This window comes from Cetorhinus maximus, chromosome 21 (assembly GCF_964194155.1).
Source record: "Cetorhinus maximus chromosome 21, sCetMax3.hap1.1, whole genome shotgun sequence".
Taxonomy (NCBI): Eukaryota; Metazoa; Chordata; class Chondrichthyes; order Lamniformes; family Cetorhinidae; genus Cetorhinus; species Cetorhinus maximus.
Genome location: NC_135899.1, coordinates 21,228,538 through 21,516,895, shown reverse-complemented (window position 1 = coordinate 21,516,895; position 288,358 = coordinate 21,228,538). Strand labels below are relative to the sequence as shown.

The 288,358-nt window shown below is 44.6% G+C and overlaps 3 protein-coding genes, 2 long non-coding RNA genes, 2 other non-coding genes and 1 pseudogene across 18 annotated transcripts; 4 read left to right on the top strand and 4 right to left on the bottom strand.

Moving 5' to 3' along the window:
- Positions 1–18,507: 18,507 nt before the first annotated feature.
- Positions 18,508–18,671, top strand: LOC144696178 (U1 spliceosomal RNA). The gene has a single exon (XR_013580095.1). It is a non-coding gene; the product is annotated as a U1 spliceosomal RNA (small nuclear RNA).
- A 44,188-nt stretch (positions 18,672–62,859) lies between these two features.
- LOC144695535 (uncharacterized) lies at positions 62,860–72,971 on the top strand (annotated as a pseudogene).
- On the bottom strand, positions 67,953–68,025 carry trnar-ccu (transfer RNA arginine (anticodon CCU)). The gene has a single exon. It is a non-coding gene; the product is annotated as a tRNA-Arg (tRNA).
- A 12,652-nt stretch (positions 72,972–85,623) lies between the features above and the next one.
- On the top strand, positions 85,624–97,917 carry LOC144695745 (uncharacterized). Its single transcript, XR_013580008.1, has 2 exons — positions 85,624–85,924; positions 97,238–97,917. It is a non-coding gene; the product is annotated as an uncharacterized LOC144695745 (long non-coding RNA).
- On the bottom strand, positions 88,408–97,431 carry LOC144695744 (RNA-binding protein 4B-like). Its single transcript, XM_078566715.1, has 3 exons — positions 97,303–97,431; positions 92,172–92,478; positions 88,408–89,058 (listed from the first exon to the last, which is right to left on the bottom strand). The coding sequence occupies exons 1-3, from the start codon at positions 97,405–97,407 to the stop codon at positions 88,508–88,510; spliced, it is 963 nt and encodes a 320-aa protein (XP_078422841.1). The 5' UTR covers positions 97,408–97,431; the 3' UTR covers positions 88,408–88,507.
- A 23,466-nt stretch (positions 97,918–121,383) lies between the features above and the next one.
- LOC144695740 (RNA-binding protein 4B-like) lies at positions 121,384–239,304 on the top strand. Of its 10 annotated transcripts, XR_013580005.1 has the most exons (6): positions 121,418–121,701; positions 123,229–123,535; positions 166,893–166,993; positions 196,226–196,394; positions 212,928–213,085; positions 214,736–214,881. XR_013580005.1 is itself a non-coding variant. In XM_078566706.1 (5 exons), exons 2-4 carry the CDS (start codon positions 121,597–121,599, stop codon positions 156,309–156,311), a joined length of 1,149 nt encoding a protein of 382 aa, XP_078422832.1. In that variant the 5' UTR covers positions 121,384–121,460; positions 121,575–121,596; the 3' UTR covers positions 156,312–156,318; positions 159,451–159,762. The 10 variants fall into 10 exon arrangements, 8 of the variants coding, with proteins under 8 accessions (XP_078422832.1, XP_078422833.1, XP_078422834.1 ...); XM_078566706.1 differs by lacking the exons at positions 166,893–166,993; positions 196,226–196,394; positions 212,928–213,085; positions 214,736–214,881 and adding exons at positions 155,575–156,318; positions 159,451–159,762 and having other exon boundaries at positions 121,384–121,460; positions 121,575–121,701; XR_013580007.1 differs by lacking the exon at positions 196,226–196,394 and having other exon boundaries at positions 121,421–121,701.
- LOC144695746 (uncharacterized) lies at positions 199,989–209,103 on the bottom strand. Of its 2 annotated transcripts, XR_013580010.1 has the most exons (5): positions 208,795–209,103; positions 206,621–206,702; positions 206,097–206,423; positions 202,992–203,218; positions 199,989–202,305 (listed from the first exon to the last, which is right to left on the bottom strand). It is a non-coding gene; the product is annotated as an uncharacterized LOC144695746 (long non-coding RNA). The 2 variants fall into 2 exon arrangements; XR_013580009.1 differs by lacking the exon at positions 199,989–202,305 and having other exon boundaries at positions 202,554–203,218.
- On the bottom strand, positions 222,378–262,859 carry LOC144695742 (SLAM family member 9-like). Of its 2 annotated transcripts, XM_078566713.1 has the most exons (6): positions 262,703–262,859; positions 241,212–241,538; positions 237,947–238,234; positions 235,452–235,577; positions 230,354–230,427; positions 222,378–226,561 (listed from the first exon to the last, which is right to left on the bottom strand). In XM_078566713.1, exons 1-6 carry the CDS (start codon positions 262,824–262,826, stop codon positions 226,406–226,408), a joined length of 1,095 nt encoding a protein of 364 aa, XP_078422839.1. In that variant the 5' UTR covers positions 262,827–262,859; the 3' UTR covers positions 222,378–226,405. The 2 variants fall into 2 exon arrangements, with proteins under 2 accessions (XP_078422839.1, XP_078422840.1); XM_078566714.1 differs by lacking the exon at positions 230,354–230,427 and having other exon boundaries at positions 235,448–235,577.
- Positions 262,860–288,358: the final 25,499 nt, after the last annotated feature.

Genomic DNA, 288,358 nt, shown 5'->3' with positions numbered 1-288,358 from the left:
TTGACAGTATTTGCAGATGGAAAGTTCTCTGCCGCTTTCCAAATGAAATCAAAGTTATTCACCTTCCACTCAAATCATCCGGCAATGAGATCATTGTTCTGTACACTGTTGTGCAATTTCTTCCTCAAATATCAATTTCTACTGTGCATAGCATTTCCACCGTCTGTGCTGTTCATTCTGTACAATCTCCCACATTTGTTTAGTCAACTCACTTCGATGGAATACCTGAAGAGAGTTATCATTTTTCTGAATGTATCTGGCATTTCGTTAGTGGAGTCTGAAGTTGCAGGATGGTGTCTAAATTCCATTGAAAATTCTTCCTGCCACATACAAGCACATAAATGCCTAGTCAGTCACCTCACTAACTGCGTTTTTGCTTTTCCCTTTACCCCAAAAAAACAGTAGTTGTAATCTTTAAGTTCTGCTGACTGAAGAGAATACTCAGAAATATCCCGTCTTCATCACAAATGTGATTCATAGATGCCCATTCAGACCATTAACACCCTTCTGATAAGGTTAATCATTCTCAAAGAATCTTCAGCTACTGAAGTTTTCCAATTCTTAAACATGAATGTGAATAGCATTAAACAAACAAGCAACACCAAACTAACAGACAGGCAAACACATTGGTCCTGAGAGAATGGCGAGTTTTAAAGAACATTTTGCAAGGAATTTGGAGTATAAAAGTAAAGTCTTACTACAACTGTCCAGGGCATTAGTGGGGGAACCTAGAATACTATGTACGGTTTGGGTCTCCTTATTTAAAGAGGGATATTCTAACATGAACTACATGAAGTAGTTCAGAGTAGGTTCATGAGGGTGATCCCTGGGATGAAGGGGGTTGTCTTATGAGGAAAGGTTGAGCATGTTGGACCAATATTCATTGGGAACTTAGAATGAGAGATGATTTTATTTAAACATAAAAGATTCTGAGGGGGCTTGACAGAGTAGATGCTGAATCTTCATGGGGGAATCTAGAACTAGGACACAGCATTATTACCACTAGACTTCATAAAGTCGGTTATGTTTTAAACTTTTTTAATTCAAGGTAAAACAAAGTTCTGGAAAGGGGTCTGCCCAGCGACAAATCTATGTGAACCAGTTGCCATGGAAACAGGGGGTCTAGATCAACACTTATTCAAAGTCAGGTGTGAGCTTTAACACCTGGACATAAAGAAAGAAGCAGCTGGCCTTGCTGTTGCCAGACTTCAGATACTCAGAATCAGTCGCATCGAAGGATTTGGGGAAGAAAGTGAAGGGTCAGTGAGGATGGAACCCATGGGAACAAGGACTGTGGGGTTAGAAGCCACAGAATCACCAGAAGGAACCTTACAATGGGGAGTCCATTTGATTATGCTCAAAGAGTTGAGTGAAGAGGACTTTGCTGAAAGGACACTGGAAAATTCACCTCAGCGAAGCAGGAAGAGGAATCCTGTTAACACCAAGAGGAGTTGTATTTTAAACTTAAAAGATTACATGTCTATGGAGAGTGTAATATAATGTATAAATGAGGCATGGGGTTTTCCATTGTGTTATTAAGAAGTTGAAGGGGGCATATTTGTTCTGTACTTTAATGTATTACTTTCTTACTAAGTAATGTTTAGTCGAAGTTGATTTTATTTTGTTACAGTCAAGGTCTTAAAATATCAAGGTCTTAAAATACCCAATGCGGTTTCCTCTACATTAGAGAGACCAAACGCAGACTGGGTGACCGCTTTGCAGAATAACTTCGGTCTGTCCGCAAGCATTACCCAGACCACCCTGTCGCTTGCCATTTTAACACTCCACCCTGCTCTCTTGCCCACATGTCTGTCCTTGGCTTGCTGCATTGTTCCAGTGAAGCTCAACACAAACTGGAGGAACAGCACCTCATCTTCTGACTAGACACTTTACAGCCTTCCGGACTGAATATTGAGTTCAACAATTTTAGATCTTGAACTCCCTCCTCCATCCCCACCCCCTCTCCGTTTCTTCCCCCTCCTTTTTGTTTTTTCCAATAATTTATATAGATTTTTATTTTCCCACCTATTTCCATTATTTTTAAATGTATTTCCACCCATCGTTTATCTATACCTTTTATGCCCTTTTAGTCTTATTTCACCCCACCCCCACTAGAGCTATCTGTACCTTGCTTGTCCTGCTCTCCACTCTTAACTAGCACATTCCTTTAGATAATATCACCACCTTCAACACCTCTTTGTTCTTTTGTCTGTGACATCTTTTGGTTATCTCCTCCTATCACTGGCTGCTTATCCCAACAAACCCCCCAGCCCCCCTTAAACCAGCTTATATTTCACCCTTTTCCTATTTTTACTTAGTTCTGTTGAAGGGTCATGAGGACTCGAAACATCAACTGTGCTCTTCTCCACCGATGCTGCTAGACCTGCTGAGTTTTTCCAGGTATTTCTGTTTCTGTTTTTGTTGGTGATTGTGGGCTGGAGTTCAATGTAGTCTTGTCCTTGATTGGCTGGGAGTGACGTCAATAATAGAGCCAGCCACTCAGCCCATTCCCTCCTCCGCCTCTTGTTGGGACTGAAAACCAAGTGAAGAGACGGTGAGTGAAGAAATAGAATTTATAATAATTACATCACATAATATCCACATTAATGTTCAGGACTGAATATCCAGTGAGTGAAGGAGCAGAGTTTATACAGATTCTATCCCATAATATCCACACTAATGTTCAGGATTTAATATCTAGTGAATGAAGGAGCAGAGTTTATACAGATTCTATCCCATAATATCCACACTAATGTTCAGGACTGAATATCCAGTGAGTGAAGGAGCAGAGTTTATACAGATTGTATCCCATAATATCCACATTAATGTTCAGGACTGAATATCCAGTGAATGAAGGAGCAGAGTTTATACAGATTCTATCCCATAATATCCACATTAATGTTCAATCTGAATATCCAGTGAGTGAAGGAGCAGAGTTGATACAGATTGTATCCCATAATATCCACACAAATGTTCAGGACTGAATATCCAGTGAGTGAAGGAGCAGAGTTTATATAGATTGTATCCCATAATATCCACACTAATGTTCAGGACTGAATATCCAGTGAGTGAAGGAGCAGAGTTTATACAGATTGTATCCCATAATATCCACATTAATGTTCAGGACTGAATATCCAGTGAGTGAAGGAGCAGAGTTTATATAGATTGTATCCCATAATATCCACACTAATGTTCAGGACTGAATATCCAGTGAGTGAAGGAGCAGAGTTTATACAGATTGTATCCCATAATATCCACACTAATGTTCAGGACTGAATATCCAGTGAGTGAAGGAGCAGAGTTTATACAGATTGTATCCCATAATATCCACATTAATGTTCGGGACTGAACATCCAGTGAGTGAAGGAGCAGAGTTTATATAGATTGTATCCCATAATATCCACACTAATGTTCAGGACTGAATATCCAGTGAGTGAAGGAGCAGAGATCAGCTTAAGCTTTTCTGACACAATCCGAGAATTGTCCAGAACTAAGATAAAGGCAAAAGACTGCGGATGCTGGAAATCTGAAACAACTCTGTCTCTTTCTCTCCACAGATGCTGTCAGACCTGCTGAGTTTTCCCAGCATTTTTTGTTTTTATCCAGAACTTTCTGATTTTCTTTTTCTTATTGGACTTTAGTGATTGTTTATCATCCCTTCAGAGGGCAGTTAAGAGTCAATCATTCATGTGTGGGACTGGAGTCACATGTAGCCCAGACCAAGCAGTTGTAGCAGTTGAACGACAATATTTGGTGTTTAGGACAACTGGAAAGTTTTCATGTTTTTATTTAGATTCTATTTCACAAACTTCACAATTTTTTTACTCTGAAGACGAAACTGGTCCTCGCAAACTCATAGTGAATTGATAGCCCGCTTTACAGTCCTGACTCTCTTTCCAATTGCTCTTGGTGCCTGGGAAGATGGGAGGCTAGGCAGAGGAAAGAAAGTAGCCATGTGTCTGCTCCTGGTCACTACCAGTGTCCCTGCTGGAAACAGAGGCTGTGTGACAGTCAAGTGAGGAAAAAGGAAGGACTTGCACCTGAATCCCCCACTCAGGGGAATAGCAGACTGGCACTCACTGTGGAACAGTCTCTAACTGAGTGAAGGAGGAGAGCAAGTTGAAGGAAATCATGTTTTCTCTTTTTGTTTGACAGAAGGATTGCACCGTACTGCATCAGAGAATGCAGAGAGGATAGACACTGCAGATAGATCCTAACCATCACCCAAGGACCAACTGCACAACTGTGGAAAGACATCCAGTCCCTTCACAGCATTGCTCAACACAGAGAAGGTTGGGCAGTGAACCAACCTTTCTGAAGGTTTGGCTGTGGGCAATCGGTCAGGGTGAGGCTGGGAAGAAATGTGAATGGGCTTCAAGTGTGAGAGCTTCAATTATTTATGGATCCTCATGAACCACTGACTCACTCCTACAGGTGACAGGCTGTCAAATATGAGGTGTGTGAGGAGGGATTCACAGGTTCATAAGACCTTCTAACACGCAACGTCCATCTAATATGCACCGCCACATGGAAGAAAAACAATTCAAGCATCAAGTATGTGACCAAGACTTTGCACGGTGATCGACAATCGTGCAACACCAACATGTTCATACTGGGGAGAAGCCATTCAAGTGTGAGGTGTGAGACAAATCATTCTCATGGTCATTATACCTCTGCATGAACAAATGCAGTCACACTGGGGAGAAGCCATTCATGTGCGAAGTATGCAGCAAATCATTCTCACAGTCATTGATCCTCCTCAAATACAAATGCGTGTACACAGGAGAGAAACCATTCATCTGCAACTTTTGTGATAAAGCTGTTGCAACAGGTGTGATGGTCCTGATACACCAGAGAATTCACACGGGCAAGAAATCCTTCAGATGTGAGGACTCTGAGATGGCTTTCACCCACTGCTTCGATCTCCTGAGACACCAGAGGATTCACACTAGGGAGAAGCCGTTCAACTGTGAAGTGTACAACGTAGGCTTTGCACATTCATCAGCACTGGTGAAATACCAATGCATTCACACTAGGGACAGGCCATTCACATGTGAGCAATGAATCCTTCTCATATTCATCGACCCTCCGTGTACACCAACGCATTCACACATGGGAGAAAGCATTCAGGTGTGAGATGTGTGATAGATCGTTCTCGCAGTCCTCAATGCTCCTGGAACACCAACGTATTCTCACAGGGGAGAAACCATTCACGTGCAGTGTGTGAGACAATTCATTCTCGTGTTTATCGTATCTCTGCTGACATGGAAGTATGCCCACAGTGGAAAAACTGTTCAGATGTGAGGTGTGTGACAAAGCCTTCACACGGTCATCAAGGATCCTGGTCCATCAGACAACCCACACAGGGGAGAAACCCTTGAGGTGTGAGGTTTGTGGTAAAGCTTTTGCGATATCTACAACCCTCCTGAGACACCAGAGGATTCACACAGGGGAGAAACCATTCAGGTGACAGGTTTGTGAGAAGGCTTTCCCCCAATCCTCTGATCTCCTGAGGCACCAGAGGATTCACACACACAAGATGCTGTTCCAGTGTGAGGTGTGTAATCAGGGCTTTGAACGATCCTCAAATTTGGAGAGTCACTGGCACATTCACACAGGGGAGTAACTATTTATGTGTGAGGTGTGCAACAACTCATTTATACAACCTCCAAATGGGGAGAAAGCTTTCAGTGTGAGGTTTGCGATAAAGCTTTCATATTGTCTTTATTATCCTGGGACACCAGAGGATTCACACAGGGAGAAATTCATCCAAGTGTGAGGTGTGTGACAAGGCTTTTCATAGTCAGCTATCTCCTGGTCCATCAATGCACTCACACAGGGGAGAAGCCCTATCGGTGTGAATTCTGTAATAAATCCTTCACACAGTTGTCGGACCTCCTGGAACGTCAGTGAACCCACACAGGAGACAAACCCTTCCAGTGTGTCTATGTGTGCCAGGATTGTTTCACCTACTCCTCTCTTACCAGACACCGACATCTCCGCACAGACTTGAAGCCTGGTCACCTGCTTCCATAACACTGAGAGCTGTCTGTGTTGTTTACCCTCTAGTGCTCGCACAGGGGAGCTTTCATTCCAAAGCACTGTCTGTCTCAGCAGAGTTTGTCTTGAACCTCTCCCACCATCAGTCCAATTTAACCATTGAGCAGATCACAAAACATCACCAAATAAAGACATCAATATGTATAGAAGCTCCTGTGTAAACTCAGCATCCTTTCAGTGCAGCGTCAGGTACAAGTCACTCACTGACTCTCACTCTGACCAAGAAGGCAATCAGATACTCAGTGGTTAGAAAGGCTTCAGCTTCTGATCTACCAGCACAAGCACCCGGGGGAGGAGCCATTCCTGGGGTAGTAATGGAGAGACTTCAATTAGCCTCCGCATCTCTGGTCTATGGAGGGGGAGAATCAGCCAGAAATCCCGTTCCTCATCAGTGACCCCTGCTGGGAAGTCAGGGGGAGGGCAGGATGTGTCTCGGATGTGACAGGCTCCATTGTCTCACAACATTCACTGTCTGGGTCTACACATGCTGAATGGCCACTCGAACAGAGCACTAGAGGCCAGTCAATGTCCACAGTCTGTACTCCAGGTCAGTGCCTTGAGGATTGGAGTGAATGTGAGTGGACAACAGCTTGTATTTATAGAGCACTTTAATATAGTCAAACATCCCAAAGTGTTTGATAGAGACATAATCAAAGAAAAATTAACACCAAGACAAAGAAGGAGGTATTAAGATGGGATGACCAAAAATATGGTCAAAGAGGTGGGATTTAAGGAGGGTCCTAAAGGAGGGGAGAGATATGAAGATGCAGAGAGGTTTAAGGAGGGAATTCATGAGCATGGAGCCTGGATGACACAGCTGTCAATGGTCGGGCGAAGGGAGTGGGGGTGGGCAGATGTACTAAAGGCCAGAATTGGAGGAGTGCAGAGATCTCGGAGGGAGATGGGGTGAGAGGTGTCAGAGATAGGGAGGGGTGAGGCCATGGAGCAATTTGTACTGGAGCATGAGAATTTTAAATTGGAGACACTGGGGGACTGGGAACCAATGTAGGTCAGCGAGCACAGGGGTGATAGGTGTGTGAGTTAGGATAGATACCGCAGAGTTTTAGCTGACCTGACGTTTATGGAGCATGGAAGATGGGAAGCTGGACAGGAGAGCATTGGAATGGTTTAGTCTAGTTGAAGCAACAACAGCATAGATGAAGATTACAACAGCAGATGGACTAATGTGGGGATGTTGGAAATGGGCGATGTTACAGAGGGGGAAGTGGGTGATCTTTGTGATTGGAGAGGGTATGGGGTCAGAGGCTCAGCTGGAGGTTGAAGAGAATGACATTCACCAATTGCTGTTGGAGATGAGAGTGGAAAGGGCAATGGAGATGAATTTAAGGAATGTAGGAACTGGAGTAATCCCTTGAGTCTGTTACACCATTCAGTTAGATCATGGCTGATCCATACCTTAACTCTACCTGCCTGGGCTCTGTAACCCTTAATCCCCTTGTCTAACAATAAACCTATCAATCTCAGTTTTGAAATTTTCAGTTGACCCCCAGCTTGAACAGATTTTTGTGGGGATAGAGTTCCAGATTTCCAGTCCCCTTTTTGTGAAGAAGTGTTTGCTGTCATCACCCCTGAACAGCCCAGTTTAAATTTTAATGCTATGCCCCCTTGTTCTGGACTCTCCCGCCAGTATAATAGTTTTTCTCTAATGACTCTATCTTGTTTAATCACTTTAAACACCTTAATTAGATTACCCCTTAGTTTTCCACATTCAATGGAATACAAGCTCAATCTGTGCAACCTGTCCTTGGAATTTAACCCTTTTAGCCCCAGGAACATTCTGGTGAATCTACGCTGCACTCCCTCCGAGGCCAATATATCCTTCCTGAGGTGCGGTGCCCAGAACTGAACACAATTCTCCATATAGGGTCTAAACAGAGCTCTGTACAGCTGGAACATAACTTTGACAAGGACACAGTTGGTTTTGGGGAGGTGAAGTTGTGGGTTATCTTTTCTCTTCAGGATAGTCCTGGAGTAATGAGCAGTTTTGGCAGAGGAAAGCAGGACCACTAGTGCTTGATGTGGTCCAGTCAGATCTGGTGATGGATGGCTAAACCAGTTGTGTACCAGATATGCTCAAATCTTCACCCATTGGACTTGAGAAGAAGGGAGATCAATTTACTAACATTTGCAAATTTGGGGTGGTTTTATGTCCTAGGGTCATATCTTGTAGGAACTACGCTCAATCAGTGCAAACTTATCAGTTGGAGTGGGTTCAAGTAAGGCCTAGAGGCGAAGAACAGTGTCGATTCCACTGTTGCGCCAAAGTAACAAATTTCACAGTACGTGCAATATGACCTAATCTGTGAAAATAGCATTCACAGCAATTTGCGCCAGGAAGGAAGAGAGTAAAGGTAATTTTGGGACCACGGGTGTCGAAGGTGGATATGAGGGAGTAGTTAAAGCAGATTGATGGCTGCAGAAGCATTGTGGTGAATGGAGGGCCAAAGGACAGAGAATTGGGAATTAGTTTTGAGTTTGTCCATGTGCAGTAAAATAACTCAGCTCTCAGGAGTGGGTATGGGGTAGAACTGGACCCAGCTTTAGTTGATGATGTGAATTATAGACAGATCCTCTTCAGGTGACAGGTGTTTGACCAAAACCATGGGTAATGTTTGTACTCTCCTGTCTGGGAGGACTACTATCCTGAGTATGATGAGGGAGTGGGGATGAGTCTCTACAGACGTGAATTCCCTCAGCCCATCATACCTCGACGTAATAACAGTGTGATATGTTCACCTTACACTCTTCCAAGATTCATTTCATGTTCTGGAAAAGATCTTGAGTCATTTTCAAATGCTTTATTATTTTGGTTGATTCAACGTTTGGTGTAAGCTGAGTATTGTGTTGTTGTTTATCTGCTGTTTTATCAATCTTCTGCATAGATTTATAAATCATGATAAATTCAATGTTTTTGCTTAACCCAATCTGCCTGATTTGTCAGCATGGTGTGATCCTATTCACTGAAACACTCAGGAGCCTACAGTAAGAGTCCTGTACACAATATATTGGTCAATGTCACTGCGGGTTGGTATACTTTTTCCATCAATGGGTTTATAATTTCAGTTCACATTTCCCTAAGAAAGAAAGATTTCATTTATATCTGAGGTTTCATAAACTCAGGGTATTCAAAAGCACTTTACGCCCAATGAAGTACTATGCGAAATATGAAGTCTTGCAAAATTAAAAGGATTGCAAGAGAAAGGCTGAAACCTTAAGAAGGCATGAAAAGACATTTGAATAATTCTGTCTCCAGGTATGGCAGGCGAATTGCTGTGGCGCTGGCTTAACAATCCAGAGATTGCAAGTTCAAATCCAACCACGGAAAGTTAAATACATAGAATTACAGTACAGAAACAGGCCATTCAGCCTAATTGGTCCATGTTGATGTTTATGCATCACACGAGCCTCCTCTCATCCCTCTTCATCTCACCCTATCAGCATTGTTATGCCTTGACAAGTGATGTGTGCTAGGCGGACCAAATCCACAAGGGAAACTTGGCCACGCTATCACAACGGTTTTGTAATTTGTATTTATCATGAGAAGTTTAGTGCACTGAATTCAAAAGTAATGAGTCCTCTAACACCTTTAGAGATTTTAAAAACTAAATTAAAACATTTATTAACAAAAGGTTTCAAGCACATACATAAGATTACAGTTACTTAATACTATAACAAATCCCAAAATCCCTAATTAACCTGACTCCCAACTGTGCACACCCCTTTAAGGCAACAGTTCCAAAATAGGTTTTCAATTTAAATGGGCAATCCAGCAAGTTTACCACAGCACCCACTCAGCAGGCCAGGCAGCATCTGTGGAGAGAAAAACAGAGACAACGTTTCAGGTCCACAATCTGCACTAATTCTGACGAAGGCTCACTGACCTCTTTCTGTCTGCACAGATGCCACCAGACATGCTGAATGTTTCCAAACACCTCCCATTTCTATTGGAGCAAAAAATAACCCCTTTCAGCAGATCTCCGAAAAGCAATCAGCTTCCTGGGAGCCCCTCATTCCCCTTCAGCAGGACCCCCAGCAGCAGCTGCCTGAGATCTGGTTTGGAACAACACTAAACATCAATTTAAAAATACATTCAGGTGTGAAGAAAATGTAAACAACCTGCTGGGCAAAATCAAAATCAATGCCAAAGCAATAAGTTAATAATTTTTAAAAATGAGTCATCAATAAAAATGAACATTTAAAAACTGCCAAGCAACAGAGCGAACTATTAAAACCTTTTTTGCCTTTTCGTTTAAGAAGAGCTGGAAAGAGAGAGAGAGAGACAGTGAGGTGAGTGAGAGAGAGAAAGAGAGAGAGCTAGAATAGGCCCCAAGTCCTGGTCACAGGGAAGAGAGACGGGACCAGTGCTGAGCAAAGGAGTTGGGTTTAACTAACATTGACCTTGTGTTTGTCTCTGGTAGCCCACACTCTGAGCTGGCCTTGGCAGAATTCATATGAAAGTGGGGGTCAGAAGCGGGTTGCCTTTCAGCCTGGATGTTCCTCCTCTCCCGGCCTGGTGTGTCGATAGGTTTTTGGGGAGGGAGGAAGAACAGGCTTGTGTATGTCTGCTTCATTCCCAGTCTCAGGGTTCTCACTCACTCTCATATTCTTTCTCTGTCACATACACACATGCGCACTCTCTCTCGCTCACACTCACTCTCTCCCCCACACATTCACTCTCTCCCACACCCTCGAACACACTCTCTCTCACTGTCTTTCACTCACACTCTATCTCACACACACCCTCAATCACTCACACAGGGGAAGCCAAGGCCACAGCCACCAAAGCCTGAGGTAGACTCCATGGAGATGTCAGGAAGGGAAGGGCCTTGTGAGGATAAACTAAACATAGAGGCACGAGGGGCTTTACCTGACCTTGCTCTCCAGCAGCCTCCAGCCAGCTCTGAAGAAGAGTGAAGAAAGCAGCAGCTGATATCACCCAAACAGAACACTGCACAAAGTCAGTGAGAATGGAGGGACTGGCCAATCTGGCAGCTCCTACTCATCCAACGATTGGCTGTTATTCAGGACAAGAACAATCACTGGTCAAATAGCATGTCAATCAGGACAATCTGTATCACCAGACTGCTTTCAACAATGACCATCCTGATTGACAGGCTAATGGCCAACGTGCCCAGGAACCCCTCTTGGGACAGGCCCCAGTGATCAGCACCGTCTGCAGCCCCCACACAGACCCAGCTTCTCATATTCAGTAATGACCCATCAACAAAACTCCATCTGTAAATCAGAAGGGAAATGCTTCCAACAAACACACTCAATATCCAACACACAGCTCCAGGCAAACAGTTCAGCACAAAGCACCGAGTAAACAGCTCTCTCAGCTGAATCTTCTCACACAGCATAAGGGGCATTTCCACACCTGATTCCCCACAGGATAGTCAGACATTAGTCTGAACATTAGTCTGGATATTATGTGATGTCCCTTTGTACATCTACACTTTCTAATTGTCCAGTCCCAGTGGCCTAATAGATAAGGCACTGGCCTCCTAAGTCAGGGGCTGTGTTTGTTTTATCCCTTATTTTGTTAATTTAGTTTAATTGTTTGACTCCCAAAAAGAGTTATACTTTCTATCCCCTTAGCTTTTAGGAAATACTCTGCACATCTGTTCCTTGTACCAAAGTGGATAACCTCACATTCTTCCACATTATATTCCATCTGCCATGTTCTTGCCACTTGCTAAGTCTGTCCAAATCATCCTGTAGCTGCTTTACATCTTCCTCACAACTTACATTCCTGCCTAGCTTTGCATCATCCACAAACTTGGAAATATTATATTTGGTCCCCACAGCAAATTATTGATATATATTGTGATCAGTTGGGGCCCAAGTACTGATACTTGCGGTACCCACGAGTCACAGCCTGCCAACACAGGAATGACCCGTTTATTCCTACTCTCAGTTTTCCGTCTGTTAGTCAATCCTTAATCCATGCCACTATATTGCCTCCTACCCCGTGTGCTTTTATTTTGCTAATCAACCTCCTGTGGGGGATTTTAGCAAAAGCCTCCTGAAAATCCAAGTACATGACGTCCATTGAGTCTCCTTTATCAATTTTTGTTACTAACATCATCAAAAAACTCTGACAACTTCGTCAAACATGATTTCCCATTCACAAATCCATGCTGACTATGCTCAATCAGATCATGATTATCCAAATATCTATTTATCAGATCCTTGATGATAAATCTTAGCATTTTCCCTATTACTGATGTGAGGTTTGTTTTTCTCTCCCTCCCTTCTTAAATAGTGGAGTGACATTTGCTACCTTCCAAACTTCAGGAACCATTCCAGAATCTATAGCATTTTGGAAAATGATCACCAATGCATCCTCTATCTCTATGGCAACCTCTTTCAACACTCTGGGATGCAGAACATCAGGTCCAGGGGACTTATCAACTTTCAGTCTCATTAATTTCTCCAATACAACCTTCTTACTTATACTAATTTACTTCAACTCCTCATTCTCCCTCGTCCATTGGATCTCTAAATCTGGGAGATTTTCTGTATCTTGCTCAGTGAAAACACACAAAGTAATCATTTAGCTTCTCTGCTGTTTCTCTATTCCCCATTATGAATTCTACTGACTCTGCCTGCAATGGACCCACGTTTGCCTTATCCAAACGCTTCCTTTTTACATACCTATAGAAGCTTTTACAGTCTGTTTTAATGTTTTTTGCTGGATAGCATTCATATTCTACTCTCCCTTTCTTTAACAGTTTCTTGGTCTTCCTTTACTGTATTCTAAAAACCTCCGAATCCTCAGGTTTACTGCTAATTCTGACAACTTTATAAGCCTTTTCTTTTAATCTTATACAATCCTTAACTTCCTAAAGATGGTTCCTGCAATCCTTTTATTATATTGAAGAGATATTGTAATCCCATCTTAGTCAGGTTTTTGGAAATGGCTAATTGGTTTATAATTTGTCAATAATGTGCTGAGTTAACTCCATTGGTTCCAGCTAATTACGCATTTGTCTTGAACTGAAACAATGCCTTCCTTTAAGCCCTGTCTCTTATCGTGATGTCTTTACAGGAGTCCCATTCATTAAGACAGACTCAACAGCCAAGGACAGTGTATGTTCTTGATAGGAAGGGAGTCCTAAGCCTATGGCTTTTCTCTCCCAGCTGTTACAGCACTTTAATTCTCTCATAAGAAATGCAGAACATAAACAGACTTCTAATTAACTACCAATTATTAATTACTTATTCTTCAATTACCCGAGTAATTGAGGCACTTCCTTCTAATGAAATCATCTGTTGCTAGTTAGTGACTGCTTCGTAACACTTTTTTGGGTTAGTTTGTTGTAAAAGGTCAATAGCATTAACATGGCTTCTTTTTCTGTTCACCTGATGTTAGTATAAAATGGCCGAGTTAAGCAAGCATACTAAAGCCGACTAAAATAAAATATAAAACCTAGGCCAGATTATAAATTTGCAGAAAGTTTTCTCTGAAATGAAGGTTGGTTTTGAACCTGTTTTCTGGTCTCTCCCAGGAGGTCACACAGTCTTGATTGGGCTGGAGAATTCGATATATTTTGCTGCATGTGTGGGGGACAGGCTGGACGGACCAGAGGATCTTTTCCTGCCTGTCATTTTTCAGATGTTCTTATGTTTTATTTGACTTAAACATAAGAAGTTTAAGATCAGGAATTAAACATGGAAGGAAAATAAACGAACTGTGTGTGTCGGCCGATTTGTACATGGATCCTAGTGAGGAACAGATGGGGGAAGAGCTGAACTCTCTAATGGGGGAATTACGGTCTGGGGATTGTCACAGGGCTCAGCTACTGACTGGGTGAAATCTCTGAACCACACACCAGGCAGGGCTCAGATACAATACACAGTCTGCACATACTCTTTACTTACCCATCATTTTGTACATTTCTATCAGACCCATCAAGCTTGTCTCATCCGGCAGACAACATCAACATGCTCGCTGCTGTCATACCACCTAGGAATGCTGTCTCTTGGAATGTGACCATTTCAGGAAAACTCTCGACAATTCCTCCCCTACTCCCTGAGGCTCCAGGAGAGTCACATTCCAATGGAACCGAACCTCAAACTCCCTGGAACTGACAATGTTCTCTCAGGAAATGGTCACATTTTCATTGAAGAGACTGAGTGACCCCTCTCACCTCATGTTGCCGACATTTCTACCAGAACATGACGATCTGTGCCAAGTCGTCCCATCTTGTATCTATCAGCCAGGCTGTCAAAGCTCAGATAGCCGGGCGGTGAATGACAGAACACTGAAGTCAAGTCTTTCTTCATTTCTCAGCTTTTATTTACTGATTCCACACCAAGAATAACAGCATTCTTTCAGTCTGCTCCTACATATGGATAGAAGACACCAGCTGTTGCTACTAATATCCTGAAAGCCTCAATCAAATCATCAGTCGACATTCTAAACCCCAGGGAATACAGCCCGAGCTGAAAGTGTTAATCTTGTTCCATTATCTAAAGTTTCACATCCTTCCCCAATGTTTATCTCTGACAATGTGAACAAGGGGTTAGCTTTTTACAAGCATACGGTTCAAAGCAATTCTGCCTGTCCATGTGGTTTAAGCAGGGTTGCTGTATTTACTGTTCTGTCTCTACACTAAAAACAATGTAAAAACAGATTGAGGTTTTTTCTAGTCCTTTGTCCATGTTGCTTAAGCAGAGTTGCTGTACTAACTGTTCTGTCTCTATATTAAATCAGGGGTTACACTGCATGTAGTGAATGCACAGGGTATATATAGATAAAATTGGGGAGTTACAGGCACAGATGCCTTGTGGGATTATGATATTGTGGCAATAATAGAGATCTGGCTTAAGGAAGGGCAGATCTGGGTGTTAATTATACCTGGATACGACATGTTCAGAAACAATAGGAAAGGGGGAAAAGAAGGAGGGGTGGCATTTTTAAGGGGAGTACTGAAGTATTGGAGAAAGAGGATGTGTCGGAGGATTCAAGGACAGAATCGATTTGGCTCGAGCTAAGGAATAAGAAGGGTGCAATTACATTGCTCGGTGTAATATATAGACCACCAGACAGCGGGAACGATATAGAGGAACAAATCTGCAAAGAAATTACAGAGAGATGTAAACATCTTGGAGTAGTTATAATGGGGGCTTTAATTACCCGTATTTAGACTGGGATACTGGTAGTGTAAGAGGCAGTGAGGGACAACTGTTCCTCGATTGTGTTCAGGAGAATTTCCTGCAGCAATATGTGTCCAGTCCAACAAGAATGGAGGTACTGCTAGACCTGGTCCTTGGGAATGAAGTGGGCCAAGTAGATCAAGTGACAGTGAGGGAACATTTAGGGGTCAGTGACCATTGTATCTTAAGGTTTAGGATGACGGTGGAAAGTGACATTGGTCGATCCAGAGTAAGAATAATCAACATGCAGAGAGCGGATTTCAATGGGGCAAGAACGGAGCAGAGCCGGATAGACTGGAACCAAAGGTTGGCGGGACAAACAGTAGCTGAACAATGGGATACCGTCAAAGAGGAGATGGTTTGGGCACAGTCAAGGTATGTTCCCTCAAAAGGGAAAGGCAGGACAAACAAACCCAGAGGTCCCTGGATGACAAAGGATACAGAAATTAAGTTAAAGAAGAAAAAGTGTGCTTACGACAGGTGTCAGGGAGCAAATACAATTGAGATCCAAGCTGAATACAAAAGGTTCAGAAGGGATGTGAAAAAGCAAATATGAGAAGCAAAGAGAGATTATGAAAAAACTGGCAGCTAACATAACAGGAAATCCCAAAGTATTCTGTAAGCACATCAACAGTAAACCCGTGGTAAAAGGAGGAGTAGAGCTGATTAGGGACCAAAAATGGGATTTACACATCGAGGCAAGAGGCATGGCGGAGGTGTTAAATGAATACTTTGCATCTGTCTTTACCTATGAGGTAGACGCTGCCCAGGCCATGGTGACAGAGGAGGAAACTCAGTCACTAGAAAGGTTTAAAATTGATAAGGAGGAGATATTGGATAAGCTGTCTGTACTTAAAGTTGATAAGGTACTGGGATCGGATGAGATGCATCCAAGAATATTGAAGGAAGTGAGAGTGGAAATTGCAGAGTCACTGGCAATAATCTTTCAATGTTCCCTGGATTAGGGGGAGATGCCGGAGGACTGGAGAATTGCAAAATTATGCCCTTGTTCAAAAAAGGTTGTAAAGATCTGCCCTGCAGTTACAGACCAGTCGGTTTAACTTCAGCAGTGAGGGAACTTCTAGAAACAATTACTTGGGATAGAATTGATAGTCAGATGGAAAAATGTGGACTGATTTGGAAGAGTCAGCGTGGATTTGTTAAAGGAAAATCGTGTCTAACTAATTTGCTGGAGTTTTTTAAAGAAGTAACAGAGATGTTTGATGAGGGCAAGGCCATTAATGTGGTGTATAAGGACTTCCAAAATGCGTTCAATACAGTTCCACACAACAGACTTGTGAGGAAAGTTATAGATCGTGGAATAGAAGGGACAGTAGCAACGTGGGTACAAAATTGGTTGAGGGATAGGAAACAGAGAGTAATGGTTAATGGTAATTTTTTGGGCTGGAAGGAGGTTTGAAGTGGAGTTCCCCAGGGGTTGGTATTGGGACTTGCTTTTCTTGATATTATTGCCCATCCCTAATTGCCCTTGAGAAGGTGGTGGTGAGCTGCCTTATGAACTGCTGCAGTCCATGTGGTGTAGGTACATCCACAGTGCTGTTAGGTAGGGAGTTCCATGTTTTTGACCCAGCGACAGTGAAGGAACAGCAACATATTTCCAAGTCAGGATGGTGAGTGACTTGGAAGGGAATGATCTAGACATTGGTGTGCACGGGACAAGGTGTCAGCTCTGGCTCAGTTCATAGCACCCTCGCCTTTGAATCAGAGGGTTGTGGGCTCATGTCCCACTCCCGGAAACCAAGAACTGTGATTGTACTCGAAAGAGTTGCAATCTGTGACTGTTGATAACTTGAAGGAGTTTCAAAGCTTGCGGACAACACAGAACTTGGGAGAATTGTAAATTGTGAGGATGAGAGTGTAGAACTTCAAAAGGACATTGACACATTGGTGGAGTGGGCAGATAGGTAACAGATGAAGTTCAATGCGGAGAAGTGTGAGGTGATATACTTTGGTACAAAGAACATGGAGAGACAGTATAAAATAAAGGATACTATTCTAAAGGGTGTGCAGGAGCAGAGAGACCTGGGTGTATATGTACATAAGTCATTAAAGGTGGCAGGACAGGTAGAGAGAGCTGTTTCTAAAGCATACAGTATTCTAGGCTTCATTAATAGGGACGTAGAATACAAGAGCAGGGAGGTTATGATGAACTTATATAAGACACTGGCTAGACCTCAGATGGAGTACTGTGTACAGTTCTGGGCGCCAGGCTATAGGAAGGATGTGAACGCATTGGAGAGAATGCAGAAGAGGTTTATGAGAATGGTTCCAGAGAGGAGACACTTCCGTTATGAGGAAAGAATGGAGAGGTTGGGACTGTGTTCCTTGGAGAGGAGACGGCTGAGAGGAGACTTGATAGAAGTTTTCAAAATCATGAGGGGTCTGGACAGAGTCGATAGGGAGAAACTCTTCCCGCACATAAATGGATCAAGAACCAGAGGGCACAGTTTTAAAGTGTTTTGCAAAAGAAGCAAATGTGAGGTGAGAAAACTATTTTTCCCACAGCGAGTAGTTAGGGTTTGGAATGCACTGCCTGGAAGTGTGGTGGAGGCAGGTTCGATTGAGGCATTCAAGAGGGAATTGGATGATTATTTAAAATGAAACAATGTGCAGGGGTATGGGGTAAAGGCAGAAGATTGGCACTAAGTTAAAATGCTCAGAGAGCCGGTACAGACACGATGGACCGAATGGCCTCCTTCTACACAGTCACCATTCTGTGATTCTGTAAAAACAATGTAAAAACAGATTGAGATTTTTCTGCTCCTTTGCCATGTCAGGAGTGAGGAGTGAGCCTGAGAGGTGAGGGAGCAACCACAGCAGATGGAGAGTTAGGTAAAGGGAAAATACTGCAGATGCTGGAAATGTGAAACAAAAACAAAAAATGCTGGATAAGCTCAGCAGGTCTGACAGCATCTGTGGAGAGAAAGACAGAGTTAAAGTTTTGAGTAGGTAACTCTGCCTTTCCCTCCACAGATGCTGTCAGACCTGCTGAGTTTTTCCAGCAGTTTTTTTTGTACCAGATGGACAGTATTCGTATTGCAAACATTCATTTCCTTTCAAGGGTAATCTGCAAATAAGGGCAGCCTTTTCTCTAGAGGAATGGACAAGCATGAAATCAGTGGAAAGAATTGACCTAAGTGGCAACAGGTTCCGAAAAGAGCGACATTATGATTTGAAACTGAGTGTGTGTGACTGTGAGAGACAGTGCTTGACATGGGCTGGCAGCGTATGGATTTAGTAAACATACTTACCTGGCAGGGGAGAAACAATGATCATGAAGTTTGGGTTCCCAGGGTGAGGCTATCCCATTGCACTCGGGGTGTGCTGACTCCTGCAATGTCCCCAAATGTGGGATACTTAACTGCAAAATTTGTGCTAGTGGGGGACTGTGTATGTGCTTTACCCTGATTTACAAATTAAAGAACAGAGCTTACAGTTTGAATTATTCAAACTTCAGCAAGGGTTTTTCTTCTAAGCTGTCATGCTCAAGCTAATTAACCCACCAACTCATTCAATTCAATCTTCACACTTCATCCACTGCAGTGCAGAGACTTCATTGTACACAAAGAGCAGGGAGAGCAGCTGATTGGTGAGTTGGATTGGTGAGTATTTCTAATCTTTAAAGTAAAATTAAGGTCTATAGTTTGTGTTTAGGTCTCTAGTCTTTATTTTCTCTTTCTTAAAAATAGCTTGTTAAGTATAAGATCGATAACTGTGTAAAATAATTAATTACAATAAAGTGTAAAGAGCGGGGATACTAGAGTAATTCATCCATAAATTAAATAAACTAAGATAGATATGGCAGAAGGGATGATGTGTTGCTGCTGCTGTATGTGGGATCTGAGGTTGTACCTGTCCCCGGTGTTGTGAAGGATGTGTCTGGCCACGCTACCGTGGAACGCTCCAGTAGTTGGACTGTGCCGTAACACCTGTCCCTCGTGGAAAAATTTGCGCAGAGAAACACCTTTGACCACTAGTCCATCAGGCAGTGGTCGGCACGTAACACCCTAGAGGCCCCGAGGGAAAAGGAGATTGTATTGAAGCACCTCAGAGTGCAACATGAGCTATGTAGATAACTTGAATACCATTGTACTGTCTGACTGTCTGTAATGACCATATTGAAATGTCTGTAATATTCATTGATTGTATTGAAACACCTCATGATCTATGTGGAAAAGTTAAATATGATTGCACTTTTTGTGATGGCCATTTAGAAATATTTTGTAATGTTCTTTCAGATATGTTCTGAATAAAGTAGAAACTCTATTTATTACCTGCTGCTCTTGGTGTTCAGTCTGCATGTAGCCCTCTGCAATACGTTCATGGCATGTCTATCTACTGGTTTGATGATAACCGTGGAATGAGGGCTGTGCTGGGCTGTGAGATTGTGGTGGAATACAATCCTGCTGCTGCTGATGGCTCACTGCACTTCATGGATACCCAGTTTTGGGACCTGTCCTTAGTCTACTTCCCTAGTGATGATTAACATGATGAAGTACTCATTCATCAGTTGGGAGGAAAGTGGTAGTTTTCCTTGAACTTGTTTGACCTGAAGCCATGGGACTCCATGGAGACAATATTGAGACTTCCCCACCTGCCAGTGGGATGGGACATACCCACGGATGGTGACGGAGGAGTCTGGGATGTTTCCAGATTTATACGATTCAGTGAGTATCACTGCTACTTGACCAGCCTGTGGGGCAGTTCTCCTCACTTGGGTACTTGTCCTCAGACCTTGGTAAGAGAGACTTTACAGGTTTCACTGGGCTGAGATCACCTTAATCTTATTCTGACACAATGCCAGGATTGTCCAGATCTATCTGATTTCCCTCTTATTATTGGACTTTTTAGTGATTGTTTTTCATTGTTTGCTCAGCCACTTCAGAGGGCAGTTCAATGTCAACAACAATGTAGACCAGACCAGGCAGTTGTAGCAGGTTCCCTTCTTTGGGTTTTTTAGGGCAACCTGAAAGTTTTCATGTTTTTATTTTGATTGTGTTCAAAAATTCCAAAATGTATTAAATTCAGTTTCACAGCATGGAGTGGTTGAGGTGAATAGCATAGATGCCTTTAAGGGGAAACTAGATAAGCACATGAGGGAGAAAGGAACAGAAGGATATACTGTCCTAACCTCCATTTTTAACTGGCATGTTTGAGATGCAACTCTAAACTCAGGAGTCAGACCACCAGTTCTCAAGAGGTTTTGAATGAAACTAAATGAAACATTTTATTAAGTTACAACACATTAAACATATATACATGGCTGCAAATCACTACTGTCTTAACTTTTGACAAATTCCCAAACTAATCTCCATTAAGGCAATAGCACCCATAGGCTTAATCAGGCAGCAGGCAAAGCATTTTCACCTTACAAATTCAAAACGAGGTTCCTCACATTTTGGTTCCTATGGAGACAGTTGTAGGCTTACAGCTACTTTGATCTTATATTGCCTCTGCCCACACATACAAAACTGCTATCAGTCATATCCAGCACATCCCATTGAATGTAAATTCTCATTGTATCACCAGCCTCTGTGAGCTCCACCTCTTCTAACAATAAAACCCCTTTCATAGTACCAATGTTATGTGTAATATAAACATATTGCTTGGTCTCTGCTAGCTAGGTGCCAGATTTCACCCCATTTCTTGAATGCTCTATTCAAAAAATGCAAATGCACTCTACCTCTCTTATATCTCAGAACTAATACACATTAAAGCAACCAGACTATCTGGCTTTAATCCAATTAACACACACGCACAGACTAAACTTCTATTTTAAAAGAAAAATATTTTCCAATAATATTATTTCCATCAATAGCTTCATGCCAATCAGCACCACAGCAATTTGGCTGCCATACCTGGAAAAATCTCTTTTCGTGCCTTCATTATAGATGTTATCTGAAGGCATCCATCTTTCCAAAAAGCCTGGGTTTGGATTTGATAGTTTTGCGCAGCACTGTGGCTGGCAGCTGAATTTGGGATGTGCAGTCTGAGCGAGTGCAGTGTATCTAATTTCCCAGGATAAACCAGAACCCTTCAATCAGCTACACTGATGCAATATTTTCCTTAGCTTCTAGCCCTTCCTGCCCAATGTGTTTTCTTCAAATAATTTTGGAAAGCAAGGGGAGAAATTTCAAAATCTCCATTGAATTAACATTTCTCCTGAGTGTTTTTTATATCAAACACATAGCCTGGGGTAAAACTGGAGCACAATTCAAGCTCACTGTGAACTGACAGCCCATTTTACCCGACTGTCTTTTCCATTGTCCTCACGGTGCCTGGGAAGATGGGGATTGGGCAGATGAAAAAAAGTAGCCACGTTGTCTGCTCCTGGTCACTATCCAGTGTCCCTGGTGGAAACAGAGTGTGTGTGACAGTCAAGTGAGGAAAAGGAAAGGATTTGCATCTGATCCCCCACACAGGGGAATAGCAGACTGGCACTCACTGTGGAACAGTCTCTAACTGAGGAGTCAGCACCTTTAGCAAAGGAGGGGAGGAGGTTGTTTTGATGTTATTGCCGAGCTTTAGTGAAATTTTACTTTTCCCATACTTTCTGGTCTTACCGTACCTTGATGAGGCTTTGTTTCCCTATGACAGACTTGAGATAGTCGGTGTAGTTTAACTTCAAACAGTTTATTAAGAACCATTTACAAAGACCTCAGGGTAAGCAGCTGGTATTCAGGATACAGACTATTCTGCATCGAGCTCTCTTGGTCATCTGATTATTGATGTCACAGTTACATCATTATCATCATCATGGTCTCATTAACATAACCATTAACCCATTACTCTACATCTCTCCACAAGTATAATCTCAAATCTTACATTCTTTTGTTAAATTATTTACATTACATTTTCCAAGCTCTGTAAACCTCCTGTACTGAGCACCATTTCTGTCCAACTCCTACGCTTCCCCCAGCTCCCCCCAAGTCACTGTCCCCCGAGTCTTCAATCTCCCAACTGTGTCCTCGCTCTCTTGCAGGACGTTGTGGACATTTGTGTTCGCTTGTCTTTTTCCTGGAAGACACACACATTGGCGGAGCGGGAAAGCAGTTTCTGACGGCTGCTGCTATCTGTGCCGTGATCCCTACGATAACTTGACTGTAAGGGTTGTGAAACCTATTCAATGTAAGACTGATTCAAGAGGGAAAACTTCAGGAAATGGACAATCGCACTCTCTTCAATAGGAGGAGATTAAACTAAGATTCTGCCTGGGATCTTCTGCTTTTCGCACTAAAGGCTCGCAGCTCGCAGGACTAGAGCTGGCCGCCCAGGCTGCCGTGTTGCAAAAAGGGCTGGGCCGGGGATCCGTAATACGAACCGGGCCAGCCCAGGCCTCTGTGCTGTGAGCCAGACTGTGCCGGGTCGCAGTGCTGTGAGCCAGGCACCCAAGCTGTGAGCAGCGCCGGGCCTCCGTGCTGCTAGCTGGGCTGATGTGGACTGAGCTGGACCTCTGTGCTGCAAGCCGGGCCTCTGGGCTGTGAGTCGGGCCAGGCCGGGGCTCTGGGCTGCAAGTCAGGTCAGGCTGGGCCTCCGGGCTGTGGGCCTAGTCAGACCGAGCCTCCAAGCTGGGTTGGACTGGGTCTCCATGCTGCAAAACAGGTTGGAATGGGCGTGCTGCGAGCCCAGCACAGTGGACCTCCATGCTGCAAACTGGGCCGGGTCGGGCCTCTGTGCTGGGAGCAATACCAGGCTGGGTGTCCATACTGCAAGCCGGGCAGGCAATCCTTGCTCTGAGCCGCGCCAGGCCAGGCCGGCCACTGTGCCGTGAGCTTGGCCGTGCTTCTATCCTGCGAGTCGGGCCAACAAGCTGGAATCCGTGTCAGCTCCCTGTGCTGTGAGCTGTACCGGGACCCTTGCTGCAAACCGGGTCAAAGCTGCATTCTCCGAGACGAGACGAGACGGGCCGGGCCTGCATCCTCTGAGCCGGGCCTGCGTGCTCAGAGACGGGACGGGACGGGACGGGCCGGGCCGGGCCTGCATCCTCCGAGAGAGGCCGGGCCAGGTCTGCGTGCTACAAGACATGCCGGGCCTAGCCTACGTGCTCGGAGACGGGCAGGCCAGGCCTGCATGCTCAAATATGGGCCGGGCCGACCCTGTGTCCTCCGAGCTGGGCCGAGCCGGGCATGGCCTTCATGCTGAGACACGGACTGGACCGTACCTGAGTCCTCCAAGCCGGGACAGACGGGCCAGGCCTGGCCTTCGTGCTCCGGGACGGGCCGGACCGGGGACGGGCCGGACCGGGCCCAGCCGGTCCCGGAGCACGCAGGCTCGGCCCGGTCCGGCCCGTCCCGGAACACGCAGGCCCGGCCCGGCCTGTCCCGGAGCACGCAGGCCCGGCCCGGCCGGGCCCGTCCCGGAGCACGCAGGCCCGGCCCGGCCGGGCCCGTCCCGGAGCACGCAGGCCCGGCCCGGCCCGGCCCGTCCCGGAGCACGCAGGCCCGGCCCGGCCCGTCCCGGAGCACGCAGGCCCGGCCCGGCCCGTCCCGGAGCACGCAGGCCCGGCCCGGCCCGTCCCGGCCCGTCCCGGAGCACGCAGGCCCGTCCCGGCCCGTCCCGGAGCACGCAGGCCCGGCCCGGCACATCCCGGAGCATGCCGGCCCTGCCAGACCCATCCCAGAGGACACAGGCCCGGCCCGGCCCGGAGGACACAAGCCCGGCCTGTCTCTGAGCTCGCAAGCCCAGCCCGGCCCGTCTCTGAGCACGAAGGCAAGGCCCGGCCCGTCCCGTCTCGGAGGACCCAGGAACGGCCCGGCACGGCTCCGAGCATGCAGGCCTGGCCAGTTGCTGAGCACGAAGGCAAGGCCCGGTCCGGCCCGTCTCGGAAGATGCAGGCCCGGCCCAGCCCATCCGGGAGAGGCTGGGCCTGACCAGGAGAACACTGGCCCGGCCCGGCCGCAAGGACGCCTCTCCTCTGGGCCGGGCCCGCGCCCTCGCCCTCCCGCCCGGGACGGGGCCGGGCCCGCGCCCTCCCGCCCGGGACGGGGCCGGGCCCGCGCCCTCCCGCCCGGGACGGGGCCGGGCCCGCGCCCTCCCGCCCGGGACGGGGCCGGGCCCGCGCCCTCCCGCCCGGGACGGGGCCGGGCCCGCGCCCTCCCGCCCGGGACGGGGCCGGGCCCGCGCCCTCCCGCCCGGGACGGGACTGCACACTCCCGCGCGGGCCGGGCCTGGCCTTCGTGCTCCGGGACGGGCCGGGCCGGGCCTTCGTGCTCCGGGACGGGCCGGGCCGGGCCTTCGTGCTCCGGGACGGGCCGGGCCGGGCCTTCGTGCTCCGGGACGGGCCGGGCCGGGCCTTCGTGCTCCGGGACGGGCCGGGCCGGGCCGGGCCTTCGTGCTGCGGGACGGGCCGGGCCGGGCCTTTGTGCTGCGGGACGGGCCGGGCCGGGCCGGGCCTTCGTGCTGCGGGACGGGCCGGGCCGGGCCTTTGTGCTGCGGGACGGGCCGGGCCGGGCCTTCGTGCTCCGGGACGGGCCTGGCCTTCGTACTCCCGCGCGGGCCGGGACGGGCCTTCGTGCTCCGGGACGGGATGGGCCTTCATGCTCAAAGATGGGCCGGGATGGGCCTTCATGCTCAAAGATGGGCCTTCATGCTCAAAGATGGGCCAGGCGGGGCTTACATCCTCTGAGGCGGCCCGGCCCCGGAGGACGCAGGCCAGGCCCGGCCCGGCCCCGGAGGACGCAGGCCAGGCCCGGCCCGGCCCCGGAGGACGCAGGCCAGGCCCGGCCCGGCCCCGGAGGACGCAGGCCAGGCCCGGCCCGGCCCCGGAGGACGCAGGCCAGGCCCGGCCCGGCCCCGGAGGACGCAGGCCAGGCCCGGCCCGGCCCCGGAGGACGCAGGCCAGGCCCGGCCCGGCCCCGGAGGACGCAGGCCAGGCCCGGCCCGGCCCCGGAGGACGCAGGCCAGGCCCGGCCCGGCCCCGGAGGACGCAGGCCAGGCCCGGCCCGGCCCCGGAGGACGCAGGCCAGGCCCGGCCCGGCCCCGGAGGACGCAGGCCAGGCCCGGCCCGGCCCCGGAGGACGCAGGCCAGGCCCGGCCCGGCCCCGGAGGACGCAGGCCAGGCCCGGCCCGGCCCCGGAGGACGCAGGCCAGGCCCGGCCCGGCCCCGGAGGACGCAGGCCAGGCCCGGCCCGGCCCCGGAGGACGCAGGCCAGGCCCGGCCCGGCCCCGGAGGACGCAGGCCAGGCCCGGCCCGGCCCCGGAGGACGCAGGCCAGGCCCGGCCCGGCCCCGGAGGACGCAGGCCAGGCCCGGCCCGGCCCCGGAGGACGCAGGCCAGGCCCGGCCCGGCCCCGGAGGACGCAGGCCAGGCCCCTCCTGGAGCACGCAGGCCCGGCCCGGCCAATCTCTCGAGCATGCAGGCCCAGCCCGGCCCATCTCTTGAGCACGAAGGCAAGGCCCAGCCCGTCCCGTCTTGGAAGACCCAGGCACAGCATGGCACAGCTGCGAGCAAGCAGTTCCGGCCAGTTTCTCAGCACGCAGGACCAGCTCGGCCTGTCTCAGACCATGAAAGCAAGGCTCCGACGGTCCAATCTTGGAAGACGTCCGTCCTCCCGGGGCGGGCCGGGCCGGGACCGCGGTCCTCGCCGGGCCGGGACCGCGGTCCTCGCCGGGCCGGGGGGACCGCGGTCCTCGCCGGGCCGGGCCGGGACCGCGGTCCTCCCGGGGCGGGCCGGGCCGGGACCGCGGTCCTCCCGGGGCGGGCCGGGCCGGGACCGCGGTCCTCCCGGGGCGGGCCGGGCCGGGACCGCGGTCCTCCCGGGGCGGGCCGGGCCGGGACCGCGGTCCTCCCGGGGCGGGCCGGGCCGGGACCGCGGTCCTCCCGGGGCGGGCCGGGCCGGGACCGCGGTCCTCCCGGGGCGGGCCGGGCCGGGACCGCGGTCCTCCCGGGGCGGGCCGGGCCGGGACCGCGGTCCTCCCGGGGCGGGCCGGGCCGGGACCGCGGTCCTCCCGGGGCGGGCCGGGCCGGGACCGCGGTCCTCCCGGGGCGGGCCGGGCCGGGACCGCGGTCCTCCCGGGGCGGGCCGGGCCGGGACCGCGGTCCTCCCGGGGCGGGCCGGGCCGGGACCGCGGTCCTCCCGGGGCGGGCCGGGCCGGGACCGCGGTCCTCCCGGGGCGGGCCGGGCCGGGACCGCGGTCCTCCCGGGGCGGGCCGGGCCGGGACCGCGGTCCTCCCGGGGCGGGCCGGGCCGGGACCGCGGTCCTCCCGGGGCGGGCCGGGCCGGGACCGCGGTCCTCCCGGGGCGGGCCGGGCCGGGACCGCGGTCCTCCCGGGGCGGGCCGGGCCGGGACCGCGGTCCTCCCGGGGCGGGCCGGGCCGGGACCGCGGTCCTCCCGGGCGGGCCGGGCCGGGACCGCGGTCCTCCGGGATAATTCAAAAAAGGCACAAGACATGAACATATTCCTTCTGTTTGCAGAGAACGGGTCCCTGTGTATGAATGTCTGTCACTTCAAACAAGTCTAAATGGGCCACATCAACAGCTCGACTGATTAGCTTCAATTAGCTATTAGTGTAGTGTCACAGCCCCTGTCCCTTTTTCAAACTGCCCGTGATCAGTGAATTTAAATAGGAAGGTGTATGTGTTTGTCTTAATCCCCTGAGTGTGTCAGCAAGAAATTGTACAACAGCAGACTTCCAGCAATTCTTTTTTCATAAAAGGAAAATGAAAGGAAAATAAAACCAAAAACCCAAAATGAACGCAACTTCACTTACACATTCACTCAGACTCACCCACTCTAGAAAAGTTACTGGGGGTAAAAAATAGTGCACTGTTACAATTTATATATGAAAAAGGACATTTTCATAGATCACTTGCCTGATGTAATCTGATGATCAAAGTTGCGGGCCTGATGCGAGGTCTTCTTTAGTCGAAGGAGCAGAGAAGGAATTTCAACAGCCGGGGTAGAAGATGTTTGTAGGAATCCTCTTGAAGGGATGAAGTTGGTTTCTGGTCATTTCTTCAATCGATGTAGTGTCAAATCCAGCTCCTCCCAGGGTGACATTACATTGATGGGGCGTAACCAAGGGTGGTAACTGGTATCCTGGTGACATCACAAAGGGGCCAGCAGCCAATCACATGGCAGCTAGGAATGATGCCACAATGCAGTTTCAATGACCAGGGAGTTTATGTCCGGTCTCAGCTACAGGCACCGGACTATTCAACCTGGAGTGTCTTCACAGCAATAACTCTGTAATTGAACCACAGAGCCGTAGTTTGACCCTTAGGCCTAGACCATGTGCTATGTTTCACCTGTCAGATAGGAATGCAGCTACATCTTCACAAACAAAGATGCAGTCACATGGGAACAATATGCGACATTAATCAATTAAATCGAATATAATATTAGGTTAATAGATTGATTTAAATCAATTACTTGATTATCAAATGTAACTGGGTTCCAAATTAATTATTAAACATGATTTTTACTACAAAGTACAGGATAGAAGACCAAAACAGACAATTCTAGTTTTTCTGGAACATTCTTTCCTCTCTTGTACACCCAATGCTGTAACTCCCCATCCCACACACACTTGCTCCTTCCTGTGCTGAAATCCAAACCCATCGCAGCATCTCCAAAATATTTCCCTTTGGTCGACTTTTCTCCCTCCCCAGAAGGTGCTGACTCTGACCGGGTTGAGTTTTACACTCACTGGTTACCGGCCCTCTCCTCCCCAGATGCGTTTATCTCTGCTTGGGTTCAGTTCCACACTCAACAGTGCTCCAATATGAGACTCATTTGCCCAATCTACCTGTGTGATAATAGGAACAGGAGGAGGCCCTCTGGACTGTTCCAACATTCAATGAGATCCTGGCTGATCTCAGTTCCTTGTAACTAGCAATTGCTGGCCTTAACATCGTGTTGTTAATGTAATAATGTAGTTAAATGTTCCAAGGCAGTTCACAAGAGCGTTAATCAGAAAGAGATTGACACCAATTCCAACTTTCAACATGAACACCTGAAATTTGTTTTAAGAACTGCAGTTTAATAGGAAGGCGCAGGAACTAATTGGCTAGGCATACGAAGCGCCGAATGGCCGGTTTCTAATTTATGTCAAATTGGGCCAATGGCGGATTGCATGGCGCAAAGGAATTTGGTCTATCTCTATCTGCACGGATGTAACATTCAGGCGCGAGTAGGTCCGCGCAGAGCATGCGCACTCGCTGCGGCTCCCGGAAGATGAGCGGGAACGAGCACAGCCTCAGCGACAGCGAGGGCGGCTCTCAGAGGCTGAATCAGAGCCGCCTGGAGAGCATGCGCACTCTCAGCGCCTGGGGAAAATGATAGAGCGGTGTCTGGGGCGCGATGGATTATGGGACCTATGGCCGCCATTAGTCATCGCGCCTCAGTGTGTTTGTTGCAGGTTGACGGAAGGTCAACCACCTTCAATGTTGACTTTGTTTCTCTTTCCACAGATGCTGCCTGATCTGCTGAATATTCCAGTATTTTCTCTTTTTATTTCAAATTTCCAGCATTCACAGTGTTTAACTTCTGTGTTTTTTTGGGTGTTCTGCACAGAACCTAGTCTAGAAACACAGACAAACTCAATAAGTGTTGGCTGACAGCTGGGCATTCAGTCTCTTGTCTCTGCGGGTCTTCAGTTTCACACTCTGTGGGAAGTGTTGCTGGCAGCTCCTGTCTTTTTAACCCTTTCTGGTGCCCTTCCCATGTTCATCAATGGCAATCTAAGACTTTGATTTGTTCAAGATGTGCGTGATCAGTCTCTGATTGGTTTCTCAGAGTCACCTACAAATGTAATTTCCTGATTGGTTCCTTAAAGTGCCAGTCAGCTGTGGAACAGTCCCCCTCATTACAACATTCCTTTGTCCTTTCATTACATTTAATGGGTTTTCTGTTGAGATAATGCGGCGCCTCGTGATGTTCAGTACCCATCATTATAAAGTTTCATAGAAACATAGAAAATAGAAGCAGGAGTTGTTAATTCGGCCCTTTGAGCCTGCTCTGCCATTCAGAATGATCATGGCTAATTCTGCGTCTCAATGCATTACTCCTCACTTTCACCATACCCCTTGATGCCTTAGAGTCTAGGAATCTATCTATTTCATTCCTAAATATATTCAGTGACTTAGTCTCCACAGCCTTCTGTGGTAGGAAATTCCACCACTCTGAGTGAAGAAGTTTCTCTTCATCTCAGTCCTAAATGGCCTACCCAATAGCCTGAGACTGTGACCCCTTGTTCTAGACCCTCCAGCGAAAGGAAATATCATTCTTGCATCCAGTCTGTCCATCTCTGTCAGAATTTAATACGTTTCAATGAGATCCCCTCTCGTTCTTCTAAACTTCAGTGAAATCAGGCCTAGTCGACCCAATCTCTCCTCATGCGATAATCCTGCCATCCCAGGAATCGGCCTGGTGTACCTTTGCTGCACTCCAGAGCTGTGTGGTATATGGTGTCAATATAAGAATGCTTAGATGGTGAATTTTTTTCAAGTAACTATCAATCATTTTCAGACTAAACTTACCGGGGCCAACACTTACACTAACAGGGCCAAAGGAAGTAATTTTAGAAATAACCTGTATTTCGCTGGCAGTAATCACTTTTTATATAGTTACATAGTTTTACTATGTTTTATACATAGTTTTATATAGTATAGTAACAATGAATTAGACAAGCCAGCATTAGGTTATTTTCAGATAGTGTGCCTCAATTTTAATTGAAGACGTTAGAGGAATCAATAGTTATTTTCAAAGGCTTAGCTGGTCAATACCCCTTTAAAAACAAGTATTTTAATGAAATACATGACACTGCAATTTTGAAGAACTTCTGTTAAGTTTGACATAATTACTGCATATGCCTCACGGCTTGATAATGTTTAACTATGTATTGAAACATGTGCCAATAACAAAATTACAAGTAGTGTGCCTTTTTAATGACAGTCAGAAGATTTAACCCTTGATTACTAAAAGAACTGGCATTATTAGTTCACATTTTATAAGTGTATAACTTTAGCCGTATAATATTACCTTTTTAAGTATTTACATTTAAGTTGAATTAGCCCTCTAGAATTTATCTACATTGCTAGGAGTACCCCAAAGTTGAAAAACAATGATCTGCACCATTAGAATGTAAGTAGCTATGGTAACAACAGATAAGGACCATGAGCAGAGACCTGGATCCATCAGCTCGCATGAATAGTTGAACCCCAGCTCAGAAATTAAGATTGAGCCTCAGTTACAATTATAAATAAGGAACTATTAATTAATGAGTAGTTTTATCACAGGATTGGTCTTTAAACTTATAAAAGTTAATACTAGGTGTGCTCTTGAAGAGATCATATGTTTAAAATTTATGTAAAGCCTTCTTACCTACCTTAAATTAAAAATGTAGATACAAAATGGCTGCAAAGAATGCATTATGTTGGCCTTCATTGCAAGAGGACTTCAGTACAGGAGCAAGGATGTCTTACTGCAGCTTTACATGGCCTTGGTGAGACTACACCTGGAATATTGTGTGCAGTTCAATTACTGGTGAATAGGGTTGATTCCAATTGGGCGCACATTCAAAAAACTCTTAGACTTTTGTAACTTTTGGTGTATTTCCAAATGGTGCATGTTCTCCCATTGTATGTACATTCACGCAGACACACACACACCAGATACACACACATACCAGACATACCAAATTGCACCAAGTTATCCGGATTTCTGACAGATATTGAAAAATCACACCTTTCCTAGGCTGCTGCGTTCTGTTCTGCCCTCAATGGATCATGTAACAAAGATAGAAAAGATGGAGAGGAAGAAAGGGGAGGTGGAGTAGTTGTACTTATTGGGATAGCAACAGGCAGTAGAAAAACAGGACACAGCTATCAGCGAGACCAACATCAATTCCATCTGGATAGAGATAAAAGATCGATCACACTGAGAGGTGTGGTCTACAGACCATCTAATAGTGGAAAGGAGTTAGAGGAAAAATACGCAGAGAAAATAGGGAATTGAGGAACAAACATGGAATAATCACCAAGATAAAAACAAAAAGCTAAAAGCTACTGCGGATGCTGGAAATCCAAAACAAAAACAGAATTACCTGGAAAAACTCAGCAGGTCTGGCAGCATCGGCAGAGAAGAAATCAGTTAACGTTTCGAGCCTTCATTTTTCTTAGACAAATATCACCACCTTCAACACCTCTTTGACCCTTTTGTCTGTGACATCTTTTGATTATCTGCTCATCTCCACAATCACCACACCCTCAATGTCTCTCTCTCCCCCCACCACCACCCCCAACCCACCTTAAACCAGTTTATATTTCTCCCTTCTTCTAACTATGCTTCAGTTCTGCCGAAGGGCCATGAAGGCTCGAAACGTTAACTGATTTCTTCTCCGCCGATGCTGCCAGACCTGCTGAGTTTTTCCAGGTAATGGAATAATCACCATTCAAATACAAAACGAATGACAGAAATAAATCAGAGAATGTAATTTCCAGCATTCACACCTTAGCAACAATTTGCGGGTTTAACATTTGAACAGATGAGAATCCTAAAGCTATTGATCTCAGTATAAAAAGATCTATAGAAAGAAAAATAAATAATTTTAATACTTGCCCCAGTGTGATGTTTGTGTGTGTGCGCATGCAACAGTGAGAAGGGAGTTTTACTCTGTATCTAACCCTATGCTACACCTGTTCTGGGAGTGTTTGATGGGGACAGTGTAGAGGGAGTTTTACTCTGCATTTAACCCCGAGCTATACTAGTCCTGGAAGAGTTTGATGGGGACAGTGTAGAGGGAGCTTTACTCTATTCCTAACCCCGTGCTATACCTGTCATGGGAATGTCCTATTCCTTTCTCAATGTGTTATTCTGAACTTTCACTGGGCTCCCCTTCCCATTTCCCAGAATTCCCACATCTGCCCCCAGCTTCATTCCACCCCGGGCACCTTGTTTACAGACGCACTGATCCTAAAGAGAAACAAGACAGGGATATGAAATAGTGATCAATGCAGTCAGTTTTATTTCTGATTACAGCCCATTATTCAGACAGTAGGAATACAGGGTCAGGGCTTAGGGGAGTGAAGCAATCAAACAGAGCCTGTTTCTCAGGAATGAACGTTCAGTGAGAACGTGGAGAGCTCAGGCTGTTGCCAATCTGTCACTGCATCTTTCACTTTTACTGAAAACAACATTGGGTTGAAAGCGGGCAAGGTGTAGGGATTTGGAGATCAGGGTCACAGTCTTCAAGACACACTCTTCAGTACATCTTACAAAAGTCATCACCCCTAAAATCCAAATGAAGAATGAATTAATTGATGATTCTGTATATGAGGGACGGGTGAGTAAACCGGAGGCTGAGTCTGTCAGTGTCACTGGGACTGACTCTGGAGCACGTAGCAACATTAACTCTTTCATGTTTAATAAAACATCACATCTCCCACCCCCCCACCCCTTCACCACCACCCACCGAACTGTACAGACTCACCTCCACCTCCAGTGTCGCTCCCAATTCCCCATTCTTCACCTGGGAGACTGGACAGTGAGTTTTGGGGAGCTCCTGATCCTGTCCTCACAATCAGTCCACAGCAGGTAGCAGTGATCGGGAGCAGCAACTGTGAATCCCCTCTCTGTAATTCTTGGGTACTGAGGCCAATGACAGAATCTCCCATCTTGATCAATGCCCCTGTTGAGATCCAATAACTCAGCCCTGCCCAGTAATTTGTGTTTTCATTGTTGGTCTGTTTGAATCAGCTCCCAACACCCACCATCCCCTCAACCCACTCAGGTAGTGACTAAACCATCAGGCAATTTACTTTTGGAACTGGTTTACATTAAATTCTTCAATCTTTCTTATCTCACAATCACCTTTACAAAACCAATCAAATCATTACGTTGAAAAATAATAAAATCGTTTAAAAATAAAACTGTCAGGGCATTGGCTGCTGAGAGATGAGACATTTACAGGCATGTACCTGGCGGATACCATGTGGAAACCCTCTAGTGGGACTGGGCTGAGTCAGTACCAGAATAACAAGCACCAAGAGCAGTCCTTTCATCATCTTCAGTGGAGTTCCTCAGAGTCAGGACCAGAATGCCAGTGTAGAAATATTCAGTATCGAATCTCGGAGTGTTTGCTGCTTTTATAATCACACACACAGGAAGTTTCTCTGCTTTCTGGTGATATCTTTGGTAAAAGGCATTTCCCTTTCTGCTGCCTCCTCATTTCCATGATTGTAACATCCAACCAAGCATGACCTGCACTGCTGGTTTAGTGAACGCCTGGAATGGACCCCAGCAGAGCGTGCATGGCTAGTGGGAACAGCTTTTCTTGGTCCACCTTATCTGAACCTTATCTAATCCTGTACACCTCTATCAAATCTCCCCTCAATCCCCTTAGATATATCCCCTTCGCAAAACAAAAATTTGTAACTCAAATCCCCTATCCTTGGAAACAGAGGATATTCTGGTAAATCTCCTCTGCACCCTCTCAAGAACCCTCACATTCTTCCTAAAGCGTGGAGACCAGAACTGGACTCATTATTCTATTTGTAGCCTAATTACTACTGTGTATAGGTTGACCATAACCTACCTGCTTTTGTACTCAATACCTCTAAATATGAAGCCCAAAATCCCATATGCTTTGCTAATCACACTCTCAATGTGTCCTGCCACCTTCAAAGAGCTATGTACTTGTACCTCCAGGTCCCTCTGTGCCTGCACACTGCTTAGAATGGTGTCATTCTGTCTCTATTGCCTCTCCCTATCCCTTCTGACAAAATACATCACCTCACACATCTCCTTCAACAGTATTATAATTTCTAGTTTACAGGAAGCATGACATTCCCTAAGGAAGAAAGACTTGCATTTATATGTTATATTTATATGAGGCGAGGTGAGAGTGACTGCCCTTGACAGCAAGGCAGCATTTGACTGAGTGTGGCATCAAGGAGCCCTAGCAAAACTGAAGTCAACATAAAATATAGGGCAAACTCTCCACTGGTTGGAGTCATACCTAGCACAAAGGAAGATAGTTGTGGTTGTTGGAGATCAAACATCTCAGTTCCAGGGCATCACTGCAGGAATTCATCAGGGTAGTGTCCTAGGCCCAACCATTTTCAGTCGCCTCATCAATAACTTTCCTTCCATCATAAGGTCAGAAGTGGGGATGTAAACTGATGATTGCATGATGTTCAGTACCATTCATAATTCCTCAGAAATCGAAGCAGTTTGTGTCCATATGCAGCAAGACCTGGACAACATTCAGGCCTGGGCCGATAGTGGCAAATAACATTCATGCCATTCACGTGCCAGGTAATGACCATCTACAACAAGAGGGAATATATTCATCTCCGCATGACATTCAGTAGCATTGCCATCGCTGGTAGTGTCTTTGGAATCTGTTGATATATCAAGATCGATGACTGACAAATATACACGGACAGAGAGAGAGAGAGAAAGGGGTGTGGGAGATGGAGAGACAGCAAGAAAGAGAGTAGAACCAGACAGAGGGAAATAAACAGATGGAAAAGGAATGATATGGAGACAGAGAGGATTACAGAGCGGGGGGAAAGAAAGATTGATATGGAGGAGTGCAAGAAACGCAAGAAAAGAGAGAATTTGAAAGTGTGAACGATGCAATCAGAAAGAGGGAAATAACTGAGGTACAGACATAAGAGGCTTCACTCTAATTTTAAGAAGTATTCACTCTTCTGGACTCAGCCACCAGAAGAAATAGTTTCTCTCAATCTGTTCTAGGCACTTCAAAACAACACACTTTTCCCTGCTAAAGTGAAGAGGGTACAAGGCTGATCAGTCCTCATATTTTAACCCTTTTGATTTCCGTATCATCCCGATGAACCTGTGCTGCACATACAAAATATCCAGACTCACTGTTTGATCCTCTTTAACTTTGACAATCATCTTTCTATTTTCTATTTTAAATTTCTCACAAATTCAGTTCTTCTAGTGTTATATTAACCTCACAAATCTACCTGGTCAAACTGAAGTAAAGTCATTTTCCAATATTTCTACCATTTCACTGACATTATCTGTGTCTTTATCTGGTGTATACTTTAGTGAGCCTGTGCCTATCATGATATACCTTTTGTTATTTAACTGTCTGGACAATACTTTACTATTCCTTTTCACATTCTTCCACAATTTAAATGTGGAGTTCCTCTTTGTCTTCCAAATATATTTACCTGCTTTCCAAAACAGAGAGATGCAGAAAGAGTGAGAGATGTAGGAGAGGCACAGTCAGAAAGAGAGAAATAACACGAGGTATAGAGATGACCGGGCCCCCATGACATCCTGGTCCACTCATCACTCATCCCTAACATCCCCTCCTTTCCCTCTGGCACCTTTCTGTACAAGTACGGAGATGCAAGGCCTGTTTTTTCACCTCCTCCCTTCTCATCATCCAAGGCCCCAAACACTTAAAGATTTACGTAATCTGGTTAAGCAAGTGTTGGTGCAGTTGCAGATTTGTACTTACTGCTGTTTAAAAGCGATTTTTGATTCTGTACTTACCCCTTTTTCTCCTCAGACAGGAATCATAGGAACTTAACCTTGTCTTTCAATTTAATATAATGTGTTCACTGTTCACAATGTGGTCTCCTCTACCCTAGGGAAACCAAACACAGATTGGGTGACCACATTGTGGAACACCTGTGTTCAGTCCACAAGCACGACCCCAAGCTTCCTGTTGCTTGTCAGTTTAATTGTCCACTATGCTCCCGCTCCGACCCCTCTGTCCTTGGTCAGTTTAAGTGTCCACTTTGCTCCCACTCTGACCTCTCTGTCCTTGGCCTGCTACAGTGTTCCAGTGAAGCTCAATGCAAGCTTGAGGAACACCACCTCACCTTTTGACTCAGCACTCTACAACCTTCTGGAGTCCATATTGAGTTCAACAGTTTTAGATCCTGAGCTTTGCCTCCATATTGTTCTGTGTGTTTTCTTATTGTTGTTTTTCTTGGCTTGTTCATTTCTTTATCCCTTCATCTTGCATCCAGATGGCTGCTATGTAGCCATTCAGGCCTCATCTTTGTGACTTTACTATATCCATTACCACTCTCTTTGACTGTTGCATCATGAAACCTGTTGCTATTTCATCTCCCCTGCCCTCCACCCTATCACAGAGCTTCCCTTTTATTCTTCCTGCCCCCTCCCTCTCCCCACCTTCCACTTGCTTAAAAACACTTCCATTTCAATCTTTCTTCAGTTCTGATGAAAGGTCATCTTGAGCTGAAATGTTAGGTCTGTTTCTCTCCACAGAAGCTGCCTGACCTGCTGGGTATTTCCACCATTTTCAGTTTTTATTTCAAATCCATCTTGTTTGACCAGCTGGGAAATACTGAGGCAAAAATATTATCCAATATTTATTATATTTCTCCCACATTACCTGTGAGGAGGATGATTATTTTGAATCGTTCATTGGTTCTGTCCATATTTGGAGTTACCTTTTGTTATTTATGTGCCTGAAGGATATTTTATCATTTCTTTTTATATTCCTTTCATGATTTAGTTTCATAAGACCCTGATTTCTTTCCTTTTTTAAATTCTTTGCTAATTTCTTGATTTTATTATTTTATCATACTCTCCTTTATTTTCAATCCACTTTAGTTAATGTCTTTTACTTGATTTTCAGTTTAACCTTTATCACTTTGTTCACCCATGGGGTTTCATTATTGGCCAATTGGTTCTTGTTTTACTGGAATTTTTCCTCTGATCTGCATTGATCAGGTGGATTTAAAAAATGTAAATTTAATTTTTAAGTAGAATTGTCATGTTATAACTATCTTTAATTACCATATATTCTGTGATATAATATTCATTACTATGATGAATCTATAATTGATTCATATAAGAAATATTCATAAGCAAGTATAAAAGAGTTATAGTCTCATATCCTCACGAGCCCACATATAGATAACAATATCCAAAGGGAGAATTTTCTCCCCATCGGGTGGGCTGGTCGGAAGTGGTTGCGGCACTGATCGCCGTCCGCCGGAGAGTCGGGGCCTGTGTAAGAAATGCAGAAATCTCCCTGAGGCATGGAGCTGCCTCAGGGGGATTAAGTTCAGTTCTGAAGTTGGAATAAATAAAAAAATAAAATTATTCAGACATGTCCCCTCATGTGACATGAGCTGGGACATACTTATGAATTTTCATAAAAATTTTATGTAATGAATAAAACCTTCATGAAACCTCATCCCGCCTGTGGATGAAGCTTCATGAAAAATGCGAAGGCCTCCTGGGCTCTTTGCCTGCCCATCAGCCTTACAATGCCCGGACAGTGACGTCAATTAGTTCATTAATGGCCTTTGAGAGTTGGGCAGGCGCATAGCTGACTCAGGTGCGAACCCACTGAATGAAAGTTCGGAATGATGCACAGCAACGTCAGGATGCACTGCCCACCCCTGCACACCCAACAGGAAATGCTGGTCCCAGAATTCTTCAGTTCGGATTCTAAGTGCTGACGTTGGTAAATGTAAAAAGAGTTTTTGCTGCTGTCAGATACCTATAGATATATTCTACCCGGAGATTAATTTTGCTGGTTTGAAAACTCCTAGTGGGGGGAGAATGGACATTTCATTTCAGGGCCCAGTCTATAGCTGGTAAAGCTGACCAAGTTCCTTGATAGATCTGAAATTTCTCTTTGTTGAGATTTTAAGTGAACGATGAGTTTCACTGCATAGGTTTACCTTGCTGGGGGGGTAAAGATAGTAGATCCATTCACAGCTGGTGCCCAGCTCATGGGGCTCGAGATCAATATTAATTAAAAACCATCCTAAATAGAGTTATCCTCTGATAGTGAAGAGATTACACAGGAATTCCTTTAAAACTCACAATAAACTAAAAGGCCTTACTGAGGGAGGCCCTGACAAAACACAAACCGTAGCAGCAGAGCAGGTTATGGGGAAGGTCCACATTTTAGCTGACCCAGCAAACCAACTTGCTGGGCAACAAAATGCAATTCCACATCCTCAACCCGATCAGGTTGTGATTTTTGCTGGCACTGAAGGTTCTGTCCGAGCTCCAGGGATAGTTGTTCCTCCTGAAAATCAGGCAGGGATAGCTTCAATTAACTGGCAGCAGAATTTTGTCTAACAGCCTTTAAATCAATACACTGTCTACATGACAAATAATCAAGATATTCCCTTTTGGGAGAGAAATAGCTTTACCACCCATAGGGTAAACCAATACACCAGACAAGAAAGTGGAAAAAGATAGCTAGTCTGAGGAAGACTGAACCACATTTTCAGGTAATACATGTCAAAGGACATAAAAAGGATGGTACACATTTCTTCGGGAACAATGTGGTCGACATGGAGGCAAAAGCAGCAGTAGCTAAGCGCCCAGATTGGAAACACATTCTCGTAGTTACTAGAGCATAAACTGTAGAAACCACAGATTCTAGGCTCCAACAATTATTGTCTTTGTCTCAACCAAATCCACCCACATATCCAAAATCAGATAAACATTGCCAAAATCCAAAGGTAAAGTTCTGGTAGAACTGCCTAAAGGAGGAAGGGAAATACCGGCAAAACACAAAGGAGATGAACAGTTTGCAGAAGCTCAATCTGGCTAGGAAACTTACACCCAGGAGGTCAAGGAACTTTCTGTAAATGAACAAACTATTATTGGTGGCCTAACATTCAGAAACATTGCAAGACTTAAGCTGTAAATTGTACAGCCTGCAAGCAGGTGAACAAACCTTTTATTATAAAAGGACCACGAATAGTCGCCAAAAAAGCCGAGCATCCATTGGATAAGATTATTATTGATTTTATTGGACCTTTACCAAATTCCATTGGATACAAATGAGCTTATTAATATTGGCCATTGTATTGACTTTGTCCGGTGTCATCGCCCACCAAAGATGTAATGAAATGTGCACTTATTAGTGCTTTTGAAAGAGAGTTTGTTGCATTGTTGGAATGCTGAGGGCACCCCGCTCCGGCCCAGGGCAACGCACCCCGCTCCGGCCCAGGGCAACGCACCCCGCTCCGGCCCAGGGCAACGCACCCCGCTCCGGCCCAGGGCAACGCACCCCGCTCCGGCCCAGGGCAACGCACCCCGCTCCGGCCCAGGGCAACGCACCCCGCTCCGGCCCAGGGCAACGCACCCCGCTCCGGCCCAGGGCAACGCACCCCGCTCCGGCCCAGGGCAACGCACCCCGCTCCGGCCCAGGGCAACGCACCCCGCTCCGGCCCAGGGCAACGCACCCCGCTCCGGCCCAGGGCAACGCACCCCGCTCCGGCCCAGGGCAACGCACCCCGCTCCGGCCCAGGGCAACGCACCCCGCTCCGGCCCAGGGCAACGCACCCCGCTCCGGCCCAGGGCAACGCACCCCGCTCCGGCCCAGGGCAACGCACCCCGCTCCGGCCCAGGGCAACGCACCCCGCTCCGGCCCAGGGCAACGCACCCCGCTCCGGCCCAGGGCAACGCACCCCGCTCCGGCCCAGGGCAACGCACCCCGCTCCGGCCCAGGGCAACGCACCCCGCTCCGGCCCAGGGCAACGCACCCCGCTCCGGCCCAGGGCAACGCACCCCGCTCCGGCCCAGGGCAACGCACCCCGCTCCTAACTAGGATAAAGCGCTCTGGCTGACGTGGAGCAGACACAGCCTCAGGATCAGGCCCCTTATAATTCACCAAGGCTCCTAAGGCAGCACCTTCCAAACCCATGACCACTACCATCCAGAAGGACAAGGGCAGTAGATGGATGGGAACATCACCGCCTGGAAGTTCCCCTCCAAGCCACTCACCATCCTGACTTGGAAATATGTCACCGTTCCTTCACTGTCGCTGGGTCAAAATCCTGGAACTCCCTTCCTAACAGCACCGTGTGCGTACCTACACCACATGGACTGCAGCAGTTCAAGAAGGCAGCTCACTACTAACTTCTCAAGGGCAATTAGGGACGGGCAATAAATGCTGGCCCAGCCAGCATAGCCCACATCCCATGAAGGAATGAAAAAAAGGGGGCAGGAGCTCATGGAGGATAAAGGAAGTGAGACGCCAACACAAACAAATGGAGAGCAAAATCTCACAGAGAGAGAAAAAAAAAATGAAAAATCTGACTGAAAATTAAAGACAGTGACAATTATGGAGATGGAAAGAGCAGTGTCAATGAGCCCGGTGACCTTGAGGATGCCTCCTCTTACCATTCTCCTCATGATCTCCTCTCCACTACTGAACAGACTGGCTCTATGGGCTGGGGTTGAATTCCCATCCCTTGCCTCAGATGATGTTGGCCCAGGGGTCCAGTGTGCATTATGGGATGACAGAGTCATTGTATTGCTTATAGTGGGGCAAAGGCTTTACGGACATGTTGAGTGTAACAGGTTGGCACTATATCTGCACACTTTGCCTCCACAGCTCTGAGCTCTGGCAGTGCTCCAGAATCGTGCCCACTGGGCACTTAGTTGAGCCTCAGATGGACGGGTCAAGAGGCCAGCAGGAATGTCTGGTGAGAAGTGAGGAATCACTCTGCAAGGTATCTCCGAATCACAGATTCAGTCTCCGAGTCAAAGTCACTCTCTCAGTCACAGAGTCACTCTCCAACACAGTTTACGCCCCGAGCACAGATATACTCCCAAAGTCACTGCCTGAGTACTGGGCAATCTCTTCTCCCACTCTCCTCTTTTTCTCTGTCATGTGCCCCCTCTCTCTCTCTTGTTTCCTTCTACCCTATCTCACTCTCTCCTGTCTCCCTCTCTCCATGCATGTGCTGATCTCACCACTCTATGTCATCGCTGCCTTGGATGCTGTGGGTCTTCCTCTTCTGATCTGCTGTCCAGAGTTTGGGAGTTCGAATCTGAGATAGTGATCAGGAGCGGACAACGTGGCTACTTTCTTTCTTCCACCCAGGCATTTGGGAAAGGCCAAGGCCTTCAGGTAAAATCTTTAAAGAAGGCATTAAAAGACATTTCAATAAATGCGTCTCCAGGTATAGCAACTGAATTGCTATGGTGCTGGATTAAGAATCCAGAGATTGTGATTTCAAATCCAACCAGGGAAAGTTACATACATAGAATTACAGGGCAGAAACAGGCCATTCAGCCCACTTGGTCCATGCTGGTGTTTGTGCTTCACATGAGTAATCTCTCACCCCCCTTCATCTCAGCCGGCCAGTGTATCCTTCTGTTCCTTTCCCCCTCATGGTGCTTATCTAGTTTCCCCTGAAAGATATCTATGCTAAGGGGAGGCAGTGGCATAGTAAGGGTAAGTGATGGGTTACTTGTATTGTTGTTGGACTTGTAATCCAGAGGCCCAGGGTAATTTCCTGAGGGTCCGGGTTCGAATCACCACGGCAGATGGTGGAATTTGAATCCAAACAATTCTGGAATTAAAAGTCTGATGACGACCATGAAACCATTGTCGATTGTTGTAAAAACCCATTTGGTTCATTAAAGCCCTGTAGGGAAGGAAATCTGTGTCCTTACCTGGTCTGGTCTACACGTGACTCCAGACCCACAGCAATGTGGCTGACTCTTCAAATGCAATTAGGGGTGGGCAATAAATGTGGGCCTAGCCAGTGATGCCCACATCCCATGAACAAATAAAAAATAACCTCAGCTACTCTATGCTGTGCTCTAAATTAGCAAAATAAAATTTTAAAACAAACACAAACTTTTAGATTGTCCTAAAAACTCAAATATGTCCTTCAGGGAAGGAAACCTGCTACAACTGTCGGGTTTGGTCTTCTGGTCCAGCAAACGATGACAAACAATCACGACAAAGTCCAATATTAAGAGGAAAATCAGGTAGATCTGGACAAGGTAAAGGCAAAATACTGCGGATGCTGGAAATCTGAAACAAAAAAATGCTGGAAAAACTCAGCAGGTCTGGCAGCATCTGTGGAGAGAAGGACAGGGTTAATGTTTCGAGTCCGTATTGCTCTTCTTCAGAGCTCTGAAGAGTCATATGGACTTGAAACGTTAACTCTGTCTAGAACTGGACAATCCTGGCATTGTGTCAGAATAAGATTAAGGTGATCTCAGCTGATGAATGAGTACTTCACCATTTTAATCACCACTAGGGAAGTAGACCAAGGACATATTCCAAAACTGGGTATCCATGAGGTGCAGTGAGTCATCAGCAGCAGCAGGATTGTATTCGACCACAATCTCACAGCCCAGAACATCCCTCGTTCCAGTAGATAGACCTGTCAGGAGCAGCATTGGCTCCCTCTCTGCCACTTGCCTCTCTGCCCACTGCCTCCTCTCTATCTGGGCTGAGATCAGGAACTACCCTCAACCCCACCCCCACCCCGTCCATGCAGATGAAGGTGCATTCTTCAGAACTCCTTGACACACTGAGTTTGAACTAGTGTGCAGCCATTCCTACCCTGCTCTGCTGCCAGTTATAGGTTATAACCCGATCTCCCTTTACAAAGAGTCTGCCCCCTCACTGGGAGACGGCTTCACAGTGAAGGTCAGTAGGATAGTGAACCATGAGGGGAATCACAAAGCTCCCACTGAATGCCAGGTCAATTTCTGACTTTTTACACAACAATAGTCAACAACAACTTGCATTTATAAAGCACATTTAACATATTTCAACGTCCCAAGGTGCTTCAAAAGCACGTTAACAAAGTTTGGGAGCTTGCTGTGTGCCCATTGGCTGCCACGTTTCCTATATTACAACAGTGACCACACTTCAAAAGTACTTAATTGGCTGTAAAGAGCTTTGAGACATCTGGTGGTTGTGAAATGCTCCATGTAAATGCAAGTCTTTTCTTTCTTTTCTGAGGAGGTTACAGAGATAGGGTAGACCCACAGCATCCAAGGCAGTGATGACGTGCAGTGGTGGGATCCGCATATGCACAGGAGAGGGGGGCACAGGAGAGCGAACTGAGGAAAGGGGTGAAAAGATGGACTCTATGACTGTGGGAGTGACTTGTCGAGTGACTCTCACTCCTCGCCAGACCTCTCTGTTGGCCTCTCACCCCTTGCCTGCTATCACATTCTGTGCCTGTTCCTCACTCTGTCCCTCACCCTGCACCTCTTTCCTGACCTCCCGTTTCAGGATTTGGGAGACGTCAACACATTCAAGGACTTTGGAGAGGAAAGGGAGGTTGGAGATGGGACGGTAGTTTGCAAGGGCAGAGGGATCAAGTGTTGTTTTTTTGAGGAGAGGGGTGATAACAGTAGATTTCAAGGAGAGAGGGACATCTAAAGAGAGAGAACCGTGAACAATACCAACTTACCTGGGTCACTCACACCCGGATCAGAATCAATATTCACCTGACTTACTCACTCAGACGCACCTGTATTACTGACCTTAATGTCATCACATGCCGCGATTGGGAGCAGGGCCAGGTCAAATGGTAGGGGAGCGATGGAGAGACGGGGGGGGGGGGATGCGCAGGGTGGGGCAGGGGGTGGGGCGTAGAGAGTCCTCCAGACACAGCGCATCTAGTGCTGGGAGGGTGCACTGCTGACCAGTATCACTGAGGAATCCCAAGTTGTTCTGGAATGTGGCTGTATTTGAGTCAGTGAAATTTAGGATGTTTGGTTTTTGCTTGATGTGGGGATCCTCTATCAGTACCGAGTCTGTAGGTTGTTCCTCACTCCTGTAGTCTAACCACTTTTCTCCATCAGTTTCACTTCTCCTGACACCAGGGACTTTTCCACCTTTCACAGCTTCAGGAACCCAGACACAAAGACAACACTGACACCTGTAGCTCTAACTAGTTACCACTTTAAATCAAATCAAACTTTCAGGTTGCCAGTTTACAGGGGGAAAAGCATTTTGCACACAGCCTTGGGACTTAACCCCTTAGAAACTGAATCTAACACAACAGAAATTGTTGTTAATTGTGGCTTAGTTAGCACTCTTGTCTCTGAGTTAGAAAGTTGTGGGTTCAAGTCTCACTCCAGAGACTTGAGCACTGAGGCTGAAACTCTACTGCAGTGCTGAGGGAGTGCTGCAATGTCAGAGGGACCATCTTTCACATGAGTTAAACTAAGGCTCCATCTGCCCTTTCAGCTACATGTAACAGATCCCATGATACTACTTTGTAGAAGAACAGGGAAGTTATCCCCAAAGTCCTGGCCAATATGGATTCCGCAATCAATGTCACCAAAACAGATTATCTGGTCAATATCACATTGCTGTTTGTGGGAGCTTGCTGTGCACAAATTGGCTGCCAGGTTTCCTTCATTACAACAGTGACAAAGTTCAAAAAGCTGTGAAGTGTTTTTTTGACACCATGTTCATGAAAGTTGATATATAAATACAAATCTTTCTTTCTTCGGGAAATGTTGTACTTCCTGTGAACTTGAAATTATAAACCCATTGATGGAGAAAGTGAACCAGCCACAGTGACATTGACCAATAGATTGTGTACAGGACTCTTATTGTAGGCTCCTGAGTGTTTCAGTGAATAGGGACACACCATGCTGACAAATCAGGTAGACTGAGTTCAGCTGAAAGAAGTGAATTTAATGTGAGTTATAAATCAGAAGAGCAATAAAACAGCAGACAAACAACAACACAATATTCAGCTTACACCAAACTTTGAATCAACCAAAATAATAAAACATTTGAAAAAGACTCAAGATCTTTCCCAGAGCATGAAATGAATCTTGGAAGAATATAAGGTGAAAATATCACACCGTTATTAAATCGAGGTATGATGGGCTGAGGGAACTCAGGTCTGTAGAGACCCACCCCCACTCCCTCACCATACTCAGGATGTAGTTTATATGGATTTCAGCAAAGCCTTTGACAAAGTCCCACATGGGAGACTTATAAAGAAGGCAAATGCTCATGGGATACAGGATAATTTGATAAGGTGGATTCAAAATTAGCTTAGTTGTAGGAGACAGAGGGTGATGACAGAAGGATGCTTTAGTGACTGGAAGTCAGTGTACAGTAGCGTACCACAGGGATCTGTGCTGGGCCCCCTTTTATTCGTCATTTATATAAACGACATAGATGACTACGTGGGAGGTAGGATTAGTAAGTTTGTGGATGACACAGATTGGCCGGGTGGTTCACAGTGAGGTTGAGTGTCTTGGGCTACAGGAAGATAGAGACGGGATGGTTAAATGGGCAGATAAGTGGCAGATGGAATTTAACCCTGAAAAGTGTGAGGTAATACACTTTGGAAGGAGTAATTTGACAATGAATGGCATGACACTAGGAAGTCCTGAGGAACAAAGCAGCCTTGGCGTGTGTGTCCGTAGATCTCTGAAGGTGGAAGGGCATGTTAGTGGGTTGGAGAAAAAGTCATATGGGACACTTGCCTTTATCAATTGAGGCATATATTACAAAAGTAGAGAGATCATGGTGGAGTTGTATAGAACCTTGGTGAGGCCACAGCTGGAGTACAGTGTGCAGTTCTGGTCGCCACATTATAGGAAGGATGTGATTGCACTTGAGGGGGTGCAAAGGATATTCGCCAGGATGTTGCCTGGGATGAAACATTTAAGTTATGAAGAGAGGTTGGATAGACTTGGGTTGTTTTCGTTGGAGCAGAGAAGATTGAGGGGCGACCTTATCGAGGTGTACAAGATTATGAGGGGCATGGATAGGGTGGATAGGGAGCAGCTGTTCCCCTTAGTTGAAGGGTCAGTCACAAGGAGACATAAGTTCAAGATGAGGGGCAGGAGGTTTAGGGGGGATGTGAGGAAACACTTTTTTACCCAGAGAGTGGTGACGGTCTGGAATGCGGTGCCTGGGAGGGTGGTGGACGCGGGTTGCCTCACATCCTTTAAAAAGTACCTGGATGAGCACTTGGCATGTCATAACATTCAAGGCTATGGGCCAAGTGCTGGTAAATGGGATTAGGTAGGTAGGTCAGGTGTTTCTCACGTGTCGGTGCAGACTCGATGGGCCGAAGGGCCTCTTCTGCACTGTGAGATTCTGTGATAGATAGGAAGAAACTTTTCCTCTTAGCGGAGGTGTCAATAACCAGGGGGGGCATAGATTTAAGGTAAGGGGCAGGAGGTTTAGAGTGGATTTGAGGAAAGGTTTTTTCACCCAGAGGGTGGTTGGAATCTGGAACACGCCGCCTGTGGGGGTGATAGAGGCAGGAACCCTCACAACATTGAAGTAGTATTTAGATGAGCACTTGAAACACCACAACATACAGGGCTACGGGCCACGTACTGGAAAATAGGATTAGAATAGATAGGTGCTTAATGGCCAGCACAGACATGATGAGCCGAAGGACCTGTTTCTGTGCTGCACAACTCTATGACTAAAAGACATTTCAAATAAATATGTTGCCATATGGGAGCCTAGCCAAGTATTTGCCCAATTTGTCCTCAGATTGTGACTCTCTACACAAGCTCACTGCAAAGGATGTTCAGTGATATTGGGGCACAGACCAAGGAGCAGCTTTCACTCACATCAAACAACTAGTGATGACAACGCCAGTGCTGAGGTATGATGACGTCAATGATGAAGTCACCCTGCAGTGAGATGCCAGTGAAACAGGACTTGGAGCAACCTTCACGCAGCAAGGACAATTAGCTGTGTTTGCATCCAGAGCATTAACACAAACCGAACGACGCTATACACAGATTGAGAAAGAGAGCCTGGCTATTGTCTTTGTTTGTGAGCATTTCAATCAGTACCAGTTTGGGAGAGAGGAACTGATGGTGCAGTCTGACCACAAACCTTTTCAAAGCATCTTTCTCAAGCCATTTCTATCTGCTGCAAAGCGTTTATGTCACTTTATTTGCAGAGAAATCATTTGGAAGTGAAGACCTGAATACTTTAAAGATTATATGTGCAATGTGTGTGTACAGACGGATGAAATTAGAACAGACTAGACTATTCAAGCATGATCATTTTCTTTTTAGATTATTTATGCAGAGTAACTTGCAAACAAAAAGGGATTTTTTTTGATAAACCTCTTTGTACTTTGTGGCTTCCCATATTAACGTGATCTCTGATTTCATCATATGTAAATAAAGGTTTGAGGGCAATAATCATTTTACACACATGGAACACCTGGAAAAATTCAAATGGATCCAAATATGAACAACATGAGTTTCCTGAAGCTTGGGAAACTGTCCGGTGAAACAGAGGTGACTTTGAGCAGCAGATCAGGTGGGGATTTAAACATGTCATTGTCCCACCTGAATAAAACCTCACTTATTGCAGCTGCTGTCTCAGTTGCCCCAGTAAACGTTTGACAGAGATTTCTAGTGCGGGAATAGCATTCTTCATCCTCAGAGGCTTTCAAACCGACATCAGTGTGGGGTGTGTAGCTTCAGATGTGTTTGACAGCAGATCAGAAGAGGAAGACCTACAGCATCAAAGGCAGCGATGATGTGCAGTGGTGGGATCAGCACATGCGCAGGAGGGAGGGGCACAGGAGAGAGGGAGTAATTTTCTCCCAGCTTTCCTCCTCTCTGTATAGGTAGTTTTGGGGTGGTTAGAATTAGATGTTAACTAAAGGAGTAGGATTATGAATCCTGCATTATTATGTCACTGTATTAAAATTCACTCAAAGCCTTGAATGAGTTATGTAATTAATAAGTTATGTTATCAACAACCTATGTAATCGATGATTTGATTGATGTATTTTTAATTTATCCATAATCAAACAATGGAATGATTCATTGATTTTGAGTAATGTAAGTTTTAAACTCAATTGACGCAAATGCAAGCAGTTTTCAGTTAAAGTATGAGGACATTGCAAGAAAACCTCATGACGCGGGAACAACAAGACACTGAGGTATCTAGTTCTAATGAAAAGGGCTTTGTTCCAAATCAGATTAAACCTGCTAGAGTAAAGAAGCCATTGTTGTTTATGGGTGATAGTTTGCTGTCCTTTTGAACTGTGTGTCATCAACTGCAAGATGTAATTAAAAACCAATTAAATCAGCTCAGTGACAATCAGGAGCAATGGTCTGGCCAGTCGTGGTCTGACAGTCACTGGGGTGAGAAGCAGAAAATAATAGAAATATGAAGTCTTACAAAATCGAAAGGGTTGCAAGGGAAAGGCAAAAACCTTAAGAAGGCATTAAAACAGATTTCAATAAATGTCTCCAGGTATGGCCGCCGAATTGCTATGGTGCTGGATGAACAAACCAGAGATTGGGGGTTTGAATCCAACCACAGAAAGTTACATACAGAGAATTACAGGGCAGAAACAGGCCATTCAGCCCAATTGGTTCATGCTCTTGTTTATGCTTCACATGAGCCTCCTGTCACCCCTCTTCATCTCACTCTATTAGCATATCCTTCTGTTCCTTTCTCCCTCATCTGCTGATCTAGTTTCCCCTTAAAAGCATCTACACTATTCACCTCAACCACTCCATGATTCGCACCAGCCTCTCAGTGCTGCAACACTGAATTCAATAAAACTGGTCAACTAGCAGTCAGTGGATATTCAATCCTGAACATTAGTGTGGATATTATGGGATAAAATTTGTATAAACTCTGCTCCTTCACTCACTGGATATTCAGTCCTGAACATTAATGTGGATATTATGGGATACAATCTGTATAAACTCTGCTCCTTCAGTCACTGGATATTCAATCCTGAACATTAATGTGGATATTACGGGATAAAATTTGTATAAACTCTGCTCCTTCACTCACTGGATATTCAGTCCTGAACATTAGTGTGGATATTATGGGATACAATCTATATAAACTCTGCTCCTTCACTCACTGGATATTCAGTCCTGAACATTAGTGTGGATATTATGGGATACAATCTGTATAAACTCTGCTCCTTCACTCACTGGATATTCAATCCTGAACATTAGTGTGGATATTATGGGTTACAATCTATATAAACTCTGCTCCTTCACTCACCGTCCCCTCACCAACTCTGCTCCTTTACTCACTAGATATTCAGTCCTGAACATTAGTGTGGATATTATGGGATACAATCTATATAAACTCTGCTCCTTCACTCACCGTCCCCTCACCTGCTTAAGGGTCATGAGGACTCGAAACGTCAACTCTTTTCTTTTCCGCCGATGCTGCCAGACCGGCTGAGTTTTTCCAGCTAATTCTGTTTTTGTCCCCTCACCTGATTTCTCCACTCTGCAGGAAGTCTGTGGGAGAAGAGTGGGTGGGCTTTCGGATTGACATCTCCCAGGCCCAATCGGGAACAGGAATATATTGAAACCCCGCCCATAGCTAACATGTCAATCACAGCTCAGCCATTCAGAACTTTCAAAATTCACTGAGCTTCACAATTCCGCGCAGGCGCCGTGAAGAATAGACTCTTGCTTGTTTGGAACAACTACCCATGCTGCATGTGACTCCGCGCCTACAAACTGAAGAGCGGAGGTATCAAGTCAGGCGGTGGTGCCTGATGGGAGTTGTAGTTCTGACGCGCGCAGCGGCGGTTGGCGCCCAACGTTCGCGAGTTCGAATCTGAGAAAGCGCGAGCCCGTGCGGCTGTCACGTGGGCGGGGCTGGAATTGGAGGTGCGCACCTGTAAATCCCAGGCCCAGGAGGCGGGAACCAGGATCAACTTGGTTAAATGGATAAAATGGGACTACATTCGACATTGGTTTTCTGTGACTGGTGAGAGACTGTTTTCTCCAGACTGTGGAGTAAAAGTATAAAAGTTTGACTCTCCCAGTTTTGAATCCATCTCCCTTACTGCTGCTGAAGGGCTTCTCCTCCATTTAGCCCCTGCCCCAGTTAAGATTGTAGATCTAAGGTGCTCCGCTCCATGGCCCGGTCCTCAAATCATTTCTCTCCCTCTTGAAGCTGTCTGCTTGCCATTCCTTTGCTACTAGTTTTCTGTTTTGTCTGGTGGTGAGGGGCATTTCTTTCTGACTCGAGGTAAAATGGGACAGATTGTAAGAGACCCTCTGTGAATCTGACATCAGGTCATCAGATGGTTTTACACAGGGGCAGTGTGTGGATGAGAAATAGACGGGGACTGAGGATAGACCTTTGGCGGTGGGGGTGGGAAGATTAACCATTGCAGGAGATTCTCTGGCTACAACTGAAGAGGCAAAAGGGGGCCAAATGATAACAGTCCTTCTGACTGGACACAAGCCCTGGGAGAAAGCAGATGGGCCGAATGGTCTGTATCTGTGCTTTTAAAACTAGAATTTTAAAAAATTCTGGAAATACTCCGCAGATCAGACAGTATCTGTGGAGAGAAACAGAGTTAATATTTCAGCTCGAGATGACCTTTCATCATAAGCGAGGTTGGATTTTGGGTGGCTCTTCTACTCACCCTCTGTCCAGCTCCCCCCGGCCTCGTTCCAACCCAACCACCGTTTTCACCAGCACCGCCCTGTCTTGCTCTCACCAGCACTGGGCCTCCTCCTGCCTTTGACCCATGGTCTCTTATTATTTCCTCAGAGTTGGTCATCCTCATATCAATCTCCAAATCACACTCCTTAAGTCACAGTGTAGTTCTCCGAGCATAGACTTACTCCCAAATTCACTCTCCGATTCCAACTCACTCATTGAGTAACAGAGTCACTCCTCAAGCACTGGCCCAATCTCCCCTCCCCACTCCCTTCTCTGTTCTTGCGTCTCATGCCCCTTTCTTTCCATGCCCCTTTACCTCCAGTGTCACTCTCTCCTCTGTCCATCTCTCTTGTTCCCTTGCTCTCCCCTGTGCCCCTCTCTCTTTTGTGCCCCTCTTCTGCAGTGCCTGTTTCTCTTGTCTGCCTCTCTCTATCTCTCTCCTGTGTCTGTTTCTCCTGTGTGCCCCTCCTGTGTATGTCCAAATGCAGCAAGACCTGGACAATATCCAGGCCTGGGCTGACAAGTGGCAAGTAACATTCGCACCACACAAGGGCCAGGCAATGACCATCTCCAACAAGAGAGAATCCAACCATTGCCCCTTCATATTCAATGGCATTACCATCACTGAACATCCTGGGAATTGCCATTGACTAGCAACTGAACTGAACAAGCCATACAACAGCAGGTCAGAGGCTAGGAATTATGTGACAAGTAACTCATCTCCTCACTCCCCAAAGCCTGTCCATCACCTACAAGGCACAAGTCAGGAGTGTCATGGAATACTCCCCACTTGCCTGGATGAGTGCAGCCCCCACAACGCTGAAGAAGCTTGACACCAGCCAGGACAAAGCAGCCTGCTTAATTGGCACCACATCCACAAACATCCACTCCCTCCACCACCGATGCACAGTAGCAGCGTTGTGTACCAGCTACAAGATGTACTGCAGGAACTCACCAAGGCACCTTAGACAGCACATTCCAAATCCACGGCCATTACCATTGAGAAGGACAAGGGCAGCAGATTGATGGGAACATCACCACCTGGAAGTTCCCCTCCGAGTCACTCACTATCCTGACTTGGAAATATATCGCCGTTCCTTCACTGTTGCTGGGTCAAGATCCTGGAACTCTTTTCCTAACAGCACTGTGGGTGTACCTACACCACATGGACTGCAGCGGTTCAAGAAGGCACCACCTTCTCAAGGTCAACTAGGGATGGGCAATAAATGCTGGCCCAGCCATTGAAGCCCATATCCCGTAAATGAATTTTTTTTAAATGTGCTGATCCCACCATTGCACGTCATCGCTGTCTTGGGTGCTGTGGGTCTTCCTCTTCTGATCTGCTGTCAAACACATCCGAGGCTACACATCTCACACTGATGTTGTCAGTTTGAAAGCCTCCGAGGATGAAGAATGCTATTCCCACACTAGAAATCTCTGTCAAATGTTTACCAGGGGAACTGAGACAGCAGCTGCAATAAGTGAGGTTTTATTGAGATGGGACAATGACAAGTTTAAATCCCCACCTGATCTGCTGCTCAAAGTCACCTCCATTTCACCGGTCAGTTTCCCAAGCTTCAGGATTGGCTGTGAGAGACGTCAATCAGAGAGCCCACCCACTCTGCCCATTCTCTCCTCTTCCTCTTCCACAGCTGCTGCACTTCCAAGTGAGGAGATGATGAGTGAAGGAGCAGAATTTATAATAATTACATCGCATAACATCCACTCTAACGTTCAGGCAGTCTAACTATCCTGTGGGGAATCAGGTGTTGAAATGCCCCTTATGCTGTGTTTGAAGATTCAGCTGAGAGAGCTGTTTACTCGGTGCTTTGTACTGAACTGTTTGACTGGAGCTGTGTGTTGGATATTGAGTGTATTTATTGGAAGCATTTCCCTTCTGATTTACAGGCTGAGTTTTGTTGATGGGTCATTACTGAATATGACAAGGTGAGGTGTAATTATCTGGGAGGTGCAGAGTGTCTGAGGATTCTTACTGATTCCCTGTCTGTGTGTTGGGAGCTGATCATTATCCTGCAGTAAGATATCCTTGCTCCAGTACTCAAATCCTCTCGCAATGAAGGCCAACATACTATTTGCTTTTTTATCTGCTTGCTGCACCTGCATGCTTACTTTCAGTGATTGGTGTACAAGGACACCCAGGTCCCTTTGCACATCAACATTTCCCAACCTATCACCATTTAAATAGGATCCTACGATTCTGTTTTTCCTACCAAAGCGAATAACTTCACACTTATCCACATTATACTGCATCTGCCATGTATTTGCCCACTCACCCAACTTGTCTGAATTGCCTTGAAGCCTCTGAACATTCTCGTCACCACTCAGATTCCTACCTAGCTCTGTGTCATGACCAAACTTGGAAATAATGCATTTGGTTCCCTCATCCAAATCATTGATATATATATTGTGAATCGCTGGGGCCCAAGCACTGATCCCTGCAGTACCCCACTAGTCACTGCCTGCCACTCCGAAAAAGACTCAGTTATTCCTACTCTCTGTTTCCTGTCTCCTAACCAATTCTCAGTCCATGCCATTATATTACCCCCAATCCTATGTGCGTTAATTTTGCACATTAACCTCTTATGTGGGACTTTACCAAAAGCTTACTGAAAATCCAAATACACTAAATCCACTGGTTCTCCCTTATCTAATATGCTAGTTACACCCTTAAAAATCTCCAGTAGGTGTGTCAAACATGATTTCCCTTTCATAAATCCATGATGACTTTGTCTAATCCTGTTGATATTTTCTAAGTGTCCTGTTATCACATCCTCTATAATAGATTCTAGCATTTTCCCTACCACTGATGTTAGGCTAAGTGGTCTGTAATTCCCTGCTCTTTCCCTCCGTCCTTTTTTAAATAGTGGGGTTACATTTGCTGCCCTCCAATCTGTCGGGACTGTTCCAGAATCTACAGAATTTTGGAAGATGACAACCAACTAATCGTCTATTTCTATGGCCACCTCCCTCAGTACCCTGGGATGTAGATTATCAGGCCCTGGGGATTTATTGGCTTTCAGTCCCATTTCTCCAGCACTTTTTTTAGTGATACTAATTTCCTTCAATTCCTCCTCCTCACTAGACCCTCGGTTCTCTAGAATTTCTGGGAAGTTATTTGTGTCTTCCTCCGTGAAGACAGAACTAAAGTAGCTGTTTAATTGCTCTGCCATTTCCTTGTTCTCTATCATAGATTCACCAGTTTGTCTGTAAGGGATGTACATTTGTCTTCACCAATCTTTTTCTTCTTACATACGTAAAGAAGCTTTTGCAGTACTCTTTTAAGTTCCTTGCAAATTTTTCCCCTCTTAGTCAATCTCTTGGTCCTCCGTTGCTGAATTCTAAAGTGCTGCCAATTTTCAGGCTTGCTACTTTTTCTAGCAACTCTATATGATTCCTCTTTGGATCTAATACTATCCTTAATTTCTTTTACTATCCACTGTTAGCCACGATTGGGCCACTTTTCCTGGGCCTGAGTTTTTCAGGTGGCGGGCGGGTTTGGTGGGAGTGGGCGAGGTTGGTCACGGAACCGATCGCCACCCACAATCGGCTCCACGCTGCCATTTTACCTGGGCAGGCCAATTAAGGCCCATCCAGCGTAAGACGCGAGCCGTAGCGCTCAGTGCTACCCGTGTGGACGGGGAGAGGAGGAAGAGTCGGGGCCAGCGCTCTTTCGCGCATGCACATGAAAGAACACTTCAATCTCCCTGAGGCACGGAGCTTAATACTGAAATTATTAAATAAATGGTTTAAAAATTTAATTAAACATGTCCCCCTCGTATGACTGTGTCACATGAGATGAGAAAGTGTTTTCATGTTTTGGAAACATTTTTATTTAATTATTAAAAGCTTTAGGAAACTTCATCCCGCCTGTGGATGAGATTTCCTAAAAAACCCAAAGGCCACTTGGCCTTTTCGCCTGCTCGCCAACCTTAAGGTTGCATGGGCAGTGTTAACACTTCCCTTAATCACTTCCTTCATGGCCTTAATAGGCCGTTTACATATCGGCAGGCGCACAGCCGACTCTGGCACGCGCCTGCTGAACGAAACATCGCGCGATGACGTCGCCAAGCATGCCCGACGTCTTTGCGTGTCGGGCCCGCCCTGGTATGCTGACTGAAAAATCCTGCCCATGTTGTGTTTTTGCGCTGGAAAGGAATGTATCACTGTTGCAATGCATACATTTGTTTCTTAATTATTAGCCATTGCCTAGCCACTGTCATGCCTTTTAATGAAGTTCCCCAATCTATCTTAGTCAACTCATGCCTCATACCTTCGTAGTTTCCTTTGTTTAGATTTAGGACCCTAGTTTCGGATTGGACTACTTCACAACCTAAGGAAGAATTCTATCATGTTATGGTCAATGTTCCCTAAAGGGCCCCACACAACAAGATAATTAATTAACTCCTTCTCATTGCACAAAACCAAATCTAGCATAGTCTGCTCCCTAGTTAGTTCCTCGATGTACTGGCCTAAAAAACCACCTCATACGCACTTCAGGAATTCATCCGCTGTAGTATTATTGCTAACTTGGTTTGCCTAATCTACATGTAGATTAAAGTCACCCATGATTACTATGGCACCCTTCACATACATGTAACAATTTCCTGTTTAATATCGTCCCCTACTTTACCACTGCTGTTTGGATGCCTATAGACAACTCCCATTAATGTTTTCCATCCCTTGTTACTTCTTAGCTCCACCCAGACTGATTCTACATTTAGATTTTCTGAGCCAATGTCCTTTCTCACTACTGCACTGATTTCATCCTTAACTAACAATGCCATCCCACCTCCTTTTCCTTTTTGCCCTGTCCTTCCTAAACATCGAATACCCTTGGATATTCAGTTCCCAGCCTTGGTCACCCTGAAGCCAGTCTCCGTAATCACAATCATATTGTACCCATTTACATCTATTAGTGCTGTTAACTCGTCTACCTTATTGCGAATGCTCCATGCATTCAGATACGGTGTCTTTCAACTTGTCTTTTTAACATTTTTACATAAGCTTTTTTGTACTATGGCCCTATTTGCTGCTAGCCCCTGTTTGCTCTGCCTTCCGCTTTTGCTTTTTAATTTTCTGTCTTTCATTTCTATTTTTTGTTTCCCTCTCTTTTGTCTCCCCCATCCCCATCCCCCAGGTTCCCATCCCCCTGCCACTCTAGTTTAAACCCTCCCCCACAGTACTAGCGAATACTCCTGCAAGGATATTGGTCCCGGTCCTGCTGGGGTGCAACCCGTCCAGCTGGTACAGGTCCCATCTTCCCCAGAATTAGTCCCAATGTGTCAGGAATCTAAATCCCTCCCTCCTACACCATCTCTCCAGCCACGGATTCTTCTGGTCTATTCTCCTATTCCTGATCTCACTAGCACGTGGCACTGGGGATAATCCTGAGATTACTGCCTTTGAGGTCTTGCTATTTAATTTATTTCCTAGCTCCCTATATTCTGCTTGCAGGACTTCATCCTTCTTTTTACCTATGTCATTGATACCGATATGGACCATGCCCTCTGGCTCCCCCACAGGATATTCATCCTCCCCATTCTGAATGTCCTGCAGCCGCTCAGTGACATCCTTGACCCCGGCACCGGGGAGGCAACATACTTTCCCGGTGTCACATCTGCAGCCAGAGAAATGTATTTCTGTTCCCCTTACAATAGAATCCCCTATCACTATTGCTCTCCCAGTGTTTTTACTCCCTCTCTGTGCAGCTGAATCACTTGTGGTACCATGGATTTGGCTGTCACTACATTCCCCTGAGAAACCATCTGCCCCAGCAGTATCCAAAATGGAAAATCTGTTGGAGAGGGAGATGGACCCAGGGGACTCCTGCACTACCTGCCTAGTGCCTTTACTCTGTCTGTCAGTCACCCATTCCCTTTCTTTACCTGCAGTGTGATTACCTCACTGTACGTGCTATCCACAAAGACCTTAGCCCTGCGGATGCTCCACAGTGACTCCAGCTGCTGCTCCAGGTCTGAAACGCGGATTTCAAGTAGCTGCAGCTGAGACACTTCTTGCACACGTGGTCACCATGGACACAAATAAGAAAGGGGACGGGAAATACAAGACTGAAGGTGTTGTATCTGAATGCACGCAGTATACGAAATAAGGTAAATGAGCTTGTGGCGCAGATTGAAATTGGCAGGTATGATATGGTGGGCATCACGGAGACATGGCTGCAAGGGGATCAGGACTGGGAGCTAAATATCCAAGGATATACATCCTATCGAAAAGATAGGCAGGTTGGCAGAGGGGGTGGGGTTGCTTTGTTAGTAAGAAATAAAATTAAATCGATAGCAAGAAATGACGTAGGGTCAGATGACGTAGAATCTGTGTGGGTAGAGTTAAGGAACCGCAAAGGTGAAAAAACCATAATGGGAGTTATGTACAGGCCTCCAAACAGTAGTCAGGATGTGGGGCACAAGATACACCAGGAGATAGAAAAGGCGTGTAAGAAAGGCAAGGTTACAGTGATCATGGGGGGATTTCAATATGCAGGTAGACTGGGAAAATCAGGTTGGTAGTGGATCCCAAGAAAAGGAATTTGTGGAATGTCTGCGAGTTTGCTTTTTGGAGCAGCTTGTGGTGGAGTCCACTAGGGAACAGGCAATTCTAGATTTAGTGATGTGTAATGAGGCAGATTTGATAAGGGAGCTTAAGGTGAAGGAACCCTTAGGAGGAAGTGACCATAATATGATAGAATTTACCCTGCAATTTGAGAGGAAAAAGCTGGAATCAGATGTAACGGTATTACAGTTGAATAAAGGCAACTACAGAGGCATGAGGGAGGAGCTGGCCAGAATTGACTGGGAGATGAGCCTAGCAGGAAAGACAGTGGAACAGCAATGGCAGGAGTTTCTGGGAGTAATTTGGGAGACACAGCAAAAATTCATCCCTAGGAAGAAGAAGCATACTAAAGGGAGGATGAGGCAACCATGGCTGACAAGGGAAGTCAGGGACAGCATAAAAGCTAAAGAGAAAGCATACAATGCCGCGAAGAGCAGTGGGAAACCAGGGGATTGGGAAGCCTACAAAGACCAACAGAGGACAACTAAAAAAGAAATAAGGAGGGAGAAGATTAAATATGAGGGTAAACTAGCCAGTAACATAAAAGAAGATTGCAAGAGTTTTTTTAGATATATAAAGGGTAAGAGAGAGGCAAAAGTGGACATTGGGCCACTGGAAAATGACGCTGGGGAAATAGTAGTGGGGAACGAAAAAATGGCGAAGGAACTGAATAGGTACTTTGCGTCAGTCTTCACGGTGGAACACACGAGTAACATCCCCAAAGTTCAAGAGAGTCGGGGGGCAGAGGTGAGTATGGTGGCCATTACCAAGGATAAGGTGCTGGGAAAACTGAAAGGTCTGAAGGTGGATAAATCATCTGGACCAGATGGATTACACCCCAGAGTTCTGAAGGAGATAGCTGAAGAGATAGTGGAGGTGTTAGTGGTGATCTTTCAGGAATCACTGGAGTCAGGGAGGATCCCCCCCTGTTTAAGAAGAGAGTGAGGCAAAAGACGGGAAATTACAGGCCGATTAGCCTGACCTTGGTCGTTGGTAAGATTTTAGAGTCCATTATTAAGGATGAGATTTCAGAATACTTGGAAGTGCATGGTAAAAAAGTCAGCATGGTTTCATCAAGGGGAGGTCATGCCTGACCAATCTCAAAGAATTCTAACAGGAGGTAACGAGTAGGTTAGACAAAGGAGAGCCAATGGATGTTCTCTACTTGGACTTCCAGAAGGCCTTTGACAAGGTGCCGCACAGGAGGCTGCTCAGTAAGATAAGAGCCCATGGTGTTAGAGGCAAGGTACTAGCATGGATAGAAGATTGGCTGTCTGGCAGGAGGCAGAGAGTGGGGATAACGGGGTCCTTCTCAGGATGGCGGTCGGTGACTAGTGGAGTTCCGCAGGGGTCAGTGTTGGGACCGCAACTTTTCACTTTATACGTTAATGATCTAGATGAAGGAACTGAGGGCATCCTGGCTAAGTTTGCAGATGATACAAAGATAGGTGGAGGGCTAGGTAGTATTGAGGAGGCGGGGAGGCTGCAGAAGGATTTGGACAGGTTAGGAAAACGGGCAAAGAAGTGGCAGATGGAATACAACATGGGGAAGTGTGAGGTCATGCACTTTGGTAGGAAGGATAGAGGCATAGACTATTTTCTAAATGGGGGGAGAATTCAGAAATCTGGAGTGCAAAGGGATTTGGGAGTCCTAGTCCAGGATTCTCTTAAGGTGAACTTGCAGGTTGAGTCGGTAGTTAGGAAGGCAAATGCAATGTTGGCATTTATTTTGAGAGGACTAGAATATAAAAGCAGGGATGTGCTGCTGAGGCTTTATCAGGTCTGGTCAGACGACATTTAGAATATTGTAGCAATTTTGGGCCCCGTATCTCAGGAAGGATGTTCTGGCCCTGGAGAGGGTCCAGAGGAGGTTCACGAAAACGATCCCAGGAATGAACGGCTTAACATATGAGGAACGTTTGAGTACTCTGGGTCTATACTCGATGGAGTTTAGAAGGATGAGGGGGGATCTGATTGAAACTTACAGAATACTGAAAGGCCTGGATAGAGTGGACGTGGGGAAGATGTTTCCATTAGCAGGACAGACTAGGACCCGAGGGCACAGCCTCAGAGTAAAGGGAAGACCTTTTAGAACAGAGATGAGGAGAAACTTCTTTAGCCAGAGAGTGGTGAATCTATGGAATTCATTGCCACAGAAGGCTGTGGAGGCTAGGTCATTGAGTGTATTTAAGACCGAGATAGATAGGTTCTTGATTAGTAAGGGGATCAAAGGTTATGGGGAGAAGGCGGGAGAATGGGGTTGAGAAACTTATCAGCCATGATTGAATGGCGGAGCAGACTCGATGGGCCTAATTTCTGTTCCTATGTCTTATGGTCTTATGGACACTGGAAGTGTCCCTGACTTCCCACAGCGCAGAGGAGCAGCATTCCACGTGACCGAGCTGCCTTGCCATGACTTACTCTTAAATTACCCCCGTAACTTTTACTTCCTCTATTTCAGAGAATATTAAGGACAGTCAAAATGCTCACCAAGTTCCACTTACCAAGGCCTCTGCTCTTCTTTCTGAGGAAAAGTAGAAAATTAAGGGATCATCTCGTTCCCTCTTCTGCGAACTCCCTCACTCACCAAACTCCTAATGTAGCACTCAAATGCAGCCAAAGGCAGCACTCAGTACAGACAAGGCAGAACTGTAGATGGCCTGCTTTTATGCTACCTGAATCTAGCTTCTGAAAACCTGTTTAAGCCAGTTATCCAATTAAAAAGCTGCCGGCAGAGCCTGAATGAGCCCTGTTTTAAAGCTGGACTAAAACTCATCTTCTTCCAATTCAAAGAGCAACTTTTAGTTAATTGCTTAATTAAAGAAAGACGGGACTGCAGATAGAAATTAACGCATAAATTAAATTAACCCTTAAAACTCCCTCACTCACTCACGAAACTCCAACTGAAGCACACAAATGCAGCCCAAGACAGCACTCTTGAACCCAGCATGTGTGATGTGACAACAGCGTGTATACAAAGCAGGCATGTGTATGTGTCTGTGTGTTAGTGTGTGTGGATGTGTGTCTGTGTGTGTGCTTGTGCTTGTGTGTGCGTGTGCACACATGTCTGTGTATGTGTTTGTGTGTGTGCATGTGTGCCTCTTTGTGCATGCATGTCTGTGTGTGCACGTGTCTGTGTGAATGTCTGCATGTGTATGTGCACGTGTGTGTGTGTGTGTTATGAAACCTGGGTCACGCTCTCATTTGCCGAGTAGTCAGTAATGCTGTGATCTGGATCATCGGGTTGGAGTTGGACCAGAGATAACATTCAGCATAAAACCAGAAAATGATGACACCCGTCCATCTGAGGCTCAACTAAGAGCCCAATGGGCACGATTCCGGAGCACTGCCAGAGCTCAGAGCTGTGGAGCCAAAGTGTGCAGATATAGTGCCAATCTGTTAACACTCAACATGTCCTTAAAGCCTTTGCCGCACTATAAGCAATACTATGACTCTGTCATCCCATAATGCACACTGGACCCCTGGGCCAACATCATCTGAGGCAAGGGATGGGAATTTAGCCCCAGCCCATAGAGCCAGTCTGTTCAGTAGTGGAGAGGAGATCATGAGGAGAATGGTAAGAGGAGGCATCCTCAAGGTTGCTGGGCTCATTGACACTGCTCCTTCCATCTCCATAATTGTCACTGTCTTTAATTTTCAGTCAGATTTTTCATTTTTTTTTCTCTGTGAGATTTTGCTCTCCATTTGTTTGTGTTGGTGTCTCACTTCCTTTACCCTCCATGAACTCCTGCCCCCTTTTCATTCATTCATGGGATGTAGTTTTCGCTGGCTGGGCCAGCATTTATTGCCCATTCCTAGTTGTCCTTGAGAAGGTGGTGGTGAGCTGCCTTCTTGAACCGCTGCAGTCCCTTTGGTGCAAGTACACCCACAGTGCTGTTCGGAAGGGAGTTCCAGGATTTTGACCCAGCGACAGTGAAGGAACAGTGATATATTTCCAAGTCAGGATGGTGAGTGGCTTGGAGGGGAACTTCCAGGTGGTGGTGTTCCCATCTATCTACTGCCTTTGACCTTCTAGATGGTAGTGGTTGTGGGTTTGGAAGGTGCTGTCTCAGGAGCCTTGGTGAATCCCTTCTCTCCCTCCACATGTATACACATGATCTGTAATATCGGGCATTCTGCTGAGAGGGTTGGAATCATGAAAATAAGAAATAGGAACAGAAGGAGACCATTCAGCCCCTCTCACCTGCCCTGCCATTCAATACGATCATGGGGCTGATCTCTCTGCATCAACTCTACTTTCAAGGCTGCTCCCCATATTCCTTGAGAGACCAAAAGGACCTGTTCCGGCCTTGAATATATTTAATGGCTGAGCATCCACAGCCGTCTGGGATAGAGAATTCCAAAGATTCACAACTATCTGAGGGAAGACATTTCTCCCCATGGAAAGCGCCCACTAGTTTGAGCTGAGACTCAGCATTCCTGAAGGCATGGGCTGGGCATTAACCCCGTGGAACATTCCATTGCTTCAGGAAGCTCTTCACCCCTGACTGTTCCCAGCAAGGATGTACTGAGGTGGGTCTTTTAAAAATTATTTACAAATTCCCTCTCCCAGTTACAGCTTCATTTCCTGTAGGGACTGAAAACTAAGTGAGGAGACGGTGAATGAAGGAACAGAATTTATACAAATTCCATTATTCAAATGTTTTTTACCTGAAGGCCTCCACCTTTCCCAAAAGCCTGGGTTTGGATTTGATAGTTTTGCCCAGTGCTGTGGCTGGCAGCTGAATTTGGGATGTGCAGTCTGAGCGAGTGCAGTGTAACTAATTTCCCAGGATAAACCAGAACCCTTCAATCAACTACACTAAAACAATATTTTCCTTAGCTTGTAGCCCTTCCTGCCCAGTGTGTTTTCTTCAAATTATTTTGGAAATCAAGGGAAGAAATTTCAAAATCTCCATTGAATTAACATTTTTCCTGAGTATTTTTTTATATTAAACACACACTCTAAGGGAGACACTGGTCTTCGCCAGCACGACTCGAGCTCATAGTGAATTGATAGCCCATTTTACATTCCGCCTGACTGTCTTTTCCATTGTCCTCACGGTGCCTGGGAAGATGGGGCACTGGACAGAGTAAAGAAAGTAGCCACGTTGTCTGCTCCTGGTCACTATCCAGTGTCCCTGCTGGAAACAGAGGTGTGTGACAGTCAAGTGAGGAAAAAGAAAGGACTTGCATCTGATTCCCCACACAGGGGAATAGCAGACTGGTACTCACTGTGAAACAGTCTCTAACTGAGGAGTCAGCCCCTTCAGCAAAGGAGGAGAGGGAGTTGGAGGAAATTATGTTTCCTTTTCCTGTTTTACAGAAGGATTACACCGTACCTACACCAGAGAATACAGAGAGGGTAGACACTGCAGATAGATCCTAACCATCACCCAAGGAACAACTGCATAACTGTGAAAAGACACCCAGTCCCTTCACAGCATTGCTCAACAGAGAAGTTTGGACAGTGAAACCATCATCTGAAAATCAGTCAGGTCAGGTCAGGGGAGCTTTGACATATCAGATCTGAAACTGGTCAGTGGTGTGGAGCCTTCCATCAGAACCAACCTTTTCGAAGGTTCGGCTGTGGGCGATCAGTCAGATTGAGGTTGGGAAGAAGTGTGAGTGGGCTCCAAGTGTGGTGAGAGCTTCAATCATTCATTGAGCCACATGAACCAGTGACTCATGCCTACAGGTGAGACGCTGCTCAAGTGTGAGGTGTGTGAGGAGGACTCCACAGACTCATGATCTCCTAACACACGAGGTACATCTGTTGTCCAATATTTCACAAAGGACAGCTTCATGGAAGAGAAACCATTCAACTGTGAGGTCTGTGATCAAGCCTAAGCAAATTCATTGATGCTCGTGAAACACCGACGCATTCACACGGGGAGAAGCCATTCAAGTGTAAGGTGTGTGACTAGGGTGTTTGCACAGTCATCGGGTCTGATGTATCATTGGCACATTCATACAGGGGAGAAACCATTCATATGTAAAGTGTGCGAGAAAACATTCTCACATGCATTTGACTTCCAAAGACACCAACGCGTGCACACTGGGGAGAAACTGTTCAAGTGTGTGTTGTGTGACAAAGCCTTCACAAACTCTTCGACTCTCCTGAATCACCAGCGCATTCACACAGGGGAGAAACCATTCAAGTGTGAGGCATATGACAAATTATTCTCACAGATACTGTACCTCCGCTCACACCAACGCGCTCACACAGGGGAGAAGCCATTCAGCCTTGAGGATTGTGATAAGGCTTTCACCCAAGCCACTGATCTCCTGAGGCACCAGAGGATTCACACAGGGGAGAAGCCCTTCAAATGTGAGGTTTGTGACCAATTCTTCACACAGCCATTGACACTGCTGCAACACCAACACGTTCACACTGGGGAGAAACCATTCAGGTGTGAGCTGTGTGACAAAGGCTTCAAAAAAGCTTCATCAAACCTCCTGCTCCACCGGAGGATCCACACAGGAAAGTAACCCTTCAAGTATGAGACTTACGATAAAGCTTTTGTGATGTCTTCGACCCTTATGGGGCACCAGAGGATTCACACAGCGGAGAAACTCTTCAGGTGTGATTTTGTGACAAGGCTTTCACACAGTCAGTGTCTCTCCTGGTCCATCCATGTACTCACACTGGGGAGAAATCCTATCAGAGCGAGTTCTGTAATAAAACCTTCACACATTTGTCTGGATTTTCTGGAAACTTCCATTTGGAATATTTGTGTTAGTAAAGCGAGGCAGCTCTCAGGAGTGGTTATGGGGTAGAATCGGACCCTGCTTTAGTTGGTGATGTGAATTATAGACAGACCCTCTTCAGGTGACGGGTGTTTGACTAATACCATGGGTAATGTTTGTACTCTCCTGGCTGGGAGGACTACTATCCTGAGTATGGTGAGGGAGTGGGTGTGAGTCTCTACGGACCTGAGTTCCCTCAGCCCATCATACCTCAATGTAATAACGGTGTGATATGTTCCCCTTACTCTCTTCAAGATTCATTTCATGTTCTGGGAAAGATTTGAGTCTTTTTCAAATGCTTTGTTATTTTGGTTGATTCAAAGTTTGATGGAGACTGATTATTGTGTTGTTGTTTGTCTGCTGTTTTATCAATCTTCTGTACAGATTTATAACTCACAATAAATTTACATTCTACTTCAACTCAAACTACCTGATTTGTCACATGGTGTGTTCCTATTCACTGAAACACTCAGGAGCCTACATTATGAGTCCTATACACAATATATTGATCAATGTCATTGTGGGCTGGTTTACTTTCTCCATCAATGGGTTTATAATTTCCAGTTCACAGGAAGTGTAACATTTCCCAAAGAAAAAAAACTTTCCTTATATCAACTTACAGAAACTCAGGGTGTCCGTAAACACTTTACAGCCAGTGAAGTGCTTTTTGAAGTGTAGTCACTGTTGTAATGTAGGAAACATGGCAGGCACTTTGTGCGTAGTAAGCTCCCACAAACAGCAATGTGATAATGATCAGATAACCTGTTTTTGTGATGTTGATTGCAGGATCCATGTTAGCCAGGACATCAGGGCTTATACTTGTCTGAGCCACACGAATAATTCCTCAGGCTCTGGGCTCCCTGTACAAACCCCAACACCATTTAGTGAAACACAAACATGTTGTAAAATAGTGAAGAAATTATCCTGGAGATGTTTACATACAGCATTGATCATGAAGCCAATCAGATCACAACGTATCACCATTAAATAAAATTGCTTCAGTTAGTCACACAATTTTTTTATAAGTTTGTTTCAGTAAAAAAAAACAAAATAATGTGGATGCTGGAGAAAAACAGAATGTGCTGGAAAAACTCAGCAGATCTGGCAACACCTGTAAAGAAAGAATCAGAGGTAAAGTTTCGAATTCATTATGACTTTTCTTCGGATCTCATTGGACTCGAAACATCTCTGAGATTCTCATCATTTGGAAAATGATTTATCTTTCTGAGGTTCAAAATAAATGATCCCCCACTTGAAGACATTTCTCAGCTCAGTCCTCATCGACTGACCTCGAACTCTGAAGCTTGAATGACAGGTCAAAATAAACCTTCTACAGCAACAAACCTCCAAGTATCAGCTAGTGAGTGATATTTCCATTGTCACAGTCAGTGCAGTTCCCTTTCCTTCACTCAAACTGGTTGTGCAGTCTCCTGCCCCACAGTGACCCCATTTATAAACTATTGTGATGTCTGATAACACTGGGATGTGCAGTGTGAGGCTTGTCCTGTGATCACACGGTTTGACCCGTCCAGTTAATGGGTCTTCACTTTGATTAAACAGAGCTTATCAAACCCTTGGGCTTCATTTTGGTGACAATGATTCATTGTGCTCAAATACAATAACAGGTTTCCACTCAGTTACAACCCAGAGAACAGGGTGCATGGGTGATGGACAGGGATGGGATTGTTTGTCTCCTAACAATGATGTTATGTTGTTGTACACATTTGCAGCAACAGGTGGAGGTCATTCAGCCCCCCCGATCCCAGTCCCAATTTAATTCCATGATGGCTGACCCATGTCTCAAATCCATTTCAAAAACAAAAATACCTGGAAAAACTCAGCAGGTCTGACAGCATCTGCTGAGAGGGATACAGATGACTTTTTGAGCCCATATGACCCTTCATCAGAACTAAGACATATAGTTCTGATGAAGGGTCATACGGACTCGAAACGTCAACTGTATCCCTCTCCACAGATGCTGTCAGACCTGCTGAGTTTTTCCAGGTATTTTTGTTTTTGTTCCAGATTTCCAGCATCCGCAGTGTTTTGCTTTCGTCTCAAATCCATTTCCCTGTTTTTTGATCCTAATCCTCTGATAAACTTTGGAACATTGGAACAGGGGAGGCCATTCACCCTCAAGCCTGTTTGACCATTCAATTAGATTATGGCTGATTTGTATATTAACCCAATCCACCCCACTTATTTCCATATTTCTTAATACCCTTCTGACATAAATCGATGAATCCAAATTTACATATTATCAGTTGACAGTTTGACAAGGAAATATTCAATGAGCGGCATAGCACTAGGAAGTTCTGAGAAACAAAGGGAGCTTGGCGTGCGTGTCCATAGATCTCTGAAGGCTGAGGGGTATGTTAGCGGAGTGGTGAAAAACGCATATGGGACACTTGCCTTTATTAATTGAGACATAGATTAAAAAAGTAGGGAGGTCATGTTGGAGTTGTATAGAACCTCGACAAGGCCACAGCTGGAGTACTGTGTGCAGTTCTGGTCGCCACATTATATGAAGGATGTGATTGCACTGGAGGAGATGCAGAGAAGATTCACCAGGATGTTGCCTGGGGTGAAACACTTGAGTTATGATGAGAGGTTGGATAGACTTGGGTTGTTTTCGTTGGAGCAGAGAAGTCTGAGGGGAGACCTGATCGAGGTGTACAAGATTATGAGGGGCATGCACAGGGTGGATAGGGAGCAGCTGTTCCCCTTAGTTGAAGGGTCAGATACGAGGGGACATAAGTTCAAGGTGAGGGGCAGGAGGTTTAGGGGGGGGAATGTGAGGAAAAACATTTTTACCCAGAGGGTGGTAATGGTCTGGAATGCGCTGCCTGGGAGGGTGGTGGAGGCGGGTTGCCTCACATCGTTTAAAAAGTACCTGGATGAGCACTTGGCATGTCATAACATTCAAGGCTATGGGCCAAGTGCTGGTAAATGGGATTAGGTAGGTAGGTCAGGTGTTTCTCACGTGTCGGTGCAGACTCGATGGGCCGAAGGGCCTCTTCTGCACTGTGTGATTCTGTGACATTTCAAAGAAGTAACTGTGGGGTGTTGAGTAAATTGAAGAGAAGAGTTAATGTGTTATGATGTGGCAGGTGTTATGTGCCATGCGGACCAAATCCACAAGGGAAACTTGGCAACGCTATCACAACGGTTTTGCAATTTTTATTTATTGCGACATGGTTTATGCACTGAATTCAGAAGAATAGAGTCGACTAACACTTTTAGAGAGTTTAAAATTAAGTTAAAACCTTTATTAACAAAAGAGAAAAAATGAAACAATAAATACACATAAGATTACAGTTTCATGGTTATTTAGTCTTAACAGTCCCCAAAATTCTTAACTAAACAGGCTCCTAACTACACACCTCCTTTAAGGCAACAGTCCAAAACAGATCTGAAATTATAAAATCAATCCAGCAAGGTTACCACAGCATCCACTCAACAGTAGAATTCAAAAGGCTTTGAATACAACTTTAGTTATTGGACACCTCAGACTTCTGCTTAAATGGGTGGAGGCTTTTCCCCAAGGACTGCTTCACATAGTTCACCTTTCGATCTCACATGGCCACACCCCCTACATAGCCTTCCATCCTTCTTTATATGTGATTTCTCTCTCTTCAATCTGTAAGTTCCATTGTTCTACAGGTCTTTGGAAATTTACTTTTCCCATAATATAAAAAGCTTTCATGTCAAAATAACCTCTTTCCTTTTGGGAAAAATAAACATAATACCCTTGCCCTATTTACCTTGTTAGTTGTCAACATGCTACCTCTCTTTGAAACCTAAACCCCTTTCCACTTTTCTTAAAATGCAAATTTCCTTTACACCTTATCAGTGGAACCCTCATCCTAGCTTGTCCATCTCCATTTCAAAAGTCTGTTTTACACCTCTTTTCATAATTTCAACCTTGCAGTCTTTCTGACTCTAATTTAATTAAATCAGCCACACAGACGACCATAAAACCACAATAATATGATGGTTTTGTGACAAAGAAAGTGGAGGCAACATTGTTCCCTGAGTGTTGGGATGGTGCACAGCTTGGGAGAAACATTGCATTGGTTTGTGTCAGTGGAAAGCCAGTGACAGAGTGAGAAAGGGGCTGAACAGGAACTGCCCAGATTGGTTGAGAAGTTAAACAGAAAGTTCCCTGACTGTCACAGAATGTGTTTCCAGACCATACTTTACTCCACCCCAGATGGGACTTGAACCCACAATCCCTGGCTTAGGAGGCCAATGCCTTCTCCATTAAGCCACTGGGGCTGGACAAGATGGGGCTTGATGATTGTAGCTTTGACCCTTTGGCTTGATGTAATCGTTGCCAAATTTGATGCCTTTTTGTAGGCCGGCCCTTTCTTTACATCCACAACCAGATTGGATCAATTCCAAACATTCCAGTAATGAGCTGACAAGATCGGGGTTTGCTTTTTGTGTGTCAGTAATTAATGCTGGCAAAGTATAGATTTTACGTGAGAAGCAATTGTCTTTCCGGAAGTTTCCCTACTTGTCCTGACTCGAAGTTTCAGTGATTTCCCCAACCCAGATTCCCGGCCACCTCCTTGACCTGATCTCACTACTCTCATCGTATCAATCACAGAGAAGGCCATCTCTGATCACTTCCATGTGTTACTCAGCACCCACATCCCCCTCCCACATTCCAGCTCTACCTCCTTCTGTATCTGTCCCTGAAAAAAACTATTCCCCAATTCACTAACAACTGTACTCTCCAAATCCCAACTGTCTAGGCCTTTGGGCCTCCGTTCACACAACATTTCTGCAGCTCCTGATTTACTCAACCCCACCCTCACCTCCACCTGAGATGCCTGAGTCCCCAATAAAACCATTCCCCTCTCTCACCCTGGCCCTCTCCCTGGGTCCAGACTTCATATCCACTCCCTTAAGTCCAAGAGACACAGAATTGAAAGGTTATGGCGGACAACTGGTTAACCATCCACTGCCAGTGGACATCCAGGGACAGTTTAGATGGAGCTTGACTCTGTATCTAACCCGTGCTGTACCTTCTCTGTGAGTGTTTGATGGGACAGAGTCAACGTGGAGAAGTTATTCCATCTCCATTTTAAATGTGGAGAAGTTATTCCTTCAAGTTCATATCCCAGTGTTTTTTAAGTGTGTTGAGGGTTTCTGCCTCTATCACCCTTTCAGACAGTGAGTTCCAGACCCTCACCACCCTTTGGGTGAAAAAACTACTCCTCAAAACCTCTCTAATCCTTCCATCAATTACTTTAAATCTCTGCTCCCTGGTTATTGACCTCTCTGCTCAGGCAAATAAGGTTGAAACAATCCTATCAGCTGCCTCTGCCACTTCCCTCCCTTCCACTAGCCCGTCTGGACAAACTTCCATTAATGCTCCCCCCTGCTCGCGCCCTGAACTCACATCTTTCTCTAGTTTCTCTCCTATCTCCACTCATACCCTCTCTGAGCTCATCCTGTCCATGAGACCCACCTCCTGTTCCCTCGACCCTATTCTCACTAAACTGCTGATCATCCAACTTCCCCTCCTGGTCCCCATGTTAGCCGATATTGTTCACGGTTCTCTCTCTTCAGATGTTATCCCTCTCTCCTTTAAATCTGCTGTTATCACCCCCTCCTCAAAAAAAAAAACAACCTTTGACCCCTCCACCCTTGCAAACTATCATCCAATCTTCAACCTCCCCTTCCTCTCCAAAGTCCTTGAACATGTTTTTACCTCCAGAATCCTGGGAAGGGAAATGGGGTCAGGCGACAGGTGAGGGGCAGATCGAGTGGTCAGGCAGGGTGAGGTTGCATCAGGTGATGGGTGAGAGGCCTCTAGAGAGGTCTGACAAGGACTGAGAAATCACTCCCCATTGTCATTCCCTCAGTCACAGAGTCAATCCCTGAGTACCAGTCCCTCCAAGCACAGGGCATGGCCCGAGCACCGAAACACTCGCTGAGCCTTCTCTCCTGTGTTCCTCTCTCCTGTGCACGTGCTGATCCCACCACTACACATCATCGCTGCCTTGGATGCTGTGGGTCATCCTCTTATGATCTGCTGTCAAACACTTCTAAGGCTACATATCCCACACTGATGTTGTCAGTTTGAAAGCCTCCGAGGATGAAGGCTGTTCATGTGTGAGGTGTGAGGAGGGATCCATAGGCTCATAAGATCTCCTAACACACATGGTGCATCTATTTTACAACTGTTAACACAAGGGTAGCTTCATGGAAGAGAAACCATTCAAGTGTGAGTTGTGTGATCGAGCTTTCGCACAGTCATCAACGCTCATGAATCCCCGACGCATTCTAACAGGGGAGAAGCCGTTCAAGTGTGAGCTGTGTGACCAGGGCTCTGCAGAATTATCGGGCCTGGTGAATCACCGGCCCATTCACATAGGGGAAAAACCATTCACGTGTGAGCTGTGTGACAAATCCTTCTTGCAGTCATCGAACATCCTCGTGCACAAACGCATTCACACAGGAGAGAAACCATTCAGATGCAAAGTGTGTATCAAATCATTCTCTGATTCATCGACCCTCCGCAAACACCAACGCATTCACACTGGGGAGAAACCATTCACGTGTGAGGTGTGAGACAAATCATTCTCATCGTCATCAGATCTCTGCACACACCAATGGATTCACACAGGGAAGAAACCATTCACGTGTGAGGTGTGTGACAAATCATTTTTATCGTCATCAGATCTCTACATATACCAACGGCTTCACACAGGGGAGAAACCGTTCACGTGTGAGGTGTGAGACAAATCATTCTCATCATCATCGGATCTCCGCGTACACCAACGCATTCACACCGGGGAGAAACCATTCAAGTGCGAGGTGTGTGACAAGTCATTCTCGCAGTCAGGGAACCTCCCTACACACCACCGCACCCACACGGGAGAAACTGTTCAAGTGCAAGGTGTGTGACAAATCATTCTCTGACTCAACGAGGCTCCTGCTCCATCAGAGGATTCACACAGGAGAAAATCATTCATGTGCAATGTGTGTGACAAATCATTCTCGGTATCATCGAGCCTCCATGTACATCACCGCACTCACACTGGGGAAAAACCATTCACGTGCAATGTGTGCAACAAATCGTTCTCGAGGTCGTGCAACCTCCGCCTCCATCAAAGGATCCATATAAGGGGAGTAACCCTTGACGTATAAGGTTTGTGATGAAGCTTTCATGATGGCTTTGACCATCCAGGACACACAAGGGAGAAACTCTTCAGGTGCAACGTTTGTGACAAGGCTTCCACCCACTCTTCTGATCTCCTGAAGCACAAGTGGATCTACACTGGTGAGAAACCATTCGGGTCTGAGGCGTATGACAAGACTTTCACACAGTCAGTGTATCTCCTGGTCCATCAACACACTCAGACATGGAGAAACCGTATTGGCGTGAATCCTGTAATAAAGCCTTCACAGCTGTTTGACCTTCTGGAACATCTGTGAACCTATACGGGGGCTACCTAATAAAGTTATTCCTAATTTGATGTCAGAGAGTGAATGTCTACACAATCTCACTGCAATGGGTATTCAGTGATATTGGGGCACAGAAAAAGGAGCAGCTTTCACTCACATCAAACAACTAGTGACAATAACCCCAGTGCTGAGGTACGATGATGTCAGTGATGAAGTCACCCTGCAGTGAGATGCCAGTGAAAGACTTGGAGCAACCCTTACGCAGCAAGAACAACCAGTTGTGTTTGTATCCAGAGCATTAACAGAAACTGAAGGACACAGATCGAGAAAGAGAGCCTGGCTATTGTCTTTGCTACTGAGCATTTCAACCAGTACCTGTTTGGGAGAGAGAAAGCGATGGTAGAGTCTGACCACAAGCCATTTCAAAGTATCTTTTTCAAACTGTTTGTCTGTTCCAAAGTGTTTACAAAGATTGTTACTTCTGATTTTCTGTTACTTCATTTGCAGAGATATCATTTGGAAGTGAACTACAGGCAAGAGAAGCTGATGAACATCACCGACATGCTGTCGAGAGCTCCACTCTCTTTGAATGAAGTTGGTGATGCTGGTACAGAGTGTGCAATCTTCTAGATTCAACAAGAAGCAACAGCACAACATGCTCTGGAAGTCATCAACCCAGCAGAGACACTGAATCTGACAGACAAGAGTCTTGCTCAGATCAAGAAAACTACACAACGAGATACAACTCTTCAAATGTTACAGGAAGTTGTGATGAAAGGATGGCCTGAAACCATCAAGGACACACCTATTGCTGTAAAAGAGAATTGGACAGACAGAGATGAAGTGATCACCCAAGATGGCATCTTGTACAAAGGGACTCGGGTCATTATCCCGAAAGAGGTGAGAAAAGTCTGAGGAAGGCAAACATGAACAATGAGATTAAGGACCACATCAGCCAATGCAGTGTTTGTAGTGAGCATCAAGCTAAGCAAGGTAAAGAGCTGCTCATGACTTCCCAGACAGACCATGGATGAAGCTTGGAGTAGACCTCTTACTCTCACTGGAACTGATTATCTAGCCACAGTCGACTATTATTCAGACTACTGGGAGTTAGACCAGCTGACATCGATAACTACCAGTGAGATTGTAGAACTCCTGAAAGCACACGTCAGTCGTCATGGCATTCCTGACATTGTGATGAGTGACAATGGCCCTCAATTCATGAGTGAAGAATTCAGACACTTGATGAATGATTGGGAAATTCAGCACCACGCATCATCTCAACACTATCCCCAGTCAGATGGAAAGGTTGAGGCAGTGGTGAAAACAGACAAAAAATCAACTAGACCCAGCACAGATGTGTACAGAGCAATCTCAGAGTGGAGAAACACACCTACTGAAGGCATGGAAAGTTGTCCAGTCACGCTGCACCCAGACTACACTTCCAACAGCTAAAAAACTACTGAGGCCAGAAGTAGTAATAGGGAGTGAGTGACAAGATCAAAGGGAAACGACAGAAAGACAAATTTCACTTTGATAAAGCTGCCAAATCATTGCCAGAGCTGAGAGTTGGAGAGCCGGTCAAAATGAAAACATTCAACGCACTCAACAGAAGTCAGCTCACTTGGCAACTTGGGTCCTGTGTGGAGAAGTTGTCACCTCGATCGTACACGGTGAAAGTGAACGACCAGATCTATCGTCACAACCGCAGACATCTACATGCAACCGGAGAAGCTGCTCCTTCACAACAGACAGCTGATGAGGCAGATCTGATTTCACCAACTGAGCAAGGAACTGAATGACCATCAGTCCCAGAGGTCAACCGTTCCCCAACAAATGCAACGGATCAGCAGTAACAATTACCACAGCAACAACACTCGCCACGGCAACAACATTCCCCAGGGAGACAACGTTACCTCTGGAACCAGCATACACCGGATGAACAGCCAACAACAACTCACACACATACCATAAGAAGAGCTGAACAATTTAAAGATTGTGTGTGCAATGTGTGTATAAGGAGAGACAAAGTTGGAACAGATTAGAAAGAACAGTTTTGTGTTCATGTGTGATAATTTTCTTCATGGACTATGTATGTGGAGTAACTTGTAAATGACAGTGCATGCAATGTTTTTTCTTTTTATGAAACGGGGATGTTTGGATAAATCCATTTTTACGCTGTGGCTTCTCATTGATGTGAACACTGATGTCATCACATGCAAATCAAGGTTTGAGGGCAGGAGCCATTTTACACACCACAAGGAACATTGTTTAAATGCACTCACTCACTTTTCCAGAACCACTTCATCTAATTCAGCGTCATGGAGACTAGCAGCCTATCCCAACAGGCAATGGGTGCTAGGCAGGATACACCCAGGACAGGATGCCAGTCCATCACAGAAGACACATTCACACACAAACACACACACACACACATAGCCACACAAGCTGGGGGACAATTTACCGTATCCAATCCACCTAACCAGTATGTCTTTGGATAGTGGGAGATAACCGGACCACCCAGAGGAAACCCATGTGGACATGGGGAGAATGTGCAAACCCCACACAGACAGACACCTGAGGTCAGGATCAAACCCGGATCCCTGGAGCTGTGAGGCAGCAGCACTAACTGTGCCCCTGTGCCGCCCTTGTTTAAAATTCACATGGCTACAAATATTTAGTTTCCAGAGGTTGGGAAACTGACCGGTGAAACGGAGGCGACTTTGAGCAGCAGATCAGGAGGGGATTTAAACTTATCATTGTCCCATCTGAATAAAACCTCACTTGTTGCAGCTGCTGTCTCAGTTCCCCTGGTAAATGTTTGACTGAGATTTCTAGTTTGGGAATAGCATTCTTCATCCTTGGATGCTTTCAAACTGACAACATCAGTGTGGGATGTGCAGCCTTGGATGTGTTTGACAGTAGATCAGAAGAGGAAGACTCACAGCATCCAAGAAGAGGGGAGTACAAGAGGGAGGAACATGGGAGGGAGGAACAGAGAAGACAGTGGAGAGGATATTGAGCAGGTGCTTCGGAGTAATTCTGTTACTCAGGGAGTGGCTCTGGGGCTAGTGGAGTTACTCTGACTTGGGGAATAACACTGTGATTTGGAGAGTGACTCTGTGCTCAGGATTGAAACTGTGCTTGGGGATTTCCTCTTGCTTGGGGAGTGAATGTGACTCCAGGGAGACCAACTCTGAGGAAATAAAATAAGGGACACTTTGACCGTGGGATCTTTGGGGGGAGGGGACGGGCCAGTGCCTAACTTGCTCAGTATTTAAAGCACAGAAACAGATCATTCGGCCCATCTGCTTTATACCAGTGCTAATGTTCCACATGAGCTTTCTCCCCACTATTTTATCTCAACCGATCAACAGATCCTTCTATTCCTTTCTCCCTCATCTTACCCGGCTTCCCATCAAATACATCGAAACTATTTACCTCAACCATTCCCTGTGGTAGCAAGTTCCACATTCTTATCATTCTCTTAGTGAAGAAGTTTCTCCTGAATTCCTCATTGGATTTATTATTGACCATCTTATATTTCTGACCCCTAGTTTTGGCACCCCCCCCCCTCCACACAAGTGGAAACATCTTTTCTCCATTTACCCCCAAATTCTTCATTTTATAATTCATCATTTTAGAGATTTCTATTGTCACTCTTCACCGTTCTCTTTTCTAGGGATAAGAGTACTAGCCTGTTAGTCTTTCCTGACAGTTACAATCTCTCAATTCTCACTATCATCCCCAATGTTTTTTGCACCTTCTCCAGTTCCTTGATGTCCTTTTTCAACCTGGAGAACAGAACTGTGCACAGCTCTCAAAGTGTGGGCTAACCAAGGTTCTATACAAGTTCAACATAACTTCTCTGCTTTTCAATTCTATTCCTCGAAAAATGGACCCCAGTGCTGTTGTTTGATTTTTTTAAATAACCTTGTTGGCCTGTCTTGTGACTTTTAACAATGAATCTGTAGTTCTGCCCTTGCACAAATTGTAAATATGGCCTTTGGTCCTCCTTAACCTATCCAACTGAAATAATTTGTCCACATGAAGCCATGAACACAAACTGTTATTAGTTTCAAATCTCCATTAAATCACCTCATAGTGTTCGCTTCCCAGTGTGCTTGCACACGAACAGGAGAGAAATCACATCCTGAGTGGGGCACAGCCAGAGTGGGTATTGGCAATTTGGTGCAAAGCGGGAATTCAGTGCATAGGGGACGAGGTGCTCTTTGCAATTTTTCCTGGCTATCCAACTTCTTAAATCTTCAGAGCATGCTGCAGCAGTAGAGGCTACAAGGGAAAGGAATCACTGGTAAGTAGTGGGTAAGGTATCTACTACTTTAATCGCTTATAGTTTAAGTTCTTTTTGTGGTTTACAGTTTGTATATTCTACAGTAACGAGGATCAGGAAAGAAGGGCCCGAGAGTAATTGACTTAAAAGGTTTAATTTAAAGGGATAAGTCATGGCAGGAGTGCTCAAAGCCGTGGTGTGCTCCTCGTGGGAAGTCGGGGACATTTCCAGTGCCCGGGACCAGCATGTGTGCAAGAAGTGTGTCCAGCTGCAGCTCCTGGAAGCTCGGGTTTCAGAGCTGGAATAGCGGTTGGGGACATTGTGGAGCATCCGTGAGTCTGAGAGCATTGTTGATAGCACGTTTAGAGAGATGGTCACACCGCAGATGAAGGGACTTGAGGAAGGAAGGGACTACCAGGCAGTCCATGAGAAACAGGCAGGTAGTTCAGGAGTCCCCTGGGGTCCCACTCGCAAATCGGTATTCCATTTTAGAGGCTGATGAGGGCGCTGGTTCCTCCAAGGAGTGCGGACAGAGCCAAGCTTCTGGCACCACAAGCAGTCTGTCTGTATAGGAGGGGAGGAAGAGCAATAGTAATAGGGGATTCTGAGGTTAGGAGAACAGACAGGTGCTACTGTGGCCGTCAACGTCACTCCAGGAGGGTATGTTCCCTCCCTGGTGCCAGGGTCCAGGATGTCACTGAATGGCTGCAGGGCATCCTGAAGAGGGAGGGTGATAAGGCAGAGGTCATGGTACATGTTGGAACCAATGACGTAGGTAGAAAGAGGGATGAGGTCTTGCATCAAGAATTCAGGGAGTTAGGCAGTAGACTATAAAAAGCAAGACCTCTCGGGTTGTAATCTCTGGATTACTCTCAGTGCCACGTGCTAGCGAGCTCAGAAATAGGGGAATAGCGCAGATGAATACGTGGCTTAAGAGTTGGTGTGGGAGGGATTCCTGGATTACTGGGATTGTTTTGGGGGAAGGTGGGATCTGTGCAAGCGGGACGGTCTACATCTGAACCAGAGTGGGACTAACATCCTTGCGGGCGGGTTTGCTAGTGCTGTTGGGAGGAGTTTAAACTAATTCAGCAGGGGGAGGGGACACAGAATGTTAGCAGAATAGGGACACATCATAATACAGTAAAACAATCAAGTCAGACGGAGTACAGCTACACTAAGCTTCAAGGCAAGGCTGGATGGCCTCTACTTTAATGCCAGAAGTATTACAGGTAAAACGGATGAGTTAAGGGTGAGGATTGACACGTGGAATTGTGATATAATAGCCATCACTGAGACGTGATTGAGGGAGGGGTAGGATTGGCAGCTCAAAATTCCGGGATATAGAATCTTCAGGCGAGACAGGGGAGGGGGTAAAAGAGGAGGAGGCATTGCATTATTAGTTAAGGAGTCAGTTGCTGCAGTAAGGAGAGATGATATATCTTGGAGGGGGCATTGAATTAAACTTTGTGGGTAGAGCTTAGGTAAAAAAGGGGCAGCCACATTATGTGTTTATTATAGACCCCCAGATAGCCAGCAGGAAATTGAGGAGCAAATTTGTGCATGTGTGTAAAAACAATAGGGTAATTATATTAAGTGATTTCAACTTTCCCAACATTAATTGGGATAGACATAGTGTTAAGGGCTTGGATGGAGTGGATTTCTTGAAATGTGTACAGGAGAATTTTTTAGGTCAATATGTGGAGGGTCCAACAAGGGACGGCGCATTGCTGGACCGAATTCTGGGGAATGAAGCTGAACAGGTGGCTGAGGTGGTGGTGGGGGAACATTTTAGTGATAGCGACCACAACATGGTACAATTTAAGCTTGTTATAGACAAAGAAATAGACAAGTTGCAAAAAAATGTTTTGGATTGGGGGAGAGCGGATTTTAGTAAGTGAAAGTGAAATGCTGCTTCACTTGAAAGGAATGTTTGGGCCCTTGGACGGTGAGGAGAGAGGAAGTAAAGGGGCAGGTGTTGCAACTTCTGCAGTTGCATGGGAAGGTGCCGTGGGAAGGGGTTGAGGTGTAGGGGGTGATGGAGGAGTGAACAGGATCGTTCCCTCCGGGACACCCTGGTCCACTCCTCCATCACCCCCTACACCTCAACCCCCTCCCACGGCACCTTCCCATGCAACCGCAGAAGGTGCAACACCTGCCCCTTTACTTCCCCTCTCCTCACCGTCCAAGGGCCCAAACACTCCTTTCAAGTGAAGCAGCATTTCACTTGCACTTCCCTCAATTTAGTCTACTGCATTCGTTGCTCCCAATGCGGTTTCCTCTACATTGGAGAGACCAAACACAGACTGGATGACCGCTTTGCAAAACACCTTCGGTCTGTCCGCAAGCATGACCCAGACCCCCCTGTCGCTTGCCATTTCAACACTCCACCCTGCTCTCATGCCCACATGTCTGTCCTTGGCTTGCTGCATTGTTCCAGTGAAGCTCAATGCAAACTGGAGGAACAGCACCTCATCATCTGACTAGGCACTTTACAGCCTTCCGGACTGAATACTGTGTTCAACAATTTTAGATCATGAACTCTCTCCTCCATCCCCACCCCCTTTCCGATCCCCCCCTTTTTTCCCCCCAATAATTTATATACATTTTTCTTTTCCCACCTATTTCCATGATTTTGAAATGTATTTCCATCCATTGTTTCATCTCTACCTTTTAGCCTATTTCGATTCCTTCACCTCACCCCACCCACACTAGGGCTATCTGTACCTTGCTTGTCCTGCTTTCTACCCTTAATTAGCACATTCCTTAGATAATATCACCACCTCTTTGTCCTTTTGTCTATGACATCTTTTGGCTATCTACACCTATCACTGGCCCTCTATCCAGCTCTACCCTCCCCCACCCTCCTTAAACCAGCTCATATTTCACCTCTTTTCTATTTTCACTTAGTTCTGTTGAAGAGTCATATGGAGTCGAAACGTTAACTGTGTTCCTCTCCGCAGATGCTCCCAGACCTGCTGACTTTTTCCAGGTATTTTTGTTTTTGTTATGGTACAGTTTAAGTTTGTTATGGACAAAGAAATCAACAAATTGCAAAAAAATGTTTTGGATTGGGGGAGAATGGATTTTAGTAAAATAACGCAAGATCTGGCCAAGGTAGACTGGGAACAGTTACTTGTAGGGAAATCTACAGAGGAACAGTGGGGTGGGGGGTGTTCAAAAAGGAAATGGGGAGGGTACAGGCTCAACATGTTCCCTCTAGGGTGATAGGAAGGATTAACAAGCCTAGAGAATCATGGATGACCAGAGATATTCAGGTTACGATGAGAAGGAAAAGAGAGGCTTTTAGCAGGTGCAAGGGAAGCAAATCAGCAGAGGCATTAGTGGAGTGCAGAAAGTGCAGGATGGAGCTTAAGAAAGCAATTAGGAGAGCAAAAGGGGGATATGAGAAAGCCCTGGCTGGTAAAAGTAGGGAAAATCCCAAGATATTCTCATAAGTATATCAATGGGAAGAGGATAACCAGCGAAAGAGTAGGGCCCATAAGGGACCAAGAGGTCAATCTATGGGTGGAGCCAGAGGACATCACTAGAATGTTGAATGAATACTTCACATCCATCTTCACCCAAGAGAATGAGGATGAAGATATCGAACTCGGGAAGAGAGACTGTGAGGTTCTTAAGCAAATTGATATAGGGAGTTACAAGGTATTGGAGGTGTTGACAGGCTTAAAAGTGGACAAATCACCAGGTCCAGATGATTTGTGTCCCAGACTGCTGAGGGAGGCAAGGGAGGAGATCGCAGGGGCTCTGACCCAAATTTTTAATTCCTCTCTCGCCACGGGGAGGTGCCAGAGGACTGGAGAACAGCTAATGTGGTTCCGCTATTTAAGAAGGGTTGTAGAGATAAGCCAGGGAACTACAGGCCAGTGAGTCTTAAGTCAGTGGTAGGGAAACTATTGGAGAAAGTTCTGAAGGAGAGTATCTATCTCCACTTGGAGAAGGAAGGTTTGATCAGGGATAGTCAGCTTGGCTTTGTCAGAGGGAGGTCGTGCCTGACAAATTTGATTACATTTTTTTGAGGAGGTGACCAGATGTGTAGATGAGGGTAGTGCAGTTAATGTCATTTATATGGATTTCAGCAAAGCCTTTGACAGGGTCCCACATGGGAGACTTATAGAGAAGGCAAATGCACATGGGATACAGGGTAATTTGATAAGGTGGATTCAAAATTGGCTTAGTTGTAGGAGACAGAGGGTGATGACAGAAGAATGCTTTCGTGACTGGAAGCCAGTGTCCAGTGGCGTACCACAGGGATCTGTGCTCAGTCCTCTATTATTTGTCATTTATATAAGCAACATAGATGACTATGTGGGGGGTAGGATTAGTAAATTTGAGGACGACACAAAGATTGGCTGGGTGGTTAACAGTGAGGTTGAGTGTCTTGGGCTACAGGAAGATATAGACGGGATGGTCAAAAGGGCAGATAAGTGGCAGATGGAATTTAACTCTGAAAAGTATGAGGTGATACGCTTTGGAATGAGTAATTTGACAAGGAAGTTTTCAATGAACCGCATGACATTAGGAAGCTCTGAGGAACAAAGGGAACTTGGCTTGTGTGTCCATAGATCTCTGAAGGCAGAGGGGCATGTTAGTGGGGTGGAGAAAAAGGCATATGGGACACTTGCCTTTATCAATCGAGGCATAGATTACAAAAGTAGGGAGGTCATGTTGGAGTTGTATAGAACCTTAGTGAGGCCACAGTTGGAGTACTGTGTGCAGTTCTGGTCGCCACATGATAGGAAGGATGTGATTGCACTGGAGGGGGTGCAGAGGAGATTCACCAGGATGTTGCCTGGGATGAAACATTTAAGTTATGAGGAGAGGTTGGACAGACTTGGGTTGTTTTAATTGGAGCAGAGAAGACTGAGGGGCGACCTGATCGAGGTATACAAGATTATGAGGGGCATGGACAGGGTGGATAGGGAGCAGCTGTTCCCCTTAGTTGAAGGCTCAGTCACAAGGGAGCATAAGTTCAAGGTGAGGGGCAGGAGATTTAGCTGGGGATGTGAGGAAAAACTCTTTTATCCAGAGGGTGGTGACGGTCTGGAATGCGCTGCCTGGGAGGGTGGTGGAGGCGGGTTGCCTCACATCCTTTAAAAAGTACCTGGATGAGCACTTGGCACGTCATAACATTCAAGGCTATGGGCCAAGTGCTGGTAAATGGGATTAGGTAGGTCGGTCAGGTGTTTCTCACATGTCGGTGCAGACTCGATGGGACGAAGGGCCTCTTCTGCTCTGTGATTCTGTGTGAAGTACACACACCCAGCTCTCCGAATACAATGGCAAAATACCATGAATGCTGGAAATCTGATATATATGTTCAGAAACTGCTGGAAATACTCAGGTTAGGCAACATCTGTGGAGAGAGAAACAACCTCTCTGCAGCCTTTGATATGTCCGACCACACTATCCTCCTCCTCCAACTCCTCTCTGTTGTCCAGTCAGTTGGACTGCTATCGCTTGGCCCACTTTTGCCTCTTCAGTTGTAGCCAGAGAATCTCCTGCAAAGGTTAATATTCCCACCCCCATCGCTCTAGAGTCTGACCAAGGGTCTATCCTCGGCCCCCACCTATTTCTCATCCAGACACTGCCCCTGTGTAAAACCATCTGATGACCTGATGTCAGATTCACAGAGGGTCTCTTACAATCTGTCCCATTTTACCTTGAGTCAGAAAGAAATGCCACTCACCACCAGACAAAACAGAAAACTAGTCGCAAAGGAATGGCAAGCAGACAGCTTTAAGAGGGAGAGAAAAGATTTGAGGACCGGGCCATGGAGCGGAGCACCTTAGATCTACAATTTTAACTGGGGCAGGGGCTAAATGGAGGACAGGCCCTTCAGCAGCAGTAAGGGAGATGGATTCAAAACTGGGAGAGTCAAACTTTTATACTTTTACTCCACAGTCTGGAGTCTCTCACCAGTCACAGAAAACCAATGTAGAATGTAGTCCCGTGTTATCCATTTAACCATGTGTCTGAGATGCAGGGGGGGGAATGTGGTGAAGGTGGGGGATGGGGCAGTGAAGAAGGGATGGTGGAGGGTGAATGACGGGGATGTGGGTTGAAGTTGAGCAGATGGGGGTGAAGGAATGGGGATGGGGGGTGAAGGAACATTAGAACAGGAGTAGGCCATTCAGCCCGTCAAGCCTGTGCACCAGTCAATTAGATCATGGCTGATCGGCCTCAATGCCACTTTCCTGGACTAGCTCCATTTCCCTTGATGTCATTGGTCTCCTGAAATCTATCGATCTCTGTCTTGAACATGCTCAATGGTTGAGTTTCCACAGCCCTCGAGGGTAGCAAAATCCAAAGATTTACCACCCTCTGAGTGAAGAAATTCCTCCTCGTCTCAGTCTTAAATGGCTTACCCCTTATTCTGAAATTACGTCCACTGGTTTTAGACTCTCCAGCCAAGGCAAACATTTTATCTATATCCGCCCTGTAAGAATTTTGTAAGATTCAATGAGGTCACCTCTCATTCTTCGAAATTCTAGGGAATACAGACCCAGTTTCCTCAATTTCTCTTCGTAAAACAATTCTGCCATCCCAGGGATTAATCTGGTGAACCTCTGTTGCACTCCTTCTATGGCAAGTATATCCTTCCTTAGATAAGGTGACCAAAACTGTGCACAATACTCCAGGTGAGGTCTCAACAAGGCTCTTTATAACTGCAGCAAGACATCCTTGCTGCTGTACACAAATCCCCTTGTGATGAAGGGCAACTTACCATTTGCCTTCCGAATTGCTTGCTGCGCCTGCATGCTAACTTCTAGTGACTCACGAACAAGGACATCCTTTGGATATCGGCACTTCCCAACCTCTTAACATTTAAGAAATACTCTGCCTTTCTGTGATTTCTACCAAAGTGAAAACCTTCACTTATTCACATTATATTCAATTTGCCATGTTCTAGCCCATTCACTTAGCCTGTCCAAATCCTCTTGAAGCCTCCTTGCATCTTCCTCACCTTATGTTCCCACCCAGTTTGGTGCCATCAGAAAATTTGGAAATATTACAATTGATCCCTACATCCAAATCATTTATACAGATTGTAAACAGCCGTGCCCCAGCACTGATCCCTGCGGTACCCCACTAGTCAGCCTGCCATCCTGAGAATGATCCGTTTATTCTACTCTCTGCTTTCTGTCTGTTAACCAATTCTCAATCTATGCTAGTATGTTTCCCCATTCCAATTTTTAAAAATTTTATTAACTAACCTCCTGTGTGGGACTTTATCAAAAGCTTTCCAAAGATCCAAATACACATCCACTGGTTCTCCTTTATCTATGCTGCAAGTCATGTCCTCAAAAAACTCCAACAAATTTGTCAAACATGATTTCCCTTTCATAAATCCACATTGTCTCTGCCCAATTTTACCAATCTTTTCTAAATGTCCAGTTATCACATCCTTCATAACACATTTTAACATTTTCCCTACTACTGACGTCAAACTAACAGGTCTGTAGTTCTCCATTCTCCCTCTTTCTCCCTTCTTAAATAGTGGGGATACATTTCCTACTTTCCAGTCCGCAGGGACCTTTCCAGAATCTACTGAACTTTGAAAGATAACCAGCAATGCATCCGCTATCTCTCTTAGCCCCCTCCTTCAACACTCTGAGATGAAGCTCATCTGGTCCAAGGGATTTATCAACCATCAATCCAAGGAGTGGTACGGGGGGAGTGAAGGACGGGTGATGGGGGGTGAACATAAGAAATAGGAACAGGAGTAGACCATTCGTCCCCTCGATACTGCTCCGCCATTCAATAAGATCATGGCTGACCTTCTTGTGTTTTCATTTCCACATTTCCATCTAACCCGATAACCTTTGATTCTCTTACCTAGCAAGAATCTATCTATCTCTGCCTTAAAAATATTCAATGACCCCACCTCCACCACCTTCTGAGACACAGAGTTCCAAAGTCGCACAACCCTGAGAGAAAAAATTCTCTTCATCTCTGTCATAAAAGGGCGACCCCTAATTTTAAAACGGTGACCCCTAGTTCTGGACTCACCCACAAGAGGAAACATGCTTTCGACATCTACCTTGTCAAGGCTGTTCAGAATCCGTATACTTCAATTAAATCACCCCTCACTCTTCTAAACTCCAGTGGAAACAAGCCTAGTCTGTCAAACCTTTCCCCATAAGACAACCCACTCATTTCGGGTATCAATCTAGTAAACCTCCTTTGAATCACCTCCAATGCATTTACATCCTTCCTTAAATAAAGAGAGCAAACTTGCACGGAGTATTCGGGGCCTTGTATAACTGAATCATAACATCCTTATTTTTATGTTCAATCCCTTTTGTAATAAAGGATAACATTCCATTAACCTTCTTAATTAATTGCTGTACCTGTATACTAACTTTTTGTGATTCATGCACTAGAACATATAGATCCCTCTGCGCCTCAGAATTATGCAGCCGTTCTCCATTTAAGTAATACTCTGCTTTTTTGCTCTTCCTGCCAAGTGAACAACTTCACATTTTCCCACATTAAACTCCATTTGTCAGATCTTTGCCCACTCAACCTATCTATATCCATCTGCAACCTCCACATGTCCTCTTCACAACATACTTTCATACCTGTCTTTGTGTCATCTGCTAATTTAGCTACCGTGTCTTCACTACCCTCATCTAAGTCATTGATGTAAATCGTAAAAAGTTGAGGTCCCAGCACAGACCCCTATGGGACTCCACTTGTCACATCCTGTGAATCAGAAAATGACCCACTTATGCATACTCTTTGCTTTCTGCTAGCCAGCCAATCTTCTATCCATGCGAATATGTTACCCCCTACACCACACGCTTTTATTTTCTGTGATGACCTTTGATGTGGCGCCTTATCAAATGCCTTCTGGAAATCCAAGTACAGTACGTCTACAGGCTCCCCTTTATCCACTGCGCATGTTACTCCTTCAAAAAACTCCAATAAATTGGTTTAACATGGTTTTGTTTTCACAAAACCATGCTGACTTTTCCCGATTGCCTTGAGCCCTTCTAAGCGTCCAGCTATAACCTCCTTAATGATTGATTCGAATAACTTCCCCATGACAGATGTCAAACTAACCGGCCTATAGTTTCTTGTTTTCTGCCTCTCTCCCTTCTTGCATAGAGGGGTTATATTTGCTACGTTCCAGTCCGATAGAACCTTTCCAGAATCAAGCGAATTTTGGAAAATTAACACCAGCACATTGACTACCTCAGTAGCCAACCTCTTTTAAGACCCTAGGATGTAGTCCATCGTGACCTGGAGACTTACCAGCCTGCAGCTTGATCAGTTTGCTCAGTGAATTCCCCAGTGATTTCAATTTCACCAAGTTCCTTTCTCCTGTTCACCTCCTGATTTACAGCTATTACTGGAATGTTTTTTGTATCCTCTATAGTGAACACAGAAGCAAAATATTTGTTCATTTCTTCCACCATTTCCTTATTATCTACTATTAACTCCCCACTGGCGTGCTCTAGAGGACCAACACTCACTTTACTTACTCTTTTCCTTTTTAAATACCTGTAGAAACTCTTGTTATCCGTTTTTACATTTCTAGCTAGCTTTCTCTCATACTCTAATTTCTTTCCCCTGATGAACCTTTTGCCATTCTCGGCCGTTCTTTATGTTCTGTCTGATCATCTGTCCTGTCACTCATTTTATGCTTTTTCCTTAAGTTTGATACTTTCCTTAACATCTTTAGTTCACCACAGATGGTGGGTCCTCCCCTTAGAATTTTTCTTTATAGTAGGAATGTACTTATTCTGAGTCCTCTGAAATATCCCCTTAAAGAAGGGGGGAGTGAAGGAGGGGGAATGAGGGAATGGAGGGGTGAAGGGGAGGGAATGCGGGGGGGGGTAAAGGAGGGAGTGAAGGAGGGGGGATGAGGTACCGGGGGTTAAACAGCTGCGATCCCGGGGCTGGGATTTACATATGCGCATCTCCAATTCCAGCCCCGCCCACGTGGCAAACGCTCGGTCTCGCGCTTTCTCAGATTTGAACTCCCGAACTCCAAGAGCCAACCGCCGCTGCACACATCAAAGAACTACAATTCTCATCAGGCACCGCGGACGTGTCCCCCACTGCCGCTTGTCAGTGCGCAGGCGCGTGGACCACTTGCAGCATGGTTAATCTAGTTCCGATTGGGTGAGAGTCTGTCCCCAAGGGCCTGCGCAGAACCCGGAGGAGCAGTTGATCATTGATGTCCCACCCCGTCGGAGTGATTGGATCAGCAGAATGATCGACGTGTTGATTGTGGTAAAAACAAAAAACTGCGGATGCTGGAAATCCAAAACAAAAAACAAAAATCTTGTTGTGATCCTTTGATTTGGTCACTGAGAAATTCATATCTCTTTTTAAAAGTTCTTGGTCTCTACAGGAATCGGAAAAACACTTCAAAAATAAAGGGGTCTCCAACTTAAGACAGAGATGAGAAGCAATTTCTTCTATCAGAAGGTAATTTGTCTTTGGAATTCTCTTTCCCAGTAAGTAGTGGAGGCTGGGTCATTGAATATATTCAAGGCTGATTTTGACAGATTTTTGAACTGCAATGGAGTCAATTGGGGGAGCAGGTAGGAAAGTGAAGTCAGGGCCACAATCAGACCAGCCATGATCTTACTGAATGACAGATCAGACTCAAAAGGCCAAATGGCCTCCTCCTGCTCCTATTTCTTATGATCTTTGCATTATAATCAGGATGGAATGGCATTGAGAAGCAGGCTTGGTGAAGCACATCATCTGGCTAATTTCTACATTTACCATATGTATGTACAATTTTATGACATGCACTGTGTTTTGTACACGAAGTTCCAAAGTCTATAAATATGCAAGTTTCCGTGCAGGCCAGAGTATGAAAGCAACTCTTAACCTAATGAAAACGGGTACCATTGTGCCACTTGAAACCACAGATCAGACTTATCATAGCAGTTTACCTTTGGCATATGTATTCAAGTATAGCAATGCATCTCTTTCACATACACAAGAAATTTCACCTAACCAATATTGACTTGGTAACCAACAGGTACAAGTTGGAAAGAGAATTCCTTTTGGAAGAGAAAACAAAAGTCATCTCAAAGTGGACATCGTAGAATTCCAGAAATTGCAAACCAATAACCTACTTCAAGCTTTTTTTTTAAAAGAGAAACCGTTGAAATTTGACGGTCGATTACATTTTTAAAGGTGATAATGCAACCAGAACTTTTGAGCTACCATAGTGTTAACCTCAGGATTGAGTTTTATTATCAAACCCATGTCTTTCAAAGCAGATACCCAAGTGCCCAATCAGACACAGTCAGTGCAATTTATAACATAAGGCTTTACCACATGGCAGAGAGTCCAAGCTGCTGTAGATCTGAACCTGTAAGCAGAACAAAGATGACGTTTTGGACTAAGGTATTTAAAGGACATCACCTGTCTGATCTTCTGCTAAATCTGACTTTGTACTAGCCATTTATTTTTCTGTTTCTTCCCATCATCCCCCAAAGATGCTGACTTTTTGCTGGGATTCAGCCAACAGTAGCAGTCACCTGACACCTTCACATGGGGCCTTTCTTCACCTGAGCCTAGGAAGCAATTGCCAGCATGAGATTTGGCTTCAGGTAATGTCACAGCTGAGGTCACTCTTGATCCTTTTGTCACCTAACTTTCATATACTGGACAGCGCAGGAACCTCAGCTAATTTAGTTCGTCTCACCTTATCCTGGAAACACTGAGGTCAATTGTAGGGCCTTTACCGCTATCCAAACAGAAATTATACCAAGAAGGATATTGATAAACTCAGTGGTAATTGTATTGCCCAGTGTAAAGCCAGCCTACATAAACCAATACAAGTACTAATAAATGTAGCAGATTTAACAGATAAAATCCCTACAGCATCAGAAAACAAAATTTGACATCGAACTTTAGGAGATATTAGGATAAGTAACCAAGAGCTTGTTAAAACAGGTAGATTTTAAAGAGTGTCTTAAATGAGAAAAATGAGGTAGAGATACAGAGAAGTTTAGGGTGAAATTTCCAGAGTTTAGGGCCCAGAGGCTTGAGTATGGCAAACAAAGTTGAAGCGATAAAAATCAGAGATACTCAAGAGGCCAGAATTAGAGGAGCACAAAAATCTGAGAGCTGTGGGGCTGGAGGAGGCTACACAGATCGGAAGGGGGTGAGGCTTTGGGCAATTTGAAAATATGATCAGAACTTTAAAATTGAGGTGTTGCCTAGCCAAGAGCCAAAATCGGTCAGCGAACACAGGCATAGTGATCTAACAAGATTTGGTGAGTTGGGACATGGGCAGCCAAGTTTTGGATTACCTCAAAGTTATTAGGAAGGATAGAACGTGGGAGGCCTATCAGGTGTGTGTCAGGGTAGTCAAGGCTAAAGGTAATAAAGGCATGGATGAGAGCTTTGAGCAGCTGAAGAGTTGAGGCAGGGGCTGAGATGCGTGTAGGTATGGCCATGTAAATAGGCTGTCTTTCTGATGGAATGAAATATTATCCAGGGTCAAATATGATACCAAGGTTGCAGTCTGGTTCAGCCTCAGTTAGTTGTCAGGGAGACGGATGGAGTTGGTACCAGGGAGTGGATCAAGAAAATCCAAGTTTCATCCCATGTCTAGGCAGAGTTAGCTGACCCCAGCTACAACAGGGGAAGCAGCGCTAGAACTGAACTCCATGTCGCTGACTTAGCGGTATGAATCTGTGGCCAATGTTCTAAACCTGATAACTAACCAATGTGTGGATGTCAGCCAAGAACAGGATCAGATTCAATCGTTCTACTCTCCAACTAGGTATCCTGTCACCACTCACTGTTTAGCATCGAAGGTGAAGCAAGTACTAGGCAGCAGAGGCACCTGTTGAATCATACCCCAGCAAGTGTCAGCGCCTTTAAGAGTGCAATCGAGCGTACTGAATTCTAAAAAATTTTAAAAGATTGAAAATAGTCAAGACTTTTAACAACTCACCTGCAGGAGGCAGTGGAAAACTTTATTAGTACAATTACTAACAACTTTACACTGGAACTTTGGAGAGAACCTGACTCACCTCTGAATCAATATACAGAGTCTGCACAAGTGTCATTGGCCGAACTCGCCTGCTCATAAAATGATTGACTGGACGTTGGAAATTGGGCAAGTTGTGGACACTCCAAACCATCTCTGCTGCTTGGAGGAAGTAGCTGGCGCGGTCTCTGCAGAGGGCTCCTTTCCTGGCTGTATTGAGCATTTTGTGGAGCCACATGTTGATGCTCGAAACCACTGTGGACTAAGACACTTGTGGGAGAACTTAAATGTGTATGCTGAGGTGCCTGCTGATCAGAATCGGGCTCTACTGTCGCCCCATAAGGACGTGTCCGATACCTCGCGTAGTAATCGATGAACCCAAACTGATCCATACCACAGACCGATTGCTCTCCATGTCGTGATTCAGGTCGCAGAGACTCTGAGTAAGGGTCAGAGCGATCTCGGGAATACCCATTTTCCAAATCACCTCGCTTTTTCGGACAGTCTGCAGACCAGTGGCCCTCCTTACCACACTTGTGACAATGTGTTCGGGGATCTTTCCACCCTTTACTCTTCGATAGTTCGACATAGATGCGTTTGCCTTTAAAAAGGGAGGCGCAAGAAAAGTTTCTCAATTCAAATTAATGGTATCAGGTGGATCTGCTTACGGGTTATAATTTTATTATTTACACTTTGGCCTCCATCCTAGAGCTAGCGAGAATAGGAATGATAGACTTTTATTTTCAAAAAGAGGTTTGTCATCTAGAATTCAGGTCTTAGTTTTCAGTCTATGTGGGCTGCTGATTATATTTACAAAATCCCAGACAACACAGATTTCAGACAGCTATGGATAGAAAGCAGGGGGCCCAGATAGGGCGCTCTGTTCGGCGAGAGCCTCAAAATTAATATTGGCAATGTCATCAGAAAAATAATCCATTTATTTGACATTCCTTCACCTTTTAAAAAAAAAATGCAGGTATTAATCCAGTTAGAATAGATAGCTCTTTCAAAGAATTGCACATTTGCTGGGTGCAAAGTCTCTTTCCTGTTGTCACATTTTTGCATTAACTTTTTCCATGATAAGTCAGAAGGGCTTGTGTGTACCCACAAAAGGAACACAAAGAAAGCATGTAGGTGCAGTAAGCAATTAGGAAGGTAAATGGAGCGTTGGCCTTTATTACAAGGAGATTGGAGTACAAGAATAAAGTCTTGCTACAATTATATAGGGTTTTGGTGAGACCACAGCTGGAATGTAGTCTTGGTCTCCATATCTAAGGAAGAATTTATTTGCATTGCAGGCGGTACAGTGAAAGCACACTACACTGGGTCCAGGAATGAGAGGACTGTCCTATGATGAGGCGCTGAATACATTGGCCCTAGAATCTCTAGGCTTTAGTAGAATGAGGGATGATCTCAATGAAACATACAAGATTCTGAAGGGGCTTGACAGGGTAGACATTAAGTGGGATTTTGCTGCCCCGACACCAGTGGGCATTGTCGCGGGCGCAACAGGAAAATTTGGAGAGCCGTTAAAAGTCAACGATTCTCCAAATTTTCTTGTCCCACCCACAAAGATGCCCGTCGGTGTCGGAGCCGCTAAATCCTACCCACTGTTTCTCCTGATTGGGGGATCTAGAGCACAGGGGCAGTCTCAGGATAAAGGGCTGGTAATTCACAACTGAAGGGGCAGAAAATTCGTCAATCAAAGGGTCGTGAATATATAGAATTCTCTGCCCTGGAAGGTTGTGGATGCTCCATCGTCGAATATATTTAAGGCTAAGGTGGACAGATTTTTGCTTTCCCAAGGAAGCAAGGGATACAGAGAGCAGGCAGGAAAATGAAGTTGAGGCTGATGATAAGCTAAGGTGGCATGGAAGGAGAGCAGGGTCAAGGGGCTAAGTGGCCTACTTTGCTGTTCTTTCTTATGTAAAACAAGAGTCTCAAATCTCATCATCTTTTCATTGATGGGTTTCGCAATGAAAATGGATTTTAATAAAGAAGTTGGAAACTAAACCATCTCAAGCCTTAGAATTTGCATTTTAATCAGAGGGTAATCAACAGCCTTGCAAATGGCATGTCGAAGTCTAACAAGACCTGAACATGTGGGGCTTATCCACAGACAAGTACAATATTGAGCTCTTCAGAAAATTGTGGTAGATAGCACTGAACTGATACTTATAGTTACAATCATTCGAACCAAGGCTTGTAAATTATGCATGTCACACCTTCATATCCTGTTGTATGCTTTTGAACTTGGTAAAGTCATTCTAGGAGTCAATGTCTGAAACTGATCACACCATGTGCATCCTGAAGCTAAAGCTTATACAAGCCGAATGGGGGAATGGAGGCACCACTCCTCAATCACTGGCTTAATTGCAAACTGCACAATGTCACAGGTAGAGAGAAAGCACTCCGTAAAAATCTTACCTCAGTAACCAGCAGTTCAATACTGTAAAGTAGACAAAGTAGACGAACAAAGGAAAATAGATACACCACTCCCTTCAGGACAGCAAGGTCATTCGCTCATCTGTATGGTGCCTTGACCAGTTTCACAAACTTGGAACTGGACCATTGAACATCACAAAAAAAACTTGGAAACATTTCTGGAGCACCGCAATACAGACCCTATGTTACTCAACTGAAAGCAGCTACAAAAAATCATACCTGAATAACATTGCTTCAGATCAGAATTGCATATTCTGGGGTAAGAAAAGAATCTTGCTACAGATGTGCTACAGGGAACAATTAGCCAAGTCAGCAAACCATTGGTCTGATTAAAATGGGAAAGGGGAACTGCCAATTTAACAGGTATACCACAATACCAAAGTCATATGCCACTACCTAAACATTTAGCTCAATCAGTCATATAGCACTAACTAATCTTCCCTACTTTCTCAATTTTCTGACTGGGGTACAATTCCACACTCTGTTAGTTTGCTGATGACACAAAACTAGGTAGGAATGTGAGCTGCGAGGAGCAAGCAAAGAGGAGGTTTAGACAGGCTAAGTGAGTGGGCAAGAACATGGCAGATGGAATATAATGTCAAAATTTATGCTGACTGGCCGTCATTTGGCCCAATCTTTAAATTCCTTATAAACATCACCACTTGAAGTGAGGTAAGACGACTAAGTGGTCAGCCTAAACTAATATTTTGCACCTTCCAGAAAGCAAACTCTGCTGTGAAAAGTTCTGGATGTGTCTTAGTAGCTAAATGCACCACTTGGTGTGGTGGTGTGGCACTGGCGCCTACAAACCGTCAAGGTCCCTGCTTCAATCCCCAATCTACATTGAGTTAGTTGATCTGAAGGTGACAGCTGGGCTCCTACCAGCTGGAATGGGAGAGAAATACAGAAAAGGCACCAGTTCCTCATTGCAACTCCCAACCCTTTACAAAGAGTGCAAGAGAGGAAAGCACATATTCAGGCTGCAACACTGATTCCAAAGCGAAATAGCCAACTGATACTGACTGCCAAGGTGCACATATGTAGAATAACCAAATAAGTGTGCTACTGAATGCTATCAGCATCCCTGGTATTATGTACAGGAGATGTTACCATCTTCGGGAGAAGGGGTGAAATGCAGATTCTATGACAAAAAGTGAACAGGATAAAGAATAAATTAGTGTCAGCATTTTGACAATACATGTCTCAAGGAAAAATAAAATCCCATTGCTGGAGAGACTGCATAGCCACCACATCCCCCAGTTAGTTCACCTTTGAAATCTGTGTCACTAAGAGCTCTCATTGCTTCCTTGGCATCTTCCCCTCTTTCCATCTCCACAAAGGCATCATTCTTTATAATCCTGCATTTGACGACTGGTCCATATTTCCCAAACAAAGTGCTCAGCTCTTGCTTGCTGCAGCGGGAGCTAACATTGGCGACATGCAACTTGGAGGAGGATATAATCTTGCTCTTGCTGAAAGCCACAATAATGGAGAATCCCCGAAGCTTGTAATTATTCAGGTGGGAGATCGCTCTCTGTGCTGCCTCCACATCTTCCATGTGCACGAAGCCATAGTCCTAAAGAAAAGGAAAGAAAACCAGTTTAGGCCTAATCTCTTGTTTATAGTTATTTCCAAAGCTTCATTGGTAAATACCTTGCACAATGAACATATGAGTTGTACAAACCAGGGGAGTTCCAGGTTCAGTGTTGGGGCAGTAAGCATTTACTACAGATCTTGGTAAGGGTCAGTTGAAAAGTCAGCCAGTTTTTTGACCAAATAAGAGAAAGTGATACAAGGGAAACGTGGACGAGAAAGGTGCACAAAGAAGAGGATTGGGGGCATTGGGAAAGAAAAGCAGCTTGAATGCTTCAGTCTCTTGCTATAAAAGCTGGTTATTCCCAATGATAAGGCTTTAAATTAAGATATTATACCATGTAGATGGTACAATATGTCTTTCTTCAGCTCAATCTGACCCAGAATTATGATTGTTTCAAAAGCAGATTATGGAGGCTGAGTAAATTTTCAACCCATCAAAATACAGAGAGGAAAAGGTATGTAAGTAGTAGGCACTCAAGTCAGCTAAGTGCTAACTTTCCTAACAACTGACAATCTCGAATGCCTGTGAAATCTGAATAAAAATAACCTGGTCCACAGGACAGAGGTGTTCCGCTGGGGGTGGGGGGGGGGGCGCGTGGGGGCACTGGAATTTTCCCCTCCAGAAGTAGGAAACAGGAGTCAGAATTGTTTCTAGGTCATGAACCTAACCTCAGGGGAAACAGTTACTCTTTGGAATTTCCATGGATTTGCCCTCTTAACTGGCATTGAGACAGGTCACCTTTCTAATTAAGATTGACAGACAGGCTCTTGAAGCTGGAGCACCAATCAAAGGACTGCAATGGATGGTAAGTAACCAAAAAGAAATTTCAACATGGAAGTGCCCTCACAGCAACATTTTTTGCAACTTTAAAAAAACATAGATACAGCAGCCAGGCCACCACTGCAGGGGAAGAATCCTTCTAAGGATAGTCTTTGGCTGCAACCAGACCCAGGCAGGCAGGTAGGGCTTCAATTCTGCCTGCAATGCTGGGTCCCATCCTGCTGCTGTTGCCCACCTCCAGGCAGTTAAGCTGCCCCCAACGGTTCTGGAATCTAGTAGGCAGAGATTATATAAGCAGAGAGGTGGTGGAGAACTGAGACATACAGGGGAACTGATTGACAGAGAGCTATGAGGCAGAGAATGGTAAGAGGAGGCAGAAGCGAGCAACTGGAGGGGCTGAGAAGCAAGAGCGGAGGCAAGGAGGGAGAGAGAGATATGGGAGGTGGAGAAGAATGAAACTGATACAAGGTTGGGGAGACAGGAAAGAGGAGGATGTTCCAAATTTTTAGACTTTACCAAGTGTTCTTCTTGAGTCCAGTGTCAAAAATCATTTCTGTTGGTAAACCCACATACTTTGATTAACTGAAGAGACTTCATAATCCAATAGTCAATGATGCAGCATTGCCCAAGGTTAATCAGAGGATTTGTAATTTGTTGACTGGGTATGCCAACAGCCCTCCCATGTAGATAACTAATGAAAGAATCAATCAGTTGAGCTGTGTGGATCTGTAAATCGGACTCATTAAGACCTTCCCTGTATCCCAATACCTCCTGCACACAGTCTGCTCCCCCCAACCTGTACAGTCTCTCTCCATTCCCCTCATGTCCCACACTCCTCTTGCCACAGTATCAATCTTTTCCCTTCGTATCTCCATCCTCTTATCTTTCCCCGTTCCCCCACCACAACTCCTCGCCACTCCTCTCAAGTTTTGGCATTTTTCTCTGTACTTCCATCTTTCTCTACCTCATCTATCCATCTCTGTTCCAATTTCCATCTCTCTCCCATTTCTCTCTCTAACCCCATCTCCTCATCATTCTCACTCCCATCTTTCTCTCAGTCCACCACATAGGGTTGTCAACTCTTGTCAGACATATTCCAGGAGACGTCAGCAGCCGTGACGTCACAGAAAGCGGGCAGTGTGGTGCGAGCAGGTGAAACTAGAAAAAAGGCCTGTGACACTGAGAGGGAATGAAACTGTCTTGGAATTTCACTATTGAGTCTGAACAATTCCTTCCCCTGACAGTTTGTTTTGGGGACAGAAATCCACAGAGTACCACAGTCCACCTGGTCACCACCAATTCAATATGACACTGATGAATATTAATAACACTAATTAATCTAATAACACTAATTAATCACTGAAAGGGTTAACAATTTAATAATTTTATTTTGTTAGAAGTGTGTTTCAGTAAAAACAGAACTGTAAGCAGAAAAGCAGAACTGGGATAGCAGATGTGTTTTAGACAGGATAAGAAATGAGACAGGCAAGCTAGTAAAACAAAGAACAAGGCCAGGGAGTGGGTGCTGGGATCAAGGAGGCCCAGGCTCCTGCACAATCAGCAATATATGGTGGTCTTGCATAAATGAGAACAATGCTTGATGTATGTACACACGGGAAACAAGTAACTGAGACTGGAGAAGCATGTGATTGTAAATTGACAAGATTAGAATATGTGTACGTGACCACAGGTGTATATAAGGAATAAACACTTGTAACCTTTCAGAGCAGAGTCTTAAACTGCCCAAGGCTGTCTCTCCCTGCGTACTCTTGAATAATTAATAAACAATCGTAGCCTGTACCCGAGTCTCCTGGTGCTTTGTTCAGGCGAACTACAACAATCACTATACCAGATTCCAGCGAGTCTCAGCCGAGCCTTGGCTCATGATCAGCACCCAGCGCCCTTTCCTCCAGCACTGCAGTGAGTGGGCATCATCTCAACTGATTACAGTGCAGACCATATGGACCATAGGCCATTCAGATATTTCCAACAAGTGGCCTCTGCCAACGCAAAGTCAGGCTTTCCTGTGGGTGCGGGAGTAAGTTCCTGACATACGGAAGGTCGTGATACCTGAGCCCAAAATGTAATTGGCTGACAGCCAGTCCCTGACGTTAGGAAGGTCAGGTGGTACAAGCCCAGGCTGTGATTGGTTGTCGGCCAGTCTGGCTTCCACTGCTAGGAGCTGATGTGTTCCCAGAATGCTTTATTTGGCTACCCGGAGATTGTGGCTGATTCCGGGGTACGCCCAGCCATTCCGAGAGGATTGGCAACCCTACCACCGTAACACATAGGAAATACAGCACAGAAATAGGCTAGTCGGCCCAACAGTCCATTCGAGTATCTATGCTCCACTCGAGCCACCTCCAATCTTTCCACTTCTAAATTTATCATTGTAACCATCTATTCCTTTCTCCTTCATATGCTTATCCAGCTTCAACTTAAATGCATCTGCACTATTCACTTTCAACAACTCCTTTCATTAAAAAGAGTTCCATATTCACACCACTCTTTGGGTAAAGGTTCTTCTGAATTTCCGATTGAATTTCTTGGTGACTATCTGGTATCTTCCTTGTACATCTTCTCTGCACCCTCTCCAGTGCCTCAACTTCATTTTAATGATATATATGTTATCACTCTCCCTCCATTTCGGTCCCATTTATTTCCCTATGCCCTACCCACCTTTCCCTGTCCCTCTGCCTCCATCACTTCCATTCTGCTCTCAGGTCCCCTTCTTCCCCAATGTCTCTCTCATTCCTACTTTCTGACCCCCAGTTCCCTCACCCTCCATCTCACCTAATCTTCTCTCACGCCACCTCCTCCCTCCAACTCTCCCCCATTCTGCACCCCCATATGATGCCTATCATTCTTCCCCCCATCTCTTTCCCATTCCTCTCTCTGTGCCTATCTCCTGTCACATTCCCATTATTCTCCCTCCATCTCTCAGGCCCTCATCTCCCATCACTCTCCCCCAACTCTATTGTCTCCCATCTCTCGCCCATCCCTCTTTTTCTCCCCAGCTCCTGTCACTCTCCCTCCATCTCACTCCCATCCCTCTCCTCATCTTGTCACTCTCCCTCCATCTCGCTCCCATCCCTCTCCTCATCTTGTCACTCTCCCCCCACCTCCCGTCACTCTCCCCCCACCTCCCGTCACTCTCCCCCCACCTCCCGTCACTCTCCCCCAACTCTATTGTCTTTTTGTTCCCTTCCTCTCCCTCCATCGCAATCTCCCTGTCACTCTCCCATTCCTTTCCCTCTTTCTCTCCCAATCTCTTATCACTCTCCCTCCATCTTTCGCCCACCCTTCTCTTTCTCTCTACATCTTTCACTCTCCTCCATCTCTCTCCCATTCCTCCCTCTCTCCCCATCTCGCTGTCTCTCGCCCATCCCTCTTTTTCTCCCCGCCTCCTGTCACTCTCCCGTCGCCCCGCCTCCTGTCACTCTCCCGTCGCCCCGCCTCCTGTCACTCTCCCGTCGCCCCGCCTCCTGTCACTCTCCCGTCGCCCCGCCTCCTGTCACTCTCCCGTCGCCCCGCCTCCTGTCACTCTCCCGTCGCCCCGCCTCCTGTCACTCTCCCGTCGCCCCGCCTCCTGTCACTCTCCCGTCGCCCCGCCTCCTGTCACTCTCCCGTCGCCCCGCCTCCTGTCACTCTCCCGTCGCCCCGCCTCCTGTCACTCTCCCGTCGCCCCGCCTCCTGTCACTCTCCCGTCGCCCCGCCTCCTGTCACTCTCCCGTCGCCCCGCCTCCTGTCACTCTCCCTCCATCTTTTTCACATTCCTCTCTTTCTCTCCCCATCACCTTTGTCACTCTCCCTCCCATCCCTCTTGTCTCATCTCCTGTCACCCTCCCTCCATCTCTCTGTACTCATCTCTTTCTTTCCCTTCTGTCATTCTTCCCATTCCTACTTTCACTAGTTCCGAAACAGACTCGAAATGTTACCTCTGATTCTCTCTCTGCAGATGCTGAAAGACCTGCTGAGATTCCCCAGCCCCCCGGCCCCAACACTTTCTGTTTTTAATCTCACCTTCACTAAATCGCATTCACTGACTCTGCCGAACTGCTCGAACAGCGGTTGGACCTCATCCCGCCGCACCTCCGGGGGCAGCTTCCCCACGAAAAGCTTCACCATGCCCTCGCCGTGGGTAGCTCGGCCCAGGTTAGGGACGGGTATAAAGCCGCAGAGCCCCTATCCAGCCTTTCAAAATGGCGACCGCGGCACAGCCTTCCCTCCGTTTCAATTGGCTGCTCTCCGTTCTTCGATTACTGATCGTCAATAACAACGCGAACAGGGAGCAGATGTCAATCAAAGAATCTTACAGTTTATTGGCTGAAAGTCAGATACTTTCTCAGCTGATTCGCTGACTGCTGGAGAATCTTAAAGCCAGTTGGCTGTGATTCAGAAAAATCTTGCAACCAATTGGCAAGGAGTCAGAGAAACGTGAAGCTGATTGGCTGGTGACCAAATCGGTGTAACCCCGCCCGCAATCCCATTCGGTGCCGGTACTTTCGCTAAAATATCTTCCATTTTCCATCCTTCGTAATTGTCAATGATGATACTGGTTTGACCCAGAGTCATCAGCCCAAACCAAAAATTCATTTGAAGTGGCACAAACAATAAACATCCAAATTACAAATAAAACAGATGACTCTTAGCAAATTAAATTGGGTCAATGCCACACACTGCAATCCCTGCAGTGCCTACCAGCCACAAGGCATTAAGCATACAAGCAGACACTGCGTGCTCCTTCTCCAGGGTCTAGACAAACAAGGAACAGCATGCAGCCAGAATGAACACCCCCTCCAGTCAGCGAGCATCATTCTCAATGACTGCCTGTGTCAAGCTGCAAACTGCAATGGTACACTGACCTATTGATCACAATCCCATTCTACGTGCTGCCCCCTGTCCCCATAATGATCCCTCAACAGCTCTGTGGACCAGCTCCAGGTGCTGCTGTTTGAAAACCCTACCCCATGGAATGTTGGAGCATTGCTTTACGCAATCCTGTCTGCTGGAATGATCCAGCATTCCCACCTATGCAATACATAAGGCATGTGACCAAAAGCTTGGTCAAAGAGACAGGTTTTAAGGAGTGTCTTAAAAGTAGTGAGGGAGAGAGGTGGAGAGGCAGAGATGTTTAGACCGAGATTTCCAGAGTTCAGGCCTAAGTCACCAATAGTAGAGCAATTAAAATAGGGTTGCACAAAAGGCCAGAATTGGATGAACTTAGAAATCTCAGATATGTGTAGGGCTGGAGGAGATTAAAAAGATAGATGGTGGTGAGGCCATAAAGCAAATTGAAAACAAGGATGAGAATTTTCAAATCATGAAGTTGCTGCTTCAGGAGCCATTATAGATTAGCAAGCACAATGTTGACGGATGAATGGGATGGGTAGTGGCAAACATAGTTTTGGATGAACTCAACTTTAAGGAGGGTGCAGACTGGAGGCTGTATTGGAGAACATTGGAATATTTGAATCTAAAGTTAACAAAGGCTTAGATGATGTTTCAGCAATAGATGAGCTGAGGCAGGAGCAGAAATGGGCTACGTTCTTCGGGTTAAAATAGGTGTCCTTGGTGATTGAGAGAATCTGAAGTCAGATGCTTAGCTGAGAATCAAATAGGATTTCAATGTTGCTAATGGTCTTGTTCAGCCTCAGATTTGCCAGGGAGTAGGGTGAAGTTGATGGTCAGGGAACAGAGATTTCAGCAGGGACCAAAGACGATGACTTTAGTCTTTCTAGTGCTTAACTGAATGAAAGTTCTACTTATCTAATACTAAATTTCAGGAGAGCAACATGACAGATCAGAGGCATTGGGGGAATCAAGAAAGGTGATGTGTGATAGAGCTGGGTCTTGTCAGCATACATGTGGAATCTGAAATTATGTTTTTGGATGACCAGTTAGGGGCAGCATCTAGATCAGAAATAGTAGGAATCAAAGTATGCACCCTTGTTGAACATCAGAGATAATAATCCATAAAGAGAAGCCATTGAAGTAGAATTTCTAGCTATCCCTGTATGCATAGGAATGGAACCAAGCAAGAGCAGGCCTACCTAACTGGACAGCAGAAGCGAGGTGTTGAAGGAGGCTAGTGTGGTCAATCATATAAAAGGATGCAGACAAGTCAAGATGGATGAGGAGGGATAGTTAACCATGGCCACAGTCCCTTCGGGTAGCAAATGTGACTTTGATGAGGTCTGAGTGACTGCTCTTGACATCAAGGCAGCATTTGACCGAGTGTGGCATCAAGGTACCCTAGCAAAACTGGAGGCAATAGAAATCAGGGGGAAAACTCTCCGCTGGTTGGAGTCATACCCAACACAAAGAAAATGGTTGTGTTGTAGGAGGTCAGTCATTTCAGCTCCAGGACATCACTGCAGGTGTTCCTCAGGGAAGTGTCCTCGGCCCAAACATCTTCAGCTGCTTCATCAATGACCATCCTTCCATCATAAGGTCAGAAGTGGGGATGTTCCCTGGTGATTGCACAATGCTCAGCACCATTCGCGACTCGTCAGATACTGAACATGTCCAAATACTGCAAGACCTGGACAATATCCAGGCTTGGGCTGACAAATGACAAGTAACATTCGTATCACACAAGTGTTAGGCAATGACCATCTCCAATAAGAGGGAATCTAACCATCGCCCCTTGATGTTCAATGGCATTACCATCACTGAATCCCCCGCTATCAACATCCTGGGGTTTACCATTGACCAGAAACTGAACTGGACTAGCCATATGAATACTGTGGCTACAAGAGCAGGTCAGAGGCTAGGAATTGTGTGATGAGTAACTCACGTCCTGACTCCCCAGAGCCTGTCCACCATCCACAAGGCACAAGTGAAGAGTGCAATGGAATACTCATCACTTGCCTGGATGACTGCAGCTCTCACAACACTCAAGAAGCTTGACACCGTCCTGGAGAAGGCAGCTCGCTTGATTGGCACCACATCCACAAACATTCACTCCTTCCACCACCGATGTACAGTAGCAGCAGTGTGTGCCATCAACAAGATGCACTGCAGGAATTCACCAAGGCTCCTTCAGCTGCACCATCCAAACCCACAACCACTACCATCTAGAAGGATAAGGGCAGCAGACACATGGGAACAAAACCACATGAAAATTCCCCTCCAAGCCACTCACCATCCTGATTTGGAAATATATCGCTGTTCCTTCACTCTCGTGGGGTCAAAATCCTGGAACTCCCTTCTTAACAGCATTGTGGGTGTACCTACACCACATGGCCTGCAGCGATTCAAGAAGGCAGCTCACAACCACCTTCGAGGAATGGGCAATAAATGCTGGCCCAGCCAACAAAGCCCACATCCCATGAACGAATAAAAAAAAGAGCTGTTTCAATACTCAGGTTGGAGCAAAAACCTAACTGGACAAATCTAGGCTGAATGTTTTAAACTCCCAGAGTGCCTATAACAACAATTTGTATTTATAAAACGCCTTTAACATAACGAAGCTTCCCAAGGTGCTTCACAAAAGCATTTTAAAACCATGTATGGCACCAAGCCACATAAGGAGATTGTTGGGTTCCTATGGCATGGAAAGAAACCCAACTCTGTATATTTAAAAATTTTATCCTTGCTGCTATTTTATTTTAAACTGAACTTTTCTGCTGAACAAAGAAAATTAAGGTGGCTGCTACAAGTCACCTGATCACGGGGCTGGCCCACTGCCTGGGAGTTATCCCTAGCAGTTTTAAGAACAAAATAATATTTTCTTAGTTTCTGGAACTTCACACTTCACTGTACAAATCCCTTGTAATCATCAAAAGGAGAGGAAGTACAGACAAACTGGCTCCCCCACCCTGAACTATCACAAAGGAGAAGAAACAAAACTCATTACTTGGAAGAGATGCTAATCACCAAGTCATCTCCCTCTTAAGGAGGAACAATAGAATCCTGGCCAGGAACACAGAAACTAATTGTTAAGCTACAATTAACCATTAAAAAGCCATGTCACATGAACCCAACCTCTGGCCTTTTGGACAGTTTTAACATTGCATCTGTGAGCAACACAGCCAGTCTGCTGTTTTAACATCCAATTGATAAGCTACAAAGAAGCAGGCTCCTCCAGGTAGAACACCATGCCCATCTAACCTGACTCTGCTGGAAAATTTTGTACCATCGCCGACAGAACTGACTCAATCTCTGAGTGCCTACTTCATCTTGCGGCATCAGCATCAACTGAAAAGTGCATTCTACAACTTCAGCTAGCCAAACTCAAACGCCTACATGAAAGAGTTCTTTATTGGGCTCTGGAACTCACGTAAATCGATATTCATTTTTCTGTGATCTTCATACTGTAAAACTCCTTTTCTCTATTTCCCTCCCCCTCCCTGTACTGTGTGATTATGTGGAGTGTCATGTTGCAGACACCCCTTCCGCACATTTTGAATGTGTACAAGAAACTAACCTTCTGAGTTAATCTGAACTCGAGTTTCTGTGGATTATTAGTAAAATTGGATCACAAAACTTGAAGGGTTCGGGAAATACACCATTGCTTTTTCTTTAAGAACTAATTCAAAACACCTTCTGCTTACAGTAAGAGGAAATCAATACAGTGTTATGACGTGACAGATGTTGTATGCCAGGTGGATTGAATCCACAAGGGAAACTCAATTCCACTAACACAACGGTTTTGCAATTTGTATTTATTTCGAGATGTGTGCACTGAATTCTGTAGTACTAAGTCCTTCAAGACTTTAGAAATTTTTTAACAACTAAAAATTTAAATATTTATTAACAAAAGAAAAGATTTCAAGCACATAAATAGGTCTCCAAATTACTACTAAAAGAACTCCTAAAATCCCTAATTAACCTGGCTCCCAGTTACACCCCCTTTAAAGCAACAGTCCAAAAATAGATTTTAGATTTAAAACAGATGCAGCAAATTAACAATGCCCTGGACAGTGGAATTCAAAATGGCTCCCTCCAACTTGGGTTTATGTAGATAACAGGCTTAATGCACAACTACTGGAGGCTTCACACCCTTCTGTTAGATCTTACAATGCCTTCCTCTGACACATAGCCTCATTCTCCTTTATATATGTTTCTCCCTTTATAAAATGTAAATTCCATTGCGTCCAAATGTCCTTGAAACTTTACCTTTCTTATCATATAAATCTTTTCATGTTACAAATATTCTCATTAACCTCTGAAATTCAAATCCCCCTCGTCTATCTTAAAATGCAAATTCCCTTTACACCTTATATGCTAAGACCCCAACCATGTTTACTCATTAGCATATTAAAGACACTTCTGCACCTTACTTCTTTTGATAACTTCAACTTGTAGCCTGCTTGGCTACAAAATGTAATTAAATCACACACAAAGACAGAAAAACACAACCCCCATAAACTTACTTTACAATGAACCGGAAATATATTATGAAAATTATTATACTCTCATGACAGCAGTTTGAATTGTCCCTTTCCTCTCCTTAACAAGATATCAAGTCAGATGACCAAAAGCTAAGCCAAAGAGGTAGGTTTTACATATGAACTAGGAGCAGGAGTAGGCAATTCAGCCCCTCGAACCTGCCCCGCCATTCAATACGATCATGGCTGATCTCATTTCGGCCTCAACTCCAATTTCCTGCCCTCTCCCCATAACCTTTCAACCCATTACTAATTAAAAATCTGTCTATCCCCTCCTTAAACTTATTCATCGTCCCGGCATCTGCACTCTGAGGTAGTGAATTTCACAGATTCACGACCCTTTGAGAAAAGTAATTCCTCCTCATCTCTGATTTAAATCTACCACCCCTTAGCCTAAAACTATGGCCTCTCATTCTAGAATGCCCCACAAGGGGAAACATCCACTCCACATCTACTTTGTCGATCCCCTTTAGTATCTTATATACCTCAATTAGATCTCCTCGCATCCTTCTAAACTGTAGCGAGTATAGGCCTAAACTGCTCAATCTCTCCTCATAAGACAAGCCCTGCATCTTTGGAATCCATCTAGTGAACCTTCTCTGAACCGCCTCCAATGAAATGTTTTAAGAAGTGAGTTCAAGGAGAAATGTGAAATAGAGAGGCAGAGAGGTGTCGGGAGGGAATTGAAAGCTTGGGCCCCAGGCAATTGGAAGCACAAAAATTTGGGATGCACAAGAGACCAGAATTAGAGAAATGTAGATATCTCAGAGGGTTGTAGGGCTAGAGGCGATTATAGAGATAGGGAGTGGCAACGACATGGTTGCTTGACCAAGAGCCAATGTAAGTCAGCGAACACGCAGGTAATAGGGAAATGGAATTTCCTGTGAGCCAATACACAGGCAGCCAAGCTTTGGATGACCTCAAGTTTACAGGAGGTTGAAGGTGGGAGACAAGCCAGGAGTGCATTAGAATAGTTGAGTCTAGAAGAAATTAAGGCATGAGTGAAGGTTTCCACAACAGAGATGCTGGGGAGAATTTTCCCCCCATTGGGGGGGTTATGCGGGGACGGGCGGGAGTGGGCACGAACCCGATCAGCGCCCCCGATCGGGTCCATGCTGCCATTTTACGTGGGCAGGCCAATTAAGGCCCGCCCAGCATGACACGCCCCCGGAAGCACTGAGCGCTCCCTGTGCAGGCCAGGGGGTGGGGGTTGCGGTTCCCTGAGTTGGGGCCTGCGCTCTTTTGTGCATGCGTGCAAAAGAGCGCAGAAAGCTCCCTGAGGCACAAAAGTGCCTCAGGAAGATTAGTTTAAGTTTTAAACATCTAAATAAAGATAATTTTTTAAAATTTCAAACATGCCCCCTCATGAGCTGGGACATGTCAATGAAATTTAAAAAAAATTTTATTCAATTTTTAACCACTTCATGAGACCTCATCCCGCCCGTGGATGAGGTTTCATGAAAAATGCGAAGGCCACCTGGGTTTTTTGCCTGCCCACCAACGTTAAGGTTGGATGGGCATTTCAATTTATTAGTTCAATTAGTTTTTAACAGACCTTAATAGGCCTTTGGCAGTTTGGTGGGCGTGAAGCCGACTCGGCTGTGCACCCGCCAAACTGAAAATCCAAATGACGCGCGATGACGTCGGGACGCATGCCCGACATCACCCGGTGTCATTTTACACCTCAGTGAGTGGGCCCCGCCCCCGCTTGCCGAGCCGAAAATGCTGGCCACTGAGACAGGGCAAAGTCGAGCAATAATTCAGAGATGGAAATAGGTGGTCTTAGAGATGGCTTATTAGGTTTTGGTGACAAAAATCAGTGCAGATTGGTCATATTTACCATTGTGTGCCGTAGGCAGGAATTATGGTGAGAACAAGAATATGCAGCAGTGAGATTCACTTCCAGTTAAAGCAATAGAGCTAAGCATGACACTGAGCAGAGCATTGCTGGTCGAGAGGGAAATGGAAGCTATGAAAGGGGCAGGGATAGAGATGAAACAGACAGGGAAGTTAGGAAGAGTACCTTTCAAAGGGAAGCAGAGAGAGCAAAAGGGCTGGATAGAAGTGGCACATGAAGTAGTAACTGGCCCATGTTGATTTTACTTGCTAATGGAGGCAGCTGGAATTGATCCATCAAACCACATTTGATAACCTGGAAAACTATCAAAGTTTACCCACATTATAAAAAATCTGACAACCATGTCCTCTACTCCACACCTCCACTCCACGCCTCCACTCCATGCCCCCACCCCAACAAAATTGACAAGTCAGAATGAACCTGATTATAAATCCATGATATGTACAAGCAAGTTGTCACATAAGCTTTCAGGACATCGGAACATGAGAAGGCCACTTGTTCTCTTGTGCTTGTTCCGCCATTCAACAAAATAATGGCTGATCTGTGACTTAGCTTCACACATCCACCCTCGCCCCATATTCCTTGATAACTTTTGATAACAAAAATCTCCATCCATCTTAGATTTAAAATAAACAATTTATCAAGCATCAGCCATCTGCTGAAGAGAGTTGCAAACTTCTACTCCCATTTGCATGATGAACTGTTTCTTAACTTCACTTCTGAAAGGACCAACTCTAATTTTTAGGCTATGTATCCCCAAGTCTTAAACTCCCCAACCAGCGGAAATAGTTTCTCACTGTGTACACTACAGGTACAGTACCCCAAATCCAGCTTTCTGAAAACCAGAATTGTCCAAACACCAGACATTTTTCTCTCTAGGCGCCACTCAACATTTACAATATTTATATAATTTACCCTGTCTGTTTAATAACTGTCCATTTAATAATTGCTCTACTGCATCTGATTATGAATGTCACCACTGTCCTCAGCTTTTAGGCTCCTTTCAAACAGCTACAGGGATCTCTGCAACATAAGCCAAAAGGCAGTGTGGGAACGCTTAAGCCAACAATGCAGCAGAGCATCACACTTTATAATGGCTATGTAGAGATTTCGTGCAGGCTCAGCTGCTTAAATCTGTTTTACATTTGTTTACACCAATCGTCACATAAATAAATATGTAAAAAATGTGGATCTTCCTTTAGAGACCAGCAGCTTCAATTCATTGGGTAACCAAAATCAAAGAAAATCCAAAATCTGGCACTGTCTTGGTCCTGAGGGTGCCAGGTTTTGGACAGTGGACCTGCATTCATTTCTGTTAATATGATCACAGAATCATAGAATGGTTACAGCACATTTAGCCTGTAGGGCTGTGCTGGCTCTCTAAAAGATCTACCCCGCTCGTCCCATTCCCCTGCTTTCTCCCCATAGCTCTGCAAACTTTTTCACTTTTGATAATTATCTCATTCTCTTTTGAAAGGTGCAATTGAATCTGCCTCCACTCTCAGGCAGTGCATTCCAGATGCTAACCACTCACTACATTAAAAAGGTTTTCCTCATGTCACCTCTGGTTATTTGTCAATCACCTTAAATTGGTTTCCTTTAGCCCTTGACCCTTCTGCCAATAGGAACAGATTTTCCCTATCTACCCTGTTCAGATCCTTCAAGATTTTGCCTCTATCAAACCTTCTCTCAATCTTCACTTCTCTAAAGAGAACAGCCCCACTTGCCAATCTATTCACATAAATGAAGTCATTCATCCCTGTAATCATTCGCATAAATCTTTTCTGTATTATCTCCAATACCTTCACATCCTTCCAAAAGTGCACTGCCCAAAATTGGACACAATGCTCCTGTTGAGGATGAACTAGTGCTTTTATAGTTTCACCATAACTTCCTCTCTTTTGTACTCTATGCCTCTATTCATAAATTCCAGAAACTGTTACCATCCCCATAGAGGCCGACAATATTTTTTTAAAAGTTGAATTTTCCAGTGACTGACTGAACTCACCGATGGACAGGTTCACATTTTAAGACTTTTACTGTAACAAACAAATCAAATCAATACAGCTCAAATGTTCCTGAACTGGCAACTCATACACCAAACTAAAGAGAAGATATTTTCGCATTAACTAAACAACTCAATCAAAATATGCCATACAGAACATTTTTCACTTCACACTATGCTTCTGGGAGATGAGTAACAATACAAGATTAAGCTCCAAGTTACTCCTAGCTTCCAGCAGGCTCATTTCTGCCTCCCATGCCAGGTTGAATCTTCTGATATGCTTCGAAAATCGTTCCACTCAGTCTGAGTATTGTGGAACAGATTTCCACTAGCAAGGCCCACCTCAGCAACTCCTTGTTCCTTAAATTTCCAAAAGTTCCATCAGTCCTGTTCCCTTCCTTTTGAACAGAGAACCAACTTTTACAAGAATTCTTATTAGTTGCTAACACAAAAATAGTTCACCCTGCTCTTACCAGCAGGAGCTGCTTCTTCTCCCCGACAGCAGTAATTTCTTTGTCTCTCTCTCTCTCTCTCTCTGCCTCTGTGTCCAAAAAACAGCTACCCTCATCCTGTGTCAAAGTGTGAAAACTATCACTTGATTTTCAATTGGTTTTGATTTGGGTCAAATGTGCCTTCCTCCAGGCAGAGTTAGTACGATCACTATTATCCCTATCTAGGACATTCTGTTTTAACTTAAGTAACAAGAGACATTTGAAAACATGACCATCTTGTAAAGTCCTGCATTCGTAACAATACGTATACCCCCATGTCACATGGTCCTGCACGCCGTTTAGATTTGTATCCTTTATTACATATTGCCTTCCCTCATTCTTCCTACCAACATGCATCACATCACACTTCTCTGCAATATATTTCATCTGCCATGTATCCTTCAATTCCAGCTGCATGTTGATGTCCACTTGAAGCCTATTAGTATTATCATCACAGTTCACAATACTTCCAAGTTTTGTTAGCTGCAAAATTTGAAACTGTGCCCTGCAAAGTCAAGTATAGGCCATCAATATAGATCATGAAAAGCAGTGGTCCTAATAACAACCCCTTAAGAACCCCACTATATCGCTTCCTCCAGTCCGAAAAACAACCATTCACTGCTACTCTGTTTCCTATCACTCAACCAACTTCATATCCATGCTGCCGCTGTCCCTTTTATTCCATGGGCGTTAATTTTGCTGACAGACCTGTTATGTGGCACTTTATTAAACACCTTTTGGGATTCCATGTACATCACACACACATCATTACCATCATTACTTCATCGAAAAACACCATCAAATTAATTAAACCTGATCTGCTCCTAACAAATCCATGCTGGCTTTCCTCAATTAATTCATATTTGTCCAAGTGGCTATGAATTATGTCCCAGATTATCTTTTCTAAAAGCTTTCCCACCACCAAGGTTGAACTGGCAGGCACATAGATGCCAGGTTTGTCCTTACACCCCTTTTTACAAGGGCCTGATATTTGAAATTCTCCAGGCCTGTGGCACGGCCCCTGTATCTAAGCAGGATTGGAAGATTACAGCCAGTGCCATGCAATTTCCACAACTCCTTCCCTCAGTATCCTTATATGCAACTACTCTGGTTCCTGTGACATTTCAACTTTAAGTACAGTCAGCCTTTCTAATGTCTCCTCTTTATCACTTTTTAGCCTATCTAGTATTTCAATTACATCCTCCTTCACCATAAATTTGGAAGTATTTTTTTCCTTTTTAAAGACAGATGCAAAGTAGTCAGTTAATACAAAAGCAAAATGCTGTGTATGCTGGAAATCTAAAATACAAACAACACATGCTAAAAATAGTCAGCAGGTCAGGGAGCACCTGTGGAGAGAACCAAAGTTAATATTTCAGGTCAATGACCTTTCAGATGAAAGGTCATTGACCTGAAATGTTCTTTTTCTCTCTACAGATAGTCACTTAGTACTGCAGTCATGCCCTCTACCTCCATGCTTAAATCCTCTTTTAGGGCCTTAATCAGCCCTACCTCCCCTTTTCCTACTGTTTAATGATTTACATGTCATCGCATGACTTTTGTATTCCCTTTTATGTTGGCAGCCAATCTGTTATACTCTCCAGCATTTTCAGCATTTCCAGCTTTTATTTCAGATTTCCAGCATCTGCAGCATTTTGATTTTATCTTTTCATACTCTCTTTGTTGCTTATTTTCACTTCCCATCTGAACTTTCTATGTTCAGTCAGGTTCAGTTGTGTTATCAACCTGATGTTTCATGCAAACTCTTTTTCTGATTTATCTGCTCTATTTCATTATTCAGAGAGCTCTGTTTATCCCACCTTTCTCCTACATGGGAATTTTAAAAAAATATTCATTCATGGAAAGTGGGCTTTGCTAACTGGGCCAGAATATATTGTTCACCCCTAATTGTCCTTGAGAAGGTGGGGTGAGCTGCCTTCTTGAACCACTGCAGTCCATTTGGTGTAGGTACACCCACAGTGCTGTTAGGAAGGGAGTTCCAGGATTTTGACCTAGTGACAGTGAAGGGACAGCGATATATTTCCAAGCCAGGATGGTGAGTGACTTGGAGAGGAACTTGCAGGTGGCGAGTTCCCATGTCTGCTTCCCTTGTCCTTCTTGATGGTAGTGGTCGTGAGTTTGGAAAGTGCTGTCGAAGGAGCCTTGGTGAATTCCTGCAGTGCATCTTGTAGATGGCACACACTGCTGCTATTGTGCATCGGTGGTGAAGGGAGTGAATGTTTGTGGATGTGGTGCCAATCAAGCGGGCTGCTTTCTCCAGGGTGGTGTCAAGCTTCTTGAGTGTTGTGGGAGCTGCACTCATCCAGGCAAGTGGGGAGTATTCCATCACACTCCTCACTTGTGCCTTGTAGATGGTGGACATGCTTTCGGGAGACAGGAGGTGGGTTACTTGTTGCACGATTCCTAGCTTCTGACCTGCTCTTGTAGCCACAGTATTTATATGGCTAGTCCAGTTCAGTTTCTGGTCAATGGTAACCCCCAGGACGTTGATAGCGGGGGATTCCATGATGGTAATGCCATTGAACATCAAGGGGCGATAGTTGGATTCTCTCATGTTGGAGATGATCATTGCCTAGCACTTGTCAGCCCAAGCCTGGATATTGTCCAGGTCTTGCTGCATTTGGACATGGACTGCTTCAGTATCTGATGAGTCACGAATGGTGCTCAACATCGCGCACTCATCAGCGAACATCTCAACTTCTGACCTTATGATGGAAGGAAGATCATTGAAGAAGCAGCTGAAGATATTTGGGCCGAGAACACTACTCTGAGGAACTCCTGCAGTGATGTCCTGAGGAGCTGAGATGACTGACCTCCAACAATCACAACCATCTTCCTTTGTGCTAGGTATGACTCCAATCAGTGGAGAGTTTCCCTCTGATTCCCATTGACTCCAGTTTTGCTCAGGCTCCTTGACACCACACTCAGTCAAATGCTACCTTGATGTCAAGGGCAGTCACTCTCACCTCACCTCGGGAGTTTAGCTCTTTTGTCCACGCTTGAACCAAGGCTGTAATGAGGTCATGAGCTGAGTGGCCCTGGTGGAACCCAAACTGGACATCAGTGAGCAGTTTATTGCTAAGCAAGTGACGCTTGATAGCACTGTTGATGACCCCTTCCAACACTTTACTGATGATTGAGAGTAGACTGATGGGGCGGTAATTGTCCGGGTTCGACTTGTCCTGCTTTTTGTGTACAGGACATACCTGGGCAATTTTCCGCATAGCCAGGTAGATGCCGTTGTTGTAGCTGTACTGGAACAGCTTGGTCACGGGCGCAGCAAGTTCTGGAGCACAATCTTCAGTACTATTGCTGGAGTATTGTCAGGGGCCATAGCCTTTGCAGTATCCAATGCCTTCAGCCATTTCTTGATATCGTGTTGGAGTGAATCAAATTGGTTGAAGACTGGCATCTGTGATGCTGGGGACCTCCAGAGAAGGCTAAGATGGATCATCCACTCAGCACTTCTGGCTGAAGATTTTTGCAAATGCTTCAGCGTTATCTTTTGCACTGATGTGCAGGACTCCTCCATCATTGAGGATGGGAATGTTTGTGGAATCCTCTTCTCCAATGAGTTGTTTAATTGTCCACTGCCATTCACGACTGGATGTGGCAGTACTGCAGAGCTTAGATCTGATCCATTGGTTGTGGGGTCACTTAGCTCTGTCTATCACTTGCTGCTTATGCTGCTTACCATGCAAGTAGTCCTGTGCTATTGCTTCACCAGGTTGACTCCTCATTTTTAGGTATGCCTGGTGCTGCTCCTGGCATGCCCTCCTGCACTCTTCATTGAACCAGGGTTGATCCCCTGGCTTGATAGTAATGGTAGACTGGAGGATATGCCAGGCCATGAGGTTACAGATTGCGTCCGAGTACAGTTCTGCTGCTGCTGATGGCCCACAGCACCTCCTGGATGCTCAGTCTTGAGTTGCTAGATCTGTTCGAAATCTATCCCATTTAGCACGGTGGTAGTGCCATACAACACGATGGAGGGTATCCTCAATGTGAAGGTGGGACTTCGTCTCCACAATGACTTTGCGGTGGTCCCTCATATTGATACTGTCATAGACAGATGCATCTGCGAGAGGCAGGTTGTTGAGGATGAGGTCAAGTATGTTTTTTCCTCTTGTTGGTTCGCTCACCACCTGCAGCAGACCCAGTCAAGCACTTAGGTCATTTAGGACTCGGCCAGCTCAATCAGTAGTGGTGCTACCGAGCTACTCTTGGTGATGGCCATTGAAGTCCCCCACCCAGAGTACATTCTGCACCCTTTCCACCCTCAGTGCTTCCTCCAAGTGGTGTTCAACCTGGAGGTGTACCAATTCATCAGCTGAGGGAGGGCGGTACATGGTAATCAGCAGGAGGTTTTCTTGCCCACATTTGACCTGATGCCATGAGACTTCATGGGGTCCGGAGTCGATGTTGAGGACCACCAGGGCAACTCCCTCCGGACTGTATACCACCGCTACAAAGTTAGCACTATGGGTGTACCCACACCACATGGACTGCAGCAGTTCAAGAATGCAGCTCACCACCACCTTCTCAAGGGAACTAGGGATTGGCAATAAATGCTGGCCCAGCCACTGAAGCCCACATCCCATGAATGAATTTAAAAAACTGTGCCACCACCTCTGCTGGGCCTCTCCTGTTGATGGGACAGGACACACCCAGGAATGGTGGTGGTGGTGTCTGGGACATTGTGATTCTGTGAGGATGACTATGTCAGGCTGTTGCTTGACTAGTCTGTGAGACAGCTGTCCCAATTTTGGCACTAGCCCCCAGATGTTAGTAAGAAGGACTTTGCAGGGTTGACAGGACTGAGGTTGGCGTTGTAATTTCTGGTGCCTAGGTCGATGCCAGGTGGTCCGTCTAGTTTCATTCAACTGAGTGCCTTGCTAGTCCATTTTAGAGTCAACCACATTGCAAACCAGGTAAGGACAACAGATTTCCTTCCCTAAAGGACATTAGCAAACCAGATGGGTTTTTACAAAAAAAAAACCGACAATGGTTTCATGGTCATCAGCATCAGTCTTTTAATTCCAGATTTTTATTAAATTCAATTTCCACCATTTGCCATGGCGGGATTTGAACCCAAGAGCATTACCCTGGGTATTTGGATTACTAGTCCAGCAACAGTACCAGTATGCCATCACCTCCCCTCAACTGTACTCAAACTATTTCTTCCTTAAGGACAATCTATTGTTCAAATACAGTTTTGTCAGCCAATTTTGTTTCTGATTTATCTGGGTTGGGTCTGTTCAAACTCCATTGAAATTGTTCGTCCCCAATTATTTATTTTCATCTGAATAGCTCTTGAAAACTTCAATTGAATCAACCCTGAGCTTTTTTAATATGAACTTCGCATGTGTAATCTGTTTTAGTAATTTAACCCTTTGAGCCAAAGTATAGTTTTGGTAAATCTATGCTGCAATCCCTCCAAGACCAATATATCCTTCCTAAGGTGTTTTACATAGAACTATTCATGGTATTACAGGTGTGATATAACCAGGGTTTTGTATAGTTGTAGCATAAATTCTAATCTCTTGTATTCTAGTTCCCTAGATATAAAGGCCATCATTCCATTCGCCTTTTTGATTATTTTCTGTTCCTTGTGTAAGGAACATATGATTTTCTTTCCGTTGGACTGTTGTAATGAACATATCTTTTTATTTTCTGTTGGACTGGGGATTAAAATTACAATGGCTGCAGGTTGAAGGACATGTCCACTGGAACAGGATGAGAGATATACAATGTTGCAGTCCTGGAACAGAGTGTGCCATGAAAGACAGGATGATGCCAAAAAGGAGTGCTGGACCAAGGGAACTGCCTCACAACAATGTTTTAATTGGTCCTAGCCAGATGACCAGGTTTTGTATGAGAAGCAGTACAGCAGAATCGCTCCTAGCCTGAAAGGAACAAGACCTAAAACCTCTTTCTCCTGTGTGTGGAAGATTCCAGTAATTCCACAATAGTAGCTAGCTGGATTTTTCTTTTCATATCTCTACAACCTGCTCCATCTCTGAAAACCCCTGCCAAGAGGCAAACAGGAAAATCACTATTAGAGACATTGAAAGGCAAGTGCTCAACCAGTGAACTAAATACTGAAAGTGCTGGAAGACCACTTTGTGTCATCAACAAGAATTGAAAGGAATTTGGAAGACATCGATTAAAATTATCCCATCGAACTCTGTACTCCAGAATTGCATTGTTTTATCCCACCCTTAAAATCCATGTTTTTGTGTGTCTCACATGTCTTGTATGTTTGTGTATAGGGATTTAAGAAATGGTACAGTTTGGGTTATAGAGTTAGAAATTAGCAGTTCATATTTCTTTCTTTTGCCACTGGTTAACAGCAATTTGTTCAATAAACTGTTATTTACTTATTAAGTTTACAAACCTGGTGCTCATATTCTGTAACCTAAACAGTTGGGTAGAATTGGGGCAATCTGATGGTTTGTTCAAACTTTTCCACATTTGTTGCGGCCCGGGGAACAATGGGGCTTGATATTACAGTGCACTACCCCCAATGAGTCATGATACTGTAATAATTTGTGTATGTGTACTACAAATCTCTTTGAACCTCCACCATTTCTAGTTTTTCATCATTTAGAGAATATGTTCTATCTTTTTACGTTTCAAAATAGATGATCTCACACTTGCTTATGTTGACATTAATTTGTCACAGTTTAGCCTATTCACTCAATCTATTATTATACCTTTGTAATTTATGCTTTCCTCCGCACTGCTTACAATTCCACCTATCTTTGTGTCTTAATTTGTTCATGGGATGTGGACGCTGCTGGAAGATTTACTTTGCATCTCTAATACCCTTGAGAATATGGTGGTAAGCTGCCTTCTTTAACCACTGCAGCTCATGTAATGTAGGAACATCCACATGCTTGGATATGTGACTTTCTATTCCATCAACTAAGTCGTTCATAAATACAATGACACCCCAACACTAGTTGTATCCTGCCAGTTAGTGTACCTGCCCATTATCTATACTCCCTGTCTAGTGCTGTTGAGCCAACTTCCTAACCAGGTCAATACTTTGCCTTTAATTCCATTAGCATCAACTTTGGCTCACAGTCCCTTATGAAGTACTTCATCAAATATGTTCTGGAAGACAACATTAATGACATGCGGAGATATTCTTCGTGTCCATTACCTTAGTCACACCTTCAAAAGATTCAATCAGATTCAGCAGGCATGAACTAATTTTTACAAATCCATGCTGGTCCTCTCTGATCAGCTGAAACAAAGCAGGCTAGAAAGGCATAAAAAACCCAAAGCGGGAAACACAAATATTGAAATCATAAAATTGGCAGAGTGCTTCTAGAGGGTGTGGGTATGGTTCACTGGAAAATTAGATATTTTACATAATAAAAACTATGATTCTGTTATTTTTAAGCAGTTTAATACCCCAGAGACATCAAACACTATCCAACACCAATTGTTTCAGAGACACTTTGTCCTCCTCAACCATCTCAAGCTTAAATGAGTATTCTTGTCCCTCTATTTTCTTAATCCAACTAGCATTCTTCTCTTTCAACCTTCAACTCAACCATGCTATCTTCTTAACTTCCAACTTAGATCAAGTGAGCATTTTTCTTTTGCCTGTCTCCCCTCCCAATCATGTTGGCACAATTCTTCCATGTCCAGTTCAGCCTGTACTCTTTCTCCCTCAAATCTCCAGTTCGAGGTGACAATTTTGCCGACTCATTTAGTGATGACTGTCTTCCCCTCCTCACCACCACCACCACACACCCTCCTCCCACCCCAGCCCACGAAATTTGACATTCTCTGTTCCCACTCCCTCAGTTAAGCTTTATTCTCCTTCATCCACCACCATGAAAGCTAGGCCATTTAGTAGTGAAATTAGAGAATGATTTTTGCACAGCTGGTATGGAAATCTGGATCTCACCCACCCACCCCCTTCAAAATGTATGTATTGTGGCTTATTTGAAATATTCAATGCTGGGGTTGATAGAATTTTAGCAGCTAAGTGTCTGAGGGAACTAGAACAAAGGTGGGTAAATGGATTTGCGGAACAGATCACCCATGATCTAACTGAGTGACACAACTGGCTCAAGGGGTTGAATGGGCTACTCTTTCTGTAAAACATGCCATCTTTTGGAAGGAACAAGCCTAACTGGAATAATTTTCTAATAAATGGAACAGGATTTTACTTCCTATTTGCTATTTAGCAATTAGTTTGAACATTTATAAAACGTTTTTTTCCAGTCTACAGCCTGAAACTGAAGGGAAGTTTCAAATGATAAAGAAAAAATAATTCATTATCAAAAGGGGAATTAGAGAGCAGTTTTCCCAAAACATTGAGCATGTGTCCCTTATTTTTCAGGTGGCAAAAGGGCAATGATCATTTCCAATGGAGATTAGAAAATGCATCAAATGAAGTGCCACTAATAAAAATTTTTGGGGCAGCACATCTAATAAAAACAAAATGCTAGCCTTGATTATTTCTGTCTACATTCAGAGTTCCACTCCACAAGTTTAACTTTTTTCTGCACAAATCATTCACCCTTTAAGGAAGTGTCTTCTGATTTTGGATAATCATGCTTACAACAGAACTGACACACTATTCAATAACTTTATTAGCAGCACTGCCCTAGATAGAGTATTGTAACGCAATTTGACTTTGGAGGTTCCTTTTTCCTAGGACTGTCAAAACTGTGGCTATCCTGGCTCTATGTATTTTTAATTGTTGTTCAATATCAAATGGCTACTTTGTTTACTCCTCTGGACAAATAATATCTCTTTTCCCATCCTCTTTCTAAAATAGTAAATCAAATCTAAAATCAATGCAATTAGTTGATGACACCACTGTAAGTGAAAAAATGCAGAATAATCATATACTATTTTTTGAAAATAATTTTAGTTTTCTGTCACGACTCACTGCGGATAGTGTGCTGTAACATCAAGCTCCAATGTTTTCCGAGCGACAAATGTGAAAAGTTTGATCAAACCATCAGATTGCCCTAATTCTATCTAACTGTTTAATTTAGGCTAACAAAATACGAGCACCAGGTTTGAAAACTGTCATGAAGCCATTATTGTATATAATGTAGGATTTAAAAAAAAAAGTTTAGTGTGGGTGTGTCTGTGTACGTCTTAATTGGATTAAAGCCAGCCAGGCTGGGTGCTTTGACGTATACTAGTTTTGAGATGTAAAGTAGAGATGAATTTGCATTTTGTTGAATAGAGCATTCAAGAAGAGGAGTGAAATCTGGCACCTAGCTAGCAGAAACCAAGCAATGTTTATATTAGTGATAAAATTGGTACTATGAAAGGGGTTTTATTGTTAGAAGAGGTGAAGTTCAAAGGGGCTGGTGATACAATGAGAATTTACATTCAAAGAGATGTGCTGGGTATAACAGACAGCAGTTTTCATGTGTGCAGCTCAGAAGCAATGCAAGATCAAAGCCTGTAAGCCTACTACTGAGTCTGCAAAAGAACCAAAGTGAAAGGAACTTCATTTTGAATTTGTCAGGTGAAAATGCTTTGCCTGTGTCTGCTTAAAGTCTATGGGTTGCTGTTGCCTTGGTGGAGATTAGTTTGGGAATTTGTTATAAGTCAAGATGATAGTAATTTGTAGCCAAGTGTACATGCTTAACTGGTGTAAATTAATAAATGTCTCATATAATTTGATATAAAAACCTCTCGAGAACTGGTGATCTGAATCCTGAATTTAAGGCTGTCTCTCAAACATACCACTTGAAAATATAGGTTACGACAGTTGTTTAAGGCTTCCCTCTGGGATTTTAAATAACTCAGCTTTACCAACTGCCGTGTCATAACAAAACTTAAGTAAATAACTGTTTATTGAACAAACTGTTGTTAATCATTGCCAAAAGAACTATAAACTGCTAATTTCCAACACTATAACTTAAATTCTACCCCCTTCTTAAATCCCTACAAGACATATAAGACACACAAAAACATGGATTTTAAGGGTGGGATAAAACAGTTCAATAGCACCAATTGGATTCGATGGGTTGATTTTGACCAATGTCTTCCAAATTTCTTTCAGTTCTTGTTAATGATATGAGGTGGTCTTCCAGCACTTTCAGTATTTAGTTCACCAGTTGAGCACTTGACATTCATTGTCTCTGAAGGTGACTTTCCCCTTTGCCTCTTTACAGGGGGTTTCAGAGAGAGGCAGGTTATAGAGATATGAGAAGAAAAGTCAGATAGCTATTATTGTGGAATGACTGGAATCTTCCACACACAGGAGAAAGCGGTTTTAGGTCTTTTCCTTTCAGTCTAGGGGCTATTCTGCTGCACTGCATCTCACACAAAACTTGGTCACCTGGTCAGGAGCCAATTAAAACATTGTTGCCAGGCAGCTCCCTTGATCCAGGGCTCCTTTCAGGCACCATCCTGTCTTTCATGGCACACTCTGTTCCAGGTCTGCAGCATTGTATTCTGTGATCCTGTTCCAGTGGATATGTCTTTCAAACTGCAACCATTGTAATTTTAAACCACGGTCCAACAGAAAATAAAAAGATATGTTCTTTATAACAGTCCAACAGAAATAAAAATATATGTTCCTTACATTTTTCATAAAATTCCTTCATAGTTTAAAAATATATTGCCTAGTGCAAAGTATTTTAAGTTGGCGTTTAATTTGATGTAAATAAATGCAATATTTTGTATGAATATTAAGGAAAATTAACAAAGATTGTATTGTTATAAATGTTTAGTATTCTTTCATTATAAGCAAAACTCAATGACAAATTATATTTATATAGTGTCTTTAATATCATAAAACATCTTAAGGTGCTTCACAGAAGCATTATAAAACAAATTACAACACTGAGCCACTTAAGAAGATATTAGGGCAGATGACTGAAAGCGTGGTCAAAATGGCAGATTTTAAGGATTATCTTAAAGGGGGAAAGCTTTGGAGATGTAAAGGAAGGTTATTCCAGAGCCTAGGGCCTAGGTAACTGAAGCTGGGGTAGCCACCAATGGCGGAGCAATTAAAATTGGGATGCACAAAAGGCTAGAATTAGAGGAATACAGATATCTCTGAGCATTGAAGAACTGGAGGAGATTACAGAGATAAGAATGGATGAGGCCAAGAAGGGATTTGAAAATAAGGATGAGAATTTTAAAATAAAAACATTGCTTGAGTGGGTGTCAGTGTAGGTCAGTGAGTGCTTGAGTGGGTGTCCGTGTAGGTCAGTGAGTCCAGGGGTGACAGAGAATTGGGACTTGCTGGGAGTTAAGACAGGGAGCAGAGTTTTGGATGACCTGAAGTTTATGGAGGATGGAATATGGGAGACCAGCCAGGAGGGCAATGGAATAAGCAAGCCTGAAGGTAAGATATAAATGGGGGTTTCAACAGCAAATGAGCTGAGACAGAAACAAATCAGGCGATGTTACAGGAGTGGAAATTGGCATCTTAGTGATGGTACTTCCATGAGGTCAGAACATCACACCAATTTGTGGTTGACTGCGACACCATAGTGCAACCAGATTATCTTAATTTTAGACTGTTGCCAAAAGTAGGGATGTAGTTGGTGCCTTTATTCCTGTCTGACATTATATTGTCCAATTTAACAGAATCCAATTGGCCTGCTCCAGTGAAGAAGCATTGGGTATGCCAAAAGTTTAATGTTGAATTACAAGCCAAAACCCAACTCACCACGTTGAAATTTTATTCTGGTACGATTTCAGCGTTTTTTTTGCAGTATTCTTGGATGCCACATTATGCTCCCAGGAGTGATGCACGCAAATCTGGTCCCATTTGGTTACTCCATTCCCTGGGCTACTGTTTTATCAATCCTCTCTTTGGATACCATGCACAATGACGTTTTAACTTTTAATAATCTTGATTCCAGGAGTTATGCACCAATTCATAGGTTGATTCTTGAAAAGGCTGGGCCCAGGATTGGGGTCTTGTTGTGCTGAGCTAGTGCCCCTGTTTCTGAGCCAGAAGCTTCGGATTCAAATCTCACTCTGGGACTCAATGGCCACAGAAGATGCATTAGTAATGTGGCCAAACAAGTTGATTATCAACCAGCAAATCCCATATACCTATAGAGTCATAGAGGTCTACACCACAGAAAAAGGCCCTTCGGCCAATCGAGTCTGCGCCAGTCAAACAAGTACCTAACTATTCTAATCCCATTTTCCAGCACTAGGCCCATAGCCTTGTATGCCATGGCATTGCAAGTGCAAATCCAAATACTTCTTAAATGTTATGAGGGTATCTGCCTCTACCACCCTTTCAGGCAGTGAGTTCCAGATTCCCACTGCCCTCTGGGTGAGAAAATTCTTCCTCACATCCCCTCTAAACCTCCTGCCCCTTACCTTAAATCTATGCCCCCTGGTTATTGATCCCTCCACCAAGGGGAAAAGTTCCTTCCTGTCTACCCTATCTATGCCCCTCATAATTTTAAACACCTCAATCATGTCCCCCCTCAATCTCCTCAGCTCCAGGGAAAATAACCCCAGTCTGTCCAATCTCTCCTCATAACTAAAACTCTCCAGCCCAGGAAACATCCTGGTAAATCTCCTCTGCACTCTCTCTGGTGCAAACACATCCTTCCTATAATGCGGATTCCAGAACTGCACGCAATACTCTAGCTGTGGCCTAACCAGCGTTTTATACAGTTCCAGCATAACCTCCCTGCTCTTATATTCTATGCCTCGGCTAATAAAGGCAAGCATCCCATATGCCTTCTTAAACACCTTATCTACCTGTCCCGCTATCTTAAGGGACTGGTGGATATACACACCAAGGTCCCTCTGATCCTTGGTACTTCCCAGGGTCCTACCTTTCATCGTGTATTCCCGTGCCTTGTTTGTCCTGCCCAAGTGCATCACCTCACACTTCTCCGGATTAAATTCCATTTGCCACTGATCAGCCCATCTGACCAGCCTGTCTATATCCTCCTGTAATCTAAGGCTATCCTCCTCACTATTTACCACCCCACCAACTTTTGTGTCATCTGCGAACTTACTGACGAACCCTCCTACATTGAAGTCTAAATTGTTTATATATACCACAAACAGCAAGGGATCCAACACCAAACACTGTGGAACCCCACTGGACACAGGCACAAAAACATCCCTCAACCATCACCCTCTGCTTCCTGCCATTCAGCCAATTCTGGATCCAATTTGCCAAATTGCCTTGGATCCCATGGACTCTTACCTTCCTTATCAGTCTCCCATGCAGGACCTCATCAAAAGCCTTTGCTGAAGTCCAAGTGACTATGTCAAATACATTGCCCTCACCTAAACACCTCGTCACCACTTCGAAAAATTCACTCAAGTTGATCAGACATGACCTCCCCTTAACAAAACCCTGCCTTGATTAATCCCTGCCTCTCCAAGTGTAGAGTAATTCTGTCCCTCAGAATTGCTTCCAATAGTTTCCCCACCACTTGAGGTTAGACTGACAGGCCTGTAGTTCCCTGGTTCATCCCTTCATCCCTCAAATAACGGTACCACATTCGCTGTCCTCCAGTCCTCTGGCACCTCTCCCGTGGCCAGAGAGGTATTGGTGATAAGAGTGATGAAGTCTCCTAGTCCACCAGAACCTGCAGAAAATAATGGCAAACCACTACAGCATAACCATGGCCCAACACATGAAAATCCATAGTTGCCAATGCCCTTTTTGGCATGATACTTTAAGAGAGAGATTACCCAGGAGTATTATTTCCTAGAACAAAAACAAAAATACCAGGAAAAACTCAGCAGGTCTGACAGCATCTGCGGAGAGGGATACAGTTGACGTTTCAAGTCCGTATGACCCTTCATCAGAGCCAAGACATATAGAAATGAGATGAAATATTATTTCCTAGGCTGTTGGCTGCAAATTTTAAAAAAAATCGTTGTGTTTTATGGCTCTTCTGGAAATTATTACAACTTCCCCGCCTAACGAACTAGCCCACCAAATGGCGAAACCAAAATACTGCGCATGCTGGAAATCTGAAATAAAAATAGAAAATGCTGGAAAAACTCAGCGGGTCTGGCTGCATCTGTGGAGAGAGAAACAGAATTAACATTTCGAGTCCGTATGACTCTTCCTCGCTTTGAAGCTGAATTCTTCCCAGCATTTTCTAGTTTCCTTTCAGCCCACCAAGCATTTGGCAGTTCACAATTCAAATCTCAATCATCCCTTGGCGGCGGCGACGAGTACCAACGACGTCGGAAGCTGAACGGACAGCCGGGCCCTGGCCCAATGATTGACAGCTCGTTCGCCAACCAGAACCCGAGATCGACGGAAGATTTGGGCCAATAGGCGCTAAAGACGAACAAAGCGAATGATGGACGTGGCCCTCTGGCCAATCTCCGTGTGAAGCCGACAGGGGTGGGCGGTAACCAGGAGCAGGGCGGAGCGAGTTGCTCCGCCATCTTTTTTGTTCGCTTGGCGGGTGAGAAAAGCAAAGCTGAGAGCTTCTGAGTGGAGATTTGTTTCTTGCTTTTTGTCTCTCACCCTCCTCGTTCCTGCTCTTTTTTTAACTAGAGGTTTCTCCTTTTCTTGGTAGAGGGGGCGTTTCTAACAAAAAAATGGTGAAGATTTTCGTGGGCAACCTGCCTCGGCCGACGACCGCCGAGGAGATACGAGCCTTGTTTGAGAAATACGGCTCAGTGAGCGAGTGCGACCTGATCAAGGTGAGAGCGTGCCCTGAGGGGAGGGGAGGGGGTGTGTCTGCTGGTGCTTGGTTACTGTGGCAACGAGGAGTTGGGGGGAGGGGGCGGGGGATCGGTTTCTGTGGCATCGGGAGGGGGGCGCGCGGTTTCTGTGGCATCGGGAGGGGGGCGCTCGGTTTCTGTGGCATCGGGAGGGGGGGGGGGGGCGCTCGGTTTCTGTGGCAACATGGGAGCCTCTGCCAGGTTTCTGCCCCCACCCCGGGCACGGTGCTGGTGAATGCGGGACGCCTTTCATTGGGCATATCACAGCTCCCCACCCCCGTCCCTTTCATTTCGTGCCTTCAGTAAATTTGATCTCCTTGGATTGAATTTCTGATCACTCGTTGATTTAACTTAGAAATTATAGCACCCCCCCAACTCAGTGCTACTTCCTGCCCGGCGCTCACCAATCCACAATTCAGCATCACCAATTTTTGACAGATCCGCCACTGTGGGATGGGCAGTGGAGAATAAACATCAGTGGAGAAAGATTGTTCATGGTGCGGCCAACCCTCAGAGCAAAGATAAATGAAAGACAAGATTGTCTTTTTGACAAGTGCTCTGCTGTTTCCGCCCTTGAGCCATTTTCTCATCCACCCCTGCCTGATTTATCCTGGGTTTTTACCAGATCTGAGCTCGACCAGTACCCTTATTTTTGGAGACCTACGCACCAAATATGAAATTTTCCAGGTGGATAAAATTATGAAGGATCGTGATATAGTTGTCAACTAAAAAAAAAACTTGGGAAGAAGTGGCGGGGGTTTAAGACAGTTGGCTGAAGGATTGGAAGGGTTATTGCAAAACATTTTCACTCGGGTTGTGGATGTTTTAGAACTCAGTGCTTCAAAAGGTGGTGGCTTCATCACATTTAGAAAGTGCTTGAATGTTTTAGGCTAAGGTGTGGTAGATTTAAATCAGAGATGAGGAGGAATTACTTTTCTCAAAGGGTCATGAATCAGTGGAATTCACAACCTCAGAGTGCAGTGGATGCCGGGACACTGAATAAGTTTAAGGAGGAGGTAGACAGATTTTTAATTAGTAATGGGTTGAAAGGTTATGGGGAGAGAGCGGGAAATTGGAGTTGAGGCCGAAATGAGATCAGCCATGATTGTAATGAATGGTGGGGCAGGCTCGAGGGGCTGAATTGCCTACTCCTGCTCCTAGTTCTTATGTTCTTATGTATGTATACTTTATGTGCTGTAACCTACAAGGGTGCGGACCAAGAGTTGGAAAGTGCAGTGAGGATGGTTAGCTCTTTTTGTTGGTTAGCACAGACACAGTGGGTCGAATGGGATTCTTCTATGTTGTAAATTTCTTATTCTATCGTTGTGTTGTCACTTCATCAAGATATGATATGATTGCTCCATATATAAGTTGTACAATGAGACACACTATAATTAACTTCTGTTTGGGAAGAAGAAATTTAACCAGACTGTCTAAAGATTTGTTAATATAATTTAATTTGTTAATATAAATGACTAATTTCAGCATCTCCTTATACCTGAACAGAACTATGGCTTTGTGCATATGAAGGATCGGGAAGCAGCAAAGGAGGCGATTGAGAACCTGCATCACTACAAGTTACATGGGGTCTCCATCAATGTGGAGGCCAGCAAGAGTGTGTCCAAATCCTCTACCAAACTGCATGTGGGTAATGTGAGCTCTAGCTGCACCAGCCAGGAGCTGCAGGCCAAGTTTGAGGAATATGGAAATGTCCTAGAGTGCGACATCGTTAAGGACTACGCCTTTGTGCACATGGAGAGGAGCGAAGATGCCATGGAGGCCATCAGGGGGCTGGATGGCACAGAGTTCAAAGGTGAAATTGCTGGATTGGTGTGGGCCATTCAGGGCATTGAGATGTTCCAAATAAACTTCAGTGGTTGTTCACATATTTCCAGTCTGGTCTGCAGATAATAGGAGTGCTTTCAGCAATTAAGGTGTTCACCCAATCACAGTATACCGTGCAGTGTCTGAGCTTCTCCAATCTTTCAGCATGTGACCTGGTAGAGCATTTCTGTGTTTCCTCCAACCCCTCTGAAGTCATGACTGAGGCTCAATGTTGCTGCAAAGAGTAATGGTGTAATTTTCAACCATTGTAGGACACTGTTTTTAGTTTTTACCCTAGGTGATTGCAAAGTGGGAATATCGATGTTTTCAAAAGCATGATGTAGGAGAAAGAAAGCAATAGACCCAACAGTTCTGCTTTGTATAGCTGTGTGTTAATGGGATCTTCACATTAGCTATGTTGAAGTTTGGTAACACTTCTCTACCTTTAATTGCACTCCATCGAGTGGACTGGAATTGGCAGGTCCAATGGGAGTGGGCAATGGGGAGGCTGGCTGCAAATATTTCCCCCAGCTGCATTGCACGCAACAACTTGAGGGATGTAGTTACAGTGGCATGGGATTTTTCAATTTCATAATAACTATGCATGGCCTTTCTGAAATAATGCATTTAATTCATTTATTAGTTTGTTTTCCCTGTTATACCAACTATACAGTCAGCCCCTCATCTACTGGACTAATGCCTCAGACTCAGCATTTTATGCTGGTGCAGTGCTGTGTACTGTATATGAGCACATAGTACAGGGGCCCCTCGGTGCCCCTAAGGAAACTATAGGCCAGTTAGCTTGACGCCTGTTGTGGGGAAGTTATTGGAATCGATCATTAAGGAAGTTATAGCTGGGCACTGAGAAGAGCTCAAGGCATTAGGGAAGAGTCAGCATGGTTTTATGAAAGGAAAATCATGTTTAACCAATTTATTGGAGTTTTTTGAAGGAGTAATCTGCGCAGTGGATAAAGGGGAGCCTGTAGACGCATTGTACTTGGATTTCCAGAAGGCATTTGATAAGGTGCCACGTCAAAGATTATTATGGAAAATGAAAGCGCATGGTGTAGTGGGCAACATATTAGTATGCATAGAAGATTGGCTGTCAGAGAGCAGAGAGTATGCGTAAATGGGCCTTTTTCTGATTAGTAGAATGTGACGAGTGGAGTCCCACAGGGGTCTGTAATGGGGCCTCAACATTTTACGATTTACATCAATGACTTAGATGAGTGGAGTGAAGACATGGTAGCTAAATTTGCAGGTGACAAAAATATAGTAGGAAAGTATGTTGTGAAGAGGACATGAGGAAGTTACAGATGGATATAGATAGGTTGAGTGAGTGGGCAAGATCTAGCAAATGGAGTTTAATGTGGGAAAATATGAAGTTGTTCACTGGCAGGAAGAACAAAGAAGCAGAGTATTACTAAAATGGAAAACGGCTGCATTCTGAGGTGCAGAGGGATCGAGGTGCAGAGGGATCTAGGTGTCCCAGTACAAAAAGTTAGTATGCAGGTACAGCAAGTGATTAAGAAGGCTAATGGAATGCTCTCCTTTATGAGAGGGATTGAACATAGAAGTAAAGATGTTGGCGAGACTGCACCTCGAATACTGTGTGCAGTTTTGGTCTCCTTATTTAAAGAAGGATGTAACTGCATTGGAGGCGGTTCAGAGGAGGTTTACTCAATTGTTACCTAGAATGAGTGGGCTGTCTTATGAGTAAAGGTTGGACAGACTGGGCTTGTTTGCACTGGAGTTTGGAAGAGCGAAGGGTGATTTGATTGAAGTATACAAGATCCTGAATGGCCTTGCCAAGGTGGATGTTGAAAGGATGTTTCCTCTTGTGGGTGAGTCCAGAACTAGGGGGCTCTGTTTTAAACTTAAGGGTCACCCTTTTAGGGCAGAGATGAGGAGAAATGTTTTCTCTGAGGGTTGTACGACTTTGGAACTCTCTGCCTCAGAAGGTGGTGGAGGCGGGGTCATTGAACATTTTTAAGGCAGAGGTAGATTCTTGTTAGGCAAGGGAACATAAGGGGTTAGATGGGAACATGGAAATCAGAACACAAGAAGATCAGCCATCACCATGATCTCATTGAATGGTGGAACAGGTTCAAAGGGCCGAATGGTCTACTCCTGTTCATATTTCTTATGTTCTCATGTTCTAAACCTATTGTGAGACAGCCTTAACAACCAGTAGAGCTAAAGCTAGAGAAAACTTGCTGCTGCTGCACCAGTCTGAAATTATACAGTTTTCCACATTGGCCATATTACAGCCTCTCTGAGATTGCACAAACTGACCATTTCGGCCTCAGTTTAGCAGTGTGCTAATACCTTTCTCTGGATAAGATTGAGAATGCTCAAAACTTCGCGTAGATTCCTTGAAGCCAGCAGAGAGACAATTCTTCCCTTCATTGTTGGTTGGGTGTGAGAGTGTTTCTTTCCTTGGTTAGCTTCTGCTACCAGGTAAATTGCCGATTAGCTGCAAAATTAAACTAGTTTGGATGCTTCTCAGTAAGCTTTCACATAATTTGCCTTTTTTTCCTTTCCTAAGGTTTTCCTTTTCCTATCTCTTTATGTTCATCTGATGGTGAACACTTTTAAAAAAGAATTTGTAATGTTTGGATAATAGCTGGTGAATGTGTTACACTCTTTTGCTTGGCGCTGAGTTTGGTTGAACCTCTGCTACTTAGGTCAGAAGCGGTTTCACCTCTAGCATATCCTTCTCATCGGTACTTCTGGCAATCCAATTGTAACAGATTATTTATCTTAACATAATCGTGTGGAAGCCATTTTAAGAGTTGAATGCAGTTCTGCTGAACTTGATCAAAGACCTCTTTTGTCCTTTGGCTGGTTCATGAGGTGGAGTGACCTGCGATATTGTTAGATTTTAACTGAACCCTGAGTTGAATACCTCTCATTAGATGCCTAACTATAGTAATTGGAATTCATTTTGGGCTTATCAAAATAGCAAATGTTGCTACTGTACTGCAGAATGTAACAGATACCATTACAATTGCTTCCCATCAGCAACAAGCACTCGTGAGTCAGGTATAGCGTTGAGTTCGATGTATAGTAACACCCTCTGCACCAGGGGTGGGTGTCAAACTTAATATGTATTGTGGGGCCTGATTATTGAGCTGGTACTTGACATGAGACACTTCCAGCAAAAGTTGTTCAGACACACTGGGATAGAAATTAGTGTGTATTTCTCTCCATTTGTTTGGGCACAAAACATGCTCAGTATATACCAGCTTTGGCCATGAGGTCCTGCACCTCTTATTCTGCACCAAAGGCATGACCAACACCATATTAGTTACCTTTGCTTTTAGGCAGCTGTCTCAAATTTGCGTGAGGATCATTTAAAATATGTAATCACCCTGTGCTTGTTTTGGGACCCTTCTGCGAAATCCATGGAAAGCTAATTGCAACATGTGCTGCGTTAGTTCCAGTTAGATTTTCCGGTTGTACAGTAGCTCTTTAATGCTTTGAAGCCATTGAAGAAATGATAGTGAATATACTATGTTTTTAACCCCACCCCACCCTTCTTTGGAGCTTGGAAGAGCAGGACTGGTACTTTCAGCTCCACAGCACTACTGTGAGCTGCAGCTTGCCTTTGCTCTGTCTTCCTGCTTCCCCATGTTTTCGAGCTTGCAATGTAAAATCAGACCCTGGAGCTCCCTGTGTGCGCTAAGTATGCCGAGTCTTCTTTTCCTCATTTGCCCAATAGTGGATACAGTCTACCGCTATTTATGCACAACAGAGTGCCCAGATTTCACTCACCCCGTTACTGGCTGATCCTCTCTCAACTCAATAGTATGTTTGCTTTTGTTTCTGCAGGAAATGCTGGACCCTACAACCACACCATTTTCCAGACCGCTCTTCTCTTCTTCATCGCATTTCCCCACCACACCCATGCCTACTTTCCTTCCCTCCCTCGAGTATGTTTCCTCTTGCGGGAAAATCTAGAACTAGGGGTCACTGTCTAAAAATAAGAGATTGCCTATTTAAGAGAGAGATGAGGAGAATAGTTTTCTCTCAGAGTACACTCTGAGTATGTCTTTGGAATTCTCTTCCTCAAAAGGTGAGCCATTCATATGAACAGACAAATTAGGAGCAGGAGTAGACCACTTAGCACCCTGAGCTTGCTCCACCATTCAATATGATGATGTCTGATCTGTTGGTAGCCCGAACTTCACATTCCCACTTGCCTGTGATAACCTTTCACCCCTCTGCATATCAAGAATCTATCTACCTCTGCCTTGAAAATATCCAAAGGCTCACCTTTTGAGGAAGAGAATTCCAAAGACATACTCAGAGTGTACTCTGAGAGAAAACTATTCTCCTCATCTCTCTCTTAAATAGGCAATCTCTTATTCTTAGACAGTGACCCCTAGTTCTAGATTTTCCCGCAAGAGGAAACATACTTTCCACATCCACCCTGTCAAGACCCCTCAGGATCTTAAAGGTTTCAATCAAGCCGCCTCTTATTCTTCTAAACTCCAGCAGATACAAGTCCAGCCTATCTAACCTTTCTTCATAAGAACCCTCCCATTCCAGGCATTAGTCTAGTAAACCTTGTATGAACTGCTTCCAAAGCATTTACATCCTTAAATAAGGAGACCAATATTCTACACCATACACAGTGGCCTCACCAATGCCTTATATAAGTGAAGCATAACCTCCCTATTCTCGTATTCAATTCCTCTAGCAATAAAAGTTAACAGTCTATTAGTTTGCTATTCCTGCATACTAACCTTTTCTGATTCATGCACTTGGACACCCAGATTCCTCTGCATCTCAGAGCTCTGTAATCTCTCACTGTTTAAATTATATGCTTTTTTTTATTCTTCCTGCTGAATGGCCAATTTTACATTTTCTCATATGACACTCCATTTGCCAGAGCTTTGCCCACTCACTTAACCTATCTATGTCCCTTTATAGCCATTTACAACTTATTTCACAACTTACTCTTCACAACTTACTTTCTATCTTTGTGTCATCAGCAAATTTAGCAACTTTATCTTTGGTCCTTTCATCGAAGCCATTATATAAATTTCAAAATGTTGAGGCCCAGCACTGATCCTGTGGCACACCACTCATTTCATTTTGCCAAACAAAAAACACCCATTTATGGCTACTCTCTGTTTCCTGTTAGCTAGCCAATCTTCCATCCATGCTAATCTGTAACCCCCTAATCCGTGATCTCTTATTTTCCGCAATAATCTTTGATATGGCACTTTATCAAATGCCTCCTGGAAATCTTAAGTACAGTCCATCCACTGGTTCCCCTTTATCCACAACACATGTGGCTTCTTCAACAAGCTCCAGTAATGCTGAAAAAAGAGACTATTTTATGTCAAAGCCTTTTGTTTTGCACTCATCAGGGCAGTCCGCAAGAAAATACCAGTGTCACAAGAAACAACCTATTTATACTGTATGAGAAGAGAGTGTTGATTGGTTGGAAAGTGGATTCTGATCAGTAGAGGCACTGCATTAGTAGAGGAATACATCAGTTGGTGGTGACTGACAGTTAACTGCCAAGCATTGTTTGAAATTTAAACCAGGCAGCTTGACTCTGGTCAAGACATTGCCCTGGGGAATGAACCGGCGAATGGATGTCTTGTTTAGCTGAAACAGGTGAAATGTGTGTACATGTTCTTTCTGCAAAGAACAGAGCCCTGTGTATTAATATATGTAGCTGCCAGCACACGCAAATGTGCCACACTGTGAGCCCGAATGACAATCTTAAATTAGTTGTCGGTGTAATTCTTAACACTCTGATAATTATTTAGCAAATGTTGTCCAATCACGGAATCAAATCTAATGTTCAACACTGTTTTGAGTTTTGCAAGCATGGGCTTGTACCTTGCCCGCTATGAACAGCGGCTGGGACATGCTGTTTGATATGATCCGCCAATCTTTGGGATGTACGGCCTACATATCTAGCATCACACTGGCACTGAAATTAATATACCAGATTACTCATTTGTGTGATAGGCAGAACATCTTTGGCTTGACAGCAGCATCCTGTTAGTGGCGAATGCCACCTGTGTTGCATAGTAGCAGCGTGAAACAGCTAGCTTCACCTGTTGCTGAAATTTTTAAGGTAGGTTACCCAGGAAGGGCAAGGTGAAGTAGACTGGGTACTTTTCAGGGCCAAAAGTGATGGCTTGGGCCCATTTAGAGTTTGCTTCCCATACAGTATAAATATGTTGTTTCCTGTGACATAGGTATTTTCTGGAAAATAGTCCTGACGAAAAGCTTTGACAAAAATAAAGTCTCTCTTTTCAGCAATATTCAAGTTCTGTACTACTAAATGACTATTTGAACTCTAGTAATTTGGTTAAATGTGATTTCCCTTTAACAAAACTATGTTGACTCTACCTGGTTACCTTGAATTTAACTAAGTGCCCCGGTATAACATCTTTTTTTCCATGACAGATGTTAAGCTAGCTGACCTGTAGTTTCCTGCTTTCTATCTCCCTTCTTGAATAAAGGAATTACATTTGCTATTTTACAATCTAATGGAACCTTCCGTGAACCAAGGGAATATTGAAAAATTAAAACCAAAGCATCAACTCTCTCACCAGCCACTCCTTTTGAGATCTTAGGGTGAACTTGTCAGCCCGCAGCTCCAGCCATTTGCTCAATACTACTTCCCTGGTGATTGTAATTTTCCCAAGCTCCTCCCTCCCTTACACTTCCTGATTTACATCTGCTTCTGGGATGTTACTTGCATCCTCTATAGTGCAGACCGATGCAAAATACCTATTCAATTCATCTGGCATCTCCTTAGTTTCCATTTTTAATTCCCCAGACTCACTTTCTATAGGACTGGCATACCCTTTGCTAACTCTTTCTTTTTAAAATATCTATGGATGCTCTTACTATCTTTATTTCTAGCTAGCTTTCTCTAGTGTACTCATTTCCCCCCCTCATAATCCTTTAATCGCTCTTTGCTTTTTTTCATATTCTGTCCAATCTTCTGACCTGCCATCCATCCTTGTACAATTATATGTGATTTCTTTAAGTTTGATGCTATTTTTAACTTCTTAGTTAACCACAGATGGTGGGTCCTCCCCTTGGAATTTTTCTTTCTTGTTGGAATGTATCTATTCTGTGTATTCTAAAATATCCCTTTAAATGTTTGCTACTGCATCTTTGTTGACCTGTCCCTTAACCTCATTTGCCAGTTCACTTTAGCTAGCTCTGCTTTCATGCCCTCAAAATTGCCCTCATTTAATACTTGTCTTAGACCCACTCCTCTTCCCTCAAAATGAATGTAGAATTCAATTATCTTATAATTGTTGCTACTTAGGGATGCCTTCTATATGAGGTTATTCATTAATCCTATCTTGTTGAACAATACCAGGTCTAGTACAGCCAGTTTTCTGGCTCTCCTCAGAAACTGCCCCTAAAACATTCTTTGATCTAGGCTACCTTTGCCTATCAGATTTTTCCAGTCTGTATGTAGATTAAAATCCCCCATGATTATTGCCATACCGTTCTGACAAGCTCCCATTATTTCTTCCTTCATATTCTGTCCTGTGTGGTTCCATTTCTCATCTCTACTGAAACCGCTTCTATTTCCTGGTTTTCTGAATTTGGGTCATCTCTCTCGATTTTGCTAATACCATCATTAATTAACAGAGCCACCCCTCCATCTTTTCCTAGCTTCCTGTCCTTTCTAAATGTCATGTACCTTTCGATATTCAGCTCCCAATCTATGTTATCCTGCAGCTATGTCTCTGGAATGGCTATCAAATTGTACTTATTTACTTCTGTTTGAGCTGTCAGTTCATCTGTTTCGTTTCAAATGCTATGTGCATTTAGATACAGAATCTTTAGTTTTGTCCTTTTGTTATTTTTGTAACCTCTAGCCCTTACCTGCCATTTACTCTTAGATGTGTACTCACTGTCTCTTTCTGTCACAGTCTCTTTATTATTTCTCACTTGCCTTATCTCTACTCTTTAGCTTATCACACCTTCCCAAATCTGATCCCTTGCCTCCACTATCCAGTTTAAAATCCTTTCCACTTCCCAAGTTATGCAGCTCGTTAGCACACTGGTCCCACCACGGTTCAGGTGTAGACCATCCCAACGATACAGCCCTCAATTTCCCCAGTACTGGTGTCAATGCCGCACGAACTGGAACCCACTCCTGCCACATCTGTCTTTGAGCCATGCATTAATTAATCTTATTCGCCCTATGCCAGTTTGAATGTGGTCATATAATAATGCAGAGATTATTACCGTTTGAGGTTTTGATTCTTAGTTTGGTGCCGAGCTCCTCAAACTGACTATGTACAATCACTTTCCTTATCCTGCCCATGTCATTGATACCTACATGGACTGTGACTTGTCCTTCACCCTCCCAGTCCAAGTTCCTCTCCAGCCGTGAGCAGATGTCCCGAACCCTGGCACTTGGTAGGTGACACTGCCTTCTGGACATTAGCTCTTCGCCGCAGAGAACAGTGTCAATCCTCCATGCTATTGTGTTCCCTACTACCACTCTATTCCTTTCAGCTCCACCTGCTTGAAAGGTTTCCTGTATCATGGATGTTCAGTCAGCTCATCCACCCTGCAACCCCCATTCTCATCCAAAGAACTGCACCCCTTTCCACTTTGACTGTGTGTCTCTCTCTCTTTCTCTCTCTCTCTCTCCCCGCCCCGTTCGTACACATTGTCTCTCTCTCCCCCGTTCTCTCTCTCTCTCTCCCTCCCTCCCCAGTTCTCTCTCTCTCCCTCCCCGTTCTCTCTCTCTCCCTCCCCGTTCTCTCTCTCTCTCCCTCCCCGTTCTCTCTCTCTCCCTCCCCGTTCTATCTCTCTCCCTCCCCGTTCTCTCTCTCTCCCTCCCTGTTCTCTCTCTCTCCCCGTTCCCTCTCTCTCTCTCCCCGTTCTCTCTCTCTCTCTCCCCGTTCTCTCTCTCTCTCTCCCCGTTCTCTCTCTCTCTCTCCCCGTTCTCTCTCTCCCCGTTCTCACTCTCTCTCTCCCCGTTCTCTCTCTCTTTCTCCCTGTTCTCTCTCTCTTTCTCCCCGTTCTCTCTCTCCCCGTTCTCTCTCTCTCTCCCCGTTCTCTCTCTCCCTCTCTCTCTCTCTCTCTTTCTCCCCGTTCTCTCTCTTTCTCCCCGTTCTCTCTCTCTCTCTCTCCCCGTTCTCTCTCTCTCCCCGTTCTCTCTCTCTCCCCGTTCTCTCTCTCTCCCCGTTCTCTCTCTCTCCCCGTTCTCTCTCTCTCCCCGTTCTCTCTCTCTCCCCGTTCTCTCTCTCTCCCCGTTCTCTCTCTCTCCCCGTTCTCTCTCTCTCCCCGTTCTCTCTCTCTCCCCGTTCTCTCTCTCTCCCCGTTCTCTCTCTCTCCCCGTTCTCTCTCTCTCCCCGTTCTCTCCTCTCTCTCTCTCTCTCTCTCTCTCCCCGCCCCTGTGCTCTCTCTCTCCCCGCCCCTGTGCTATCTCTCTCCCCGCCCCCCGTGCTCTCTCTCTCCCCGCCCCCCGTGCTCTCTCTCTCCCCGCCCCCCGTGCTCTCTCTCTCCCCGCCCCCGTGCTATCTCTCTCCCCGCCCCCCGTGCTCTCTCTCTCTCTCCCCGCCCCCCGTGCTCTCTCTCTCTCTCCCCGCCCCCCGTGCTCTCTCTCTCTCCCCGCCCCCCGTGCTCTCTCTCTCTCTCCCCGCCCCCCGTGCTCTCTCTCTCTCTCCCCGCCCCCCGTGCTCTCTCTCTCTCTCCCCGCCCCCCGTGCTCTCTCTCTCCCCGCCCCCCGTGCTCTCTCTCTCCCCGCCCCCCGTGCTCTCTCTCTCCCCGCCCCCCGTGCTCTCTCTCTCCCCGCCCCCCGTGCTCTCTCTCTCCCCGCCCCCCGTGCTCTCCTCTCCCCGCCCCCCGTGCTCTCTCTCTCCCCGCCCCCCGTGCTCTCTCTCTCCCCGCCCCCCGTGCTCTCTCTCTCTCCCCGCCCCCCGTGCTCTCTCTCTCCCCGCCCCCCGTGCTCTCTCTCTCCCCGCCCCCCGTGCTCTCTCTCTCTCTCCCCGCCCCCCGTACTCTCTCTCTCTCTCCCCGCTCCCCGTGCTCTCTCTCTCCCCGCCCCCCGTGCTCTCTCTCTCCCCGCCCCCCGTGCTCTCTCTCTCCCCGCCCCCCGTGCTCTCTCTCTCCCCGCCCCCCGTGCTCTCTCTCTCCCCGCCCCCCGTGCTCTCTCTCTCCCCGCCCCCCCGTGCTCTCTCTCTCCCCGCCCCCCGTGCTCTCTCTCTCTCCGCCCCCCGTGCTCTCTCTCTCTCCGCCCCCCGTGCTCTCTCTCTCCCCGCCCCCCGTGCTCTCTCTCTCTCCCCGCCCCCCGTGCTCTCTCTCTCTCTCCCCGCCCCCGTGCTCTCTCTCTCTCTCCCCGCCCCCCGTGCTCTCTCTCTCCCCGCCCCCCCCGTGCTCTCTCTCTCCCCGCCCCCCGTGCTCTCTCTCTCCCCGCCCCCCGTGCTCTCTCTCTCCCCGCCCCCCGTGCTCTCTCTCTCTCCCCGCCCCCCGTGCTCTCTCTCTCCCCGCCCCCCCGTGCTCTCTCTCTCCCCGCCCCCCGTGCTCTCTCTCTCCCCGCCCCCCGTGCTCTCTCTCTCCCCGCCCCCCCGTGCTCTCTCTCTCTCTCCCCGCCCCCCGTGCTCTCTCTCTCCCCGCCCCCCGTGCTCTCTCTCCCCGCCCCCCGTGCTCTCTCTCCCCGCCCCCCGTGCTCTCTCTCTCCCCGCCCCCCGTGCTCTCTCTCTCCCCCGCCGCCCCCCCGTGCTCTCTCTCTCCCCGCCCCCCGTGCTCTCTCTCTCCCCGCCCCCCGTGCTCTCTCTCTCCCCGCCCCCCGTGCTCTCTCTCTCCCCGCCCCCCGTGCTCTCTCTCTCCCCGCCCCCCGTGCTCTCTCTCTCCCCGCCCCCCGTGCTCTCTCTCTCCCCGCCCCCCGTGCTCTCTCTCTCCCCGCCCCCCGTGCTCTCTCTCTCCCCGCCCCCCGTGCTCTCTCTCTCCCCGCCCCCCGTGCTCTCTCTCTCCCCGCCCCCCGTGCTCTCTCTCTCTCCCCACCCCCCGTGCTCTCTCTCTCTCTCCCCGCCCCCCGTGCTCTCTCTCTCTCTCCCCGCCCCCCGTGCTCTCTCTCTCTCTCCCCGCCCTCCGTGCTCTCTCTCTCTCCCCGCCCCCCGTGCTCTCTCTCTGTCTCTCTCTCTCTCTCCCCCCCCCCGCCCCCCGTGCTCTCTCTCTCTCTCCCCCCCCCGGCCCCCCCGTGCTCTCTCTCTCTCCTCGCCCCCCGTGCTCTCTCTCTCTCCCTGCCCCCCGTGCTCTCTCTCCCTGCCCCCCGTGCTCTCTCTCTCTCTCCCCGCCCCCCAGTGCTCTCTCTCTCTCCCCGCCTCCCAGTGCTCTCATTCTCTCCCCGCCCCCCGTGCTCTCTCTCTCTCTCCCCGCCCCCCGTGCTCTCTCTCTCTCCCCGCCCCCCGTGCTCTCTCTCTCCCCGCCCCCCGTGCTCTCTCTCTCCCCGCCCCCCGTGCTCTCTCTCTCCCCGCCCCCCGTGCTCTCTCTCTCCCCGCCCCCCGTGCTCTCTCTCTCTCCCCGCCCCCCGTGCTCTCTCTCTCTCTCCCCGCCCCCCGTGCTCTCTCTCTCTCTCCCCGCCCCCCGTGCTCTCTCTCTCTCTCCCCGCCCCCCGTGCTCTCTCTCTCTCTCCCCGCCCCCCGTGCTCTCTCTCTCTCTCCCCGCCCCCCGTGCTCTCTCTCTCTCTCCCCGCCCCCCGTGCTCTCTCTCTCTCTCCCCGCCCCCCGTGCTCTCTCTCTCTCTCCCCGCCCCCCGTGCTCTCTCTCTCTCTCCCCGCCCCCCGTGCTCTCTCTCTCTCTCTCACTCTCCCCCCCCGCCCCCCGTGCTCTCTCTCTTTCCCCCCCCGCCCCCCCGTGCTCTCTCTCTCTCCTCGCCCCCCGTGCTCTCTCTCCTCGCCCCCCGTGCTCTCTCTCTCTCCCCGCCCCCCGTGCTCTCTCTCTCTCCCTGCCTCCCAGTGCTCTCTCTCTCTCCCCGCCTCCCAGTGCTCTCTCTCTCTCCCCGCCCCCCGTGCTCTCTCTCTCTCTCCCCGCCCCCCGTGCTCTCTCTCTCTCTCCCCGCCCCCCGTGCTCTCTCTCTCTCTCCCCGCCCCCCGTGCTCTCTCTCTCTCCCCGCCCCCCGTGCTCTCTCTCTCTCTCTCTCTCCCCCCCCGCCCCCCGTGCTCTCTCTCTCTCCCCCCCCGCCCCCCCGTGCTCTCTCTCTCTCCTCGCCCCCCGTGCTCTCTCTCCTCGCCCCCCGTGCTCTCTCTCTCTCCCCGCCCCCCGTGCTCTCTCTCTCTCTCCCCGCCCCCCAGTGCTCTCTCTCTCTCTCCCCGCCTCCCAGTGCTCTCTCTCTCTCCCCGCCCCCCGTGCTCTCTCTCTCTCTCCCTGCCCCCCTGTGCTCTCTCTCCCCGCCCCCTGTGCTCTCTCTCCCCGCCCCCTGTGCTCTCTCTCTCTCCGCCCCCTGTGCTCTCTCTCTCTCTCTGCCCCCTGTGCTCTCTCTCTCTCTGCCCCCTGTGCTCTCTCTCTCTCTGCCCTCTGTGCTCTCTCTCTCTCTCTCTCTCCCCGTGCTCTCTCTCTCTCCCTCTCTCCCCGTGCTCTCTCTCTCTCTCTCTCTCTCTCTCCCTCCCCGTGCTCTCTCTCTCTCTCTGTCTCTCCCCGTGCTCTCTCTCTCTCTCCCCGTGCTCTCTCTCTCTCTCCCCGTGCTCTCTCTCTCCCCGTGCTCTCTCTCTCTCTCTCCCCGTTCTCTCTCTCTCCCCGTTCTCTCTCTCTCCCCGTTCTCTCTCTCTCCCCGTTCTCTCTCTCTCCCCGTTCTCTCTCTCTCCCGTTCTCTCTCTCTCCCCGTTCTCTCTCTCTCCCCGTTCTCTCTCTCTCCCCGTTCTCTCTCTCTCCCCGTTCTCTCTCTCTCCCCGTTCTCTCTCTCTCTCCCCGTTCTCTCTCTCTCCCCGTTCTCTCTCTCTCCCCGTTCTCTCTCTCTCCCCGTTCTCTCTCTCTCCCCGTTCTCTCTCTCTCTCTCTCTCTCTCTCTCTCTCCCCGCCCCTGTGCTCTCTCTCTCCCCCGCCCCCCATGCTCTCTCTCTCTCTCCCCCCCGCCCCCCGTGCTCTCTCTCTCTCCCCCCCCGCCCCCCGTGCTCTCTCTCTCCCCGCCCCCCGTGCTCTCTCTCTCCCCGCCCCCCGTGCTCTCTCTCTCCCCGCCCCCCTTGCTCTCTCTCTCCCCGCCCCCCGTGCTCTCTCTCTCCCCGCCCCCCGTGCTCTCTCTCTCCCCGCCCCCCGTGCTCTCTCTCTCTCTCCCCGCCCCCCGTGCTCTCTCTCTCTCTCCCCGCCCCCCGTGCTCTCTCTCTCTCTCCCCGCCCCCCGTGCTCTCTCTCTCCCCGCCCCCCAGTGCTCTCTCTCTCTCCCCGCCCCCCGTGCTCTCTCTCTCTCTCTCTCTCTCCCCCCCCGCCCCCCGTGCTCTCTCTCTCTCCCCCCCTGTGCTCTCTCTCTCTCCTCGCCCCCCGTGCTCTCTCTCCTCGCCCCCCGTGCTCTCTCTCCTCGCCCCCGTGCTCTCTCTCTCTCCCCGCCCCCCGTGCTCTCTCTCTCTCTCTCTCTCTCCCCCCCCGCCCCCTGTGCTCTCTCTCTCTCCCCCCCTGTGCTCTCTCTCTCTCCCCGCCCCCCGTGCTCTCTCTCTCTCTCTCCGCCCCCCGTGCTCTCTCTCTCCCCGCCCCCCGTGCTCTCTCTCTCTCTCTCTCCCCCCCGCCCCCCGTGCTCTCTCTCTCTCCCCCCCCGCCCCCCCGTGCTCTCTCTCTCTCCTCGCCCCCCGTGCTCTCTCTCCTCGCCCCCCGTGCTCTCTCTCTCTCCCCGCGCCCCGTGCTCTCTCTCTCTCTCCCCGCCCCCCAGTGCTCTCTCTCTCTCCCCGCCTCCCAGTGCTCTCTCTCTCTCCCCGCCCCCCGTGCTCTCTCTCTCTCTCCCCGCCCCCCGTGCTCTCTCTCTCTCCCCTCCCCCGTGCTCTCTCTCTCTCTCCCCGCCCCCCCGTGCTCTCTCGCTCTCCCCGCCCCCCCGTGCTCTCTCTCTCTCCCCCGCCCCCCGTGCTCTCTCTCTCTCCCCGCCCCCCCGTGCTCTCTCTCTCTCCCCGCCCCCCCGTGCTCTCTCTCTCTCCCCGCCCCCCCGTGCTCTCTCTCTCTCCCCGCCCCCTGTGCTCTCTCTCCCCGCCCCCTGTGCTCTCTCTCTCTCTCTGCCCCCTGTGCTCTCTCTCTCTCTCTGCCCCCGTGCTCTCTCTCTCTCTCTCTCTCTCCCCCGTGCTCTCTCTCTCTCTCTCTCTCCCCGTGCTCTCTCTCTCTCTGTCTCTCCCCGTGCTCTCTCTCTCTCTCCCCGTGCTCTCTCTCTCTCTCCCCGTGCTCTCTCTCTCTCCCCGTTCTCTCCCTCTCCCCGCTCTCTCTCTCTCGCCGTTCTCTCTCTCTCTCTCTCTCTCTCTCTCTCTCCCCGCCCCCCGTGCTCTCTCCCTCCCCGCCCCCCGTGCTCTCTCTCTCCCCGCCCCCCGTGCTCTCTCTCTCTCCCCGCCCCCCCGTGCTCTCTCTCTCTCCCCGCCCCCCCGTGCTCTCTCTCTCTCCCCGCCCCCTGTGCTCTCTCTCCCCGCCCCCTGTGCTCTCTCTCTCTCTCTGCCCCCTTGTGCTCTCTCTCTCTCTCTGCCCCCGTGCTCTCTCTCTCTCTCTCTCTCCCCCGTGCTCTCTCTCTCTCTCTCTCTCCCCGTGCTCTCTCTCTCTCTGTCTCTCCCCGTGCTCTCTCTCTCTCTCCCCGCTCTCTCTCTCTCTCCCCGTGCTCTCTCTCTCTCTCCCCGTGCTCTCTCTCTCTCTCCCCGTGCTCTCTCTCTCTCTCTCCCCGTTCTCTCCTCTCCCCGCTCTCTCTCTCTCGCCGTTCTCTCTCTCTCTCTCTCTCTCTCTCTCTCTCTCTCCCCCGCCCCCCGTGCTCTCTCTCTCCCCGCCCCCCGTGCTCTCTCTCTCCCCGCCCCCCGTGCTATCTCTCTCCGCCCCCCGTGCTCTCTCTCTCCCCGCCCCCCGTGCTCTCTCTCTCCCCGCCCCCCGTGCTCTCTCTCTCCCCGCCCCCCGTGCTCTCTCTCTCCCCGCCCCCCGTGCTCTCTCTCTCCCCGCCCCCCGTGCTCTCTCTCCCCCCGCCCCCCGTGCTCTCTCTCTCCCCGCCCCCCGTGCTCTCTCTCTCCCCGCCCCCCGTGCTCTCTCTCTCTCCGCCCCCCGTGCTCTCTCTCTCTCCCCGCCCCCCGTGCTCTCTCTCTCTCTCCCGCCCCCCCAGTGCTCTCTCTCCCGCCCCCCAGTGCTCTCACTCTCTCCCCGCCTCCCAGTGCTCTCTCTCTCTCCCCGCCCCCCGTGCTCTCTCTCTCTCCCCGCCCCCCGTGCTCTCTCTCTCTCCCCGCCCCCCTCTGCTCTCTCGCTCTCCCCGCCCCCCCGTGCTCTCTCTCTCCCCGCCCCCCCCCGTGTTCTCTCTCTCTCCCCCGCCCCCTGTGCTCTCTCTCCCCGCCCCCTGTGCTCTCTCTCTCTCTCTGCCCCCTGTGCTCTCTCTCTCTCTGCCACCTGTGCTCTCTCTCTCTCTGCCCTCTGTGCTCTCTCTCTCTCTCTCTGCCCCCGTGCTCTCTCTCTCTCTCCCCGTGCTCTCTCTCTCTCTCTCTCTCTCCCCGTGCTCTCTCTCTCTCTCTCTCTCCCCGTGCTCTCTCTCTCTCCCCGTGCTCTCTCTCTCTCCCCGTGCTCTCTCTCTCTCTCCCCGTGCTCTCTCTCTCTCCCCGTTCTCTCTCTCTCCCCGTTCTCTCTCTCTCCCCGTTCTCTCTCTCTCCCCGTTCTCTCTCTCTCCCCGTTCTCTCTCTCTCCCCGTTCTCTCTCTCTCCCCGTTCTCTCTCTCTCCCCGTTCTCTCTCTCTCCCCGTTCTCTCTCTCTCCCCGTTCTCTCCCTCTCCCCGTTCTCTCTCTCTCCCCGTTCTCTCTCTCTCTCTCTCTCTCTCTTCCCCCGCCCCCCGTGCTCTCTCTCTCTCTCCCCGCCCCCCGTGCTCTCTCTCTCTCTCCCCGCCCCCGTGCTCTCTCTCTCCCCCGCCCCCCCGTGCTCTCTCTCTCCCGCCCCCCGTGCTCTCTCTCTCCCCGCCCCCCGTGCTCTCTCTCTCCCCGCCCCCCGTGCTCTCTCTCTCCCCGCCCCCCGTGCTCTCTCTCTCCCCGCCCCCCGTGCTCTCTCTCTCTCCCCCCCGCCCCCCCGTGCTCTCTCTCTCTCCTCGCCCCCCGTGCTCTCTCTCCTCGCCCCCCGTGCTCTCTCTCTCTCCCCGCCCCCCGTGCTCTCTCTCTCTCTCCCCGCCCCCCAGTGCTCGCTCTCTCTCCCCGCCTCCCAGTGCTCTCTCTCTCTCCCTGCCCCCCGTGCTCTCTCTCTCTCTCCCCGCCCCCCCGTGCTCTCTCTCTCTCCCCGCCCCCCTGTGCTCTCTCGCTCTCCCCGCCCCCCCGTGCTCTCTCTCTCCCCGCCCCCCGTGCTCTCTCTCTCCCCGCCCCCCCGTGCTCTCTCTCTCCCCGCCCCCCGTGCTCTCTCTCTCCCCGCCCCCCGTGCTCTCTCTCTCTCCCCGCCCCCGTGCTCTCTCTCTCTCCCCGCCCCCGTGCTCTCTCTCTCTCCCCGCCCCCGTGCTCTCTCTCTCTCTCCCCGCCCCCCGTGCTCTCTCTCTCTCCCCGCCCCCCGTGCTCTCTCTCTCTCTCCCCGCCCCCCGTGCTCTCTCTCTCTCCCCGCCCCCCGTGCTCTCTCTCTCTCCCCGCCCCCGTGCTCTCTCTCTCCCCGCCCCCCGTGCTCTCTCTCTCTCCGCCCCCCGTGCTCTCTCTCTCCCCGCCCCCCGTGCTCTCTCTCTCTCCCCGCCTCCCGTGCTCTCTCTCTCTCTCCCCGCCCCCGTGCTCTCTCTCTCTCTCCCGCCCCCCGTGCTCTCTCTCTCTCTCCCCGCCCCCCGTGCTCTCTCTCTCTCTCCCCGCCCCCCGTGCTCTCTCTCTCTCCCCGCCCCCGTGCTCTCTCTCTCTCTCTCTCTCCCCCTCCGCCCCCCGTGCTCTCTCTCTCTCCCCCCCCGCCCCCCCATGTTCTCTCTCCCTCCCCGCCTCCCCGTGCTCTCTCTCTCTCCCCCCCCCGCCCCCCCGTGCACTCTCTCTCTCCTCGCCCCCCGTGCTCTCTCTCCTCGTCCCCCGTGCTCTCTCTCTCTCCCCGCCCCCCGTGCTCTCTCTCTCTCTCCCCGCCCCCCAGTGCTCTCTCTCTCTCCCGCCTCCCAGTGCTCTCTCTCTCTCCCCGCCCCCCGTGCTCTCTCTCTCTCTCCCCGCCCCCCCGTTCTCTCTCTCTCCCCGCCCCCCCGTTCTCTCTCTCTCCCCGCCCCCCCGTTCTCTCTCTCTCCCCGCCCCCCCGTGCTCTCTCTCTCTCCCCGCCCCCCGTGCTCTCTCTCCCCGCCCCCTGTGCTCTCTCTCTCTCTCTACCCCCTGTGCTCTCTCTCTCTCTCTGCCCCCTGTGCTCTCTCTCTCTCTGCCCCCTGTGCTCTCTCTCTCTCTGCCCCCGTGCTCTCTCTCTCTCTCTCTCCCCGTGCTCTCTCTCTCTCTCCCCGTGCTCTCTCTCTCTCTCCCCGTGCTCTCTCTCTCTCTCCCCGTGCTCTCTCTCTCTCTCCCCGTGCTCTCTCTCTCTCTCCCCGTGCTCTCTCTCTCTCTCCCCGTGCTCTCTCTCTCTCTCCCCGTGCTCTCTCTCTCTCTCCCCGTGCTCTCTCTCTCTCTCCCCGTGCTCTCTCTCTCTCTCCCCGTGCTCTCTCTCTCTCTCCCCGTGCTCTCTCTCTCTCTCCCCGTGCTCTCTCTCTCTCTCCCCGTGCTCTCTCTCTCTCTCCCCGTGCTCTCTCTCTCTCTCTCCCCGTGCTCTCTCTCTCTCTCTCCCCCGTGCTCTCTCTCTCTCTCTCCCCGCCCCCCCGTGCTCTCTCTCTCTCTCTCTCTCTCCCCGCCCCCGTTCTCTCTCTCTCTCTCTCTCTCTCCCCGCCCCCGTTCTCTCTCTCTCTCTCTCTCCCCGTGCTCTCTCTCTCTCGCTCTCTATCTCTCCCCGTTCTCTCTCTCTCTCCCTCTCTCTTCCCGTTCTCTCTCCCTCCCCACCCCACCCCCCGTGCGCTCTCTCTCTCCTTATACACTGAACTCTCCCAGGCGACAGGATCGTTATATCATGGGATGATGAAGGGTGGTTGGGTGTGGTGGAGAAAGCTGCCGAATTGCAGGCTTTACATAGTTTAGTTCTGCCGGTTTGTTAGAAGCTGCACCTTGAATTCCCGTCAGCCCAAATTTCAACATGACCACAAACACCGCAGTCTGTATGAAATTGCTCATTTGGTGCTTGTCATTTTGGTACAGCATGGGTTGGATGCAGAATGAAACACTACTTTGCCCCAGATTCCGAAGAGCATTCCATACTGCAACAACTCGATATCTTTCAATATTCCATACCAAACCTTATGTGGTTTCTCTGAGTGAGTACTAATTCAGTACTTTTGCTCAGTATTGGAATAAGTCTGACCAAGCAAGATATCCTCATGTAGGCTGAATTGGAACCGTCTCTACTAATTGAAAGCTAATGCTAAAGAATAAACAGTTGCTGTCTGAGGCAAAGTGATACCTGAATGCTGAATGCATATATCACCTCTAATTTATTATTTAGGTTTCAAACTAAAGTCACTAATCTTTGGATCCCTTCACCAGTGAATTTACGTGTTATTCTTCCAGGTACTGTTTTCATGCCTCTGCACTTCTTGTGACACTTCAGCTGTGTTTCTTGATTTCAGTAGCTGCTTATCTTGTCATGTTTGCCTGAGAAGTTGTGCTGTTCCTAGTTCTCAACTTTTTTTTCGAAAGAGTTGCAAATGTGTTTTGTAAAACCTTTTTAATGTGGATTACGTCCTGAATTTCTGTTGCACGTGAACAGTGATTTATTTTGTGTGCATCACCTTGTCAACTCCCTTTGCGGAGGTACTATTCGCAATTGAATTAGAGTTTTGTGACCAGAATCCAGAAATCCTACTGTTGGGAATTGTGTTGGTTTGTGTTCATCAAGAGTGGGTGGAGTTCATATCCAGTTCAAATCTTTGATATTCGACCCAAAGTCTCCCAGGTTGGAGATGTGCCTAATTTTAATCCTAATTCCCTGGTGAAAATTACCTTTTTCTCATCATTTCGTCAGAGGGACAATTTGGATGCCGTATCTGGATGCAGTTAGGTCAGGAGATCAGTGCCCAGAAATGGTCTCAGTATTGTTGTCATGATGATTAACTAATCATGACCTTACTTGGCAGCTTCCAGAACCTCCCAAAATGTGCCATTGAAGTACTTTTGGAGCGCAGTCAATGTTGTAATGTAGGAAATGCTCCAGCCAGTTTGCACACAATCAACACCTAGATTTGAGAATGGAATGGTGACCTGGGGTAATGCATTTTAGTGATTTTGATTGAGGGGCACATGTTGGCCAGGAGACCATGGAGAACTTTTCCACTTTTCTTTGAATCTCGCCATGGGACCTTGCACGTCCACCTGAGAGAGGAGATTGGGCCTCTGATTAACATCTCATCTCTGAAACATGGCACCCATGATCGTGCAGTGCTCCCTTAGCTCTGTGTTAGAATGTTAGCCTGGATTTAAGTTTCTGAAGTGGACTTGAGCCCATAAATTCTAACTCAGTGGCACCTCAGAGCCAAAAAAAAAAAATTGACTTTTTGCTGTAATTTTATCTCTGCATGCATAACACATGCTGTCTTTTTGCTTGTCAATCTGTTCTTTTGCTCCTTGTCTCATCATCCCTATTTCTGCCTCCATACTATTTCCTTTATGTTGCCCTACATCTTTGTTCACTGATCTTGCATTTTTTTGAAAACTTACTGTTTGCAGCAAATTGCTAGAACTGAGTACTGGACTGGATGAGAAGGAATATGGGGCCATGAGATATTCAATATGTGTGTCAATGAGTGAGAAAATTAGGCAGTATTCATGTGGAGTGGGGCTTGAGCCAAGAGGGATTGGAGTTGAGAAATGGAAAGGTATTGGACTGAGTGCTAGGAACGTGTAATGTTGTGGGGGGATGCAATCATACCTCGTAAGTGACTAAAAAGCAGGTTATACTTTGGGGAAACTTGACATGGCTGTAAGAAAAAGGAGCCAGTGACTGTGAAATTACATTTTTGTCTTTGGATAGCGATATACCGAATCGTTGTGTTTTTATTCAGACTTGCACCTTCTTATCCTACGACAGAAATACAATGTGACTGAAGGTGAATTACAGAAAAGATTGTAGTTTGTTTGAAAATTAACATTAGAAGGCAATAAATTGAAGTGGGAATTGGCTTCTGAGACTAGATAGGACCCAGGAAGAATGTTGCTGGAAGAGAATGGAATCTAAGTGTGGAGTCAGGGGTGAGACCCAGCAAAGATTAAGCCTATCAGCGGAGATCCTGAACAGGGAGTTACTGGCGTTTTAGCATGGAGCTGCACAAGGAAGGTGTAGGGGAATGTGCAGTATTGGCACGCTTCAGAAATGAGAAATGAGTGAGTAAAATGATATGGGACTAAGGAATTAAATAGTCAGGCAAGATGTTCCTTTGTGCTTAAGGTTAAGCCTAGGAGATTCATATTGAAGTTATGCAGCTGAAGGATTTGGTTGGGGGAGGCCTCTAGGCTGGAAGTTGAAACTGAGTCCTTTTGCGACAGTCGTGGAAATTGTAGTTGCAGAGGAAAAGTGCGTGCAAGCACAAGCGACAGAGTTCCTGCTTCTTTTGTAGCTTATCTGAAACTGAGTCTGGGGTAGTAGACTGGAACTTATGCAATCATTGAGCTGACAGAAAATGTGACCACATCCATGAGCAGATTGGGTGGGTGGGTGATTCAGCTTCAAGATTATTGTATTGAAGTGACAGGAGTGTTGGTCGTTACTGATGACAAGTCCCCAACCTTTTGGCCCTGTCAATCATATTGTACATGTAGTTAAAATCCGATTGCTATAAGGGGTACAGAATGTTATAGAAACAGAAAATGGAACGGTGCTAATGTATCGGATAAATGGCCTTTTGTTGGAACTGAAACTTGTTGGATATGAACAGCTTTTCAATATGTTCAGAGATGGGGAAGAAGCAAAAGGAAAAATATGTGAGGGGGCGGATATTAGGAGCGATCAAATGATAAAAAGGAAGATGGCGCAACCTGAAAGTAGTTGATAATGAGCTCCGTGTAGAAACAGAAGATGAGTCCAAATAGTTACAGGGGAATGGCAGAGGGAGAAAGAAGGTGGCATGAAAAATCTGGCAAAGCAGAAGGTTGCTATAGCCTGGAATGTGGCAGAGCATCTGTCCATGATGTCCATGAGCCAGTCATAATGTCCTTCTAATTGACCACTCTGGTTATTAGTATCAGTGTGTAGTGCAAATAGGCCAATGTGATTGTTGATGGAAAGTGGCAAAGTTTCAAATCTTGATGGGTTTTATAAATTCTGTGTTTTTGAATAATGTATATATGAGGTGGTGATCTGGTTGGTTTAAAGGGTTTAATTCACAGGATTGCTTATTGGCCAGAGCCTGCAATTACATCGGGACAAATAACGCAGGAAACATTGATCTTCCAAAGTAATTTGCTACAAGAAATTGATAAGGAAATAGAATGAGAGCAGGCTAGCATGAGGCACAAAAACAGATTGTAAACGTTTTTTATAGTTATGTAAATAGGAAAAGATCAGTGAAAGTAAGTGCAGGCCTATTAGAGACTCAGACAGGTGAAAGCTACATTTGCTGCCAGTGCGGTGCATACGCAGTTTGCATGTGTTACTATGTGGTGTCATTGCGAGCGACAGAGTAGGCAGTGCCAGGACTAAAGATGGCGCCTATCAGATCACCATGAATCTTAAAGGAAACTACAATGGTATGAGGCACGAGTTGGCTATGTTGGACTGGGAAACGTTACTTAAAGGGATGACGGTGGATAGGCAATGGCAAATGTTCAAAGAGCGTATGGGTGAACTGCAACAATTGTTTATTCCTGTTTGGCGCACAAGTAAAATAGGAAAGGTGGCCAAACCATAGCTTACAAGGGAAATTAGAGATAGTATTAGATCCAAGGAAGAGGCATACAAATTGACCAGAAAAAATGACAGACCTGAGGATTGGGAGCACTTCAGAATTCAGCAAAGGAGGACCAAGGGATTGATTAAGAAAGGGAAAATAGAGTACGAGAGTAAGCTTGCGGGGAACATAAAAACTGACTGTAAAAGTTTCTATAGGTATGTGAAGAGAAAAAGATTGGTGAAGCCAAATGTAGGTCCCTTACAGTCAGAAACAGGGGAATTTATAATGGGGAACGAAGAAATGGCTGACCAACTAAATACGTACTTTGGTTCTGTCTTCACAAAGGAGGACATACCAGAAATGTTGGGGAACACAGGGTTTAGTGAGAGGGAGGAACTGAAAGAAAGCAGTATTAGTAGGGGAATGGTGTTCAAGAAATTGATGGGATTGAAGGCCGATTAATCCCCAGAGCCTGATAATCTACATCCCAGAGTATTTAAGGAAGTGGCCCTAGAAATAGTAGATGCATTGGTGGTCATCTTCCACGATTCTATAGACTCTGGAACAGTTCCTACAGATTAGAGGGTAGCTAATGTAACCCCACTATTTAAAAAGGGAGGTAGAGAGAAAGCAGGGAATTATAGACCAGTCAGCCTGACGTCGGTAGTGGGGAAAATTCTAGAGTCCATTCTGAAAGATTTAATAGCTGAGCACTTGGAAAACAATGGCAGAGTCAGCATGGATTTACGAAAGGGAAACCATGCTTGACAAATCTACTGGAATTTTTTGAGAATGTAACTAGTAGAGTTGATGAGGGGGAGCCAGTGGATGTGGTTTATTTGGACTTTCAGAAGACTTTCGACAAAGTCTCACATAAGAAGTTAGCGTGTAAAATTAAAGTGCATGGGATTGGGGGTAGTGTATTGAGATGGATAGAAAATTGGTTGGCAGACAGGAAACAAAAAGTAGGAATAAACGGGTCTTTTTCCAAATGGCAGGCAGTGACTAATGGGGTACCGCAGGGATCGGTCCTGGGACCCCAGATATTCACAATATATATTAATGATTTAGATGAGGGAACTAAATGTAATATCTCCAGATTTGCAGGTGACACAAAGCTGGGTGGGAGGGTGAACTGTGAGAAGGATGCAGAGATGCTTCAGTGTGATTTGAACAAGCTGAGTGAGTGGGTAGATGCATGGCAGATGCAGTATAATGTGCATAAATGTGAGGTTATCCACTTTGGTAGCAAAAACAGGAAGGCAGATTATTATCTGGCTATAAATTGAGAGGGGGAAATGTGCAACGAGACCTGGGTGTCCTTGTACACCAGTTGCTGAAGGTAAGCATGCAGGTGCAGCAGGTGGTAAAGAAGATAAATGGTTTGTTGGCCTTCATAACAAGAGGATTTGAGTACAGGAGCAGGGATGTCTTGCTGCAATTATATAGAGCCTTGGTGAGACCACCCCTGGAATATAGTATGGAGTTTTGGTCTCCTTATCTGAGAAAGGATGTTCTTGCTATAGAGGGAGTGCAACGAAGATTTACCAGACTGATTCCTGGGATGGCGGGACTGACATATGAAGAGAGATTGAGTCGGTTAGGATTATATTTGCTGGTGTTCAGAAGAATGAGGGGGGGATCTCATAGAAACCTATAAAATTCTAACAGGACTAGACAGGGTAGATGCAGGAAGGATGTTCCCGATGGTGGGGGAGTCCAGAACTGAGGATACGGGGTAGACCATTTAGGACTGAGATGAGGAGAAATTTCTTCACCAGAGAGTGGTGAGCCTATGGAATTTGCTACCACAGAAAGTAGTTGAGGCCAAAACATCGTATGTTTTCAAGAAGGAGTTAGATATAGCTCTTGGGGCGAAAGGGATTCAAAGGATATGGGGAGAAGGCGGGAGCAGGCTATTGAGTTGGATGATCAGCCATGATCATAATGAATGGCGGAGCAGACGCGAAGGGCTGAATGGGCTACTCCTGCTCCTATTTTCTATGTTTCTATCATAGATCTGCTTTAGGCGGCCACTTTTATCTGTCCTTAATGGCTCCATAAAGTTAACACAACAGTTCCAAATCCACTAGACAAAGAAAATACTTGAACCTAATGATATGTATATGTATTCAATCAATTATTTAAAATTGCGGTGTCATATTTTTAACCCCCAGTGGGACTGAAATGTATTGAATAGATATTTAGAGATAAGTCCCAAATTGCAACCGGTTTCATTAAATGTGTCACTTTTCCTGTTTAAAAAAGCATATGCAGTAATCTATAGAATAATATAGTTTCACTATGGTCTCTGAGGAGGTCCCGAGGGTATACTGACGTCACTGAGCAGGCAGACTGGGCGTAGCGGAGTGATGTCATTGGTTTTCTGCGCATGAGCAGGCAGGTATTGGTGGCCATCTTGTGTTGGCAGGAGACAGTGAAATTATGATGGGGAATTAGAAAAAGAGACATTAAACCAGCACTTCCCAAACTATTTTCCGACGTGACCCCATTTTAACACTTGAAAATTAATGTGACGGACACCAACAAAAAATGGAATAAAGCAGCGGAATAACATTCGGTATTTAATTATTAAAGTTCGCATATTATAAATGATCATATAACAAATGATATGAATATGAAATTCTGTTTTTTAAAGTCCTTTGTAAAAATATTATTGTTTTATGTAGTCACCAGCGCATTACTTCACCTGAGCTGCTGCAGCTCGTGGACCTTGGCCAAGAAGCAGCAGAAGCACAGGTTCAGGGTCTTGAGGTGGCTGATTTTGGAGCCCAGGTCATTTCGCAGCACCAGGGTGACAGAGTTGGACTTAGACTGGCCTCAACTCAGCAGTGGAGGCATCACCCACAAGTTCATGGTTGGGGTTGGGCTTCAAGGCTCTGAAGCTTCTATTGGCAAGAGCCCATGGCCTGGGAGAGGGAGACCAAGAGAGGAACAAAGCAAAGGCAGGACCGTCTGGACCTCAGTGCTGCTGTAGGATGCAGTCTCTGAGGAGAGGGAGCTTGGCCTAGAGCCTAATGCTGGTGCATGATGCACTCTTGGAGGAGGAGGAACTTGGTGTGGACTTTGGTGCTGTGGAAGGGTGCTGACTTGGAGGAGAGGGAGCTCAGTCTGGGCCTTGGTGGCGGTGCGGAGTGCAGTTTGGTAGGAGGGAGAGCTTGGCCTTGGCTTCCTTGCTGGTGCTGGGTGCAGCCTCACCTAGGGGGTATTCTTTGGCGGGGGTGGGGTTGGGGTATTCTTGCCTGGACCTCCAGTCCATACTGTTCAATCGCTTTCGGTAAAGTAGTGAAAGTACTAGCCAGGCTTCAGGTTTTTACCTTTTTATCTTTTAAAATTCATTACTATATTTCCCGCAACCTCATTCACTGTTCCTGCATTCTTCATCTCTCAGTTTTCGAAGTGCTGCATTGAACACATACTTTGCATCAGTCTTCATGGCAAAAGACACAAAAACATTGCAGAAATAATGGATCTGGCAAGAATGAGAAACATACAGATCTGTAGAGAAATAAAATTAGAGAAAAGAATGCGACAGTGTCGACAAATTCCTTGGATCTGAATATCTGCATCCTTATGTTTCTAAACAAAGGTGACTGCAGAGATACTGGATGCATCGGTTTTGACCTTCCAGAATGCCTAAAATTCCCAAACTGTTTCCAAAGATTGGAAGGAAACAAACATAATCCCCCTATTTAAGTAAAGAGAAAGAGACAAAATGCAGAACTATTGCTCATTTATAATCAGTAGTAGGCAAGATGCTAGAATCTGTTAGGAATATGGTAAAAGGAAACTGAGAAAGTCACGGTATAATTAAGGAAAGACAATGAAGGGGAATAAGGGGAAACTAGCAATGTAGTGTATTTGGATTTTCAAAAAGCATTCAATAAGGTGTCACTTAAGAGATTACAACACAAAATTGCGACTCGTGTGATTGGACGAAATATATTACCATGGATTGAGGATCGGTTAATGTTCAGAAAATAAGAGGAGATTTTTTGAGTTGGCAATCTGTAATTAGTAGAGTACCACAGATCACTGCTTGGGCCTTGACTATTTAGAATTATTATAGATTTAGTTGAGGGGACTGAGTGTAATGCATCCAAGTTTGCTGACTGTACAAAGTAAGTGATGAGGCTGCAGAGTGGTTATAGGCAGGTTGGGTGTGTGGGCAAAATCACGGCAGCTGGAATACGATGTTGTGAAGTGTGAAGTCATGCACTTTTGTAGGAGAAAATGAACAAGAATACTTTTGAATTGTGAGAGGCTGAGAAACCTTCGCATTCACAAGGACCTGTGTGTCTTTGTACATGAATTGCAGAAGGCCAATGTGCCAAACAAGCAGGCAATTAGGAAGGCAAATGGTATATTGGTTTCTATTACAAAGGATTGTAGTATAAGAAGAGTGAAGAGCTCTTATTACAATTATGTGGGCCTTGGTGAGGCCTCGCCTGGAGGACTGTTTGCATTTTTCCCTTGAGGAAATGCAGTGAAGGTTTACTAGACTGTTCTGGGGTGAGGAGATTGTCCTATGAAGAGAGAGAGAGAGAGAGAGAGAGACCAGGTCTGTATTCTGTGGAATGTAAGGTGATCAAATTGAAAATTATATTTATTCAGGGGTTTGAGAGGGTAGATCCTGAGAAACTGTTTCTGCTGGCTGGGGAATCGAGAACATAGGGTCACAGAATGAAAAGAAAAGGCCTTCCATTTGAGATGGCAATGAACAATTTCTTCCCTGAGTGTCATTAGTCTTTGGAGTATCTCTTCCTCCAGCTTGCAGTGGCGGCGGGGTCACTAAATATATCCAAGGCTGAGTTAGATAGATTTTGATTTACAAGGAAGTCGAGGGCTTTGGAGGATAAGGCCAGAGAGTGGAGTTAAGGCCACAATCAGATCAGCCTTGTCTTATTTAGTGGTGGAGCAGGCTTGAGGGACAGAATGACCTACTCCTGCTCCTATTTCTTATGATCTTGTGTCTCAGAATAAGGAGCTGACCATTGGGGTTGAGATGAGAAATTTCTTAACCCCAGAGAACTATAGATGCTCTGACACTGAGTATATCCAAGAGAGGTTGGTAGATATTTGGGTGCACTGGGGAATTAAGGGATATAGGGCGAGTGTGGAAAGGTGGAGCTGATGTAGAATATTAGCCATGATCTTGCTGAATTGGGTAACAGGCTCAAAAGGTTGAGCGACCCTATTCCCACTCCTACTTCTTAAGTTAAAATGGTGATACAAAGGTTTTCCCAAAAATGTGTAATGGCGGGAAGTAAAGTTTGTAAGTTGCAAGCTTTTTTTAAAGTAGCTAGATAGATTAGAGTATATGTTTGTACCAACCATTACCAGGAAAACTAAGTTAACCAATGCCTTTAATGTTTTGTGATGTATCTCTTGTGTTTCTCTTGATTCATTCCATCTGCTTCCAAGGTAATAGACTCTGCAGTCATGGTGTTGAGTGTTCAAAATATTGTTTTTAGACAGAACCCATGTTTGAAAGAATCAAAACAGGAATTGTACTGTTGGATGCTTTAATATTCAAGCAGACACGATACGAAAATTTCAATGACCTGCATGTTTTGTTAAAATCCTAGTTACTCTATTGCTTGGGGGTGTCAATCAATCAGACACCTGAGCCAAAAGGGGTGAAAGGTTGCTTGAGCTTGGCAGCACTGATTATTTTTTATGGAGGTTTGGGGTGGGGTTAGGGTGACTGTATTCCTCTTGGACCACAGTAGAACATGGTATCCTTAAAAACCTGTAAGTTGCCATATTGATCCCCTTCCTGGATTAAGGATTCTTGCAGAGGATCCATCATTTTTGTGGGAGGATGTTGCTGATAACGTAGCTACATTACAACAAGTTGCTTGCATTGGTGAGGTGATATGGGCAGAATAACCTTGCTAGCCTGGGCTTCGTTGACTGACTAGCTTCTATGAGCCGGGGAGCACATGACATCAGTGGAGCAGGCTAACTTTTCTGAAATGGGATTTTTCACCATCTTTCTATTGCTACGAGTGCAGTACCTATAATGGCCCTGGGAGGTGTCTGGTATACTATCTTTAAATGCCAGCTTCTTCAGAAGAAGTAACTCAGATAAATCACAGCATAAAGAATCTTGTAACCTTAATTGATCAGGCGGTGAGGCTAAACCAAGCCCTTGGGATGGAGCAATCTTAGTCCATTTAGTCTGAAATTTGCTTCCTTCCTACTTTGTGTTCTATCACATTGTGTCCTCTATGCTTATTTAATTTGGTGTATCCCAATTTCCTCCATTTTACCACTCAGTCATGTCCAGTCAATCGGTGCTTGTCACTCTCCACAAAGTGCCTCACTCTAGTCTCAATACAGCTCGCCATATTGAACCACTTATTTTTAACCCTCATTATGGCCTACTTCCAAAGCTTCACTTTTAAACACCGTAACTCATTCTGCATCGTTTGAGGTAGCACATTCCACATTCAAGCAATTATTTTTCTGGATTCACTTTTAACCGGGTGAGAAAATGGAGTTGAGGCAAAAGATGAGCCATGATAGTGTTGAACATCAGAGCGGGCTCGAGGGGCTGTATGGTCCACTCCTGTTCCTATTTCTTATGTAAGCTTAGCTCTGTCGAAATTGTGTCCCCTGTTCTGGGTTGGCTTATTAAATGGAGAGCCAATGCTCACATACACCTTCATTATTTTCAACTCCATCATTATTTTAGTCAGGTCAATTCTAACAATCTCACCTCTAGGGAATAAAACATATATTTTCCCATTGTGGCACCATAATTCTGTTTTATCTTTGTTGGATTCCTTTCTGTTTTGGACATTTTTGTTTTGCTGCTCAGTTTAGGAAGTTTCGCTAAATGTGTCTTACCTAATTTTGGGAACATATCACCCTGAGCAACATATCACCCAAAGAAATGCCCAAAATGGAAAGGAGTACAACTAAACTATCCCAGTAGGTAAGGGAAGACATGAGGGAGACGATATCTGTGATTCAATAACTGATAATGCCTGCAATATATTCCCACCTCTACTCTCCCCAGAATTCAATTATCCCTGGAGAAAAGCCTCAGTGAATATAAAAGCTGTGTGCCTTCTCACCCATGCCTCTCTGCAGCATAAATTTTCTTTTATGTGCTCATGAGCCCTGGGATCAGCATTGCTTACAGGAAATAAGCAAACAGCAGCAGTCTGTGCCCCCTGCGAATTGGCTTCAAAATCTGCTGAAAGGTGTTTAGCCATGAGTTCTGCAGCTCTGTGACCATTCCCTTTTCTTTTGTCTCATTGGAGCCCTCCTGAGCCCATGGATCCTTGTAATGTTTAGATGGAATCGATAAATGACTGTCCTTTTTAAAAGCTTGTCTTGGCCTGAAAAAAATTACTTCATTGCCCAGTGCTCTGAGCCTTTCTACTCTATAAAGTTCATTTTGCTCTACTTGTATTTAAGTTGCTGCTTAAACTGAGCAAATAAATTAATAATAGTATCCACGCTCGAGGATTCTTGATACTCGTAGAAAAAAAAAATTATGTTTGTATTTTGCTTCTTTCAAAACAATCTAAATTGCTCCCTCTTCCATCCGAGACAACACAACCACTGATCCTTTTAAGATCCGTTTGCAGAGATTTGTTTATCCTGCATCTGACCCAACATCCCCAACCTGCAGAGAGAAGAAACGGCATTCTTTCTTTCAGTGGGGTTGCATACACTGTGACTGGGAGATTTCTGTAAGCTGCTCTGCAATCTGCTCCTGCTTCACTGGTGCTACTTCAGGATAAGTACAGTGGAAATGATGTTTAAACATAGAAAAAAGGGTGGAGAACGGTAGTGTGCATGGGATATGAATCTCATAACGGTAGCTCAGAAAAAAAATAAACTAAACTAAGCTCCAAACTAAATCTGATCACACTAATTGCAGTACTGTTTGTTTGCTTCCCTATTCTATACCTCTTGGGTTGAAGCCTGAATCACAGAATCACACTGCAGAAGAGGCCCTTCGGCCCATTGAGTCTGCACTGACATGTGAGAAACACCTGACCTACCTACCTATTCCCATTTACCAGCACTTGGCCCATAGCCTTGAATGTTATGATGTGCCAAATGCTCATCCAGGTACTTCTTAAAGGATGTGAGGCAACCCGCCTCCACCACCCTCCCAGGCAACGCATTCCAGACCATCACCACCCTCTGGGTAAAAAAGTTTTCCCTCACAGCCCCCATAAACCTCCTGCCCCTCACCTTGAACTTGTGTCCCCTCGTGACTGAGCCTTCAACTAAGGGGAACAGCTGCTCCCTATCCACCCTGTCCATGCCCCTCATAATCTTGTATACCTCGATCAGGTCGCCCCTCAGTCTTCTCTGCTCCAATGAAAACAACCCAAGTCTATCCAACCTCTCTTCATAACTGAAATGTTTCACCCCAGGCAACATCCTGGTGAATCTCCTCTGCACCCCCTCCAGTGCAATCACATCCTTCCTATAATGTGGCGACTAAAACTGCACACAGTACTCCTGCTGTGGCCTCACCAAGGTTCTATACAACTCCAACATGATCTCCCCACTTTTGTAATCTATGCCCCGATTGATAAAGGCAAGTGTCCCATATGCCTTTTCACCACCCTGTTAACATGCCCCTCTGCCTTCAGAGATCTATGGACACACACGCCAAGGTCCCCTTGTTCTTCAGAGCTTCCTAGTGTCATGCCGTTCATTGAATATTTCTTTGTCAAATTACTCCTTCCAAAGTGTATCACCTCTCACTTTTCATAGTTAAATTCCATTCCTGTGCCTTTTTAATTGTGTTTTGTTCCCTGTGAACTAACCTTTATTGATGCCCGAAATAAAAAGTGGAAAAGGCTGGAAATGCTCAGCAGGTCATGCAGTATCTGTGAGGAGAAACAGAGTTAATGCTTCAGGCCCTTGACCCTTCATCAGAACTACTTACCTGGATACCTTTGGTCCATTGGTTATTTACACCTGGACAGATCTGCATTTTGACCTTAATCCCATTTTTTGTTCTGAATTAGCAAGTGTGTTTCTTTGAACTTTGTGTGATACATCTGCCTTTGTTCAACCACTTAACCTATCCTATACTTTGGTCAAATGACCGCTCTTCATAACAGAGCCAAGGCACTGTGTGTTTGGCAGATTATTTGATTTTGGGAGCATTGCAGCAAAGTCTAACCCTGTCTTTGCTCAAATCTCAATTTACAACAGGAGTGCTTGGAAGTACTTTTGAGTTTAAGGGTACGGTGTTTAATGGGTGATTATGGGTCAGCTGCCCATTATACATTTCTGCCCCAATTTTCATTTCCAGATTTTCCACAAGAAGAGCAGCCTGTGTTTATTAAGTACTGTGTCTTTATAGATGATACTTGGTCTATGGCCATGGTATGGTTGCCTGAGGACATCAGAAGGACATTTTCTATTATATTTATTCCCTTATTGAGCCCTGTGTGTTGTTTTTTATTTTGTTTCTGTCAGGAGATTATATGGCTGCAGATATAGGATGTGTGTAGTCATGATCCTCCAGCTATTAGGAATTTGGAAGACACTTGATGGACTGGCTAGTCTTTCTCTGCCTATCAACTTCTATTTAAGTCAGTGGAAATGAAAATTGGTATACATGCATAATGAGTGGCATACTGACATGGTCCATTTTACACAATTGTCCCAAAGTCAAAATTCACTCCCCACCTCCCCGTGTTTTTTATTTTGCACTCCATAGCTTAGGGTTACAGGGGACACCTGTAGTGCTTGTACAAGTGCTCCGGCTGAGGTAAAGTAACTCATCACAGATTGGGAAATGAACTGTGCACTTTCCTAGACAGGCTGAGTACCACAATGAATTTGCACTGAGCAGTTCATTTAGCTGTGATGTCTATATATTGTATTGGCCAACGAACTGAAGGTCCACGTTGATTCTGATCTGTCTGCCGGTGCTGCTGGTTAATGTACTTGGTACTGATATTGTATTGCGTCTCCTTTTAAAGGCAAACGGATGCAAGTTGAGCTCTCCAGGAGTCGGCTGCGGATGCAACCCGGGATGGGCGAAAAAAACGGCTGTTTCCGCTGCGGTAAAGAAGGCCACTGGTCTAAAGAGTGTCCCAAAGATCGCGGCGGTCTCGATGGCAATTTTGATGGCAGCTACTCACGCGATTACATAGATCCCTATTCGATGACCGCGCGGCCTATAACCGGTTTCGGAGAGCGCCCTCTTTACAATGAGCGATACGGGGTCGTCGATTACTACGAGAAATATCGGGCAGGAGCGTATGGAGCCGTGGGAGATCCTTACGGACGGGCAGCTCCATTTTCGCCTCTTGGCACTTCCCTGCGAGATCGTATCCCCGCTGCGGTAAACCCATATGAGCGGCGGCCACTGACGACTCCCACTACGTATTATGGTCGCGACAGGAGCCCTTTACGACGTCCACCACCCATGCCTGCCTTGAGCACTGGATATGGGTTTGAGCGCACAACAGTTTCTACAACTGTCTATGACCCTACAAATACGGCAGCAAGAGATCCGTACCTTACAGCCCAGTACTCTGCGGCACAGTACTCTGCGGCGCAGTACTCTGCCGCACAGTATTCTGCCGCGCAATATTCTGCCGCGCAGTATTCTGCCAGCCAGTACTCCGCTGCCCAGTACTCTGCCGCCCAGTACTCTGCTGCTGCTGCTGCAGCTGCCGCCCAGTACCCTGCCACCCAGTACTCTGCATACTAACTGAAAGGTGAGGATTATTTATCTATGATAAGGCAGTCAGTATTCTCTTTAGCAGTAGAAGCTTCTACCTCATTCAAATGCCTATAAACAGGAGTTATGATCGATCTAATGCTTTGTGCATACAGTCTATCCAGCTCCTTACTACATGTTCTTGAATTTTGTGTATTGTGACCCACTCAGAGAAAAAGCTGTCACTGTGATTGGTAGTCTCTAAAACACACTGCTAACAAATCCACAGAGGTAGAGTTTGTGCTTGCCTGGTGTGGGAAAACCCACTCTTTCCTTCTGAGGACAGAGAGCTGATACGTAGTTTGCAAAGAGTTAAGGTGTAAGAGGCCCCAAATGTCCACAGAGGCACTGCTGGATTTTGGTGAGCTAAAACCACATAATGTGCTACAGCAGAGCACTAGTATGCTTTCTGCTGCTTGTCCAGCCATGGCCAACCTACTCATCAGGGCATAGACTTTGCATGGTTATTTGGAGTAGAGTAGGAGGAATACTAGGCTTGGGTGACAGTTCGATTAGTGGACCAGGCTGGCCAGCCAAACATTAGCCCTGCCTTAGACTGCTGTGGACCTCTGGTCCAATCTGTGGCCTATCTTCCATTGCCAAGCAGACCATGGAGGCAGAATTTTGTTTTCTTTGTTCAGCCCAAATCCAGACGTATATAATTCCTTTTGTTTTCTCGTGCTGAGAAAACTCCATGTAAAGATTGATGGCCTATTGTGCAGGACAGCCAAAGGTTAGAAAGAGTAGCAGCGAAGGTAAGAGAAATTGGGATGTAGTGGTTAGGTGACACCAAGCTAATGCTTCAAAAACCTGTCAAGAAAGTATTAAGTTGTGACTGAGGGGTTAGATAGATAGAAGAAGTGGGGCTAAAAGAAGTCAAGAGATATTTAGAAGCATCTATTGGCTGTTACCCGATTGGTGCAAAATTCGGCAGTTCTCTGTAGTTGAGCAATGCCTCGTTCAGCAACTCTCCACGATGCAGTTTAGTCGGCGTTTCTCAGTCCCTCAGTGTGGAGGTTGCTGAGACCAGGAGCCAGTTAGTAATCTATGCACCTTACTGCAGTCGAACCCAGTCGCGCTCGTGCTTACGCATTCCAACAGTTACTAGACTGCAGTCAGTGCAGGATCCCTGATATTTTTAAATTTTCCCTCCCTTACTAGCACAGGGATTCCAAGGTTACCTTTGGTGCTCCAGCTTCCAGTGAGGTGAGATCAACTAATTTGATACAGAGCTGGGGTAGACTTGGAACCGCCTTCACCTGAATGGCTCAGTACTGAGTAAAGGGCTTAATAAGTAAAGTGAGAAGATGAATAATTTTTATATGGCCACATTAATGCTAAAGAGAACAAGAAAGAAGTAAAACTGGGATGGGGTGGAGGGGTGTGAAATGTCAAGAAGCTTTCCTCAATTTGCTTCAGAGCAGGTGTTCTACAGCAGAATACATGGCTTGATAACTACATCTCTCTCAAGCAAATGGATGTGCGTATGATGCCAAATTATTGGGGGTATCAAAATCACCAGGAGTTAAGAGTTACTGAAGAAGATCAAAACACAAAATTGAGAGTACTGGAAGCCTGAAATGAAAAATTGCCGGTGCTGGAAACTCAAGTTTAAAACACAACATCTTAAAGCAAAAAATGAGTGAAGATCTGGTGGATGACAGTTTTAGGCCATCAGACATGTAGTAGGTAAGGGCAGTAGCTGGGTTGCACTGACAAGAAGGTTCTGAGATCAATCTTTGTTTTGTGTGGAGCTTGTTGATCTCTAGTAGGGCACTGTTAAAGGAACTTCAGTTAGTTTTAAGTGCCCCTAGCAACAAGAGAGGAGACCCCTTTTTCTCTCCACTCCTTGATGGTAATCTAGCAATTCTCCTGCTGGAATGTATTGAATGAGGGCCTGGTGAAATTTGGCTTTGCTGTGGTTGAATTTCATATCAGCACCTTTAATTTAGGCTTGCACTTGAACAGATCAGGGAATGGCTAGTGATCAGTGCCCTTGGACTGCTGCAGCAAGACTCATGCCGTAAGCAATTGAACATCGTGACATTTTCAAGTATCTCAAATAAGGTTGATGCTCTGTGATTCTGGGCTGGATGATGTTGATCAAGTGGCATGCAGAATATGTCCCGGTGGTGTATCTGACAGTTGGGAGCTATTGTTCAGCCTATTACACATTAATGTGTAATCTTTCATTCTATGAGATCATTTGTTAGCAAAAAAAAAACCACCTGGCTAAAATTTTTTGGCTTTGTCTGGTGATAGAACCAAGAGATCCTTGTGATTGGTTACCTCTTGTGGCAGGTAATGGGTCAACAATCAGTTCATTGATTGGAAGACGGAAACGTTTCTGATATGTTGCTAGTTGATGCCAAGTAGACTTTGTTGATTTCACATGTTGCCAGCTGAGGTCATTTCACTTTGGTTGGTCCAAGTTTGAGCATTGTACAGAAGTGTTACCATCACGGTGACACTAAACGTTTGAGGTGCCACTAAGCCCAGCTGAAATCAACTAACTCTTTTTGACTGAACCTCAGCCTGGGACTCACGTGGCTGAGCTACTCACTGGGTTAACACGTTGAGTTTCCTGCAAGTTAATTTTATGAACTGGGGAAATGGAGTATCGGCTCTCATCATGTTAACTTGTAATATTCCCACCACGCTTAGCTGAAGTCTATTAAAAAAGAAAGTCTTGTTTGTTGTTATAATCTATTTACATTACTTAACTGAACCACAGTATGTAGAATATTCATATAGTGAGGCATGGTGCTCTTTAAAAGTAAGCAGTCTCCCTCTTCCAGGCAATGTTTGGGAACAATGATCACTGATGTGCAGCAGGAACTTGAACCTTGGAAAGTAGATGTTTTGACTCCTTACTAGTTGTGCCTGTCACTGTTGGTGTATGCGTACTGTGGGATGGGTTCTAATGCCAGTAATCCGAATCGATATGTTGTCACATCTTGTGTGCAGTTGCCAATTGGATATCACTTGGTTCTGAATAAATTTTCTGGCTGGCTTAGAGCAGGGAATGGAGCTTAGGTCGCGAGTGGTATGTTTTAAGTGGTTTGCATCCATGCAGTGATGAGTTGAAAGGCCTGTTTTTAATCAATCTGCAATGTCCCTTCTTTCGCAGGTTTGCTTTGCATCGTGACGAGAGCCGCGGGTCGCTTGGTACGTGCAGAAACTCGGGTCATATGTTTTGCTTATTGATTTTAGCGTGGAAGATACTAGTGAGACACTAAATCTAAATATCGGTGTTAATTAGCTGCTGATTCAACTATCTTCTCAACAAACTGTGACCAAGTATCTTTTTTTTAAGTTTTAATTTCTCTTTCTGGGTTTCTCCTTTTGTTTGGCGGGATTGGCTCATGTAATTGTCAGTCGTTTAAACCTGAAGCGTTTGGATTACCTGTAATATGATTTACAATAAACGATGAGTACTCAGCCTGAGCGTGTTGCGTCCATGTGAATCTTCAATACCGACCCACTGACCTGTGCGGATACTGTGCAGAATAATTATCTGATTTACTTATACACAATTTCAATTTGTGGTGTGTGCTTAAACTCGTGTATAGAATGGAGGCTAATATCGATCTCGGCAGATGCTGTGCTTTGCCAAATTGTCAAATGTATGTCTGCTGCAATTTCAGGAACAGGGAACATCCGTTGGCTTGCCCAACAAGCATGTCTATTTTTCAGTTAGTTCCATCTACTTGCCGTACCCTTGAATCCCTTTTATCTTTAGTGATCAGTTTATCTACCTCATGAATCATTGGCTGCTTCATTTGGTGTGACTGAGAGAAATTAACTGCCTATGCTACTGTTCATTGCTAGGAAATGACTTCCTCATAAGCACGTGTGTGGATGTTAGGCAGAAGCAAAATTTGCTTGGCTGTGACACCTCCTGCCATTGAATAATCTGCCAACACTGTCTGGATTCATGGGTGAAGAACAATTACTTGGATACATAGAACAGTGCCACAGCAATAATCAAAGCTTCAGCAGAGCAAGGGAGTGAAATGGGAAGAGGAGAGTGACAAATAAGTTGTTACAAGCTTTATTCAGTGCTCTTCCTTGTAACCTAACACAACATACTTCCATAATTAAGCTGTTCTTCCTGAAGAACCAAAGCAACATTGTGCGTGCAGTAAGGTGAAAGAACAGAAGGTAAAGTAAAAGACCTTTTTGCCTTTAATATGCACATGGCTAGCAGTATGAACTATCAATATACCTTTCTGATTTCTTTGACAGAACAACTCTCTATACTTTTGATCCTTTCAAATTGTACACTTAAGACTTAAAATTTGAATTAAGATGATTAAAACTAAAGTAAAATACAGCAGATGCTGGATATATGAAATAACATAAATGTTGGAAACACTCAGCAGATCACACAGCACCTGTGAGGAGATTAGGTTAATGAAATCAAACTTAAATCAAAGATTGAAAAAAAATGGGAGAGTGAATAGTGTGCAAGCTTTGATTCCTGTGTAGCATAAAAGTTGGTTATGACTGATGCGATTTGGCTGAAGTTGTTCTTGGTAGTCGGTGATTCTGAGCTGATGCACCCAAAAACTTCAGAATAAATTAATTGGCATCCTTTTGAAGAATAGATGAATGTTGAGTTGAAATGGGCTGTCCCTCTGTTTTGTTTATAGAGTGGGGACGGCAGCAGGTTAGGCAGAAGACACTGGAAACTGCTCTGGCTGGCATATGGCATCTCTAAATGCTCTACCCCATTTGGAGACATTTGCAAATGGATTTTAACTCCTTTCTAGCAACACTTCTCTGCTATTCCAGCAGAGCTGTTAACCATTTAAATTAAATTGGTTAATCTTTCAGTTCAAAATAGCTGGTGGAATGATCATGCTATACTGTTATTGATGGGAGTAATTTAGCATTCTTAGTTTTCTACATCATGGGGGAAAAGAATGTTACATTTATGCCCACACTAAGTTATGGTTAGATTTGGTGTATGTTCCCAAAGAGGTAGATTAAAAGCTCACTTGCACCCAAACGTTCTATCACAATATATCATTGCTGTGTGTATTTTATGAATTAAACTGTTTTGAAGATTTGTTGGCCCTAAAGTTGTACTTTGGAAGATCAGGACATTGTAAATGGTTCTCTTTCTTCAGTGTTGACTTTCTCTCCTTTTTAAATCTGCTGCCATCAACCCTCTCCTCAAAAAAACATCCCTTGACCCCTCCAGCTATGCAAACTACCATCCCATCTCCAATTTCCCTTTCATCTCAAGTCCTTGAACATGTTATTGCCTCCCAATTCCACTCCCATCTTTCCCAGAACTCCATGCTTGAATTGCTATAATCCTGGTTTCTGCCCATGCCACAGTACCGAAATGGCTCTTTTCAAAATTGCAAATGTCATCCTACGTGACTGACAAAGGTAAACTTCCCCTCCTTGACTTGCCTGCAGCCTTTAACATGGCTGACCACACCCTTAATCCCTCTAGTTGAATGAAACAGCTTCGCCTGGATCCATTTTTATGTATCTGATTGTATCCAGAGAATCATTTGCTCCTGGGCCATGACCTCTGGTGTTCACCCTCATGGATCTAACCTTGGCCTCCTCCTATTTCTCATCTACATGCTGTACATTGGTGACATCATCCTTTTTTTTTACTTGTAGCCACAGTATTTATATGGCTATTCCAGTTCAGTTTCTTTCTGGCCAATGGTAACCCCCCCAGGATGTTGATAGTGGGGGATTCGATGATGATAATGCCATTGAATGTCAAGGGGTGATGGTTAGATTCTCTCTTGTTGGTGATGGTCATTTTCTGGCACTTGTGTGGCGTGAATGTTACTTGTCGTTTTGTCATCCCAAGCCTGGATATTGTCCAGGTCTTGCTCATTTGGACACGGACTGCTTTGGTATTGGAGGGGTCGCTGAACATTGTGCAATCATCAGCGAACATCCCCACCTCTGACCTTATGGTGGAAGGAAGGTCATTGATGAAGCAGCTGAAGGTGGTTGGGCCTAGCACAGTACCCTGAGGAACACCTGCAGTGATGTCCTGGAACTGAGATGATTGACCTCCAACAACCACAACCACCTTCTTTTGTGATAGGTTTGACTCCAGACAGAGGAGAGTTTTCCCCCTGATTCCCATTGACTCCAGTTTTGCTGGGACTCCTTGATGACACACTTGGTCAAATGCTGCCTTGATGTCAAGAACAGTCACTCTCGCCTCACCTCTGGAGTTCAGCTCTTTTGCCTATGTTTGAACCAAGACTGCAATGGGGTCAGAAGCTGAGTGATCCTGGCAGAACCCAAACTGAGTGTCAGCGAGTAAATGCACAGTATTAGTTTTTACATATACGCTGATGACATCTAGCCCTACCCCACCATTATCTCTCAACTCTTCCACTGTTGCTAAACTATTAGTCGGTTCATCTGGAGTAGAGTACCGGACGAGCAGAAATTTCCTCTAGTTAAATATTGTGAAGACTGAAGCCAAAATATTTGGTTCCAGTTCCAAACTCCGTTCCCCAGCAACCGACTCCATCCCTCTCCGTGGCAGCTATCTGAGATCAAGTCAATCTTTTTGCATCCTTGGTGTCATATTTGATTCCAAGCTGATTCCGACCTCGCACTTGTATAATCACTAAGACTGCCTATTTCCACCTTTATGTTTCGCCCCATCTTAACTCATTTGCTATTGAAAGCTTCTTCCATGCCTTTTTTCCTCTAGTCTCGACTATTCCAATGCACTCCTGCTGATCTCCTACACTTAAACTTGAGGTCATCCAAAACTTCACTGCCAATCTTCTAACTCTCAGCAAGTCCCGTTCCCCTGTCATCCCTGTACTTGCTGACGTACATCATTTCCCGGCCAAGAAATATCTCATTCTTTGCAAATCCCTCCATGGCCTTGCCCGTCCCCCTTTATGTAATCTCCAACTCCACAACCCTTTGGGATACCTGTGCTCCTCTAATTCTGGCCTCTCGTGCAATCCCAATTATAATTGCTCTACTGCTTTTGGCAGTTGTCTGGAATGCCTTCTGTACATGCCTGTGCATCTCGCCCTCGCTTTTTCCCTTTAAAACCTGAACTTCTGAAAACCTACCTCTTGCCAAGTTCTGACCTAATATCATTGTGACTCGGTGCCGTACTTTGTTTTATGATGTTCCTGTTGAAGGGCCCTGGGACATTTCATTACATTAAAGGTGCTAAATAAATTTAAGTTGTTGTGATTTTCATGTTCAACCTGTTGGTGGGGAACCCCTTTTATTTTATCTGATGCACTGACCTATTTATTTTAATCAAATTTTGCACCTCTTATAAATCGCGAAAAGGAATTTGAGAAGCAGTAACCAGTTTTCGTTCTCTAGTTGGTGATGTGCACCATTATACTCCCAATTGTGGGAAACTAGAGGGATAATTTCATGAGTTTGCTGTTCTGATCAGGGAATGTGGGCTTTATGTGCCTGAATTTCTAGTGGACAGCAAGGTTTGAAATTTTCCCTTGGATGTGATGGAGACATTCAGAGTAGTCTCCTTGTGGTTGGTGGTGATGCGTTTTACATTGAATGTTAATTACACTACAGTTTCTTTTTAAAATAAAATTTAAAACACTTAAAAACTAGTATGTACTGATTGCCAAGTTCTCTCTTCACCAAGGTTAGCTGAAGTTGAGCCAAAACTTGCTCACTGTCATTTTAATTAATTATATAAAACCATAACGTTAAGCTGAACAACATTGTACATCACACATGTTGTAGAAATGAGCCCGTTCTTAAAGAAAAACCTTTGGTCGGTCAGAATGCTTCTGCTTAATTCAATAAACAGTATACGAAAAGTTAAAACGGCATGCTTTTGGATGAGTTCTGGTGTCTGGTTTAGTTGTTTTGTCTGTAATTGTGCCTGAGTGAAAATGCAGTGATGAAAGTGAAAACACATGCCTTTCTACCCAAGGTTTTCTGTGTGACTTAGGGCGACCTGTAGGATTAGAGTGCATTGGAGAATCTTTTTACATTGTCGCCATCAAAATTTCATATGAACATCTGATTATAGACCAACTGGCTATCCGACTATTAACAAACCTTTCAGTTGCCAGTGCAAGTGCATATTCTTTTCCGCAATTTATGTTTGTGTGACGGTTCTGCATGTTGGTGCGAATCTTCTTCATCCTCAAACCTGTGCTACTCCCCTCAAAAACTTGTACTATTCTTTAGTCGCCCCCAGTTTAAACAGTTTCTAACTGATATGCACATTCTTTATTCTTTATCTCTGCGACCAAATGTGTCCTTTCAAGGTCATGGTCATTGTCTTTAAAACTACTCAGACCCCCCCATATTTTTAAATTCTGCATTTAGCTTCTAGTAAACTTAAAAATGTGCAAAACTTTTTTGGATGCAAATAAATTTTATGCCACCTTTCCAACCATCTTGCTTTGGATACTTAAATCCTACACAAAATTCAGCTCCTGTAGGTAAGCTTTCACTCCCTATGAATCGGAAGATACAAAGTAGAATTAATAGATTGTCGAGATGGGGAGATGTTTCTACCCAGGCATACGCTGGGGAGTGTTTTTTTGCTTTGAAAAATTCTGCTCTTCAATTTATTTTGCACCTGTTAAGATTGTGTCTTTAACAATCATGAACTTTGTGCCTTTTCCCAACATGTACTGGATTCGAAATGTGCTTCTTGATATCTTAGGCTAAAAACTAATCAAATTTATTTAAGTGAAGTTAACAGAATCAACAACAAGAGAAGCATTAGCAAACAAAATCTGACACCGAACCACATAGGTGATTTTAGAACAGATGCCCAATTTTGGTCAGAGTTTGAAGGCATGTCTTAAAGGAGTCATAGAGAGGGGAGAGATTTGGGGCAGGGTGTTGTGGAGGAACTCCAGAGCTTGGGGCCGAACTGAAGATTTTAAAACTAATTTTTCTAGAAGCTAGTTGCAGTATTTAAAAATGAGGGGAATGAGTGGTATGAAAGACACGGGCACTGAGTGGTGGAGCGATTAAAATTTGGGATACATAAGAGGCCAGAATTCAAAGAGCACAGATGTAGGACATGCAGAGGTTGGAGATGGGGAACAATGAGACCATGGAGAGATTTGAAAATAAGGATGAGGATTTTAAAACAATGGTGTCACTCAAATGGAGTCAGTGTAGGTCAATGAGTACAGGGGTGATGGGTGAATGGGACTTGATGCGAGTCAGGATATGGGCAGGACAGTTTTGGATGAGCCCAAGTTTATGGAGGGTGGAACATGGGAAACCTGCAAGGAGTGCATTGTAATAGTCAAATCTAGAGAATAACAAAGACATAGATGATGATTTAGTAGCAGGTGAGTTGTGGCAGTGTGGACTGGGGTGGTGCTACAGAGATCATCAAGCAGATATATTTCAGATTTCTCGTCACCTTTTTTAAAAAAAATCTCTATTGGAACATGGTCATTGCTGGCAAGGGCAGCATTTATTGCCCATCTGTTGTTGCACTTTGGAAGGTGGTTTGGTAAAGGTGCTCTGTCAATGTTGTTAGGTAGAAAGCTGTTTTGTTGTTGGGCTTGAGGTGTCTCTAGTGAGACTATTTATTGCCCATTCCAAGTTGCCCTGAGAAGGTGGTTGATCTTTTTGGCTCTTAAGGGAGCAGTTAAAAGGCAGTCACTTTGGTGTGAGACTGTGTCACATGTAGACCAAACTGGCTAAGGATGGCAGTTTTACTTCTCCGAAATTTCCTACAAGTGAACCTGTTAGTTTTTATGAAAATCTGACAGCTTCTTCATCTCAATTAACTGCTACTAGCTTTTTATTTCCAGATTATTGACATAACTGATACAATCCCATTCCCATTTCAGAATTTTGACCCGCAACAATGAAGGACCAGCGATTATAAGTTCAAGTCAGTCTCCTTTTCTGACTTGGAGGGGAACATGGAGGTAATGGTGTTCCTACACACCAGTTGCCTTTGTTCTTTTAGGTAATGACTCACTGGTTTGGGAGATGCTGTTGAAGAAGCCTCACAAGTTGCTGCCCCACATCCTGTAGATATTGCACATGCATGCTGGTGATGGAAGAGATGGTTGGTTGACCAATTGGTGAAATGCCAATCAAGCAGACTGCTTTTTTCCTGACTGCTGCAATTCTTGATTGTTGCAACAGCAGGCATCCAGGCAACTGGATTCCATAACAGTCTTGACCTATGCCTTGCTTAATTTTGGGGAGTTAAAATAGTAAAGCTCTCAGAGCCACAGTAATTCTTCTAACTCGAATAATGTGTCTGAGGAAGTTCAATCTACAGAACCGCCTACAGTTCTTAGCATTTACAGTAACATAGATAGGAATATAGCAAAGACTAGATAGCTCACCTGGGTTAAATATTTCTCTACCATTTTAAATCCAAACTTGTAGTGAAAGAAGATCAAAAGGTACCTTCACATTGAATGAAATTCAAAGTAGGCCCTTCAGACTTTAGTAGTTTTCGAGAGATCCAACATGCAACCTTGATTGGAACAGTACAGAGGCCAGACTTGAGCAATTGATGGCCTAACAAACAACCTTAATTGTTTCTAATTGTGGATTATTGTCTTTTTTAAGGTTATCGCTCAGACCCTTTCTTGCTGATCACAGCACACACAGAGTTAATACTGGTTTCTCCTGGCTGTTCTTGCAGGCTAAGGAATATACGTTATTCTCTGGTAAGCTAAATGTTTGCTATAAATCTGAGGTTTGGCTCATATCGAGCAAAAGAGCATAGTATGCTGTCAGTTTTATTGGGAATCATTGGGGGTTGATCTGTCAAATAGTATTGCTGATAGCCAGTTGCACACAATTATTATCAGTCACTGTAGATGAAGCACAGTAAATTGGGAAAATTGTCTTTGTGACTTATTAATCTGCGAATCACTCAGTAAATTGGTTTTGATTAACAGCTTCAAAGGAGGTATGACTAATCCCTTGCAGTCACTTTTGACAATTCTGTGCCTTGGAGCTTCCAATTGTGAATTTATATAAGGCTTTAAGGGCTGGGTTCAGGAGTCAATATAATGCAGGTAGACCTAGCTGCATCTGGCTTCATGGTACCATTTCCCTGCTCAAGTTGTGAGTGGCAGTCAACGTTATTTTTGAAAAGGATAATTTTAACTTAACAAGTCCAGTGGGAACGGGGTAAGATTGGGGAGGGAATCCTTTTTACATTCCTCCTATTTTATGCTCCATTGACTTTAACAGAACCTAAAATTGAACTGTGTGTAAACCGGATGTACAACCACATTCCTGGTGGAAGGTTTTGGTTAAAATGTCCCTCCTTAGTTTTGTATCCCCATCGACAACTCTTGGTTCTTTTAAAGCACAGCTTTACCCAACTATTAATAAAGGGTATGTAATTGCTCATGAATTGACTAGGTAAAAAATCTATTTGAATATTGTGCTATTTGCAGATCTTGTCTTGATTTTCCTGTGTTCAGCCTTTAAATGTAATGAGGACTTTTTGACATGTCACCAGACTAAAGCATGTAGGCAAAAGTGACAGGAGACCGTGGTGAGAATCCACTGAGTAAGTTACTGAATTGAATTAGAAATTAACTACTGATTCTGGGTACACTGAGCCATTCATGGCAGAAGTCTGAATGCTTGTTTAGTTAGAGATAACTTGGTATGCTTATGGTAACAGTTTTCTAGATGTGAATGTGAGGGCACATATTAGAAAAAAGCCTAAACGGTAGCAAGCAATGTCACCTGATTTTTAAAATATTGCTATCTTCCTCTTAATGTCCTAACTGAGAGAAGAGGAAATCACCTAAGTCACACTATCAATAGCAATAGACAATTCGGCCCTAGTGCAGTTTGAAATTCTATGAGGATGAAGTCTGAAATTCCATGCACTGGAAACCTTTGCTCCATGTTAGAGATTATTCGTGAGCTTTGTTTTACTATCTCTTCCTGTGGGATAGTCTTGTCTTTGTCCTTGACATCTTTAGTAATCGTTTTTGTACTTGTATCTCCATTCTGTTTTGAGATAGACACCTAGACCAAAAAGAAAAGGAAACACAGTGAGCACATATTTTCCATTTATTTCCTAAACCTTAGCGTATAAAGGATGTAGTATGAATCTTAGAGGTTAAGTTATTTTCACCTAGAATTCTAATTACCCAATCGTTTGATGTATACTTCTATTTCACAATGTAGAAGTTCTGTATCTGGGATGATGGGCAAAGTAGCTAGGATTCAGGTACTACAATATCTTCAACACTGTTCATTCACATTTAGAACCTGGGATCAAATGCAACCCACGGGGCAACTAGATGTTACATTACATTCATAGAATCATACAAGACCCTTCAGCTTTTTGTGTCTATGCTGGCTCTATGAAGGAGCAGCTCACTTTGTGCCACTTCCACTCCTGCTCCCCGTAGCCATGCACATTCTTCCTTTTCTGGCAATAATCCAATTCCCTTTTGAATGCCTTGATTGAACCTGTCTCCACCACACTTTCAGGCATTGTATTCAAGATCCTAACCACTCGCTGTGTTAAAAAGCTTTTCCTCATGTCGTCGTTGCTTCTTTTGCCAATTGCCTTAAACCTGTGTCTTCTGGTTCTCAATGCTTCCATCAATGGGAACAGTTTCTCCCTATCTACTCTATCTAGACCATTCATGATTTTGAATACCTGTTATCTGAAGTTTTGTCTTTAGGACATTAGATCACCCAAATGCTGATGGTTTCCCCATTCTGGTGATGGATTGAGGTGATCTGATTGGGTCAGATGCTGCCCTTTTGCAACTGGGACAGATTCAGATTGCTAACTTTTTTAGCCAAGATCTTCTGGTCTCCAGATGGTTGGTACCCCAGAAGATGAGCTACCCATTGAAGTCCGAACCCAACAATTCTGTGGGAATTGCCCATCAGCAGTTTCAACTTCTAATGGACAGTTCCCCAGGATCCTCCAAAAAAATCTCCAAGTTAGAGTTCGAGCATTCGGAGGGTTCTGGCTCATTTCCTGGATAGTTACCCGGTAAATATTAGACAGAAGGAACCCCCCCTCCACTGCCATATCCCGATCCTCTGGCTCCCCAAATCCCCACTCTGCCGACTCACTTCACTAACACACTGCAAAGCTATTTAAATGTCCCACAGCTTTTCACTATGTTAATGAATGCTGTAAAAAGGTGGCATGGCATGGCTTCTTACGATCCTGTAGTATGAAGAAGGACTCTGAGTACAAGTATATTTCTGAAGAGGGAGGTCCGGGCCAGAAATGCAGACCTCCAACATCGGGTAAGAAAATAGGAGTGGACTGGCAATCTGACAGTGATTGTACTTGGAAGGTTCAGTCCAATTTCCCTAATGGCTGCAAAGGGCACATACAAAATGAGTCTGTCAAACCTTACCCCTGCTCCTTCAGGGCAAGGGCTTGCACAACAACATAAATTTGAGAGCTTTATTGGCAGCGCAACTCAAAAGATAATGTGGTTGGGCTGGAGTGGGTAATTGAAACTTGTAAATTGGTGATTGGAAAGTGTTCATGTTAATTCCTGAGTGTTGTGGAAGGAGCTTTATTTTATATGAATCACAAGTTGTGGGATTGCTTGATGGGATAGTGTACCATGCACCTAATATGGCAATGCTCAATGGGGCATTTTGGAGATAGCTTTTCTTTTCAACTAACCTATACTGTGCCTGATTTGAGAGTGCTTTATGGGGAAATTTTTTTTTTGATGACATCAAACTCCTGATCTCAGGTCAGTTATAGTATCAGTGATAGAGCATCTAAACTCTTAACTTCCCAGTGAAAAAGTGTGAGCTGATACAATGTGAACTATTCTTTTTATATTGCAGAAATATAGGAAGCTATGGATGGACCGGACAGGAAAAATACCATTGCTGATTAGCTGGCTTTTCCTAAAGCATGAAACCATGCTGTTAACTTGTATTTCTCAATTGTTTCTTTCACAAAAAAAAATGCCCAGCTCTTTAAATTTTCTGACACCATCTGCTTTTAAGGACTGTGTTCCATGAATTTATCACTGTCAGGGTGGGGTGGTGAGCAGTCTAGTCTTTGAAACCCTTCAACAGTCAGAGAACAAAGGAGGGAATTAGAAATGAATGTAGCTATATAGAAGGGGGAACAAAACAGTCAGAGGATGACGGAACTAAAAGCAGAAAATGCTGGAAATTCCCAGGTCATTAACTCTGTTTCTCTCTCCACAGATGCTGCCTGACCTCCTGAGTATTTCCAGCATTTCCTACTTTTATTTTTGACATCCAACATCCACGGTATTTTGCTTTTGAATCAGAAGACTACATTTGATTTGGGGGAATGTCCACTTTTAAACCTCTTTATTCTGAGAAATTTGAAGGGTATACCTTTGTCTGTTGCAACAAACCAACAGTCAATGTGAAGCAGCAGTGATAGGGCTAGCCGGAAGACTCTTTCTTTTAAAAAAGTTCACATGAGAAGCAAACCACCATGTTTCAAACATAATATTTGACAAAAGGAGAAACTTCTTTGTGTTTCTGATATTTTTAAGAGAAGTGTAACTTGTAATTACCCTGTACATAGTATATTTAGTCATGTTTGTTTACTTAGTCAATTGGTCTGTTCATTCAAAATTTAAACTGGGGTTGATGAGTGTGTTTACCCTTGCAGGAATGAATTTCCTTTCCAGGCAGAGCTGGCTGGTTGCTTATATATCTCTCTCTTCTGTATTCCACCAAGTGGGAAAGAGGTTGCTCTGATCCTGAAGGGATTTGATAAAGTAGATGGAGAGAAACTATATTTCCTCTGGTGCGGAGGTACCAGACCAAAATACATAATCTTAACATTAGAGCTGGACCATTTAGGTCAGGTAGCATTTTTTTCACACACAGGATAGTGAAAATCAGAAACTCACTCCTGCAAAAGTCTTTGGATGTTGGGTCAGTTGAAAGTTTCAAGACCAAGATTGAGTTAGATTTTTATTAGATTAGGGCATCAAGGGGTATTCAACAAAAGTGGGTAAATGGAGTTGAGATACAGGTTAACCATGATCTAACTGAATACTGGAACAGGAGTGGATTAATGGACTACTTTTGTTCCAATGGTCCCTGTTAAGTGATTCACCAGCAGACTTGTCAATAAAATCAGTTTACCTCTTCTACCTCCTTGCAAAGCAGATCCAACTTGCTGACTGCTTACTACCTGAAATGTAGCAGTTCAAAGTCAGTTTCAAAGACTAGCTGCTCTAGCTAGATCTCTTCAATTTCTTCAGTCTGTGGATTTTTAAAAAAATTGTATAGGTTCACTGTTTTTATAATGTAACATAACTTTAGCCTATTCTCAAATCCCTTCCATGAAGAAATGATCAAAAGACAAACAAGAAAAGACTGATTGATTGAACAACAACTAGAACAACGCAATTTTACATTTATGAAGTGCCTTCAACATGGGAAAAGCACAGCATGGAGACAAAATCAGACATTTGGGAAGTGACTAGTGCTTTGTCAAATTGTTGCTTCAAAGACGATCTTCAGGAAGGAACTGGAGATGGTGAAAGTCAGTTGTTTAGGGTGGAAATTCCTGTTTGGGGCCTTGGTGGCTGAAGACACTGGGGTGAAGAAAGGGAGGATTGCAAAGAAAGGCAGAATAGAGCAATCTGTGGTGATTGGGTGGCTGTGGGTCTGGAAAGGATGATAAAGGTAGGTTTAGGCAAAGCAATAAAGGGATTTAAATATGAGAATGAGGCCATACCTTATCTGTATATCAAATTTTGTTGACATCTGTCCATCATTTTTGAGTTTATCGTTTACAGACTAATAAACCAGGGTGAAAACATGTCTCTCCTGTGACAAAGGCAATTATCCTTTTTAATTTTAATTCTGGGCACAGTAGCATAGTAATTGTTACTAGATGAATGGTATAGAGGCCTGGACAAATGATCTATAGACTTGAGTTCAAACCTGATCAAGGCAGTTGGGAAATTTGAGTTCAATTAAATAAACATGGAATAAAAAGCTAGTATAGGTTATGGTGACCACAAAACTACAGGATTGCCACAAAGCCCCAAATGGTTCATTAATGTCCTTTAGGGAAAGAAACCTGCCATCCTTCCCTGGTCTGGCCTATGTATGACTCTAGACCCACAGGAAAGTCGTTAATTCTTGACTGCCTTCGGAAGCCACTCAGTTGTATCAAATTGCTGCTGAAAAGTTAAATAAAAATAGAACCGGTTGTACGACCTGATATCGACCAAGGCACTGGATATGACACCGGCCCAACAAAGGTACACCCCGTTCAGATGACCCTGCAAAGTAATTTTCTCTAACATTTGGGAACTCCTGCCAGAATTTGACAGCTGCCTCATAGCCAAGTCAGGCAGCAGCCTGACATAGGCATACACACAGAATTATACTTTATAGCCCATGCCCAGACTCCTCCATCACAGGATAAACCCACCAGTGGTATATAGTTGGGAGGGAAGTGGCCCTTGGAGTCCTGAATATTCAGTTCAAAATCCATGAAGTTTCATGCCAATAGGTCAAATATGGGCAAAGGAATCTTTTGCTGATTACCACCAACTGGTTTTGTTTTCCCTTAGCTGATGAATCAGGACTGTTCCATGTTGATCACCACTTTGAAGAAGCACCATGCGTAAGAAGGACACAAAATGTACTCTGGTTTGGGAGACTTCTTCATCCATCACCAAGTGTGGCTCTGGAACAGCAGACTGGGCCTGCAGCAAGTGCTAAGGGAACCAATGCAAGGAAAAAACCATCTTGACCTCATCTGTCACAGAGTGATCTATTCGTGATGATCACATCACAACCTCCTTGTGGAGACGAAGTGCTGTCTTCACAATGAGGACATCCTCCATTCTTTTGTATGGATGCACAACTATGCTAGGTTCAAAACAGATCCAGTAGCCCAAAAGTACATCCATGAACTACTGTGGGTCATTACCAACAGCAGAGATGTATCCCACTGCAATCTGTAACTTCATGGCTGAGCATATGCCTCACTGTCCCATTACCATCAAGCCAGGGGTTTATCCCTAGTTCATTAAGGAGTGTAAAAGAGCAGTACCAGGCATCTTTAAAAATGAGTTGATAACCTGGTGAAGCTACAATACAGGACCACCTCCATGCTGAAGAGTGGAAGCAGCATGCTATAGGCAGGATAAACAATCCCACATGGGATCAGATCAAAGCTGAGAAGTCCTGGTTGACAGTTAGACAATGAGGCAGAGAAGAAGGCCCTGCCTGCAGCAAGTGGTTGGGGAACCAAGAGGGAAAAGCCTACTTAACCCTGCCCTCACCAATCTACCTGTCAGAGATTACAGAATTGGTAGGAATGACCACCGCACAGTTCTTGTGGCAATGAAGTTCTGTCTTACCGTCCTTCGTTTTGTGTGGTGCTACCACCATGCTAAACAGGAAAGCTTCAGAACAGATCTAGCAACTCAAAACTGGGCATCCATGAGGCGTTGTGGGCCATCAGTAGCAGCAGAAGTGTAATGAATCAAAATGTAACCTCATGGGCCGGCATACCCCTCACTCTAGTATTATTAAGCCAGAGGATCAACCCTGGTTCAAAGAGAAGTGCAGGACAGTGTGCTTAGAGCAGCACTAGGCATAACTAAAAATGAGGTGCCAACCTGGTGAAGCTACAGCTCAGGGCTCCATGCATGCTAAACAGCAGAAACACCATATGATAGACAGAGCTAAGTGATCCCATGACCAATGGAGCAGATCAAAGCTCTGCAGCCTTGCCACATCCACTCGTAAATGGTGGTAGACAATTAAATAACAAGTGAAGAGGACACTCAGTGCAAACCTCCACCACGCTATGTTAACTCAATGTTATTAAAATTATGCAGCTCTTACTTGAGGCTTTTCCCCTGCCTGGTTGATGCTCTAACTGCAATGCTGAAAAAAGAAATATTTTTATTAAGAACTTCCACCTCCCTGAGGAGGCTTCAGGCCAATCCACATCCAACAAACTGCTCTGAAAATTCTGCTGACATTTTGACAGCTGTGACAAATTGTACCAGAGCAGCTGAGACAATCCACAACATTCGCAAACAATCAACAATATTTTAATTAAAACAACCCACAACATTCTTTAAAATGTTAATTCACTGTATCTCCCAATGTTAATGGATCCTTTAATATATGGAAATATATCACCGTTCCTTCACTGTCGCTGGGTTAAAACCCTGGAACTCCCTTCCTAACAACACCGTGGGTGTACTTACACCACGTGGACTGCAGCTGTTCAAGAAGGCAGCTCACCTCTATCTCCTCAAGGGCAACTAAGGATGGGCAATACATGCTGGCCGAGCCAGTGAAGCCTACATCCCGTGAATGTATAATTAAAAAAAACTCCAGGATCAAGATTCAGATCAGTATCTTCGCCAAAAACTAATCAGTTCTTCCTTGGGCCATACCCTATCTATGCACAGGATCTCATTGAAACCCGTTCTCTAGTTTTTGAGGTATATTGTTCACAAACAGACTAACAAACAGGTGTAAAAACATTACCTCCACCACCCACCTTCATTGGCGGAGGTAACTAATGGGAGGATGAAAATTCTCATCCTCGATGGTGGGGGAGCCCAGCACATGAGCCCACGAGACAAGGTTGAAGTGTTTGCCACCATCTTCAGCCAGAAGCGCTGACTGGTTGATCCATTTCAACCTCTTCCTCAGGTCCCCAGCATCACAGTTGTGAGTCTTCAGCCAATTCAATTCACTCCACATAATACCAAGAAACAGCTGATTGCACTGTGCACAAAGAAGGCTGTGGGCCCTGACAACAACCAGGCTGTATTGCTGAAGACTTGTGCTCCATAACCAACCGTGGCTCTAGCCAAGCTGTTCCATCACAACTTCAACAGTGCATTCTGCATGATAATCTGAAAAATTGACCAGTTATGTCCTTTCCACAAAGAATAGGTGAAATCCAATCCAGCCAATTACTACTCTTAATCATCAGGAAAGCGACTGAAGGGTTCGTCGACTGCACTTTAAGAAGTATTTACTCAGCAACTACCTGCTTACCGAGGTTCAGTTTAAATGTTGCCGGTGTCACTCAACTCTATAGCCTTGGTTCAAACATGGACAAAAGAGCCGAATTGCAGAGTTGAGGAGAAAATGACTGTCCTTAAATTCAGGGCAGCATTTGATCGAGTGTGGTAGCATGAAGCCCTGGTAAAACTGAAGCAACAGAAGTAAGGGGGAGCTCTCCATTGGGTGGAGCCATACCTAGCATAAAGGAAGATATTTGGTCTCCAACAACCACAACCATCTCAGCCCAAAGACGTCGCTCAGGGATTTCTTGGCAGAGTGTCCGAGGACCAACCATCCTCAATTACGTCATCAATGATCTTCCTTCAATCATAAGGTTAGAAATGGGGGTGTTATGATTATTGTACAACAGCAAGACCTGGATAACATCCAGGCATGGGCTGACAAGGGGCAAGTAACATTCGCACTACACAAGTGCCAGGCAATGACCATCTCCAACAAGCAAGAATCTAACCATCACCCCATGACGTTAAATGGCATTACCATCACTGAATCCCCCATTATCAACATCCTGGGGGCTACCTCAGTGACCAGAAACTGAACTGGACTAGCCATATAAATATCGTGGCTACAAGAGCAGGTCAAAAGCCAGGAATCGTGTGACGAGTAACTCACCTCCTGACTCCCCAAAGCCTGTTCACGATCTGCAAGGCACAAGGAGTGTGATGGAACACTTCCCACTTGCCTCGATGAGTGCAGCTTCCACAACACTCAAGAAGCTTGACACCATCCAAGACAAAGCAGCCTGCTTGATTGACACCACATTCACAAGCATTCACTCCCTCTGCCACAGATGCACAGTAGCAGCATTGTGTACTATCTACAAGATTTTCTGCAGGAATTCACCAAGGCTCCTTAGACAGCACCTTGTTACCCACAACCACTACCATACAGAAGGACAAGGGCAGCAGATAGTTGGGAACACCACCACCTGGAAGTTCCCCTCCAAGTCTCTCACCATCCTGACTTGGAAATATATCGCCGTTCCTTCACTGTTGCTGGGTCAAAAACCCTGGAATTCCCTTCTTAACAGCACTATGGGTGTAGCTACACCACTTGGATTGTAACGGTTCAAGAAGGCAGCTTACCACCACCTTCTTGAGGGCAACAGGGGATGGGCAATAAATGCTGGCCTAGCCAGTGAAGCCCACATCCCCTGAATGAATTTTTTAAAAATTCAGTTGACATTTGCAACGCATCCGATAATGAAGCAGCCTTATGGCTGGAGAACATTCACATTTGGGTTAACAAGTGGTAAGTGACGTGCCACACCGATGCTACGCAATGACTATTTCAAACGAGAGAATCAAACTACCTTGCCTTGCCATTGCCGTCATGGAATCCCTCATCAAGGTCCTGAGTGCCACCATTGACTCAATTTAGGTGGACCAATTACATAAAAACTGTGGTTTCAACAATAGACAGCAACTGTGTACTCTGGTGATTTATCTCGCCTTTTGCCTTCCAAAATTGTTTCTACCATCTATAAGGCACAAGGACTAATGGAATGCTCTCCACTTATCTATAGAACGGTTAGAACACAGAAGGAGGCCATTCAGCCTGTTGTGTCTGTGCTGGCTCTCTGCAAAAGAAACTCAGCTGGTTCCACCTCCGTGCCCCGACCACCCCGCCCACAGCCTTGTAAGTTTTTTCTATTCAGATAATTATCCTATTCCCTATTGAAAGCTATGATTGAATCTCCTGCTGCCACACTCTGAGGCAATCATTCCAGATTCTAATGAGTCTGTGTAAAAAAAAAAAAATGTTTGTCCCCTTTGATTCTTTTGCCATCCACCTTATATAGGTGGCCTCTCATTCTCAACCATTTTTCCAGTGTAGTCCAGACCCCTCATGATTTTGAACACTTACCAAATCTACTCTCAATCTTTTTTCTGTAGAGAACTTCCACAGCTTCTCCAATATATTCAGGTAACTGAAGTCCCTCAGGCTTGAACCAGCCTTGTAAATCTTTTCTACACCCTCTCTAATGTCTGCACATACTTCCAAAAGTGTGACCTGCAGCATTGGACACACTACTTCCAGTTGAGGATGAACCAGTGTTTTATAAAGGTCCATCATGACTTCTGTACTTTTGTATTCTGTTCCTTTAATTTTTTTTAATTGGGATAGACATAGTGTTAAGGGCTTGGATGGAGTGGATTTCTTGAAATGTGTACAACAGAACTTTTTAGGTCAATATGTAGAGGGTCCAACAAGGGACGGTGTAGTGCTGGACCTAATTCTGGGGAATGAAGCCGGACAGGTGGCTGAGGTGGTGGTGGGGGAACATTTTAGTGATAGCGACCACAACATGGTACAATTTAAGCTTGTTATAGACAAAGAAATAGACAAGTTGCAAAAAAATGTTTTGGATTGGGGGAGAGCGGATTTTAGTAAAATAAAGCAGGATCTGGCCAAGGTAGACTGGGAACAGCTACTTGTGGGGAAATCTACAGAAGAGCAGTGGGGGCGGGTGGGGGGGGCGTTCAAAAAGAAAATGGGAAGGATACAGGCTGAACATGTTCCCTCTAGGATGATAGGAAGGAGTAACAAGCCCAGAGAACCATGGATGACCAGAGATATTCAGGATACGATGAGAAGGAAAAGAAAGGCTTTTAGCAGGTACAAGGGGAGCAAATCAGCGGAGGCATTAGTGGAGTACAGAAAGTGCAGGGTGGAGCTTAAGAAAGCAATTAGGAGAGCAAAGAGGGGATATGAGAAAGCTCTGGCTGGTAAACGTAGGGAAAATGCCAAGATATTCTATAAGTATATCAATGGGAAGAGGATAACCAGGGAAAGAGTAGGGACCCAGGGGGCAATCTATGGGTGGAGCCAGAGGACATCGCTAGAGTGTTGAACAAATGCTTCACATCCGTTTTCACCCAAGAGAATGAGGATGAAGGTATGGAACTCGGGGAGAGAGACTGCGAGATTCTTGAGCAAATTGATATAGGGAGTGACAAGGTATTGGAGGTGTTGGCAGGCTTAAAAGTGGACAGATCTCCAGGTCCGGATGATTTGTGTCCCAGACTGCTGAGGGAGGCAAGGGAGGAGATCGCAAGGGCTCTGACCGAAATTTTCAATTCCTCTCTGGCCACGGGGGAGGTGCCAGAGGACTGGAGAACAGCTAATGTGGTTCCGCTATTTAAGAAGAGTTGTAGATATAAGCCAGGGAACTACAGACCAGTGAGTCTCATGTCAGTGGTAGGGAAACTATTGGAGAAAATTCTGAAGGAGATAATCTGTCTCCACTTGGAGAGGCAAGGTTTGATCAGCATGGCTTTGTCAGAGGGAGGTCATGCCTAACAAATTTGACTGAATTTTTTGAGGAGGTGACCAGGTGTGAAGATGAGGGTAGTGCAGTTGATGAAGTTAAATGATAAGCAAAGCCTTTGACAAGGTCCCACATGGGAGACTTATAAAGGAGGCAAATACACATGGGATACAGGGTAATTTGATAAGGTGGATTCAAAATTGGCTTTGCTGTAGGAGACAGAGGGTGATGACAGAAGGATGCTTTAGTGACTGGAAGCCAGTGTCCAGTGGTGTACCACAGGGATCTGTGCTGGATCCCCTATTATTTTTCATTTATATAAACGACATAGATGACTCTGTGGGGGGGAAGGATTAGTAAATTTGCGGATGACACAAAGATTGGCCTGGTGGTTAACAGTGAGATTGATTGTCTTGGGCTACAGGAATATATAGACGGGATGGTCAAATGGGCAGATAATTGGCAGATGGAATTTAACCCTGAAAAGTGTGAGGTGATACACTTTGGAAGGAGTAATTTGACAAGGAAGTATTCAATGAACAGCATGACACTAGGAAGTTCTGAAGGACAAAGGGACCTTGGCGTGTGTGTCCATAATCTCTGAAGGCATGTTAGCTGGGTGGTGAAAAAGGCATATGGGACACTTGCCTTTATCAATCGAGGCATAGATTACAAAAGTAGGGAGGTCATGTTGGAGTTGTATAGAACCTTTGTGAGGCCACAGCTGGAGTACTTTGTGCAGTTCTGGTCGCCACATTATAGGAAGGATGTGATTGCATTGGAGGGGGTGCAGAGGAGATTCACCAGGATGTTGCCTGGGATGAAACATTTCAATTATGAAGAGGTTGGATAGACTTGGGTTGTTTTCGTTGGGGCAGAGAAGACTGAGGGACGATCTGATCGAGGTATACAAGATTATGAGGGGCATGAACAGGGTGGATAGAGAGCAGCTGTTCCCCTAAGTTGAAGGGTCAGTCATGAGGGGACACAAGTTCAAGGTGAGGGGCAGGAGGTTTAGGGGGGATGTGAGGAAAAACCTTTTTACCCAGAAGGTGGTGACGGACAGGAATGCGCTGCCTGGGAGGGTGGTGGAGGCGGGTTGCCTCACATCCTTTAAAAAGTACCTGGATGAGCACTTGGCACGTCATAACATTCAAGGCTATGGGCTAAGTGCTGGTAAATGGGATTAGGCAGGTAGGTCAGGTGTTTCTCATATGTCGGTGCATACTCGATGGGCCGAAGGGCCTCTTCTGCACTCTGAGATTCTGTGATTCTCTATTTATAAAGTCCAGGATCTCGTATGTTTTATTTACCACTTTCTAAACTTACCCTGCCACCGTAGCTGATTTGTGCACATTCACCCCAGATCCCTCTGCTGAACCCCATTTAGAATTGCATCCTTTATTTTGTATTAATTCTTCCTGCCAAAATGTATCATTGCACACTTCTCTGTGCTAAATTTCACTGCCATGCATCTGCCTATTCCACCAGCCTGTCATGTCCTCTTCAAGTCCATTACTATCCTTCTCACAGTTTGTAATACTTCCAAGTTTTGTCTCATTTGCAAGATTTGAAATTGTGCCCTGGCACCCAAGTCCACGGTGTTAATATAGTTGAAGAAAAGCAATGGTCCTAGTACCCTGGGGTACATTTCTCGAGTCTGAAATATAAGCGTTTGTTACCACTCTCTCTTTCCTGTCACTCGGCCAACTTCATACCCATGTTGCTGTTTTCTCTTTTATTCCATGGGGTTCACTTTGGCAATGTGGCAACTCATCAGATACCTTTTGGAATTCCATGTACACCACATCAACTGCATTACCCTCATCAACCCTCTATTATCTGATCAAAAAAGTTAAGTAAACACTTTTTGCCCTTAATAAATACATGCTGGCTTTCTTGAATTAATCGAGATTTGCCCAAGTGACTTAATTTTTTCCTGGATTATAGTTTTTAAAAGCTTTCCCACTACTGCGGTTAAACTGACTGGTCTATAGTTGCAGGGCTTATCCTTACACCCTTTTTTTTTGAACAAGCGTGTAACATTTGCAATTCTCCAGTCCTCTGGCATTGCCCCTATATCCAAGGAATATTGGAAGATTATGGTCAGTGCCTCTGCAATTTCCACCTTTACTTTCCTCAGTATCCTCAAATGCACCTGATCTAGTGCTGGTTGCATTGCCAACCATTCTTAAATCTCTTCTTTATCAATTTTTAGCCCATCAGGTGTCTCAACCACCCCAACTTTCACCATGACTTTGGCAGCATCTTCTTTCTTGGTAAAGGCAGATACCAAATACTCATTTAGTACTTTGTTGCCATGCATAAATCTCCTTTTTGGTCCCTAATTGGACCCACTCCTCATTTTACCACCCTGTTACTAATTATATGCCTGTAGAAGACTTTTGGATTCCCTTTTATGTTAATTGCCAGTCTCTCTTCACTCTTTGTTTTTTTTTGTGCAAACTCTCTGAACTCCCTACATTCAGCCTGGTTTTCACCTGTTCTATCAACCTGACATCTGTTATATAAAACCTTTTTCTGCTCCGTCTTGCTCTCTGTCTCTTTCTTAATCCAGGAAACCCCCGTTGTCCCACCTTTTCCCACTTTGTGGGAATGTACTTTGTCTGCACATGCCCATTGTTCCATTACCATTTTGCATGCCAGACTTTGATTCCAGTTTACCTGGGACAGATCTGTTCTCACCACATTGAAATTTGCCTTCCATCAATTATTTTTAGTCTGGATTGCTCCCTGTCCTTTGCCACAGCTACCCTAAACCTTATGATCTGCATAAATGGTGCCCTACAGCCACTTGATCCATTTGACCCCATCATTCCCTAGAACCAGATCCAACAAAGCCCCACCCTCATTGGGCTTGAAGCATACTTACCTGGAAAATTCTCCTGAACACACTGCAGAAGCTCTTTCCTCTCTTTGTGCTTCACACAAGTAGTACCCCAGTCTATATTAGGAAATTAAAACTGTCTGTTATAACTGCTCTATAGTTTTTGCACCTTATTGTAATTTTCTATATTAGGCTTGTCCAACCTCTTCACATGAGGGGCCACATTGCAATTTTTTTCTCACTCAAGTGGCCAATGAGCAAATTCCAGAAATATAAGGTTTGGCACAACATTAAACATTAATTTTTTTAAAAGGCCGAGGCATAAAGGAAAGAAACAACTTGCTGAGCAAAAAAACAACGCAATAAAATTGATGATTTAAAAAATGAGTAATTAACCAAGATGACCATTAAAGGGTGTGTGTCCCGCTCACTCCCAGTCTCGGGGGTTCTCACGCACCCTTGCCCACGCCCACTGTGTGAGTGGGTGTGAATGTGTGTTGTTTTGGGCTGAGGGTGAGTAAGAGCAATGAGACTGGGAGTGAGCCAGACACACACACATTCTTTCTTTCTCTCTCTCTCTCTCTCTCTTTCTCTCATACATCTCTCTCTTTCTCATACGGCTCTCTCTCTCTCTCTCTCATACACCTCTCTCTCTCTCATACACCTCTCTCTCATACACCTCTCTCTCATACACCTCTCTCTCATACACCTCTCTCTCATACACCTCTCTCTCATACACCTCTCTCTCATACACCTCTCTCTCTCATATACACCTCTCTCTCATATACACCTCTCTCTCATATACACCTCTCTCTCTCTCATATACACCTCTCTCTCATATACACCTCTCTCTCCCATATACACCTCTCTCTCTCTCATATACACCTCTCTCTCTCTCTCTTATACACCTCTCTCTCTCTCTCTTATACACCTCTCTCTCTCACTCTCACATACATCTCTCTCTCATATACACATCTCTCTCTCATACATTCACCCTCCTCACACACCCCTCTCTCTCTCTCACACACACACACACACTCACTCTCATTCATTCATTCTCACACGCACACTTTCCCACTGGGCCCAGGTGGTGTTGGGATTAAAATGCTGAAGAGCGATTTGGGATGGCTGGGAAAGTACCAAGATTCTTCCTCCCTGCCCTGTCTAACACTCCAGCTGCCTTGGGTCCTGCTGTTTCTGCAACTGCCGCTCCGCCATCTTGCCTCAGTCTCTTCCTCCCCTCCTCCCAAGCAGGCAGTTACCCCTGCACTCGCTCTCCGGCAAGCAGTATCTCTCTTCCTCACCTCCCTGAAACCTCTCTTCCTCTCCAGTAGGCCCATTGCCACCCATGTTCAGGCCTCAGGCTGAATAAAGCCACTCACCTTCACACTTCGCTAAGCCTCCAATCATAGATTATTTCTCTCTGACATTTGCTGCTGACAGCATATCCTCTTTGGGCCCAACTAATGCCTTACTATTTCTTACTGTAGTGTTGTTTGTGCATCTTGTTTTCCCTCTTTGATATTACAGCCTGGTTCCCATCTCCTTGCTGATTTTGTTTAAACCCTCCCGGCAAACCGCCCCACAAGGACATTGGTGCTGGTTCAGTTTGTTTGAAACCTGTCCAGCCTGTACAGGCCCATCTTCCAGAACTGGCCCCAATGTCTCAGGAATCTAACACGCTTCCTCCAACACCATCACTGCAGCAATGCATTCACCTGCTCTATCCTATTCTATATTCACTGGTGCATGACATTGGGAGTATTGTGGATATTACAACCTTTTGAGGTGCTGCTCCCGCTAGTTTCATTTCTTACTTCCTAAAATCGGCCTGCAGGATCTCATCCTTCTTTCTGCCTATGTCGTTGGCACCAAAATGGACCATGAATGCCAGCTGTTCAACCTCACCCCCGCATGCCTCCACCCCACCCCACTTCGAGTGCTCTGCAGCAACTCGATATGCACTCCCCTTAGGATCTGTCACTCTCATCAGAATTCAAAACTGGAAAGCGGTTGGTCAACAAGATAGACTTGGACTGTTGCACCATTTACCTGGTCTTCCTTGGCTGCCTGGCAGTCACCCATTTATTCTCTGCTGTACACCCTTAAGCTGTGCGGTGACTACATCCAGAAACATGCTATCCACGAAACTGTTCACCCGTAGATGTGCTGCAGTGATGCCAGCTGTTGGTCAAGTTCCGATACCTGGAGTTCAAGTTTCTCTGGCTGATGACACTTCTTGTATGTGTTGTCTGGGACAAGTGTCCTGGACTTCCCACGTGAAACAGGATATGCATTCCAGAGGACCAGAATGTTCTGTCATGCCTCCATTTATTAATTTTATTACTGTTAAGTCAATTAATTGTTTAAGATTTAGGTAAAGTCTCACCAGCTACTTACCAATCAGCTCATTCCCTTATACTGACATCACTTTACTTTATAAGGAGGTAGCTCTTCTTGTTACCTCAGATTTTAATTAACTGAAAAAAATTAGAACCCTTTTGTGTTGCTATCCCTTTTGAATTAAAACATCATCCCTAGCTTTGATTCATGAATTTGATAAAACTAAAGATAACTTGATAATTTGTCATACAATTGCATTCAATGTTCAATTAATGATTTTTTCAAATTCATTTACGGGAAGCTGGCTAGGCCAGCATTTATTGCCCATCCTTAATTGCCCTTGAGAAGGTGGTGGCGAGCTGCCTTCTTGAACTGCTGCAGTCTCTGTGATATAGGTACACCCACAGTGCTGTTAGGGAGGGAGTTCCAGGATTTTGACCCAACAACAGTGAAGGAACAGCGATAAATTTCCAAGTCAGGATGGTGAGTGACTTGGAGGGGAGCTTCCAGGTGGTGGTGTCCCAAGTACCTGCTGCCCTCTCCTCCTTCTAGATGGTAGGTGCTGCCTAAGGAGCCTTGGTAGTTTCTGCAGTGCATCTCGTAGATGGTGCACACTGCTGCCACTGCACGTTGGTGGTGGAGGGAGTGAGTGTTTGTGGAAGGTGTCCCACTCAAGCGGGCTGCTTTCTCCTGGATGGTGTCAAGCTTCTTGAGCGTTGTTGGAGCTGCGCTCATCCAGGCAAGTGGAAGGTATTCCATCACACTCCTGACTTGTGCCTTGTAGATGGTGGAGAGGCTTTGAGGAGTGAGGAGGTGAGTTACTCACCGCAGAATTCCAAACCTCTGACCTGCTCTTGTAGCCACAACATTCATATGGCTAGTCCAGTTCAGTTTCTTGTCAATGGTAACCTCCAGGATGTTGATAGTGGGGGATTCAGTGATGGTAATGCCATTGAATGTCAAGGGGTGATGGTTAGACTTTCTTGCTGGAGATGGTCATTGCCTGGCACTTGTGTGGTGTGAATGTCACTTATTACTTGCCACTTGTCAGCCCAAGCCTAGATATTTTCCAGGTCTTGCTGCATTTGGACATGGACTGACTCAGTGTCTGAGGAGTTGCAAATGGTGCTGAACATGGTTCAATTCTGATGATTGCACAGGGGGATAATATACAGAAGTTAAAGAGGATGTAATGGAACCTCAATGCAGTTCCATGGAGAGAGAATTTAAAGTTGAAACTGTAAGCATAATATCAGGCAAGCAGAGTGCACTAGACAGAACAAAATGATCCCACAACCAATCAATCAGTTGTGAATAATGATGCATAATTAACTAACTGGAAGAAAGAGGATCCGCAAATACCCCCATCCTCTGATCGTGCAGCTTAGCACATCAGTGCAAAAGACAAGTTGAAACATTTGCAACCACCTTCAGTCAGAAGTACTGAGTGGATGATCTATCTTAGATCTCCTCCTGAGGCCCCTAACATCACAGTTGCCTGTCTTCAGCCAATTTGATTCACTCCCATGTGATATCATGAACTGCAAAGACCAGCCCTGAATAATTTCCCAGTTATAGTACTGAAGACTTGTGCTGCAGAACTAGCTGCACCTCAAGCCAAGCTGTTCTAGTACAACTACAGCACTGTCATTCTGGCCACAAAAAACAGAACAAGTTCAAGCTGTCCAATTATCACCCCCTCAGTCTATTCTCAATCATCAGCAAGATATGGAAGGTGTAATTGACAGTGCTATCAAAAGGCACTTAGCAACCACCTGCTCACTGGTGCTCATTTTGAGTTCTGCCAGGGCCATTGACTCCAGTCCTCATGCAAGCTTTGGTCCAAACATGGACAAATGAGCTGAATTCGAGATGAAGTAAGAGTTTATCCCCTTGACATGAAGGCAGCGTTTGATCGATTGTGGTATCAAGGAGTGCTAACGAAATTGAAATCAATGGGATTCGGAGAAAACTGTCCCTTGGTTGGATTCATACCTCGCACAAAGATAAATGGTTGTGTTTATTGGAGGCTGATCATCTCAGCCCCATAATATTGCTGCAGGAGTTTCTAGGCACTGCCATCTTCAACTGCTTCATCAATGGCCTTCCCTCCAACATAAGATTAGAAGTGGGGATGCCCACTTGTTGCATGGTGTCCCATACCACTTATGACTTCTCAGATACTGAAACAGTCTGTGCTCACATGCATTCAGCCTTGAAATTTGCACTGTGCAAGTGTTTATTAGCTTTAGTTCATTTTACAACTTTTTTGTGCCTTATGGTGTTACCAGTGACACTTTTTATCAGTGATGAAACAAACCCAGCCTGCAGCTGTTACAGCCACAGCACTCTGTATATAATTCAAACTATTGATGCCCCCCCCCCGGGGGTTGGATAGCTTCCATAAATTTTTAACCACAGATTTCAATTAAAAGTCCGATTAAATCAGTCAAAAAATATTACAGATTCTTACACCACTGACAAGAAATCCAACTGGACCAGCCATAAAAATATTGTGTTTACAAGAGCAGGTCAGAGGCTGGGAATTCTGCAGCAACTCAACTCCAGACTCCCCAAAACCTGCCCACCATTTACACTTGCCTGGATGAGTGCTGCTCCAGTAATACTGAAGAACCTTTGCACCATCCAGGACAAAGCTGCTTGCCTGATTGGCACACCATCCAGAACCTCACACATTCGCCCCCTCCACCACCTGAGCATCATGGCATCATTGTGTACCATCTACACGATGCACTGCAGCAACTTGGCAAGAAAGCTCTTTTGACAGAACGTCAAGAAACGTCCAGAAAGACAAGGGCAGCAGAGACATGGGAACACAGCCACCTACATGTTCTTCTCCAGGCCACACACCATCCTGCCTTGGAGCTATATTGCCGTTCCATCGTTTTAGTTACATTATGAACATCTTGATTTTGTGTTAGTTAATACCATCTTTTTGAGTTCTCAGTCTAAAAGCAGATCTGCCCCACAGCGCTACGACTTCCACCACAGGCAAGGAGGCAGGTCCCAGTTCTACCCCATCTGGAATAGAGATCGAACCCCCTGCTATTTACACTAATGTGACCCACAGCATCTGCCCAGATGAGTGAGCCAATCGTGCCCCCACCCCCTTCCTCAAGGAGCCTGAGTTGCTGTGGCAATGTACACTTTTGCATACATGTTGCAGCTTGAAGCTATGGATAAGTGATGATTGAATTCTAATTTCTTTCCATGACATGGCTGACCAGGAATCTCTTCCGCTCTTACCGCCTACCATCGGCTTATGTTGGAAGGATTTACAAGTTGATACTCAACCTTTTGGCCACATTATGAACACACCTTCCTTGGCCATCAAGTTGTGGAGTGGGGCTTGAACCCAGAGCTTCTTGCTCAGAGGCAGGGAAGCTACCCACTGTGCCTCCAGTTGATGCCCATCGGGTATAATAATAGTATTCCCTATAACCTGAACTGGAAATTATTCTCTGAAGGTGGGCTGAGCAAACATTTGCTATGGCAAAGCCAAATGTTAATTTTAAGTCACTTCAAAGAAGGATGGGCATTTAGTACAGACTTTATGATCAGATTTATTTAATTCAATCCCTAAAATTTGCCTTTGTGTAATAATACAAAATAAAGAACATGGCAAGCAGGGCAACAGCTGTGTGTCGACATTATTGACTTGCAGATTGCAGTTAACTCACCTCCAGCATTTCTGATTTATTTGCCTCAGTGAAAGGTCTCAATTTTTCCTTGAATGAAATTTGACTTTCCTCATAACTTTCCTGTTTCAAAAGGCCTGTCTCCTTTTGGCTCCCAGACAGACAGATTAAAAGGCTGACTATGCTAACGCATAACCTTTTAGTCTATCGGAAAAACAACTTATATTTTAGCATATTAACCACCTATCATCAAGGCACTTTTCTTTAAAGTTTGGAGAACATTTTTTTCTTAGCATTGAAAGTATCCTACCCCTCCCCCCAACCCTGTCAAAATAAAAAACAGAAAAGCCCTGAAATCTGGCATTTAGACATTAATCTTTATTTGCAGCACTAATCAAGCAAACCTGACCAATCTCGAAATAGTGCAATCCCCTTAAATTATGCCTGTTCCTGTAATGCTTTGCACTCCTTTGCTTATTAATCTCTACCACAGTACCTGTTAATGCATTGGCACACTGTACAATAATACTGATTTTATTAACTGAAATGATTGAGCAAAGTTTCTTTTCATTTATTCTTTCATGGGATGTGGGTGTCGCTGGCAAGGCTGGTATTTGTTGCCCATCCCTAATATGCCCTTGAACTGAGTGGCTTGCTAGGCCATTTCAAAGGGCAGTTAAGATCTGCAGTCCCATGTAGACCAGACCAGATAAGGACACTAAAGGACATTAGTGAACCAGATGGGTTTTTGCAACATTGGTGATAGTTTCATGGTCATCATCACAAAGACTAGCTTTATATTCCAGATTTTATTTATTGAATTTAAATTCCACCAGCTCCCATGGTGGGATTTGAAACCATGTCCCAAGAGAATTCACCTGGGTCTCAGTGACATCACCATTACACCACCATCTTCCCCAATAGTAGTACTCATAATACTAGTTCATGCATCTGTGTTTGACTTTGTCTTTGGTGCTAGTGAGAAGAGGTTAACTCATTCCATTTAGATTGTATAGAAATGATGTATTAATTATGATTACATTGGAGCCAACTATTAAATTACTCTGAATGTTCCATGTAAATCAGTTCGCCTTAAAAGAGAAGAAAGACTTGCATTTATGTAACACCTTTCGGGACATTCCAAATCACTTTACAGCCAATGAAGTAGCTTGAAGTAGAGTCACTGTTGTAGGAAATGTGGTAGGTAATTTATTTTTAGTTATGTTGGATGAAAGATAAATATTGGTGAGGACACTAGGGGGAGTTCTCCTAATCTTCTTCAAAATATTACCATGGGATTCTTCCCATCCATCTGAGAGGCTCGACGTGGCATGCCTCATTTGAAAATTGACACCTCTCAGTGCATATTCATTGTATGGTAGCTGTATTTTAGGATCCCTTATAGATAATATTAGGAACAAGGACAATACCCTTCACCGTATGTATAATTAATATTGGAAATTCCAGTTTATACTGTTTTTACTGTTACCTTAGCCCACCAAGATTGCAGCAAATCACTGTTGCTCATGCAAAATAAGACACCTCAGGCCCATTGGTTTGGGGCTTCAGCGTACAGCTTTGGACAGATATGTTAATGTTCCAGGTTTTAAGAGGTCACAAATAGAGGTCAGATGGAACTATAAACAGGAGAGAAGGGTGGCACAGAAATAAGTGGAAAATGAAATAAGGCTTATACAGAATGGAAGTCCATATGGAGCATTGACTGGTACGAATATCAGAGGTGAGATGGGGCTATGAGGGGTGTGAAACTCAAAATGGAAGGGGAGAGCGACTCTTTGGTTTAATGTCCATTAGCTAAGTGAGGCTGGATGGTGAGATTGATACAGTGGTGTTGGGGTGGGTGGTTAGGAACTAACTTGGGGGGGGGGGGGGTGGAAGGAGCCTGGAGTTGTGCGTGCAAAGCGGCAGAAGTTGATTTTTGCCCTATAGAAAAGTTTCAACAGAGAGGAGCACTGGTGCTTCTTATGTCTATGCCTTCCTGTATCCAGACATCACTTTTCGGGGTATGACTAGTAGATTTCTATGACTATGACTACATAAAGCAGGCATAACAGCTATATGGAGCTGGATGTGAGCCTCCAGAAGGCTAGGAATTTATACATGATGCAATAGGGAAGAAAATACAAGTCTGTAACACCTGCAGTAAGGGTCAGAGACACTATTAGGTATCCAGCTATAGCAAACTATAGAAGGTGCCATGACTTCTTTCATATCACTTGTTTAGCCATGCAATTACTTCTCTAATCTGATCATCTTGATTCCAATGGGCTTATAGCTTGGGTAGCCATTTGGCGAATCCCAGTCTGTGTCCTACTTTTTAATATACTTTGCTCCCTATGCTTCCTTAGCACAACCTCCTCATTGTTATTTCCAATCTGGATCAGGACGCTGGTACTTCCCATTCCCTTTACAAGTTCCTTTCCAGCTTTGAGATAAAGTTTAACCTGACCTCGGGTAATTCATTTTGCTCTCCTGGACACTCAATGGCAACAAGGCATACATTAGAGACTATTAGCTGACATTAAAGCTCATGGAATTGAAAGCAAATTATTGATCTGCTTAGGAAATTTGGTGGTAGAAGATAGAGAGGACAGGTAATGAGTATGTACTCAAATGGAAAGGAACTATCTCATGATGCTCCACAAGGATCTGTTTTGGAGTCTGAACTATATTTGTTAATGTAGAGTCAGACATCCAGGTTTGCCAATGACACAAAGATAGTGATTTAATAAATAGCATAGATTGGAGCATAAAATTACGAAGATATTGATGGATTAAGTGTATGAGGAAAACTGTGATAAGTAACAAAAAGGAAAGACTTGCTCCTTTCATATGCATCAATTGTCCCAAGTACTTCACAGCCAATAAAGTACAGGGGGAGGGTAGACCTACTAGTAAAAGATGGCAGGGAGAAAGAACCTTAGCTTGGAAAATAAAGATGTTCCCATTATTCTAATGTGTCGTCATTTTTTTTACTGCCCCTATCTATCTCGGCCAGCTCACCCATTATGCCTTCGTAATTTACTTCATTCAGATTTAAAGCCTAATTTTAAGATTAACTAAATCACACTCCGACTCAATATTAAATTCTATAATATTAGAATCACTGTTCTCCATTCTGTCATTGCACAATACTATTTAACATAATCTAAAATAGCCTTTACCCTTGTTGGTTCTCAACATATTGATTTAGAAAACTATCTGTATACATTTCATGAGCTTGTCTTCCACACTATTAAAGAATAAAACACCCATGGGAAAAGAGGTCCAACTGTAGCTAATGGAGAAATTAAAGATAGTCTCAGATTCAAGGAAAAGGTTTATAATGTTGCCAATTTGGTCTATATGAAGACTAAAGTCTGTGATTACTGTATCACCCTCGTTACATGCCCCCTAATTTAGCAAGAGACAGGAGCTGGAGTAGGCCATTTGGCTCTTCAAGCCTGCTCCATGATTCAACAAAATCATGGCTCATCTGACCGTGGCCTTGTATCAACTTTCCTGCTGCCACCTCCACTCCATAAATATTGATCTTGTTGATGAAAAATCTGCAACTCAGCCTTGATACATTCAGTGACCCAGCCTCCACTGCTCTCTGGGGAAGAGAATTCCAAAGTTTAACACCAAGAAGAAGAAATTCCTCTTTATCTCCATCTCAAATGGGAGACTCCATTTTTGTAACATTGTGCTCCGTAGTTCTAGTTTCCCCCACGAGTGGAAACATCCTCTTAGTATCTACCTTGTCAAGTTTCCTCAGAACTCTTTATGTTCAGTAAGATGACCTGTCATTCTTCTAAACTCCAATGATTGTAGGCCCAACCTGCTCAACTTTTCGTCATAGCCTCTACTCATTGGAAATTAGAAGAATGAGAGGTGATCTTATTGAAACGTAATAAGATTCTGAGTGGGCTTGACAGGGTAGATGCTGAGAGGATGTTTCCCCTCGTGGGGGAATCTAGATTTAGGACACAGAGTTTGAAAATAAAGGCCTCATGTTTAAGATGGAGATGAGGAACGACTTCTTCTCTCAGAGGGTCATTAGTGTTTGGAATTCTCTTCACCAGTGAGCATTGGAGATTGGGTCATTGAATATATTCAAGGCTGACTTAGGTAGATTTTTAATTGACAAGGTAGTCAAGAGTTATGGGAGGCAGGCAGGAAAGTGGAGCTAAGGCCACAACCAGATCAGAGATGATATTGAAATGTGGAGCAGGCTTGAGGGGCTGAATGGCCCATTCCTGCCCTATTTCTTATGTTCCTAAGACAGCCCCTTCATCCCAGGAATCAGCCTAGTGAACCTTCTCTAAACTGCTTTCATTGCAAGTATATCTCTCCTTACGTTAGGAGACTAAAACTGTACACAGTACTTAAGTGTGCTCTCACCAATGCCCTGTAGCCAGTTGTAGCAATACTTTCCTACTTCTATACTCCATCCCACTTGCAATAAAGATAGCAGAACTTCTGAATTGAGTTCAGATGGTATTCTAAACATGAAAATAATACACGGGAACTTAGAATCATGCTCTAGTCTTATTGTAAAGAAAGCAAAGAAACACGGAGTTAGAATAATTTGATAGTCGACCAAACTACAATACATGTAGACTCAATGATCCTGTCAATGTTTCCTCCTGTGAATGTTACATTATCAACCTGTAAGTTTCATCATTAGTAACTTAATTGTAAATGTTAAACCTAAAACTAATGGTTAACTTAAATAATTGACTTTACTTTCATTCCCAGTGTTTCCTCACTGACATTCCCATTTTCAGTAACTTTTACTCTCCCTGAATTCATGGAGCAGGGCCATGACTTAAGGAATCAATGAGCAGAATTTTACACTCGGTGTGCAGGGGTGGGCCTGACATGCAGGAACGTAAAATGATGCACGATCACCTCGAGCGTGTGTCCCAACGTCGTCGCGCTGTCTCACGATATTTCGTACGGTGGGTGTGCAATAATTGAAAGGCCTATTAAGGCCATTAACATACTAATTAACTAACGGTTGGCGGGCAGGGGAAAAGGCCAAGCGGCCTTTACATTTTTTAGGAAACCTCATCCACGAGCGGGATGAGCTTCCCTGAAGCTGATACTGATTGTATAAGAACTTTATTTTGAAAATAAAGACATGTCTCATCTCATGCGACACAGTCACATGAGGGGACGTGTTTCATTAAATTTTTGATGTTTTTAATAATTTCTTTAAAAAGCGCTTCAATCTCCCTGAGGCAGCTCCATGCCTCAGGGAGATTGAAGCACTCTTTCGCGTGCATGTGCGAAAGAGCGCTGGACCTGACTCTCCTTCCTAACCCCACCTGCACAGGTAGTATTTGCTACCGCTCACGATCCACGCTGGGCGGGCCTTAATTGGCCCACCCGTGTGAAATCGCGGTGCCAAGCCAGTCGTGGGCGGCGGTCAGCTCCGCGACAACCCCCGCCCGCCTCCACCGAGCCCACCCGACCAATGTCAAATCCTGGCCAATGTGTCACTGAACAGGTGATTACCTGTTCTTACAGGAACTTACAATTCCGTCACTTCTTTGCAAATGGCCTGTCTTGACCTGCATTAACTTTATACAGACCTTGGACACTTTTACGGTCTGTATTTCCAGACTATAGTCAGTGGGTTTTAACCTGACCCTCTCTCGAAGCTCATTGTGGCAGTCTGGTGGGTCATTTTGGTTTTCATAAACACTGGAATCATTCTCCCAGTGGATGAGTTTCTGAAGTCCTGCCCATGGAAAATTCACTGGTAACATTACTGACTCTCCCAGAGTGCCATTCACCAGGTGCAAAGAGATGGGATTCCCATCAGCCTGTTCCAGACCTGGAACAGAAACCATCGGAATGTTGGTATGGATCAGGGGGAGTACGATTACAGTCCATATTCCTGCTCTTGTGCACTGCAAGCAATACCCAATCTGTCTGGGCTTCTCGCACATTGATGTTTCATTACAGCCGAAGAACGCATCATCTCACTTTAAATATACTGTTCCGCTTACTCTTAATTTTAAGCAGACATTTTCGTACCTGGGTCAGTGATGAACAGGAACAATATTAACTAGGAAGTGCACTGCTCAGTGAGGGAATGTGAATAAAAAAGAACATATTCTAGGAGGGAAGAACATTAACACATCAATAACAGGGGAAGGATTGAGAAACTTCAGATCTCCTGTCATTCAATAGACATTTTGGAGGCATTGCTGATGCCATGGCAGAACCATTGCAGAAATTTACGACACTGAGTAGATGTCATCCTCAAATTGAGGGATGGCCGCCAATGATGATGACAAATGCACATTGTAATAATCCATCTTGGTGTGAAGAAATCAGACAACAAACATGAAAAATTAACCACCTTTAATATATTGCAGAGAAAGGATTTAGTATAAAACAATTTGTTTATTATTACAGGTTACGGTGGTGGAGTCTGTTTTGAGTATTTCTGGCAATTTGCTGTTTAACTGGCATTTGAACTGTGGCTAGTTCTGCTTAGTCTTGGCCAGGGATGGTGATGTTTACGAACTGTGATCAGAAACTCATGGGGCAGTTATTTGGGATTTTCTATCCAATACTAATTCTCATAATATTATGGGATGTGTTACCCATCCTTCCCGGGAGTACCCAATCATTGCAATCATCCCTAGTTCCTCAGCAGGGAGATTTTTGCCGCCTTCTTTGAGAAAAAGGCCAGTCAGTATGGTGGATTGGTGCATGTGTTATTGCCTGACCTGTTCTGGCAACTGGTGCATTAACTTGAAGATTGGATGAGGCAATATTTCATGGTCACTGAACCAATCTTCTTGAGAAGACCAAGCATTGATGAATTAACCTGCTTGTTGGGAAATTGAGGATCAGTGGAGGGGGACAGTGGATGTAAAATTGTTACATTCACCTGATTGTACTGTCCGTTGAAGTCAATGGGAGTAAATTTATTAGGGTGCGAAACCAGCATGCTACACGATCACTTGGGGTTCCCTGCCCAGTGAGTTAAGTTACTATCACCCCGCAAGCCCTCTTTTCATCAATGACAAAGAAACCTGATCAAATGGAAGATGATCAGACACCTCAATACACAGCAACTACAGAGGGATTATTCTGTCTTACGAAACAGGATGAGACCTGAACTCATACTGAACAGAAGCCTTCACATTATGTTCCCAATCAGCTCCAATACCCCATTGATTAAGTGTTGTTCTGGTTTAACTGCAATGTCATCGCAGCCCATCTGGATCGTTTTTATCTTCGAGCACTTGGTAATTATATACTCCACTAACCAGCAGCAGATCTGTGGGTTGAAGATAATGATTTCCTGCAACTTGTGCAAGTAAGAAACGATAAGCCACGGATAAGCTATTGGTAATTGTCACAATCAAACAGTACCCAACGTTTTTTAATATTCTTTCACGGGGTGTGGGCATCACTGGCTAGGCCAGCTCTTATTGCCCATCCGTAATTGCCCTTGAGAAGGTAGTGGTGAGCCACCTTCTTGATCTGCTGCAGGCCATGTGGTAGAGGTACACCCAGAGTTAGGAAGGGATTTCCAGGACTTTGACCCAGTGACAGTGATATAGTTCCAAGTCAGGATGGTGTGTGGCTTGGAGGGGAACTTCCAGGTGGTGGAAGTTCCCATGTATCTGCTGCCCTTGTCCTTTGAGGTGGCTGAGGTCACAGGTTTGACTCACAGTGGAACACAGTAGCCTTATTTTTAGTCCTTCCGTAATGAGAATTTCAGAATAGAATATCAGATACTGTAGAATATTACAGACTAAACCTTATCCATTCCCTGAAATGGTCAGTGAGCTGGTTGCGCTTTTACATGTTTGGCCATTTGCAACTGAACTCAACTCTCATTGGGCAACTGAAGTGGAAATGGGGAATCAGAGCCCACAAACAATGCGATATTATCTGTTTTAAACAAAGCACATTCTTTTTCACTGATCCTATTGTCATCCTTGTTAAGTAAGAGAAACCTTGCTCCTTACTTTTTCAAACAATCTTATGACTTGGTGTCAAACCTTGTTTTATAACCCTGCTATAAACTATCTTGGGACTTTTTATTATGTTGAAGGTGCTACATAGATGCGATTTTCTGTTGTTGCCATCTTAGGCCACACTCCAGTGCTGTGCTTTACATTGTCAGTGGTACTGCCTTTTGATGAGATATTAAACAGAGGCCCTCTCTTCTTCCTCTAGGGGTTCAGGTGGAAATTAAAGATGTAATGGCATTGTTTGAAGATGAATATGGAGCACTTCTGATGTGACAGCCAATCTTTAAGGACTTTTACCAAGTACCATTGATAAATTCTGTTATTTTTGTCAGCTTGTTAGATCTGTAAAAACTGATTCCCTGTTAAGAAAATGAAACAGAAATTTCCCACCATCTTTTACATAAAAATAAGATCTACAAATATGCACAAAGGAGATCAAAGGACATGGAGCTGTGGCAGAACAATGGAGTTAAGGAACAGATGAGCCATGATCTCATTGAGTGGCAAGATTAGCTTGACAGGGCTGAATAATCTCATGTTACTATCTGTGTACACTGCATGTTGTTTGTGTCAAGCAGTGTGCACTGTTATGATGAACATGCGTCACTGGGCTGACTTTCAGCGAGGCAACAAATGAAGGCTATGGAATTGGATGTTTTTAAGGGGGCCTTGCATGTTACTGTGAGGATTGTATTCTTTATAATGGATGAAATGTCAGCCTTTCTTCTAATTAGATATGGAGAAAAGACAGAAGTACACTGATAGCTAACCACAATATAAGCTGCTTGAAGCCTGAGATCATCAATAAAAGGCTGACTCAGGCATGCGCCAAAGGCATTCTTTGCTGGAAGCAAGGTTTGCAACTGCTCCCAAGAATTTTAACATCTGACCGTTATTGAGGAGGTAAGTGACGAGCTGCACCATAAACATGGATTCTGCAGATTTACTTTTTAGTTTTTATTAAAAAAAGAACTACCTAAGTTGGAGTTCAGCAGTAAGACCCAAAAAAATTCTGTTAACTGAGAATGAGCAGAAAAATTGTGTCTTACAATGGAAATAATTGTGTGTTGTCAGTCAGTTTGACCTTCTGATTTTAAGTACTTAATTGGGTTTTAAGTTTTAGCAATAGTGAAACTAAAACAGATTTTTTTTTCCCCACAAATATGTGTGGGCTTTTTTGAATTCCATTTGTCCTCACTAGTTTTTTTACCTGGATTTTCATGGTAAAAATGAAAAGCTGAAACAGCCCAGGTCTTTAAGTTAGGAGTATCAATATTCTGTTGTAGGATGTTGTTCCATGGAGGACGGACTGAAATGCCCTCTAGCAAAATAAAACCCAATTCAAAACTAATAAACTGTGTTATTTTACGTGAAATATGTGACAGAACAGGATGCCTCCTCCATTCCCCCCCACGCTATTTAGTTTAAAGCCCTCCCTGTAGCTGCAGTTTTACAATTTGCCAGGACCCTGGTGCCAGCGCTGTTCACGTTAAGACCATTCTATCGGTGCAGCTTCTTTCCCCAGTATTGGTGCAAGTGCCTCATGAACAAAACCCATTTCTCTTACACCAATCTTTGAACCACATATGCAACTCTCATCTTATTTACCCTATGCCAATTTGCTCATGGCTCAGGAAGTAATCAAAAGATTATTACTTTTGTGGCTCTGCTTAATTTAGCCCCTAGCTGCTCATACCTGGTTAACGGAACCTCTTCCTTAGTTCTACCAATGTCGGCGGTCCCCATGTGGACCACTCCCAACTTGATCTTCTCCTCCCACTGCAAGTTCCTCTCCAGCTGCAAGGAGATGTCCTGGATCCTGGCACTGGGCAAGCAACACTGCCTTTGGTACTATCGCTAGATGGGTATGTGAGCTGTGAGGAGGGCACAATAAGGCTGCAAAGAAATATAAAAACAGAAAATGCCATACGGGCTCGAAACGTTAACTCTGTCTTTTTCTCCACAGATACTGTTAGACCTGCTGAGTTTTTCCAGCATTTTCTATTTTTATTTCAGATTTCCAGCATCGGCAGTAGTTGGCTTTTATTTTTGCAAAGAAATATAGATGGGTTAAATTAGTGGGCAACAAGTTGGCAGATGGAGTATGATGTGCAGAAGTGTGATAGTATTCACTTTGGTAATAAGAATGGCAGAGCAGAATATTTTATAGAAACGTGAAGCTTTTAAATGTTGAAATTTAGGGAGCTTGTGTGTACTCATAGAAAGAGCAGAGGTACAGCAATCAATTAGGAAGACAAATGGCATGTTGGCTTTTATTTCAGTAGCACTGGAGTCTTGGTGCAATTCTATGGGGGCTTCATGAGACCACAGCTGGAGTACTGTGCTGTCTCTATATGTAAGGAAGGATATACTTGTCTTGGAGGTGGTACAGCATACATTCACTAGATTAGTTCCTGAGATGAGAGGATTGCGCTAAGTTGAGGGTGAATAAATCAGGCTTGTTTTATCAGCAGTTCAGAAGAATAAGATGTTATCTCATTGAAACATGCAAGGTTCTGAAGGAACTTAACGTGTTTGACACAGAGGTTGGTTTCCCCTGGTGGGGTGGTCGATCATTTAGGTCTGAGATAAGGAGGAATTTCTTCACTCGGAGGGTTCTGAATTTTTGTAATTCTCTATCCCAGAGGGTTATGGATGATCCATCACTGAACATATTCAAATCCTGGAAAGATAGATTTTTGATCTGTCTGGGAGTCAAGGGCTGTGAGGAGTGGGCAAGAGATTGGAGTTGAGGCAGTGACAGGCTCATGGGGTTGTATGGTCTACTCCTATTTTTTTATATTCTTAAGTAAACTTTAGATCATCAGCACTGGACTCTGTGTCAAATTTTTTATTTGATGAGGCTTCTGTGAAGTGCCTTGAGACAGTTGCCAATATTAGAGGTGCTTTATAAATGTAACCTGTTAATAATATAGCAATCAAATGAATACTGTAGATCAGAGACTCAAATTTATTTACTGCATATATTTTTTCAGATCAAACACCTGTCCACGTACCCCTACCAGGATATAGATTTAATATTATAACCCCTTTAATGCCCAAAATGTACCAAGTATCATACACATATAATCTTAAACAATGGATACAGTAAACAGTACTGCTCGTCATTAATGTGTCACATGAGGTTGTTTGAGCTTAGAGACATATTATTTAGAGTGACAGATGATAGTTGAGTTGTAAGTTGTGTTCTACACAAGTGCAGATGATACGTTGAGTTCATTCCAGTGAGTGATGAAAATTTACTTTCACACAGATAAATTGTAGTAGATCTTGCTGAATTCTAAAAGGCCTGTCTGACTTTTTGGGGAACTCTGCTTGCATTTGGACACAAAACTCATTCAACTACTTTTGTTGGAGCTCAATCTTGAGTCAGCAATCAGTTGTAATGTCCAGGAGGTTCTCTTGTTCTCAAATTATTGACAAGTTTTGCAATGTGGGTACTGCTGAAAAATTTGTCCAAGTGTGCAGATCCAGCTGTTTGCGTAACCCAGTGAGCATTCACTTTTAACTCTATCGTGCAACAGTATTTCATTTGTTGTTAGGAATTCCTGCATACTTAGGAAACTTCATTGTCGCTAACTTTCACACAGCAAACCCAGATTCCAGATTATTTTTTATCAATGACTCAATTTTGCACTGGGCATTGAAGAGGTTTACACTCAACCCTTGAAGACCTAGATTTAGGCCATTTAGCTGAGATAAGCAGCCCGTTAGTGAGAACCATGACACTTAATGCAGACAGTGAGAGAGTGGGAATGGGTAGTTGGTAAAATATAATTTGACCTCAGAGTGAAGTTCAAAGGAACACAATTTCTCCTTAACAAATCTATCCCTTGTTAGCTATGCTTCTCCAAGCACTGATTTCATTCTCCTTCCAACCATTCACTCAGGCTGAAACAAACTGCGGATCTTAGACATTCCAGTTAAGATTGAAAAAAATCTAGGAAGTTGTCTAAGTTTTCTTTACTGGTACACAAATAAAAAATAAATCACTTAAAAATGAGGTGGGAAATGATTTGCATTAGACCCTAAATTCACCATTAGATCATTTCTGCTGTGTACACTCCAGAGCTGGAAGTATGTTTATTACAGTTTGCTGTAGAACCACTGCTTGGTTGCAAGTGGAGCTTGGGTAAGCTGAGCTGCAGTACCATCTGGTTCCTGTGTGTGGCGGTGAAGCACCACAAGTCAGTGGTTCAACTGTTGAGGCATATCATTGCAGATTTCAAAGTTTCTGTTGCTGGTATAAAAACAAAAAACTACTGTGGATACTGGAAATCCAAAACAAAAACAGAATTATCTGGAAAAACTCAGCAGGTCTGGCAGCATCGGTGGAGAAGAAAAGAGTCGACGTTTCGAGTTCTCACGACCGTTGAAGGGTCGTGAGGACTCGAAACGTCGACTCTTTTCTTCTCCACCGATGCTGCCAGACCTGCTGAGTTTTTCCAGGTAATTCTGTTTTTGTTCTGTTGCTGTTGTCTGATTCAATTTGTGACTAAGAGTTTCAACCCACGACGTTGCTATTTTTTGCATCAGGGATGTGAAACATTGGCAGGCGGGTTTTACCAGCCTGCAGACTTCCCCCCCACCACCACCACTACCATAGCCCGGGTTAACTATTAGAAATTTACTCAAGTGCCCGCAACCAAACCTTGACAGTTGACTCAGGAGCAGTGCAACTTTCAAAAATCCTTTTTTTCCAAGCGCTCAGGTCTTCAGCAGGTTAACACCCATAAACCAGCACCCACTTCCTGCCATACACTGCAGAGTTGGTACAGACCTACCCACCCCCCCCCCACTGCCCCTTGCACTGCCCCCTCCTTCAGTCAAAGATTCATCCTTTTCCAGTGCTCTTTCTCTCAAATTGTTGTGCTCCAACCAATGGCGTTTCACATGCCTGCTGATGACACCCGGCTCTACCTCACTACCATCTCTCTCAACACCGTTCCTGTCACTAGTCTTTCAGGCTGCTCGTCCACTACTGGAGGAGGAAAAATTTCCCCTAACTAAATCTAGCGAAGACAGAAGCCATTGTTTTTGCCCCCAACCTCAAAATCCATTCCACTGTCACTGACTCCCTGCTCCTCCTGACAATTGTCTGAACCGGGACCAAATCGATCACAGCATGCCATTGTATTTGACCACATGGTTGTGTCATCGCCAGGATCGCCTGTTTGCACCTCTGTAATATCATCCAACTCGTGCCTCAGCTTTTTTGCTGCTGAAACACTCATCCATTTTTTTTTTAATGTCTCGACAGAACTATTCTAAAACATTCCCGGCTGATCTTTCACGTTCTATTCTATGTAAACTTGAGATCATCGAAATCACTGCTGCCCCTGTCTTAACTTGCACAAAGCCCCGTTCCCCTATCACTACTGTGTTTACTGAGCCACAATGACTTCCAGGGAATTTTAAAATTATCATCCTTGTTTTCAAATCCCTCCATCATCTTGTTTCTCTCTATTGCTGTAATCTCCTCCAGATCACAACCCTCTGAAAAATGTGCACTCCTCTAATTCTGGCTTCTTGGGCATCCCCAGTTTTAATTGCTTCACTATTTGTGGCCGGACCTTTCAGTTGCACAGGAACCAAGCTCTGTACTTCCCTCCCTACACCTCCTCCTCTCTACCTCACTTTCTTCTTTAAGGCGCTCCATAAATCTACCTCTTTGATCAAGCCTTTGGTCATCTGATCTAATCTTTTATGTGGCTCGGTGTCATATTTTGTTTTATAATGCCTTGGGACGTTTTATTACGTTAAAGGAGCAATATAAGTCTAAGTTGTTGTTTCGAGGAAAGCCAACTCATTTGTCTCTGTACAGTCCAAGGTTACATGCACTTGTAAAACATATCTCACTACCTGTAGAATTATAACAGCAGATTACCATTATACACAAACAGTGAATCTCACCATGGGTTCTGACAGATGCTATTATTATCATGAAAAAAAGCATGAAATTTTGATGGTTATGCTGGGCTCACCTACGGAACCTTCCCAAAAAAATTGCATTTGTTTAGGTAGAGACTCTTTTTAGAGGGTCTGTTGAGGGAATGGAGACAGTCTGCAGGACCTCTATACAGGAATTAGCATGCTTTGGGTGGAGAGCATGAGAGGGCATCTTGTACCAGGTCTGTGAAGGGCTAAACATATTATCCTTCTTTCATGATTTTTTATATTCTCCATTTTCTAATCTGCCTCCTACATATGACACACGGGAATGATGTTGAAGTGATCTCCAGGTTCAAGGGTCATGATCAGCTGAAGCATAAAGAATAAACTTGGGCTTGTGGCTGTATTAGTCCTATTGTCAGTATCTTTGAACATTAACCATCAAAGGTTACTGTATTTTTCCTGTAAATTTCCAATGTGTAGAGATTCCTCTGACAAACTAGATTGTTTCCGAACAACCCATCCAACCCATCCTATATGATTATTATCCCTTATGTATCACAATATATACATCTTCAACACCATCCAAAGCCATGTTACTACTTCACAGAGGCAAAAAACAGTTTAGAAACCCTGGCCAATTTGGGTAAAAACTCTTGCAAATTTCTCTCTGACCTCCAAAGATATCTCTGAAGCCCAGTCGCTGTTGTTATGCAGGTGAACACTGCAGTTAATCTGCATACATACAACAAACTTTTACTTTAGTTTCCTTCAACTATTCTTCGCTCCCAAACACAGACCTCAGTGATTGTGATGATGAGAGTGATCGTGAATATCACAGCTCGTATTCCCAGGATCTGAACTGAGTGCAGAGTGCCATCTACCTTCTCTTTTCCACTGACTAGAAAGATACACAAAAGGGACCATAAGTTACTCTTTGATTTTTATCCCTTGCTGTGGGATCAATAATCAAGCTTAATATTACTGCAATATTTTGTATAATGGCAATATATCCACTGAAAATATCTATAATGAGTATTTTAATTGCTGACACTCTAAGATAGGATAATTTTAACTGTCATCACTGGCAGAAAACTGGCACCAGTGGATCTCCTGCCTGTTTTACAACCTGTCAAATGATCCTTTCCATTGATGATTGCTAGGTTTTGTTGCAGAATAATCTGGAAACATTTAGCTGGCAATAGAAATTAGTCTTGGGCAGTTTTGCAAATAGTATTGCATTGGACTCCCGTATGCGCCCTGCTTAGTAATCAATTTTGTCAGCTTCAGTGGAACTGAATATCCAATGGGATGTGTAATGGGTGGCCAACGTAATACCACCCAAGGTGAACTTGTAACTTCCTGTTTAAATTGCGTAGATGTTTAATTTGCAAGGTCATGTTAAATCAACCCTCTGAGTTAATAAAAGCTACCAACTCAAATTATATTTGACAACCATTCCTGTATTTCAATTATTAATTGGAGTCGCGGCTCCATTAGCACCTATGAAATAAGCTTAATTGGTTGCTTACAGTAGGGCCCTGTGAGGTCCACGTTCTAAGTCTTCTCACTAACAGGGTTTCTCACTGTGCACTTGTAAACTGTGCTGGTTTTGTGTAGATTTATGGACACACTGAGTTCCCTCCCACTGCCGGTCACAATGTATGGCCCACCAGCTGTGACCAGCTCTCCTCCTGTCCACCAGCTGTACATCAGGTCACTGCCACTTTCCACTGAACCGCTCAGGCTAACGTTACAGATTCCATCAGAGAAGACACTGCTGATCAGTTGTATTCTCGGATGTGATACACGTTCTGAAAGTGAATAAAATCTTGTTAGCAGGGTGGAGTGGTGCATATGTGGGGTGAGCAGATTTTTAAAATGCTATTTAAAATGTAATTTGTACATATCCAGCATCTTGTTACTTTCCTCAGAAACATTGAAAGCATTTACAAAGATACTAGTAATGCTGGACAGGAAAAGGCCTTCTGATCAATCCAACCCATCCTGTATAATTATTATACTGTATGTATCCCAATATATACACCCTTTACTCCACCCAAAGCCATGAGATTGCTTCACAGAGGTGAAAAACAGTTTAAAAACCATGGCCCATTTGGGTAAAAAAATGTTGTAAATTTCTCTCTGACCCCCAAAGATATCTCTGAAGCCCAGTCACTGTTGTTATGCAGGCGGATACTGCAGCTAATCTGCACGCATCAGGAACCCACAAATGAGAATAAATGATGAGTTAATTTAACTTTGGTGATGTTGGATTAAGGAATAATATTGGCCAGAATATCAGAGCTTGTTGATTTTCTTCAGATAATTCAGTGTGATCTTCAACATCTGCCTGAATACCAGACCTGGCAGTCAGGGCCCTGGATTAAATCTAATTAGGCAATAGAGCTGCAAAGTAATAGTCATTGGTCTCCATCTGTCCTGACTGCAGATTCATGTCATGTGGGTGGGCAGGGTTTCTGTGTCATGCAGAGGAACTTGGAGTCATTCTCTAGTTTCACTAAATTAAGAATGCTTAACTTAAATAATTGCAAATCAACTTGACTTTCATTCCCAGTGTTTCATCACTGAGATTCCCACTCTCTGTAACTTCTACTCTCCCTCAATTTCAAGGAGAAAAGCAATGATGTGACGCAAGTGTCAGGATTTTCTCTGCAGGCATCAGCAACCAGCCGTTGGCCTCAAATGAGGGTCCTAAGCTGGCACTGTATGGGAAACAGTCACTCATCTGTGATTTTTCCCCAATTTGGCCAATCAGTGACCAAAGGGTGAGCTCACTGGGTGGAATTGTCCAGAATTACACTAAGTGTGGTAGCGGGTGTGAAAAATTAGGCAGCCACAGGAAACACACTGTCTCACTGGCGGGCGTCTTCTGAATTGTTACCTCACTGTTTCCTCACACTGGGTGCCATATCTAAACTGCAGCCGTGCACACAGTTCTCAATGCTTGCAGCTTCAGGACTGCTCCTGTAAAGACATGGCCCTGAAAGCCAAGAAGAGTTCAATGCCCTGTCACTGGAATGCCTTTTGGAAGGGCATCATGAAGTCTTCCACCCCCATTCTGACCATAGGAGGTCCATCAATCTCACCATGCTGGCTTGGAAGGCGGTGACAGTGGTGGTCAGTGCCAACGCTGCACAGAAGAAGCTGGTCATGCAGTGCAGAAAGAGGATGAGTGATCTCATCCGTGCTGCCAGGGTAAGGTAACCATCTCATCAGTCTAAATTCACATACTCACAAGGCCATCACACATTCACTGACATCTCACTCACTGCCAGCTCAAGGGACATCACCACTCACTGTCTCACACACACCCTCACATCTCCATCTGTCCTCATCTCCTCTAGAGACTGCCTCCTCAGCCCTCATCATCTGAGGCCACTTGCACTGATGAACATGTGCCCTACACACACCCTGAGATCCCCTCCTTCCCCAGCACAGTCCTCGCCCTGCAGATTCTTCTCTTGCCTGAGGCCATTTCACCCCTTTCCCCAAGTAAGCCCTAGCCCTGCAGCTATTGAAAAGCCACCCTCACCTTACGCTGGCCTGGTACGTACAGACCTGCCCATGAGCCCCACCCCTAAAAATGATGTGGTGCTGCCTGTGAAGCCTCGCGCTGATGACCACAAGTGCTGACTGAAGCAAGGTAGAGGCAAACCTCGAAGTCCCAAGTGAAGTGCAGCTCGCCAGGTGCACATCGCTTATGTACAGTTGTGAAACATGTCCACATGCTCGGATGATCCGACATGCGGGGGGATGATTCCAGCGAGCAGAGCTTATAATGAGATGCTAAAGTATTGAAATTAGGTTCCCGACATGTGGCGATGGGAAATGTGGCCTGCCATTGATAGGCAGAGCAGACGGTCGCGACCTGATTTCACGTAAAACTGACTTTTTGCCTTCTCGCTGTATTGTCCGCTCACGCTGTCAAGCACACCTGCCGCCAACGGGCTATTAAGGATGTGGGCAGTCTTTGGAACTAGGAGTTGCCTCCAACTTGAACACAGCAGCAGGATGCCTTTCAAGGTAAGTGAGGGAGAAAGTGCCCTAAAATGGAGCCACTCTGTAGCTAATCTAGGTATCATAGGAGCTGACGAATGAGACAAATGACAAGTTAATATGATTTTGGTAATGTTGGTTTAAGGAGGAATATTGGCCTGGATATTGCCAGAGCTCTTGGCTTTTCGTCACATAACAGACCAGACAAGCAGAGCACACTTCTGAATCTAATTAGGCAATAGAGCTGCAAGTCATAATCATGGTCCCCATCTGTCCTGACTGAAAATTCATATCATGTGGGTGGGTGGGGTAGGGGTTTCAGTATAATATACAGGGACTTAGAATCACTCTCTAGTCTCAATATTAAGAAAGCAAAAAACCACACCGATTGACTAATCTGACAGTCTGTCAAACTATTGTATATGTAGACTCAGTGATCCTGTCAATGTTCCTTCCTGTGAATATCCCATAAGCAAACTGAGTTTCATCATCAGAGATTTTAAATTCCAAATGTTAATCCCAAAGTAATTAATAATGGTTATCTTAAATAAGCGCAGATTTACTTTAATTTCATTCCCAGAACTTCCTGACTGACATTCCTATTTTCTGTAACTTTTACCCTGCTTGATTTGATGGATCAGGGCAGTGATCTGACACAAGGAAGGTGATTACCATAAACTCGCAGTTCCACCACTTCTTCGTGAACGTCCTGTTCTGATCTTGCATTAGTTTCATACTGACCTTGGTCACTTTTTATTAGGGTCTATATTTCCAGGCTGTAGTCACTGAGGTTTAACCTGACCCTCTGCCCAAGGTCATTGTTATATTCTGCTGGGTTGTTTTGAGTTTTTGTACATACAAGAACCTTTTTTGCCGTGGATGAGTTTCTGAAGTCCCAGGTAATTATCAAAGGGTCTGTCCATGGTAAATTTACCGGTAAAGTGACTGACTGTCCCAGAATTCCATTCACCTGCAGATTCCCATTAGCCTGTCCCAGACCTGGAACACAAAACATCATACTGTTGGAATGGTTCTGCGGGAGTATGATTACAGTCCGTATTCCTGCTCGTGCGTTGCAATCAACATCCAATCTGCCTGAGGCTTCTTGTACACTGACGTTTCATTACAGAACGCAATATTCACACTTTAAATGTATTGTTCCACTTACTCTCGATTTTAAGCAGACATTTTCTTACCTGGGTCAGTGATGAACAGGACCAATATTAACCAGGGGATGCACTGCTCAATGGGGGAATATGAGTAAAATAAGAACATATTCTAGGAGAGAAGAATATTAACTTATCAATAAGAGACTGGGGGAAGGAATTGAGAAACCACAGATCTCCCATCATCTAATTCACATTTTGGAGGGTTTGTTGATGACATGGCAGAAACTCGCATCCCTGAGTAGATGTCACCCTCGAATCGAGGGAAAGCCAACAAAGACAGATACGCATTTCAATAAACCACCTGGGTGTGAAGAAATCAGACAACAAACATGAAAAATTAACCACATTTAATGTACTGGATAGAAAGTATTTAGTATAAAACAATTGACTGTAGTTCTGTTTAGAATCGTTGAAGTTTTGCGGCACAGAAAGAGGCCACTTGGCCCATTGTGTCTGTGCCAGCCGAAAAATGAGCCAGTCAGCCTAATCCCAATTTCCAGCATTTGGTCCGTAGGCCTGCAGGTTACGGCACCTGAAGTGCATATCCAGACACCTTTTAAATGAGTTGAGGGTTTCTGCCTCTACTAGCTTTTCAGGCAGTGAGTTCCAGACCCCTCTGGGTGAACCATTTTTTCACCATCTCCTCTCTAATCCTTCTACCAATCACTTTAAATCAATGCCGTCTAGTCACTGATCTCTCTGCTAAATAGGCACTTCCCATCCATTCTATCCATGCCCCTCTCAATTTTGTTAATGTCAATCAAATCTCCGTTCAGCCTTCTCTGTTCCACGGAGGACAACCCCAGCCTATCCAATCTTTCCTCATAGCTGCAATTTTCCTGTCTTGGCAACATCCTCGTAAATATTCTCCGTACCCTCCCTAATGCAATTACATCCTTTCTGTGAAGAGGTGACCAGAACTGCACATAGTACTGTTCTCAAGGTATGACGTAACTAATGTTTTACACTTTCCAGCATAACCTCCCTGCTTTTATATTCTGTGCCTCAGCTAATAAATGAAAGGATTCCATAAGCCTTAACCACGTTACCAATCTGTCCTGGTACCTTCAGGGATCTGTGGACATTCACTCCAAGGTTCCTCACTTCCTCTACACTTCTCAGTATCCTCCTATTTATTGTGTAATCCTTTGACTTGGTTGACCTCCCCAAATGCATCACCTCACTTCTCTGGGTTGAATTCTATTTGCCACTTTTCTGCCTGCCTGACCAGTCCATTGATGTCTTCCTGCAGTCTACAACAACCTCCTCGCTACCAACTGCACAGCCAATTTTTGTGTCATCTGCAAATTTCTTGATTATTCACCCTACATTTACTTACAATTCATTAATATATACCACAAAAAGCAAGGGACCTAGTACTGAGCCCTACGGAACCCCACTGGAAACCCTTTGTTTCTTGCTACTGACCCAATTTTGTATCCAGCTTGCTGCATTCTCCTGGATTCCATGGGCTTTTATTTTATTAACCAGTCTGCCCTGTGGAACTTGTCAAAAGCCTTGCTAAAATCCATGTAGACCACATCAACTGAACTAATCTCATCAATCCTCCCTGTTACTTCCAATAATTTGCCCACTACCAAGGTCAGACTGACTGGCCTGTAATTATCCGGTCTATCTCTCGCTCCCTTTTTTAAACAAAGGTACAACGTTAGCAGACCTGCAATCCTCTGGCACCTCACCTGTATTGAGTGAGGATTGGAAAATGATGGTCAGACCCTCCAGAATTTATTCCCTGGCTTCTTTTAACAGCCTGGGGTACATTTCATCTTGCCTTGATGATTTATCCACTTTCAAGGATGTTAATCCCTTTAATATTTCCTCTCTCCCTCTGTTTATCACATCCAATACTTCACACTTCTCCTCTTTAACTACAATGTCTGCATTGTCCCAGGATTTGGTGATCTAACCTGCCTGTTGGAGAATTGACAGTGTTGGGGTAGAAGGGTGGGCCCAGAGTTGGCTTTACACTCTACCTGATTGTACTCTCTGTTGAGGTTAATGGGTGTAAATTGATCTGGATGCAAAACCAGCATACTACACAATCACTTGTTTTCCCTGCCCAGTGAGTTAGGTTACAATTACCCTCAAGCCCTCTGTTCATCAGCGACAGAGAAACTTGACCTAAAACCAAAGGTATTCTTCTCAAATAATTGAAACAGAGAAAGTATTAACGGTCTTACCTACTGGTTTTAAGTTTACAAAGGGTGCTGCTGTGTTGGAAGACGATCAGATATCTCAATACGCAACGGGTGCAGAGGGATTATTCTGTTTTACCAAACAGGGTGAGATATGAAGTCGTACTGAACAGAAAGCTTCACGCTATGATCCCAATTAGCTCCAATACCACATTGATTGGGTGTTGATCTCTTTTAACTGCAAATACGTTGTAGTCCCTCAGGATTGTATTTCTCTCAGTTCGCTTGGAACTATACACTCCAATGAACAGTCAGTCATTAAAGCTGGTCATTTCTTGCAGCTTGTGCAATTAAGAAACGAGAAGCCACAGGCAAGCTATTGACAATTGTCATAAGCTAGCAGTATCCAACATTCACTGACCGTGTAGTTCAGGGATGTGGTCTTTTGTAATTCTGTAAGCAGCATGACCAAATAAAGTATCAGCTACTAAGAATACAGTATTACAGATTAAACTTTATCCATTCCCTGAAATGGTCAGTGAGCTGTTACATGTTTGGCAGTTTGCATCAGAATTCAGCTCTCATCAGGCTAGGGAGTGCATTGAGGAATGGGGAACCAGAACCCGCAATAACCACTCTTGTTAGCTGTTTTAAGCTAAAGCACATAATCTTTTGCTGATTCGATCATAATCTTTGTGAGCGAGTGAGAGAAAACGTGCTCTTGCACGCTTCCATACAATCATGTGACTCAGTGTCAAATTTTAAGTTACAACTCTCCTGTGAAATGCCTTGAGATATTACATTCAAGGCACTATTTGAATACAAGATGTTGTTGTCATCTTGGGCTTCCCTCCATTGCTATGCTTTACATTGTCAGTTGGAACATTCTTTGATGACATGTTAAAGTTGGAAGACTTGCTGATTTTTAAAATTTCTGCTGCCTATGAAGATTGACATGGTTGGTAGAGATTATCTAAAACTTAAATCGACTTACCTGGCCAGAATGGAAAATGCACTAATCTTCACTATGTATAGTAGATACACTCGATTGATCGTCTGATGGGTGACCTGACACTGTCCCGTGCCAGGGGACCCTTTAAAGTGCTGGCCGTCACCTGGTTCTGGGCCATGGCCTGCACCTCAGAGACCGGACATCCCGCCCTCCAGCACTCATTGGGTGGGATGGCATTCTGTAATTAATTCACAGCACTTAACATACTATTGGGCGTGCACTGATGGCGGGCCTGGAAGTCGGAACGCCACTGAATTCCGGGTGCAGAACCTGCCCTTGGTGCATGACCGTATTATTCAGTCTAAATATCTGACAAGTAGCCCAGCCATGAAAGCCAGGACATGTCATGCAGACAGTGACAGAGTGGGAATGGGTAGTAAGTAAAAATTAACTTGTGCTTGGAGTGAAGTTCAAAGAAGTGCTGAGACGTGGCCACATGACACCGTCGAACCTCCGTGTGGACGAATTGATTGACGTGCGAGTTGATAGGTGTGCTTTTGACAGTGAGGGCTTTCCATGTATAGTCCTATGAACCCACATCGCATTGGGAGCGACTATAATGTATTGGTACTCCACTATGCCTATCAGTCATTGACTTTTCCTGATTTTCATGTCATGAAATGTCTTCTAGATATTTTTCCTATGTATTATTAAATTTTGTTTCCATGTTCACCTATCATCTATAACAACACTATTTCACTGAAAGACAGTTACTTTTTATTGTGCTATGTACAGATATTAATCCCATGTTATGCTCAATAAATTGGACATTGAAGCATAATGGCAATTTTTTATGCATTCCACAGTTGTGCGAATAAGTCTTTCAGTGACCTTGTGCATCTGTGCTCCCCCATTATCTCCTCCCTAGCATACACCCCTCTCCAGAACATCCCTCTTCTTTGACTTTCGGTCACAATTTTTAAAATTGTATGGCAATGGGAATATTCTCTTCTCACTGTCTGGTATTATTATATACCACTCTGTAAGGGTAAAGATGGAAGTGGCATCCGTAAACTCCATTTCTTTAAAAGCATAGAATTTTACAGCACAAAAAGAAGCCATTTCCAAGCCCAGGTCATTTATATATAACAAGAAAAGAAACAATCCTGTTATGGATAGAGGAGGGAGGCAAACTGAACTCCTTTATTTTTCTTGCCATCTGTCCGTAAACAGAGGTGTTTTTGAATATTTTGAAATGACTTGCAGCAAACTCTCAGATAAAAGCAAAATACTGTGAATGCTGGAAATCTGAAAAAAAAAACCAGAAAATGCTGGGAAAACTCAGCAGGTCTAACAGCATCTGTGGAGTGATAAACAGAGTTAACGTTTCAAGTCGGTATGACTCTTCTTCACTCTGAAGAAGAGTCTTACCAACTCGAAACGTTAACTCTGTTTATCTCTCCACGCAGCAAACTGTCGTTAGGATTAAGTCAGAAGTATTGTTTATTCACATGTTCAAACCCAGGGGATGGTCATTGCAACTATATACACACACAAGCACACAAGAAGGGGATATGAAAAAATAGTTTTACAATTAGGAATAATTTGGAATGATGAAAAGAAATAGGAATATTAATTCATGTGACTGTTAGAGTCCAGTGAGGGTTCCTTCATGTAAGTGTTGAAGGTGGTTCAGCTAGCTGAAAGGAGGATTTGCAGAATTACTTCAAAGCTGGTCTTATAGCAGCAAGATGAGGTTGTTATCTGGAGACTTTGTCTACCCTAGTGGCAATGGCTGGAAGCTCCCAGAGAACCAGGCTTCAAGGAGGTTATGCCCCCATCGATGGAATCTGTGTATCACAGTTTGCTCTTGAACCACTGCCTGGTTGCAGGTGGAGCTTGTGTGATCTCAACAGCAGTACCATCTAGTCCCAGTGTATTGTGACATTGTGCCACAAGTCAATGCTTGTGCAACTGTTTGAGAGTGTTAATTGACAACTTCCTGAGTGTTTAACAAAGTGAAAACAAACTGAGACACAACATTGCAGATTTCAGAGTTTCCTGTTATCTGTTTGAATTTGCAATAAAAATTTTCTACCCCCAATGTTGCAGTTTTTTTGTGTCATCACGGATATGAAACATATAGCAGGCGGGCTGGATCCAGTCTGAAGGCGCAGGGCTCAGATTGGCTATTAGAAAATTTGCCCAAGTGCCTCCACCCAAACCTTCACGGTTGACTCAGGAGCAGGGGAACTTTCTAGGCCCGTCTTTTCGGAGCTCTGGGATCTTTCCCAGCTGGCTACTCCTTCACAAATCACCAATCCCTTCCTCCTGCACTCAGCTGAGTTAAGTACACACCTCCCCATCATACCCCCAAACTCTCATTTGCATTTTCCGTTCCTTCAATCCAAGATTCATTCTTCTTGCGCAATCCCTCTCAGACTTCTTGTGCTCTTCATATTATTGTTTCAAATGCACACTGATGACAGCCAGCTTTACCTCACTAGCACCTCTCCCGACATCTTCCCTGTCACTAAATTGTCTGACAGCTTGTCTGAAATCTAGTACTGGCTGAGTAAAAATTTCTTCCAACTAAATATTGGGAAGACAGAAGCCATTGTTTTCGTCTCCCACCACAAAAGCCACTGCATTGCCACTGACTCCATGCCTCTCTCTGTCAGCTGTCTGAGGCTGGACTAGACTGGTCACAACTTGGTGTCATATTTGATCACATATCCGCATGATAACCAAGATTGTCTATTTCGATGTCTGTAACATAGCATGACTCCTGACTCAGCTCAACTGCTGCTGAAAGCCTCATCCATGCCTTTGCTATCAATAGACTTGACTATTCCAATGCATTCCTGGTTGGAATCCGGCCTCTATTTTAAAATTCCCATCCTTGTTTTCATATCCCTTCATGGCCTCATCCCTCCCTATCTCTGTAATCTCCTCCAGCCCCACAACTCTCTCAGATAGCTGCACTCCTCTGCTTAAGACCTCTTATGCATCACTGATTTTAATTACTCCATCATTAGTGCCTTGCCTTCACTTGCTTAGGCCTTGAGTCTGTGATTTCTTTCCTTAACCACTCTGCTTCTCTACCTCCCATTTGCTGAATGTGACCCATGCCAATTGCAAAGATATTTGGTAGGTCTGCTGTAGAAAATGAGTTTACCAACCTTGTGTTAATGTGCTTCCAATAGTTTTGTTTTTATTTCCGCAGTAAACCTGCTCCGTCACATCCAGGGTCCAACGTTCAGCCTGCTTAAGGTGAAATCGACTGTAGCAATACTCCATGGAATTTTTTCACTTGACTGCATTGATTCGTTTCAACGCTGACAGGCATACACCACAGTGACGACTGGGAAGCTTCACATGCAGGTCAGGGTGTATTGGTGTCTTTCACAGTGCAGATAATTTTTTGGCACTTAAAATTCTGTCTCATGGAAAATAATTACATGTATCCCCACCGGCAGGTTCGTAGGCGGTGGGGTCGGGGAGGGGAGTGAACTAAAATTTGTCAAATGGCCTCTGGACAGGTTCCCGCCTGCATAGACCTATCCACAATTTTATGCTGGGACGGGCAAGGCCTGAAGCCCTGCCCCAATTGAGGACAATTACTAACCACTTTAGGGCTGTTTTCCACCAGGCTCAATTTTCAGGCTGTCGGGAGGAGCTCAGGGGCAAGGCGGAAGCCCAAAAATTAGAACTCGAACTAGGGGTCACCGTTTTAAAAAAAGGGGTCGCTCATTTAAGACAGATGAGGAGAATTTTTTTCTGTCAGAGGGTGGTGAGTCTTTGGAACTCTTTTCCTCAAAAGGTGGTGGAAGCAGAGTCCTTGAATATTTTTAAGGCAGAGCTAGATAAATTCTTGATTAACAAGGGGGTGAAAGATTATTGGGGCTAGACAGGATTGTTGGGTTGAGGTTACAGTCAGATCAGCCATGATCTTATTGAATGGCAGAGCAGGCTCGAGGGGCCGAGTGGCCTACTCCTGCTCCTAATTCATATGTATGTGTGTAACCCTGTTCAGACCTCGAGTGCAAAAAGGGGTGCGGGGGAGGGCGCCTCCATCAGAAGCCTCCATTTAACATCGGGCTCCCCTCAAAAAGATCTGACTGCTGCAGAGGCTCTTCCCCGCGGCCTCTTGACCGACACCCCAACTCCCTCTGTCCACCTCCCAGGCCTCACCTACCTTCCCCACCCTGAGACCACCAAATCTTACCTGTTCCTGGACTCCTGGGACTTAAGCTCTGGAGACTACTTGCAGTCCCAGTCCTATCCACTGCAGCTTCTGGTGTTGCACAGACTAGAGAGCTGCCACCCAATCAGATTAGCCATCAGCTCTCTGAAATGAACTTTCTCCCGAGTGAGGAGCAGAAGTCCTTCCTGAAGCCAATTGACACTTGTTGGAGCATTAAGTGGCTGCAGACCAGGCAGTATTGGCAGGGATGTGTTCTCTGATGACTCTTTGGATGGTGGGCAGAGAAACACCACCACCTGAAAAATTCTGGCCCATATGCTTTTCATCCTTATCATTAGTGTCGTCACATCAAGGTTGAGCTTTATTTTGTCATATTTAATGGTAGGCTAATCTTGCTGGCCATTGCTGGCACTCAGCTAACATAGAATGCAGGGTAAAGCTCCCTTTATATTGTTCCCTCAGCTACCTGGGAACTTCTGACACTGGAATTGGATGCCAAATTGGATATGATCCAAACCCTAGACCCTAGTAATTCCCCCCCAGACTTTTCCAGTCAACTCTCCCAGATCAGGTACAGATAGCGTGAGTTTGATGTAGAGTGTAATACACTTTACATCTAACCAGTGCTAAGCAAGATCCATGTTAAGCTTGTCAGTTTCTCTTCCCTTCCAACTTAATTTTCATCAGTAATGGAGTTTGCCTGTTTTATCAGTCAGATGGTAGACTTCTGAACCAATGAGGTCAGGGTTTAATTTAAATGTTTAATGTCTCTGTGAGATTATCAAATCACGTGTTAAACACTCGCTATTGTTTTTAATAATTTTTAGGATATGGGCATCGCTGACAAGACCAGCAAAGCCAAAATTCATTGTCCAGCCCAAGTTTCTCTTAACTGAGTGACCTGTTAGGCCACGTCAGGGAGCAAAGTCAACTGCATTGATGTGGGATGGGAGTCAGATATAGACCAGACCAGGTAAGGACCACAGGTTTTCTTCCCCGAAGAGCATTAGTAAACTCACCAGTTGGGTTTGTATGACAATCGGAAGGTTTCATGGTCAATTTACTGATACCAGCTTTTTGTTTTCAGCTTTTAGAAAACTGAATTTATGGGGGAAATTGAATTTGAGTTCACTGAATTATTAATGCATCCTCTATTACTAGTCTAGTAATATAACCACTGGACTACCATTCCCCATCCAATGTTGTTGCCAGTGGTAATATGTGACCTTGTGTTTTAAGAGTTAAAAAAGCAGGAAGTCTGGAAAACTACTGGCTTGAGATATGAAAATTGCTGATATTCACTCCCTCTTGTGTGTAAATTACAAAAGAAGGGAGATTTTCAGGAACCTGCAGTGATACCACTGGAAGGCACATGAACATTGTTTTTAAATAATTTCCATTATTTGAGTTAAGTTTTCTTCTGAAATGATGCATCAGGAGGTGAAGAGTGAGAGGAAGTATACTAAGTCCTTCAAAATACCTTTTGTATAGTGAAAGCAGATTGCCATGCCGCTATGGAAGTAGATTCGCCTCTGGGGATGTGCTTAACACCAGCAGCTGCTGCTGGCACGATCCATAAGGTGAGCCGTCTTGAGAAAGACGCATGGTTGGGTGTTCCCTGCATTCACCAAAAGCAGCTGAACCGGTGCTGTCCTGAAGTCCCGCAGCCAGATTGGTTGGTTTGGTGCCATTGCACAAATTTAGACCATGGAAGCCCATTGTACAAATTCGTACATCACTTAGCAAAGAGCAGGTGTTCAGCTGCAAGGTGCACTAACTAATGCACTAGCATTACTTAAAGGCCCAGGCACCTAACTTGCTTTTTTTTAATGTGTATAATCGTTCATGGGATATAGCATTACAAGCTAGGCCAGCATTTATTGTCCATCCCTAATTTCCCATGAGAAGGTGGTGTGAGCTGCTTTCTTGAACTGCTACAGTCCATGTGTTGTAGGAACACCCACAGTGCTGTTAGGAAGGGAGTTCCAGGGTTTAGACCCAGCAACAGTGAAGAAATGGCGGTACAGTTCCAAGTTAGGATGGTGTGTGACTTGGAGGGGATCTTGCATATGGTGGTGTTCCCATGCATCTGCTGCCCTTGTCCTTCCAGGTGGTGAAAGCCACAGGTTTGGAAGGTGCTGTTGAAAGAGACTTGATGAGTTGCTGCAGTGCACCTTCTAGATGGTACACACTGCTGCAACTGTGATCAGTTGTGGACGGAGTAAATGTTGAAGGTGGTGGATGGGATGTTAATCAAGAAGGCTGTTTTGTCCTGGATGGTGTCGAGCTTCTTGAGTATTATTGGAGTTCCACCCATCCAGGCAAGTGGAGAATATTCCATCACACTCCTGACTTGTGCCTTGTAGATGGTGCACAGGCTTTGAGGAGTCAGAAGGTGGGTTACTCTCTGTAGAATTCCTAGCCCCTAATCTGCTCTTGTAGCCGCAGTATTTATATGGCTAGTCCAGTTCAGTTTCTGGTCAATGGTAACCCCCCCAGGATGTAGATAGTGGGGAATTCAGCGATTGTAATGCTATTGAATGTCATGGGGCATTGGTTAGGTTTTCTCTTGTTGGAGATGGTCGTTGCCTGGCACTAGTTTGACAAGAATGTTATTTGCCACTTGCCAGCCCAAGCCTAGATATTGTCCAGGTCTTGCTGCATTTGGACATGGACTGCTTCACACTCAAGAAGCTTGACACCATTCAGGACAAAGCAGCCCACTTTATTGGTACCCCATCAACAAACATTCAAGCTCTGCACCACCAACACACAGTGCCAGCAGTGTGCACCATCTACAAGTTGTACTGCAGGAACTTACCAAGCCTCATCAGACAGCACCTTCCAAACTCACGAGCGCTACCATCTAGAAGGACAAGGACAGCAGACACAGGGGAACACCACCACCTGGAAGTTTCCTCCAAGCCACTCACCATCCTGATTTGGAGATATATCGCCATTCCTTCACTGTCGCTGAGTCAAAATCCTGGAACTCTCTCTCTAACAACACTGTGGGCGGAGTTAGACCACATGAGCTGCAGTGGTTCAAGAAGGCAGCTCACCACCACCTTCTCAAGGGCAATTAGGGATGGGAAATAAATGCCAGCTTAGCCAGTGACGTCCACATCCCATTAATTAATTTAAAAAACAGCAATAATATTCAGCAGTCTCCTGTCATTCACTGTAAGTTAACTGTAAAAGGGGCAGACTGCCTTCAGGAAAAGAAGGTCATCACGTGCATCAAGTACAACGCTGCTCCTTGCCCCTCTGAGCGCAGAGGCAGCCAGTAGCTTGGGAGGCGCTTGGTTTCAGGCTAAAATTTCTGTTCTTCCCTCTTGCACCATGAACACAAGGGTAGGCTGTGTGTTGGGTCCCCTGTGTCCAAATATTGGCCCTATCTAATTTAGCTCTTATAAGCTGGCTGGGAATTTTCCCCATTTATCTGGTTATCTGGTTCAGAATTATTAAGTTACATGCACTGACAATTAATGTAGGCAGTCCTCGGACTTGTGACACGATTGGTTCCGAAAACCGTGACTTAAGCTGAAACATCATAAGTCAGAACTGATTTTCCCTAAAGAACAATGTTATAAGTGGGGGATCGGTTTCTGAACCAAGGCCTGATACCCTATTTTCACCAAAATAATCCAGAAATTTGTACTCAATCAATTATAGACGACTAATATGGCAACATTAATGTATTTATGTTGTAAATAGCAATCATATTGACATTGAAAAATTACATAATAAACTAAAAATACATGTAGAAATATAGTACTGTACTAATGGCGTTGGAACAGCAACTAAGTGTCTTGAGTCAGGGAGATGGGCGACGCAGAATGTCAGTGTGCAAGTACCAACGTTTGAACTTGTTTGCTGTCGTGGGATTGTAAAGTCAAAACCGACATGGGAAAGTCAAAACAGGGTGTCAATTTATAAATATCGGAAGTGCCATTTGTCATAACTCAAAAGTCGTAAAGTCAAGGATTGCGTGTACTCTAAAACAGCCTAGAGTAACCACAGAAGAGGGGTGTAGAAAAAAATAGTTCAGAAGACTATCACAAGATGAAATATTTGCATTTGTACTCTCAAATTATACGATTTGAAAAACATAGGCATTTGGACAATTAAATAGTGGTAACAATGATGAAAGCATTGCAAAGTTAGAAACCGGCTTCATTTCAAACGGGGTCTTACATATTTGATTGTGGTAATTAGGAGCTTCAGTCCACACAGATTAGTGGTTTCTCATCGATTGGTAAACCAAGAGACTGCAATTTCTTACTACTGTTACTTGCAGCCGTGCAGTAAAACACTGAATTAGGTAAACAGCTTGGCAGAGACTTGGCGCGTCTCAGCTCAGATTCGGATCTACTATGACAGATCATTGGGCCCTCCTACTGTTTATTGAGAGGCAGCTTTACATTAGAAAAATTGTGCTCCTCTTTTCTGCGAGTTCAGTCTTTGAATTTATATAAGTAATTGCTGCAACAAGAAGCAATTTAACTATCTTTTTAGACAACAGACAAAGGTACAAATGCAAAATGATTATTTTATAAACATTGCTGTTTCATAAACTTTAGTTTGGGGAACACCAATAACTAACTCACTTGAGGTTCACTTTTGCAGTTTGTCATCTTAATCTTTCACTGTTGTCATGACTCACTGGGTATAATGCGCTGTAATATCAAGCCCCACTGATCCCCGAGCTGAGACAAATGCGAAAAGTTTGATTAGGCCACCAAATTGCCCAATTCTGCCTAACTGTTTAATCTAGGCTAACAGAATATGAACACTTGGATTGTAAACTTAAGCAAACAACTGTTTATTAAACAAACTATGCTTAACCAGTGGCAAAAGAAAGAAATATGAACTGCTAACTTTTAACTCTATAACTTAAACTCTGTTCCTTCTTAACCCCTACACACACACACACACACAGACACATACACACATAAGACATACAAAACATGGATTTTAAGGATGAGGTAAAGCAGTTCAATAGCACCAATCTGGATTATGGGATTAGATGGGTTGATTTTGATTGATGCCTTCCGAAATTCCTTGCAGTTCGTTGTTGATGACACGAGATGGTCTTCCAGCACTTTCAACCTGTGGTTCACTGTTTGAAAACTTGCTTTTCAATTTCTCTACTGGTGATTTTCCCCCTTTTCCCCTTGACAGGGGGTATTTTCAGAGAGAGCAGGTTGCAGAGATATGAAGAAACAGCCAGCCAGCTAGCTAGCTTTGTAGATTTATTTAATCTTATACACACTGGAGAGAGAGGACTTAGGTGTGTTCTCTTTGCAGGCTAGGATCTCTGCTCACTGCTATCACATAAAATCTTAGTTCCTGATCAGGAGCCAATTAAAACATTGTTGCTAGGCAGTTCCCCATTTCCAGCACCATGCTGCCCAACCTGGCACCCTCTGTTCCAGGAAATAGCAACTTGTATATTCCATATCCTGTTCCAGGGAACATGTCTTTTAATTGTAGCCCTGATAGTTTTAAAGTCACAGTCCAAGAAAATAAATGATATGTTCTTTACAATAGTCCAACAGAAATAAAGAGATTATTACACTGTTCCTTAGACTGTCACTGTTTTGCACCTGCATTACCAGTCACGTGGTAGTAAAGTTCTGTGCTTACATTTCATCCCAAGGTGATATTACAGTCTTTTAAATTTTTGGAAATGCCTTCTGTTGTTGCAGTCTGCTTGAGTGCTATTCCAGTCTGGCTGAGAGTTGACCATTGTCTGAGCATTATTCATGACTTAGGTTGGATAGAAAGGATAAGCAATCATTGACTCATGCTCATTGGTATATGCCTTTTTTAGCCTGTTCTGATGTGTAGTCATTGAGAATGGCAAACTCTTTACACATTCTAGAGAGCTTGGCAATGATGGATAGATCTGGAGCCTAGTCTTTACATGCTCATAGGCTTTTATTTACAGAGATACACATTACAAACATAGTTTGAGTCTGTTTCTATAGGAGTTCCAGGGCATAACAGCAGGAGTTCCTCAGGGTAGTATCCTAGGCCCAACCATCTTCAGCTGCTTCACCAATGACCTTCCTTCCATCATAAGATTGGAAGTGGGGATGTTCGCTGATGATTGCACAATGTTCAGTACCATTCATGACTCCTCAGATACTGAAACAGTCCATGTCCAAGTGCAGCAAGACCTGGACAATATTCAGGCTTCGGCTGACAAGTGGTAAGTAACATTTGCACCGCACAACGCCAGGCAATGACCATCTCCAACAACAGAGAATCTAACCATTGCCCCAGACATTCAGTGGCATTACCATCGCTGAATCCCCCAACTATCGACATCCTGGAGGTTACCATTGACCAGAAACTGAACTGGACAAGCCATATAAATACTATGACTACAAGAGCAGGTCAGAGACTAGGAATCCTGTGGCAAGTAACTCACCTCCTGACTCCCCAAAGCTCGTCCATCATCTACAAGGCACAAGTCAGGAGTTGATGGAATACTCTCCACTTGCCTGGATGAGTGCAGCTCCAACAACACTCAAGAAGCTTGACACCATCGAGGACAAAGCAGGCTGCTAGATTGGCACCCTATCCACAAACATTCACTCCCTCCACCACCAACGCACAGAGGCAGCAGTGTGTACTATCTACAAAATGCACTGCCAGAATTCACTAAAGATGCTTAGCCAGCACTTTCCAAAGCCACAACCGCTACCATCAAGAAGTTCAAGGGCAGCAGACAGATGGGAACACCACCCCTTGGAAGTTTCCCTCCAAGCCACTCATTATCCTGACTTGGAAATATATTGCCATTCCTTCACTGTTGCTGGGTCAAAATCCTGGAACTCCCTCCCTAACAGCACTGTGGGTGTAGCTACACCACATGGACTGCAGTGGTTCAAGAAGGCAGTTCACCACCATCTTCTCAAGGGCAATTAGGGATGGGCAATGAATGCTGGCCTAGCCAGCACCACCACCATCCCATGAATGAATTTTTAAAAAGCACATGACTTACCACTACTTGAATACAATTAAACACCCTATTAGCATACAATTAACAACCATTGCTTCACTTCAGTTTAATAATCTAGATGTAAACCACCATATGCAAAACCTGAAACCCAGTGGTCTCACATATCACATCCAGCAGCTTTGCAGGTTGGCTACTTGTTTTAGGACTTTCCCCATTTCCATTTCCTGGTAGGGTCATTGCATTAGGCTCTCCTCTAGGAACTATATATATAACATCAGAGTTCAATTCTTTCTTCAAAAAAATGTTAATTAAAAGCAATTTTGCATATTTCAGTTTTTCCCAGACTTATAATACAAGGATATAACTGCCACGTAAATCATGTAAAGTCCATGTTCCACTGCGACCTCATCATAACTACTACTTACGTACGTCACTGGGTTTTAGTTTTTAATTAGAAAAAACCCTGAGTTATGAAATGTAACTCAAAACAGTATGGGCCACCGCCACAGCTATTAAATTCCACCCACTGTCTTCGCAATCCTCAAAGTCTGTGTACAGAACAAAGCTTCATTTATTGCCACACAGGATTACTACATATAGAGATAATCTCGGTGTTGTGTGGTTATCCAGTGCTACACCTGATCTCTCGATCGCACAATAGCATCAAATTATATCCCTGAAGGGGTTGGAGAACTGATCCTCCTGACTCACAGATCTTGGCGGAGGATTGCTACGCTGCAGTTCATGCATTTTTAACACTTTTCCTTTTTATGGTTGTGCTGGACTCTGGCTGCTGACTGCAGAGATGTGCCTTGGGATAGATGATCAGTGTTTAATCAGGTGCTAACACCTTGTCATCTTTATTTGTATTTTAATACTCGCTCCTTAAGTGTCCTTGAATCAAAGAAAATCTGTTCTCAATGAATCCTTTGTTAAAATAAACAGCTTCCATAGGCAAGTGATTGTGGCTATCTCTGGCCTTCCATTTTACAACCTGAGAAGGAATAGCTTGCATTAATGTAGCCTTTTATATTTTACACACACAGTAAAAGATCTTCCAAAGTATTGTGCACAGGTAGTAAAAAACAAGGAAAAAATTTTGGGAAGCTATTTCTCTGCAGCACGGGCTTGAGAATTGGGAAATGAGCCAACTGAGAGCTCAGCCAAGCATTATTAATGAGGCTATCTGACAAATGTGTCAACAGATGGCCTCATTAGGAATGCTTGGCTGAGCTCCAAGACTGATGAAGGGACTCAGCCCTGTGGGGTGCTGTTTATATAACATTAAGGGGACTGCTAGCTTTGTTCAATCGACAATTCTATTAGCTTGTAATGATTTAATCTTTCTTTGAAGCGTTTTTTCAATTCCTGTGTGTTTATTTGTACAAGTTAAGAGGATGAGACTTCCACAGCCTATGTTTGATAGACAGTTTTATGAGTACGTAAGAGGGGCAATGTTTTTGGAAGGGATTTTTGAACATTTGATTTTTTAAAAAAAATTCATGAGCATTCCAAAGACTTGCCAGTGTAAAATGGTTCATTGGTTTTGTACCTAGTGCATACTGGGTGATTGGGCATGGGGAGTCATGTGTGGTATCAGAGGTATGGGAGATATGGAAGGGCATGGGATATATGAGGGGACAATAAGGTGTGAGGAGTAGAGGGCCTAACAACCATGTTGAAAACTGATGTCTCAGTAAATGGGGGTGCAATTTCTAACCTGCCAGCCTCATCATCCAACTGCCTCTGTTGTCACCTCGGGAGATGGCAACCCCTGACTGCAACCCATGCCCGTCTCCTCAGTATGAAAGTACGCTAGCTGGGCTCTGCCAGGACAGAGGTGGGATCGCGGAGTTGGGAAAATTCCTGTCTCCCAATTCCTGCCTCAAAGACAAAAACCTGGCCCCTTAAATCTGTGCTGTCTTGTTACAGACTCTCCTCCCAGTGTAAACAATTTCTTCCTTTGTACTCTACGAAAAGCCCTCATAATTTTTAGCACCCTTATTAAATCCCCTTTCATTTTTTAGGGAGAATTACCCCGGCATCTCTACTGTCTCCCTGAAATCCTTTAATCCTGATATAATTCTAGTATAGCTCCTCTACACCCTCCCTAAGGCCTTGAAATCCTTCCTGAAGTGAGGTGCGTGGAGTGGAACACAATGGGCTGAATCGGAGTGGTGATCACCCTCATTGCTACTCTGCTCCTTTTTTTTTAACACAGCGCTGGAGCTCTGCATTTCTCACCCGAACCTCCAAACTGTGCCTCGTCAGAAATGCAGAGCATGCCTGTTCTTGGAGTCCTTTCTCATAGGGCAGGATCTTCAGGGGAAGCCAAGCCATGCCCCATTTTACAGTACTAGCTGCCATATTTTTGTAAGTCTCCATTTACTAACACAGTGAAAAGCTTTGGGACCTTTAGATAACTTTCACACTATGTTAGTGAACAAGTATGAGTGAGGTAAGTGGGTAGGGCGTAAGGTGACAGGGTGGTAGGGTGCCAGCTGGGTAGAGTGTCAGGTGGCAATGTGGTAGGTGGCAAGGTGGATAGAGTGACAGGGTGATATGTGGCAAAGTGATGGATGATGGGGTGATGGGTGGCAGCGTGGTATGTGACAGGGTGGGTAGGGTGCCAACTGAGTAGGGTGGCAAGGTGGTGAGGTCAGATCAGAGGGGAGTCAGATGGTGGGAGGGTTCAGAGGGTTGGGGAGGGGAGAGTGGAGAGTTGGTGGGGAAGGTCAGTTGTATAGTTATCAAGGACTTAGATTTTTTCTTCCACCTGTAACATTTCCTGGATAACTATGCAGGTAAGTGAGTCGGAACCCTCTAATTCAGAGTTGAAGACTTTTTTGAAAGGTTTCGAACGCAAGGGAATTGCCCATTGAAAGTTGAAACTTCCCAGGCAATTCCTGCAGTCTTTTGTGTTGGGATTTCTGAGGGGTTTCTCAACACATCTCCCGGGGGTACCACCTGGACACCAGAAGGTTTATTCCAGTTGAGGACTAACCAGTGATTTATAAAAGTTTACCGTAACTTGAATATAAATCTATGCTGACACATCAGTGCAACACTGAGGGAGTGCTGCGCTGTTGGTGGTGTCATCATTTAGTTGCAACATTAAACTGATATCTGCCTTCCCAGGTGAATGTAAAAAAGAGAGCAGGAAATCCTCCCTGGTGTCCTGGTCAATATTTACCCCTCAAATAACATTACACATTGGTCATCACAATATCTTACTGCTGTTGTGGAACTGTTGCTGTGTGCAAATTAGCTTGGTATTTCCTACATTATAATAGTGACTGGAGTTCAGAATTACTTCATTGACTGTTAAGGCAGTGTCAGCTTCTTTTTGGTCTGGCTCAATTCGCAGTTTGCTGTGCTGCTAATCTATACAGACCAGGTTCAATCTGGTTCTATCAGGGTTTAACTAATCTCAGCCTGATAGCAGTAGGTATAATTATCTTGGGTACTTGTGTATTGGGAGGGAAAGGTCAGTTAATATTCCCACTGCTGATCACTATCCACTGATCCCCGCTGAAAAGTGCATGGGCAGAATTTTTAGCCTCTCGGGCGGGCGGGCCCAACCCAATCTCCGGCGGGCGGGGAGCTGAACCCCGCCGGAGAAGTGGGCCGCACTGCCATTTTACGTGGCCCGCCCTGCCTGACATCCGGTGGGAAGCGCTATGCGCTTCCTGTGCGGGCGGGGGGATTCCCCAAAAGCGAGAGTGCGCTCTTTCGCACATGCAGAGTGCATATCTCCCTGAAGCAAAGTGCAGCCTCCGGGAGATCGCTTCCACTTTGAAAAAGATTAAAAATAGAAAAAAAAAATTCCCTAACATGTCCCCCTCATGTGACAATGTCACATGAGATGGGACATGTTCATAATTTACACTATAACTTCATTAAACTTTTTAAAACCCTGCATGAAACCCCATCCACTATTTCATGTTTTTTCTAGTTGCTGCCGGGGCTCCTGGCCTGCCCACCAACCTTAAGGTTAGACGGGCAGGTCCTTTAATTGTTTAAATGATCCTGTCAATAGCCTCAATTGGCTATTGACAGGTCGGCGGGCCCGCAGCTGATTTTGCCGCGTCCCCACCTTCCTGAAAATTTAAATGGGGCGGGATGTCGTCGGGGGTTCAGCCCAACATCATCCCACGTCATTTTATGTGTTGGTGAGCGGGCCCCGCCCCCCCCTGCTCACCGACGGCAAAATTCTGCCCATTTGTGAACATTAAGTGAGGACAAGCTAATACTTACTGTATTACTAAATAACCCACACTCACTCTCTGGTCTCACACAATAAAACTAGTCATTTGGGTGAGATATTAAAGGATGGCCTGGTCCTCAGGAACTCTGCTCCAACAGGAGTTAATGCCCTCAGGAGAGATGAGGTAAAATAAATACTAAAAACAAAACAAAGGAAAACTTAGGAAAGACATGACTGACCTAAACACACACCCATCTTGGCACTGATACTCTGAAATCGAAGCAATATTAATTTAAAAAGTTGTGACTCAGTTTCAGTCAGCAAATGAGGTGGGGGGAAAGAAAATTAAAGCTAGTTAAAGGCACTATTATACGGTCCTGCATATTTTCTGCAGTACTGTAACATATGGTTAATGGTATACCATTGTTCATGGATCAATTTTTCTGTATCAGACCAACAAAGCCTCTTTTGTTGAATGTGCAGCTGCTTCTAAATGCCACTGTTGTCACAGTGAAACAGTGGAAGACAATGGGAACATAGGGCAGGATTTTCCAGCCCTGGTCCCGCCAAAGTCAATGGTGATTTGAAAGGCTCGCCGCAGGAGCCACTGCGATGGGGCCGGAAAATCCTGGCCATATTCAAGCTGCAAAGAGAAAGAGTGTCTCCTTACATAAGGCAACGACAAGTTAGAGAAATACATAATGCATCAGCTATTTATTAAATGGAGTGCTTAGGACTTTCCCCAGCCCATGACCTGGCTCCTCCCTTCCTTCATTGTAATCAGCAGGATGTGCAGACGCTCTATGTGTTTCCATTTTCCTCTACTTTGACAATTTAGAAATAAACACAGGAAATGGTGGAAATACACAGCAGTTTTCAGCTCACCTATAGCACCTCTCCGACTCATTAACGAATTCTGTCTCTAGGGTGTTTAACTCGTCACCTGCTTCTTTGCATGATCATCCAGTATAGCTGTGAAGTGCCTTGCCATATATACTTTCTTTAAAAGGTGCTTTCTAAATATAAGATGGTATTGTATCTGAGTCATGCCCTTACCTATTTTCTCACTTTCTCTATCCTCTTTGTTTTACCCAGCGTTCTCTCCTTTCCTTATTCTGACCGCCTTGCTGTGTATTTCCAATATTTTCTGTTTGTATTTCCCTCATTGCATTCAGTCCCAAATATTGAGCCGCCTTTGCACACAAGCAAGCCAATCCAAGTCAGCTGTAAGATCAAGAGCATGGCGAGCAGCGACTACTGGAATTGTTGGGCACAGTTCAGGCCCGCTGTTATCTTTCATGTAGCAGTGGATAACAGTCAGGCGTTGGCACTTGCTTCCTGTCCTTTCTGCATCACCATCTTGGGTGTCGACACATCAGGGTTGAATTTTATCTCATCATATATCGTGGTGAGTTGAACTCCTTGACTTTGCTGCCTTTCGTTTGCATCCAATTGACATAAATGTTCCTGGGACTTGAAAGAAAATAATTTCAGTGCGATATGTTGTTTAACATCAGAGGTTGATCTTTTAGTTACGTGATTCACAATTGGAATACATCTTATAAATGCATCAGGATAATGGAGAGTATTGTTCTCTCAGAGGCGGAGTATAGGAGAGCTCGGTAATGTCAAGGTCATGGAGAGGGTTTTCTGCACTCTATGGTATTACAGCGGAACTCTGTACTGTGAGGAATATAGAGGAAGCTCTGCAGTGCAGGGTAATTTAAAGGGAGTTTTGCATTGTAGGGTACATAGATACATCTCCATAACATCAAAGTAATAATGGAGAGAACTCTGAAATGTCAGGCTGATGTAGGTGGAGCTCCAATTTTTCCTTATTTCTCACCAACGTGACATTTAATTTTAATTTGGAAAAATACTAATGAAATAAATTTAGAATAGCTTGAACACAGGAAATAACCACAAGGCCTCTCGATGTGTCTTAATCAAAATGTGGTTTTATAAATTATAAAAGCACTGACTGTTCTCACCCTTTCTTGTTCCTGTCCATTTTCTTATCAGATCAGTCACATATTATTAGTCAGACCCAGCACGCTTGCTGTGAGATCAAATGGTGCTAGCATACTGCTGATCCTACAGCCAAGGGGAAAACCACAGTGTGCTGCAGAGCCCATGCCCAGACCCAAGCTGACAGGAACCAATTTTGAAATGTGCTTGAATTCTTTACAGCTTCGCTTCAAATTTACCTTCTCTTGACATGAAAAGCTTCTTTGTGGTTTCTCACTCAAGTAAAGCCTCAATTTTCTGATATTGGTGTAGTTAGATTTACATAAAAACTAGAGTAGCAGAATTAAAAATAGAAGTAGTTAGAATTTAGCAGACAGCAAGAGAGAGCGACAGACAGGGAGGATGACCAGGACAGCCACAGGCAAGAAATAACAGAAACAAGTGGAAAAATAATAAGAGAAAAAAATCATTAGGATAGTAACAGAGCACAGTGAGAGAGAGTAAGAGAGAGAACCCCAGAAAGAACAAATAAGAAGAACAGACACAAGGTAATTAAAGCAGCAAAAAACACAGAAGACAAAAATGAAAATAAGACAGAAAAGGGGGAGTAACAGACATCAAGAGAATAATAGAGACACAAGGGGAATTTAAACCTAATACCCCAGGGGAAATCCCATGGAATCAAATGGAACATTTGTTTTGCATCCTGCTCACTATTACCCTGCACCGACTTCAACTGTCTGCCAGCATTCCAACTGGTCTAGCCAGTTTCCGTACAGGTGGGTCAGGTTAATATTGCTCCTACAGTAGAAGAGTAACAGAAAGAGACTCTTATTGAACTCATTGGTCCAAAATGAAAGAACTGAGGTGATGACCCATCAGACTTCACGGGTAAAGGAATAGGTAAAGGCAAAGTATAACATTTTAGACATCAGTATTTTTTCATGAGCAGAACAGCTCAAATTACAGATCTGTCATGATTTAACTGAATGGCAGAACATGCTTGAAGGGCTGAATGGCTCACTCTTGTTCCAGTGTTCCTTCAGTCCTTGGCTGCTGCAACTAAGGTACAGGGCTAATACAGGAGATCATGCAAACAGTACTTAAATCTCTTGAGCTGGCCCTGGTTAAATGCAGACCTTGGTCAAGGTGCACTACCAAAATATTGGTGCAGTAATAAGATGATATTGCCTGGAGAGACAAGGAAAAATCAGAAGAATGTGACAATAGAATTTGGGAAATAAGTGTTAATGCAGTGGAAACCCTCTGAGTCAGAAGACAATAGTAGAAGCTTGCAAAATGATGGGAAGCAATGGAAGGTGTCAACATCAGTATTAGTACAATAACAACCCCATGATAAAGAATAAAGAGTATAAAAGAAAAGTACTGCGGATGCTGAAGATCTGAAATAAAAACAGAAAATGCAGGAAAAACTCAGCAGGCCTGGCAGCATCTGTGGAGAGGGAAGCAGAGTTAATGTTTTGAGTCCAGTATGACCCCTCTTTGGAAGAACAAATCTTGAATGTTAAATCTCCCCCTTGCTTGAGGATGATTCTAAGCCAAAACTCTCCAAATGGGTGGGGGAAGTGCAGGGTGGTAAAATCTTCCCAAATTTACAATAGGCATTCTGAGTTGAGGCAGCACTGAAAAGAATCAGGGCCTCGTCATGATAGGAAGTAGTTAGATCAGTAATAATCTGTGCGCTTGGTGTGGACTGTCAGATAAATTTTCCCTTCTCAGTGACACGACTGTTGTTCAAGACAGATTCTGTAGAATTTAGCACTGTCCTTGAAAGTGGAATGAACCAGAGACGCCCCACCTGTCACAAGCAGCCTCTGTTGTGCAGACAACAGCTTACCTGACAGTTCTAACATTTCTGCAGGCCTCAAGCTACCAGTTCCACCCTTTATGTCTCACTAAAGTTGATCTTTAATTGATCCTGCAGCTCCAGGTGCACATCAGAATTTGAGGAAGAATACTGCTTTGTATGCACAGTGTTTGTACAATGCACTGCCAAAATTTACTTTGGGGTTAATGCAAAGCAGGTATAGGTGCCAGAGAACAATTCTCAGCTAAACACAAGCATGTCTTTAGGACACTGCAAACATTTAAAGCACAGTCATATTTAAAGCTGCATTCACGGCAGGGTTGCCGTTTGTTAGAGAGTGCTTCAATCCACGCATGGTAGATCCACAATTATTCTTGTTAAGAGTTGCACCTGAAATCCATTGTCAAAATTTGCACAGTGTATCATACAGCTGGCAAAATCTGGCTCTAACCTTCAACCAACTGACTTTGAGTTGCAGAACTTCCCCGAGGAGATACAGGCAAACTCTTCCTCAGAGGACAGGAAGGAAGAAAATGGGATGGAGTATTAATTGTGGGTAGTTCTCAGGTATGACCTGGAGGAACTTTAAAGTGACGTTGACGGAAGCTGGGAGAAGCTTATCCACCTATGCTTGGGCTGCTGAATGTCTTAGTGAGGACAGAGGAGAATCTGGCTGAAAAATAAGAGTTTGAAAAAAACATAGGCGATTTAAGCCACTTGTACCGTCTTGTTATTGTTCACTAAGAAATCCAGATGTAGGACCAGAACCCACAGTGACTGAAAGGAGCAGTAGGGAAGACAAGGTACATCAGCAAGTATTGGGTAGATAATGTCAATCTTTGGTTTTTATTCTCACATAGGTTATAGGAGGAAATGAAGGCTAAGTGATGAAGGGAGCTCCATAGTATTCAGGTTCTGAAAAAGAATGCTAAGAGTAGAAGAGTGTAAATTATAACAGCGTGAGGATAAAGGAAGGAGGAAGACCAGTTCGTTGGAGCTTAGGAGGAAAAAGAGATGAAAGTTCAGAGGGCAACTCACCACAGTAACATAGATAAAATAGAAAGGGACAGGAAAAGTTGAAGTTATATGTTGGTGGTCAGATAATATACTTTTTTTCTAATATGAGGTATGAGATGAGTGTTCAAAGATGCCCCACCTACACCCCTTCCCCCCCACCCTCAAGGTATGGGAACAGAGTTCGTGCTTGTGAAAAAGGAAGCAAATTAAGAAGCAACAGCTTTGCGTTACTATTAGAAACCCACAGAGTCTTTGGAGTTGTTGCATGATACATCATATTGGCACTTCCATTACTAAATGCTTGAATTATTTGAATTGAATAAGTGATCTGCAGCTTTAAGTAATGTTGCTTTTCCCTATTAAAATAGCCAGATGAAGTTAATTGTTAGCATAGCGAAGGCTGTAGAGAATAATAGCGATAGACCCAACATGGCTTTGCTGCTTGTACTAACCTGGACCCTGGCACAGATCGGTTTCCTGATTACAGCGTACTGTGCTGGTTCACTTGTCCCTTCAGTGTTAGGAGCTTTGAATAAAAATAATTGCTGTTGGAACCATGTTTGGAAGCTCTTTGAAAAACAAAAATAAATTCCCTCCAATTTCCTTCCATCTTTCCTGTGCTGAAGACAACCAGCAATCAAAAGCTGATCCAGGTGAGCCTACTTTTTGTACTACCAGACCTGAGTGTTTTCTAGCAATGCAACCACACAACATCTTAGCTGAATCTGATTGTGCTCCCATTGGAAACCCCTACAAATGTTATGTCACTTCAATGTCTCACCCAGTGATAGTGGCATGTAGGCTCATTCATATGCTGTCATCAGGGGAGTAAAATCCAGTTATACTTATTTAGTCCTATAATTCTATGTGACTGGATATTGGTGATCATTAAAGAGAGTCCTAAGCTATTATCTCTGAAAAAAATAATGCTAATTTGTGAGATTTGAGAGTCCTCCATTATTCAAAGTAAAGCAAAATTTGGAATGGATACAATGATTACATTTTTGAACTGATACAACCCAGGTAGTAACCCGTGTCTGCTGTATTTGGGAGAAAAGATATGCTCATGACATTAGTTACCCAGTTATTTTTTTTAAAGGAAAAAAAAATTGTTTGGCCTCGTCACATGTTGCAGCTCCACTACTCCAAAAAAAAAGCACAACGTTTGGATCTAAATTTCCTAAGATTAGCATTCAATTCAGACAAACTTCACAAGTGCAGTGCTAAGCTAAAGTAGAGAAAGGGTTAATGCAGTATTTTTGTTGAGAGACCTAGATGAAGCATCAAGGAAATCATTTCAGGACAGCACCAAAGTTGAAAGGGGAGAAGATTTGATATATCGGAAAGCAATATTTTGATGATACCAACGTTGTAGGCATTATAGGAGGAGGAGAAATCTGAAGGAGCTATTCAGGCCCTGGAAAAGAGTGATTTAAGACTTGGAGACAACATACTGAACCTTTGTGATTTGTGTTAAATTCTATGAACCAGTGACAAAGTACGCCATTCAGTCAAACCAATTCATATCGGTGTTTATCTGAATGAGCAGATAATCCCACACGCTTGCCCTGTTCCTGTATCTATCCTTTTTTTCCCCTGAAACATCTTTCTATCCTATTCCTAAAAGCTGGCATGGGGATTAAATTTCCTTGGAATCAACTTCAGCAGACCGTTGTTTCCACTGAATCTCCATCAAAGTTATAGCTTTCATCTCTACCAATATCCAGTCACGTAGAGCTATGTGACTAAATTATAATATGTGGACATCACAGCCCATGGTCCCTGCTTCATTCACTCAGTCACTAATTCTGGAAGTACATTTCATAGTCTCACCACTCTCTGTGGACTCTCTGTGCTTTTCTTGCTCTCTGTCTCAAGTATCTTACTTTTAATCTTATATCCCCTTATTCCAGACCCTTGAGTCATTGGACACAGTGCTGCAAATATCTGCCTCTATGAACTCTCCCATTCCTTGATAACTTTAAACACTCTAAATCTCCAGCTCTAACAAAAACATCTCAACCTTAAGTCTTTTGTTTTGGTATTTCCTCACTCCACACAGCACCATGGTTAATCTGCATTGTATTCACTCTATTGCCTCTTCATCTTTAGTGACTGTAGAACTAAAATTCTGCACAGCACTCTTAACTGGTCTTACTGATGCTTTATATATATTCGCCATTACATCTCAACTTTTAATTCTGTGCCTCTTGCCACAAAAGCCTGGTATTCCATTAGTTTTTCATGCATCCTAATTTACTTTGAGGTGCTGATTTTAATGTCTTGTGCACATAAGTTTCCTCTCCCGAATCTTCTGCTCTTCCACATCAATCATTATACTGGAGGAGCATAGGAAAAGGAGGCTGAGAGAATATTTGGAGATTTCAAGAACAGGAAAGTATGGACTGCAATAATATGGTTCAAGTAGGAAAAAAAAGAGAAATCAGATCTAGAAGTAAGAGAGGGTTCACCTATCAAGCAAGTTTTTCTTTTCTAGTGTCCAGTGGTGCGATAAAGGTGGCTGCAGATCTTGCCCAGTAATGCAGCCTTTGGTTGTCCAGCAGACTGTAATTCTGCTGCGATACAGTACTTATCAAATACACTGGCGTATAGCAATACTGCATCAATCTTCTAGGGCATGATTTTTAGTTCGGTGGGTGCCCGCGATCGGCAGGCCCGAGCAGCCAAGGAATGGATCCCCGACCGCGATCGGACCCCAACTGTGATTTCACGCTGGCTGGCCAATTAGCAGCCAGCCAGCATGAACAGTGCGCTGAAAGGCTCAGCGCTGCCGGGGTTGGGGCGGGAGCTGGGCGAACGATGAAGTCAGCACAGGCACAGGGGAGCACTCACAGAAAACTCCCTGAAGGCAGAGAGGGTCAGGGAGCTGAAGAATTTAAATGCCACAAATAAAGATTGTAAAACTGGGGGAAAATGCCCATGTATCAGATTCAGTCACCAGAACATATACCAGATGAAAATTCTGTGCAAACATTTTAATTTTTTTTAAAAATTAATATCGGAAACCTCATCCCATCCTTGGATGTGGTTTCCTCAAAAAGGCAAAGGCCGCCTGGCCAATTCACCCACCCGCCAACCATAACAATGGACGGGCAGCGAAAATTATGGTTGATTAATATGTTAATGGTCTTAATAGGCCTCTTAATTGTCGGCGGGTGCGCTGCTGACTCTCACACATGCTCGCCAACCGAAATATCACGCAAGTGCACAACGATGCCAGGATGCTCGCCTGACATCATCATCATGTGCTATTTCACGCTCGGGCATGTCGGGCGTGCGCCTGCACACTAAGTGAAAAATTCCACCCCAAGTGGTGTTTGACATCTTGGTTCCTTTCCAATTTTTTTGTAGGAACACATTAAAAACTCGATGCAACCTTTCCCCCCACCCCCACTCCTGTCCTCTCATCCTCCTTCAAGATCTCATTTTGGGTGCCAGTGTGCCATTAATTCACTGTCAGTTAGTACAATCTGCATACCTACAGTAAACAGAATCTGCTAAGGTGCTTATATTATGGCTACTGATTGTTTATACATGAAGGTGGGAGAAGGGTCTCATTCCACAGGATCCAAGAAATGTCTAAGTTGTTGGTTGATATTTTATAGATAGTTAGAGTTAGTGGCTCACAGATAATGAGCCAGATTTTCAAATGGCCATGAAGGTGGGACTGGAGGCTGCTGAGTAGAAAAATCATCATGGGAGAGTTGCCTCTGGGCCATTTTCAAGGAGGCCAGGTAGGAGGTGCAAAGACAACACCCCCATCCCCCTCACTCCAAGTGGTGGGTAGTCAATTGAAGCAACTAAGGAGTTTACTAAGGTTCTCTCACACCAATTGGAATTTTGTAGTCAACAGGCAGGCTCCCCATGGTGGCCAAAACACAGCTAGTGAAAAGAGGTGACATCCCGATGGCAGAACAAGGTGGGAGAGGTGGATGGGGAGCAGGGGTAGGCTTCTGGATGGAATTTAGACCATCTTGAGGTGCCCTCTCCCTTTTTTACCTGCGGGTTTACCAGGTTGGCCCTCCAGGACTGGGAGCTGTCCACCATCCTTAGTTGGATGATGAGTGCATCCTCTGGCCATTAAATGGCCTTTCATTCAGAAATCGCAGCATATGTGTCACAATGCCATGCAGAATCAGAACTTGGAAATGGCCCTGACATCGGTGTCCCAACCCCAGAACAGAAATCCTACCCAGTATATTTCTAATCTTTTGCAGTTGATAAGAAGTCCATATACTATAGTACATTGGTCAAATCAGTTATGACCTCTATCAGTTGTTATGTCAGTACCACAATGAGTTGCATTCTTCTGCTGTTAGGTGACTAGTTTCAATTTAAGAGCTTTAAAATAAATTAATTTGATACAATCAGTACACAGGTTGAACAGCACCCATTAAACCTTTTTAAAATCATCGAATAAAACTTCTTCTCAAACCAGCAGCCACTTGCTTGATGCAATGGCATAGCATCTGCCAAGGAACTAGGTGTCATGAGCATTGGACTTTGTCCTTTCATCTCAAATCTGGATGGTATGGGATAAAGTCTCATAGTGCATTAATAACTGTCCTTTCACTTCTGGAACTTGATTTCAAACACAATCATTATGGATCAAGTACCAAAGTGTGCTAAGACACAGTCCATTCACTTCTAGGATTCATATTGAAATTCTGCTCAGGAGATTATGTGGTCTCACTCCAGCAGCTCTTACCAACAGTCAGAAGGACTAGATGGTAATTAAAACCAGTGATCCAGCTATGAATGAATGCTGTGATCTTGTGTGAGGAAAACTGTGGGTGGTATTTAATGCATCCTCGCCATATTAAGTTCCAATCAGACACTTAAATGGACAGCGGGATCCTGGGATCTAGGTCCCTGGGGATGGAAGTCCCACTCACAGAGAGCTGCCGGCCAGTCAGAGGCCGGCCGCTGAGCATTGTAGGCTATGCCTGCTGGTGGGATGGCAGCTGTCAGTAATGCACCCACCAGAGAGACCCAGGGCCGCTGAAGGACCCAGATGACTAAAGGCAGGGGCTCACAGGGGAGGAGGTTCAGCAGCAAGGGCAGGCAGGGTGGCTTTCAGTGCTGTCTCCTTCCAATGGCAGGACCCTCAATCAGGCAGTGACAGCCGGACAACAAGGGACAACCCCAATCCCCGAGAGCCTGCAAGTAAGATTTGCTTTTTGGGCTTGTAGTATGATGAGTGACCCGCCCACCACTGGGTGAATACCAGTAGTGGCGGATTGAAACCCTTAAGTGTGCATTAATTGCCTACCTAAGGGTCTCAGTTGGCAGTAGGGTGGAACGGCCTTCCACAAGCTGCCGCCCCAGACTTAATTGGGGTAGAGGGGGAAAGGCAGCATGTTCCCCACCCGGCACCCTCCTGCCCAATCCAATCCCCTTCCCCGCCTCCAAACTTGCCTTGGGGGTGTGGGGAGGACATTAAATTCCACCTTATGTGCCCTGCTTAGCAGCTATTAACCACTGGAATTAAACTGTGACCCAAAAAGATGAACAATCAAGAGTACCTGCCTTCATTGGGCTTGGGATGTTTCTTCCTCAACACAAAGAATATGGTAATCAGGATGAAAATAAATATAGTAATCCCAGCAATTATTAGACCGATGTGGAGTTGTTGGTTGCCTCGTGCCTTGTTACCTGAAAAGACGACAACATTTTCACTGTGACTCTATTCATGTGTTAACACATAGGAATGTTAAATAAGTATACCTTAAAAAAATTAAAATAGAAATTGTGGAGGAAATGCAAATTTGTGAAGAGAACTAATAAAAGACCCCAGAATTCCATGTTCATGGGCTGGCCTGAGAACTAATCTTTGGGAATAAAAATGGCTGAAGGAAGCATCATGGTCCAGGCCTAGTTTTGAAAATTTAAACACAATAAACACAAGTTGTCCTCTGATTTTAGTGTTCAATCTATCATAGAATGGTTACAGCCACAGAAGGAGGCCAATTGACCTATGCCCATGCCGATTTTCTAAGAGCAACTCAAGCCAGTCCCACTTCCCTCCCTTTTCCTCATGACCGTGGAAACATTTTCCTCTTCAGATAATTATCCAATACCCTTTGGAAAGCCATGATTGAATCTACTTCCAGCAGATCCTCAAGGCAATGCATTCCAGACCCTAACCACTCACTGTGTGAAAAGGTTTTTTCTCATGTTGCCTGATAATGAATGACCCTTTACCTTAATTCCAAAATCCAAGATTAATCCTAAATGCAAGCCTCCTCAAGACAAAAATGGTAAGATAAAAGGACAGCCTGGTCATCAGTAAGTGCAGTGGTCAATGGCACACAGCGCATAGATTCCTACTCAATGATTCTCTCGTTCTCTGCTTGTTTTTGACTTGTGATTTTTCCAATTAAAGCCATAGTGTTCTGACCCCGAATCTCTTTCTTCTGACTCAAATAACTCAGAAAAGCTTGCTTGCAACTAATCTCATATGGTGGTTTAGCCCAAATTCGGGAAAAAATGAAATGCCAAAGCTGAAGGCTTAAGCAGATGTAAATGATAATGGACCAGTTACAGTTATTGATAATTCAATTCTTGTAGTTCTGACTCAGGCAAAGTTAAAGGCATTAATTTTAAAGCAGGGAGTATAGGGAGTTAGATAAGGGCAGAGAGGTGGTAATTGGTTTGGCAAGGCAGCCATCTTATGGCCTATTCTGACAAGTTTCCATTGCCAGCTTATTGAGTTTGACTGAAGAATAATTTTAATCTTCTGAAGGCGAAGGCTTGAGCCGATAAATGGCAAGTAACATTCGCACCACACAGGTGCCAGGCAATAACCATCTCCAACAAGCAGGAATCTAACCATCTCCCCTTGAGATTCAATGCCATTACCATTGCTGAATCCTCCATCAACATCCTGAGATGTTACCATTGACCAGAAACTTAACTGGACCTGTGACTACAAGAGCAGGTCAGAGGCTGGGAATTCCGCAGCAATTAACTCACCCCTTGACTCCCCAAAGCCTGTTCACCATCTACAAGGCACAAGTCAGGAGTTTGATGGAATATTCTTCACTTGTCTACTGATACAAGCCGTTTATAGTGCTCTTCCCATCACCCTGGCATCTTGCTTGTCTGTGAAACTCAATTATACATTTATTGGAGGTATCAAGGAAATTGCATGGGTCAGATCTTTCAATCAGCGGCGATGCTGTGCATATTGCCACTGCCTGCGGAGATCATTCCCTGCTTACCTTTGTGGACACTTTCAGCCAGGACTCCCGATCCTGGCTGGAAAAAAGCTTTGGCACAGCAATCTAGGATAAAAGTGATGAAGAGGAGCAGCGCCAAGGAGAATCCTCTGTTTTACAACATTATCTGCATATTCAGATAAGTCTCAAGTACTTTAGTGGGTGTGTGGGTCATGAGATGGGAGTGGGTAGTTGGGGTTGGATAAGGGCTGAGTACTTGTGTCAGGTTGGTGGGGGAGGGGGTTTGTTGGGTCAGGGGTGTGGGTAGTCAGGTTGGGGGTTGGGATTAGGGGTGGATTGAATTGCACTGTTAATCAATGAGTTATACAAGATATTAAATAGTGTATAATTTCTAGGGTAAGCAGCGCATAACCAGCCCAAGAAATCAGTGCAAGAGACATTATCCTGGTGTTCCGGGCAACGCAAATCAACTCATCAAAAGTTTAAACTTCCCTGGCAATTACAGCGCTTGTGTGCTCATCAGGATTTCTTTATGGTCCCGATGCTTACCAGCAACTTGAGTAACTGATGGGGGCGGCAGTAGTGCAGTCTTACATAGAACTGCTATTGAATTTAATAATGCTATCATTTTGAGTAAATCCACTTCCTGGAGCGAAATGGAAAAAGCAAAGTAAGATTCACACTTAGACTCTAAATGCCTCTTTGCAAGCAACAGTCCATCCAGTACCCATGAAACTGTCCCCAGCAAGATTCAGTGCTATCAGAATAGAAGGGAAGAAAACTGGGAAAAAATATCTTTCACTACTTCTGAAAACTGCAGCATTAAAAAGATATAGCACAAACCTTCCATGTCACATTCCATTGCGAGATCAATGCTCTGCGCCTCCTCACTAACAGGGTTTTTCACTGTGCATTTGTAAATTGTGTTGTTATCATGTAGATTTAAGGACACTTCCAGATTCCACAAATTGTCGGGCATACTGTGTGGTTCACCAGATGTGATCATCTCTGCTCCTCTCCACCAGGTGTAGTTCAGATCACTGTTGTTTTCCACGACACAGCTCAGGCTAACATTACAGATCCCATTAGAGGAGACATTGTTTATCTGTATTGTTGGATTTGATAAACGTTCTGTTTAAAGAAAAGCACAAGTAAAATTGATGATACAAGATATAGAAGGTAGATGGATATCAGGGAATGTGTTTCCCAGACATGGTATAATGGAACTTGTTTCATCAGTTTGGTGGATCAGTGAAGGATTTCCAAGAGCTTCTTTCCTAAACTGGCCTAAGTTTCTTTGCCTTTCAATAACAATACAGGAGAAGATCAATTGACCATCTTTTATTTAATTCCCCACAGAGAAAGCAACAGAAGCTAATGCTCCTGAATCCCTCAGTAAGGAGCCTTGTGATCAGAAGCAGGAAGCTACTACTTTGGACAAATGAAGGAACTCACAGATAGCAGTGGCAACCCAATTGCCTCAAGAGATCTTGTACATCGTAGATTCAAAATCTTGGAACTCCAACCTAACAGCACTATGGGAATACCTTCACTACAGGGACTGCAGGAGGTCACAAAGACCATCAACCACCACCTTCTCAAGGACAACTATGGATAGTCAATAAATATTTGGCCTTAATGACAATGGCAATGGCCACACTAAGAATGAATTAAAAATAACATTGTTCTGTACTACACCATTCCCTCTTGATGTCCATCTAATCTGTGGAGGTTTACACTGTTTCTTGTCCAAAGCAATGACAACTTGCATGTATATTGTGCCTTGAACATAATAAAACATCTCATGGCACTTCACAGGAGCATTATCAAAGAAATATTGAAGGGAAATTAGGTTTAGGCAATAAATGCTGGCCTTGCCAGCAATGATCACATCCCTCAAATGAACAAAAAAAAACATTTTAAGGAGCATCTTGAAGGAAGGAAAAGGTGGAATGGTTTCGGGAGAGAATTTCAAAGCTTAGGGGGTAGACAGCTGAAGGAATGTTCTTCAAGGGTGAAGCAAATAAAATTAGGCATGTACAAGAGAGTGAGTTGTAATTAGCTGCAGCCCACAAAGGGCAATAGGCATACATCTTGATTAGTGATATACAATTGGTCATATAGATTGAGGGGCACCTCTCCACATCAAGCATGGGGCAAGGCAAGCCTCCATGAACTATGACAACCAGTACAGGGATTTGAACCTATGCTGTTAGTGTCACTCTACACCACACTCTAGCCATCTATCCAACTGAACTAACAAGTGCAGATAGAAGGTTTTTGGGTTGGAACAGATTACAGAGATAGAGAAGGGTGAGGCCATGGAAGGATTTGAACACAGGATGTAATTTTGAAAATCAAGGCAGTGCTCAACTGGGAACCAGTGTAGGGCAGCAAGCATGGTGGGTTGATGGGTGAATGAGATTTCTTGCGAGCAAGGGTATTGCGGGAGAGTTTTCCCGCATTGTACTGAATGTCTCTGATGCTGGGTGCAGGTTATTAATGTTATTTACGTTTTCTAGCCTGTTCTGTTCTTTCTGCCACTTCTCAATGGATAAGTTTCTTTTTTAAAAAAATAACATATGAGGAGGTCTTGTGGCACAGTGGTAGAGCCCTGCCTCTGAGTCAGAAGCCCAGGGTTCATGTCCAACCCCAGGGTTGATGGCCAAGGAAGGTGTGTTCATAATGTGACCAGACAAGGTTGAGCATCAACTTGTAAATCCTTTGAACATATGCTAATGGAAAGCTGTAAGACCAGGAGAGATTCCTGGTCACCCATGTGATGGAAAGAAATTGGAACCTCTACTACCACTATCCAGAGCTCAGGCTAGAGCATGCATATAAAAATGTAAGCCAGGATCCTTGGGTGGGGTGCTGTTTGGTTCAGTTGGCTGGATGGCCAGTGTGGATCAGATTGATGCCAAACAGCTTGGGTTTCAGTCCCTCCCTTACCCATTGTGCGGTTTGTGGCATTGTGGGTTGGAGCTGCCTTTGAGCAGATAACTGAAGAAGAATCTACCTTTTAGGGTGAATTTTATTGAGGGATTGTTGTGATTTGGGACTTTTTGCCACATAGTTTTTAAGAAGTTGTTTTAAATATTACATTTGAAAAGCACATCCAAAAGGGCAGAAGGAAGTCTTAAGTTGTGTATGTGAAGTGTAGGATTGAGGAAATGAGCGTGCCAGTTCTGAAACACTTGAAATTCAATGCAAGAATCAGGCACTCACTTCCATTATGACACATTTTAAAGAGGCAAGATTGATTGGATGATATTCTGTCAGCAGAAAACATGCTAGTTCCGCCCCTGCCTCGGCAAAAGTATAATATTCTTTCATGTGGGTGGGCACCTAACTGGGAAATGTGGATCAATTGAGCATTTCCAGCAGCACCTTTTTAAAAAAATATGATCTCCATCTGCAGTGTTCTCAGAGGAACAGCTGGACACTGCTCTGATATTTCTGCTCTTTCACAGCTCCAATGCCCTCACTGCACAGTAAATGGCATGGTGTCTAACCTTGTTATGCCAATGAGCCCATTCTCAAGATTTGGGATGGAGTCGACATCAGGCCAGTTGGAAGTCTAACCCTGGCATACTTGTGACAATAAAGCATGTCTTCAGGAAATTCATTCTTTCTGATGCACGAGTGATGGCAGGACGATGGTCTAAGTCTCCTTGCTCTCAGGTTTACTTTTGCCCTTGATAAGCGCAGAAAGTATTTCTGAAACAGAATGACATCCTTCCATGATATTTATGGCAAAATTTGCTTTGAAATGATATTCCAGCTGCTTGCATTATGTATATACATCAAAAGTCAGAATTTCAGGGAATATTTTCCTGGGTCTGACACAAACACAACAAAAAACTGGGTGGGTTAGAGGTCACTTGCTTAGAGGAACCAGTCTAATTTTCCTACATTAACATAAACTTAAAAACAGCACAGGTTCCTTTGCAGGCATGCATGCCAACCCATCTGATTTTCCAGTATTCATTCCATCCACGTGATCCAGGGCACTTGGGCACAAGTCCAAGAATATCTTTCCAATCACCTTTAAGCATATAAGGATGGTTAGGTCACAGAAGGCATTCTTTAATTAAAATGAGATTACCGTAAACTCGCAGTTCCATCACTTCCACGTGAACGCCCTGTCCTGATCTTGCATTAGTTTCATACCAACCTTGGTCACTTTTTATTAGGGTCTGTATTTCCAGGCTGTAGTCAGTAAGGTTTAACCTGACCCTCTGCCCAAGGTCATTGTTACATTCTGCTGGGCTGTTTCGAGTTTTTGTACATACTTGAACCTTTTTTGCAGTGGATGAGTTTCTGAAGTCCCAGGTAATTATCGAAGGGTCTGTCCATGGTAAATTTACCGGTAAAGTAACTGACTGTCCCAGAATTCCATTCACCTGCAGATTCCCATCAGCCTGTCCCAGACCTAGAACAGAAACAGAAGGAAAAGCCATGAATGTCTTTAGTTCTGGTTTGTTTGCACCTGCCGCTTTACTGCATGCCTTCCTTTGCTGTGGTTCCTAAACTGATGCCGAACATACTCTCCAGTAACTTGGTGCAATGCCTTTTGTAAAGTCCCTTTTTGCAGGGAGCATGTGCCTGATCCCACAGATATTCCCCCTCTGCAGGATTATTGCAAGAAGAAGAAACTTGGGATCTTTTTACACTCCTGTTAAGTTTATACCCCACCCCAATTCGGAAACACATCTCAGAGTTACACAAATGCTGATATAGCATCAGTCAGAAATCAGGGCTCTTAAAGTTAGAGAAATCTTCAGTATATCCAAATCATCGACTCACAGCAAAACATAAACAGAAATAAAAATTTGCATTTATATTGTGCCTTTCACAATCTCTGAAAGCACTTTATAGCCAATGAAGTACTTTGTAAGGTGTATTCACTGTTGTAGGAAATGCAGCAGCCAGTTTTCATATAGTAAGCTCCCACAAACAAACAACAATGAGATGATGACCAAATAACCTGTTTCAATGATGTTGGTTGAAGGATAACTTAATCATGACACTGGGGAAAACTCCACTACTCTTCTTCAAAATAATGCAAAGGACATATTTTACAGTTACTGGAGAGAACAGACAGGGCCTTTAACCATCGTCCCATCAGAAAGACCATAGTGCAACACTCCCCCAGTACTGAACTGCAGTTTTTTTTTATTATTCGTTCACAGGATGTGGGTTTCGCTGGCTGGGCCAGCATTTATTACCCATCCCTAGTTGTCCTTAAGAAGGTGGTGGTGAGCTGCCTTCTTGAACTGTTGCAGTCCATGTGGTGTAGGTACACACACAGTGCTGTTAGGGAGGGAGTTCCAGGATTTTGACCCAGCCACAGTGAAGGAACGGCGATATATTTCCAAGTCAGGATGGCGAGTGACTTGGAGGGGAACTTCCACGTGGTGGTGCTCCTACCTATCTGCTGCCCTTGTCCTTCTAGATGGTAGTGGGTTTGGAAGGTGCTGTCGAAGGAACCTTGGTGAATTCCTGCAGTGCATCTAATGTCAGCCTAAATTTTGTGGTCAACACCCTGGAGTGGGGTTTAAAACCACCACCTTCATCTGAGATGAGAGTGTTACTACAGCACATGGCCATAATGAACAAATGGCCTAAGTACATTCATTTTTATATGTAGAATCAAAGGAAGGCATTTGAACCTCAGAAATCAGGTTTGGGCTGAATGGAAGCTTAAAGTGTTAAAAATCTGAATCATGACACGCACACACTTCTAGTTTTGAGTAATGGGGACGGGGTAAGAGTGGAGTGATGAACCTGCACCCAGGAGGTGGATGGCAATTTAAATATAAATAAGTTGGCAGCCTTATATTGATGCACAATTTTAAATTTAACCCTGACCATTCAGATTATCCAGGTCTTGGCAGCTGAAAGAATGTGAAGACAGCTAGAACCAAGAGGCAAGTACCTCTTCACTTAACCGCTAAACCCAGAATACATGCCCCACCGAGCCCTCGAGATCAGACACTCCCTTGACCATTCCAATCTCCCCGACCCACCCAACAAAGGCTCTGGCCCCTCCCTGAGGCCTCTTATCTCATGCCTGAGGCCTCAAATCTCAACCCTTCCTCCATCTCTGGTGGCGCATCCCGCCCCCCCCCCCCCCCCCCACCACCAACATCCTCCTTCCACTGGTTTCTGGTCCCAAAGGCGCCCTCTCACTCATCCACTGCCAACGATCTCCGACATAAAGCCCCCATCTCCAATTCTGCTGTGCACCCCCCCAACCACCCCCCTGCACCACCACCATCTTGCTCTCCATGGCCTCTGATCTCCAACCCCTACCCTCTCAGTCTTCTATTTCCAAATCACCCTCTTCCTACCCCACTGCCCTCAGATTCCTTCCCCCTTTGCAAATCTCCACTCCCTTGCTGCTGCCGGCCTGCTTGCCCATTGCCCAATAGCCAGCCTCTCAATCTGACTGGCTTTGACTAGGAAACGGACAAAAATGTTAATCTAGCGCTAAATTCTTTTGATTTTTCCATTCTCAATCCATCTCTGCTGCTCTCTCCTCACCTCCAAGTGAAAACAGTGCGTTGTAACACTCTCGTCTTTTAATGCCTCACTTTACTCAAAGTCTTACATCACAGAAGGAAGCCATTCAGTCCATCATGCCCATGTGAACTCTTTAAAAGCATTACTAACTTCATTCCACTCCTCCGCTCTTAACCCATGCCTCACACAAATTTTTCATTTTCTTTTAAATGTCCTTTTCTTTCCACACCTTTACAATCCTGAATGCCTGGCTGTAAGGTTTGCAAGTATGGGCCAAATGAGGAATTTCTCTGCTGCTCTGAACGTTGGGATAGACCCAGCAGCTCGGGTGTAAAACCAGTTTTGTGGAAAGTTAACAAAAATAAATATTGGGAGAAATGTAAAACTTGCTGCTGATTCCCCATCACCTGTGCTACACTATTGCACAGAGTCAAATTTACCCCCAACCCATTGTTGATCCACAACACTAGTTTTATGCCTGGGTCGAAAGTTTGAAATGTACTCTGCTGCCTTTTTCTTTTACCTCCTGTGAGAGGGATATAGCTAATTCCAGGAGTCAGGGAGTTGAGCGAGGTCTCGTGTAAGTTTCCTGTCTTTTGTGCATGTTTCCTGTCTCAAGTAAGTTTCCTGTCAAACACCAGAGGTTGCAGAAGGAAGTTGGGTGGTTGTAGAATGCGTAGATTCTACCCAGTGATTGGGGCATAGGGTCAGTTAAAAGAAGAAATCTCATCTCAAAAATGAAAGCAATTTTCTTTGTGAAGCCATGAATTGATCACCAAAACACTGGACGTATTTCCAGTGATTTTAACTGGAGAGCAGAGTTCACAAAACTATGGTCCTTTAATTGGAAGGGTGGAGAATTGGTGTTCTGGGAGGATAAAATTAAATAAGCTTCATTTTTTTTGATTATCTCTACTGTGGCTCTGAGCCCTGAACAACTCATTTGTTTTTCCCGTCTGGATTTGCATTAAAACAAATTTCTTTTAGATGCAGTCGTATCACCAGATTCTAATTTGGTTTGTAACATTGAGCATTTACAGGAAGGGCTTGGGTGAAATGAATCCATTCCTATAAATCGCCAAAATTATTTAGCCTGATAGCAATTTGTGAATCAGAGGAAATACACAAACTACCACATTAGAGAGGGTCAGCAACAGCTGCAGAAAGTTTCCAGGAGGATGAATAAGGCCAGGACACTGAATAATTCAAAACACAGCTATAAGTTGGTAGGGTTTGTATTGTGGCAGCATCAGCCCGAACCGGGTGAAGGACTCTCTTCAACAAAACTAATCTCACCCTTGTTTCTAGTCCCTGTCAGTATCTCTCCTCCCCTCAATCCTAGATAATGTCAGTATCAAGTATTAGATTTTACTTTGATAGTAGAAAAGCTTGAGAAAGGGCAGTATTAAATTATTCATGTTTAGTTGTTCTGATGTTCACTGAGTTGATAAGTGTAGTATGAGCAATTCAGGAAAGGCCCTGGGTTCAATCTTCAATGTGAGTTAGATGGTTGGTAGTAGAGGCCACAGAGTTGGGCTGCTGGGGCAGGGGAGGTCAAAATCAACCTTAGTTCCTGCTCCTAATGACAATCCAGTGGCCTCTGCTGGAAGCACAAGTGGGAATCAGGTGAAGGCAGGGTTGTTTTCAGTTGCAATGCCCTCCAAGGTCAAAAAGTCTGTGACTAATTACTGTCGGTGAACACACAGTAAGAATAAGCAGTTGGCCTAGATGACTGGGTTACTTTGGGGACCCGTACCCAGCAAGAACCTTCGAGGGAGGAGTGGAAACAGTTAGATTTGTGGAGAAGCAAACAGAAAGGAGAGATGTGAGCAGGCAGTGATAGCCCGAACTGACTCAGACAAGTCCAAAATTACATAGAACACACCAAAGAAAGACCAAAGAGTGACAGTTCAGTAACACCTGGAACTCAAACCTGGTGAATCGGACTGAGGGCTGGAGGGAACAGGGTTTTTCCAGATAGCTGGAATATCCTAATTCCTAAACTGGAGGAACCAAGAAAATGTTGAACCCAGGAGGTGTGGGGTCAATCCTAAATAATAGAAGGTTTAGTTTGATTCATTACTGGGTGCAGAGGGGGGAATTTCTTTTTGCAGGATTAGATGGATTTGAGTGGTAAATTGTACATGGTTGGTGCAAAGAGTGCGGTTCAGAATGTAAATTGTTTCTTCACTTTGTGTATAATATTCTACTGCTAATGGTCCAGGGGTGACTTACTCCTGATCTTCCTTTTCTATTGGTGAGAAAGTGTTAAGTCTTCACTAAAGACCTCTTAAGTGATTATAAGTGGGATGTAAAACACTGAAATTTGCTAATCCCAGCCTTCAGATTTAATACAATTCCAGTCCACATAGTCCTACATAGTATCTACAGCAGAGAACATGTCCATGGCAGAGTATTCCAGTACTTCTTTTTTTACCCCTTCTTCAGTATCTCTCTATTCTTTGTGGAATATGGAGAGTGTAATTGATCATTGTCCTCCAACTGTGGACTAATCAAGGTTCACAAGTTTAGCATAAAGTCTCTGTTTTACAATTCTATTCCTATAGAAACAAACCCAGTGTTTTTAATATACTTTTTTATGGCCTGCATTTAGCTGGTCTACACCTGGCTGATGCGGAGGTAATGTCATGTTTGCCTACCTTATCATCAGCCTTTAGCCAGAGTTTTAATTGGAAATGCAAGTGGGGGTGGGGGTGAGGGGAGAAGTAGTAAACAGCTTCGCAATCAATGACAGTCACAATGAGTCAAATAGAAAAAGGCAGTTGGGCCTTTAAACCCACATGGAATTAAGAGAGGTTATTGTTTAACATGGGCTCTCTAACACCTGTTAATCGCAATCTGCTCTCTCCTCCAGATCAAGTAAACATGAACAGCTGCATTGCTGTGGAAAAGCATAGCAGACTCTGGTGTCTGAATAAAAATTGACGTTCAGAAACAAAGTTGGTAAAATGGATAAAGTATGAATGCTCAATAATGAAAAATACACAGATTTTCATTAGCACAGGATCTTATGATGTCTTCAGAGTGTTTCACGTTAAATTAATTACTTGACACTGATTTTGTAGGAAAACGCAACAGCTAATTCAAGGACAACAAGGTCCAATAAATAACAGACGAGATGACGAGCTAAACAGATTTTGATCATGTTGGTTCAAGGACAATGTTGTCATTTGAAAACCTGTCTTCCCCCTTGACTTTCAGGCTTTGCACACATTTGGTAGTGTGTAAATAGTTGCAGAGATGTCGACTATACAGCAGCTGCTTCTGTTTACTTAGCAAAGTTAATTGCATTCATTCTGAGTAGGATGGGAATGAATCATCAATAAAAAATGATTAACAATTTTCCTTGCACAGAAAGTAAAGAAAAAGAACTCTTTAGCAGGAATTGAATCAGAAAAGCAGATGTCTGGGCCAATACATTGTTTAATATTTCATTGGAGTCTTACTTCTCCTTTACCTTTTGCAAGGCTCACGGGGTAAACTGCAACCCTCCTACTACCAGCACGTAGAGTGATATGATTTCCATTACAAAACCAGTTTTTGTGTTTTGCATATACACCAATTCCAGTCCTAGCCAGTTCAAACCGTGATGAACTAGATGCTACCAACTGTTAAATGGCAGAAACAAAAACAAATAGGTTTGTGCTGAGTTCTGCAGGGATAGTAAATGCAGCACAAGGCCTCCTCAACGAGCTATGTCATTAAATATGGCTTAATTCTGTCTTCTTGCCTCATATTGCCGCTGAATTAGACACCCATGAACAGAATTTAGACTACTACTCCTGACTTCTCCCCACACCCTTTTGGAAATTGAGAGTGTGAACATTGAATGAGGACAAGTTTGTCTGGGCCAGCAGTAATAAATAAGCTGCTGTGTTCACTGTCTGGTACACTTGGCTGAACACCAGACAGTAGCAGTTACTGAAATGTTAGACACTGCACTTACAGGGGAGGCTAAAGGAAAATAACAAATAACTTGCATGTATTTAGCACCTTTCATGACCTCAGTATATCCAACAGTGTTTTACAGCCAATAAAGTATTTTTGAAGCATAGTCACTGTCTTAATATGGGAAATGCTGCAGCCAATTGGCACAAAGTCCTACCAACAGCAACAAGATAGTGGCTCAATAATCTGTTTTAGCAATGATGGTTGAGGGATTGATCAGGGAGAAATTTCTTTGAAATAGTGTAACGTGATTCTTTAATCAACTTGAGGGGCCAAACAGAGCCCCAGTTTAATGTCTCTGATAACCTAGATTCTCTGGACTGGGATCTGAACCCAAGACCTTTTGACTGAGAGGCAAGAGGGGTATCAGCTGAACCAGAACTAACATCTAACTAAGATTGTTGGAACTAAGTAGTTTCGTCCCACAGGGGTGGAAGTGGAACTGTGCAACAGTGAAGCAGATAAGCAGCAAAGGAACACAAGGTCCTGCACTTACAGATTATGCTTAACTGCTCAGCTCACGTATTTTGTAGTTGTGGTCTTCTGTGCAAAGCAGTTAGTAACGTCAGCACTGGGACAGCTTGAGTCTCAGTGTCAGTGAATAATCCCCAATTGAATTTAGAGATATGGCTGGTAACATACATTGGAAATTTAGTCAGTTTGCAAAAAAACCACACTTACCATAGATCGCAGTGTCTAAGTCAACCTTTGAAATCTCAAAATATCCTTCCACAAACAGGGCTTGACTGATACGCCAAGTACAAAATGTGAATTGCCAGTGCAGGTGATCAGCATTTTGAAATGTGAAAAAAAACATAATACTGGTAACTCATAATAAATCGAAGTGGCACAGTTTACTGAATCAATTCATTGTACAAAGATACCTTTAACCACAATCAGTGTTTTTAAATTGTCAAATTCATTGTCTTCGGCATCTGATGCAAAGTTAATTGAATTCATTCCGAGTCACTGGCTGCTGCATCACCATAAGGATCTCATTTTTAATCAGATATGGGCCTTCACCTTCAGAATCATCATTCCATGAGAAATCATCTTCCCCTTTCCTCTCCGTCCATTGAATCGTATAATCTGCATTTTTTGAACGATCTGGTGACACTTTGTGTACTAATAGCATCCTCCGATTTGATAATAAAAGCATACAAAACATCAAGCAGAGCATTGTGCATATTTCCACTCTTTGTGAAGGTTTTTTCCCCCTGTCAACCATCCACCTATTCCATTCAGTGCAAACATGGTCCTTGAATGGTTTGTTGAGGCACACACCCAAAGGTTGAACTACAGACATTATATTGGAGTTGGGGTTTGGGGGTGGTGGTTGGGGGTCTAACTGCAGTATGAGTGTCATTTCTTCACAGGCACCTCTTGATGTCATCGGTTATATAAGATCTGAACATGTCCCACTGCAGTCTTTATGTAGGCCACTGGGACAGCTATTCCACACATTATCGATCCATAACTTCACTCCATGCTCATCCATCCAACTGTTGTCATGGTAGACATGCACAAAAACGCCTGCAGGGAATTTGCTGTTCAGCATGATTGTACATTTGAAAATTACCACAGGTTTTAATTTTGTTCTCTCAATCATGTAGGCTAGAACCACTGTGAACCTTGTCTTCTCACGTCCTGTTCTTTTCACTAGAGCCATTTGAACCCTTCCACTTCATAGTTCGGTTGCTGGACATATGGAAATTCATGGGAGCTTCATCCATGTTGCTGATGTGAACAATGAATACTTGTGCTTCTGAAGAATCACTGGAAACTGGTAATTTTGGCATCGAGGTCTTTTGGTGATCTCTGAGCAATCTTGGCCTTTTGCAGCAACACTAGACTGTTCTGTTCCATAAAGTGGCTACACCAACTAGCTGTTGCTCTGAAATCTTTTCCGGACTCGGTGTTTGATTTGGCCCACTTAAGTGTGTATAACTGTATTTCATTTCTGGTGACAATGTAACCATTCCAATAGTTTTCAATAATGCTTTCCAATATAAGCTTCTCAAGATCAAGCCAGTGGCTGGTCCCTGTTTGATGGCACATCTGGACTTGGCCTTCTTCTTCAGGGCAGATCCCTTCTGTTTCAAACTCTTTGAAGGGGATTAATGCTCAACAGCTGCTGGAAAATAAATGACTGCCCAAGAACCACCCAAGGTGTATTTTGTTCAGGTAGGCCTCGCAATAGGGGCAACAGGTGCTTCCACCTGACACAGCGAGAGCCTTATTAGAGTTCAGTTCTCATATCAGGACCCAATACTGTTTTCTAATGCCAATTGGCATTCTGGTTCAACAGCAGTCCACGCATTGGTATCAGGCATTTAGCAGCCTAAATGACTTTCTATAAAGGGATCACGAGAGGACACTCAAAAAACAGCCATAATAATGATTTTATTAATTTATTTTTTGCTTGCGTGGTTTTCAGCACCCCACACCGCACTTCAGTGCTTAACATTTGATTTGGAGGAGCCATCAGACTTTCTGGTCTTGATGGTGAGCTACCTGTGTGTTTTCACTAAACCCAATCATCCCACCCAAAATATTTAGACGAGACCAAACAACAACATTGGTTTGAGACTTAAGCTGAACGTACAGGCACAGCACACATGCCTAAAATGAGCATTCCAGTTGAAAGTTAGCCCCCTCCAGATCCTGGCAGTGGGGGCAGGAGGCTAGGTGAAGTTGTCAGTCAGAGCTCAGCCCTTTCTTCCACAAGAACTGTGGGACAAGGTGAAGGAGGCTCAATTGGCCAACTCTATCCTTGCAGTTAGTAAAACTATTAAGGGGTCAGGGAACTAGTTCGTCAGAGTTCATTGTGGGACAGTGTAGAGGGAGCTTTGCTCTCTTTCTAACCCATACTGTACCTGCCCCGAGGGTGTTTGATGGGCAGTGTAGCTTTATAATCAGTTGCTATTTCTAGCAAGGCAAGTGTCTCTTTATTTACAGCTGGATAAACTGTTCTTTGTTTCATTTTACAGGGTTCCTTGAAAGATGTGGGCTAGTAGCAATTACAGCCCCCACCAAATGCTTCCACAATGTTCCTTGCGCTCTGACCGACCACGTGTGCAGGAAGTGCCACCAGCTGCAGCTACTTGAGCTCTGAGTTTCGGAGCTTGAGCGGCAGCTGGAGGCACTGAGGTACATCCGCGAGGCTGAGAGTTTTGTGGATAGCACATTTTTAGACATGGTCGCCCCACAGCTTACGGAACCGCAGACAGAGAGGGAATGGGTGACCATCAGTCATAAGAAAGGTGTCAGGAAATCCCCAGGGTGTACCTCGCTCGAGAACCGTTTTTCTGTGTTGTAAAACGGTGAGAGTGACGGTTCCTCTGGGGAGTGCAGCCACACTCATGGCAGTGTGAGTGGCTCAATTGCACCGGGGTGGGGGGGGGAAGGAATAAAAGGGGAAGAGTGGGTAGGAGACTCAATAGTATGGGGAACAGACAGGCATTTCTGCGGCCATAGATGTGACTCCAGGATGGTATGTTGCCTCCCTGGTGCCAGGGTCAAGGATGTCACTGAATGGCTGCAGGGCATCCTAAAGAGAGAGGGCAAACAGACAGAGATCGTTGTACATATTGGTACGAATGAAATAGGTAGAAAGAGGGATGAGGTCCTGCAAGCAGAATTTAGGGAGCTAGGAAACAGAATCAAAAACAGGACCTCAAAGGTAGTAATCTCTGGATTATTTGCGGTGCAATGTGCTAGTGAGTATAGAAATAGGAGGTTAGTCCAGGTGAATGCATGGCTGAAGAGATGGTGCAGGAGGGAGGGCTTTAGATTTCTGGGACATTGGGACCATTTCTGGGGGCAATGGGACCTGTACAAGGCGGACGGGTTGCACCTGAACCAGAATGGGACTAACTTCCTTGTGGGAAGGTTTGCTAGTGCTGTCAGGGAGGGTTTAAACTAAGCTGGCAGGGGGATGGGATCCTGAGAGGAGATTCAGCAGGGGGAGACGCACAGCCAGAATTAGAAGGGAGAGCAAGTGAGTCTGGAAGGCATAGAAATTAAAGGTCAGTTAAGGCACAAGGGAGTTTGGCACGGTTGGATGGTATTTATTTTAATGCAAGGAGCCTGACGAATAAGGCAGATGAGTTGAGGGCACAAATTAGCACATGGAAGTATGATGTCATTGCTGTCACAGAGACATGGTTGAGAGAGGGGCGGGATTGGCAGCTCAATATTCCAGGATATAGGGTCTTCAGGTGAGACAGGGAAGGAGGTAAAAGAGAGGGTATTGCAATATTGATTAAGGAATCAATTACAGCAGTAAGGAGGGATGACATCTTAGAAGCTCCTCAAATGAAGCCATATGGGTAGAACTGAAAAACAAAAAAGGAGCAATCACATTGCTGGGTGTGTACTATAGGCCTCCAAGTAGTCAGATAGAAATAGAAGAGCAGATATGTAGGCAAATTTCAGAGAAGTGTAGAAATAATAGGGTACTAATAGTGGGGGATTTCAACTTCCCCAACATTAACTGGGTTAGTCATAGTGTGATAGGTTTAGAGGGAGCGGAATTCTTAAAATGCATCCAGGAGAGTTTTTTAAGCCAGTATGTAGAAGGTCCAACAAGAGATGGGGCGGCCCCGGACTTAAATTTAAGGAATGAAACCGGGCAAGTGGTATCTGCACTATTTGCAGATAGTGATCATAACTCCGTTAGATTCAAGGTTGTTATGGAAAAGGACAAGGATGGGCCAGAAATCAGAGTTCTAAATTGGGGGAAGGCTGATTTTAATTAGATCAGATATGATTTGGCCAGAGTGGACTGGGAGCAGCTCCTTTTAGGTAAATCTGCGTCAGAGCAGTGGGTCTCATTCAAGAAGGAAATAGGGAGAGTATAGGGCCAACATATTACAGTAAGGATAAAGGGTGGGACCAACAAACCCAGGGAACCCTGGATGTCGAGAGATATACAGGATTGGATAAAGAGAAAAATGGAGGCTTATGGCAGATACCGAGGGCTCAAAACAGCAGAAGCCCTAGAGGAGTATAGAATGTGTAGGGGAGAACTTAAAAATGAAATTAGGAGAGCAAAAAGGAGGCATGAAGAAACATTGGCAGGTAAAATAACAGAAAATCCAAAGTTATTTTACAAGTACATTAAGAGTAAGAGGATAACTAGGGAAAAAGTAGGGCCCATTAAGGACCATAGTGGTAATTTGTGTGGGGAGCTGGAAGATGTAGATAGGGTTCTAAATGAATACTTTGTGGTACTGTTATTCAAGAAGGGATGAAGGGATAAACCAGGGAACTACAGGCCAGTCAGTCTAACCTCAGTGGTGGGGAAAATATTGGAAGCAATTCTGGGGGACAGAATTAATCTACACTTGGCAAGGCAGTGATTAATCAAGCACAGTCAGCATGGTTTTGTTAAGTGGAGGTCATGTTTGACCAATTTAATTGAATTTTCCGAAGCGATGACCAGGTGTGTAGATGAGGGCAATGCATTTGACATAGTCTAATTGGACTTCAGCAAGGCTTTTGATAAGGTCCCACATGGGAGACTGATAATGAAGGTAAGAGCCCATGGGATCCAAGGCAATTTGGCAAATTGGATCCAGAATTGGCTGAGTGGCAGGAAGCAGAGGGTGATGGTCGAGGGGTGGTTTTGTGACTGGATGCCTGTTTCCAGTGGGGTTCCACAGGGATCGGTGTTGGGTCCCTTGCTGTTTGTGGTATATATAAATGATTTAGACCTGAATGTAGGAGGGTTGATCGCGGATGACACGAAAATTGGTAGGGTGGTATATAGTGAGGAGGATAGCCTTAGATTATAGGGGGACTGTATGGGCTGGTCAGATGGGCTGATCAGTGGCAAATGGAATTTAATCCGGATAAGTGTGAAGTGATGCACTGGGGCAGGACAAACAAGGCACAGGAATATATGATAAATGGTAGGACCCTGGGAAGTACCGAGGATCAGAGGTGTGCATGTCCACCGGTCCCTTAAGGTAGCGGGTCAGGTCGATAAGGTGCTTAAGAGGCATATGGGATACTTGCCTTTATTAGCCGAGGCATAGAATATAAGAGCAGGGAGGTTATGCTGGAACTGTATAAAATGCTGGTTAGGCCACAGCTAGAGTATTGTGTGCAGTTCTGGAATCCGCATTATTGGAAGGATGTGATTACATAGAGAGAGTACGGAGGAAATTTACCAGCATGTTGCCTGGGCTGGAGAGTTTTAGTTATGAGGAAAGATTGGATAGACTGGGGTTATTTTCCCTGGAGCAGAGGAGATTGAGGGGGGACATGATTGAGGTGTATAAAATTATGAGTAGTCACCCTAATATGATAGAGTAGGCAGGAAGGAACATTTCCCCTTGGTGGAGGGATCAATAACCAGGGGCATAGATTTAAGGTAAGGGGCAGAAGGCTTAGAGGGGATGTGAGGAAGAATGTTTTCACCCAGAGGGTGGTGGGAATCTGGAACTCGCTGCCTGAAAGGGTGGTAGAGGTAGAAACCCTCATAACATTTAAGAAGTATTTGGATGTGCACTTGCGATGCAATGGCATACAAGGCTATGGGCCTAGTGCTGGGAAATGGGATTAGAATAGTTAGGTACTTGTTTGACTGGCACAGACTCGATGGGCCGAAGGGCTTTTTTCTGTGCTGTAGACCTCTCTGACTCTGTGACACATTTTAAGAATACTGGGAAATCCCTGCATTGGGTTTTCTTGCTAATTTAACAGAAAAAACAACTTAAATACTACGACCGACTGTACAATTATTTAATTTTATTGTATGTGACTTCATACTCTCTCTCTTTTGAAAGGGCTTCCAGAATATTGTATATTCAAGCTTCCAGTAGCAGTGATGTGATGACACTTGTACTGAATCTTATACTGAACCACATTTTCATTTCTGATTGTAACATGCCCTGGGAAATGTGGTTGAGAGATGGCTTGATGGGAAACTGTGATGTGGGCTTTCATTAACCCCAAATGTTCAAAAGGAACCAAATTGTAAAAAGGTAAACTTCAGCAAAAATTTAATCAGTGCATGAAAACAGGCTGCTGTGTGAGAACTAATTGATAAACACGCCTTAGTATAATTTCAGAGACCAAGATAGGGCAGAGAAAACAATAGTACCTTGAATCTTAATCAAGGCACCTGAGTACCAAGATCACAATATTTTTCTTGCCTTGACCATTCACTAGCATTGAAACAACACCTAATAATAACGATCTGAGAGTAGGAAAAACGTAGATGACATTTAGGATATGAAACACTGGCCTGGCCTGGGCGTACAGATTGGTATGCGACATCTTTTGTAATTGAGCTCAAATCAGTTTCGGGTTAAATTAGTCTCCATAGGCTTTGCAGCATAGCAAGAGTGTAAGAAAGGGGATCTCAGAGCCTTTACGTTGTAAAAGTGTTTGGCCAGAGGAGGTTTGGGACCATGGCACAGATGAACCCTCATGGAAGGATGGGTTGGTGGCGGGACCACAGATGTACATGGCACATTGACTGACATGACCTTGGGCATTGCCATTGGGTGTAGTCACGTGGTGATCTGCCCCAGGCATAATGGTAATGCTGCTGCAGTTTCATACTACTGAATCTTACTCATACTTCATAAAATATAACTACTGTAATTCATTAGGATATCACTTAGAATCATTTCACAACTTGAGGGTGAAGAGGTTAAAACTGCTAATTGTCTCAGACACCACCCACCCCCCCTCCCCCATGTTCCAACAACACCTCTGTCCCTGCCACATTGTAACCAACACTACCCTGGTATCTTACCATTGTAAACAACAGCCCAACAACATCCACTCACGAGAAAGTAGCTAGTGACTCATAAGCATTGTTCCTTTAAGATGAGTGCATGCACAAATGCGCTGCAATCTTCGAGGCACGGTGCAGTGCATCAAGCAGGCCATGCAGAGCAAAGAGAAATTGGAAGGAATATTGGTCAGAAGTATTTTCAGCAGGTGCAGTTTTGAGCAACAAAGAGATTGAGGATTTGAGAGTGGAAGAGATAAAGTGAGAGTGTGTGCTGTTCCTCGACCAAGAATGAAGAAACAATTGTGCTCAACTGAATGGTCTCTGTACCCACACTTCAGGAACCCATTCTTCAAAAAAAAACTGCAATTAAGGAGCAACAGTCTCACATGCAGGTGAACTGCCTTTTTCAACCGCTGCAGTTCACGTGGTGTAGTACTCTCAGAGTGCTATTGAGTAGGGAGTTCCAGGATTTTAACCCAGCAACAATGAATATATTTCGACATCAAAATGATGTGTGAATTGGATGGGAACTTTGTGGTGATGGTGTCCCCATGTGCCTGGAACCCTTGTCCTACTAGGCAGTAGAGGTCACACCTTCGAGCAAACTGAGCATCGGTTATGATTGTGGCTATTAATTAAGGAAGAATATACTTGCTTTGGTTGAAGATTCAGTAGAGTGATCCTTAGAATTAAAAAGAGTTGTCCTATGAGGAGATGTTGAGTAGAATAGGCTCATGTTCTCTGGAACTTAGAACAATGACAATCTTATTGAAACATATAAAATTCTTAAACAGGGTGGATACTGAGGGTGTAATCTCCTGCTGGACTGAACTATCAGTCTAGTCTCAAGATACGGGCTGACTATATATTTAGGACTGAAATGAGGAGATATTTCTTCATTCAGAGAGCTGTGAATCTTTGGAATTTTCTCCCCCATGGTGCTGTGAATGCTCAGTCCATGAGTACATATAAGACAAAATTCAATGGAATTCTGGCCACTACAATAATCAAGGGATGTGGGGCTAGGGTAGGAAAGTGAGTTGATACAGTAGTTCATCCATGATCTTATTGAATGGGTGGAGCAGGAAAAGGTCTACTCTTGTATCTATTACTTATATTCTTAGGCTGCCAAGACAATGTCATAGCAAAGAATATAAGGCATTAGTGTCTTTCACCTGGTGAAAGTAGCCAGTGGCTATCTATCTGCTCAATAGCCTCTGGGAGAAAGGCTTCTCCACCAGCAATGCACAGAAAAATCTATGCATGATCTTCCTGGTCTGTAAACGTGACTGAATGGGTATATTCATGTTGGGAACTCGTGTAGCAACGGACATAGTGAACCTTCATTTCACCCTCTCCAAGACAAATATATTCTTCCTTCGGTAACAATCAGAACCATCAGAACCATTGTCAATGCTCAGACATTCTGCCTATTGCACAAATGAGTAGTGTGATATATGAATTTCAGTGCAGGTGTGTTACTAGGTGTGTAGGCCATATGTCCCAAAAGCTGCAGATCATATTAAACAACACATCCCTTCAGCTGTTTGCAACAGGCAAGGTACTGACAGTACTCAACCAGCCTGTGCTTGCAAAACACAAAACATAGTGTCTAACATTAGATGTGATTCTGTGATTGGACATTTGTTAAACAGTCCTGAGTGTTCTAAGAATTACACCAACAACCAATTTAAGATTATTATTCAAGCTCGCGGTGTGCTGCACTTATGCATGCTGGAAGCTACATTTGTTAATACACAGGGTTCTTTACAGACAGAAAGAACATGTACACACACATTGCACCTGTTTCAACTGAACAAAATCGGTGACAGCTATTTTCTGGTTCATTCTCCAAGGGCAATGCCTTGACCAGAGTCAAGCCGCTTTGAACTTAAACAATGCTTGGCAGTTAACTGTCAGTCATCAGTTAACCGGTGCATTCTCCCTGGCAACGCCTCTACCAGAGTCCACTTGAAAACCAATCAGCACGCACTTCTCAACAAATATAACTTGTTCCCTTTACATTTAGTAATCTTGCAAATGTTCTGATGAGTGCAAGATAAAAAGCTTCGACATGTCTCTTTTTTCAGCTCAGCCCAATGCTCAGTTTGCTCATCAATGCTCAATTTGACTCCCACTCTGACCACTCAGCTGCAGAATTTATTCCAGCCTTGGTCCAACCATGGCAGAGATTCATCTAAATGGAATGCAAGAGCAGCTGTCATAAAATGCTTCAAACCACTAAGGAGGCAGTGATGGAGATGATTTAACTGCTTCCATCCACAAAATTGGACATCTGTATGTGTTTTCATCATCATGTAGGATCCCCTCTGTCTGAGAGCTCATAATCATGACTCACACCTATGGGGAAAGGAAATGAGACAGCATCCAAGAATTACCTCTACCATACAGTGATTGAACCCATGCTGTTGGTGTTACTCTGCACCACACTCTAAGACATCTAGTCAACTGAGATAACCAACCCCATAGTGTGTGCTGTAATGAGGAGCAAAAGCAATTTATTCTATTTGCATTTCCACAATCGCTGGGTCAAAATCCTGGAACTCCCTTCCTAACAGCAATGTGGGTGTACATACACCATATGGACTGCAGTGACTCAAGAAGGCATCTCCCCACCACCTTCTCAAGGGAAATTGGGGATGGGCAATAAATGCTGGTCTAGCCAGTGTCGCCCACGTCCTTGGAAAGAACTTTAAAAAAGAAACTTGTCCAATTTGAGAGCAGTCCGTGGCCATCTCTAGTATAATGGATCAATGTAACATATATAATGGGACTACATTAAAAATTAGGAACAGAATAATTCTAATGGCTTAACAGTGAGTAATGTGGAGAGCCAGGACCTGCTATCATACTTTTGAAAATACTATCACATTTCAACAAGGATCCAAGTCAGGTAATGAAATGTATTTTATGAAAGGCCACAAGATGAAGCCACGCTAAGGACGCAGGTTGGATGACAGAGGATATATCATCAGCCAGCCTGATGGCTCAATTGGTAAAGGCATTGCCTGGGATGAAATTTAGCTATACAAGCCCTAAGCCTGTGTCACTGCACTCCTTCTATATCGTTGAATGAATGAATGGATATTTACACCCTTATTTAAGCCCCATTTCCATTTTCACAGTCCAACATCCAAACTCTTCCATGGCCATAGCGTTCCAATAGAAAATGAGGGAATCAGAAATCTAGTAGCAAGGCCCCATCAACTCAAAATTATTCAAACCAATTTGACCATGGTTGGTCCCTTTCCCCTGTATAGCTTGCTTAGTCTATGATGTTAAAAAGCACAGAGTGGGAGAAAATCTCCATCAAATACACTTCTTTCACAATCCTGGTGCAGTGTATCACAACTCATCAAATCCCCTGGAAAAAAGATTCCATATAATTCTTCGTCGAACTCCAAACTTAATCAAGACTTGTTTAATTGTACCTGCCCCACTGTCACACACTATGTTAAACATCCTGTATCCAGTCATGAATGATACAAATATTTACAAAGCAATAAAATATGTTCGTAATTTCTGGGCTATATTCTGAGCTTGAAATGAGCAGTCTGTGCTGTACCATGAAAAATCACAGACAGCAGAGAAGAACAAAAGGCGCTGATATGATGGAAGCTTGTATCAGTTTACTACAGTTTTACTACAGAAGGGCGACAATGAATTAAAAAATACATTGACAGTAATTTTAATTGTGAATAATGGTGTAATACAAGCAATAACAGATCCATTATATTGGTATGGTGGCAGACTGGTTAGATTACTAACTTTTAATCCACAGACATGAACTAATCATAGAAACATAGAATGGCTACAGCACAGAAGGACCCCATTCAGCCATCATGTCCATGCCAGCTCTCTACAACAGCAATTCACCGCACTTTTTCTCTTTAGCACTGCAATTTGTTTCTCCATATAATTATCCCAATTCTCCTCTGAAGGCCTTGTATGACTCTATCTTCACCACACCATCAGACAGTGCATTCCAGACGCTAACCACTCTCTGCATTAAAACGTTTTACAGCATGTCGCTATTACTTCGTTTGCCAATCACCTTAAATCGGTGTCCTCTGGTGCTGGATCCTTTCATCAAAGGGAACAGTTTCTGCCTAGCTACTCTGTGCCACTGCCTCATGATTTTAAACAGCTCGATCAAATATCCCCTCAATTTTTGCTTCTCCAAGGCGATTCTCCAATTCAGATTCCAGATTCTCCAATTATCCATTTAACTGAAGTTCCTCATTCCCGAAGCCATTCTTGTAAGTCCTTTCTGCACCCTCTCTAATGCCTGTACATCATTGAAAAAGCATGGTCCTCAGAACCAGTCACAATAGTCCAGCTGAGGACAAACTAGTGTTTTATATGGTATCATGAAGAAATATTAATGTCTATAATGTTATTGGAAATTATTTTTAAATTGGAATTCTAGTAGGGTATGTGCCTATGTGTGTGTTTGTGTGTGTCTTAATTGGATTAAAGCCAGCTCCAATTTCCTGCTGATCACACCGCCACCCCCCCAACCCCAAATCACTCATCTCCCAGATCAAAAATCTGAATATATTCAAGGCTGAGATAGACAGTGACCCAGGCTCCACTGTCCTCTGGAGAAGAGAATTCCGAAAATTAATAATCCACTGAGAAAAAAAATTCCCCCTCATCTCCATCTTCAATGGGAGACCCCTTACTTTTAAATTGCGCCTCTTAATCCTCTCTTCTTCCATGAGGGGAAACATGCTTGCAGCAGTTACCCTGTTAAGCCCGCTTAATAGCCCGCTGTATATTTCAATAAGATCGCCTTTCATTCTTCTAAACTCCAATGAGTATAGACCCATACTGCTCAACCTTTCTTCATTAAACAACTCCTTCATTGCAGGACACGACCTCATGAACCTTCTTCGAACTGCTTCCAATGCAAGTATACGCATACTTAAATAAGGAGGCAAAAACTGTATGCAGTCACAGCAATGGTGTGTAAAGGTGAAACAGGACTTCCCTTATTTTATACCCCATTCCCCTTGCAATAAAGACCAATATTCCATATGCCTTCCTAATTAATTGTTGTACCTACATGCTATATTTTTGTGATTCATGTACAAGGACACCTAGATGCCTCTGTACTTCAGCATTCTGCAGTCTCTCTCAATTCAAATAATATTTGGCTTTTCTATTCTTCCTGCCAAATTGGACAACCTAATTTTCCCACATTATGCTCCATTTGCCAATTTTTTGCCTACTCGACCAAACTAAATATATCTCTTTGCCGACTCTTTGTAGCCTCCTCACAACTTATTTTCCTATCTTTGTGTTGTCAGAAAATTTGGCTCAAATACACTTGGTCCCATCATCTGAGTCATTAATATAGATTGTAAATAGTTAATCCCTGTGGCTCTCCTCTAGTTACAGTTTTCCAACCTGGAAGTTCATATACACCACAACAACCACATTTGCCTCATCAGCCCTCAATGTTAAGTCAAGCAAGTTAGTTAAACATGATTTGGCATTACTAAACACAATCTGGCTTTAAGTAATCCACATTTGTCTAGATGACTTAATATTGTCCCGAATTGTTGTTTTGAAAAGCTTCATCATTACTGAGGTTAAACTGGCCTGAAATTACTGGGCTTATCCTTACTCCCTTTATTAAGCAAGCGTACAACATTTGCAATTCTCCGACCATCTGGCACCACCAATGACATTTCCACCCTTACTTCCCTCAGCCTTAGATGCATCTGATCTGGCCCTAGTGACTTACCAACTATGTACAATCAGTTAATCTAATACCTCCTCTTTGACAATTTTTAGCTCATCCAGTCTCAACTACCTCCTTTCGTTGTCTTGGGCAGTAACTTCTTCCTTGGTAAAAACAGATGCAAAGTACTCAAGCACCTCAATCATGCCCCATGGCTTTGTGCATGAATTCACTTTTTGGTCCCTAATTGGCCCCACTCCTCATCACCATTTTACTATTTATATGCCTATAGAGGACTGGATTCTATATATGTTAACTGCCAGTCTCTTCTCATAATCTCTCTTTGCACCATATACGTTTTTTCACTTCTCCTTTGAACCTTCTGTATTGAGCCTAATGATCAGAAATGAGTTAAAATCCACTACAGCAGCCGGAGAATTTAATTTCAGTTAATTAAATTGAACTGCAAGCAATAGTATGAATAACGCAGAGCATACAACTACTGGATCGTTGTAAAAGACCATTTGGTTCACTAATGATTTTCGGGGAAGGAAATTTTCCAGCCTTCCCCAGTCTGGCCTACATGTGACTCCAGATCCAATGATTGCCCTCTTAAGGGGCCTAGCAAGCTACTCAGCTGGGTCTTAACTGCTGTATTGAAAAGTACTGCAGCTGTTCACTCAGCGGCACAATTTCAAGGGAATGGGGTGAGCAATAAATGCTGGCACCATCACCAATGTTCACATCACACGAATAAATATATTCTCCAATTTCCATTTCGAACCTGTTCTACACTGGTGATAAGCCAAAATACCCTTAATTCCGAAACACGGGACTTTCAAACTGTAAACTGATTACCAAAAAGAAAAGATTAAACACAGTGCACCTATTACCAAACGAAAATCCCCTTTTATTGACGCGCCAGCTTTAACTGCTGCTGCTTTCCATAAACATTGTTTTACCGAGGAAGTGACCTGGTTTGCATCCTGTTCCAGCTCAGTTAATTTTGCTGTTTGCATATTTCTTCCAGCGAGGGCTTCTGCCCATTTGAACGGGACTGGATATATTGTTCTCCTGTGCTGCTTTACCCCGCTATATGTTACAGACCCTTGGCCCCTTTGAATGATCTGTCAATCCTAAACCAGCACTTGAGAGGTAACCTTTCTGTTTGAACACCCGTTGTGCCCGCAGAGCATAACCTGAGCGTTCAAGTCTTACAAAATGGTAACACCCTTGGGCGCAGGGATGGGAACAAAGAGAATAATCTGTAACTGTTGATAATCAAAAACAGAAAAAGGTTGCAAATACACAGCATCCCCGAAACACTGGAAGGGACAGGAAAGATGGAGAAATAAATTATCCATTTAAATTGACAAAGGCATTGTACTCCAAGCATTTCCAAACGTCGGTGGATAGAAGGGCAGAGTTAACGTTTCGAGTCCGTATGACTCTTCTTCAGATGAAACGTTAACTCTGTTTTTCTCTCCACAGGTGCTATTAGACCTGCTGAGTTTTCTCAGCATTTTTTGTTTTTGTTCCAATTTCAAATTTCCAGCATCCGCGGTATTATGCCCTCTCTCCGCTGTGTCGATTGCTCGACGTTTATTTTGGGTTCCCCCGTGATCTAAAACATACTCACCTCGTGGGTCGTTTAAAAGCGTCAGGAGCAACCAAATGATAAGTATCCTGGGTGGAAAGACAGAGACTGGTCCGAACATATTCTGCTCCCTGATGAAAAAGCTGCATGGAAGGAGGATGCACATTGCAGCTCTATTCTTTACACACTTCGGTGCCTCCCACTGGCTGTTTTACGCTTCCGTGACTCAAAAAGGTCAATATGTTCCTAAGTAATTCGAGCTGTGATCCGGTGTCATGACAGGGAGAAGGTGAGGACAAGGTAACCTCCTCGTGGTTCTGGGAGGGAGGAGAAGGGGTGAGAGCACAAGTGCGGGAAATATGGTGGACACGGTCAAGGACTGTCCACAGCGGTGGAGGAAATCTTCAGTTGAGGAAAAAAGAAGACATCTCAGAGGCTGTCTCCCAGCACTGAGTCCTGGACAACACATACTAGGCAGGAGAAAAGACTGAACTGTCTCAGATGTATCCTCCGCATCTCTTGCTCGGATAAGGTCACCAATTCAGAGGCCCTGCAGTGTGCAACCTCCATCAGCTATCAGCCTTGTGTTAGCTGTGACTCAGTTGATAGCACACTTGTCTTTGAATCATAAGGTTCCAAGTTCAAATCCTGTTCTAGGTTTTGAGCATAAAAATCAAGGTTGACACTCCAGTGCAATAGTGAAGATGCATTGCCCTTATAAGAACATAACCTAAGAAATAGGAGCAGAAGTAGGCTATTCTGCCCCTCAAGCCTGCCCAGCCATTCAGTAAGATCATGGCTGACCTGCCCCAGGCCTCAACTCCCCTTTCATGACAGTTCCTCATAGCCCTCCACTCCCTGATATTTCAAAAATCTAGCTACCTCCTCTTTAAATACTTTCAGTGATCTGGCCTCCACAGCTCTCTGGGGTAGAGAATTCCCGACATTCACTACCCTCTGAGAGAAGAAATTCCTTCGCATCTCAGTTTTAAATGAGTGCCCCCTTATTCTGTAACTATGTCCCCTTGTTTGAGATTCCCCCACTAGTAGAAACATCTTCTCAACATCTACCCTGTCAAGCCCCCTCAGAATCTTCAACGTTTCAATAAGATCACCCCTCATTCTTCTAAACTCTAGTGAATAAAGGCCTGTTTAGACATTCTTGATAAGTCAACCCCTTCATCCCAGGAATCAGCCTAGTGAATCTCTTTTGAACTGCCTCCAATGCCAGTATATCCTTTCTTAAATACGGGGACCAAAACTGTACACAGTACTCCAGGTGCGGCCTCACCAACAACCTATACAGTTGTTACAAGACTTCCCTATTTTTAAACTCCAACCCCCTAGCAATACAGTCCAAAATTCCATTTGCCTTCTTAATTACTTGCTGCACCTACATGCTAACTTCTTGTGTTTCATGCACAAGAACACCCAGATCCCTCTGTGCTGCACTTTTTTGGGATCTCTCTCTGTTTAAATAATAGTCTGCCTTTTTATTTTTCCTACCAAAGTGCATGACCTCACACTTTCCTACATTAAACTCCATCTACCAAGTTTTTTGCCCACTCACTCAACCTTATGCCCACTCACTCAATCCCCTTGCAGGTTCCTTATGTCCACATCACAACATGACCTCCCACCTATTTTTATATTGTCAGCAAATCTGGGTACATTACACTCTGTCCCCTCCTCCAAGTCATTAACATAGATAGTAAATAATTGAGGCCCTAGGACTGATCCGTGTGGCACTCCACTAGTTACGTCTTTCCAACCTGAAAAAGACCCATTAGTCCCGACTCTCTGTCTTCTGTGTGTTTAGCAATCCTCAATCCATGCTAATACATTACCCCCAATACTGTGAGCTCCTATCTTGTGCAATAACCTTTTATGTGGCACCTTATGGAATGCCTCCTGGAATTCCAGATACACTACATCTACTGGGTCCCCCCTTATCAACTCTGCTTGTTATATCCTCAAAGAACTCTAACAAGTTTGTCAAACATGATTTCCCTTTCGCAAAACCATGCTGACTCTATTTGGTTGCGTTAAGCTTTTCTAAATGTCCTGCTATTTCTTCCTTTATAATGGGCCCTAGCATTTTCCCAACCACAGATTTTAGGCTGACTGGCCTATAGTTTCCTGCTTTTTGTCTCCCTCCCTTCTTGATCAGGGGCATCACATTAGCGGTTTTCTAATCTGCTGGGACCTTCCCAGAATCCAGTGAATTCTGAAATATTTTGACCAATTTCTCTTCTATCTCTGCAGCCACTTCCTTGGATGCAGGCCATTGAGTCCTGGAAACTTGTCTGCCTTTAGTCCCATTAGCTTGTCAAATACTTTGTCCCTTGTGATAGAGACGGTTACAAGATTAGGGGAAAATCAATTTCAGAGTTATGTACTTCTACCTCTTTCTCATCATCCACCATAACTACTACCTCTTTTTGTTCCTCTTCCCTGTCAAAGTACTTTTTTAAGCATATTTACATGATACACCCTCTGCTACTTTCTTCTACCTGGAGTATTTATTAAATCATTTACTTCACTCAATTTCTTTTCAATCTTGTAAGGCCCACTAAATCTTGCATTTAATGAATCACCTAGTACTGGTACAAAACTACTACTTTCTCTTCTGAAACAAAGCTGCGAGTTTAGCTTTCTTATCTGCCTTCACTTTCATCACTTGCTGTGATATCTTTAAATGTTCCCTAGCCAACTCACATGCCCTATTCAATCTTTCCTTGAGATTTGATACGTAATCCAGGAGAATAGTTTCTGAATTTTGACCCACCAATTTCTCATGAATCAATTTCAATAGTCCCCTTACCTCATGACCATAAACTAGTTCAAAAGGGCTAAAACCAGTCGATGCATTAGGATCATCTCTAATAGCAAATAACAAAAATGGAATTCCTGTATCCCAATCCTGTGGATAATCCTGACATAATGCTTTCATTATAGTTTTTAAAGTTTGATGCCATCGTTCCAAAGCTCCTTGTGACTCTGGGTGGTAAGCTGTTGACTTAAACTGCTTTATCCACAAACTGTTCATTACTTCCTTAAACAGCTGTGACATGAAATTTGACCCCTGGTCTAATTGTATCTCCTTAGATAAACCATATCGTATAAAAAATTTAATTAACTCCTCCACAATCTTCTTAGTTGTAATATTTCTTAAAGGTATCACTTTAGGAAACCTGGCAGATACATCCATTATTGTCAGTAAATTCTGATTTCCACTTTTAGCCTTAGGGAGGGGTCCTACACAATCAATCATGACCCTGGTAAAAGGTTCTTCAAATGGTGGTTTTGGGATTAAAGGAGATGGCCTAATCACTGCTTATGATTTTCCTGTTATTTGACATGTATGACAGGTTCTACAGAATTTGACCACATCCCATCAAATCCTAGCCAAATAAAATACCTCTGTATCTTTTCCTGTGTTTTCCTAATTCCTAAATGTCCCCCATTGGAATTTCATTCCAATCCTCAGCATCTCATTTCTATGCTCTAATGGGATAATAATCTATAAGACCATAAGATGTAGGAGCAGAAGTAGGCCATTCGGCCCATCGAGCCTGCTCCACCATTCAAGAGATCATGGCTGATCTGATAATCCGCAACTTGACACTTACAGAATACTGAAAGGCCTGGATAGAGTGGACGTGGGGAAGATGTTTCCATTAGTAGGAGAGACTAGGACCTGAGGGCACAGCCTCAGAGTAAAGGGAAGACCTTTTAGAACAGAGATGAGGAGAAACTTATTTAGCCAGAGAGTGGTGAATCTATGGAATTCATTCAGAAGGCTGTAGAGGCCAGGTCATTGAGTGCATTTAAGACCGAGATAGATAGGTTCTTGATTGGTAAGGGGATCAAAGGTTATGGGGAGAAGGCGGGAGAATGGGTTTGAGAAACTTATCAGCCATGATTGAATGGCGGAGCCGACTCGATGGGCCGATTGGCTTAATTTCTGCTCCTATGTCTTATGGTCTTATGGTCTAACTCCACTTTCCTGCCTTTTCCGCATAACCCTTGGCTCCCCTACTGAGTAAAAATTTGTCTATCTCAGCCTTCAATATACGTAACAACTCAGCTTCTAGCCCTCTGTGGTAAAGAAAATTCCACAGATTGACTACCCTCTGAGAGAAGAAATTCCTCCTCATCTCTGTTTTAAATGGGCGCCCCTTTACTCTGACGTTATGCCCTCTGGTCCTAGACTCCCCAACAAGGGGAAACAACCTCTGAGCATCTACTCTGTCAAGCCCCCTAATAATCTTATATGTTTCAATAAGGTTGCCTCTCATTCTTCTAAACTCCAATGAATACAGGCCTAACTGACTCAACCTCTCCTCATAAGAAAATCCCCCATCCCCGGGATCAACCTAGTGAACCTTCCCTGGACTGCCTCCAATGCCAATATACCATTCCTTAGAAAAGGAGACCAAAACTGTTCACAGTATTCTAGGTGTGGTCTAACTAGTGCCTTGTATAGTTTTAGCAAGACTTCCCTATTTTTAAATTCCATTTCCTTAGAAATAAAGGCCAACATTCCATTTGCCTTACCTATTACCTGGTGAACTTGTATGCTAGCTTTTTGGGATTCATGCATGAGGACCCCCAAGTCCCTCTGTGCTGCAGCTTTCTTCAGTATTTCTCCATTTAAATAATATTCAGCTCCTCTATTCTTCCTGCCAAAGTGCATAACCTCACAATTTCCCACATTATATTCCATCTGCCACATTTTTGCCCAGTCACTTAACCTGTTTATATACCTCTGTAGACTCCTTGTGTCATTCTCATCTCTTGCCTTCCCACCTATTTTTGTGTCATCCGCAAACTTGGATGAGGGAAATGAATGTCCTATCACCAAGTCATTAATATATATGGTAAAAATTGTGGCCCCAGCACTGATCCCTGTGGCACTCCACTAGTTACAGCTTGACAACCTGAAAATGGCCGCCATATCCCAACCCTCTGTCGTCTATTAGTTAGCCAGTCCTCTATCCATGCTAATACTACCCCCAACACCATGGGCTCTTATCTTATTGAGTAGCCTTATGTGTGGTACCTTATCAAATCCCTTTTGGAAATGTAAATATATTACATCTACTGGTTCCCCTTTATCTATACTGTTTGTTACCTCCTCAAAGAATTCTAATAAATTTGTCAGGCATGATTTCCCCTTCATGAAGCCATGCTGGCTCTGCTTGGTTAGATTATGTATTTCTAAATGCCCTGCTAATTACAACTATTATAATAGACTCCAACATTTTCCCAATGACAGATGTTAAGCTAACTGACGTATAGTTACCTGTTGTTTGTCTCCCTCCCTTTTTGAATAAGGGTGTTCCAGTGCAGTTTTCAAATCCTCTGGGACTTTTCCAGAATCTAAGGACTTGGAAGATTACTACCCGTGCATCTATAGCTCTGCATCTATTTCCTTTAATATCCTAGGATGCAACCTATCAGGTCCATGTGACTTATCAGCCTTTAGCCCCATTAGTTTCCCTAATACTTTTTCCTCTAGTGATAGTTATTGTATTTATTTCCTCCCCTCCCCCCTTTTGCCCTGTGATTATTTAATAGTTTTGGTATGCTATTGGTGTCTTCTACCGTGAAGACTGATGCAAAGTATTTATTCAACCCCTCTGCCACTTCTTGGTTCCCCATTGTTATTTCCCCCGCCTCATTCTCTAAGGGGCCTATGTTGACTTTGGCCTCTCTCTTCCTTTTTGTATATTTAAAGGAACTCTTACTGTCCGATTTTATATTACTTGCTAGTTTACCCTCAAAGTTTATTTTCTCCCTCTATTATTTTTTGGTCCTCTGTTGGTTTTTAAAACTTTCCCAATCCTCTGGCTTACCACATTGTATGCTTTCTTTTCACTTTGATACTATCCTTAACTTCCTTGGTTGACCATGGTTGGTTTATCCCCCTCCTACAATCCTTCTTCCTTATTGGGACACATCTTTGTTATGAGTCATGAACTATTTTTTTAAATGTCTGCCATTGTTCATTAACCGCCTTTTTTGCTAAACCCCTTTCCCAGTCCACTCCAGTCAACTCTGCCCTCATTTCTATGTAATTATCCTTATTTAAGTTTAGCACAGATGTTTCCAAACTAAGTTTCTCACTCTCAAACTGAAAGCTAAATTCCACCATGTTATAGTCACCGTTTCCTAGGAGATCTCTTACTCTGAGATAATTTATTAAACCTGCCTGATTCCACATTACCAGATCCAAAATAGCCTGATCCCTGGTTGGATCCACAACATATTGTTCTAGGAAACTGTCCCGAATGCAATCTACGAATTCTTGCTCATGGCTACCTCTGCCAATTTGATTTTCCCAATCTACATGGAGATTAAAGTAACCCATGATTAATATACTACGTTTTTTACATGCCCTCGTTAATTCCTGATTTATTCTCTGTCCGACAGCATAGCTACTGTTAGGAGCCCATAGACTACTCCCACCAGTGTCTTCTTCCCCTTGTTATTTCTTACCTCCACCCATATGGATTCCACATCTTCCAATCCAAGATAGTTTCTTGCTTTCGTACTTATTCCATCTTGGACTAACAAAGCTACCCCACTGCACTTTCCTTCCTGCCTGTACTTTCGAAAAGTCACATACCCCTGAATATTTAGTTCCCAGCTTTGATCTCCTTGTAACCATGTCTCCATAATGGCTATAAGATCATACCCATTGGTTTCTATTTGTGCCAGTAATTCATTTATTTTGTTCCGAATTCTACGTGGATTTAAGTAAAGACTCATTAATTTTGCCTTTTTACCATTATTTCCACCTTTGACCCTATTTGCTGCTTTTTTTATATTTGTACATTCTATCCCTTCCTGTCACACTCTAGGTATCATTACCTAAGTAGCTGCCCTGCAATGCCACCATATTCTTTTGCTTTGTAAGCCTACTTATCCCCTCTCCAGAACTCCCCCACCCTCTATATTTAGTTTTAAGCCCTCTCCACAGCTCTAGTTATTCAATTCACCAGGACACTAGTCCCAGCATGGTTCAAGAGAAACCCATCCCACCCGAACAACTGCCTCCTACCCCAGTACTGATGCCAGTGCCCCATGAACTGAAACCCATTCCTCCCACACTAATCTTTGAGCCACATATTTAACTCCTTGACTTTATTTAACTTATGCCAGTTTGCCCATGGTTCAGGTGGTAATCAGAGATTATTACCTTGGAGGTTCTTCTTTTTAATTTAGCTCCTAACTGTTCAAATTCTTTCAGCAGAACCTCTTTTCTAGTCCTCTCAACATCATTGGTACCAACATTGATGACAACAACTGGATCCCTCCCCTCTCACTCCAAGTTCCTCTCCAGCCCTGAGGAGATGTCCTTAACCCTGGCACCGGACAGGCAACACCGCCTACAGGACTCATGCTCACGGCTGCAGAGAACAGTATCTATCCCCCAAATTATACTGTCCCCTACCACTACTACCTTCCTATTTCCTCCCCCACTTGAATGGCTCCCTATACCATGGTGCCATGGTCAGTTCGTTCATCCTCCCTCCAGTCCCTGCTCTCGTCCACACAGCTTGCAAGAACTTAATAACTGTTGGACAATTTCAGGGGCTAAGGCTCCTTGAACGCTACCACCCCGCTGGGTCCCCATACCTGCCTCACCTGCAGTCACACCCTCCTGTCCCTGATCACAGACCAAATTAGAATTATCTAACCTGTGGGGTGTGACTGTGTCCTGAAGCAAAGTGTCCAGATAACTTTCCCCCTCCCTGATGTGGCGCAACATCTGCAGCTCAGACTCCAGCTCCTTAACTCGGATCAAAATTTCCTCGAGCTGCAAACACCTACTACAGATGTATCTGCTCTGGATCACTTTGGTGTCCAGCAGCCCCCTCATGCAGCAGTAGCGACACATTGCCCATCCTGTCATCGCCATCTTATTTTACTTAATTTATTAATTAATTAGTCTAGTATCCCTGCTCTTTACCCTTTATTGAATTTAATTATTTACACCACCATCGATCTTATACTTAACAGGCTATTTTTAAGAAAGAGAAAATAAAAACTAGAGATCTAAACACTAACTATAGATCTTCATTTTAACTAAAGACTAGAAATACTCACCAATTCAATTCACCAATCAGCTGCTCTCCGTGCTCTTTTTAAATGAAGTCTCCCTGCTCTGTTTTAAATAGAGTCCACTTGCTCACCCACTCTCTGTTTTAAATAAAGTCCACAAGCTCACCCACTCTCTGTTTCAAATGAAGTCCACAAGCTCACCCACTCTCTGTTTTAAATAAAGTCCACACGCTCACCCACTCTCTGTTTTAAATAAAGTCCACAAGCTCACCCACTCTCTGTTTTAAATAAAGTCCACAAGCTCACCCACTCTCTGTTTTAAATAAAGTCCACAAGCTCACCCACTCTCTGTTTTAAATAAAGTCCACACGCTCACCCACTCTCTGTTTTAAATAAAGTCCACAAGCTCACCCACTCTCTGTTTCAAATGAAGTCCACGAGCAGTCTCTCTGTAAATGGCCTCACTGCTTTTCTCAAGCGCTCTGGCTGTAAATGGCCCTGCTGCTTTTCTCAAGAACTCTTGCTAGAAATGGCCTCACTGCTTTTCACAAGTGCTCTGGCTGTAAATGGCCCCACTGCTTTTCTCAAGTGCTCTTGCTGTTAATGCCGTAAATCTGATGCGCTTCCCTCCAGCTTTCATTTGCTGAGACATGATCCGACCTCCGCTTTCTCATTAAACTATCTCCCCAAAGGTAATAACATACTGGAATACATCTTGCTTCTGCTTCTGAATAAGCTTTCTGCTATAACTGCTTTAATTGCAAATTATTTTTCTGTAACTCCACTAACCTCCTTCAGTGAAACACTTCAGCTGAATTGTCCTGTATTCCATCTTCCTGAACAATGTTATCAAACACAGTGCCAGCTGATTGAATTTCGACACCTTCTTCTTGCCTTTGAACTGCCTGCCTTTCTCGTTTTTCTTGTCCTTCCCTATGACCCTGCGATCTCGTCACAACACAATCAGGAAACAATCCAGGATGTTCCTTCCGTAACACCTCTGTTGAAAATACTTCCACAGGCTGCTCAGCTACCATAGGCATCACCCACATTTGCGATCCAGCTATATCATTACCCAGAATAAATTGAACACTTGCAATGGGCAATTTTTCCAGCACTCCAACTATAACTTCACCTATCTTCCATTTGCTCTTTAAATTTACCTTCCACAATGGAATAGAATTAGTATCTCCATGTATCCCACTTATTATTACCTGCTCCTGCAATACTCTGTTTGAACAGCAAATATCACTATCCCACAACATTAAGGATTGATTAGCCCCTGTGTCTCTTAAAATTTTAACATCTTTACCTACTCCACCCTGTACACATGGAAATACTTTCTCTTCACACACAAAGCCTTTAAACATTTCTGCAACCAGCTCCTCAGAATCCTCTTGAGTAAACTGTGAACACCTTCCCACTTTTTCACCTATCACTGATTCTCCCTGTTTCACCTCTACACAAACCACTGGTTTCTCCTGTGCCTGAACCTCAGAACCCACAGCACTTTTACTTCCAGAGCTTTTCTGTACCCCAAAGATTCCAACAGATTTTTCCTGAAATTTCCAGCACACTGACTTTGTGTGCCCCACTTTATTATAATGAAAACACCTCAATTTTCAAATGTCACTTCTACCTTCAGCACCTTCCTTTTTATTCTGAGAGAAAACTTCCTGGGAACTTCCAGCTACTCCTTCTCTTCCCTGACTACCTACCTTCCTTTCACCTTCCCACATTTTACCCTTCTCCAATTTGAAAGGGTGACGACAAAAAGGAGGAGCTCTATGAACTAGCTCATATCATCAGCTGCTTGTCTTACAGAATCAACCCTCTGTTCCTCCACATGAGTTCTCACTACCGAAGGGATTGAATCCTTAAATTCTTCCAAAAGAATTACTTCCCTAAGAGCTGCATACATCGTCTCTATTTTTAACGCCTGTATCCACCGGTCAAAATTACTTTGTTTTACTCTTTCAAGCTCAATATAAGTTTGCCCAAGCTGGTTTCTCCTAAATTTCTGTCTGTATGCTTCAGGAATCAATTCATATGCATTCAAAACAACCTTTATCATCACATCATAATTCACCAACATTTCTTCTGATAGCGAAGCATATACATCATGCACCCTACCCACTAACTTAGACTGTAATAATAACGTCCAGTTTTCCTGTGGCCATTTCATCTGTTTAGCTAGTTTCTCAAATGAAATAAAGAATGTTTCAATATCTTTTTCCTCAAACCTTGGAAGAGCTTGTACAAACTTAAACATCTCCCCACTGGTTTCTACTCTGGAGATAAGTCCTTCCTCACCTACTAGCATCTCTTTTTTAACTGCCAACATTCTCGGTTGGAATTCTCCCTCTCTCTTTTGTTTTCTTCCTTCTCTATCTTCACCTTTTCTAATTCCCTTTCCTGTTTTCTTTCTCTCTCCTGCCTTTCTACCTGTTCCCTTTTAAAAGCCATTTCTTTGCCCTCTGCTTCTAATTCAAGTTTTTTTTCAGTTCCTTTGCTTGTTTAAATGCAAGCGTCTTCATTTATAACTGAAGTCTTACTACCTCCAGCTGTGACTCACTAGTGTCAGGTTTCACTTCCAACTGTAGATGTTGTGCTATACTTTTAATTATATCTGATTTCCTAGCACCCTCAGGTAACCCCAATTTTAACTTATCTGCCAATTCTGTTAACTTACTTTTTTCCAACCCAATCAGAGTTATATATTCTGCTCCCAGACAAGTCTTAGCAAATTCCAAAGCCATCTTGCAGTCTCACCACTTCTCAAATACCTCACCAACTCCTGAATTCAAAGTGCTTCTCGTACTTGTTACTTTGAGATTCACCAATTCCAAACCAATCAAGGAATTAGAAATATTTTTACACTGCAAGAGCCCCCAATTGTTATGACACAGCAGTTGGTAAAGACTGTTTTTTAAAATCCCAGAGGGAAATTTTAAACAACTGTCATAACTTAAATTTACAAGTGGTATGTTTGAGATGCAGCTCTAAATTCAGGAATAAAACCACCAGTTCTCGAGAGGTTTTTACATCAAACATGAGATATTTATTAATTTACAAAAGTTAAACATATACACATGGCTACAAATTACTACTACCATATCTTTTTAACAAATTCCCAAACTAATCTTCACTAAGGCAACAACAACCCGTAGACTTTAAGCAGACACCAGGCAAAGCATTTTCACCTTACAAATTCAAAATGAGGTTCCTTTCACTTTGGTTCCTTTGCAGACAGTTGTAGGCTTCCAGCTACTTTGATGTTACATGCCTCTACTCTGCCCACACAAAACTGCTTTCTGTTATACCCAGCACTTCTCTTTGAATGTAAATTTTCATTATATCATCAGGCCCTTTGAACTCCACCTCTTCTTACAATAAAACCCCTTTCATGGTACCAATTTTATTAGTAATATAAACATTGATTGGTGTCTCCTAGCTAGGTGCAAGATTTCACTCCCACTCTTGAATGCTCGATTCAACAAAATGCAAGTGTACTCTTTACCTCTCTGTTTACATCTCAAAACTACCATACATCAAAGCACCCAGACTAGCTGGCTTTAATCCAATCAAGACACACAGACACACCCACAGGCTAAACCTCTAAAAAAAATTTCCAATAACATTATGTACATTAATGGCTTCATGACGGCCATGACTTGCTGGGTATCCTTACTTCCTCTACAAGGACTCCTGCTCATTGAGATATGGAGATGGCAGGCATTGACTCAAGCAACTGGGAGACTGTTGTCGACGCTGTAACCTCTGGAGGCTGACTGTCTAGAGGGGCATTGGAAGAGACGAGGTGAAACAGAAAGCACAGGTGGCTGAGAAGAGAACACAGAGAAAACAGATACCAGCAAATCCTGCATCTTCTCAGCCCAATGTCTTCATCTGCAAAAAATGCGGAAGAGTCTGCCATGCCAGAGTGGGACTCTTGAGTCAAACCAGACAATGTTTAACGCAGAGTTAACCACCAATAAAGTATCATCTCATGAGAAAAAAGGCTCCAAAGAATAATAGAGGGATTGGCCTTACTGAAACCCTTTGATGTCGCAGCCTTAGTGAACGAACATATTGAAGCTTGATACAGTAGCAACAGCAAAATACTGTAAATGCTGACAATCTGAAATAAAAGCAGAAGATATTGATCCAACTAGGAAGGAGGCATTGGTGCTAGGAACCAAATGTCTGTGGAAGAACACGTAGGAAAGAATGGTTATAGTATCATAAGGTATAGATCAGTAATTGAGAAAAGCAAGGAGCAATATTGAGTCAAACTGGAATCTAGCCAGGGGTGAAGTGGAACCAAAGACTGACAGGGAAAACTGTAATGGAACAATGGGGTAATCCTTGAGAGGTTTTTGAGGTGCAGGCTAGGTATATTCCAAAAAAGTGTGATAGATAGGGCACACAAAACCAGGGTTCCTGGGAGATCAAGGGAGATAGAGAATGTGATGAAACAAAATAAACAGTATATAATTATGTCAGGTACACATCTTCCAGGAAAGAATCAGGCCTAAAACAATAAAGTGAAAGGGGAAATAAAACAAAGTAGGAAGGTGAGAAAAGAATGGTGGTTACATGAAGGTTGATCCAAAAATCTTTAAGTGGTATGTAAAAAGTAAGTTGGCCATGGTAAGCTGAGTGGGAGACAAAGACAAAGAAGGTAATACATGTTCAGTGATGCAGGGCAAGTTAGAATATGTACAATGTGCTTTGTACTAGTGTTCACTAAGGAAGAGGAGTATTGACAATTGTGTCAGCTGAAACAGAGATGACAGAGGTAATGGATGAGGTGAAAATTGATAGCTCAAATTTAGCGGATAGATTGGATATGCTTAGTTAAGCGGCCTGGTCCAGATTCTTGCATGCAGATTGCTAAAGGATGTGGGGTGGATCAATCAGTGGTCCCGAGCCATACTTACTGGGAGGCAGACCAGCAGAGCTATTTTCCAAGATGTGGCACTCCTACCTGGCCGCCTCTCAACTCATTGTCCTATTAAGGTGGGTGGGCGAGCTCCCAATGTTGCTGGCCCAGTCACCAGCTCTAGAACCTTGGTAGCCCCACCTGGAGAGGACTGAGAGGTTGCCTCAAAATAATTCAGAGAGGGAAAAGCTCCTTGGATCATTGGTGAAACCTCTCTGGTTGGATCATGGCCTTTCCAGCCTGTGGACCCCTCTTTGTGGGGATGGAGAGTCCGAGTCTGATGTCCTCTCAGACTACTATGGGGAGGCCAGTTCCATAGACCTGCTCACCTTGCCGCACAGTGGTGAGTGAGTTCGGGGGCAACCCTGACTGCTGCAAATTTTCCCCTCATTGGGGTCTTAAACATTTAAATTACCTGCCCGGCTCCATCCAATGGGCAGGCCTCCACTTCCCACTCCGCCCTGGGAACATGTGCAGGCAGTAGGAACGTGTTGGGCAGCTGTTCAGACATGACTCCCCTCTATTTTCCTGGACCCCCTGACTTCACCCCTGCCACAACAAGGCTGGGAAATTTCAGCTGTACCACACTGTGCAGGTCAAGCAGTGTCTGTGGAGAGAGAAACAGAGTCAATGTTTCAGGTCAATGGCTCATCCATAATACAGTCATATACGAGTAAAGGCTGACTATACTACCATTAGTTCATCTGCAATTAAAGCAGATGCCAAAAGAATTATCAAAAGAAATAAATTGAGCAACTGGTTCGAGTAAAGTTCGAGCAGATGAATGGATTTGATGTTCAGAACAGAGAAGATCCAATTGAATGGCCTGATATCAAGTCCAGCGGAAAGTGGACAGTGAAGTGACTGCTACATTCTGGATGGTATCACGCTTCTCGAGCATGGCTGTGGCTGCACCAATCTAGGTGAATGGTGGCAATACCATTAAAATGCCTGCCTTGAGGCTTACAGATGGTGGAGAGGCTTTGAGGGGTCAGGAGGTGAGCAGTTTGTCAGCAATGCTCAGCTTTGATCAGTAATAATCACCCAAGATGCTGATGATGATGGAGGAGATGTGGTAATGGTCGTGCAATTGAAGGTTACAGGAGAGGTGCACAAATAGTTATTGGGGCTTGGTCCACGTAGCTGTTTTTGGAGGATGGCAGCTGGAGGCATCGTACTGTTTGGTTCCCAGGGCTGCATTTCTGCTTTCACCATGATGTGCACATTGGGATGAAATAGTTAATACTGCTCACCTCTGCTTCCCAGTCCACGTCCACTGGCATTGAGAGATTCCCAGAGAAAGAGCTTTTCCAATACCCTCAGCCCTTTCTTGGGACTTTTACAGTTAAAATGCATTGATGGGCTTTGGCTCACTGAAATGTCACACTTCACATGGCAAGCAGTTGTGGGGTGGAGCAGGGCATCGGAATCAAATGGTGCAACAGCAGCTTATAACAGAAGCCATCCCTCGAGAGGCTTGTTGCCGTGCAGAGAGGGTTGGTGGCCTTCAGTAACAGTAGGGAGTATGATCATTGCAATGTTCATCAGACTGCTTGGGTTGTTGAGCTGTGCACAAGGGTTCAAAGAGTTAATGGTTTCAGCCACAAGCAGGTTTCACTTGTTCTTTCTGAAGACGAGAACCATGTAGGTGAAGTGGGAAGGTGGCTGTTAGAGGGGAAGGTGAGGGAACTTGATTTACTGATATTGTGCTCTTGGTAGGGATCCTTCTCAGAACTGTGGTCAGCATCTAATCCGGAGCGCTGAATTCAGTTTTAAGCACTGCAACTTAAGAAGGGGGTGCAGCGCAGATTCACCTGAATGATACCAGGAAACAAAGGGTTCAATTAAGAGGATCATTTGCAAAAGTAAAAGCAAAATACTGCGGATACTGGAGATATGAAATAAAAACAGGAAATGTTGGAAAAATTCAGTAGGTCTGACAGCATCTATGGAGAGAGAAACAGAGATAATGTTTTGAGTCAGCATGACTTTCTTCAGAGTTAAATGGAATATTGAAATGACTTCCCTTTAGCTCTGAAGAAGAGTCATACGGACTCGAAATGTTAGCTCTGTTTCTCGCTTCACAGATGCTGTCAGACCTGCTGAGTTTCTCCAGCATTTCATGTTTTTATATCGCTTGTAAAAATGTGGCTTTGATTGCATTGAATTTAGATAGCTGAGGAGTGATCTCACTGAAGTGGTCAAAATGTTAAAGGATATAAAATGGTGGATATGGAGGAACTATTTCCTCTGACAAGGAGACCAAGAACAATGGCCTCACACACACAGCCCTACACCCATCTTTCTGAGCTATGGCTCAGACACATCACCCAAACACAATTGCAATACAATTTCTGAAATTCTTTCCTCTTTCTTGGGGTAACAATGTGGTTGCTAAACACAGGGAACAGAGCAGAACTGGAAGCCTGTGTCACCTGAACCCTCGGCAGGGTTATGAATAAAGTGGATGGCAGTGACAGGATACATTACAACATATGTTGGATGTTGATTAGACTAGCTTTGGAATGATTACTGAGATGTTAGTATGTTCAAACAACAACTGGTTTATTGTGTACAACTGAAATAGCTAGATGTTACATTGCTGAAGCCATGAACATTCTCCTTCCCCTGCTCTTAAACCATCATAATGGGACGTGTCATTTACACCATTCACACATTGACCCCTTACAAACCCTAACACCACAGTATAGAGTCAGGAGCTTCACATGGTGAGTCACCAGATACAACTGGACTGCAGCCAGGTAGAGGAAAAGTGCAGTTTATGTACCAACTCCATGGATAGCAAATGCATTTTTTAAAAATTCATTCACGGGATGTGGGCTTCTCTGGCTGGGCCAGCATTTATTGCCCGTCGCTAATTTCCCTTGAGAAGGTGGTGGTGAGCTGCCTTCTTGACCCACTGCAGTCCATGTGATGTAGGTACACCCACAGTGCTGTTAGGAAGGGAGTTCCAGGATTTTGACCCAGAGGCAGTGAGGGAACAGTGATACATTTCCAAGTCAGGATGGTGAGTGGCTTGGAGGGGAACTTCCAGGTGGTGGTGTTCCCATCTATCTGCTGCCCTTGTCCTTCTAGATGGTAGTGGTCGTGGGTTTGGAAGGTGCTGTTGAAGGAGCCTTGGTGAGTTCCTGCAGTACATCTTGTAGATGGTACACACTGCTGCTACTGTGTGTCGGTGGGGAGAGGGTGAATGTTTGTAGATCTGGTGCCAATCAAGCGCGCTGCTTTGTCCTGGATGGTGTCAAGCTTCTTGAGTGTTGTGGGAGCTGCAGTCATCCAGGCAAGTGGGGAGTATTCCATCACACTCCTGACTTGTGCCTTGTAGATAGTGGACAGGCATTGGGGAGTCAGGCGGTAGGTTACTCATCGCACAATTCCCAGCCTCTGACCTGTTCTTGTAGCCACAGTGTTTATATGGCTAGCCCAGTTCAGTTTCTGGTAAATGGTAACCCCCAGGATGTTGTTAGTGGGGCATTCAGTGATGGTAATACAATTGAACATCAAGAGGCAATGGTTGGATTTTGTCTTGTTGGAGATGGTCATTGCCTGACACTTGTGTGGCGTGAATGTTACAGGCCACATGCCAGCCCAAACCTGGGTATTGTCCAGGTCGTGCTGCGTTTGCACATGGACTGCTCCAGTATCTGAGGAGTTGCAAATGGTGTTGAACATCGTGCAATCATCAGCGAACATCTTGACTTCTGACCTTATGACGGAAGGAAGGTCATTGATGAAGCAGCTAAAGATGGTTGGACCGAGGACTGCCTGGAAGTGCACTGAGGAAGATTCCAGAAAAATACTAGAAGCCGTAGGCTCTCTGTGCATGGTGGTGTCTGGGATATTATCTGTAAGGTATGATTCCGTGAGGATCACTATATCAGGCTGTTGCTTGACTAGTCTGTGAGACAGTTCTCCCAATTTTGGCACAAGCCCCCAGATGTTAGTAAGGAGGACTTTTCAGGGTCGACAGGGAATCCTGATGCAGGTAATTCAGAGAAGGACTTCAAAGGAGCAGCATTCAGGAGAACACTGACGAACATGCACAGGGAGCCTACAGCTTCTAGTATTTTTCTGGAATATTCCTGAGTGTTAACTATCATAGAATCACAGAATTTTAACAGCACAGAAGGAGGCCATTCTGCCCATCATGTCTGCACAGACTCTCCAGATGAGTATTATGACCTAGTGCCATTGCCTTGCCTTTTCCCCGGGCCCCTGCACATTGTTTCCATTCAAATAATCATCTAATGCACTTTTGAATGCCTCGATCGAACCTGCCTCCACCACACTTCCAGGCAGTGTATTCCAGACCCGAACCACTTGTGTGAAAAAGTTTTTTCTCATGTCACATTTGCTTCTTTTGCAAATCACTTTAAATCTGTGACATCTTGTCTTGATTCTTTTACAAGCAGGAATAGCTTCTCCCTATCTACTCTGTCCAGCCCCCTCATGATTTTGAACATCTCCATCAAATCTCCTCTCAGCCTTCTTTTCTCTAAGGAGAAAAGTCCCAACCTCTCCAATCTATCTTCGTAACTGAAGTTTCTCAATGCTGGAGCCATTCTTATAAACCTCTTCTGCACTCTCTCCAATGTGTTCACATCCTTCCTATAATGTGGCACCCAGAAGTTTACACAATATTCCAGCTGAGGTCTGATATAAATTCAGCATAACCTCCCTGCTCTTGTACTCAATGCCTCAATTAATAAAGCCCGGGATATTATATGCTTTATTAACTGCTCTCCCTACCTGTCCTGCCACCTTCAATGATCTTTGCACTTATACACCCAGGTCTTTCTGCTCCTCCGCCCCCTTCAAAACTTCACTCCTTATTTTATATTGTCTGTCCGGGTTCTTCCTACCGAAATGCATCAACTCACACTTCTCCACATTGAACTTCATCTGCCACCTTTCTGCCCACTCCACCAGCTTATCTATGTCCTTTTGAAGTTCCACACTGTCCTCCTTGCAGTTTACAACACTCCCAAGCTTTGTATCATCTGCAAACTTTAAAATTGTCCCCTGCACACCAAGATCTAGATCATTAATATATATCAGACAAAGCAAGGGTCCCAATACTGACCGCTGAGGAAATCCACTACAAACCTTCCTTCAGCCCAAAAAATATCCATTGGCTATTACTCTCTGCTTCCTATTTTTCAGCCAATCTTGTATCCAGATTGCTACTGTCCCTTTTATTCCACGAGCAATAACTTTTCTCACAAGTCTGTTGTGTGGCACTATATCAAATGCCTTTTGAAATTCCATATACACCACATCAACAACATTACTCTCATTGACCTTTTCTGTTACCTCTTCAAAAAACTCCATCAAGCTAGTTAAACACAATTCCCCCTTTAAAAATCCATGCTGCCACTTCTTCATCAACCCATATTTTTCCATGTGGCTACTAATTCTATCCCGAATAATTGTTTCTAGAATCCTGCCAACCACTGAAGTTAAACTGACTGGTCTGTAATTGCTGGGCTTACCCTTACAACCTTTTTTGAACAATGTTTGCAATTGGCAAGTCCACTGGCAGCTCCCCTACGTTAAGCGAAGACTGACAAATTATGGCCAACACCCCTGCAATTTCTACTCTCACTTCCTTCATTGTCCTTGGATGCATTTCGTCTAGTCCCGGTGCCTTGTCAACTTTAATTACCGACAGTCTATTCAGCACTTCCTCCTTATTAATTTTGAACCCTTCGAGTGACTGAGTTTCCTCATCTGTCAATGTGGCCTGGGTAGCATCTACCTCCTTGGTAAAGATGGATGCAAAATATTTATTTAATACCTCAACCATGGCCCCGTATGTCCATGTGCAAATTCCCTTATCAGCCCTACTCCTCCTTTTACCACCCTTTTACTACCCTTTTACTATTTATATGCCTATAGAAGACTTTGGGATTCCCCTTTATGCTGGCTGCCAGTCTTTTCTCATAACCCCCCCTTCACTCCTCAGAAATGCTTTTTCACCTCTCCTCTGAACCTTCTGTATTCCTTCTTGGTTCTCAATTGTATTTTCTACCTGACACCTGTCATAAGCACACTTCTTTTTTATCTTAATTTCTATCTTCTTTTTCATCAAAGGAGCTCTGGATTTGTTTGCCCTACCTTCCCCTTTCGATGGAATATACCTTGACTGTGCCCGAACCAATTCTTTTTTGAAGGTAATCCATTGTTTAGCTACAGTTTTTCCCGCCAATCTTAAATTCGTCTATCTGGCCCAACTCCATTCTTGCCCCATTGAATTCTGCTCTCGTCCAGTTAATTATTCTCGCTCTGGATTGCCTATCATCTTTTTCTATCATCATCCTAAAACATACTATACAATGGTCACTGTCTCCTAAATGTTTCCCCACTGACACTTAATCTACTTTGCCCATGTCATCTCCAAGAACCAGGTCCAACAGTGCAGCTTTTCTTGTTGATTGGGCACATGTTGCTGTAGAAAATTTTCCTGAATACAATCTAGGAACTTTTGCCTCTCTGCACCTTTACACTTCCTCTGTCCCAGTCTACATTTGGATAATTAAAGTCACCCATTATAACTACTGTATAATGCTTGAATCCCTCTGTAATTTCCCTGCAGATTTGTTCTACTACATCCTTCTCACTAGTTGGCGGTCTATAGACTACACCAAGCAATGTAATTGCATCCTTTTTGTTCCTTAGCTCTAGCTAAATTGATTCTGCCCTTGAACCCTCTGGGACATCCTCTTTCTCCAGCACTGCAATGCTCTCCTTAACCAATACCGCCACCCCTCCTCCTTTCCTATCTTTTCTGAACACCTTGTACCCAGGAATATTTAACACCCAGTTCTGCCCTTCCTTGAGCCAAGTCTCTGTTATCGCCACAACATATTTCCACACGGCAATCTGTGCCTGTAGCTATCCAATCTTACTTCCTCTTCTCTGTGCATTCGCATACATACACAGTAACCCTGATCTAGATTTTGTTACTTTCTCCCTCACCCAGACTTCACCTGTTAACTTACTATTCTATATACTAGTGCTATCTGTCCGTCCCAGTATTTTGTGCACCTTGGAATTCCTCTCTAATATTTTCTCTTGGTTCCCATACCCCCGCTGAGTTAGTTTAAAGCCCTCCCAACAGCACTAACATGGAACTCAGTCCCAGCTCTGTTCAGGTGCAACCCATCTGGCTTGTATGGGTGTCACCTCCCCAACAGCCAGTCCCAGTGTCCCAGGAATCTAAAGCCCTCCTGCCTGCACCATCTTTCCAGCCATTCATTTATATGCCTTATCCTCCTATTTCTGCACCAACTGGCACTTGGCACTGGGAGTAATCCGGAGATTACTACATTTGAGGTCCTGCTTGCTAATTTTCTCCCAAGCTTCCTTCATTCTGACTGCAGGACCACATCCCCCTTCCTACCTAAGTCATTGGTACCAATGTGGACCATGACCTCTCGCTGTTCACCCTCCCCCAGAAGAATCTCCAGCAGCCGCTCTGTGACATCCTTGACCCTGTCGCCAGGGAGGTGACATACCATCCTGGAGTCACGTTTACAGCCGCAGAAACACCTGTCTGTTCCCCTAACCAATAAATTCCTTATCACTATTGCTCTTTCTTCCACCTTCCTCCCCACCTGTACAGCCGAGCCACATGTGGTGCCACAAACTTGGCTCTGACTACACTCCTCTGAAGAACCAGCACCCTCACCAGCTTCCAAAATGGAAAACCGATTTGTGAGCGGGACCGCAGAGGACTCCTGCACTACCTGCCTACTTCTCTTGGACTGCTGGTGGTCACCCATTCCCTCTCTGCCTCCAGGCCCTTAAGCTGCGATGTGACCCACCTTTTTGAATGAGCTACCCACATAGCTCTCAGCCTTGCGGATGCACCACTCAGAGCTCAAGTTCCTGCAGCTGGCAGCGCTTCCTGCACATGTGATCTTCTAGGACACTGGTAGTGCCCATGAATTTGCACATATTACAGGGCACGCATTCCACTCGACTGAACTGCCCTGTCAAGTCTTAACTCTACTTCCCTTATGTTAACTTTATTCTACTTTGGATTATTTATATTCCTTTATTATATTGGCCCTAAATTTCCCTTATTCTTGGCACTTCCCAGTTAAATCCAAGTACAGGAACTTGTTAAAAATATTACACTTTTCTAATTTACTCACCAGGTCCTACTTACCAAGGCCGTTGCTCTTCTTTCTGAGGAAAGGTAGAAAAGGAGTACCTCCTCCCTCCTCACCAAACTCCCTCAGTCACCTCTGCTCTCAAACTCTCGCCACTTCTCACTCTGTTTTTATAGCTCTCCTGTCTCCTCTAGGTGCTGCTGACTGCCTGTCCCAGGGCCCTCCTCTCACACTCTCATTTAGGTGCTGCTGACTGCCCATCCCAGGGACCTCCTCTTGCACTCTCCTCCAGGTGCTGCTGACTGCCTTGGCCTAGGGTCCTCCGCTCACACTCTTCTCAGTGTACACCCAATTTGGTGCCATCTATAATTTTTGAAATTGTACCTATGATTCCCAAGTCCAAATTGTTTATGTAAAGGGTGAACAGCAGTGGCCCCAGCACTGATGCTTTTGAAGCACTATTTCTCATCCTATTCCAGTCTGTATAATTGCCTTTTACCCCAACTCCCTGCTTTTCTTTTTGTAGCCAACTTTCTGTCTATTCTACCACTCAACCCCTGCTTACAGACGCAGAAGTATAGCCCTCAGCAGAGCCAAACTTTGCCGTGAAGGAGCCTCAAAATTAGAACTATGAAATTCATCAGTAACATCAGGAAACACTTATTCACACAAAGGTGGAAGAAATCTGGAATTCTCCCCTTCAAATGGCAGTGGATGCTTGGGCAACTGAAATTTTCAAGACTGAGATTGATAGACATTTGTTAGGTATTTGTGTAAAGGGCAGGGTCAAAGGTGCCTAACTGGAGCTTATGTACAAATCAGCCATGAACTAAGGGAATGACAGAACAGGACTGAGGTGCTGAGTGGCCTTCTTAGGTTTTGAAGGTTTTTCTATGAGGAATATACTCTAAATTGAAAATTAATGCTGCACACGATTTTCCAGCTGTAAATTTTAAATGATTGGTAAATCATATGCAAAGAAGCCCAAAACTTTCAATAAGCTCTCTGCCTGCAGCTGCAGCATGGAGTCAAACATATATATAACTTTTTTGCATGCCATTCTGAGTTCAGAAATTCATACCTGACAGGAGGAGAGAGATCAATATTGACTCATGCCCACCATCCGTTGGTAATGTCGTTCAGTCTGCAATCAGCAATGGCAGCTGGACAATGGCAGACACCTCCGCAGAGGGTCAGGCCTAGTTTTTGACTCCCTTAAAAATGGAAACATACGAGCATACGAATTAGGAGCAGAAGTAGGCCATTTGGCCCCTCAAGCCTTCTCCGCCATTCAAAAAGGTCATAACTGATCTGTTTGTGTTTTGAATTTCACATTCTCATCTATGCCCAGGTGATCTTTGATTTCCTTGTTGAACAAGGATCTATCTACTTCCACCTTAACAATATCCAATGACCCCGCCTCCACTGCCTTCAGAGGCAGGGAGTTCCAAAGTCACAAAACCCTCTGAGAGAAAAAAATTCTCCTCATCTCCGTCCTAAATGGGCGACCCCTAATTTTAAAACAGAGGGCCCTAGTTCTTGACTCACCCACAAGAGGAAACATCCTTTACATGTCCACCTTGTCAAGACCTTTCAGGATCTTATATACTTCAATCAAGTCACCCCTCACTCTTCTAAGTTGGAGTGGAAACAAGCCCAGTCCATCTAATCTTTCTTCATAAGTCAGCCCGCTCATTCCAGTTATCAATCTAGTAAACCTCCTCTGAACCACCTCCAATGGCATTTACATCCTTCCTTAAATAAGGAGGCCAAAACTTCACACAGTATTCGAGATGTGGTCTCACTAATGCCCTGTATAACTGAAACATAACATCCTTACTTTTATGTTCAATTCCTCCAATAATAAAGGATAGCAATCCATTAGCCTTCTTGATTAGATGCTGTACCTGCATTCTGGCTTTTTGTGACTCATGCACAAGGACACCTAGACCTCTCTGTACCTCGGAATTCTGCAGTTTTTCTCTGTTTAAGTAATCCTTTGCTTTTTTTATTCTTCCTGCCAAAGTGAACAACTCCACGTTTTCCCACATTATACTCTATCTGCCAGACCTTTGCCCATTCACTCATCCTACCTATATATGTCTGTAACCTCCTATGTTATCTTCACAACAGACCTTCCTACCTATCCTCGTGTCATCTGCAAATTTAGTTATCATGTCTTCGCTCTCCTCATCTAAATCATTTCTATAAATTGTAAGAAGTGGAGACCCCAGTGCAGACCCCTGCGAGACTCTACTCTTTCTATTTTTAAATACCTGTAGAAACTCTTGCTATTTGTTTTTATCTTCCTCTCATACTCTAATTTCTTTTTCCTGATTAACCTTTCAGTAATTCTCTGCCATTCTTTATATTCTGACTAATCACCTGACCTACCATTCATCTTTGCACAGTTATATGCTTTTTCCTTAAGTTTGATGCTTTCCTTGACTTCTTTAGTTAACCATGAATGGTGGGTCCTCCCCTTAGAATTTTTCTTTATAGTAGGAAAATACTTAATCTGAATATTCTGAAATATCCCCTTAAATTTCTGCCACTGCTTCTCTATTGATCTATCCCCTAACCTAGTATCCCAGTTCACTTCAGCTAGCTCAGCTTTCATGCCTACAAATTTCCCTTACTTAAGTTTAAAATACTAATCTTAGACCCACTCTTCTCCCTTTCAAACTGGATGTAAAATCCAATCATATTGTGGTCACTGCTACCTGAGGGACCCTTTAGTCTGAGGCCACTAACTAATCCTGTCACGTTACACAATACTAAGTCTAATATAACCTACTCCCTGTTTGGTTCTGGGATGTGCAGCTCTAAGAAATTATCTTGAAAGCATTCTATGAACTCCTCGTCCAGGCTACTACTGCCAATCTGTTTTTTCCAGTTTATATGTAGATTAAAATCACCCATGATTATTGCCATCCCTTTATCACAAGCACCCAATATTTCTTCTTATATAAGTTGTGGTTACTGTTAGAGGGCCTGTAGAACATTTCCACTAGTGACTCCTTTCCCCTACTATACTTCATCTCCACCCAAAGTGATTCTACATCCTGATCTCCTTAACCAAGGTCATCTCTAGTTATTTGCACCAATGACATCCTTGATTAACAGTGCTACCCTTCCACCATCACCTAGCTTTCTATTCTTCTTGAATGTCATATATCCCTCAACATTCAGGGCCCAATTCTTGTCATCCTGCAGCCACATCTCTGTAATGGCTATCAGATCACATTTATTTACTTCAATGTGTGCTATCAATTCATTTACTTTCTTATAAATGCTATGTGCATTCAGATACAAAGCCTTTAGTTTTGTCTTTTTGTTATTTTTGTAACCCAACTCTGTAGTTTTTTTTTGTTTGCAGCCAGCATTTTGTCCATTCTGCTACTTGTCCCCACCCCTGAATGTATTTGATCTGACCTTAGTCACGATAAATTAATCTCATTTTGTTCTGTTAGTTGAAGTATGTTTGTTTGCAGTGATAGAGAAATAGAGGGCGGAATTTTCTGTGTCCAGTGGTGTCGGGTGTGTTCGGCGGCGCAAGCAGGCAAGATGGTGAGAAGGCTAAAAATTGGTTTTGCAACATCAGGAAACCACTTTGCAATCGTCCGCTCTGCTCATCAATGGTGGGCCGCATTTCCCACTGTTGGACATCCCGAACCTCATTGTAATACATCTGCATATCATTATGAGGCCAGCCTGCCCGATTCATCACCCCACGCTGGATTGTCCGAGCACATCACTATAGCATATATAAGACTTGCTCTTGACGGGCTGCATTTTGAGGGGAACTCAGAGGTGGCATGCACAGTAATGTTGAGCAGTGCTCACGAAGGTCGCCTGTTGTACTTCAAAGTTGAGACAAGTTGGGGAGGTGGCAAGTGCTGCCCTGTGGTTGGTGGGGTGGGAGGAAGGGCTGCCCTGCGGTTGATGGTGGTGCACAAGCACGTGCGGAGTGGGGTGTGGGGAGAGAAGTGGCCGCGCATCAGGGAAACCTTGTATAAAGCGACCATTCCTCTGCAACTGAGACAGTTCAGATGCAGCCACATTGATATGCTTGGAGCGGGGCCTATAGCCTATCTACCCACTCAATGAATGTAGAGGCATCAAAGTCCCACCAAGTGCTCCAAAGCTTTTCACCCCTTGGGCGCAGGCTGCAAACTAATAAGCATTTTAGTGGACTGCAGAACAGTTGGACGACTGTGCACGTTGCGAAAGCTGGCCATGGAGCAGTCACTGGTGGAGGCACTCATAGCCCCTTGTAAAGTCATCATCCCGGTTTAGACCAATCTACCCCATGGTTCAAGCTAACAGTGCAGCCTTGCAGTGCAGATTAGGAGAATGCCTGTGCCTGAGCTGAGAGCACAGCATGCAGTCCAGTGGGCAAAGCAGCTGCCAATTGGTCGGGTGGAGCTGGGCGGAGGTGGGTGGGGTTTCGGACAGCCATGCAGCGCACTAAACTCTGGCCATCCAAATGGTTGTCAGCACTCTATGGGGTGCATTAAGGCTTCAGACTTAACCAAGAGA

Bases quoted from the DNA above. Each gene is read 5' to 3' on its own strand.
- LOC144695744 (XM_078566715.1), bottom strand. From the start codon at position 97,407: ATGGTGAAGCTTTTCGTGGGGAAGCTGCCCCCGGAGGTGCGGCGGGAT. The intron at 92,479-97,302 runs GTGAGATTAAAA...CCTTTTCTTTAG, and splicing joins GTGAATGCGATTTAGTGAAG to GACTATGGCTTCGTGCACAT. The intron at 89,059-92,171 runs GTGAACTAACTG...CCCTTTTTAAAG, and splicing joins TAGTGACACAGATTTCAAAG to GCAAACGCATCTATGTCGAA.
- LOC144695742 (XM_078566713.1), bottom strand. From the start codon at position 262,826: ATGTGCATCCTCCTTCCATGCAGCTTTTTCATCAGGGAGCAGAATATG. The intron at 230,428-235,451 runs GCAGGTACTCTT...TTTTATTCAAAG, and splicing joins ACATCCCAAGCCCAATGAAG to CTCCTAACACTGAAGGGACA. The intron at 226,562-230,353 runs GTTAGTACAAGC...TTTTCTTTCAAG, and splicing joins CGATCTGTGCCAGGGTCCAG to TCCCAGGAACATTTATGTCA.
- LOC144695740 (XM_078566706.1), top strand. From the start codon at position 121,597: ATGGTGAAGATTTTCGTGGGCAACCTGCCTCGGCCGACGACCGCCGAG. The intron at 121,702-123,228 runs GTGAGAGCGTGC...ATACCTGAACAG, and splicing joins GCGAGTGCGACCTGATCAAG to AACTATGGCTTTGTGCATAT. The intron at 123,536-155,574 runs GTGAAATTGCTG...CTCCTTTTAAAG, and splicing joins GGATGGCACAGAGTTCAAAG to GCAAACGGATGCAAGTTGAG.